General features: G+C 32.6%; 34 protein-coding genes, 4 non-coding genes and 2 pseudogenes across 64 annotated transcripts; 15 read left to right on the forward strand and 25 right to left on the reverse strand.

Annotated features, from left to right (window-relative positions):
- Nucleotides 1–23,870: 23,870 nt before the first annotated feature.
- LOC114421847 lies at nt 23,871–24,554 on the forward strand. The gene has a single exon (XM_028387940.1). The coding sequence runs from the start codon at nt 23,906–23,908 to the stop codon at nt 24,323–24,325; it is 420 nt and encodes a 139-aa protein (XP_028243741.1). The 5' UTR covers nt 23,871–23,905; the 3' UTR covers nt 24,326–24,554.
- Nucleotides 24,555–24,762: 208 nt separating this feature from the next.
- On the reverse strand, nt 24,763–33,295 carry LOC114421846 (LMBR1 domain-containing protein 2 homolog A-like). Of its 3 annotated transcripts, none has more exons than XM_028387938.1 (14): nt 33,036–33,295; nt 32,267–32,346; nt 32,020–32,178; nt 30,998–31,211; nt 29,501–29,587; nt 29,290–29,420; nt 28,339–28,419; nt 28,146–28,210; nt 27,149–27,321; nt 26,521–26,651; nt 26,341–26,428; nt 25,890–26,103; nt 25,647–25,747; nt 24,763–25,479 (listed from the first exon to the last, which is right to left on the reverse strand). In XM_028387938.1, exons 1-14 carry the CDS (start codon nt 33,282–33,284, stop codon nt 25,018–25,020), a joined length of 2,235 nt encoding a protein of 744 aa, XP_028243739.1. In that variant the 5' UTR covers nt 33,285–33,295; the 3' UTR covers nt 24,763–25,017. The 3 variants fall into 3 exon arrangements, with proteins under 3 accessions (XP_028243739.1, XP_028243738.1, XP_028243740.1); XM_028387937.1 differs by having other exon boundaries at nt 29,281–29,420; XM_028387939.1 differs by lacking the exon at nt 33,036–33,295 and having other exon boundaries at nt 29,281–29,420; nt 32,020–32,156.
- Nucleotides 33,296–45,634: 12,339 nt separating this feature from the next.
- Nucleotides 45,635–51,461, forward strand: LOC114421848 (protein SCAI-like). Of its 2 annotated transcripts, XM_028387941.1 has the most exons (9): nt 45,635–46,342; nt 48,280–48,483; nt 48,581–48,823; nt 49,221–49,287; nt 49,373–49,561; nt 49,738–49,829; nt 50,234–50,413; nt 50,493–50,629; nt 50,757–51,461. In XM_028387941.1, exons 1-9 carry the CDS (start codon nt 45,827–45,829, stop codon nt 50,941–50,943), a joined length of 1,815 nt encoding a protein of 604 aa, XP_028243742.1. In that variant the 5' UTR covers nt 45,635–45,826; the 3' UTR covers nt 50,944–51,461. The 2 variants fall into 2 exon arrangements, with proteins under 2 accessions (XP_028243742.1, XP_028243743.1); XM_028387942.1 differs by lacking the exons at nt 50,493–50,629; nt 50,757–51,461 and having other exon boundaries at nt 49,738–49,833; nt 50,234–50,392.
- A 539-nt stretch (nt 51,462–52,000) lies between these two features.
- On the forward strand, nt 52,001–55,809 carry LOC114422276 (pentatricopeptide repeat-containing protein At4g02750-like). 4 transcript variants are annotated; one of them, XM_028388552.1, is made up of 3 exons: nt 52,001–52,924; nt 54,209–55,126; nt 55,561–55,809. In XM_028388552.1, the coding sequence occupies exons 1-3, from the start codon at nt 52,159–52,161 to the stop codon at nt 55,668–55,670; spliced, it is 1,794 nt and encodes a 597-aa protein (XP_028244353.1). In that variant the 5' UTR covers nt 52,001–52,158; the 3' UTR covers nt 55,671–55,809. The 4 variants fall into 4 exon arrangements, with proteins under 4 accessions (XP_028244353.1, XP_028244354.1, XP_028244355.1 ...); XM_028388553.1 differs by having other exon boundaries at nt 52,003–52,924; nt 55,632–55,809; XM_028388554.1 differs by having other exon boundaries at nt 52,003–52,924; nt 54,209–55,119; nt 55,632–55,809.
- Nucleotides 55,810–62,243: 6,434 nt separating this feature from the next.
- LOC114421849 (serine/threonine-protein kinase SAPK2-like) lies at nt 62,244–65,433 on the forward strand. Its single transcript, XM_028387943.1, has 9 exons — nt 62,244–62,639; nt 62,752–62,826; nt 63,440–63,541; nt 63,955–64,008; nt 64,123–64,215; nt 64,311–64,403; nt 64,512–64,616; nt 64,719–64,817; nt 64,926–65,433. Exons 1-9 carry the CDS (start codon nt 62,520–62,522, stop codon nt 65,220–65,222), a joined length of 1,038 nt encoding a protein of 345 aa, XP_028243744.1. The 5' UTR covers nt 62,244–62,519; the 3' UTR covers nt 65,223–65,433.
- Nucleotides 65,434–66,698: 1,265 nt separating this feature from the next.
- On the forward strand, nt 66,699–73,626 carry LOC114421850 (tRNA (cytosine(34)-C(5))-methyltransferase-like). Its single transcript, XM_028387944.1, has 14 exons — nt 66,699–67,090; nt 67,172–67,238; nt 67,315–67,430; nt 67,624–67,690; nt 67,848–67,896; nt 68,021–68,106; nt 68,300–68,550; nt 68,640–68,695; nt 69,745–69,830; nt 70,405–70,497; nt 71,148–71,472; nt 71,646–72,175; nt 72,855–73,089; nt 73,174–73,626. Exons 1-14 carry the CDS (start codon nt 66,828–66,830, stop codon nt 73,410–73,412), a joined length of 2,463 nt encoding a protein of 820 aa, XP_028243745.1. The 5' UTR covers nt 66,699–66,827; the 3' UTR covers nt 73,413–73,626.
- Nucleotides 73,627–74,834: 1,208 nt separating this feature from the next.
- LOC114421852 (ras-related protein Rab11A) lies at nt 74,835–77,948 on the reverse strand. Its single transcript, XM_028387945.1, has 2 exons — nt 77,595–77,948; nt 74,835–75,492 (listed from the first exon to the last, which is right to left on the reverse strand). Exons 1-2 carry the CDS (start codon nt 77,828–77,830, stop codon nt 75,045–75,047), a joined length of 684 nt encoding a protein of 227 aa, XP_028243746.1. The 5' UTR covers nt 77,831–77,948; the 3' UTR covers nt 74,835–75,044.
- A 4,759-nt stretch (nt 77,949–82,707) lies between these two features.
- LOC114421854 (polyadenylate-binding protein 2-like) lies at nt 82,708–87,711 on the forward strand. Its single transcript, XM_028387946.1, has 5 exons — nt 82,708–83,095; nt 83,639–83,709; nt 86,495–86,686; nt 86,803–86,921; nt 87,014–87,711. The coding sequence occupies exons 1-5, from the start codon at nt 82,870–82,872 to the stop codon at nt 87,060–87,062; spliced, it is 657 nt and encodes a 218-aa protein (XP_028243747.1). The 5' UTR covers nt 82,708–82,869; the 3' UTR covers nt 87,063–87,711.
- Nucleotides 87,712–88,281: 570 nt separating this feature from the next.
- On the forward strand, nt 88,282–92,362 carry LOC114421855. Of its 2 annotated transcripts, none has more exons than XM_028387949.1 (3): nt 88,282–89,101; nt 90,878–90,988; nt 92,077–92,362. In XM_028387949.1, the coding sequence occupies exons 1-3, from the start codon at nt 88,502–88,504 to the stop codon at nt 92,110–92,112; spliced, it is 747 nt and encodes a 248-aa protein (XP_028243750.1). In that variant the 5' UTR covers nt 88,282–88,501; the 3' UTR covers nt 92,113–92,362. The 2 variants fall into 2 exon arrangements, with proteins under 2 accessions (XP_028243750.1, XP_028243749.1); XM_028387948.1 differs by having other exon boundaries at nt 88,285–89,101; nt 91,732–92,302.
- Nucleotides 92,363–96,803: 4,441 nt separating this feature from the next.
- On the forward strand, nt 96,804–97,916 carry LOC114421306 (EPIDERMAL PATTERNING FACTOR-like protein 1). The gene is made up of 2 exons (XM_028387175.1): nt 96,804–97,298; nt 97,436–97,916. Exons 1-2 carry the CDS (start codon nt 97,170–97,172, stop codon nt 97,688–97,690), a joined length of 384 nt encoding a protein of 127 aa, XP_028242976.1. The 5' UTR covers nt 96,804–97,169; the 3' UTR covers nt 97,691–97,916.
- Nucleotides 97,917–100,796: 2,880 nt separating this feature from the next.
- LOC114424838 lies at nt 100,797–100,992 on the reverse strand. Its single transcript, XR_003669132.1, has one exon. It is a non-coding gene; the product is annotated as a U2 spliceosomal RNA (small nuclear RNA).
- A 1,223-nt stretch (nt 100,993–102,215) lies between these two features.
- LOC114421857 (haloacid dehalogenase-like hydrolase domain-containing protein At4g39970) lies at nt 102,216–106,807 on the forward strand. Of its 2 annotated transcripts, none has more exons than XR_003668585.1 (11): nt 102,216–104,371; nt 104,456–104,549; nt 104,698–104,742; nt 104,820–104,870; nt 105,044–105,118; nt 105,208–105,241; nt 105,696–105,751; nt 105,851–105,910; nt 106,207–106,266; nt 106,402–106,448; nt 106,530–106,807. XR_003668585.1 is itself a non-coding variant. In XM_028387951.1 (11 exons), exons 1-11 carry the CDS (start codon nt 103,971–103,973, stop codon nt 106,576–106,578), a joined length of 972 nt encoding a protein of 323 aa, XP_028243752.1. In that variant the 5' UTR covers nt 102,226–103,970; the 3' UTR covers nt 106,579–106,807. The 2 variants fall into 2 exon arrangements, 1 of the variants encoding a protein (XP_028243752.1); XM_028387951.1 differs by having other exon boundaries at nt 102,226–104,371.
- A 1,169-nt stretch (nt 106,808–107,976) lies between these two features.
- Nucleotides 107,977–108,061, forward strand: TRNAM-CAU. Its single transcript is given in 2 exon segments — nt 107,977–108,014; nt 108,026–108,061. It is a non-coding gene; the product is annotated as a tRNA-Met (tRNA).
- Nucleotides 108,062–108,939: 878 nt separating this feature from the next.
- Nucleotides 108,940–116,439, reverse strand: LOC114421858 (chaperone protein dnaJ A6, chloroplastic-like). Its single transcript, XM_028387952.1, has 8 exons — nt 116,284–116,439; nt 112,906–113,047; nt 111,788–111,923; nt 111,556–111,613; nt 110,964–111,006; nt 110,384–110,432; nt 110,218–110,298; nt 108,940–110,138 (listed from the first exon to the last, which is right to left on the reverse strand). The coding sequence occupies exons 2-8, from the start codon at nt 113,010–113,012 to the stop codon at nt 109,299–109,301; spliced, it is 1,314 nt and encodes a 437-aa protein (XP_028243753.1). The 5' UTR covers nt 113,013–113,047; nt 116,284–116,439; the 3' UTR covers nt 108,940–109,298.
- Nucleotides 116,440–117,258: 819 nt separating this feature from the next.
- TRNAY-GUA lies at nt 117,259–117,343 on the forward strand. Its single transcript is given in 2 exon segments — nt 117,259–117,295; nt 117,308–117,343. It is a non-coding gene; the product is annotated as a tRNA-Tyr (tRNA).
- A 353-nt stretch (nt 117,344–117,696) lies between these two features.
- Nucleotides 117,697–120,040, reverse strand: LOC114423859 (annotated as a pseudogene). The gene is made up of 4 exons (XR_003668942.1): nt 119,253–120,040; nt 118,359–118,451; nt 118,191–118,258; nt 117,697–117,997 (listed from the first exon to the last, which is right to left on the reverse strand). The product of XR_003668942.1 is annotated as a monoacylglycerol lipase ABHD6-like (transcript).
- A 5,084-nt stretch (nt 120,041–125,124) lies between these two features.
- LOC114421859 (probable LRR receptor-like serine/threonine-protein kinase At5g10290) lies at nt 125,125–132,366 on the forward strand. 3 transcript variants are annotated; one of them, XM_028387953.1, is made up of 12 exons: nt 125,125–125,315; nt 126,541–126,674; nt 126,951–127,083; nt 127,242–127,313; nt 127,448–127,591; nt 127,707–127,778; nt 127,876–127,941; nt 128,860–128,930; nt 129,031–129,174; nt 129,758–130,099; nt 131,049–131,443; nt 131,827–132,366. In XM_028387953.1, exons 2-12 carry the CDS (start codon nt 126,596–126,598, stop codon nt 132,139–132,141), a joined length of 1,833 nt encoding a protein of 610 aa, XP_028243754.1. In that variant the 5' UTR covers nt 125,125–125,315; nt 126,541–126,595; the 3' UTR covers nt 132,142–132,366. The 3 variants fall into 3 exon arrangements, with proteins under 3 accessions (XP_028243754.1, XP_028243755.1, XP_028243756.1); XM_028387954.1 differs by lacking the exon at nt 125,125–125,315 and adding an exon at nt 125,322–125,433; XM_028387955.1 differs by lacking the exon at nt 125,125–125,315 and adding an exon at nt 125,465–125,610.
- A 2,944-nt stretch (nt 132,367–135,310) lies between these two features.
- On the reverse strand, nt 135,311–136,432 carry LOC114421879 (zinc finger protein STOP1 homolog). Its single transcript, XM_028387986.1, has one exon. The coding sequence runs from the start codon at nt 136,332–136,334 to the stop codon at nt 135,378–135,380; it is 957 nt and encodes a 318-aa protein (XP_028243787.1). The 5' UTR covers nt 136,335–136,432; the 3' UTR covers nt 135,311–135,377.
- Nucleotides 136,433–149,328: 12,896 nt separating this feature from the next.
- TRNAK-UUU lies at nt 149,329–149,400 on the reverse strand. Its single transcript has one exon. It is a non-coding gene; the product is annotated as a tRNA-Lys (tRNA).
- A 1,259-nt stretch (nt 149,401–150,659) lies between these two features.
- Nucleotides 150,660–152,171, reverse strand: LOC114421861 (tubulin-folding cofactor C-like). Its single transcript, XM_028387956.1, has one exon. It carries the CDS (start codon nt 152,005–152,007, stop codon nt 150,997–150,999), a length of 1,011 nt encoding a protein of 336 aa, XP_028243757.1. The 5' UTR covers nt 152,008–152,171; the 3' UTR covers nt 150,660–150,996.
- A 1,499-nt stretch (nt 152,172–153,670) lies between these two features.
- Nucleotides 153,671–155,315, reverse strand: LOC114421862 (F-box/kelch-repeat protein At3g23880-like). Its single transcript, XM_028387957.1, has one exon. It carries the CDS (start codon nt 155,032–155,034, stop codon nt 153,826–153,828), a length of 1,209 nt encoding a protein of 402 aa, XP_028243758.1. The 5' UTR covers nt 155,035–155,315; the 3' UTR covers nt 153,671–153,825.
- A 779-nt stretch (nt 155,316–156,094) lies between these two features.
- On the reverse strand, nt 156,095–158,784 carry LOC114421863 (50S ribosomal protein L29, chloroplastic-like). 2 transcript variants are annotated; one of them, XM_028387960.1, is made up of 3 exons: nt 158,372–158,784; nt 156,281–156,499; nt 156,095–156,249 (listed from the first exon to the last, which is right to left on the reverse strand). In XM_028387960.1, the coding sequence occupies exons 1-2, from the start codon at nt 158,672–158,674 to the stop codon at nt 156,317–156,319; spliced, it is 486 nt and encodes a 161-aa protein (XP_028243761.1). In that variant the 5' UTR covers nt 158,675–158,784; the 3' UTR covers nt 156,095–156,249; nt 156,281–156,316. The 2 variants fall into 2 exon arrangements, with proteins under 2 accessions (XP_028243761.1, XP_028243759.1); XM_028387958.1 differs by having other exon boundaries at nt 156,164–156,499.
- A 2,491-nt stretch (nt 158,785–161,275) lies between these two features.
- On the forward strand, nt 161,276–166,932 carry LOC114421865 (ubiquitin carboxyl-terminal hydrolase 4-like). 2 transcript variants are annotated; one of them, XM_028387963.1, is made up of 6 exons: nt 161,276–161,619; nt 162,065–162,181; nt 163,610–163,708; nt 164,711–164,899; nt 165,330–165,511; nt 166,150–166,932. In XM_028387963.1, exons 1-6 carry the CDS (start codon nt 161,503–161,505, stop codon nt 166,577–166,579), a joined length of 1,134 nt encoding a protein of 377 aa, XP_028243764.1. In that variant the 5' UTR covers nt 161,276–161,502; the 3' UTR covers nt 166,580–166,932. The 2 variants fall into 2 exon arrangements, with proteins under 2 accessions (XP_028243764.1, XP_028243765.1); XM_028387964.1 differs by having other exon boundaries at nt 161,277–161,619; nt 166,174–166,932.
- A 613-nt stretch (nt 166,933–167,545) lies between these two features.
- Nucleotides 167,546–175,415, reverse strand: LOC114421864 (calmodulin-binding transcription activator 3-like). Of its 2 annotated transcripts, XM_028387961.1 has the most exons (13): nt 175,075–175,414; nt 174,752–174,871; nt 174,093–174,208; nt 173,801–173,889; nt 173,369–173,411; nt 172,588–172,792; nt 172,329–172,439; nt 171,695–172,020; nt 170,789–171,343; nt 169,958–170,652; nt 168,981–169,554; nt 168,474–168,797; nt 167,546–167,770 (listed from the first exon to the last, which is right to left on the reverse strand). In XM_028387961.1, exons 1-13 carry the CDS (start codon nt 175,112–175,114, stop codon nt 167,660–167,662), a joined length of 3,309 nt encoding a protein of 1,102 aa, XP_028243762.1. In that variant the 5' UTR covers nt 175,115–175,414; the 3' UTR covers nt 167,546–167,659. The 2 variants fall into 2 exon arrangements, with proteins under 2 accessions (XP_028243762.1, XP_028243763.1); XM_028387962.1 differs by lacking the exon at nt 172,329–172,439 and having other exon boundaries at nt 175,075–175,415.
- A 3,137-nt stretch (nt 175,416–178,552) lies between these two features.
- Nucleotides 178,553–182,150, reverse strand: LOC114422886 (probable mitochondrial adenine nucleotide transporter BTL3). The gene is made up of 4 exons (XM_028389442.1): nt 181,397–182,150; nt 180,774–181,077; nt 179,515–179,982; nt 178,553–178,902 (listed from the first exon to the last, which is right to left on the reverse strand). The coding sequence occupies exons 1-4, from the start codon at nt 181,795–181,797 to the stop codon at nt 178,828–178,830; spliced, it is 1,248 nt and encodes a 415-aa protein (XP_028245243.1). The 5' UTR covers nt 181,798–182,150; the 3' UTR covers nt 178,553–178,827.
- A 4,117-nt stretch (nt 182,151–186,267) lies between these two features.
- LOC114423301 (ras-related protein RABH1e-like) lies at nt 186,268–189,154 on the reverse strand. The gene is made up of 6 exons (XM_028390008.1): nt 188,906–189,154; nt 188,035–188,105; nt 187,787–187,875; nt 187,273–187,384; nt 186,854–186,944; nt 186,268–186,741 (listed from the first exon to the last, which is right to left on the reverse strand). Exons 1-6 carry the CDS (start codon nt 189,020–189,022, stop codon nt 186,598–186,600), a joined length of 624 nt encoding a protein of 207 aa, XP_028245809.1. The 5' UTR covers nt 189,023–189,154; the 3' UTR covers nt 186,268–186,597.
- Nucleotides 189,155–189,965: 811 nt separating this feature from the next.
- On the reverse strand, nt 189,966–191,094 carry LOC114420913 (annotated as a pseudogene).
- A 1,692-nt stretch (nt 191,095–192,786) lies between these two features.
- Nucleotides 192,787–196,986, forward strand: LOC114421867 (BTB/POZ domain-containing protein DOT3-like). Of its 2 annotated transcripts, none has more exons than XM_028387965.1 (6): nt 192,787–193,005; nt 193,254–193,323; nt 194,023–194,921; nt 195,108–195,384; nt 195,485–195,613; nt 196,505–196,986. In XM_028387965.1, exons 1-6 carry the CDS (start codon nt 192,878–192,880, stop codon nt 196,880–196,882), a joined length of 1,881 nt encoding a protein of 626 aa, XP_028243766.1. In that variant the 5' UTR covers nt 192,787–192,877; the 3' UTR covers nt 196,883–196,986. The 2 variants fall into 2 exon arrangements, with proteins under 2 accessions (XP_028243766.1, XP_028243767.1); XM_028387966.1 differs by lacking the exon at nt 192,787–193,005 and adding an exon at nt 193,021–193,120.
- Nucleotides 196,987–198,073: 1,087 nt separating this feature from the next.
- On the reverse strand, nt 198,074–198,802 carry LOC114421868 (50S ribosomal protein L23-like). The gene has a single exon (XM_028387967.1). The coding sequence runs from the start codon at nt 198,671–198,673 to the stop codon at nt 198,332–198,334; it is 342 nt and encodes a 113-aa protein (XP_028243768.1). The 5' UTR covers nt 198,674–198,802; the 3' UTR covers nt 198,074–198,331.
- A 1,098-nt stretch (nt 198,803–199,900) lies between these two features.
- On the reverse strand, nt 199,901–204,909 carry LOC114421869 (UDP-N-acetylglucosamine transporter ROCK1-like). The gene is made up of 7 exons (XM_028387969.1): nt 204,660–204,909; nt 202,976–203,024; nt 202,631–202,857; nt 201,504–201,702; nt 201,268–201,411; nt 200,825–200,899; nt 199,901–200,386 (listed from the first exon to the last, which is right to left on the reverse strand). Exons 1-7 carry the CDS (start codon nt 204,785–204,787, stop codon nt 200,225–200,227), a joined length of 984 nt encoding a protein of 327 aa, XP_028243770.1. The 5' UTR covers nt 204,788–204,909; the 3' UTR covers nt 199,901–200,224.
- Nucleotides 204,910–207,300: 2,391 nt separating this feature from the next.
- LOC114421870 lies at nt 207,301–212,655 on the reverse strand. Of its 4 annotated transcripts, XM_028387971.1 has the most exons (9): nt 211,883–212,655; nt 211,239–211,735; nt 211,045–211,117; nt 209,912–209,992; nt 209,740–209,803; nt 208,538–208,625; nt 208,311–208,395; nt 208,056–208,135; nt 207,301–207,966 (listed from the first exon to the last, which is right to left on the reverse strand). In XM_028387971.1, coding segments are annotated over exons 1-9 (1,095 nt in total). In that variant the 5' UTR covers nt 212,009–212,655; the 3' UTR covers nt 207,301–207,965. The 4 variants fall into 4 exon arrangements, with proteins under 4 accessions (XP_028243772.1, XP_028243771.1, XP_028243773.1 ...); XM_028387970.1 differs by having other exon boundaries at nt 207,301–208,135; XM_028387972.1 differs by lacking the exons at nt 207,301–207,966; nt 208,056–208,135; nt 208,311–208,395; nt 208,538–208,625 and adding an exon at nt 208,890–209,283.
- Nucleotides 212,656–212,884: 229 nt separating this feature from the next.
- On the reverse strand, nt 212,885–216,033 carry LOC114421871. 2 transcript variants are annotated; one of them, XM_028387974.1, is made up of 5 exons: nt 215,807–216,033; nt 214,660–214,782; nt 213,820–213,890; nt 213,632–213,718; nt 212,885–213,405 (listed from the first exon to the last, which is right to left on the reverse strand). In XM_028387974.1, exons 2-5 carry the CDS (start codon nt 214,778–214,780, stop codon nt 213,130–213,132), a joined length of 555 nt encoding a protein of 184 aa, XP_028243775.1. In that variant the 5' UTR covers nt 214,781–214,782; nt 215,807–216,033; the 3' UTR covers nt 212,885–213,129. The 2 variants fall into 2 exon arrangements, with proteins under 2 accessions (XP_028243775.1, XP_028243776.1); XM_028387975.1 differs by having other exon boundaries at nt 215,794–216,033.
- A 3,133-nt stretch (nt 216,034–219,166) lies between these two features.
- LOC114421872 (annexin D2-like) lies at nt 219,167–222,076 on the forward strand. The gene is made up of 5 exons (XM_028387976.1): nt 219,167–219,322; nt 220,140–220,285; nt 220,473–220,691; nt 220,954–221,166; nt 221,505–222,076. Exons 1-5 carry the CDS (start codon nt 219,247–219,249, stop codon nt 221,796–221,798), a joined length of 948 nt encoding a protein of 315 aa, XP_028243777.1. The 5' UTR covers nt 219,167–219,246; the 3' UTR covers nt 221,799–222,076.
- A 391-nt stretch (nt 222,077–222,467) lies between these two features.
- On the reverse strand, nt 222,468–226,294 carry LOC114421874. The gene is made up of 5 exons (XM_028387977.1): nt 225,950–226,294; nt 225,736–225,812; nt 224,141–224,270; nt 223,702–224,013; nt 222,468–222,975 (listed from the first exon to the last, which is right to left on the reverse strand). Exons 1-5 carry the CDS (start codon nt 226,046–226,048, stop codon nt 222,700–222,702), a joined length of 894 nt encoding a protein of 297 aa, XP_028243778.1. The 5' UTR covers nt 226,049–226,294; the 3' UTR covers nt 222,468–222,699.
- Nucleotides 226,295–231,166: 4,872 nt separating this feature from the next.
- Nucleotides 231,167–249,210, reverse strand: LOC114421875 (ABC transporter D family member 1-like). Of its 2 annotated transcripts, XM_028387979.1 has the most exons (28): nt 249,070–249,210; nt 248,814–248,926; nt 248,543–248,709; nt 247,989–248,109; nt 246,619–246,898; nt 244,727–244,951; nt 243,864–244,061; nt 243,263–243,717; nt 243,000–243,138; nt 242,833–242,911; nt 239,817–240,055; nt 239,392–239,696; nt 239,206–239,311; nt 238,941–239,102; nt 237,808–237,907; nt 237,618–237,726; nt 236,695–236,785; nt 235,816–235,940; nt 235,538–235,687; nt 235,373–235,445; nt 234,538–234,718; nt 234,298–234,456; nt 234,014–234,172; nt 233,701–233,937; nt 232,628–232,791; nt 232,405–232,457; nt 232,227–232,305; nt 231,167–231,977 (listed from the first exon to the last, which is right to left on the reverse strand). In XM_028387979.1, the coding sequence occupies exons 4-28, from the start codon at nt 248,048–248,050 to the stop codon at nt 231,891–231,893; spliced, it is 4,017 nt and encodes a 1,338-aa protein (XP_028243780.1). In that variant the 5' UTR covers nt 248,051–248,109; nt 248,543–248,709; nt 248,814–248,926; nt 249,070–249,210; the 3' UTR covers nt 231,167–231,890. The 2 variants fall into 2 exon arrangements, with proteins under 2 accessions (XP_028243780.1, XP_028243779.1); XM_028387978.1 differs by having other exon boundaries at nt 234,298–234,718.
- Nucleotides 249,211–251,578: 2,368 nt separating this feature from the next.
- LOC114421877 lies at nt 251,579–256,620 on the reverse strand. 3 transcript variants are annotated; one of them, XM_028387983.1, is made up of 5 exons: nt 256,253–256,620; nt 255,975–256,063; nt 254,558–255,609; nt 252,888–253,755; nt 251,579–252,025 (listed from the first exon to the last, which is right to left on the reverse strand). In XM_028387983.1, exons 3-5 carry the CDS (start codon nt 255,524–255,526, stop codon nt 251,982–251,984), a joined length of 1,881 nt encoding a protein of 626 aa, XP_028243784.1. In that variant the 5' UTR covers nt 255,527–255,609; nt 255,975–256,063; nt 256,253–256,620; the 3' UTR covers nt 251,579–251,981. The 3 variants fall into 3 exon arrangements, with proteins under 3 accessions (XP_028243784.1, XP_028243783.1, XP_028243785.1); XM_028387982.1 differs by lacking the exon at nt 255,975–256,063; XM_028387984.1 differs by lacking the exons at nt 251,579–252,025; nt 255,975–256,063 and adding an exon at nt 252,103–252,395.
- A 6,503-nt stretch (nt 256,621–263,123) lies between these two features.
- Nucleotides 263,124–264,869, reverse strand: LOC114422292. Its single transcript, XM_028388582.1, has one exon. It carries the CDS (start codon nt 264,607–264,609, stop codon nt 263,290–263,292), a length of 1,320 nt encoding a protein of 439 aa, XP_028244383.1. The 5' UTR covers nt 264,610–264,869; the 3' UTR covers nt 263,124–263,289.
- A 1,795-nt stretch (nt 264,870–266,664) lies between these two features.
- LOC114422713 (tetracycline resistance protein, class B-like) lies at nt 266,665–269,931 on the reverse strand. 2 transcript variants are annotated; one of them, XM_028389200.1, is made up of 3 exons: nt 269,502–269,929; nt 268,054–268,805; nt 266,665–267,447 (listed from the first exon to the last, which is right to left on the reverse strand). In XM_028389200.1, exons 1-3 carry the CDS (start codon nt 269,787–269,789, stop codon nt 266,949–266,951), a joined length of 1,539 nt encoding a protein of 512 aa, XP_028245001.1. In that variant the 5' UTR covers nt 269,790–269,929; the 3' UTR covers nt 266,665–266,948. The 2 variants fall into 2 exon arrangements, with proteins under 2 accessions (XP_028245001.1, XP_028245002.1); XM_028389201.1 differs by having other exon boundaries at nt 267,290–267,433; nt 269,502–269,931.
- Nucleotides 269,932–270,733: 802 nt separating this feature from the next.
- On the reverse strand, nt 270,734–274,810 carry LOC114422877 (protein spinster homolog 3-like). 4 transcript variants are annotated; one of them, XM_028389430.1, is made up of 4 exons: nt 274,678–274,810; nt 274,032–274,276; nt 272,540–273,294; nt 270,734–271,380 (listed from the first exon to the last, which is right to left on the reverse strand). In XM_028389430.1, the coding sequence occupies exons 2-4, from the start codon at nt 274,269–274,271 to the stop codon at nt 270,969–270,971; spliced, it is 1,407 nt and encodes a 468-aa protein (XP_028245231.1). In that variant the 5' UTR covers nt 274,272–274,276; nt 274,678–274,810; the 3' UTR covers nt 270,734–270,968. The 4 variants fall into 4 exon arrangements, with proteins under 4 accessions (XP_028245231.1, XP_028245230.1, XP_028245229.1 ...); XM_028389429.1 differs by lacking the exon at nt 274,678–274,810 and adding an exon at nt 274,351–274,642; XM_028389428.1 differs by lacking the exon at nt 274,678–274,810 and having other exon boundaries at nt 274,032–274,642.
- A 780-nt stretch (nt 274,811–275,590) lies between these two features.
- On the reverse strand, nt 275,591–276,748 carry LOC114422710 (NDR1/HIN1-like protein 13). The gene has a single exon (XM_028389198.1). It carries the CDS (start codon nt 276,488–276,490, stop codon nt 275,732–275,734), a length of 759 nt encoding a protein of 252 aa, XP_028244999.1. The 5' UTR covers nt 276,491–276,748; the 3' UTR covers nt 275,591–275,731.
- Between the last annotated feature and the right edge of the window lie 3,392 nt (nt 276,749–280,140).

Raw genomic sequence — 280,140 nt, forward strand, 5'->3', positions numbered from 1 at the left:
CTGAAGAAATTAATCACATGTGCACACAGATTCAGTGCACCATATATACCAAATCACTACCCTCCAAAATGAGTCGATGATTTATATTCCCCACTCACCGCAACTCGGTCATCATCGTGGCCAACAAGGACTCCTCCGACGAGGAAAACAACCGTCGCAACCTCATCAAGCAGAACCATCGCAAGCCTTACCATCACAAGCAAAAACACAGCGATAGGTTCGATTCGGTCAGCCTCGCGTTCTCCACCAAATACATCCCTAACGGAACCATAACAGAGCACTTGCAGATCTGTGGTTTCAAATATGATCATTTTTGTTTTATTTCGGAGAGGGATATGCAAATAAAAGGTGGGGGATTTTGGATTTAGGCTAGAGAGAGAGAGAAGAGAGAAGAAACGCCGCCGCCGGATATCATCTCCAACGATGGTGAGCGATGTCTGGTGGCAGTGAGTTGAAATAATCTGGTGTGGTGTGCCTATAACAACAATATTAATCTAATGGTTAAAAAAAAATATGGTTCATAATGGATCATCTATAAGGTGATCCACCGTAGCCTACTCTGTCATTCTATTCTTGTTTCAACCTGTTAATAGATTCTCTCGAGATAAGAATATGATAATTGAAAATGTGAAATTTGGGGTAACTAACAGCTTGACACGTGGAGTTCTCAAACTTGTAAACATAAAAAACTAACATCGTTAATTATTCTAGCCCTTCAATTTGTTATTCCCCTGTGCATTTTTTCAATTTAGCTTCTATTACTATTCTCTTCACGGTTATAATCTACTTACATGCCAATCATGTTTATGCATCAATATTTTTCATCCAAATAACATAATATTTTCAATGTTCCATTTTCATCGTAACATGTGAGAAACGTGAAAGATGTGATGACATGTGAAATGGTAAATGTTGTAGTAGCAATTTGTTTCAAAATACATTAAATTATTAGGGATGTTGATCAGGACAATTACTTCAATGTCATTCCATATTTGTTTAAATCTTGATTAGGGATAATATCTTACATTTCCTCCCATTCGTGTTTCCCAATTTGATCCTATAAAAATTAGGGCATTTGTTTCGTTCTACCCGATGTCCTATTTTAAATTAGGTAATGACCCAATCTCTCGTCCCATTCTTGCATATTTTTGTTTTTTGCTTTTTTTTTTTTTTATCATTGATCTATATAGGGGCAATGGATATTAATTTTAGTACCTATAATTCGGATAGACATGTCTGCATAGAAGTTGGTTGGTGCGATGAGTTTCCACTTTATTTGTCACATCATTTTTTAATGAAATCTTTTTAATGATGAGTATTAAAAGACAAGGAGTTTAATAAATATATATTATCAGGGAAATTATGTTGTCAAAAATTAAAAATAAGATTTTTAGGATGATAATTTGAGAATTTTTTTGTTCTTAATCATTATAATATATATAAAACGTATCATAAGAACAAGAATGATTAATTTTAACCGTTAGATTAACATAAAAGATTAAGATTAAATATTTTAAATTAAAATTAAAGTTCTATTTAACTGTACAATTTCTAAAACAATTTATCAAATAAAAAATTAAATATCTTAAAGATTTAATTTATATCATTTTAAAGTATCTCAAACTTATCACTATGATGACCACAATTATTTCTGTCACATTTGTCATAGTTGTTATTGCAACCACGATCAACTCTCACTATCATCATGATTGTTATCATCGTTACTTTCATCATCATCACCACTACCGTGATCATCACCATAACTACCATCGTCATCATCACAATTGAGACGGGTGATGGTGGTTGCGATGAAAACATTTATGGGAATAATGATAATCATAGTGGTGATAGATTTGAGATATTTTAGGATGACATAAATTTAATCTCTAAGATATTTGATTTCTTGTTTGTTAATTTTTTTATAAATTTTACGATTAAATAAAACTTTAATTTTAATTTAAAATGTTTTAATTTTAATCTTTTAATCTAATCTAAGATCGAGTTTGATTATTTTGTAAGATAATCATTCTCATATATATATATATATATATATATATATATTATTACATCATATTATTTATCAAAAAAACATATAATGCTTACATTGGGAATTTATCTTTTATTATAAAAATTGTTAATAACTTATTGTAATTTTTTTACTAATATGAAATATTTCTCGTGTTCATATACCGTGGCCACACGCTCAATGACAAGTAGTTGGTGATGTATTATTTAAATACTTAATGATGTATTATTTTTTTACCTAGCTTATAAACGAAGCGAACATGAGTATTAAAGTAACTATATATTAACATACTTATTCTAATTTTATTTATTTAATTCTTATTTCTTATAAATTTTGTAGGATTGCCCATTAAAATCCTTAATTGGATGCTATGGTCATTTTTGTTAAGAATCAAGAACTTAAATTATTTTCGAATGAATGTACAGAATTTTATTGTAGTTTCCTTGACCAACATTTCACATTGGACAAGGTTATAGATTTATAAACATCTTCCATGTATGATATCAATATTCTGATTGAATATGAGTGATTTTCGAATTAAATTGTTAAGATGCTTATAATTTTGTGTTTAGACCAATTGTCGTAATAAGCACTATTTATTATTGATATTTTTTGTGATTAAAAGAATTAATGGGCTATTTTATAAGCACACAGACTCACGTATATTATATTTAGGTCACTTGACATTTATTGTTACAATGTTATCTATTAACCAAAGATTTAACTATTTGAACCTCTTATTTTAATCTTGTAACTTATATGTGTTTGATGAATTTATTTTTTCAATTAATGAATTTTGTGAAATATTTATTAACTTTAAATGATTAATATTTATTAAAAAAATTCATTGATCATTTTTAATGAAATATTTTTTATCATAATCATGATTTTTTTATAGGACTCAAATACGATCCATCACTTAAAAAATTTAAATCTAGTATTACTCAAACTAACGACATATTAGTCTGTTAGTAAAAAGATTTCTATATAACTTTGAATTATGATTAAAAATAAAAAATATTATCAACACATTCCATTGTAATTTTCAAAACAATCCAACCATGATTACTAATAAAAAAATGTCTATTCATTAATTTATTAAGATCTGTATCCTTACAGCACTAATTAAAACATATCTCTTCTTATTAATATAGTAAATTTTATGGAAAAAGATTGTAAAAAAATCACTATTGACCGAGTCATGTAAAAATTTAATATAAAAGGAATTTATTCTCCCATGACGCACATTTTTGTATGCTTAGTTTATTGAATTTTTTAATAATAACTTCTAATCAATTCGAACTTGTTCACATTTTTTTTTACAGCAGCTTATTCACATTCTTACAATTCGACGAGTATCTGTTCATACATCTTAAATAAAACCCACCCAGAAAAAAAAAATTATGACATAAAATAAACATAGTTAATATTGAAACATAGTATAGGAAAGCCGTCCAGACTGCCCAACAAATATAGTCAAGGTTAATTAGAATATCATTTGCAACAAGGTACGGCTTCGTCTTAGTTTATGATTGATTTGACGATAATATGCTGTAAAATATATATATGTTATTTTTTGTTGAAAACTTGAAATATGTCAAGCACCATCAAATCCTCTATCTCCTTACGTTTCTGTTTGCATAATAAAAACAATTTTATTAATTTATAATAATGACAGCCTTTTAAACTGATTTAATTAGTTGAAATTAGAAATATTTTATTAAAATATTTATTATATAAAAAATTATGTTCAACAAAATATTTCAATTAACTTGTAACTTTTTTACTAACAAAAAAAAACTCATTTGATTGTTTGGTAAATATTTTTTTAATATTTTTTAAACTTTAATTGAAATAATATTTTTTAAAGCATTAACTTATAATTTTTAAAATAATATTTTTCTCTTTTTACCCTTAATATATTTAACAAATTTTTTGATTATCTTTTAAAATAAATTATGATTTTATTATTTTTCATTTATTTTATACTTTTAAACTATTTCAACTATTTCAACAGTTAATTTTATAAAATACTTATAATGTAATAAATTAATTTTTTAACTATTAACTTTCCGTTAACTTTTCAATTTTTAATTGATTTTTTAAGTTTCAAGTTAACTTTTCATCTAATTTTTCTTAACATAACCAAAATGTCTTTTGATAATAAAATTAGTCCTTGAAGCTTCGACTAAACAAAACTAATTAAAATATAGAGCTTATGGATTCGAAGGTTATGCTGTAATATTAATATTGTTAGGCTTTGATGTAAGATGATGTGCCCTAGTTAGAGGTTCGTCATGGCTACGAGTATGAGTACCGCTGAGCTATAATATTTTTTTATCTATCGTTTTCTTTCTGGGCCCAGGAGTGGTTGTAGATGTACACTTTAATGTCCATTATCTGTGCAAACTTCTAGATCAAATGCCTAGCACGAAACGAACTAGTCATAATATCGGCGCAACGGCCGAATATTATACTATAACAAAAATTAATAATTCTTAACTGTAGGTAATTACTTAATTAAGTTTGATCTAAGAAGACAGATTAATCTTGTCAACAAACTTAAATGGGGATCTGAAAACAACTGCAAAAATAAAATGAAATAATAAATGAGAGTGAATATGAAACAAGCAGAAAGGAACCCAAACCAAGAGCTAGGGAGAGGGTAGCTTTCTGTCTTCTTATGCACCATCGAAGGTTTTCATACTGTATGTTGCACTAGTTGTTATTATATAAAAAAATTAGTATAATGGGGTAATTAGCTAAAAACTGAGGACTGACGGGCAAGTAAAAAATAATTAGAGTTAAGTTCCTCTGTAGATTAGTTTCTCCACAAGCGTTTATTAGAAAAGAAAATTTAAAAGGAAATAAAATAAACTTCTCCCATAAACTAAAATTAACGTATATCTAATTTAAAGCTAACTTTTTGAAGGAGTTAAAATCATTTAACTTTTCTCTTAAAAGTTTATTTTAATTTATTCATAGTTTTTTTATCGATAAATATTAATTATTAATTTGTAGTATTTGTTAATGAATAGAGTCAAACTCATAATTTTTTTTTTCGTTCCTTCAATCACTAAGTGACCTTATAACTATTAATTTATCGATAAGTTAAATTTAATTTATAAGAAAAACTTATTTTATTTTTTCTCCTATAAATATTTATAGAAAAGATTATCCAAACATAACTTTATGTTTTGCTCGACAAACAAAGAAGTATATTTATATATTTATATATATAGAAGAGCACAAGAAATGCAAAGGATTACAAAAGATGGTTACCAAAATGGCAGTTACGCACATTCTCCTGATACACAGAATCTTAAGATATACACGGTCTAAGAAATGCATACCAGAAGATTCTCACCAGCAAAAGGCGTAAACTGTGTTTTGATATAGCACCCCTTCATGTATGAACGTCCTTGCAAACAGGACTTTATCGGGGTTGAATGAGTTGAATAAAATTGAAATTAGCATAGAAGTTATTGATAAAAGGAAACTAATTGTTTAACTGATAGAACCTCTAGTTGAGAAGCTTGGTACCACCAAGGAACGTATCCATCGACAGAAGCTTATTAGCTAAAGAGTATCATAGTGGGTATTGGAATTATTTAACAGTCAAAACAAGTGACTTCTCGTAATGTGATTTTAGCTGAAAAAAAATATTACTTGGGAAACCTATTAGTGGATGAACATGGATTCATTTAGTTACTTAAGGGGTGATTTTAGAATGAAAAGCAATAATTTTCCTTGATGAAGTCGAAATGCGATTTTACCTGAAAAAAAGGATTACCTGATCGAGAAACCTATTATTAGTTGATGAACATGAATTCATTTGGTTACTTAAGAGATGATTTTAGAATAAAAAGATGACAATTTTCCTTGATGTGACCATTTGGAATGTAAGATGTCCCAACCATTGGCTAGCTTATTGCAGAAAATTAAGTATTTAACCAAGTATATTGATGATAAACAATTGCACAAGTGACTCCTACATTAGGAAAACATAATCAAAGGGAAAGATGATAGTTATATTATTATTAACTTTAAAATGCCATCATTTAAAATTCATATACACAATAAATTATGATTAAATTGTAAATTACTTTTTAAAATCAAAGTATTTAATGGCATACTATTAGCCCGAAATTACTCGACGGAGGATAGATATATAAGTTGGAAAAAAAAACAAGACTTAGGATGGTCAACTGTGAAGGTTGGAGAACAGATTAATCAACTCCCATGTGTTGAAACTTGAAACTTAAAAGCAGGTGGCGTGTTAGAGGAGTCATGACTTGGAAGGCGTGACAACGACCATGAAATAGAATAGGGGAAGCGGAATGAGAGAGACGTCACAGTTTATGACAAAAAAAAATGGGACTACTATTTATGAGACTGCGATTTGTCATTTGCTAGCTTGTGCATACAGATATCTCTACATTTGACCTTCATGTTCATGGGGCTTTTATGAATTGTGGACCACTCCACTGTACCTGGATGATAGATGAACAATGAGTCAGATTAAATTGATGATAATGTAAATTTTCTTGGGTTTCAACCGCTCCTTATTAAAAATAGGCTCAGTTATGTACGGAAAGTCCATAAGAAAGGAGCCTACTTTCTCTCACATGCTTTTTAGTTTGATCATTGATGAATACACTACTCTTTCCAGTTGGGCAACCCAACATGTTAGTAACACTTTTTTTCTTTTCTTAAATAACTTTTTGTCCCTATAAAATATGAGATTTTGTATTTTAGTCCTTTAAAAATATTATTTTAATTTTACTTTCTGTAAAAAATAATTTATTTTAGTTAATATTATTAAATGTTAAATGAACGTTTGAAGTTTATTGACTTGACACATTATTAAAAAGTTTGATAGGATAATTATGTGTAATTTTTTTTTTGATAAAATGTGTTTTAAAATTATTCATCAATTGGTATCATGTCATCAATTTTTTTTAATACATGATGATTTAGAAACACATTTTACAGAAGTCAGACTTCTTAATGATGTGATAAATCAAAAGATTGTCAACATCATTTTTAAGCCATCAATTAATGTTATTACTTGGCAATAAAAACTAAAATAAAAAGAACCCTATTTTATAGGTACACAATGTTACTTAAGCTTTTTCTTAAGGTTAAACTATAACTTTGATTCTCTTTTAATTTTTTTATCCACGATTTTAGTTGTGAGATTTTAGAAAATAAGCAACTTTATTCCAATAATTAATTTTGTATATGTTGATTGTTTAACTTAATGGTTAACCAATGATGTGTCAATATTGTGATGAGGTGGAATATAACATTAAATAATTAAAAAATAATTTGAATAGTTAAATATAAAAATAAATAAAATAATCATAGACAAAATTTAGTATTAGACCAAAATTAGAAATAAAAGAAATCTGTGAATTAAATTGCGAAAAAATAAGGAATCAAAATCACAAATCAAGAATTAGATATCAAAATTATAATTTAACCTATTTTTTTTTATAAAGTGTGAACCACCTAAATCTTTTATAGAAAATAATCTTGTTCAAATCTGGTAAGATCTTTATAGGTAACAAATATCTCTTCCTATCAATCATGCTTTCAATTTAACATACACATATTTATACAATTTTCGTGTGTGTTTTATTAATTTAAGAATTGGACTCACCAATTGAAAAATAAGACTAATATATTAAGTATAAACTATATGCTTGTATCACTTGTAGGACTATTAAAAAATCGCTCACTAGCACCGACAATAGTAATTGCTAAATGGAGAAAATCTGTCTCTAATTTACTTAGAGACCGAAATTGTCAGTTGCTAAAATCAAGTCGCTAGGCTGTTAGCGACGGATATCGGCTCCTGTCACTAAAATAGTCCCGAAAATTGCTGTCGCTAACAGAAATGGTTCGCTACAGAGTCTTTAATCGCTTCTATATTTGGGAACCAAAATAGCGACTGAAATAATAGTCAGAGTTCAGTCGCTGAGTTATAAAAATTAAAATTAGTCACACATTAATAATTACTTGAGAAAATATTTTTATAATTACTACTTTATCTATTATTCTTTAACATTATGCAAAAGAAATAAAATAATATATTTTTCATTTTTTTCTCAAATACTATTTACTTAACACAATTCATCCCATGAAACTAATCTAACAATTCAAACTTAGCCCAAAATGACTTATAAATTTTGGCATAACATACCCATATTCATGAGCAAACGCTTTGCAATTCATTGGTAAGCAAATTTGGAAACAAAATTAAAATTTCCAAAAAAAATAAAATTAACACTTAATTATTACTCAGGACAGTCAGATTTTCTCATAACTAATTGCGAGACTTGTTTATAAAGTCAAAAGATATTGATAAAAAAGAGAAAATGAAACCAGCACAGTCGGCCTTAAACTCAGCCAATCTACGGAGTTCACAAAAATTGAGAGAGAAAAAAAAAGATAAACAAATTTAACTTTTAACTTTTAGCATATGTTAAAATTAACTTATCATTTCAATTTTTTGAGAAGTTAGATGATAGTTTCCATAAAATTTAATTCAATTACTTAAATTAATTTTAATTATGTGAGAAACTAAATTTATTTATTTACATAAATTTGACTAGTCTCACTTGACCCATAACTAGAGGTGAGTCAACCTGGACATGAGTTACCTCAACTTGTGTTAATCTTTTTTTTTTATATATATATAAGTTTATCTTCTCCTCCCTTTTTATTTTATTTTATTGATATTGATTAGTGTTTGATAACAATGATTTTAAGTTCATTGTTATGAATTAGTATGTTGCTGGCTTGTTGTATTTATGTTTTTTTTTATATTTTTTATTTTTCATTTTTCAAAATTAGGTAAATATTTTAAACTTATAACATGATAAAAAACAAAAAAAAAACACAGCAAATAATAAGAAGAAATAAAAATGATCATATTAAATGATACGTTACGAATTTACTCAATCACTACATATAAAAAAGTTCAGATATATAATATATAACAATTATATATTATATATGTATATTAAAAATTTGTTATATATATATATATTTTATGGAAATAAAAAAAATATTACAGATATTATTTAAATTTTAGTTGCTTGTGATACTTAAGATTTGAGACTCTTTCACACCTAATAAATTAAATTTTGGGGTTGGATTCTTCTCTTATACTTAAATCCTAATAATTAATGTTTTCATTGTGAATGCATTTTAGATGAGTGAAGTATTAAAAAAATGACTATCATTGGATCAATCTTGATAAAGTAAAAGTCATCGTGAATATTATTCCTTGAAAGAATTACAATATCAAGAGTCTCACAGTTAATAAAAAATGCATTACTTGATATAATATTTAAGCCTTAAAATTTTCCTACCTAATAATCTTTTTTTGGATTCAACTTTTCTCTTATGATTTGAACTTTAGTTAAACCAAACACATGTTAATTTTACAATAGAACTCATGCATGAAAAAGAATTCCCATTTTTCTTTTGTTTCTTTGGGCAATTACTAGGGTAATACTTTTTTTTTTTTTATGTTATAGCGACTACCATTTCCAACTTATTTTAAAATTTGGAGTTTGGTACGTGTCTTATATCGGGGGTGGGGACATGCCGTTGAAAAGCAATGCAAATGCAAGAATATGCTTTTATATATATATATGAGAGAGGTAGAGAAAGAGAGAGAACGCACCAATGAAGCTATATTGGAAAATAATAATTTGGTTATCACCTTTAAATTTCACTTACGTCCCTATCTGGCGCTGCTCCTAAATAGCTTCCGAGCCTGGTATGTTTTCGCCTGGCTCGGCTAATAATGTGGCTTTGAATTAATTAGTAGCTTTTTTTATTTTTTACTGACCTACATGTTCATCATGAGTACTGATTAAGAAAGTGTTTTATTTAATGCATGCACGTTTGCACGATAAAATGTAGGGAGTGGGTGTGGTAATAATCTCTTAAATATATACAGTGTTATTTAATTTTATTTCAAAAATTATGTGTATGAAAAATCATTAATTAAAAAAATTATAGCTTTGATACCTAATAATATTCCAAAATAATCATTAGAGACATTAGTCACCATTCTCTTCTTGAACCGAGAGGATGTTTTAAAAAAACTTTTATTGTTTATGTAAAAAAATCTATATTAATTAAAAGCTATGTACCGAAATAACTAAAAATGTGTTCACGTGTACCCTTATCAAGAAATTATAGTAATATTTTTTTTTTACATGTTTTCTAAAGTTTTTTCTTATTATTTAACGAAATTAATATATGTCTTATCAAATAATATACATATTATATAACTTTTTTTCATACAATAATGAAGAATACATTATAAATAACATGTTAGAGGATTAAAATTTTCCTATTTTTCTTACAAACACAAGTTTTTTGAGGTAATTACCAAATTAATTTCTTAACTATTAGTCTAGCCAAACCATTTTAAAAATAACTTATAGACGACTATTCACAACAACAATGTACAAAAAATCTTGCTAATTGAAACTAGACTCGGAATTATTAAGCAATAACATCTCAAGTTTAACTCATAATACAAAAGATATACTTAAAAAGATTTTATTAAAGGTGACCAATTAAATTTTATTAATAATTATTTATCTTAAAAATTTATTATCAATTAGTAAATATTTTGTTTTATAACATGATAACAAGGAATTATAATGAATCAATAGTATCACATGTTTTTTTGTTTTGTTTTGTTAAGTATCACATGATAATAGTATCACTTTACGCATTCCAAAAAATCGTTTGATAACTATTTTATTTTCATTTAACAAAAACTCTATTAATGTTTATTCCTTTCATTTACTTAACTCAAATTGAATACTTTATTTGAGAAAAAACTAATTATCTGATCACTTTGATCAACAATTAGCTGTGACATCTTAGTTGCGTGTTTAAATTTCTGCTAAATAAATAAAAACTATAAATCACATGAAAAATATTTAAATGTTTCCTAGAGTATGAACTTCGTATTTGGCTGCGATGTAATATATGTCTGAAAAAAATAGTTAAGAAACATAGAGTACAATGTTTAAATGCTGAAAATACTTTCATATTGGAATAAGAATTAAAAACTAGATTTTGTGCTTTCTCAGCAGATTTCGTCCCATGGTTTATTGGATTGATAATTCATACGCAGTAGTTGTCACCATCTAGGCTGGAATAAAAAAAAATTAAAACAAGGGGTTTGAACAAATTCTAAAGTGATCATAGAGAACAAGATTGTGGTCATCAAACCTGCCGACACATAGCAATAGTGTGCACATGTTTGGTTTGGGGGAAGAATACAGAAGAGAACATAAACAAACTTGGCAACCCCAAAAATTTAAAATAATGAAAAGCAAACCAATACATTAAAGACGCACTTCCTCGATCTGTGCAATGTCGGCACTTTGTGGTTAAATCCTAAAATGACATTTTCCCCGGAAAATGCATGGAACAAACAGCTATGCGGTGTCAAGTGTGTCAAAAACAAAAGCTATCTGGCGTCGTCAATTGTTCTCTTTTTGTTCATGTATAGTATTTTTCTTGTTTTTATTTTGTTTGATAAAAATGCTAAATTCAACAACAAGACGATAAAATTAATGAATTGCTTGTGAGCTTGCAGTATGGCTCATAAGTTTTTGAAGAATATGAAGTACAAAATATATTTTTGCTGGCTAGGTACTATTTGGGCAGTATTGGTGGAATTCAACTGGCGTCCGTTAAAGGGTGCATGAAAGAATTAGACATCAAGTTTTTTTTTAATTAACGAGCCACAATAATATTTTACGATAGGTAAATCTGTCTGAGTAAGGTGGAACAAATATTTTTCATAATTTACGACACGTGGACTTGAATCAATTGTAGCTTTTGGATGCATGAGAAAGACAGGCTAATGCTACGACTCATTAGATGATATTCAGGCTCAATGATATAGTGATCATTTGACAATAATGGATTTTGAACTCTTAATTTTGATCCATGCAGACTTTATTTTAGGGTTAAAAAATAGAGAGATATCAGATATAATAAGGACAAACCTTAGAAAGATCCGTGTACGTAATTTACTTTTATATGTTTTAAATTTCAGCATTGATATATATGTGTACATGTTACAATTGTTTTCGGAATCACGTGTTTATAGGTTATATAAAAAAATGTACAGATATTATTTCTCATTCATTTTGTGGCCCATGAGTAAATAGAACTATATATAGTCGCTGAAAAGAAGTTTTTTATTATCACCAGATGAGTCTGGCAACATTTTGTCATGGCAAGACAGCAACGTCTCAAAAATTTGAACAGTTTACTCGTAGTTTAGTGGAAAATAGTTTAATTTGGTTAAAAATTTTACATATTCCTCTCGTGATTCTATTTATAGTTCTGCGTCTAAGCTCAAGAGCTGAGCGTCTGAGCCAACACTGCTAACTAAGATCTTATTTAAAGTTTTAAGCTTTTATTAAACATCTCAAATTTAGCATAAAACTTTTCAAAAGTTTCTTGTGTGAAGCCATAGCCAATATAGTTCTAGTATTGTCACAGTGGCATTGATCAGTGCGTGGTGACGGAGGGATTATGAGAAAGGACCATGCCTTTGCCCATCCATCGAGATATTTTCTTTAATTATGTATTTGTGTCTATATTTATAAAATCTTCACGTTTTAGTTTCTACCTTTAGAAACTGTGTTTTAATTCTTACACATTTTTTTAAATTTGTTTTAGTCACAATAATTTTAGATAACAAACGAAAATAAATTTAAAAATGTGTAAGAACTCAAATAAGTAGCTTTTAAATATAAAAATTAAATGAATAATTAAACCAAGAATTTTTACATACACCTTGAATCATATACTTAAAATACTATAAACACCCTTTCTTGAATATTTTGATTTGAAACAAAAATTAAAGAAAAATAGTATAGTTATTTTACTAAAATATAAAATTTTAAACATTATAATTATAAGTTCCATGAAATTAAAGTTATAATATTTTAGTATTATAATTTAAATCAAAATTTAATTGTTGAGTGTAATCTCTGATATTTAAGAAATTTTCATCCCGAAGGTCATAAAGTTTGCTCTTTTAGTTATGGCCCATAAAGGGGTGGTCGGGACAAGTGGGCCCAACAAATAATAAACGGGGCAAAATAGGCTAATAAGGCCCCATTGATAGGGACTAAGTTCTATATAATGTGATAGCTTGATCGCAAGACACTTTGTCTTAATTGGAGACTGGAGTATTGCATTAGAATTCATGATAAATTAAATTTTAATGATGTTCATTTACTTAAGATAATTTAGATCATAGATATTTTACCGCATACAAGTATCATAATGAACTGGAGTACATATTGTAACATTTTATGATATTTATAATCTAAATTATCTTAAGTAAATGCCATGAATGGACCATGAATAAATTATATAAGTAAATTTTATATATCTAATTCAAATGTTGTATATTAATTCTTTGCTTGATTTAAGAAACAAAGAGAAAGAAAAGAAAAAATAGTAGAAGATAAGATTATTGTTAGATTGTTTAGTAAGAAAGAAAATAAAAGAAAAGAAAAGGCAAAAAATCTCTCTTCTCTTATTTGACTGTGAAGAAAATAGAGGAAAAAAAAACTTGTATGATGAAAAAAAGTGAGCAAGAAAAAGGAGGATAATTTTAGCTTTTTATTTCACAAAAGCAACCTTCTCCAACTTTTCTTCCAAAATGGGTGGATGGTAAAATAGTTAGATCCATCTATTTTTGTTGGGTTTCTTTTGTTCTTGACAAAATGTCAAATGGTGAAGGATGGAATAAAATTAAATAAATCTTATATTAATATCTTTTGAGTGGTTATATATACATTAAATTTTAAAGGTCAGATGACTTATTTAGTTATTTATCTTATTTTTTTGGGTTCAATTTAGTTTTTTATATTTAAAAAAGTTCACTTTAGTCCTTTATTCTAATTAAAAGGTTCAAAGTAGTCTTTTTTTTCATCTAATGTTAACGTTGTTAATAAAGTAAATATATTGACAACTAAAAATCGTTATAAAATGTAAACTTTTTTTCCTTTACTACCCTTATTTCTTTCCTCAACCTTCTATTTGATGCCCTTAATTTTCCTTTCCTTTTCATCAATCATATCCCTCGTCTCCTCCTCAAACCTAATATGCTTGAAATTTTCAAGAATTCCTTTCACCACTTATGCGAGACAATGTCAAAACATGCATTTGAGATGCTAGGCCTCTCTCCACCGACACCAACAAGCCCTGCCCTTTATTGATGATCTCATTCTCATATTCACAAACACCGACAAGTTCTATGATGAGATGCTTGACCTTCGTCTGTCACCACCGACTCCGATTTTTGTCAATGTCGACGTCTGCAAGATTGCCAACGAGTCCCCCTCAACCTCCTTCAACAAAATCTATCCTTTTCCAAACTATCATAACCTGAGATGAATTTGTGATCTGGGGTTGTGATTTAGGGTTCTTGATTTATGGTTGTGATTTGGGATTCTTGATTTGTTCTAGGTTTTGTTTTTATTTTGGATTGTGATTTGGAATTCTTGATTTGTGGTTGTGATTTGGGATTCTTGATTTGTGGTTCTTGACTTTTTTTTATTTTGGGTTGTGTTTTTCATTTAGGATTTAGCTAATGTTCTTCATCTAAGTTTTTGGATGTTGTTCTTACGTTTATATAATGAACATGTTTAGAAAAAAAATTACATTTTATGATGATTTTTAGTCATCAATAACTTTATATTATTAATGGCGTTAAATCTATCTTGACAAAAAGAATATTTCAAACTTTTTAATTATCATAAATGAACAAAGTGACTTTTTTAAAAGATAAAATATCAAACTGAACAAAAAAAATCAAATAAGGGACCAAATCGGTTATTTAACCAATTTTAAATGAATTAGACATTTGTACAAAATTTATATAAATGTGCTTTTTAAAGAAGGGAGCATACATACTCCTTTTGGTTTTAGTTGTTAGACATCTTGGAAAACAAATGAATAATATTGATTGATCATCATATTTAACCTGGTTTTCCCTTAGTAGATCTCAAACTAAACCAAATTCACAGCTTAGGTGAAGGAACCTTTCGAGCACACATCAAAATGGGCATATGGCAGTGTTATTAAACTCGGGCAATTTAATTGTAGCTATCGTCATCCGATGCGAACATATCAATTATTATGATAAGCATTGATTATTGATATGATAGTATAAAGATATTCTTTCTTTATACACGTGATCAGTAATCTAATGATTAATAACCATTAATTCAGTAGTTTATACTAGTAATGGAAGTGATTCCATTTACATGGATGGGTCAATATTTGTTTAATTGGTTGCGATTAATTTTTAAAAAATAATCACATTTTTCAACAAATTAACAAATACTCAGACTCCTATATAATTAATTATCTTTCTAAAACAAGTTCACAAACAGCTGCTCAAACTAAGAGGTTGTTTCTGCAGCCAGAAATTTGCCGCGTTCGTGATTGGGCTTAAGAATCCCATAGATAACTTCCATACCCAAGGTGCACCTGCCTCAATTTCGATTTCAGCTGTTATGGGTTAAGTATGGACAAACACATTAAATTTCCCAAAAGTATTTCTAAATATTATTAATATTTTTTTTAAAAAAATCAAACAAAATTATATGATAAATAATATTAGTTCAATCTGAGTAACTAAATATATTTGTTTTCTGAAAAAATATTTTTCTCATCTGATTTTGACTTTTTTTTTTGCTTTCCATTAAAAAAGGTTTCCTATCTATTTATCCTTTTATTCTCTTCATCAATTGAAAAATAAAATTAGTTCATTAGAAGTATGTAATTTAAACAAATTTCCTTTATTTATTTTAAAAGAATTTATTATAGACGGTAGAACGACAGTGATTAAAAATCTTACAGAATTTATTTAAAAATATGTTTTTCCCTTTTCAAATTCCACTGCCTAAGAGCATATTCGGTTTTCAGTCAAATTTGATGTCCACAAATTTCAAAATCAAATCCAATAATCTACCACAAACTGAATACAAAAGAAAGGATAAAAATGTATTTACAAACTTCATTTTTGCCACAAGCATTTATTTGCAATGGATACTCAATCATGCACTAAATTAGCATATATGTACGTCCCACTTTAGTTCATTACACACTGACAAGTGACAACATACCCTCCATCAACAATCGATCCTAATGGGAAGATGATGAATTTGGATCGAAAATTGTGCCTTTGTTTTATGTTTGGGTTGGAGTTTCTCCTATTATAAGGTGTTTGTATGTTCGTCGGTGACTACAAAATTAACATTAGCGGCGGCGCTGAGGAGGTTGAACTATGGCCCATGAAGATAGCTACAGCCATCTGTTTCTTGCAAGACATGAATGACAAGTTGAAATTAGACCCAAGGATAAAACTACCAAATAATAATATTAATTAGATGTATGGCTAAAACATAACTAAGCATATAAAATAATAAGATTTGTTATGTAAGGTGACGTCAATTAAAGTTGCACGGATGCATCTTGGACTTCAAGGGTGCATGTTAAAAAGAGTCTAGGTGCAAGGAGGCTGAGCCTCACTGTTTACATTTACATAGTTGGTGGGAAGTATCAAGTAGACCCCAGAACTATATACAGAGCGTCTTATTAGGTCACATCTAAACATTACAGGAGAGAGATGATGAAAGTGAAATGCCAAAAAATAAAGCAAGAATGACTTTTCAATCCACCCATTACTTTCTACATCTCATGGGGATTGGGAAATTGGTGTATTCTTCTTTATGTTCCTAGTCTTTGGATAGAGCAGATCATAAGTGATTTAGTAGGGAATAAAACATTCAATTCTGTTTTTCCATTTCTCATTAGGTATTAGCTCATGAGTTAGAAGCAATGGTTGTCAGTTAATTCATATAAAAGAGATTAGTCTCTAATAATATATCACAAATTAAGATTTAAATTTCCTGAAAAAAATTATGTACACATTTAATGTCATACAATATCTCAAGTAGAAGTATCTTTAAATATGTGAAGAAAAATAACTAATTTTTTTATATATTGATTTCCTTTTATGGAATAAAAATATATTTAAGATTTCTTATTGGATACTTAATTAATTTCCTTTTTATTAGATCGATCCATTTTAGAATATTTTATTCTAAAATGATATTTTTAACTGTGATTTCATACTTCTTTAAGTGAAAAATCAATTTTTTTTTCCAATCACTTTGGTTAATAACTTTTGATTTATATATAGACTTCTTGATGATATTCTGTCCGTGGTAAGTTCGGTTTTTTTTTTTTTTAGGTTCCTTTTGAAATTTGGCTCTAACTTATCGGCCACGCACGGTGACTGAAAAGATTCTAATGTCAGGCGAGGCAGAGCACATCGTTTTCCTTTGTTTTCTTATCTTTTGATCTCTGTCTACTTCATGAACACTGTCCACACACTCAAACCCTATGCCCATAGATTTCTGTGTTTGAGGTCAGTTCTATTGGCCCATTGGATTGGATCCCATCAACTTTACCTACTTTTCAGCCGAGCCGCGCTAGATAGAGCCAAGTACGTAGCCATACCCAACATTTCTAAGTCCCTCATTGCTTGTACTCAACAACAACACAAGCAGTTATGAATTATTGCTGAAAATTTTGTCGCACTAAAACTAACTCAAGAATTGATCATGAATAGCATTTGCTACACAAACATTTGCTAAGACAAACAACGACAGCAACAACAATTGAATCTGTTTTAAAACCAAATAAGCTCAATGAATTTAAAAGATATATATAACGTAGAGTTAGGGTATGAAACTTAAATCACGTGATAATTATTTTTTCTAAACGTTAAATTAAATGCATACTAATTAATAATATTTTATCCACAAGTTGATTATGAACCATATTAAGAGCTGTTGTATTCAACACAAAAAAAATATATTAAGAGTTGTCGTATATTTGGAATTTAAAGATTAATTTCTACCAAAGTGAACTTTTTCAGTTGATTACTCGAAAGGACTCTATATATATGACAATGATGGACAAAACTCCGTATGAAATAGTGAAACTGATCGATATTATAAATGTGCCATACCAAAAGGTAAGGACCATCCACCCTTTAGCTAGGCCTAATACAACAAGATCAAGATAGTGTAGTTCGGGTATTAATTAGTAAGCCGTAAGCATTTATTCAAAACTAAGGCAACCAGAGAGATTTTTGACCAATGGATCTGCAATGAAGCTTTCTTTCACGCCACCCTTGAACAAATTAATAATTTGTGTCGTTCTCTTGGAACATATCCTGTGAAGATAATCCATTCCTGCGAGGCTTTCGAGACGAGGACACTGAAATGTACTTTACATTAGCAGTGTGACACAACTCAATAGATACAGTTTGGAAGCTTCATATTAGTTTGAAAGGCAACATTCAAGGCAAAATGTGGTATAGGCAGCTTTACAAAATTCAGTGATTAAGCTGATCAGGACAACTAAATAACCTTGTATTAATAAACGTGCCAAGTTATTATCCTTATCAAAATTTTACTTAAAATACAATCAAGTGTTATTATTAATTTTTAAATTAAAAAACTTAAATATGTATTACTAGAAATCAGTTAAAATCACAGGCAAGTGGTGATGTGGAGCCATCTATTAATCAGGAAACAGATGCATGGTCAATATCCACCATAAGATTATCATATCAAAATGGTTTAGTATTTTTTAATAAAACGGTTTAATATATATAATCAAGAAAGGTGATTTCTATAAAAGGTTTTGCTTTAGGCTCGTAGAGTTCTTAGAGGAGGCCCGTATTGTGCCATTCGAAGAGCCCATCAGGCCCACCCTCTTTATGAGTCCTGAAAAGCATATTACACGTAGTCCACAGGAATTTTGCCAGAAATGCTCAGGAGCAGAATTAAGTAGTAGTAGTACCGAAGAAATTCCCAATAAATTATACCATCGCCACCAAATCTGCTGTGCCTGTTTACAAGAGAAGAACAAATGTGATGCATCTTCAACCACCTCGTTGCAAAATATACACAAGTGGTCACCTTGTTGGATTTGGATTTACCTCCTGTGAAGTTTCACTTTACCAGGTAGCCTATCCAATATCACTCTCCAAATCAAGAAGGTCATCTTATGTGGAGTTTTGATTTGCCACAACCTCTTGAAAATACACTCCCCTGTTAATTTAAACCAGTAGGTTATAGCACAAGGAGTGTCCCCAACACCAGTTTCAGAATAATAACATGTTTAACTCCCTCTAGTTATATGGTTCTCAAACCCTGCGCCATTGTCCCCTGCACTCCTATTATCGAGCCATGCATCTCCCCTACCCATATGAATTGAGGCAGTACAAGGGGCATAGATACCAATCATAGAACCAGATTGATGCCTTCTTCCACCTAGCTGAATCATAAAAAAATTTACCTTTTTAGCTTTAATCCAAGTGTATTTTTTTAAAAGGTCATTTTTGGAAAACAAATTGAAAATGGAAGTGTCTAAAGGGAGGGTAGCTATAGCAACTGTCCTAAAAGAAAATATGACGGCCCCATTGTTTTGTCATTTTTTTTTTCCAATTTTGAAACACTAATCCATAGCTGACCATAAGAAAAAATCGAATGGTTTTTTTTTTCTTAAGAAAAAAAAGAAATTATTATTTTCTTTCAAATTTAAATCAATACTAAAAGATAATATACACTGCAGAATCATATTTGAGTCATACAATCATTGAGGAAACAAACTAATTTTAACAACTTTATTCCAGATTAAAAGATAAAATGTATTGCACAAAAATTACTGCAAAATACACATAAAACTTATTGAAATAATACAAATATTAAGGATGTGTTTGATATGTGACATGATACATGACAAAAGAGAACCATACATAACAAGTACTTAAATTACATTACAATTTTTTTTATGATGTAAATTATTTGATGAACAATGAATAACACAAACAAAATAGTTATAAAATTTATTAAAATATTATTTTTAATATTAATTATCTTAATGATAATTTATATTATTATTATTATTTATTATTCAAAATACAGAAGTAAGCTAGCCGGTGAAGATCAGGAAGTAGTATGTTCTTGGTTCGGTATTTTTTTGGCTTTCCGAGTTAATTGGTTGGTGTTACTTCTTGACAGCATTTTCTTTGTATTTGACTCTATTGTCTTGGTTATAGCTTGTAGCCTAGACAACTGTTATGTTAATAATATCTTTTTCCCTTTCCAAAAAAATAAAATTTAACTAGTAAATATGATAAAGTTAGTGTAATTAATAAATAATTTAAATTTAAAATATATGATATGATAAGTTGTTTGTTGCAATTAGTAGTTAATGAGAATTCAAATGCAGTGATTTAAATTTAAATTTGTGTTTTTATATAGAAAACATGAGAGAAAATAAGATACGTGAGTCTATGTATGTTTTTTGTATTTGAAACAAAAAAAGTTGTTTTACAATTTTTTGACTAAAGCTAAGTTTTTTTAATATTTTTTTATGAAGGATTAGAAATTAATTAAATATAAATTATAAGTACTAAAAAAATCATTTTTAAACTATAAAAATTTTAAAAAAAATTAAAATATAATCTATAAAAACTAAAAATATCACTTCTAAACTACAGACATTAAACATAAAATAAAATATAAGTTATATGAACTAAAAAAATCAATTTCAAACTACAAAGATTAAAAAATATGATCAAATTGAGTAATTTAATAAAAATTAAATATAACATTAATTTATTCATTTATTAATTTGGGGAGGACTGGACTTAAATTCAAGTCTTTTTTTTCATATATCTATTTTTTTTATTTAAATTTGTTCTTCAATATGAAATACAAAATTTAAATAATAAAAAGTATTAGATAAAAAACTAATCTGACACAAAATATTATAATAAGACGCAATTTAGATAGTGAAACCATAAAAAACCATAATAAGCATTTGTTTTTGCCTTTTAAAAACACCATAAATATTTTTAGCGTAGTCATATCATAAACATTTACTTATACAAGTTAAAAAATATAGTATTTTTTAAATAAGTTATTTAGTCATTTCATAAACAAAATTATTTGTACTTATTTTATGTTTTTAAAAAAGCAGGTGTACTTGTATGTTCCACTTGAAGTAGATTGAATTAACTTTCAAATTTCAATATGAAATTTAATTTAGTCCACTTTTTTCTTAAAAAAATAATCTTTATTTAATAATTGTTATAATATACATTGAAATGAATGAATTTACAGGAACACCTAGTATTTTCAGCACACCTATTCTAAACATTCAGTTTTTTCTTTCTTTCTTTCTTTTTTATATTTTGCGGTAACCAGTGTTTCGATCGCCAAAATGGGCTTTTACGTTAATAATATGTCTTATTCTTCGTTGACCATTTCAAGAAACGACAATATCCGGACGTGCAGGTTCAATGCTTAGCAATCTAATAATCTATCATCGCATTTAGTATTTATATTTTAGATAATTAAATACTTTAAATAATATTATTAAGATACCAATTAATATACATAAATTAAAGTGTATTTATTTCATATAATATATTTTAAATTAAATTAACAATAAATATACCATTACCGGAGTTATTTTTTCAGACAAACCTTAATTTTTGCGTGGTCATCTTTTCTTTTCTCCCAGTTTTTTTGGTCGTACAAGACCCAGAAATAATATATTTATTTATCACACGTGCGTACACATTCTTCTTCATAGTCAAAGGACAAACATTGATTTAGCTGCCTTTGTCTTCGGGTCGTGAGTTTCTTTGAATAAACATAAAACATTCTTCACATAATACTGTCTACACACATTATTTGATTTTCAATGACTGAAATATTTAATTATAAATCAAATACATTAACTTTTTTGGTAACATTCTAATGCATTAACTGAAAGTTAATAGATAGTCAGTATGAAATCATATAATTTTTTTTTAGGAAATCCCTTTCTTAAGTAAGAAAAGTTTTTTTTTTTTTACAAGCAAGAAAAGTTGTTAAAACAAAACAATAATTTGTATATAAAATGCAAAGGGAATTAAATTAATGTATAATTATATAATAAACTATGGATATCTTTGGATTGATTTACTGCATGTTTGGAACTGCATCCTCATGCCAAAAACGCGCACCCAACTCAACCTACATACTGTAGCTTCAGCTTGAACGTGAACAAACGTGAGTGAACGTGGATCATTGAAGCCGATCCAAATTCAAAATACGCTATTAGCTTTCTTCTTCTTTTTTTATAATGGTGACACTGACACTAAGATTTATGACTGCATGCATGTATTATCTAAATTAATCATCACTGGTCAATCCTAGTAGATTTATTTAGTTTATTTTTATGAAAGAAATAATTTGAATCAATTAAAATAAATTAGTTTAATTTCATAAATCAAACGTAGATTTTATTAATCCAATTAATACAACTTGTATTGCATCGTTTCAACAATTTTGATTTATATTTTGAATTAAAAAACAGAGATAAAATTCAAGGTAATTGGTTCAAGTAATAATTTTTTTTAAATAAGCTTAAAAAATTATTCCCTTTTTTTAAAACGAAAAGGATGACGTATTTTACATTATAATCCAAAAAAATGAATTCTAAGTAGATATTTAAATTGATTGATTCAAATAATCATTTCCTTTTTTATCAGTCAAATAATCATTTCGTTAAACCGAAAGTCATATTTGTTTCTTAATTATTTCTTAATAATACACAAGCTATCATAAATATATATTACAATCATATCCTTAATTTATAGCAATTTTGTTTCCTAATTTAATAATACACAAAAATCAGAAATATACATATACAATAATCATATTATTAATTCGCAACGGATTTATTTCCTAGTTTATATCCAACCACAACAAATGATTCAACTAACCATTCGTCAAAATTTAATTTACAAAATCAATATCTGAGTCAAAGATGATTAAATTTTACTAATTTAATTCAATTTGAACCAAAGCATACAAAACTAAGTCATACTAAATTAATATGTTCAAAATCAATTTACCCAAAATTAATATGTTCAAAATTGATCAATTGGGAACTGGTTAAAATCAGTAGATACCCAAAATGAAAATTCCGTTTAGTCTATTAATTCAATTTGAACCAAAACATACAAACTAAGTCAAACTAAATCAATATATTCCAAATTAATATGTTTAAAATTGATTTGTTGGAAATCGGTTAAGATCAGTAGATACCCAAAATGAAAATTCTATTTAGTGTATTAATTCAATTTGAACCAAAACATACAAACTAAGTCAATCATTCACCAATAAAAAAGTCAAACAAATTAATGTGTTCAAAAATCAATTAACCCAGTAGATACCCAAAATGAAAAAATATACGTAGTCTATTTAATTTCCCGTTTTAACCTCCGCTTTCAAAACTTGAGATTTTTTTCCTTTTGCAAAAACCACGTTATAGAAGTCTTGACATTTGTGAAAAGTAAGTTTTGTTTGTTATACAAACAGGCTAGTAAATGAAGCAATGATTTTGACTAGTATTATTCAGAATAATCCTATGATGATCACGGATGCAATTTCCTTGAATTGGTTTATCCATCATTTTTTAATTTAAGGATTTTGCATAAAAAAACATTAAAGGGAAGAAATTAACATCCAGAAATACAATAAGATTGGACGCAGTCATAGAAGTTGATTTGCTGCCATCATTCCTATTTCCTTGTATTACCAAGAAACTTCGAGGAAAGTCGTGTACTCGTGCATTTCCTATGCATTGCATGTGCAACTAATGAATCTATAAATTCATTGAGACAAGGCACAGAAATGAACAAAACAAGTACCATTAGAAATGAAGTTAGAAGCAGTAGGAGGAGGGTGCAAGTACCACCCAAATAACAAGCAACTACCCGGTGTTTGTCCCTCATGCTTAAGAGACAAACTCTTGAAGCTCTATGACAGCAGCAATCCAACTTATCCTCTCCCCTGTCCTCCTCGACCTTACGTGTCTCGTGGCCACCGCCGCCATAGTTCTCTCGTAATGGATTCTGCTTCTTCCACCATGGTTAGCTTCAATTATGGGTTGAAGAAGAGCAACTCCATTGCCTTTGCTTCGAGAAGCCAAGCCATAAATAGGGAAGTCAATGGAAACAACAAGGGTAGTAAGAAAAGGGGTATTTGGTCCAAGCTGCTCAAATTGACCAAAAAGAACACCAAGGAGGCCTTCATGCATTCCAGGTCCGTGAGTGAGGGAAATAATTGGCATTTTTAATTAGTTAATTTAGATCCAGTTTTTTAATTGATGTAACTACACATGATTGTTAATCAAAATTAAACTCACCTCCGAATGAAAGGATGCGTGATGGGATGAGCACGGACGGTCTTCTATTGTTGAGATGGTTATTGGCTTGTTCCAGGAATTTTAATGGTTTTCTATACATTTCGATGTTCATCACCCCCTCAACATAAATCAGATTAAAATATTTCATTCTTTTCTCTCATTGTTCCACAAGTGTTCTACTTGTCATTTTCAATATCTACTGTGATCAGGGTGTACATGCACGAGCAAAACATGATCACATATTTCATTAAGTTTTAAAGTTAGTAGGAGCAATTGCCCCCAAAACCCACAAAGTAGATCCGTCATTGTCTGTTATGTGTATAATGGAGCGGTATGCTAATTGCTAAGCAGGTAGTGAAATAAGATTATGAATCAAAACAGAACAAATATCTGAATGCTGTATAACGGTGCAATTTTAAGTATTCTTTCTATGGATCATCTACACTTGATGTGAGATTCATTTGTAACGAGTATGAGTTCCTGTATCAAAGACTCTCTATCTATCTATCTTTAAAATGCATTTGGTATAAACTACCAAAGGAAACAAGAAACTGTACATGATACTATGTTTTTGCATGATCAATTATAGAACACTTTGCAACTTTTCGACCAAATTATGGATATCATCTAGAAGGACCAGAAATATTGCCCCTCTTCAAATTATCCTTGTCATTGTCAATATTTTGGTCCAATGCAGGCCGTTTCAGTCTTTGAAATATATCATCAAGGGACTCAGATGAGGACACACGAGACATCTTAGCTTCCTGTGTTTGCCGTATGGGCAAAAATCCTTTTCCCCCTAAGTTAGCCCCAAAACTCCGAAAACCTGTTGTCATTGTTTGCCATGTCAAAGCCAAGCCTGAAGTTCCAGCAGCATTACTAGAATGAGCATTGCCGTGATCAAGCAAGGAAACCTTCGCAGATGTTAATTCACTCTGCTGTCTGACAGCAGCATACTTGCTGCTGATGGCTTCCCTGCTTGAGCTATATCTCCTTGTCTCTTCCTTCAAAGTTTTAGGCAGATTTCCATCTGTTTCTTTATTAACTAAAGCAGAATTTCCCTTCATTTCAACACCATTCTTCACCTGAACCATATCAGCTATAAAGTGAGTGAACTGTTTGAACTTTGACCACAACAAGAGTAGCAAATGTCATATCTTGCAGCCATAAAATTCATGATAATGTTGCATGAAAAATGAAAATAGTGAGAGAAGATTGCTTCCATTTTCTTTTCAGTGGGACGTTGACATACCATAATATTGTCACTAGATTCAACATCAATTCCATTAAAATTCCTCACTAGTGGAACAACTTGCTCGCCTACATTGCCTCCTTGCTCAAGCCAATATCTTTCTACAAATTTATATGAATTGATAATCAGCATAAGTAATTAACAAATCCTACATTTGAACAAAGTTCACTAATTTAGACATGACTTTTCATTTAATATTTTGAACTGAAGTTTTGACAATTACAGAATTTTTAGCTTGCATACCTTTCTGCAAGATAATTAACCCTGATGGATCAAAACCATCCATATCTTCAGTTTCAGTTTCGAAAACATATCTCTTCCAGCTCCCAAGAGAATCAAATACCCTATCAAAGAAATTGCTTGCAACCAAAAGGGTGTATATAACCATAATAAGTGGATAGATTCTGTTAAACTTATCTCCAAAGAAAGGGACAGCATTATCAATGTTCCCCATTCGCTGCAATCAGTCATGTAAGGCACCAAATTAGAAAAAGAACTAATAGGAAGGAATGAAAGCAAAAAATGTTGATTCACAGCTGTCAATGATTTATTAGTTTGGCTGGGAATAACGTGAACATTTATGTATAGGTATGAAAAAACATGAAAAGCATCAGGCACTTGGAAAAATAAGTACATATATCTGGTACAATAAAAAAAGAAGAGAGCAATACATTAAACCATGAAAAAAGACTACCTGTTCAAATATAGTTGTTTTATCAGAACCAAGGCGAATAAGATTGAGGAAGTTGTATGAGATGGGGGGAGCATATCGAGCAATCATACTGGGAATGAGATAGAAATTAAATTATATTTGCACACTAACACCAGCAATTCAAGAAATAGAAATAAATAGCAGTAGTGAATAAAATCTTACGAGCATATCATAAGCAAGCTAACTGAGCTGGTCTGTCGGGGTGTCAATGAGTAAAACACCAATGTTCCAATTTTGAACAAGGAGTAATACGTGCAGATGCACATATACATGAGAGGAACAAAAGCAAGTACCTAAGCAAGAAATTGAAGAAATGGGATTCAAAAGGCAGCATGTCTTCATTTTAAATATGAAATAAAGCATTTCATAAAAGAAAAGACACATACTGTCAGATTACATGACTTATTTGTTTGCACTAATTTCATGTATAACCCAACTCCAAAGTTGAATTCAGTTTTCAAACCTTTTGTTAACTGATATAATGTCGGTAACAATTTCACAAATATAGAATTACAGCCTTAAACCAAAAAAAGCAAGATAATTTTCAAGAAAAAGATAGGCAGAGAGCTGAGTATTAAAAAAAAGTGCAATTGACCAATATCCACACCAAAAAAGCTCATGTTACTGAATCACAGAAGTTCATGAGACCTGATATACTTCAATTTTCTTTAAATTGTTACAAGAGTTTCAATATTCTAAAACTAAATCTTCATCCAAACTTTCTTTTAACAAGGTAAAAGAATTCAAATATATATATACAAACATTAAATCTCTTAGAAACGTGATCTACCTGCACAAGCACCTCCTGTGTTCCAACAGATTTTATAAGAATCGAGAAAAGTGATAGATCAACACTAGGTAGAAGAGTTGCCTCAGCTAAAAGAATTGTAACAGACATGACACCAAGTATAACAGCCAAGCCTTTCTGAACTTGCTTTCTTAAAATGCATTGCCAGAAAAATTCTGCAAAGAAACACCATATATTCAGAAGCCTATGCCAAATGCATCTAACTATTATATTCCATATCCATAAAAGGAGTACATGATGTCATGATTAAATTATGCAAAACATTAAATCCGGCAGGAAACCTAACCAAGAAAGGAAAAACATATTGCAAGACAGAGTTGGTTGTCAATGTCTTAGAAGGGGCTATCTATGAACCAGAGAAAGGCTAAGTGAAGCATTGTAGGGTGCACCCATCGCAGCATCAACTCTTGGGGGGTTATGATCCCAAATTGACTAGAGATAAGGCCTAAATAGTGCTTATAAAACCTGGGCAATCCTTACCTTACAAGCTAGTTTTTGTGGGGTTGAGTTATGCCCTAAGCTCAAATTCTAATTTGATATCAGAGTTTATCCTAGATTCATTATTGGGCAACCTACATTTCCATGCTCCAGGCCCATATCCCTAGGTGTGAGGGGGTATGTTGGAAAGTCAACTTAATTGTGGCCTATTAGAGTTAGTTGCTAATGTCTTGGAAAGGGATACCTATGAAGGGGTTGACCCAAAAGGTTAAGTGAAGCGTAATAGTGTACAATCGTCAGGATATCGGCTGTTAGGGGGTTCGAAGCTCACATCAACTAGAGATAAGGCCTAAGTAGTACTTATAAAGCTTGGGCACTCCTCACCTTATAAGCTGGTATTGTGGGGTTAAGTTAGACCCTAAGTCCAAATTCTAAGATAGAAAGCAGTATGGCCAGTTAAAACTGGTGATTACAATTCTAGTTGCATGGGGAAAAGGATTTACTAAAGTTAAGAACAAATAGGTTAATAGTCCTTAATTACCTAAAGTGTCACATAAAAACCCAAACTTGCCAGTCCGAGCAGGTCTAAAGCTTGAAATATATTTCCTGTAATGAAAAAATAAAAAATGAGTATGGCGAGCAGGAAAAACCTTTAATTTTAATATATTTACTATAGAAAGATATTGAAAGGGTGGGGAAAAACAACATGAAAGAAAACATAATTAAAAGCAAACCATCCAGTTGAGTTGCGGCGTTCATAATTCTTTATCTTGTCTTCCAATTGAAGGGCTTCTAACACGTAAGTCATATACACACTACAAGAATGTGAAAGAAGTAAGAGATAAAAACAAAGAATCAAGCTGTTATATATACCTAGTCAATAGACTGCTGTGATACTGTGAAAGTGTCAGACAATGCCAATGAACAAAAGAATTAATAATCAATCCATCATACATAGCTATTATGGATTATATGAGTTAGAATATAGGCTAGTTGTGTCTTTGAAAGAGTAGTCTTGACAGGTTTAGAAAGGGCAATTTTTAGTGTGTATTCTGAAAAGCCTAAGTAGGAGTAGGTTCCCTAGTCTGAACATGTCTTTTCTTCTTTCTTATTGTACTCTTTCTGTTTTATATAAATATATACAACGTATGGCTGAGTGAAGTAACTCACTCAGATATTGTTTGCATACTCTCAGACCTTAACAATGTAGTTCATAAACTTTTAACAATATGCATAAAAATATTTCTGCAAGTGAAAGTCTTTTCTACAACCTGAAAGTAGAGATATGTTTTCCTCATTAGATACCACCAGAAAGCCAAGTTTTACAAGGTCTTTCCCATTCTTACAAGCTAGGAACCAAAGATAAAGCTGTTCTTCATTCAAGTAAAACCAATTAACCAGAGCCATTATAAGAAGGTTCAAAAGTGGATATGGTTATTGCTAATAAACTAACATGTGTGGTCCATGTAAGAAAGGGAATTTTTATATTAATTGAACATGACTAAACAGTGGGTAAGTCATTAACAAGAAAAAATAAATGAATATTACTCTATTAAATGTTTATTCTCCTTGGAAGAATATGACAATTGAATTTACCATTCATGACAGCTATAAAGGATTCAAGAACAATTTTTCAAATAAGCCCACTTAAAAGACTGAGCTGATCATTTGATTACCTTTTATACCTGTAGTACTCCTCAGTAGCTCCTCGAAGATGACGTCTTAGTGTTGCCATTGACTTCTCGTCAGTATCATAATCAATGTCGCTTTCTCCTAGTCGGCCACCTTGTGGTTTGAAGGATGGATCTTCCCTAAACTGGAAAATTGAAGGTTATATCCAAACAAAGGTCCAGGTTGTGTACTCAGAATATTAATCAAGAAATCTAAGCTCAATACCATTTGAGTTAGCATATCATCAATTACATCCATGTAACATCTCAGAGGATCACGCCTGGACATCTGGTTAGATGTGTCTTGAGCAACCTACAGAAATAAACCCCGTGTTTAAAATCAGGGTTACTCTAAAGTTCAACTAAAATGGGTAGAGAAATATCTATTTTTCAACTTCCCCCTGTCCGCATTACTGATTGTAGTGTATTAATATTGTGCACTTGAGGGCCATTATGTCGTTTGCAGTATACTGTACTAATGGCCCAGTTTCCTGTATATGAATACATCTCATACACCTATGATGGGTACAGACTTATTTTTACATAGTATTATGAACTCTCTAGTTTGTCCCTCTCTTTCATTTTCTCCCAATTCTTTTCCTGTTTCTAAAAAAAGGAACATACACCAGCAGCAGCATCAAGACCTAGGTACAAACCAAGTTAAGCTGGCAGCTGCTGTAGCTGCCACATTCTGGTTGATTCAAATGACTGGCATGCATTTTCTGGTGATGGACTGATCCCTTGTCAGGAGAGGGCTAATGGGACCTTTGACAGTCAGCTAGGTACAGGTTTTTCTTATTTACACACACTAACAAAGAAAAAACATAGTGCACATGGCATGACATAAATAAACCAATCATGTTCAATATTATATAGTTGTCATGGATTGAGAGACAATTTGCATTTAAGAAACAGCTTTTACTAGAACAAAACAGCCAAAACACTGCTGAATAGTAACACCGAGCAAAGACATCTAAAATGGAGTCGCCCTAAAATAGGAATGTCCTTCACCAATGCTTTCCTTAAAAATTTACCACAATTAGCAACAATCAACTTATCATATTCTTGGTAAAAGATATTATTGGTATGGCATTTATTGAGGAAAGGATGACTGGAAATCAGTTAAGGCGGTTTGTGCACATACAAAAAAGGCAATTGGAAGTAGTAAGGAGAGTAGATTGCATATTTTAGTCTTATGAAAAAGGTGGGAGAGACCAAGGATATTGGAGGAAGTTGTTAAGAGGGATTTCGTAGTGAATAACATCTCTAAATATTTGATTTCTAACTGAGCTGAATGATGTCATGTGATCCATTTAGCCGACCTCACCTAGTGGAATAAGGCTTCTGTTGTTGCTGGGTAAGAGAAAATACCTTACCAAGAGAAAGGCATCATATGCCAAACTCAATTCAGTTTCCATGATTCCAAATTACTTATATAATGCCACTTTGCTTTGCTTATTAATTTAAAAACTACTATATTTCCATTGTATCCAGAACTTCAAAGTAAATCAACTAGATATGGGGAAGACGGTTTTTTTTGGGGGAGGGGTCAATTATTAGATCATAAGAATAAGACACAAATCACAAACAAGAATAATCAGTTCTTATTTTGCTTGCAAGAGATCAACAAAATTTTCAAGCTAGCATGTGTGCAGATTGAGAAAATAGATGAGATAAAAATTTAAAGCAAACGAAATTCTCCTGCCTCATATGAACCACTTACCACAATAGCATTTGAAAGTTCTTGGTGAGCATCATCAAGCCTAACAGCCATTTTAGCAATTTTGTGGGAAAGAACTTTCTGGCGGGTTGTCCAGTCAGCATTTCTCCAAATGCTTTTGGGAATTTCGCTTAAACCAAAGCCAAGAAGAAATGCACCAGTAACAAGTCCAAAAGTATTTGAGCAGGCCATGGCTAATCCCAAAAGACTTCCACTCCTGTTTATAGAAGAGACAACCAACTAGAAATTATTTAAAAAACAAAGTGGGACTTCACTTGAAACCAAGAAACATACACATACGTGGGTAGACATGAAAAAAGGTTAATGGAAAGTTAATTTGCCAATCATGACTGTCATGTGAAAAACTATAAAGTAATTGGACAAAAGGTAGGCAATCATGGGTCCATGACTTGAAAATCATACAAACTTCAGTGTTTTGAAAAGCTGTGGCTTATATGTAATTTAAATCCATGATTTTCCAAAATGTCTCATAACTTTTTAAAATATGTTGAAAGTTGAAAGAATGGGCCTGGTTGCCATGGCTTTTACGCAACAGAGGAAATGTGATAACCTCTGGGAGTAAATGCAAAAATGTCAACAAAAAAAAAAAAACTACATGCATTGAATAAAAATTTGACTTGTTACTGCATGGCTTTAACAGATAAAGTTCATGTCTCTTAAATGGTTAGCACGAATCATCAGTATTCACAATTACAAAAGCATAAGAAAGAGTATTATGGAAAGCTTCTGGAATACATCAGCCATGACAAAATATGAAGCCAAATATTGCCTTCAAAAGCAGGGCCACATTATGGTATGGTAAATATTCAAGTTAGTTGTTATGTTTATGTCTATGGATGTGAGGAAACAATAGAACTCTTAAGTGGAATAGGAATATTCGGAGGGAAAAAAGAAGAAAAACTAATCAGAAAACTCTAGGAAGCAATATCTTAGAGCTAATTTCATGCAATAATTCTTTTTTGATATATTTCAAAATAACTAAGATTAAGAGGGTGAGAACCAACCAGCGCTTATGCATCATAATGAGAAGAATGAATCCAAAAAGGCCAATGGATCCCACAATTAGATAAAAGATCAAGTTAACATGTAAACTAGTCTTCAATCTTTCTGAAACAGTGAAGTCCCCAGCATCTTCAAAACCCTGAATAAGGGGCACAACAGCCCTGCTCAGGATAACATAACATAAATACATGAGCAAATTTGCTTTTCTGTTTTGTAAGTTTCATTCAAATACTTCCTTACAATGCTTACCATGTAAGCAAAAACGTACTCCAATATGACCAGCTCCAAAAGAAGGAAATGCCTCCGTTATCATGGTTGGAAGATATTGTCTGTAGGTGTTAAAGAAAGAAACACCATTATACAAATGAAATAACAGCAGCAGATAAAAAAAAATAAAAAAAAAATGAAATAACAGCACATGTAATTCTTCAATGATCCACAATTCTATTCAGCATTTAACAAATTAAATGTCCTAAAAACTATTTAATACCCGAGTTCAGGAGTCATTTTGGGCCTGGCCAGATGCTTGACCCGCCACTCTATCACTATATAAGGCATCACACGCCTTCAGGTGTTTTTATCATGCGTCATTTTACACACCTCCTACACTTACTGACTTGTGCATCGGAGTGTTTGTGCAGGTTTGCAAATTCCACTGCTCGCTGGAGATCGCTCAACCAATCGAGATACGAAACTACCCCGTTAAAAGTAATATATGATAAATAAATCCTCAAGTTTCCCACATTGTTTGGAAGCAATCATGTTGGAGGCACAGTTGGCCAATAAATGCGATGTGAGCACCTTTCCCAAACACTCCGATGTTACGGGGACCAGCCCGTTTTGCTAGACCCAACCCCGTTGTAGCATACAGTATAGTAATTCACTAGATGTAACAGAGCATCAAACTCAAATTCCAAATCCTCATAACTAATTAAAGAATTACCAAAATGTTAAATTAAAAAAAATACTGGATTACTGGAAATTGTTAACGAAATGGAATGATTAGCAAGTAAAGTACCGTCCAAATGTCGGCGGGGACGAGGATGATGATGGAGAGGGAAGAGAGCCAGGTGTATCCAACGGTGAGAAGCACGTAGCGAGGGACGTGTGGGGCAGCGTAGTATCTGAGCGTGAATAGTACCATACCCACTGTGAGGGGCAAAGAGATCAGGTAAAACACCCACATCTCTCTCGATGGATCCTCCCAGTGCCGATCACTCACTTTTCTGCTAAAGTCTCCTATACGGTATACCCTTTTGCAACTCATTCAACACAATATATTCCCGTCTATTTTGTTCTTTTAATAATATTTAACTCCAATTTATCACTTCTTTTTGCATAATTGTTTTTTCATTTAAGTAATTAAAATTTTATGATAGATTTGAAATGGAAAATATTTAAAAAGTATGCATGCTAACATGATGGATCAAGGTTGGATTTCACTCTCCTCATATCCTAATTTCGTTGAAAACAAAAATATTATAGATTAAGGTTTATAAAATATAAACTCAATTTCATTTTTTTTGGATTTTGTAAGATTATAGAAAACTCTCAAAAAATTCATTTCATTTACTTATATATTTTTAAATAAATTATATATTAAGTTATGAATTGCGTTGTAATAAAAATAATACATAAAATAATAATAATAAATAACAAATATTTTAAAAATTAATTAATAATTGAATCAAATTTTTCGTTAAATATATAATTTTTTTTATAATTATTCAAGTATTAAAATTAATTATACTTTTAATCAATATAAAAAATAAAAGTATTTAAAATAATATCCTAACTCTAATATAATATACATAGCGAAACCAGGAGTTACATCTTCAAACTCGCCCCCGTTTTCATAAGTCAAGAAAAACTTGAATTTAATTTTTTTTAAAGCAAAATTCCTCTATCAAAACATAGCTTAATTAATTAAACAGGATAAGTGAGTTATTAAAAAAATTCTGAATAAATCAGCTCAAGATCAAATACGAATTGTGGATTCAGATTTAATTACGTGTCTATGTAAAAGGTACACAGGTAAATAATTTAAATAAATTTAAATGACTTAATAAGATACGAGTTTTGAGTGTAAGTGTTTTAAAACAATTTAATGAGTTGAAGATTTTGACTATAAAAGTTGAGAAATCTAGGTAAAGAAATTAATAAAATGATTTGACCGTAAAAATTAAATTATTTGGGAGTCAATTTCAGATGAAAATTGATTAAGAAACCAAAATTACACATTAAACATATAATGCAGCAATTTAAAATATAATTTCATCATTGTAATTTTTTAGTTTAGTTCTTTTAATAAATGTATTTATAAACAACAAAACAATAACGACAGTAAAAATTAATTTAAAATTTAATTAATAATTTTATAATTGATTATATATAAGCATGTAAGTTATAACAATTTTAACTATTTTAATATTTAATTAGTTTTTTTTTAACTATTAAAGTGCATCAATGTCTACAATTATATATTTCTTAAAGCGCATTATCATCCACATGCCTGTTAAATTAAAGGCTAATAACTTGTACATGTCATTTACGATCTTATAAATTAATTTTTCCAGAACTTTTCATTGTTTTTTAAATTTATTTTAGACACCAACTTGCTATTAGGCCTCTATTTGAAGTTTCATTCACAAACTCAGATGACAAAATCTCAGAGCCACCAAAGACAAGGTCAGGCCTAATGATCCACAGAAAGGGTTTCTTGCTATTGGCCAAACCCCAAGCAAACTCCAAGAATTGCTCTGGAGACATAACTTTCATGCTACCAAAATTCACATAAACAACAGACCTTGGTTCCTTGGATTCAAGCCATTCAAGACACTTGGTATCTTTTTTCCAATGATTGGAACCTGAAATATTAGATGCCAATTTGTCCTGCAGACTTGATTTAAGAATAAAAGTAAAGGGCCAATGGGGTAAATAGAAGGGATCATAGAAGAGAGAGCATTTATCATGTCACTCTCGAGTTCATTAAAAGTATTTAAAACAATAGCCGAGGCTCTGCGAAGTATATATATATATATATATATATATATATATATATATATATATATATATATATATATATATATCTTTAATGAAATATTTTAACATAAAATCCTTGGGGTCTGTTGTCCTTGTGAAAGTAGGCAGGTCCTTCAGCCGAAAGTTTTGCATACCCGGAATGCAGTCAACTACATTGGATTCTGAAAAATATTTTTGGAATAGTTATATTTTGTTCCAGAAGTAATTTCTTAAAGGATTAAACAACGCAAACACCTCAAATCATAGTGCTCATATTATCATCGAGAATTTGATTGAAAAGTTTGAGAATGAATCGGATTTCAATGGCATGAGAGAAGGAGAATGAAGAAAATAAGTAAAAAAGGTTTAAAGAACAATGAAGATGGAGTGAAGAAAATAGGATTTATTCAATTTTCATCTAAAACGGTATTTCAGATAATAAAAAAACAAGGATAATATGTTTGTAATTAAAAGGTATGAATAGCAATTGAGTTATGCAGATCAGTCTGCGAGCCTTAATCCCAAACCATTTACCCAACTATAAACTGGGCTCCCAAATATGCACCAATTCATATAGTTGTACTTCATAGCATACACACTAGACATTCAATCCAAAATTACAGTTCTCATTGGGCCCTCTACTCAAAGCTTGACAATAATGAACACACAAATTTAAGGTAGTGAATTTATTTTCTATCAAATAGAAACAATATGCAGAAAAATTATTTCTATCTTGGTCTTCTTATATGATTCCCATGTATTAACAGTGACAAATCCAGAGATGTATAAGGGGGCAATTTTTTTAATACAATTATTTAAATATTTAATTATTTAATAAATTAGAAGTTTTACAAAAATATTAATTAATTTTATATGTAAAACTAGACATGGAATTCAATACTAGAAGGTAAGAAAGTAAACATAAATTCAACATCCTATATTTTATTCATTTTTCTTAATTAATATTCTTTTTTAAAAAAAAAATCACCCGTCTGATGTTGTCCGTGTTAATCCAAAATCTGGGTTCCGTTTATATCCGACTGAAAGACCCATTTCAAGGTTGGTTAGTGCGGTTCAAGTCGTCCGTCGGGTTGCAATTTCTTGCTTGCCCCTAGAATAAGTAAATTAGGAAATAGACCCCATTTTAAAATATTAAATTAAATCAATATTTTATAGCAAAATGAGTAAAAAGGTGTCAAATTTCTATTGATTCGGAGATTATTCGGATTGTTCAGAGTAGGGGCTAAAGCATTTATCAATACATTTATTTTGAAACGAATGGATTAATATACATTATAAAAAATTCAAATAATATAGATTCATTTTGTATTTAGTAAAATAAAGCCCAAATATAAGTTATCTAATAATGACTAATATGTTACAGGTAGTTAGAAATTTTGTTATTTGCATTTGTTTTCTCGATGGAGCATTTTGTATAACAAAAAAAATCATGTCTAAAAATCATAATATTTGAGAATCATAATTTCTAAAGATAAATGAAATTTATTTGATTTGTCATAAATATTATTGGAAATATTTATATACATTTCTTAGAAATCAAATAATAATATTATATTTATATACCACTGATTCACGGAGGTATGGGTAGTTACCTCTCGCGGCCACTTGGGTATTAATTAGGGATATTTATAGTTTGGATTGTTTTGGTTTTTCATAATATATCATTCAAATCAAACTTAAAAAATATATGTGTTTCAGCTTGGTTTGATTTTTATTTAAAATATAATTTAAATCAAATCAAATTAATATTTTATAGTTTGATTTGGTTTATTTTTGTGATTTTTATTAAATATTGTTTTATTAAAATTTATATACTTTTTTTTCATATTTTAAATAAAGTTATATTAAAAAAATTGTTGATGAAAATCTATGAAACTTATTAATATGTTAAACTTCTATGATAAAAATCTTTAAAATTTCATCTATGTTAAACCAAATATATTTTAAAAAAGTTGTAAAAGAAAGTAGAATACACCATATTAATGTTTGTTTGTGGCTTATCAATTGATTGATTGCATGATCCTAATTATTCAATTATAATTTGGGAATTTCTATTGGATTGCAAACTGTAGAAGATAACCAACATTTTTTGTTTTTGTGTCTAGGGACATGGTAAAGAGGATTAGTCATCACTAAATCCCTTTTAGTGAGACTAAATTGTAATTTTAGTCCCCATAGTTTTGGTTTCCCTTTTTAAATGTAATATTTGATCCCTAGTTTTATAAATTGGTGATTTTGATCCTCTTAATGTGTTATTAACAAATAAGTGATTATATAAGTTATTAAGTTAATTATAAATTAATTACACCCATTAATGATTAAAAAATTAATTAATAATTAATAATCTTGACCATATGCTACCAATGTGTTCCTCCTCTTATTCGCAAACACTTCTTTCACCTCCCTTGTCCCATACGACTCCACCAACAAAAGCATCATCATGTTAGGATTAATAGTATTTTTTTTAGGATTAATAATTTTTATTTAATTTATAATTAATTTTATTTCTAATAATCTATCAAGGGATCAAAATCACCCATTTATAAAACTATGAGGATCAAATGTTATAATTAAAAAATCAACAGGACCAAAATCATAAATTTGAAAAACTAAGGATCAAAATTATAATTTAACCTTCCTAAATGCAAGTATCTTGGTTACACTAATTCAAAAGATTTGATGAGAAATCAAGAGACTTAGTTCTTCTGTTTAAAGAATTAAGGTTTGAATAACTTTATGGGTTGATAATAACAAAATCTTAATTGAATAAGATTATGCAGCAATGGTCGACTAAATTTAAACTTGAACGATTTATTAAAATTACTCCATTTGTTCTAGTATAAAAAGTGTTAAACAAAATTTCTCAACCAATTTTTTTTTACTTTTCTCTTTTATGCATTTGTCTTTAATCTTGGTTACCTAATTTCTTAATTATCATAGTTTATCGTTTTGGACACCTTGTTAACCCACTACCGGGGACAAACATCTATCATTCTTAATAATATCCAAGACAATTTGGTACATCTAAAAAACAGTTAATTTTAGGGGACAAATTAATTGATTTTAGAGCTATCATTAAATTTATAAGTTAGCATTCATCGAACAAACATGTATGGTGTTTATACATTCCATATTCCTAAGGAATCCTTAAACCTTAAGTTCTACAATGCAATACTTTAATTGTCCAATTTTATCATTCAATTTAATGGACAAAACAAAGCAATTAATCGTGAGTGTAATCTTTTTTTTTAAATTTCGACAACCTTCTTATCACCGTCTCTCTAGAGATAATTATGAATTGTGACAACACTTCATTTTATTTTTTTATAAGACGGACTTATATATATATATGGACTTACGTAAAATCTAATTAATAATAAAAAGTTTTATTGTGATAAAAATATAATATTATTTTTATTAAATTATTTAATGTGATAAATAGTGAAAGATTGTGGTAAAAAATATTGTTATTCTATTATTTCTAGTAACAAATCAGACAAATTAAATCATTCCTGTGAAGGAAGGGATTTGTTTATCGTCTTTCTTCATGTCTATTTAATCCCGTTTCTTTGCTTCATGCGTTTTGGACCAGTAGGTTGATAGGGTATTGTTGCTTCTTTGTGTGTACACGAAGTGTTAGGTAGCAAGGTGTATGACCATCTCATGCGTTTATATTTTTGTTTTATCATTTTAATTGTATTCTGTACTCTTTTTTTTTTTGAACGGCATTGTATTGTATACTCTTGGATCCTATAGATATACGCATTGTGCTTTTAAGGATCTATTTTCAATAAATTTGATTTTCTGTTAAAAAATAAAACCATTCATATAAATTATGATTCTTGTGTGTTAAAAATTTTCCTGGAAGGTAAACTCAAAAGCCCCTCTCATTTAATAGCTCAAGTTTGGACACTTATCGTTCCATTTTGGGCACTAACTATCACTAATAAGTAAGTATTTTGCCCCACAAAGGCCCACGAGCCGTGGACAATTAATGTAGAGAGGACAGCAGTCACACAAATTGCCGAATTTTGAAGCTTCCCTTCACTCTCATAATCATTCATTAGGTATGCTTTTGTAGACCTACCTTCACCCTTTTGACTCCCCAAGTGAACACTAAGAAGATTCTTTAAACCACAACGAGCATGTAGAAAAGTTTTCCCCACTTCCTCTCACTGCCATTGGATTCTGTGGCATGACAACATTGCCAAAGCGAGCTTGCAGTATATTTCTCCAACCTATGCTCCAATTTCGTTTTCTCATTTGTGGATGCCGTGTCACACGTGAAATTTCACTTACGCACTTGAGATTTGGGAACAGATTAACTACTAGGAAGGAACGTAACTTAAAAAATTAAAATAGTGATAAGAGACAACTTTTGAAAGAAATATCTACTTTCTAAATTCTTCTTTAAATCATCGTAATCAATAAGAAAGCGGAAATCATGCTAAGTTTAGAGAAAATGAACATAAAAATGTATCTCTTAATCAATCCACTTTTACTTTTTGTATGGTCTACGTATTGGGTTATCTAGTAAATTACCAATAAAAAAATAATTATACCAGTAAGGCTATAATGTATAACGTGATTTTACCATTATAGGCTTTTAGTATCAACAAATTAAAGTTACGCTTGAAGCACATTTTAATACGGGGTATTTTTCTTACAATATAAATATGTCAATATATTTTTTTTATCCATAAAAAATTACTCTTCCCAAACATAGATTCGCATTCTAGTTATTGCTAAGATCAACAATTTTACCATACAAAATCATTTTTAATTAGTTAATAATGCAAAGAAAGTTTTATATTGTTAATGTATTTTAATTAATTTCTTTCCTAAATAACATTTTCTCAGAAAGATGTTAATTATATTTTTTTATAGAAGATAATTTTTGTGAGTATTAATCAACACTAAAAAAGTATGTGCAAGAAAAACAATTTGATGTGTACACATATTGAAATCAATGTTTTAATGCACTATTAACATGTATTTGTAATGAGTAAGATCCGTCCACAAACATACTTTTAAGGCTCTTGAAGGGTAACTCAAACATGTGCTCATATTCATGTATAATGTATTTGAATTTAACTCTTATTGAATCAAGGATGCGGTCTATTGTTGGAAAGACAATAGTATCCTCCATGGTGAGAAAGAAATACTGGCAGGCAGAATAATTGGTTTTTTTAATGGATGGATAGGATTGATTAAGGAAATCGATGCTTGAAGCTCTACAAAAATTAATTTTTAAAAATTTATAAAAGGAGACATAATTGCCACATGACAATTTTTTTAATGGATATTTTTTTTATAGCGACCCAATTATCTTCTTCAAGGCACCTGGTCTTAGACACATGATTTTTCTTTTTATGCTTCAATTTTTTCATAAACAACCCTTTGTCTAAAATTTGGTTTTATACTCAAACACAACAACATTGAATCAAATAAAGGTATAATGCAAAATCAATAACAAAAAAAAAAAAGTCCTCACAATCAGTGTAGCTTTACTTCTTAGCTCTAAGATCAAGTAAGTGTGATGTATATATATGACTAGCTAAAATAATAACATACATGGCTCACTCCTACTTGATCAATCAACATTCACCATTAACAACATCTTTCTCACAATCAAAATTCTTACCCATTTTTACTCAAGAGGATAACAGTCATTGACTTCGTCGTGCGGCACTATGGGTACTAAGACAAAAAAAATAGGTCTACAAAACCTCGGATAGGGTCGAATCCGAACAACACCTTTTAGGATCAAGTGTCTTAGAGAAGATAACTAGGTCATTATAAAAAAGACACCACATGTTTCTCCAAATATAAACATTGTCTCGTGGCAATCATGTCACCTTTTAAAAAAATTCAAAAATTAATTTTTGGAGACCTTCAAACATTGATTTTCTGAATTAATCATATTCATCCGTTAAAAAAAATCAATTCATCGAACGGTCAATGTTTTTTTCTCACTGTGGATTAATCCTATAATGTATTTGAATCTAACTCTTATTGAATCAAGTGCGCCAATTGTTGGAAAAACTAATAATACAAGTGTATTCCTAGTTATTTGTTACTGACTTACTGCTGTAATTGATAACGCCAAAATATATGTGCTCCTCAGCTGGGATTTGGATGGATGAAAAGTGGATATATTTTTAAATGCTGGTTTCGGCTTGTAGCATGACCGGACATGTCCCATGAAAGGAACACCATATTAGTGAGTAGGGAAAGGTTCTACCTAATAAAGCGAGAGAAAATGACTACTTTGAAACTTAAGAATCAAAATTAGATGACTTTTTATGTTTCATCTCATTCAATCCAAAAAACAAAAGCTCTTCTATTTGGAAAGAGGAAGATATAGTAAATATGATATATGCATTTTATTTGTGATAAATATGATAAAATAATACTCCATGGGCCTTGTGACCCGATCAGGACAATAAGCACTCATCATGATGCAACAACTCCAGATTTTATTGTAGGCAGCAACTACTTTCATAATTGTGGGATGGAAATTGTACCTAAACATGACTACCCGGCCCATAAACAATAAAACAAGTTGTGTGGATGAAAGAGGTTTCGTTTAATCTATCAGACACGCTTAATAGTAATTGAATTTAACCACTCAATATAATGGGGGGAAAGAGATCAACACATTTTGCACATTAACGATGGGTAGACAGCTGGGAAAATTATAAGAGATCCAATTATCGAGATGGTTGAATTTGGAAACATAGAAAAAGGTGAATTATTTGGTCGGGCACAATATAATGGCCACACTCTTCATAGATTTCAGACTCCTCTTGTCATGTGCCTTTTTCTATGAAAGTCAACCAATTGAAAAATGCTTCCATTTGCACCTAAGAATCTAAAAAGTAATGGATCGAATTGTTTGAATTTTTTTCCAAATTGATGATCGAACTTTACCAATACTATTCTACTCTATAAGCTAGCTATTGTTTTGTTTCTCTTTAAGAAAAGCAAATACTTCCATTCTCACCCGTTAGGGGGGAAAATTGCATGTTGATTAGCAACAGTTTGGGCAAGTGGAGCTTCATTATGCATACAATACAGGGAATAATTGTTATCACTGTCCGGATATGCTGTATATAATAATTTTGCAATATTTTCACCAAACCCCTTATATATCTACCAATTATGTTTTGTTGTATATGATGCGGTGGAATTTATATTTTAACAAATCTATAGTATATGAAAAAGAAGAGGAAGAAAATCTTACAAGCACCTCCTTGTGATAGAGGATAGTTGACTTTGACACCCTATTCCTTTGTTTTAGTGAGTCCCAAACCCAGCAAATAAATAAATAAATAAAATAAAACGAGGGAACCGTATTTCATTTCTATTGGTTACCTGAAAAAAATACTTTTTATTTTTTAAAAATATCATGTTATTTGCACTTTATTTTTTGTTTATAATTAAATGTTAAAAAATAGAAAAAAATATTTATATTTTAGTAATTTTCATTGTTATATTTTGCATGCCCTTGATTTCTACGAATTTTGTACAACGTAGTGACCATCTGAATTCTGAACCCACAATATCCAACTTCGGGATGTGTGGTGGCTGTCAAAGGTATTTTAGCTGTTCATTTGATGGTGCTATGAGATAGTGAATGATGTCAACCAAGTCACATGATGGTTGTCGAGTTCTCAACTTGTGAATCACCGAGCTCAGTGAATCAGGCCAACACAAATTTGGCATATTATAACCACAATTATCTAGATTTCTAATTAGGCATCTCAAAGTGAAGCTGAAAAAAAAACGACTTTACTAGTTTAGTTGTATATCATCACACACCTTTTTGGCTACAATCAAACATAGATCTGCCCCATGTTTTTCCATTTCTAACACGAGCAAAGTTTTCTCACTCAAATATATGGCACATTAATAAATTGACTACTTTAATTTGGACCGCAAAGTATCATGATTTACCGACCCTCTCTTTATAGACCAAAAAAGGGGGGAAAGAGTGAAAGGAAAAAGAGAAATCATTATTACCGAGAATCCCAGGTCAATGTTGAAGTTCTTTCCATATTCCAAGCTCAGATTTTCAATAGTGTGGCATGTTCTCGATTATTAAAAGAATTTCCAATCTGTACACGTTGATGTAATCAAAACAATAACCAAGGGAGACTGTGAATGGAGTTCCTAATGTTGACATCATTCATGAACTGCTAGGGTGTCTCCTACTTCATAAACCAATTATTAACTCATATGCCTTTGCGAGCAATTAGAGAATGATTAAGATTATTATTGTTTATTATCATTGGGCACATTATGCACAAATCTTCACGCACCAACCCGATTGCAGACGTTTATATATGATGGACACCTATAAGCAAATTAGACCCAAGTGTTAACAAAAACAAAATGTTAGTACATTAAAATATACAAACTTTCTGAATGCATGCCAGTTAACAACCATAGCTTTTACTTATTATTTGAGATTTACTTCTGATTTTTATGGTAAGATATTCCTCAGAAACAAACTTTACCATATCTAATTCTGCTGAATCGTTTATCCATATCTTGTTATTTGTAAACGTACATGACACTGTTTTTATTTTAAAAACGTACATTATTACACTTGAAAACAATAGCGATATATAGATATGAGTATACTCTAATGTGAAGTTTCTATCAGTTGTGTAAATACATGCGTGAAAATGACATATAACTAAATTCCAAATTAATGGATATCATGATGAATCAATTAAGGTCCACCACTCAAAAACTGCATTTATGGTGTAACGAATGGACGATGGCTGAATTAAATACGAGCCAACGCAGCATGAAGAGAGAGAGAGAGAGAAGGAGCAAGCGTTGCTTAGCAAATAGTTGGACATTTTCACGAAAAAGAAATTAGTTCCACGTTTGGTGCCAGCAAGGAACTTAAAAAGAGTGTCTCTATCTTTGGTTTACCAGAACAGTTTCTTTATTGAAATAGTATACCTGTATTTCAAAGTTTGACTAATTTTGCTTATAAACACGGCTAGGAAAAAAAATAAATAGAATCTACCACATTTAAAACTGGTAATACTAGTATTGTTTAATTGAAATAATAATTACGTTAATCTTTTAAAAATTCTGAAAAAGACTTCAGACACCAATGTTTTTCTGAGCATCATCATTATTCATCCATTTGTTTAATCTACATACAAGTAATTAATAAACTCGCGATATTAAAATAATTACTGGCCTATTAGAGCTGTCCCCAAAGTTGGAAAGAGCCAACCTCGTAGCAACATTTGTTTTGGCTGACGTTGTTGGGATTTCATTTGTAAGGCCGTAGTTTTTTCATTTTTAGCTCCTCTGTTTTGCTATTGCTTTCATTTCTCACGTAATCTAAAAAAAAGGAAAAGGAAAATTAAATGCTGCCTCTCTACTAGTACAAAAGCCAAAATAAATTGGTTGGAAAGAAAGTCCCTTCATCAAATAATCCAAAATCTTAACACCATCATTCGCTGGTATCTCAAACAGCCAAAAAGAAAAAGAAAAAAAAAATAGCAAATGCAAAAGAAACAACAATTTCAAATTTCTTTTTTTCCCTGAAGAAACATCATCACACCAGTCACACCTCCATTAACAAAAAAAAAGAAGCCTACCTAGTTTATAATCTATAGCCAACCACACCGTCACAGAGTTAATCTTTGATCCAAAAGATCGTATGACATTCATAATTTTTTATCCAGAAAAAAAAAGACATATGCTAATATTTCTTTTAGTTTAATGGCTATGACTATGAGGATGGATATCAAATAATTGTAAAAATTAAATAATTTTAATAATTTATTACATGAGTTTTGTTCGGATAAATTTGTTCAACTCAAATTTAATATGATTATCATTTATGAAATGTTTATCACCAAATTCTTATTATAAAAAAGTCATCCTTTTTAATATTTAATATTTTATTAAAACTTAAATTTAAAATCTCTAGTTAAATTAAAATAATCTTATCATTTGATTTATATACTTAATACCAAACAAAAATTGTTACAATTTTTTTATAATATCAATTAATTAAAAAATATTTTGATATAATTTTTAATATAATTATTACAAAAATTTATAAATTACTGTCAAAAAAATCATAAAATATATGCATACATTATTTATTTTAATAAAATGTATTTTTCATTCATCTACTTTTTAAAATTTATGATTTTAGTATTTTTATTATTTAATTAAAATATTTATTTTTATTTTTAAAAATTCATAGTTTTAACTCTTTTATTCTTTAATTGAGATATTTATTTTTTATTTTAATAAAATTTATAATTTTAGTTTTAATTGTTTAGAAGTAAAAGACGAACTATCTTAATTAAATGAAATGATGAATGATTAAAATTACAAATTTCTAAAATATAAAAAATAAAATATCTTAATTAAAAAATAAAAATTAAATTATGGATTTATAAAAATAAGAAGAAAAAAAATTAATTTTTAGTCAATTTATTTATACTGGTATAACATAATTATGATATAGTAAAAAAATTATAATAATATAATTATATTATATACTTTTCTAACACAGTGTTTGACAAACAAAAAGTGTAACCGCCCTCTCCTGTCTTCACCGTTCCTCTCTTTTTCCGACGCGCAAACACTCACACAAATTTCGTTTCTATTTCCGACTACAACTCTCTTTCCCCAATTCTCCGATGACCGGCGGCGACGAGCGTCACCGGACGGAGACCTAAAAACATCTCTCACACACACACTCATTCTCCGGCAGGCATGTCCGAGGACGCGGACCTCGCTCTGCAGACCTTCCGCGCGCTGGTGGAGAGCGCGGACCGGAAGTTCGGCCGTGTACGCGACGTGCCAGCGTATGGCGGCGGCGCGAGCCAGTATCAGCAGCAGCACCACGCGTTCCAGAAGGTGTTCAAGGCGTACACGAGGCTCTGGAAGCACCAGCAGGAGAACCGCGCGAAGCTGGTAGAGTGCGGGTTGAAGCGGTGGGAACTTGGTGAGATCGCGAGCCGAATCGGACAGCTGTATTTCGGGCAGTACATGAGGAGCAGCGAGTGCAGGTTCCTCGTCGAGGCCTACGTCTTCTACGAGGCCATACTCAGTAGAAGGTACTTCCAAGGATCCGAACTCAACGCCAAAGATCTCGGAGTGAGGTCCAAGGAGTTGAGGTTCTACGCGCGCTTTTTGCTCGTTTCGGTTATTCTCAACCGCACCGAGATGGTTAAGCACCTCGTCGAACGCTTTGGGGCTTTGGTTGAGGATTGCAGGACTACCTTTCGGGTAATGCATTGTTTCACTTCTCAATTTGACTTCACTTTTTGTTTCAGCTTTCCGAAAGCAAAATGAACTAACTAATCTTCATCTTTTTTTTTTTGTGTGTTGTACGTGTAGTTATTTTATTTTCTTGTTTTTGCTAATGAAGTTGTTGGGAGTGAAACGATGTGTGATGTGCTTGGTGTTTCCTTTCTTGTGTTCGACGCCGAAAAGTGAAAATACTTTGACTTGGAGATTAAGTAAGAAGCTGCTCTGTGTAGATCAATTGGTTCCTGGTCATTGTATGATACTTGATTTAGGGTCTGTAGGTTTTGTCTGAGGATGATTAGAATAGCTTCTCTTGTTTTGGGCTGTATGATAGAACATAACAGCGGGGATTTGAGGACTTGATCTGTGTACTGACCCCACCTAGCCTCGGTTGTTCTTCCATGTGATATAGTTGGTAGAATTCACGGTTGTTTTTTTGTATAGAATCTTGTCACTAAATTATGTTACTTTCATCCTTTGATGACAATCCCATTGTAGGGGATTTCTGTAATTCGTAATGTAATCTTTGTTTCATTGACATATATGATTTCATAGGATAAGATTGATGGGTATCTAATAGATATTTGTTCAAGCAAACTTTTTATTCCCTTTGTTTTAGATTATGTTATTTTCATTGCCTTAGCCGCAAGATTCTCTTTTGGGTTACACCTCCTATTGTATGAACTATGACAGTGATCAGTGGTGTTCTGGAATAGGATATATATCAAGGTTATTCAAGTTACTCAGTTTCAAAGTAATAAAGAAAAGCAAGTGGTGATTTTTTTAATGAAAGACTCCCCTTTTAGAACCATGTTAATGCTGGATCAAATGAATTTCATGTTGTACACTATACTACTATGCTACACTGACTGCGGGGGCCAGTTTTCTAGAATAAATTGTTGGTGCAGTGATGATTTTCTTTTCAAATCTTATATGAAGTTCTTGTCAGCAAGTATATAATAATAAAGAAATTAATTATTGGCAGTGGGCAAAACAAAAAAAATGATTCAGAAGTTCCTAAATTATACTGACTATGGGAGGAAGTTTTCAAGAATAACATTGTTGGTGCAGATATGATTTTCATTCCAAACCCTATCAATATATAGGGTGTGTAACTAATGAGAGTGTGAGATGTTGGAAGAGTCAATCTTTTTTACCATACTACTAAACATGGATAGTCCAGACTCTTTTACTTAAATCCAATATTGGTTATCTATTTATGATTTTATGGTCAAATTCAGTTCCTCTCATAAGAGCATGCTCTCACCCTATATGCTCCTCTATAGTCCTATGCACACATAGTTCAATGATCGATTTGTTGAAAGTTTGATGTGAAATTCTTGTCAGTAAGCAGTAAGCACATAATAATAAAAACAAATTGCTGTTAGTTGGCAAAACAAAACAAAAGGTTCTGAAGTTCTTAAATGCATTGCATATTTAAATGTGTTGAATTGATAAGTAGATCCCAGACCAAGAGAATAAAAGTGTTATGCTTGAATTAATGTTTCTTAATTATTTGCATGATGACAACAATCCTATTGACTATATTTGGTAATTATTGTAAAAATTACTTGAACTTTTTATTTTTAGTTTGAGTCCTTGCTTGATCATCTCTGCCAAAGACTGCATTGTTCTGCTTCAGGTGTTTTGTCACTTACAAATTTATTTCATTACATTATTTTGCATGTTTTGTTGTTGTTATTTAGGATCGGAAAATCTGATTGTTTTATATAATTTCACTTTTTAACTCATACATTATTAACATTGAACTTTGTGATTTTCTTTAAGATAAAAAAATCTCATGAAACTTCGCTATAATATAGTTTGTTGATGCTTTGTATTCCACTATTCTTCTGGAGAAAACATTATATCTATATTACCTGTTTGACTTATAAATATGAACCATTTCTTTTCAGGAAACTAACTTTAAGGAATGGAGGCAAGTGGTGACAGAAATTAACCGTTTCACGAAAGTTGATAAGGGCTTTAGTTTCAGGCCCATGCGTTATTGTGCCACATTTGATACTCATCGAGCTTCTCTTCCTTATGTGGCTCGTTTTCATGCAAAGAGGGTATTGAAATTTCAAGATGCACTGTTGACAAGCTATCATCGAAATGAGGTTAATACTGATTAATGTTGACAAGGTGGTTCTTAAATTTACTTTAGTACCCGAAAAGGACTGAAGCTTTTGAATCTTTATATGTTCTTACTTACAGATCAAGTTTGCTGAGCTTACATTGGACATCTATAGAATGATACAATGTTTAGAATGGGAGCCTAGTGAAACATTCTACCAAAAGCATACAGTTAAACCTAAGGAGAATGGTGACATAATTGATCATTCAGGAGCTTCTGGGATAATAGACATGAATCTTACTGCAGATATGACTGATCCAACTATACCTCCTAATCCTAGAAAGGCTACCCTGTACCGTCCATCTGTGACACATGTGATAGCAGTGAGTTTTCAAGCCTATTGGAAAGTTTGTGTTACATACTTGCTTATCTATTTACTAAAATCTATAGGCGGTTCTGATAACTAGGTCTCTTCAATTCCAAATAATATTTCGTGGCTATTTTATGGCTTCTCCTATCAGAACTTGGATATTCTTGGTTGCCTTTGGTGTGCTTCATTGGTTCTTGTGTATATTATAATATGCTTTCTTATCTGTTCGTGCACACATACATGTGGGTGTGTTTGTTTTTTCCTTCGTGCTGTGTGATCTGATTCATAAATTTGATGGCAAAATGTTCACTAGTTAAAAGTGGTTGTTTACACCTATTGATATGCAATCTTTCTCAGGCTGTTGAGCACACAATTTGTTATTCCTTATATAAGCTTCATGAGTTATGCAGGTTTTGGCTACAATTTGTGAGGAGCTGCCACCAGACTGTGTTGTGCTAGTATATCTTTCAGCCTCAGGTTTACTTTTGCTCTGTCTTTTCAAGTCTAGTTTCTCTCATGTCCAGTTGTATTAGGTTAGTTACCTTAATGATCACTCATGCAGGGAAGGCTGGTCTTAATAATGTCTCTCAGGTGGAAAATTCTGGCGGTTCATCCAAATATTCAAGACACAAAGTCCTTTCTCAGACTTCCCTAGGACAGAATTCTGGACCTTCTGAAACTCAAAGTAATGGCAAGAGAGAACTGAGCTATTATGACAATTATCTGTGGTTTGGTCCCAAGGGAAATAGTGGTGAGTACCTGCATGGAGTCTATTCTCTGTCAAATTTCTGTTCAGATTGTTCCAGGAAATGTTACACAAATGTGATATTTTCTCTCCATTTTTGGGTTAGTTTTAATTAAATGTTATATAAAAAACAAGTATCTCTGTTGTAGCTGCACTTACATGTGCTTTATTTGAATTACCAGGTTTAAATAATCTCTACCCTGGCGATCTTATCCCCTTTACTAGGAAACCTCTTTTCTTGATTATTGACAGTGATAACAGCCATGCATTCAAGGCAGGTTTGTCAAAACTCAGAACTTGTGTATAAGTTGCCTGTAAACTTTGTTAGATAGAGCTGTTCAGGATATTCCTTGAATCTATTTTTACTTGCTAATGGCTTGATGACATTTGTAATTAGTTTATAACTGTGTAGTCTGAGGGTTTGTTGTAACGTTTCAAATTGAATTTTAACTCACTAACCACAGAAAACCCTGCCTTGTTGAATTCCTTCAACAATTTGAATATGAATGTAGAACTTCTCCAAGGACAGAGTTGAATGGTGGCTTGTCCCATGTTAAACGTATATTGGAATTGATAGGAATTAGAAAATGCTGTCTATTTTAGGCTTGAGAATTGATTGATCCATGCTATTTACTTTGACATGCCTTGATTGACTGTGTACGTCATAAACTATTGCAGGTTTTACATGGGGCTGAAAGGGGTGAAACGGCTGCTCTATTTCTTTCACCTTTAAGACCGATTTTCAAGAATCCATCTGATGTAAATTCAAATAGTGGAAGCCAATTTACCTATTTTTTGACTGCTCCTTTGTCAGCATTTTGCCAAATGATTGGTCTCACCCCCAATGAGGCTGATACAGTAAGCATACACAAATGATCTTTAACCTTTCTCAAATTTACTTTAATTCTTGTTTGTCTAATTTTGTGTTAACCTGTAGGATGTCTACAATGAAGCAGAGAACATTATCGCTAATGCTTTCACGGAGTGGGAAATAATTCTTTGCTCATCAACTACCATGGATTTAGTATGGGCGCAGGTTATAAGTGATCCATTTCTAAGGCGGCTTATTCTAAGGTATTTGCTCTCTACTTTTTAGCCAATGTAGTCTTCTTTTCTTTCTTTATTTTAATTGGTGAAGCGTTTAAATTCAAGTTATTGAATGGACTTGTTGTATGACATGTTGATATCATTTTATGTACAGATTTATTTTCTGCCGATCCGTGATATCTTTTTTCTGCACACCTGAGGAAAGTGAACAGTACCTTCCACTTTGTTTACCCTATCTACCCTCTTCTGTTGCACCAACGTCTGAAGCCGTGCGTTCTGCTGTTGTGCAACTTGCCATGCACTTTGACGTTGCTGACTCCTTTCACTTTACTGAAACATAAGATTTTGGGACCTTAAAAAGTAACAAGTAAAAATGTTAGGCTTACATGCAGGCTTTGGAAGCTAAGGATTCTCAGATCAAAGGAATACAAAACATTATGAGTTGACCTTTCGGGCGACAGGACAAGAGTATTTATTGTGGGGCCTGGGCTGTCTGGTGGAAAAAGAAATTGTTGGGAATGGTTGCCTCTGCCTGTTGTGTTGCTTAATTCCACTCCACATGCTTCATTGATCTATATGCTGCATTTGGTGGTTTGCTCTGTAATGTTAAGGTTAGGTCATGATGGGTGCCTGGTGACTTTTCATGTGTTTGGTCGTGGCAAGATAATTTTGTATTTGTAACGTGGCAAGATAATTTTGTATTTGTAACGTGACAAGATAGTTGTTAGTTTAAAATTAGTTGTATTTGTTCCTACTTCACAGCTTTGAAAAGAAAAAAAAAACAGTAAGTCATTGTTAATTTTACCATTGTTGAGCAGAATTGGACGGTATTCAATCAACTTTGATTGAAGAGGATGAATTCTGAACGAATTCCGTCAAAACTCAAAAAGTAAATTACTTACCCTGTATATTCAATTTATAGAAACATTATCATGCGGTTATTATGATAATACAATCTGATGGACAACAAATATCTAACTAGTACTGTAAATATTTGTGTGTGTTTGTTTTACCGTTTCAAAAATCATTGGCTTGCGTTTTAATGCACTGTTTAAAGTAACAAATTATTATCTCTCTTTAAATGTACGTTTGGAGCTTGTTGTTCATCGGAAAAATAAACACATTAAATACTATAAAGACTACCGTTAAAGGTATATATATATATATATATATATAGTTAAATATTTTTCAAAATCTCAATTTTATTTACGTAAACACGTTTGCAAAAAATAATAAATTTACATATTAAAATTATAAAAAAAATGTACATGTCAAAATTAAAATATAACATAAACAAACCTGAGCAACTAAAATAAAGTCAGTTTTAAATCTAGTTAGTCGTAAGATCTAATTGGAGATTGAATAGGGAATTTGGATAATAGCTGATGCTGTATAGCCATTTAAAAAACAAAAAAGCTTTTGATTCGAATTATGATTTAAGTTTTTAAAATACTTTTGTTTTGATTCTAATTCCTGTAATATTATTTTTAGTTCCAGCGAGTAAATAGCATCCTTAACTGTTAACTGAAGATGGCAGTGTAACTTGCACACACTCCATGCTCACTAGCCTAGTCCCAACCTTTTGGCGCCAACGCCACTCCTTCTTCGTGCTCGCGACCCTTTTCTCCTCCACTCGGGATATGTACCACGCGAACCTCGACATCGTCGCCCTCTCACGCGCCGGGAAAGTCGACGCCGCACGCAAACTGTTCGACGAAATGGCAACAAAAGACGTCGTCACGTGGAACTCCATGCTCTCCGCCTACTGGCAAAACGGCCTTCTCCAACGCTCCAAAGCACTCTTCCACTCCATGCCGCTTCGCAACGTCGTTTCCTGGAACTCCATCATCGCCGCCTGCGTCCAAAACGACAACCTCCAGGACGCGTTCCGCTACCTCGCCGCCGCGCCAGAGAAGAACGCCGCGTCGTACAACGCCATCATCTCAGGGCTCGCGAGGTGCGGCCGCATGAAGGACGCGCAGAGGCTCTTCGAAGCGATGCCGTGTCCGAACGTCGTGTCATACACCGCGATGGTGGATGGGTACGCGAGGGTGGAGGGAGGGATTGGGCGCGCGAGGGCGCTGTTCGAAGCTATGCCTCGAAGGAACTCGGTGTCATGGGTTGTGATGATAAATGGTTTGGTGGAGAATGGGTTGTGCGAGGAAGCGTGGGAAGTGTTTGTGAGAATGCCGCAGAAGAATGATGTTGCGAGGACCGCTATGATTACTGGGTTTTGTAAAGAAGGGAGGATGGAAGATGCGAGGGATTTGTTTCAAGAGATTCGGTGCAGAGATCTCGTTTCTTGGAATATAATTATGACGGGTAAGCTAAGCTTTAACATTTCAAACTTTCAACCTCCACGCCATTGTGTAATCCTCGCTAGTAGTTAGCTTATAACTGAAAAGTGTTTGTGATTTATTTTATTTTTTGTTGAGAAAAGTTTTTTTTTTTTAATTAGATGTGTTTTAATAAAAGCTAGGTAGTTAGGCTTCTAGCTATTGTCTTTGCCTTGGTGTCTGGTATTGATAACAAATTGACAATTCACTTCCTTGTATATGAATATGATTATTCTCCAGAGTCTGAACTGAAATTTGAATGGCATTTTTGAATTTGTGGGTATCCTTACATATGATATAGAGCTTCAGGATTGTGATTTATCAAATTGGGCCATTTCCCACCTATCTAGGTTTCAGCCTTCATTGTTTTATTCACAGGAAACCAGTGGTTTAAGATTTTCTTCAGAATAACCCTGTTATAGAGCAAAAGTCCAACTTGGCAAAGGCATCCTAAGCATCTCACGGCTGTTCTTGGCAATGATGATGTAGTTAGCTCTGCTCATTTCATGCTGCTGCATCTTCTATCCTAGATGCTCTTGTTATGGGAAAGCTTTCATTAAATTTTACTTATTTTTAAAAAGGAACGAATAACAACTAGAAGCCTAACTGTCTGACTTATTGCATTGGAGTCTAGTTCTATTAAGGTGTATAATAATCATGTAACTATATGTAAGTCTTTTGAAAAAAAAAATATCGGATCCTCTTTGCCTGTTATGTAATATAAGTAATATTAATATAGTTATATTCAATATAGATACTCTTTTTTTTTTTTTATCAAAAAAGGACTTGTTTTAATTAACTTTTAAGTCCGATTATTTATATCTGATAAGAATTGTGTCTTTTTTTCTCTAATATAATTTTATTATCTTTAAAATAAATAAATAAAACTGTATCATTGCTTTTCTCCTAAGCTAAAAATAGTAGCTTCTAAAAGAATCTAAAAACATGTTGGATCACATAATCATTTTTTAAGCATAAACAAAAAAACCCAAGTCTCTGATGTAAAAAAATGTGTACAGCCCTAAATTTCAGTAAACACACCTAGATTGCGACACATTTAAATTAAACCAAAGGGGACTATTATTCCCTGCTTGCTCTAAAATTAAGCTCAATTTAGAAAAGCCTTATCCGTTTAAAACATATTTTAATTAAATTGTTGAGAAAAAACAATAACTTTTGGTCCTAGGAGGAGGTAGTTTTCTTCTACTCTGTCATTACAATTTTTTTTCTTTATTATTCCATCTTTTCACAATTGATTCATCGTTTGTAGGTTATGCACAAAATGGGAGAGGGGAAGAGGCACTGAATTTGTTTTCACAAATGATCAGGACTGGTATGCAACCAGATGACTTGACTTTTGTTTCAGTTTTCATTGCCTGTGCAAGTCTTGCATCACTCGAAGAAGGAAGCAAGGCGCATGCTCTTTTAATTAAGCATGGCTTTGATTCAGATTTGTCAGTATGTAATGCCCTGATTACTGTGCACAGCAAATGTGGTGGAATTGTTGATTCTGAGTTAGTTTTTGGACAAATTTCCCATCCGGACCTTGTTTCATGGAACACTATCATTGCTGCATTTGCACAGCATGGTCTGTATGACAAAGCACGCTCCTACTTTGACCAGATGGTGACAGTCAGTGTTCAACCTGATGGCATAACTTTTCTGAGTTTACTATCTGCGTGTTGTCGTGCTGGGAAGGTTAATGAGAGCATGAATCTATTTAGTTTGATGGTTGATAATTATGGTATTCCACCAAGGTCTGAGCACTATGCTTGCTTAGTTGACGTGATGAGTCGAGCAGGTCAGTTGCAGAGAGCTTGCAAAATAATCAATGAGATGCCATTCAAGGCAGATTCCAGCATCTGGGGTGCTGTGCTTGCAGCCTGTAGTGTTCATTTAAACGTGGAATTAGGGGAACTGGCAGCTAGAAGAATTTTGAATTTGGATCCTTTTAATTCTGGTGCCTATGTTATGCTGTCTAATATATATGCTGCTGCTGGCAAATGGAAGGATGTCCATAGAATCAGGATTCTGATGAAAGAGCAAGGAGTTAAGAAACAAACAGCTTATAGTTGGTTGCAGATTGGAAACAAAACCCATTATTTCGTTGGAGGGGATCCATCACATCCTAATATTAATGATATTCATGTTGCTTTAAGGAGAATAACATTACATATGAAGGTAAAAGGTAACTATGAAGAAATTTTCTTTTAAAGGCTGCAAGTTAAGATGGGCATGTCATAGTAGTTCTAACTTTAAGCTTCAGCACTTATTGCCATAGTAGCTCTAAATTTTACAGATAAAAATCTGGGAATAAGAAATTTCAAGTCAAATGTTCAATTTAATAATTAATAATAGGGAGCTGGGAAGATCTAAGGGATGACAACATTGGTAAATTGATGTCGTCCATACTTAGCTATAGGGTTCTCTCTCACCAAAATATCGGAAGTTAAGTATTTATTTATTCAACAATTTTTTACATCTCAAAACAAATGAAACGGAAAGAAAACAAAAACATAAATCACAAATCAATTAAGCCATTAATCTTTTTTCTATCTTTTTATGATTTTGCTCATTTTATTTTATATTTATCTCTTGTTATTATTATTTTTATGATTGTAGGAGAAATTGTAAGGCAATGTTGTAAGAAAGTAATTTCTCCAATGTCTTATATACTTGTCATTTTCTCCCAGGAAGATCATTGCAAAAGGCAGACCCAATTTGATTACTGAGACCCCTAACTTGATCATTCCTGCAATTTCATGCAGATTTTGTTGCGTCTTCCTTGGAAACTGCATTTAGAAAGTTTTCCATTCCTTCATGATTGTGTTAAACTATATGTACACACGCTCGCGCACAAAAAAAAAAAAACTTCTAAGTTTTTTTATTTGCAAAACAAAATATACTAGCAATGTGTAAAATAACAAGTTAAAGATTACAATTGTTTATTATGCAATTTCATACTTCGAATGTGACAAATCATTTCTTTATCATCAATACTATCAAATACTCTCATTTCCTTTAAAGTTGAATTAATTTTTTTTTTTAAAAAAATTGTCTTAAATTCTCAGTAAACCATAAATTTTGCCTGATAGTGGGGCCAAATATCTATGAACTGTGAGATAAGAATAAAAAACTAATGTATGTAGCATTTTAAAAAAACCAAGGGTGGGGGAATAGGATATCATGCTGTCTTGTATTTTCCTCTCTCTTGATAAGTATTTTTTTTCTTCTCTAAAATCAAATTGAACAATGCAGGATGTTTTTGAATTGAGATTATAGAATGTGGTCCCTTCAAACTATTAGCTAAAAGTGTATCAAGGAGGTTTAGTTCAATTACTTGAACAGATGCATCTGTTTATAATTTCTACAGATCAAACAAAATATTAGCTGAAAGTGTGGTTCTGGAAGTTGCTTGAAAAATTGTGTAACTGAAAATGCTTTTATGTTTAATAAGACACAGGCTTGCATAATGTTTATACTATATACAACATGGACACGGGTAGAATGTTACCCTGATGTGGGTTTCTATAAGAAGCAAAATTACACAATTAGGAACAAACTTGGTAGCTTGCAATTCCTCTTGTACTAGCATTCTGGGAAGCTGCTACCTATGTGAGTTTTTAGTAGTTGATTCTGCAGTATAAAGATATGAGTTAGTATTTTGCCCTGAGAATGTTGTTTCCAGTGTTTAGTTCTGAGAATGTCCGGTTTGGAATATGCAATGTGGAACAATTAAGTACACACTTTGGTGGCTGATGCTTAGAAAGTATTCTAGTTTGCCTGAGTCCTAGTATTGCTTTAAGTGATTTTGGATCACATGTATCTAAATATAAAATGTATTACATTGTGATTTATCTTTTGCGGTTGAGATAGAATTGCCTTCCGGAAGTTATATTCTGAAAAGAGGAATGTAAATAAATTCCAGAAGGTGAGAGGATATTTTAGGTAAACAAATTTGAAAGGAAAGTGTATAAGTAGAAAGAGGGAGTGGAAATAGCAATTTCCAAAAAAAATCTAAACAAATAATTGTAATTTTATTAAGCCACATAGAAATGGGGTTGTTTAATCTCATATTTAGTTGGGGTTAGTTAAGAAAACCCTAAAATAAATTCTTAAATGTCAACAGTTAATTTTTTTAATAACTGTTATAATTTTAAATTAACTTTATCCTCCAGACAAGTAAACATAACACGCAATAATGAACTCAACAAAAAAAAAAAAAAACGCCATAATGATTAAAAAAAAAAAACATAACACGCCATTCATTATAAAAAAAAAAAAAAGCTCAATCCAATTAATGCTACCCATTCTCACTCGGCTTACAGATTAACGTTGAAAATTAGTTATTAGTCGTTATGACAAATTTCATTTTCCGCGTAACGTAATTAGGTTGGACTATTTTATTAGGCTTTCCTACCCAGTATGCTAAAATTTTCAAGATTATGCCGTCACCACCCAAGTGTGTTAACTTTCAAAGAAATCGGCTATCAGTCATTCACTACACCCTCGACAAATTGAGGTTTGTTGGATAATATATACATAGTATTTGATCACTACATACAATAATGAAATGAAGAATTGAGGGATAAGACGTAATTAAGGAACTCAAAATTATTGGTATAGATGTAATATCACATAATCACTTACACTGCACCACGTTTCTTTGAATAGACCTATAATAGATGAAAATAGAAAGGGAATAGTGAAAGACATGGGATAAAAATATCTAATTTTTATCATTTGTTTAAGAAAAAAAATTCCTAAGATGCAAAATGACAATAGCATTTTTTCAGTTTAATTGTAGAAAGGGAATAGTTATTTATTTTTTTAAAAAATATGAAAATAAATTGAATTAGAATTGCATTTTATTAACGTTATATTTAACCAAATTAGCTGAAAGTTAAAAATTAAAAATATAAAATCATCAGTTAAAGAATTCAAAAGTATAGAATAACATAATTAAAAAATATTTAACTAACTTATAAATTTAATGCAGCATGTACAAATTTTAGATAAAGCATGTATAAACATTCTAAGACGAGTATGTTTGGATTTTTAGTAAAGTATTTTAAAAATATATTTGAAAATAAAATAAGAATTATGTTTAATAATCTCCAAAAACATGTTCAAAAATAAAATTTTATCTATAAACTCATTTTTATGGGAAAAAAAAACTTAACATACTTTTATAAACAAAAGTATACTTAAAATTTAAGTTTACAAAAATGTAATTCAAACAATAGTAAATTGAAGGTGGGGGCGATAGAATGGCATGTGGTGACAGAAATCCATGAAAATGATGGCTTGGCTGCAGTGTACAGTGTTTCTCTCTCAAACCGAAGTGAAGAAAAGTCCCCACTTAACATTTCCTTCTTCTCATGACACTCACCACAACCGTTCATGCTTTTGGATGCACCACTTTTCCTTGGCTTTCTTCCACCATTCCCCAAACAAAGAAAAATGGGGCCCACCACCATCCCTCTCCCAAGGACAGTGCTGGCCCCACCACCTTCCCAAAAATATTGCTTTTGCTTACACTCTAACTCTGAATTCTCCCTTCATTCAATCAAGTTTCCATGCTACAACTTGCAACTTCCAACCACATACACATAAGATAAATCTAATTTGTCAATGGAGTTATATTTCGTGAAATAAAAGTATTTGATTTTTATTACATGTCAAAAATTTGAATAAATAGTAATCACAAAATCAGAAATGTAATTAATCTCTAATTCAAAAATTTAAAGATATTTGTTATTTTTTGTAATTATTTAATACTAGTATACATTTAAAAAATACCTTCCATTTACTATTTTATGAATATGCACATTGTTTGATGAACTCAAATATATGCAAATAGTCAAACACCACGCAATTTCTCTGGCAGGTACATAGTTTCTGTTACATAAAATTTAAGTTTAGTACTACTATATTTTACGCTTTTTATTATCCAATTTAAGTTTAGGCTTAAATTGTTAGTGATGGTTTGTCGAGATGATGACCCTTGGGGAGATTGTCTTGTATGAACTTTGCTTCATAATTGATGTGGCAGCAGCTCTTCACTTTAAGAAAATATATATAAATATAGTGATTTTTTTACTTTCTCTAATTTTATAATTTGAACACATTGTCCATCTCTAATTTTTCAGCCGTTATCAAATTTTGCTTTTTTTTCTTAGTTTTGTTGTCATTTATGTCCACCAGATACTTTCACAACTTATTCAACTTGATATTTTATTTCATCTCATATTTTGTTTTCATATGTATTACAATAATAACAATTATTTTTATTTTTACTATTTTTTAAAGAAATTGCTCCGAATGACTTAGAGTCTTGGATCGAATATTATGTGGTAAGATTTGTGTGGCATGACTATTTTTGTATACATGTGATGGATGCACCTAAGTGAGATATTGATAATGGTTGATTTTAATCTGTTGTTGCATGAAATAATAAGATTAGTTGAATGTGTTTCCATTAACTTTTGCTTTAACGCAATTTCAAAATTTAAATTCATAATCAATTAATTTGGAGTTGAAAGGAGAAATATGTATCAACTGTATTGGGTTTTCAAATTACTCAGAAAACCACTTTGGAAATGAATTGTAACGAAATTTAGAGATATACTATATCAAAACATAAATGAATTTGAAAATAGCAAGACAGGAACAAGTAATTTGAAAGAAAAATAGGCGGAAAAGATAATTGTAAAGATGCATTTGTTTGATTGTGTTTCCAACCTTTTCCAAACACATATTTATACAAAAAGATAAGAAATAGCTTGCTAAAAAAATATTTTTGAGTGATAACACAATCGTTACGCTCTGCTTAGTTAGAAGGAGATAACTATATAAAAAAGAGAAATATACCAAAATAAAATAAATTTTTGAGTTGTTTGATTTAAGAGAAATAACTAAAAATAAAGTAAAAAAAAATAGTAAAATGTAAAAGTATTGTTATACCCTTAAAAATTGATTATTTTGTGTGATGTCCAAAAAATGAAAATTATCTCAATAAATAATATAAAATGTATTCAAAAGAGTGTGTTAACATTTATCTTTATCTAAATATAAATCATTGAGCAATTAAGTGAAAAATCAGAGCATCCATGTATTACTAGTATTCTTTATCATTAAATTGACAAGCTATCAACCATTCGTTAGTCAATAATATTCGCAAGAATTGTTCAACTATTAATTAAAAACAATAAATAAATATCAATAGTTTCCTTACACATAAAAATGTTTTGAAATTTAGTTAAAAGCTATAACATGAATATAAATAAAAATATACAAAATAAAACTATACCAATATTGTTAAATAATGATAAAATTACATTTCTCGGTGAGGAGAGGTATTATAAGAAAGGCCTCCATGCCACTAGCTATAAAGTTAAAATATTCTATTTTATTTCAGTTTAGTTTATTTTATAGAAATAAAACAAAGAGTAATCATTAAATAATATATATATATATATATATATATATATATATATATATTAAGATCTCAAAATACTGTGCTTTCTTCCTGAATAGTCAAAAGAGCATTCGTTTTAATTTGTAAAGCAACAAATTATTCGAGAAAAATTACTTACTCCATTTTAAATTATTACTCGTTTTTTTAAAATAGTCTTTTAATATTACGATTAGAAGGAATAAAAACGCTAATTACATGGCAATATTTTAAATATTTCAATATAAAAAAGGTACATTACAATTTTTTTTTTAAATTATGTAAAAAAAATATTTTGTAAACTATTAAATAATGTAAGTGGACATTGTGACTCATGAAACAAGTTGATTAAGCTTGGATTTGTATTAATTTTTAGTTTTTTATAAAACACATATTTTGTAGACAATTTTATCTTTAGATAAAATTACGAACGACAAAATTTTCTTTGAAATATTTAATATAGTTGTATGCTAAAAGTTCAAACTGAAGAGAAAACCCAGGGTAAATTTTTTTCCAAAAAAACCATCAGTTCTAACATATAAGATAATTCCGTTTATACAAGAGCCAATTTTTTATTGAAATACATAAAATTATAATATATATCTTATGTTATTTTATAACTTTTATAATAAATATGATGCAATTTAATTAAATCTGTAATGAGGTGTCAGATAAGGCCTTCTCCAAAACTGTCTAAGCATGGCTGTGAGCTGCTCCACCTCGTAAGTCGTAACTAGTACCCCATTCATTCGCTTATTACTTCTCTGTAGTGCGCACCCACACCCACTCGCTGAGAGTAGTAAAGTTTTGATACTCGCGCTCCTGACCCTCAAAATGGTCAACACCAGTTGACTCGCCTTCTGAGTTTGAGCATGTTCGCGTTCCTCCAAGGGCGAGTATGCGTCGCTGTCCTTACCCGACGTTTGGTCCTCAAAACAATCCACTGCATCGTCGGATCAAAATCTTTGTTTGTCTGCTACTAATTTCAGCCAATGCGTTTATGCCATGTGTCACTTTTTTTTATCTCTGACATTTTATTTAATTATAACATATTATTCATTTAATAGTTTTTTTTTACTTTACTTTCTTTAAGAGACTAATCTCATGATTTATTATCATCATGAGAATATCTTATGTTACAATTCGAAAAGAAGAAAAAAAATATGACAAATAAGCTCACAATTGTAGAGACAGACATTAAAGTTTCAGCCACAAACTGTTTTAAAACCTTGAATAGAAGGTTTTAAATTACAAGGTTTAAAGTAATATTTATTTCTATAATATTACTTTTTTTACATATGTTTAATAAACCAATAGTTTTACTTCACTTTTTCCCCTTTGTTTTATAGACAAATATATAAATTCCAATTTTCTTTTTAATTGAAGCATCTGATTATAAATTTAACTATTATTTTGTGATTCATTTTTTAATAAGTAATCATATTAAAACTTGGTAAAAGAGTTTTATCCTTCATACTCGGATTAGTGAGATTCCTTATGTGAGGATTGTTATCTGATGTGAACAAAATTGCAGACCATAATGCGAAAAGTTTTCACGTATAATACTGATATCGTATTCATACATACTATCAAATAATAATTCAATTATACTTAAAATATGTAATTATAAGATATAGTAAATACTAGTTTTCATTCTTTTACAATATTCTCTAAGTAAATTTCAAATAGTTTTGTGTTTTCAATATATTAAAAACAGTATGTTGTTCACTGTATTTTTTTTATAAGATATTAAGATCATTATAAAGGAAAAAATAAAAAAGGATATGTCATCTCTCATAAATTATACCTACCTAAACTAAATACAGTATATATTTCTGACATACAAAGTCCTGTGTCTGAAGGTATAGTGGCAGTCCAATTGTAATTTGCAACAAGGGCATCTAAACCCAGAACCCAATCATCTTTTATTGCAAACTTTTGTGCATTGGAATTTGGAGGCCATAAAAAAGATGCGATGCTACACGCAAACAAGTAGTACAAGTCCAATAAGAAAAGCAAGATAGAAAGATTGGCTAGTTCACACACCTCAATTAATACAACAACACCCTGTTGCTGATAGTTATTATAGAGAGAGTTCGATCAATTCAAGCTTGCAAGCTTAACCATGGAACGGTATGAGATAATTAAAGATATTGGGTCAGGAAACTTTGGTGTGGCAAAGCTGGTCAAGGAAAAATGGAGTGGTGAATTATATGCTATCAAGTTCATTGAGAGAGGCTTCAAGGTTCTATTTTCAAATTCCATGTATCTTTTCTTTTGTCATATCTTAATCTTGTCTTGTGTACATATGTTCTTTAGATTGTCCTTTGTTAATGGGGTTCTATTGGGTTTTGCAGATTGATGAACACGTGCAAAGAGAGATTATAAATCATAGGTCCTTGAAGCATCCCAATATCATTAGATTTAAAGAGGTACGGAATTGGAGACGTTTTTGGTTTCAATGAGTATAAACTCAAAGTGTAATTATTTGCTTTCTCTGAAGAAAATCACTCCCTTTCTTTATCTACTTCTTACCAATTTTGTGAAAAATGAAAATCTATATGCATCCAGGGACATATACACCTAAACTCTTGTCCTAAATTCAATTTTGTCCCATAATGGAATAAATATTCGAGACGGGTTATTAAAGCATGGTTTCTTTCTATCTTCCTCATAATTCAGTTTTATTCTCTACCATATACAGTTCCACGAAGGATCTCAATATTTAGGGTCATTTTTTTGGTTTTTCTTAATAAGAATTTCCAGAATCGTGTAAAGAACCGAACAAGAAATCTTTTCAATTTGATTTAAAAAATTCTTTCTCAGGCAAAAAAGATGGGTGCTTTGAAAGAAGACACACATTACTCCTTTACTCTTGCAACATGAGATGTTACGTTTCCTCTTCATTCAAAGTTCGATTTATCTTTTGTCGCTCCTCATTTATGTATATTATTGTAACTAAATGACTAGTCTAGGTGTGATCTATAACATGTTAGCTAACTGCATCTTGACTTTTATGCCGATTTGTGACATAATTCATCGCAGTTGTTGCTTACTCCAACTCATCTTGCAATAGTCATGGAATATGCTTCCGGGGGAGAACTGTTTGAAAGAATATGCAGTGCTGGGAGATTCAGTGAGGACGAGGTAGATTAGATTAGATTTTAATCATTTATAATAATTGATAACGAAAAGCTTCTGTGGCTTTATGATAGTGCTTTTGTCCAAGATGGCCATTGTATTATTGACCTTTTTAGATTCCAAAACAGTAATAAATTAAGATTGCATCAACTTTACATTTTGCATGAAACAAAGTGGGAGTACTGTTTATTCTTTAAACAAATATACATAGTAGTGTGTGAAATTTCAAATGGCAAGTTGATAGCCTGTTGGCTGCTTTCATATAATTTAATTTTTTGTATTTAACTCTATTTAATTTGTACATCGTATCTAGACTCTTTTTTTTTTAATTTTATTTTATACATAGTATTTCTTTATTTCACATTCTAGATACTTGTAAACAGAAAATTTCATACTAATTTCTCCTTTTCCATGCATAGGCGAGATATTTCTTTCAGCAACTGATTTCTGGAGTCAGCTATTGCCATTCAATGGTACCGTATTTTTGTCTAATCTGAATCTAAATGGTTTATATTTTTCAATACATGATTCAAATTAAGTCATACTACTTTAAACTAGCTGAAATTGAAGGTGTAATTTTGTCGCAGGAAATTTGCCACAGAGATCTTAAGCTGGAAAACACACTTCTAGATGGAAGCTCAGCACCACGACTTAAAATCTGTGACTTTGGTTACTCAAAGGCAAGAACTTATTAATTATTACTACTTAATTTCATTTAACATGATGTTTCAAATTCTAGTTAATTACTCAACTTTACGTTCGGATCTTTCTTCAGTCATCTGTTTTGCACTCCCAGCCAAAATCAACGGTAGGAACCCCTGCCTATATTGCACCAGAGGTTTTGTCAAGAAGAGAATATGATGGGAAGGTAACTATACATCATCTAAATTTCCCTTTCCAATCATGTAACCGTGGCTTCACTCATTTGGAGCAAATGTTTGGCCACTGATAAGTTCTTATCCTTGAGAATGATTAGGTCGCGGATGTTTGGTCTTGTGGGGTGACCTTATATGTGATGTTGGTTGGAGCATATCCTTTTGAAGACCCAGAAGACCCAAGAAACTTCAGAAAAACACTTCAGGTTAGTTGGACCAATAATAATACGAGTTCCCTTTTAGTTTTCCTAGTGTAATAAATTAGTCACACAATTAATTAATTTATTAATTTTGGATAATTTTGACAGCGAATTCTTAGTGTCCACTATTCAATTCCAGACTATGTACGAATCAGTAAAGAGTGTAGGCACCTTTTGTCTAGAATATTTGTGGCCAACCCGGAAAAGGTACAATTATTTATATGTTAATTTGTTGCATAACATAATAACATTTATTATTATTATTATTATTATTATATGATGTTAACTTTGGGTTATATTATTAATTGGAAGCAGAGAATTACCATACCAGAGATTAAAATGCACCCTTGGTTCCTAAAGAATTTGCCACTAGAATTTATGGACGAGGGCGAAGGGGTGTTGCAGAATGATGATCATGTGAATGAAGAGTCATCTGAAATCACTCAAAGCATTGAAGAAATACTGGCCATAGTTCAAGAGGCTAGGAAACCGGGTGAGGGCCCAAAAGTTGGTGAGCAATTTGTTGGGGGCAGCATGGACCTCGATGATATTGATGCGGATGCTGACATCGATGACATTGAGACAAGCGGTGATTTTGTCTGTGCATTGTGAATGATGATGCTTGCACTTTGCACACTATTTCTCCCTCAAAAGCAGTTTAAGATAAGATGTTGTTCCTTGACGAGATAGATAGGGAAGAATCAAACAAAACCTCTCTAGCCTTTACTGCTTTCTTCGTTTTTTTAATGCTTAGCCAAAAAATCAAGACTGTATGCATATGTAATGATTAATAATATAGTAGTAGCTTGGCTTTCTTTCTTCCCTTTTCTCTCTCTCTATATATTATAAATAAATAATTTGCGATGTCTCGTTTTCATGTAATTATTATTCTATAAAACGTTAAATGACAAATTCACATTTGAATAATAACTGATCTATCATTGTCGTTGTATCGACATCGTCTAAAAGCACTAGACAACTAATGTAATATGAGGGATGCTGATGCATCATGCTCTCCTTAAAAATGACTAAAATACTAACCTTTTGTTAATTTTTTTAATTGAAAATATATAAATTTTCAAATTTCAAATTAACTTTAAAGACTTTTTGATGGCTAGAACTTTCTTTATTCTCTTATCATATCATATTAGTGAAGTGTATTTCTTATTTTTATTTTAAAAAATAGCAGAATTATAAAATATTAAGATAATAGTTATTTTTTCTCTTTATCATTATCATTGTCATATCTATCATTTCTCTCATTCTGTTTTGTTGTTATTATTATCATAATCACTAATGTTGTTATACCATTAAATTCCAAATAATATATTTAAGAAATAAAATTATTTGTCTTTCCTAATAAAATTTTTCTATATGCATTATCAGAGAATTAAACATCGATCACCATGTTTAAAGGATCGCATCATCTACCAACTTAATAATATAGTTTAAGGCTTCAATATATTTTGTAAAGTTAAGTTTGATTTTAGTATCTTGAAGAATAAAAGCTATTTTTTAATCAATTTTTTTCAATATAACATGTAATTTACGGGAGAAATAAGTATATAATATAAATATTAGACAAGAATATTCTTGGTGTTGGGGTGTTTCTTTATCCTGTTCATTCAGAAAAAAAATAAATTAGACAAGTCGATAATCCATCTATACTAAAACATTGTGCATTCCTTTAAGAAAGGAAATTAATGTCATTGCTCGTTAGGTGCTGGTCATGGTTCCACCTCAAGTATTTAAGACACTTAACGCTCTTCTCTTCTTCAATTTTTTTTATATATCGTTGAGAAGTAAAACAAATTCACAGAAAATTGCAACCTATCAAAGGAGATGCCTACAGCACCAAAACAAAAGACAGATGCGAGAAAATTTATTAGGACTAACATCGATCAATTTTTTTAGGGATTAAAAGCGGAAATCGACTATAGGGAAAAAACAATTAACTCATTTATATTGTAGGCTAACTAAAATCTATTAAAAAAATTCATGGAACTACAAGTAAAAAAATTATATTTTTTGGTAAATACTCTATATTGGAAGGAAAAAGCTTGGATTGGCACAGGCCCAGGTATATTTGGGCGAGTTGCCGAGACAGAAAAGCCCAATCAATTACTGAAGCGCACGAGATTTGCCAAAACCCTACCAAAAGCCTAACGGCATAACTTGCCGGCGAAGCAGAATCAGAAGCAATCTGCGACGACAACAATGGGTGGTGGGGGGAGAGGAGGCAGATCCCGAACTCAGAGAAAGCACTTCCGGCAGAGCAGAGATAACGTGTGGAAGCGTTCCAAATCGGATCCCAATCCTTCTTCCAACGAAAACAATCCCCCGTGGACTCCCTTCGCCACTGAGAACGCCGCTTTCGATTTCTACTACAAAGAGCAGGGGATAGTGGACCCGCAACACTGGGACCAATTCGTCGCAGTTCTCAGAACTCCATTGCCCGCAACCTTCAGAATCAACTCTAGGTCAGACTAACAACAATCACATACTCTCCATTCTATTGTTCTCTTTTCTCATTCGAATGTCGTTTTGTTTCGCAATTGCAGTAGCCAGTTTTCCGACGACCTTCGTTCTCAATTGGAGAATGACTTCCTGCATTCTCTTCGCGACGAGGTACGTTACCTGCTTCCGTTTTTTTTTTTTTTTGTTAGTGTTTATTTTTGGTTGTGAACTGAATTGTCGCTTGTAGGTTGTTGAAGGAGGTGAGACGGAGGCTATTCGGCCGTTGCTGTGGTACCCTGGGAACTTCGCTTGGCATTCTAATTTTTCCAGGATGCAGCTCAGGAAGAACCAAACACTTGAGAGGTGAATATTGAATATAATTTCCGACGATCTATATGTTATATATTGGTGGCGTGGGGTTGATGGAGCCACCTCGACTGCGATTTGGGCTCTCTTGTTCTTATATTTATTGAAATGCATGAACATGCTACTGCCAAATTAAGAATTGAAATGTTATGCCAATTGCTGCATCTGCTGATTATGTTAAAATTTTCAGGTTCCATGAATTCTTAAAGCTAGAAAATGAGATTGGAAATATCACAAGACAGGAAGCTGTCAGTATGGTGGGTCACTTTATATACTCTTTTAATCAATCATGTTGGTACAAAATGATTTTCTTTTATTTTAGAATTTTGAATTCTTTAGTACCTGTAGGATACTAATTGTTATAAACTTTCAAGAATTCAACTAATGTCACTCTAATGGTTGTTTGAAATATAGGTTCCTCCCCTCTTCTTGGATGTGCATTCAGATCATTTTGTGCTTGATAGTAAGCAATTTGTAGTGTATAAAGTACTTTATGTTGTTTTACCAGCCCTTAATTTATATTTGCTTAATTTTGAATTCAAACTTCAGCAATTCTGACTATTTTATTTTTTCTTTCCTTTTTTCAGTGTGTGCTGCACCAGGTTCAAAAACATTCCAATTGCTTGAGATTATACACCAATCATCTAAAACAAGATCACTACCTGATGGAATGGTATGTGCAGTTTTAATTACAAAAATGCTGATATCTGTTTCTGCCCTTTATTCATTGTTTTTATCATGTATTTTGGTAGTTAGCAGCATTTTGATTTTCTTGACTAAAGAGATATCTAAATTTGACCTGTAATGATTGGGCCAGCTACATATGCAACAGTTTTTATTAATTTTTATTTTATTTTTATAATTAGGTTATAGCAAATGATCTCGATGTCCAAAGATGTAATCTTCTCATCCACCAAACAAAAAGAATGTGCACAGCCAACCTAATTGTTACAAATCACGAAGCTCAGCACTTCCCAGGATGCCGTTTAAACAGGAATTATGAAAGGATGGAGTTAGATAACAATATTAGCCAACTGTTATTTGATCGTGTTCTATGTGATGTCCCATGCAGTGGAGATGGTACCCTTCGTAAGGCACCTGATCTATGGAGGAAATGGTAGTTTTTATTCCTTTATCTAGCTCCACTTTTTTTTTCTTCTTTTCAATCTTTAAACTATTTTTAATACTTATTTTACCTTTTTGCAGGAACACAGGGATGGGACATGGCCTTCACAGCCTACAGGTTTTAATTGCTATGCGAGGTGCTTTTTGATTGCTTTCTGTTTCCAATTTAGGGCCTGCCAACATTAGTCTTGTGTTCTGTTTCCTTATATGGTGCTATCATCATACTCTTTTTTTTCAGCTAGAAAATTAGTAATAGCCAACAGGGGTTGTCTCACATTGACCTTTTGTTCAAGACATTTGCTTTAGGCAATATATTATTTCACTAATCACTAGAAATCCTTGCTGAAGTTTGGTCAAGGATAGCCTCCCCTCAACCAGAAAATTTTTGTAGCCATTTAAAAAAAGAAGATTGATTATAAGATGCCTTAAGTCTATGATTGGATTCATCCCTGACTGTGTGTGTGTTTAAATTGACCAGGATCATTAAGTGAAACTTTTTGTGCTTCCAGATTAAGTTTGCTTTGTAAATTACTGTTCTGTGCTTTTTTCCAAATCTTTGAAAGAGAGCACATTTGCATTATGTTGAGCCTGAAGGACCAGACCAGTAATTTTCCAAGAATTTATATTTTAGAAATACAAAACAATGATTGTATTTCTGAATAAATCTGGTTTTAATGACCAGATTTGCTGTACAGGACTACAGGCACTCAGCACACAAGAGTTTTCCCTTCAAGAAATATTCTCCTATTTCTTATTTCTCCTGACATATACTTTCAAAGGCTTATTACCCTCCATCAATTTCTTTAATGCACTATTATTGACTGAAATTGATTGGAAACCAAAAAATTGTGTCTTACTCCTTTTTAATTAGCCCCCAACATGATTTTGTAATTTCCAATTTATGGAAACCAATAATAACGTGTTAGAATGAAATTGTTACTAGCACTCCTCATTTCTCAATGTATCATTATCGTGCTTATTATGTGTCTTCTGAAGATGACAGACATTCTTACACCAAGGAATGGTTTCATATTATGCACTTTAAATTGATTTTCTCTTTTTGCTCACTTTAATAAACAGATATAGTGTGGTAAAAAAACTACCTTGTTTTTTGTCTTGGCTAAATAGAAATGCACTAGGGTTTGTGATATTTATCTAAGATGATTTTGTCTATTAACATTCTCAGGTTTATCTCTACTTAAAATTGGTGGAAGAATGGTCTATTCAACATGCTCAATGAATCCTATTGAGAATGAAGCTGTGGTTGCTGAGGTAATCTACCTTGAAAGCTCTATACTTTGTTGAAGCCGTGCTTTTTTTGAGCTTTCCCCTTAAAAGTGCTTTGATATATTAATATCAACAAAAAGATTAATTACATTGATTTGAAGCATGGTTTGATTTCTAAGATTAATTACATCCTATTCCTCATTCACTGCTTTGGCTGTTTGCAGTGTAGCAATTCTATGCAGTTTTCTCTCCCTTTCACTTCCTGACAAACTAGATGAATGCTTTTTCTCCCATGTTACATGAATTGTTTCTCTCCCTCTCACTCCCAACATTTTTTAAAGAATATTTTGGGTGGTAATTTATGACAAATAACCAGTGAATTAAGTCTGAGTATTTATTTTACCGCTGATGTTTTTGCTAGAATCCAGTGCAATATTTGGTGCTTTTTCAAAACTATTTTAAGTTTTTAGCTTATGGAAAAGTTATTAAACAACATTTTTAGTCAATTTTTTTAACTAAAAGCATTTTTTCCTTTTAGCAAAAGACAAATGAGAATATAAAGAGAAGCGCTGCTCAATCCTTTTTTTTTCTTTATGCCCTCTTTTGTGTCATGTTGCAGGTTTTGCGAAGGTGTGGAGGGTCTGTTAAACTTCTTGATGTCTCTAGTGAGCTTCCACAACTTATTCGTCGGCCAGGTCTCAGGAGATGGAAGGTTTGTGTTTGCTGTGACCAACTTACCATTTATTTTTTTAAGAAGTCAGAGTTTTGAAGAAAATACATGTAATATTAATAAACAAATATGTTCCCTACCTATACATCTCAAAGTTTTAGTGTGTATCTCATCTTTGCGGATTCTCTTGGAGACAATGCCCTCTTACATTATGTGATTTGAGTATTTGACAATGTTAAGGCTGGTTGGCTTTCTTATCTTCCTCTGTTCTTTCCTCTGGACGATATTCAGTGTCCAATGTAGTGTACTTTCCTTACGGTAGCTGTGGGTAAAAGAAACTAGGTGCAAGCTAGGCTGAAAATGTTTGTTTCATCAGTTGTGTTTGAATTTTGATGCACTTAAAATGCTGTTTTTCTGATTTGTTTTTGTTTGGAATGTGACCGGTAGTGAATTCTTTCTAATCTAATTTCTGCTATTTGATATGTTGAATGTCTGTCAAGTTACCAACATTCATGTCCATGGTATAAAATCAATTTCTAAACAGAAAATTCTTAAGTTTATCCAACTTGAACATGCATTCTTTATAGAAGCTGTTGGTTCCTTTTGTGGCTTCAAATGTGGAAGGGGTTAACTTTGTTTTGTAGCTGCATGCATTAAATTTTTTTTAAAGGTGTTTGATTTTGGAGATGCAGGTATATGACAAGGGCACTTGGTTGGTCTCTTACAAAGATGTTCCTAAGTATCGTAGAAGTGTAATTCTTTCCAGTATGTTTCCTTCTGGCAGAGGCCATCATGATCTTGTGGATAGTAGTTGTAGTGTTGATCCAGAGGGCGTTACTAATGGTATTAATGGAAATGCTGGAGATGGTGTTCAAGCAGTTGAGAATCCTGTGATGTCCGAGTCTGGTGCGGAAGTTTGCGATTTCCCTCTAGAGCGTTGCATGAGGATAGTGCCTCATGATCAGAACACTGGAGCCTTCTTCATTGCTGTACTGCAAAAAGTTTCTCCTCTGCCAGGTAGTTTTTCTTATGACCATATTTGTTTCTCTCTCTCTGGTCTGTTAACAGATAGTGATGAAATTTTGGTGAACATAGGAAAATAATTCCAATTTTCCATTTCTGCCCTGTTTATGTTCATTTTGTCAGACCTTTCTTTGCTTGCCATAATAGATTTTTTTTCTTTCTTGCAGCAATTACAGAACAAACAAAAATAAAAAATGATGAGCAATATGTAGAACCCGCAAACCAGAGTCTTAATGATGCACAAGTACCACATATTACTTCATCAGAAAGTGCACACGAAGAAGTCTTCAAAGCAGTGTCTGAGGAAAATGTAGATGACGCTGAACCCAACACTGAAGATTTGGAAGTTGGTCCTGTTACATGTGAAGAACAGAATTCCAAGGAAACTCAAGAACCTGATAATGTACAAAACACAGCAAAGAGGGTTCCAGGCAAAAGAAAGCTACAAATTCAAGGCAAATGGAGGGGTGTTGACCCTGTTGTCTTTTTCAAAGATGAAACAATTATTAATAGTATAAGGGATTTCTATGGAATTGATGAGCGTTTTCCATTCAATGGTCACCTTGTTACAAGAAACAGTGATACAAATCATGTGAAAAGAATTTATTATATCTCCAAGTCAGTCAAGGATGTTCTTGAGTTGAACTTCAAAGTTGGGCAGCAACTTAAAATAACATCAATTGGCCTGAAGATGTTTGTAAGTATAATTTATTCTCAATTAAGAGATACTGTTGTTTTTGTTAGTATTATTATTTTATGTGGTTGCTTTATTTATCCTCCATGCTACAAATTGTAAAAATAGTTTATGTTGATGTTAAAATTTCTTCATTAGAAGGGGCCCAAAAACATAGGTAGTTTATGTTGATGCTACTAGTTATACAGGCATTGAAGACTGATCTAGGCAAGGGAGACAAATTTAGTCAGAATTTGATTAGTAAAAGTGACGTGTAAAATTTATTTGACATTTTGAGGTTAAAGAAGTCGATAGTAATTCTGAGTCATTTCATAAATTGTTTCCGTACCTAGGCATTTCTATGACAGTTTAATTCATGTTGATTTTTATCGGATATGAATTATAGTCATTTCTCATTTAATTTTGACATATGATGGTAAGGAACTAAGGATTAATTGTAACCTAATAAATGAATAATTCATGTATAACAGTTTTACAAACCAAATTCTTTTTGGATCGATCTAGAATATCACAAGTGACATGCATTCTGTTAGTTATTGACCCAATCTACACCATTTAGTAATAAGTAAATTTTATTTCATTCCTACTTGTATTGCGAAATATTTATTGGTCAGTCCAGGTCTGTGATAAATAAGCTTTGATTAATTCCTTAGACCGAGTGAAATATACTTTCATCTTGCAGGAAAGACAAACAGCGCGAGAAGGTAGCTCTGCATCATGTGCTTTCCGGATATCATCCGAAGGATTGCCCCTTATTCTCCCATACATAACCAAGCAGATTCTGCATGCATCTCCTGCAGACTTCAAGCATATTCTGCAGAACAAAGAAGTAAAATTTGAAGATTTTAATGATGCTGAGTTTGGTGAAAAGGCAGCAAACCTATTGCCAGGCTGTTGTGTGGTAATTCTGCATATAGGTATGTATCACCACGCATGCCATAGAGAAGTTTAATACCCATTGGCATCGACATATTTGTTTATAAAACCTTCTTTTTCTGCAGGGAACACACTTGCTGCAGAGTCTCTCCAAGTGGATGAGTCAACGATAGCCATTGGATGCTGGAAGGGTAGGGCGAGATTGTCAGTGATGGTTACTGCAATGGACTGCCAAGAACTACTTGAAAGGCTTTTAATACGGTTTGACACTGAAAAGGGTTCCTCTGGGCATGCAGACAAATCCTCTAATGATGTGCAAGAGTTGAACAGTATAAATGATGGCGTGAAAGTTACTGTGAGTTAAAAGTGAACTATTTAACAGATATTCTTTACTCTGTTGTAACAGATATTTATGCTATTTGTCATTTACAGAAATGGTGATTTTGTCCACCATTATTTTGCTTGTTTTTGTTAAACGATAGTGAAAAAACTCGTCATTATTTTCATACACAGGCGCTGGTCCATATTTGTATTAATATTATTCTATAGTTTTGGTTTCATAAATTGCTTCTGGGAAACTCTTTTGCTATACGCTTTAGAGGTACAACATGAATTTTTTTTTGTAAAGTCGTTCCTAGCGCATCTAAGTTATTATTGACATGGAACTGGTAGATTTTAGTCGTCCTAGCTACAATGTGCTTGCTTGCTTTTAGTTTGAGATGCTTAAAATGTCTATTGCGGTAGTTAACATTGACAATACTCTACGTGCAATATTTGACGTACTTTTCCGTTGAACTTACTGGCAGTTGAAATCAATTCGAATTGGCGCGATACATTCAGGGTTTTGGTTGAGTAAAAAGAAATTGAATAAAAGTGAACTGTGATGATAATTTTAAATTAAAATAGTCTAAAAAAGAGTTTTACATCATTTTAGTGTTTATTTTTCTCTTTTTTATTTTATTTTCACTTAAAGGAACAAATGAGATGAAAATTTTAAATTGAAGTAATATAAAAGTGTGGAACTCATCTAATGGGTGTCTCAATGACTATTGATGAAGTGATATATATCTAAACATATCATACAATAATTATTTAAGGTTGACACGTGATATGTCATATTTAGTTGCATGTTACTATTAATAAATACTTATAAGAATTATTTTCAAAACTTTTTAAATTTTTAAGAATTAAAAGAATAAAATCAAAATTCATCACATTTAAGTAGATTAACAAACATTAAATTTAATTTAAATTTAAAAACTATTTTATTGTAATACCTGCATTTTTAAGCATAATTTCACTTCTCTCTTTTTTTTTTAATATCAAGATCTCGCATTATTTCACTTGACAAAATGTCAATTATACAATTTGGAGGATCACTAAATTAGAGTATGGTATATCTTTAAGTAAATCCTTACACTTTATATTTAATTGTAAAGGATTAATTCCTTTACAATATCATTTCTAAGCAAATCAAAGTTTCTTAACTTCAATTCTTCAATTCTTTTAAAATTAATTTTGTAAAATCTAAAATAGACAAACCCATTAATTACATATTCAAATCTTAAGATTATTAATTCAACGATTAGCACTTTATTAAGCCATTACCTTTGTCTTAATCTTCTAACAAGTTCCACTATTGATGGCGTTGGTTCTGGATTTATGAAGAAACCTTGTACGAAAGTTCATGATTGCAGGGGCTTACATGATGACCCCATTGGAAAAATATAGCAATGTCAAACTATAACCACGAGTGATGATATTTTCATATTCGATAAGTTCCAAGTCCACGCAATTCACCTACAGTGTATATTAAACCAAGCAATTGTTCAAAGAAAAAAAAAACAATTTGTATCTACTTTCATTTTAGTGTTTTACTCAGCAACCCAAACAAATTAAATTTAAATGTACAGAAAGCAATGCGCCAAACCTTTAAAATTTGGTAATAAGAACACAACCATGAAATACACTAAATAGAAACAAATTATAAATAAAGTCAAGATGATTGACAACACATATTCCTCTTGGCAGGGATTTCTTGTGCAGGGCCTGGAACAATAATCTTCTGGCCAGACAAAGATGCCGAGTTCCCATTTCCCTGATTTTCATCAGCAGTTAGGTTCTTCTTGTTGACAATGTTGTATATTTCTGTCAAGACAGTTATGAAGGCTGTTTCAACATTAGTTGCTTCTAGTGCTGAGGTCTCTAAGAAAAATAAACCTTCTTTCTCAGCAAATTCTTTTGCATCCTCGGTGGGTACATCACGCTGGCTCTCAAGATCACATTTGTTTCCTATAAGAATGATGACTATGTTCTTGTCAGCATGGTTGCGCAGTTCTTCTAACCAACGTGGTATGTGATCAAAGGTTTGGCGTTTAGTGATGTCATAAACCAACATTGCCCCCACAGCACCCCTGTAGTATGCACTCGTAACTGCTCTGTATCTGTTTCATAAACCATTGAAAATGAAATATTAGGTTAAACTGAAATTTGGCATTTAATGTACTTGTAAGTCAACCAACCATTCGAACCACCAAGCAATGATAAGAAATAATCTTAATTAATCTTGTGAAGAAGCACTAACTAGATATAAATTGCATGCAAGAAAAAATAGTTCTTTGCTACACTGATGATTACTAACAAGTGAGAAAAAGGAAAGCATGTCCAAAACTAATTATGTTAGCAAGTACAATTGAACTAAATGATGTCCCATGCTAAAGCTACTTGATCAAAATTGACAAGTTCTAAAACACTTATTATTAAAGTTTCTGAAGGATCAACAACAACAACAACACCAATAATAAAAGCCGTTCAAAATAATAATAATAATAATAATAAAAAGATTGAGATGATAGATGGTGAAAATAATAGAGATACCCAAGGAACTCTTCAAGTATGAACCATTTGCATAGATTGCCCATGCAGCCAATTTCATGAATAGTCCATCGTAGTTTGTTCTGAGTTCTGTCTGTGTGCGCTAAATCTCAAGATAAACAACGGTTTTAAACTGAGGCTTTTTGTACTTCATATTTGAAAATCAGTTATTTTTCAAAATCTCAATAAATGGAGAATGGTGACTGCTAGTTGAAAATGGGAAATATAAATAATAAGAGTCTAAGTCTTCCTTACAAATTTAAGCAACTAATTTCTCTATACTCTGTAAAACGTCACATCATATCACATTAAACAACTTATGCAATAGTTCATGCATTACCATCAGTTGGAATACCATCCCAAAATAATACCAAAATTTACACATGCATGCGATGTTCCAAATTCTGTTTTCATTTTCCTTTTGTTTACAAATTATTATTGCATTTATTTGCCATATTCATATAGCTTGAAAATGCAGAGTATTATAAGTCGAGAAAGAAAAACCAAAGGCACAGATGCATCAGCTTGAAAGGCAACAACTTTGTATAACGATTTATCAAAAGGCATTAGTATCAATTCCTTTAAAGTTGACATAAATTTATCATAACATAGACAATAGCAGCATCGATCGACCAAAAAAGAAAAGACAATAGCAGCATCCAGCAATGCAAATGCAAGCTTAAATCTAACGGGATTATATATAGCTTGGAGTTTTAATAATAACTGCATCATCCACAAAAAAAAAAAAAAAAAAAGAGGCTGCAACAGCAACACAATGGCATTGTGGCCAGAAATTCGTTCCACTGCAGTTTTTTTTACTAAAAAAATACTGTTGCGAACTTCAAAAAACTGAGGTGGGGTAATTAACAGCATCCCGGCAATTTCGGTAACTGAGAGTCTGAGACCACAGTCACAACTCAAAATCATCTGTACAAATAACTAATTCTAATTCTAATGTATGTAGCCACAAGGTCATGATTTTTCCGGTCTTTGCAGCAGCCATGTTAACAACATTTGTCTATAATTTTTCACAGTATCCAGGATTGTGACAAAACTGCAGGCACCACAATTTAAAACCTTGTTCAAGGTTTTAGAAAGTTGTTTGCAATCACAACCACAGTCCCAAAATCAAGGTTTTTGGTCTTAAGTCAGATTTGTTAACAATTTTTCTCAAAATAAAAGATTACAACGAAACTGCATGTATGAGTGTGACTGCAATTTAAAATCTTATCCACAAATATGGAGGAGACAAAGAAATGATCAATGAAATTGGTAGAAAGAAAAAAATTATTTTACGAAGTGATAAATTGGCTCAATTGTATTTGGTCAAAATTAACGAAAATCACGGTGATCAGCAACATATAGTGTTCGTGGAACACGAATTGGTAGCAATAAGAAACTTCCTTTCCACTTTATGAATGTATTATTGGATCGAATTTTCCTTGTTTCGTGGTAAAGTCCTCAGACTCATCCTTGTCCATGTTCTATACCGTCTCTTTTTTTTGTCCTTTTCGTGTTTCAGTCACATATCATCAATTACCAATACACAACGTGATGATCACAATAGATCAGCTCAGAAACCTTAGTTAACAGACAAATCCACGCGATCAGATCACGCGCGAACAAAACTAAGAATTAAGAACTATGGAAAACGAAAGAAGTTATGGAGTACCGTTCTTGGCCAGCAGTGTCCCAGATCTGAGCCTTAACGGTCTTGTGATCTATGACCAAGGTCCTTGTCTGAAATTCAACACCGATGGTGGACTTGGAGTCCAAGCTGAACTCGTTCCTCGCAAACCGAGCTAGTATCTGCGACTTCCCCACCGCCGAGTCCCCTATCAGCACCACCTTGAACACGTAGTCTATCCTCTGGTTCGCGTCCCCATACCCTCCTCCTGCACCTGCCATTTCCACTCTTTTTCACCTCCACAACTCACTTACATATACATATACATATATATAGTGTCTCTGTTTTGGTGTTTCTTTCGCTTTAATGCTAAAACCAATTAAAAGCCCACACTCTTTTTCGTTATTGGCTTTTTGACTGAAGGAACACTTATTTGTTTGTTTTATTATATATACTATGCCAGGTATTAATATTTTTTTACATGATTAAAATTTTGAAATATAATTTTCATATAAAATAAATTATGTGAGAGATATATTTATTTTTAGGGTGCATTCATAATCATTAATAAAGATAGTTATGATTTTATCAATAAAATTTTTGTTGTAATAAGCCACGTGTGCATGATTATTGGAGAGGAGGGGTGGGACACGTGTCACGTGACTGGTGCACAAATGAAGAAGTGGCAGGTTGTTTGTGTTTGATGAGAGGAAGAACGGTTGAGGACAGCTCTTACTTTCCAGAGATCGCAGCTATCTACGCGTTGCGGATTTCTCGGGTGAGTTGTCTGATTGATACTGTTGACAAAAATACAGATACTTCGCCTCATGCCCACACATTAATGTTGCAAATAATTATTTTTAAGTTTATTATAACATTATTTCTGTTAGATCTAGTGATCAACTAATTTTATTTGTCACTACTACTCTACCAAAAAAAAAACTAATTTTATTTGTAAATAAATATCGCTAAACTTCAACTTTTATTAAGATATCATTCGAGAGAAGAAAATAAGACTTAACAAAAAAACCTCGAAAAGGTTGGATTAAACGCCGGCAAAAAAAAATCTACATTTAATTCGTATTCAAATTATAAGAGGTATATTAAATTATGATTTTAAAACACTATTTTAGGATTAAAAAACTTTAGTAGATTTTAAACATTATATAAGAATATTATAACTTATCAAAATTTTTAATAGACTTTTATGATAATTTGTATTTTAGTGAATTTACATATAAAAATTTAAAGGATTTTATAAATTTATAAAATTTAAAAGGATTATGTGAATTTTTAAAAATAAATTCAAAATTACAAGAATTGCTGAAGAAAATAATAATAAATGATGAGACTATGATAAAAAAAAATAAAACCATCATAATTTTTTAATCTTTAAATAACTAAATTAATTTTAGTTTTATGTTTTTATGTTTAACCCTTATTACTATAATATTTTTTCATCCTCACTTTTGGATTTGAATAACAAATTTAAAATTATATGTTAATTTTTTTATTACTACAACTATTTCATAATAAATTCAATTACATATTAATGATGAGGGCAAAAATTTTATAGGAGAATTATTGAGTTATATGAATAACAAAATTAAGGGTGACGGTCATAGAAAAAAACATTACAAATTATATTATATTATTGTTAACATTAGTTTAATTTAAAAAACAAACGGAAAAGTGCATAGGAAAAAAAGTATATTTGATAGTTTTTATTTTAAAATAATAACATATGCACCTTGAAAAATATTTAAGAGAAAGATAATATATGTGATGAAAGAAAATAAAATATGATAGTCAATATAAAAAGAAAAAGAAAAATCTAACAAAATCTCAAAGATTTTGATAAGATTGTTTTGTAGATGTTTTATATTTAAAAAATCTGATAAAATCCAACAAAACTCTTCTTTAAAATCAATCCATCAAAATGTATATATTTTTAAATAAAAAAAAAATCTTTTTAAACCATTTGAAATCCTAATATAATAGAACCCTACGTTTCATAAATAGAATCGTATTCATTTGATAGCACATTCTAGTAGAATGAATTAGAATGTCTATATTAGATTTGAGCTTCTAAGTAAAGGCCCAAACCTGGAGAAAATCCAATTTTTTTTTTTTTAGTCAAACCTAATTTGTCCAATGTCAGGAAGACTAAATAAACTTACATTTTTTTGTCGTAAAAAGAAATTGAAACTGAAGTTCTATATTTCATTGAGCGAGTTTGACTAGAGCTTGTGATGAGTTATAACAATGCCAAAAAAAATCCTTTCGACTTCTAAATTGAGAGCCAAACTCAATGGGAGACTAGTTTTTACATTTTTTTTAATGCATGCTAAAATACATTTGGCCATGACTGAATCATGCTAGGAAGATCCAAATTTAATCTGTTTTTAAAATTTTAAAGTCAAGTTTTATATTTCATCGACCAAGATTCAAGTTAAGTTGATTCTAAATTTGATGTGAGTCGCAGATTATATTAAATAAGACTACAATTTTTATATTTCATTTTTAGGTTTCTAAAATAAGATCTAAGTATAGTATGTATTGACATTTTGTGAATTAAGTTCAAATGAGTTAAAGTGCGTCATATTTAATTCATGCTTAAAATTTAAAATTTAAACTTTAAATTATATATTTACCAAGTGAGTTTAGGTTAGGCCAATTAAATACTTGATATTACTTATCGTGAATTATAATATGTTAAGGCGCATGTTGAATTTAGTTTTATGAAATAAGGCTTTAAGAATGACGAAAATATGATTTGTATAAACTTTTGGCTAGCTAAACTCAAATTAAGCTAAAATGGCATAAATTTAGTTTGTATTCAAAATTTAAAGATTAAGTCTAACATTTATCAACGGGTTTTTTTTGGGACGAGGAGTAAGCTTGATGCAAGTTAAGGATCATACTGGCTTAAGCCAAAAGGCTCAAATTCATTTGGAGCTTTTAAAATAAGACCTAAGACTAGTGAAAAGTATAATTTGAATATATTTTGCGATCTAAGATATCACGTCATGATTACATTTGGTTAAAAAAACCAAATTTTATTTCGTGCTCAGCATTTAAAGCTCGAGTGTCACATCTCATCGTTAGGTTTAAAAATATTTAATTAACCAGACCAATTTTATCACATTTATTCATTTAAGGAAGACTGAGTGAAAAGAAAACAAAGTTGTTAGGTTTAAAAATATTTAATTGATCTGACCAATTTTATCACATTTATTCATCTAAGGAAGACGGAGGGAGAAGAAAATAAAGTTGTTTAATTATGTCGAACAATATCGAAAATGATAATATTGTTTTTTTTACGGCGGGACAAAACAATTTTTAAAAACTTAAAATAATACTAACTCTTTTTTTTTTTTTTTCTAAAGTGAGTTAAAATGTTTTTAAAATTTATTTTAATCTTCTTTATCTAAACAAGTCTTATTTTTCAAGATGAATTTTTAAAAATAAACTAAATACTTAAAAACATCCAAAACAATGAGTCAATAACTTAGTATATTTAGTCGAGATTACCAAAAATAAAGATGATTTTTTGTTGAAAAGATAAAGACGAATTTATTTCAAGGTGTTTAAGACATAAATTCAATTAAAATGACAAAATCATATAATTGAAAAAATTAATTGAATTGCATTATCTTTCAAATATAAAAGTTAGAATTAATTTTTCTAAAAAAGTTAGAATTATTCTAAAAATTGAATTGAATTTTTTTACGTCAAATTATTCTAAAAAAAACTATAATTAATTATTCTAAAAAAAGTTTGAATAATGCGTATTTATCAATTTTCTTACAATGTCTCGGTTAATTTGATTATCTTTTTGGATATGAACATAAATTTCAAGTAGAGTCCGGTCAATTCAAATAAAATGAAAGTTAAATTAAATAACAAATACAATTTGATAAACTTATTAAATTGAAAATATTTTTAAATCTAAATTTTTAAAATAATATAATAAAACCTAATCTCTCTCGTTATATATATATATATATATATATATATATATATATATATAACTTTTTTTTATCATTTTTATATATTCATGATCTTTCTTATAATGTTTCAGGTCCATTTTACTCTCTTTTTTAATTTGTACCTAAATTATAAAAATGACAATTATCTTGAAATTACATTTATAATAAATTAATAAAATAAAGACATGTCTTTTCTTTTTTTTTAATTATCTCGAGTATTTCTCAATCAAGAGCCAAAGATTAAAGCTTTGAGGTATACAAATTCATCTAAGAAGATGTCTTTTTCCAAAATATAATTTCCAATACACACAAATTTATGAATCAATTTTTTGACTGCATATTTAAGAGAAATAGTTATATATCAACCATATAGTTTGTAAATAAAGATGGATTATTGTATGAGAGTAAAAGATAGATCTGTTATGTTTTTTTTTTATTATCATTATTCATATTAATTAAGGATATTTTTTATCCGTTAAAATAAAAAAAATATTAAGATATTTATAATATTTATATAATATATTCAGTAAATAAAACTAGACTCATTTGATCTATTACGGATGTATAAGACAAAAACATTCAAGTAAAACAACAAAATCAAATAATTGTAGAAATTAATTTAATTAAATTATCTTTCAAATTTAAAAGTTAGAATTAATTAGATTCAAATCTCCCTCTTAAACACTTTTAGTAAAAAATTCTATATAATTTATACGTATTTATTACAATGTCTTAAAGTTCATTTGATTTTTTTTTGAATTTGGACATAAATTATAAGAAGGGGTTAGTCAATTCAAATAAATTAAAATAATAAACACTTAAAGAAATTAATTAAATTGAAAATATTTCTTAATCAATAATTTAAAAATAATAAAATCCAATATTCTATAAATATAACATTTTTGTTTATTATGAAGTATCTAGTATTGTCTCGAGTTCATTTTATTCAGCTTTTGAATTTAGACCTAAATTATAAAACTGACAATTAATTTAGAATTACATTTAGAATATAATATTTACAAATAAAGTAAATCGTAAAACTGATAATCAACATTTATTTTATTTTCCGAGAATGCTTATACACTAATAATTACACACTCTATTTCCATCACCGATCATTTTCTCTGTCGTCTTTCTAATATATATCTTTTTATTTTTATTTATCTGTAAACTAAAAGTAAAACTCTAAAGTCTACACTCCGCCGAATTGGAACACCACACACACAGTGCTGTCGTGTAATTCCCAAAATAAATAACGAACAAGAACCCTAATTTTCATTGCAATTGTGTTGGTAGGGAGTGTAGGGCAGATTGCGTAGAATCGGAAGATGGAAGAGGAAGAGCACGAGGTGTACGGAGGAGAGATCCCTGACGAGGGAGAGATGGAAGGAGACATTGACATGTCCGCCGCCGACGATGAAGCCGCCGTCGACGATGACGCCGCCGTCAAGGAGCTCGACGAGATGAAGCGCCGATTGAAGGAAATGGAAGAGGAAGCCGCAGCGCTTCGCGAGATGCAAGCCAAGGTCGAGAAGGAGATTGGCAGCGTTCAAGGTTTTTTCATTATCCTCATTTTAACTCGTCAATTTTACGACGATTGATCGCTATTCAGAAGCTTAATCATATTTTATGACGATTGGTAAATCCTAAGCTCACCAGGTCTCGAATAACAGCCACTTTAAACTCATATTTTGTTATTATTGATAAACCTAAAACACGCCAGAGCTTGAATAAAAACCTATTTAAACTCATGCTTGTGATCAAGGTTTTAAATTGGGGATGCGTTCCTGCGGGAAATTGCGGACAATAGCAGCTATCCTGCTATTCGCTTTACCGCTGTAGCATTTTGGGTTTGGACTGCACATCACTTTTTGAAATTGATAATTACGATTATTTCTTAGTTTCTAATCAAAGGTAATTTATCTGATATATTTTTTTTATATTATATTTAAAATATTGGCAAAACATGATACAAAATGTCTTTTGCTGAAGTATGTTTTTCTGAAGTCTATTGATTTTACCAAATCATGTGACTACTATCTAAATAGAGTTGCATCATTATTATTTTTCATCTTCCAGATTGAATCTCTTTTGCAGATCCTGCTAATGCAGCTGCTTCTCAGGCAAACAAGGAGGAGGCAGATGCTCGGTCTGTTTTTGTTGGCAATGTATGAATCATCCTATCCTATTTTTTATTTTTATCATCGTTAGTTTTTCAAATTGAATCATGGTTTCCCATCTCTACCTTATTTATGTGTAAGTTTGCATCCTACTACTCTTTTTTAGTTGAATACAAAATCCTTTTGTCTTTTCCTAATCAACTTAAATGACAAGGCATGATTTGGTTATTATGAACTATATTTTGTATTTATTTAGAAGTCTTATTTTGCCCATATTGTGTGAATCGAAACAGACCTGCTGGTTTGATTGGTTGAACCAATAACTGATCTGCCAAATAGTTTGGTCCAATCTTTTAACTAATAACTTACAAATTGCCTATTAAACCACCTAACTGAGTATGAATTGGTCTGAAATTTATTGCCCTTGTTTACCACCAGGGATAACAGACTTGTCTCAAGTTAGGTTATCTATTCAATCAATATCTCCATCATCTGTTAATTTTGCCTGGTTTTGAAGCATTCTGTAATTCTATTAGTTGTCAATAGAAACTTTAGTTGACTGGGTCTTGAACTGAATTCTAGATGCTTATTTTCATTGTATTCTTTTACTATGATACATTTGAAAATGCATATTTTTTTGAGTGAGTAGTGTTAAACTTCGGAGACAGGGTTTGACTTTTGTCTGACTATGATCGCAGGGTCATTCTTATTACTCGGGTTCTATAATTAGCGCAGGGAATCTGGGATGCTTACATTGTATTTTGTGTGTGGGACAATGTAATTGGTGTTTCTTAGGGTTGTGCTAGAGAGAAAAAAAGAAAGTATATTGTGTTTATGAAATTTATTAAGATATCACATGAAGGAAAACAAAGACAAAAAGATTGAGGAGAAAAAAACTAAGTTTATGAAAAGAAAAAAGGAAAGGAAAGAAAAAACATTATACAGAAGAAAAAATAGATCAAACTGAGAAAAAAGAAGAAGAAAGAAATGAGAAATAGAAGAGAAAGAAAAAATAAAGAATATGTTGAGGAAACTGAGTAGCATCTCATGGATGGCTGAAACTGGTACAGCTGGAGTAGAATGTGTTAAAGATGCATCAACTTCACTCCTGGAGGAGACAGCTTGTGGTTCTTTTGGAAGAACATTCTGTAAGTGTTGGGCATGCAATCCTAGTCATAGAGCCCTATTGTTGACTGTAGTGAGGTCTGTGGTGCCTTTGTTGTGTCATTTGGCCAATGTGCCAATGGGTATGCAGCTGTTGCTTCCCTACTGGCCTTTTATCTCATAATTGTTTTTCATCTGTGAATTAGACTACCTGATATTTGAGGCTTTTTCTTTCTCATTTAAAGTAGTTACACAAACATTAAGTTGCAAGTGAATGATTATTTTGCATTCTGTTTTCCCTTTACCCCTCTTCCATCACTCCTTACAAAATCCGAATAGTGCAATTTATACAGAAAGGGTCAGAATTCTGACCTAATATTGTTAAAGCTTTGCTTGGTCATCCTTTACTGGCGATGCATTACTTGCTCATTCTTTGGGGGTAACTTGGCGGATCCAGAAATTTGTTTAGTGGGGGCAAAAAAGTAGTCCATAATATTTTCATACAAAAGTTTTTACAAAATACATAATTTCATGACAAAAAAATCTAAATTATCCAAGTTTCTTTAAATTACAGCTACCTTCTACACATATCAATGTATTTTCTCTTTTATCTCTTATAACTTGTTACCTTCATTTAAAAAAAAAACAATTGTCTTGTCTCTTGTGGGGGCAACACTATTTTTTTTGTGGGGGCATTTTTTTTATTAAAGATGTTTTAAGTAAAAAAATTGCTTATGGGGGCAATTGCCCCCATAATGCTGTCCGCCACTGTTGTAGCCCAGAAAAGGTTCGTGCTATTTTAAATTGCTATGAGGAGTATGAAACTAAGGAGTAGAAGGCGAGAGTTTTATCTAGAGTTTGAGAAGAGCCTGTAAAATGACTATGAACATCAATTAAAATTACATCCATAGGGTGCATAGCTTGGTTAGGTTTTGTGTTTGGGATGCCATCTTGTTTGGAGGTGGTGGTTCATGGAGTTAGAATTGTTGAAATTCTTCTGATGTTTGAGTTGGGGAAATGCACATTTCTGTGGATGTTGTAGTTAGAATAATTGTTCATCAATGTTTGAGATCTAAGGTGGCCTGGCATACTTTTTTAAAATAAATAGAATGACTCAGTTTGAAAGGGTTTATGGAGTAAGAATTGGTGGAATTCTCCTGTTGTTTGAGGAGTTGGGAAAATGCATATGTCTGTTAATGAGTTGCACTAATGTTTGAGATCTAAGTGTGGCCTGGCATCCTTTAAAAAATAAAATAAACTAAGATAGCTTGATTTTTAGTGTAAAATGGTTATGTTCTGATGTTTTCAGACTGGCTGAAATTTTATGCTTTTAATTTTGTGTTCCTTTCTTAGGGACAAGTAATAATGTAAAGATTTCAATAAAAAGAAAAGTACTAATCTAAAGATAGAATTGAAGAATAAGAGGAACTATTCTCTGGAGTTTCTCATATGAATTATCCTGAGTAATTTATTGAATTCCCCATTAAATAAATCATTAAATTAAGTTATAACCTTTATTTTTCATTTTTACTATAAGAGTGGTTGTAAGTAAAGATATTTGTGTAACATTATAAATTTTTACTGAAACAATATTATTGTTTATATGAGATCTGTAATTTTGGAATCTAGTTTCTTTCTTATGATAACTGAATCAAGTTTAAGCCCCCCTTTTGGATTAACATGATATTATTGGCATCAAAACCCCTTGAAATTGATTTGTGTTTTACAGGTTGATTATGCATGCACACCAGAAGAAGTGCAGCAACACTTTCAGTCCTGTGGTACTGTAAACAGGGTCACTATCCTGACAGACAAGTTTGGCCAGCCTAAAGGTTTTGCTTATGTGGAATTTGTTGAAGCTGAGGCTGTTCAAGAGGCTCTCCTGTTGAATGAATCTGAATTGCATGGCCGTCAATTGAAGGTTTCGATTGAGTTGTTATTTGTATTACTGTTGTTGGTTTCAATTGCTGTTGTTTCAACCAGCCAAGAAATCATTCTTTTAAATTAGTAGTATTTAATCATTTGGATACTTTCCAGGTTTTGCCTAAGAGGACCAATGTTCCTGGAATGAAACAATATCGTCCTAGGTGCTTTAATCCTTACATGGCGTATGGCTTCAGGAGGCCATATACTCCTTACTTGTATTCCCCTTATGGGTATGGGTATCTTTGCATGTCTCGTTTAAATTTGCATGTTATGCCCTCTGTTGTTTTGAATTTTCGTTCATTTTCCATTAAATATCCTGCAGGAAGGTTCCTAGGTTTAGAAGGCCAAATCGTTACATGCCGTACTACTAGAAGTCTCATTGGAACGTGTTACATTGGGAAGATGGTGCATCCTGGAGCAGAAGTTTTTTCATTTGGGCATTTGACACTATCTTCATTCAGTATTATATAGTGATGGAGAATATTACCGTGAATTTGTCTTAGGATGGTCTTGAACCTACATTTTTCTTGCGTAGTTCTTGGAAGATGGTTTACAATTGCCATTGAATATTATGTTAGTGACTTTTCGGTCTTTATAGTTTATACTAACCTAAGATGTACCCTTCGGTAAAATTTGATCAAATTAGAGATTGAAATATTTATGGCGTTTTACTGGAGCATTTAGGTCGTAAGACAATTTCGATCTCCCCCCCCCCCCCCCCCATAGCAGGGTGTTTAGGGAACAGAAAGGTGTAAGGTGGAGTGTATGTGAGAATGTGCCCCTGACATTCCTCTTAAATACAAACATGTTTATCCAAACAGAGATGTTTATCCAAACAGAGAAGGAGGAGACCGAGGAAAACTTGCTTAAAGTGATTTGAAGCTCTAATTCTAGGCTGGCTTTTGTGCTGTATCAATGTGTCTATGTCCAAATATTTGTTGCCACTTTTGATGTTATTGACTGTCGATATGATCTATTAAGCTAAGTGACAGAGGAAATGATTTGTTTCTATTCAGGTGAGACTGAGAAGAAAGATTTGAGTTGACTTTTAGTTAAAAATAAAAATAAAGCACGTTAATTTTTGTAAGTTTTGTTACATGTGGTGCTAAAAATGAGTTGAGTAAGTTCTCATGCTTAATAATTATCACAATTTTATAACTGGCTATCTCAATTACCCATGCTTAAAGATGTTATAGCTTATAAAATGTTATATGTATAAATCCGAAATAGTTGTAACATTAAGGGATTGTTTGAAATTTATGTTGATTTCTAATTATATTACAGTCATTAAAAAAAGTCTCAAATCTAATGCATAAAGAAATATTAAACGGAAACATGATAGTTTGTAAATTTAATATTAAAATGATTTTCCATTTTTCTTACAGTATTGTCTTGCTAATTTTTCTATTTATTAATTTGCTAATTAAGTAAAGAAAATATTAATTGTTAATATTTTTGAAATATGAAATATTTATGTTTTCATTTAATTCATTTTTTATATAAAATATTAAAAAATCAGTTTAAATATTAAATCAATTAAAGACAACACTTAAATAAGCAAATAGAATAAATCACATTTCCCAAATTATTGATCAAATCCTCTACTCAGTGCCAGTGGTGATATGGGAATGCTGCATTGCATATACTCGATCCCTCGAAGCTATCGTCACCAAAGTTCAGCTCAGAAACTTACCATGATATGATATGATATCTCTGCTGCTGCCTGCTATAGCCATACTCCAATCAATGTTGTTTCTTCTACTCCATACCATACACACTAACTAACGCAATTTGCAACTTGCAACAAACCATGCTACTCACGTGTTACCACCATCCCTTCCCTCATTCACTTTCTTCAACCTCAACCCACTCGCTCTTCACCACAAACAGAAACTGCAACCTCTCTCTCTCTTTCTCCATCGTAACCTCGCGCCCTCTCCACCTCACAACGCACACCGCTCACCGCTTCAATTCCCTCACAGTTCGAGCCGACTCATTTCGCCTCCGATCCGAACATGCCGCCGCCGATTCCAATTTCGACTCGCTCCTTTCGCTGCTCGAGTTCTCGTGTCTGCTCTCTTCCGCCATATCCTCCGCTGCCGCCGCTGTGCTCGCGGGTTCCAAGAGCGAGCTCATCGCTGGGATCGGTGCCAGAGCTGCTCCGTTCGGCGGCGCGTTGCTTGTGGTCGGGGTTCTGGTCGGCGCGTGGATTCGGAGGCGGCAGTGGAGGCGCGTGAGTGTGGAGGCTGGGAAGGGCGGGTTGGAGGTGAACTTGCTGGAGAGGATTGAGAAGTTGGAGGAGGATTTGAGGAGTTCCGCGACGGTTGTTAGGGTTTTGTCGAGACAGCTCGAGAAATTGGGGGTTAGGTTTAGGGTTACGAGGAAGGGCTTGAAGGATCCCATAGCTGAGGTAACTACTCTCATTTTCCTATGCTAGTTTTGTGATTCTGGTTTTGCACGTGTTTCTATGTGGAATGTGTTTGGGGAGTGAGTTTGTTGGGGTTCCATTCGCCGAGCATATGTAATGCTGATGCATGAATGACAACTTCAAATGGTTACAGATTTTAAGCAATGAGAAGTGCGCTTCTGAAAGTCTGGGGTAATATGGTGTGAGTAATGTGATATGAAGTGAGTTTGTTTGATTGGATGATAATAAGGCTTATTGAGGGAAAGCTTTTTGATATAAGGCTGGTGGCATAATAGCTTTATTATTTTAAAACAATAATAAGTTGCTGACAAACTCTGAACATTATGATTCATAACCAAATTTAGCAGCCCTTCAAATTAAAATTCATAACAAAAAGACATAAATAACCTGTATTTTCTTCCCAAAGTCCTTATTAGAAAAATAGATTTGTCGAATCATCACTGGATTCAGTTCCATAGCTGTAGTCAAGGATCAACTTTCCTAAAATCTTAAGCTGTTAGGTAGAAGCCCATGAATGATTTTTATATCTTGCACACTTGCTTAGCCTAGAGCACTTTGAGCTTGTAGTGTGTGCTTAGCCTAGAGCACACTGGCTTCTTTTATCTTGCATTGAAATTTAACTTCGATAAGAGTGGGGGTGGCAAGGATTGAACTGCAATCCTAATTACTTGGTTGCACATCAGAGATTAGAGAAGATTGATGTGCATCCTGGTGAAGTAAATTATACTAGCTTTTGTGTCAATTATATGGATTGGATGCCAAAATCTGTCAATACGTTGTTGCGGAAGCACAACCAGACACACACTTGGTTATGGATGCCTTGGAATCATTTTAAATACTAAAACTTCTCCCAAAAGTTTAAGCTGTTAGGTGGAAGCCCTATAACTTTCATCTTACAGGTGTCCAAACTTTCATCTCCTTCATTAGATTTTGGTCTTTCTTAAACATCATTTTAAGTACCATCCAAATCAACCACCATCTATTCGGTATCCTTTTGCTCCTTACTAAGCTTGTATTAGCCATTTGGTTCAGATTTCAGGTATTTTTACTTGCTTCTCTAATACCAGCTGCCCTTGCTAGTTGCCATTCCTCATGTATCAGTTTTTCATTGACATCCCCATAGAAGTCTCCATCTTCAACATTTTCATCAATACATGGTTCAATACCCATTGATGATCCTCCACTAACTCTTCTCTCTTTTTTTTTTTTTTACAAAACCCCACGCTGCTAATAGTCAGTGGTCGCTTTTTTTTAGAAGCTAGTCAGTAGCCGCTTAAAACCAATTATTTTGTTTACACTATGGTTTGTGATTTACAGTGCAGCAAAAACACTTGAATTTGTTGTTGGTACTTCTAAATGAAATATATTGTGAAATATTCTATATTAACTTCATTCGTATTTTGTTTTTTAATATTTATTCTTTGCATCTTTCTGTACACACACACACACACATTTAAATTCTGCATTGCCATTTTGTATCATCTTGGATACAATACACATGACATACCCATATGGCCATACCTGGGCCACATGTATTGAATAAACTCATGTTTGTGGTGCGGCATGTACTGAATTTCATGTTAATTCAATTGCTAGCACAAGGAAATTTAAAATGTTTTTGTTTGTAAAAATTAAGAAAATTGTACACTAAATGTTTGTTGGCCTCCCCTTGGTAACATTTTAAATGAATGGTCGAAGTTCAGTATGTTGAAAAATCTGACTGGAAAAGATATCTAATTATTTTTTCATTTCTTGAAGACTGCGGCTTTGGCCCAGAAGAATTCTGAGGCTGCTAGAGCATTAGCAGTGCAATCAGACATTTTGGAGAAGGAACTTGGTGAAATTCAACAGGTTTTACTAGCAATGCAGGTAATCCTCCCCTCCTATGTTATTTAAACTCTGCCTGGCAGTGCAGGCACAATTTACAAATCAAATGTGCATGTAATTGTGCTTATAATTTAGGTTAAAAATGTTTTTGGACAAGTGTAGGCTATCTCTTGAAGGGTAAGTGGCATATTGCTGATAGAAGGAATTAAAACATAAAAACTGCAGTAACCAAAAACCAAACTTATAAAACATAGGGACCAAAAGGTCCAAAACCAAATTTGAGTAGACTATAGGGATAAAAAATGTATTTAAAGTTTAAACCTATAATTTATATTCACCTCTCTATATTTTAGAAGTATGTGGGTGTATGTTAGAAAACTATTGGCCTGTTCGTTTTAAAGTTGGGTAGAATTATAGGCGTTAACATACTCAGCATAATTGGGATATGTATTCAAATTACTGTCACAAATTTTTGCGCTTGGAACATGTGCAGTGTGGGAAATTGATTCTTGGGTGTAAAACAAGTGGGTGTATTTAGCAATCCCCACCCCTCTCCCTCTCCCCCCAAAATGCTAAAACACAAACTACTAAATCTTTCAGTGTGTTCAAATATAACATCTTTTTTTTATTTTCTGGTAATGTAAAAAGTTGTACATTGACCATGGATCCAGTTTGGCCGTATATGGCTTAGTAAAAAATTTCTTGGCCGCTTTACTTTGCAAAGTATCCTCATTTTTTTAATCATTGAGTTTGAATTGGATGGTTGTGTCTGAGCGTTCATGTAGGAACAACAGCGAAAACAGCTTGATCTGATTCTTGCAGTTGGGAAAGCTAGTAAGCTATGGGAAAGCAAGCAAGAAACCAATGAACGACATGATACGTTAGAATTGTCTAATTCAGCTGAGGATGAGGTAAAACAGGAGGTGCACCAAATATGAAGATTGGGTTAAAATAAGGGGAAATTCCTGAAATTTGAAAGTGACAAATCGTGGTGCAATATTTTTGTTTTTTTTTTCCGTGTACACTGTATAATCGATTGTTACACAAAATCAAAATTACCAGAATTTTATCAGCACATAAATAATGATTATTCGTTTTTCTAGAGTACCTCAAATTTGATGTGGATACAGGTGAGAAGAGATTACACGAGAGTCAAGACAAACTAATGTGGAGGCTTTTGTTGAACTCTGTCCAGTTATAGGGTAAAAGTTCAGCAACGTATCTGTTGGGTTCTTTGTGCTTGTGCATGTACACTCTGAATTCAAGTTTGTAAGCTGTTATCCATCAATTTTCTTTCTACATGCTTAAGTTGGTAGTTATAAAGGCTCGGTATAACATTTTTTTCTCTCACCTGCATGTTTCTGTATCATATTAAAATGAACCTTCAATATTCATTGATAAATATTGATAATGTTAGTTGGTTAAGGCCGTGAAGTAAAGGATTCATATCCTTTCAAGGTAATTACCCTAAGTAAAATCTATTCGATTCGATGCTTCAGCACCTCCTATACACTGTTGACACTTGACAGCGGAACACCCCCCTTTAAAGTTTAAATTATGTACCTCTTTAAGATTTTATAGTCGAAGGACCTCGCGATATAATTTTTCTGTAATCAGCATTTCAACGAATGTTTTCTGCCAAGCCTATCGGGCCCTGCTACTGCTAAACAGATTGGTCCTATCCGAAAAGTTCTCCATGAACTCTGGACTATAAAGAAACCAGTTTGTTTATCTGCTATGTTCAAATTGGCATCCCCTCGTGAAGAATTTGTGAAACTCAACTCTAATAGGACTTTGAATTTGCAAACTAAGAAGGCTGTTGCAGGTTGCATCCTAAAGGATCACCTTGGCCATCTTATAGTAGGCCTCATCTTTGGGATCGTGTACCGTCATAAAGGCTGATCTTTGGGGTATTCACGAGGGAAAGGGACTACAGCTCACACTATCTAGATTCTAGACTCTAGAGTTTTGATAAGTGTAAAATATGAATTAATTTGATAGTCAATTTTGACTAATAAATGAGTGTAATTTTTTCACTTTATTATTATTTTTAATGAAACAATGAAGAAATTAATATTTTTGATATTTTTTTATTAGCAGAAGTTATGAGAAAAAAGATTTGAAGTGTTTTGAAGAGAAATTGATACAAAAATTGGAAGAAAAAACCTTGAAGAAAAAATGGAAGGAGTAGACAGCTCGTTCAGCGTGTCACACAGGCTTAGCGTGTATATATTGAGTCTCAGAGCTATCTAAAGTCTATTCATCTCTATTGTGTGGTTTGATCATCCGTGCATTTGTTTTTAGGGATTATACATTGAAAAACGATAATGTCTAAAGTGCATCTCAACATTGCATCACAAGGGATAGAGTGACTTTGTTGTGTCTCTACATACATCTTTATACGTAATGTTGTTTATGATTCAATCTTTGCAAAAAGATTTAAGAGAAAATATATAAATTAGACTCTTCATCATAAGGGACCAGGATTAAGCATATTAATATATGTGGGTGGAAATTAGGAAAGCAGTTAATAGAGAAAAAATATTAATATTGCATCAAGAGTAGTTAAACATGTTAGACTCCAACATTATCACATTCTGAACTCATCTTTTTGCATTTAAATTATTATTTCTTATTATTTTTTTCTTTTTTCCTTTTATCCTCAATTTTTACATTTACAATTTCTTTGCTCTTCTACTTCTTCTCTTGCTTACAAATTGAGTATTTACCAACCCAAATACAAACAAAGTCCATATGGACTCGACACTCGATCTTTCGTTTTAGTCTTTATTATTTTGATAAAATTGATGCACTTATCAATCGATAAGTTTTCAAAAGGATTTTAGTGGGTAGTGATTCATTGGTATTGGAACGTTAGCAAAACCATTTTTCCATCACACTTATATATAGTGCATCTTTTGAAGAAATGATTAGTTTTTGTTAACTTTTAGAGCTTTTAACTTTTAGAAATAATTTCAACCAATGTGCTTACTTGACTTGGTGAAATGGAATTCATATAAAATATGTGTACTACAAAATTAAGTAAAAAGTAGATCGATCTTGCCTAGAATATCCTCACTAAACCAGCTTCCCCGCTAAAGTCAAAGCTCTTGTGCACCTTCCTTCAAAGAACAAAGAGAATTTGGTATAGATGTTCCAAAATTCATTCTAGACAAGGTCAGTCGACAGAGAATGTTTTAGGTTTCAAAGTCATTCACGGGGACATGGTGTAGCACTATCCCATCCGTGCTTCTTTGTGGACGTATGCTCTCACGTTTCACACGGCTGATTTAATTTTGGGTTGATTTCCATTATTTTTTTTTTGTTTTTATTATTTTTTTAGGTAGATTTCTACGGTTTATAAGTTTGTAAATTAACTTTCAAATATTTAAGGTAACTGCATGTTTAAACTCAATTATTTGTAATTACTGATTCAAAATATTTCTATACTGTCGTTTAATTATAAATTATTATATATGATAAATTTATTTAATTATAAATTATTATATATGACAAATTTATAAGATAATTATCCTGAAAATCATAATAACAATAATTTGTGATAGGGTGACCCTAAAACTTTTTTATACCATTAAACTTAAATTATAAAGCCTTATTTAAAATTTTCAATAGATTATAAAACTTATAAAAGCAAAGGTTAACGAGTTTTATCCTTCCAGATAGAATGATCTGGGCGACAATTTATTAATCTTTTTAAGTTTTTAACGGTTGGTGAATCGAAGAGTAACTTGTCTTAACTAAACATACTACTATTTTTTTGGGGTGCTACGCTAAATTGTCTTGGATTGCCTACAAGGCTACACTTCACATTGCAATTATTCACTTCCTTGTTTGTGGTCACAATTGTCAAAACTATCAACGCCACTAAATCGGGGATTGCATGTGAATGTGTGTGAACCCCCACCTTTAGGACTTTGTTTTCAAAAATAAAAAAATAAAAATGTATATTCAGTATTTTAGAGCAAGCAAGGATTTGGAAGGGACATTAAAATAGATGTAAGAGAAGCAGCGTGAGTACCCTTGCCTTTTGTGCGACCTTTTTACTCCGCCAATGGTAAAGCTAATTGAATAAAAAACTTCGTACCCCATTGTCCAGAGATTCTTCGTTATGCGAAGGTATGGGGAAGAGATCTTGTACGCAGTCTTACCCTTGTATATACAAAGAGGCTGTTTCCGGATTCGAACCCATGACCAATAAGTCACCAAGACACAACTTTACCGCTGCAAAAAAACTAATTGAATATTCGATTAAAAAGCAGTGAAGCAAAGAAAAAATTGCTTTACATTACTTGTTTTTTTATGATTGATAAGCTCAGCACATCATTTGTGACTGGTGGAGTTTTTAGAAAAATGGGTAAAGTAAAGGCTGTACAAAATGGAAAGATTTTCATCTTTGCAGACACACCTTTTTTCGTCCTCTCAGTGGCAAAAAAGATGCGTAGCTAGGTCTGGTCACTCATACAGTCACAATCCCTCTCAGTGCAATGTCAATTTTGACTAATTGAAAGCTGTAGAGTCACTGCAAGGAATTCCCAAACCTCGAAAAGGAAACTGAAACGAGAATAGTTTCGCAAGCCCAAAAACTTATTTGGTGTCAAATGCTTTCTTGATGTGTGCTAGATCAATCTTAGAAATTCACATTTTAGGATTATGTGACAACCAAAAAGTTCATAAACAGCTTATGTTAAAATGTGTGTTTATCTATCAGAACTTTTCAACAATAACCTATGTACTAAAATTGACGTTGTTACACAAAAACATCAAAGCAAGAAAAAAATGCAATTATTATTATTAAATTTTCAAATTGATTCTTATTGTGTAATTTTTTTAACAAGTTTTACACTTATATATTTAAATGAATCCCCACACGCCACTAAATAATATGCTTAAGATTCCAACAGTTTTATATGGCATTTTGGTCTCAAAATTATTTTTGCAGCAGAAAAAATGTCAACGTGATTTCCCTAATTGTGATTAGAATTAATTGAGAAGTTACTATATGATTTTGATATGAAATGTTTACAATTTGTGAAATTCATAAAAGTCAAATTTAATACGAGTCCCATTCAAATCAACTTAACATGGAGTATCAACTATAGGACCACTTCTGCAGGAGCTGTATTTGAAAGAAAATAGGTAACAAATACAAGTACTTAATCATTCAATTTCATCGTCCTCTCTACACTATACAAACTTGAGGGATCAGTAGCAGTAATTCATACTACTTTACATGCAAAAAAAAAAAAAATCCAAAATCCTCCATTGGATCGAATCAAAATGATTCATTAATTTACACCTATGAAGCACGGACACCACAGTCCCTTGCCGTATCCGGATATGACACCGACACCGATATCAACACAACACCGATGCTCGTGTTCGGGTTGAATTTGGTGTGTTTGACAGGTGTCCACGTATCCATGTTCGTGTCATGTCCGGTGTCCGTGTTAGTGTTGATGCTTCTTAGATTTACACCACATTTTTCTGTTAGCATAAGCAAAGACAAAAGCCACACAAAGCACTTGCACTGGCCGCCATAATCAGGTGCAAGCAAAGTAGTAATCAAAGTCATTGACAGTCAAAGAGAAAAATCTCTAAACTGAGAACTGAGACAAAAATTAGTTAGCATAATAAATGCGAATTTGAACTACCCCCTCTTGTCTGTGATATTTTTAAACACGCAGAAAGGACAAGGGGCATTTGTTATCTATCCACGACGCAGTTTCTAATAACCAGGCTCAAAGTCTCAAGCCCTCAAACTACTAATAGAACACTGTCCAAGGGGGGCCCCTTGATACTGATGTGGATTCTCCCAATTTGCTTAACCCTCTTGAGTCGTTCCTTTCACTTTTTTCTGCTACACTCTGCACTCTGCACTCTGCACTGCACCCTCTCTCTCTCTCTCTCTACTTGCTTGCTATTGCTGCCAACACATCTTCCAATTATGTACCTCTCTTCTCCTCTTTCTTCAGGCTATACGCCATGAGAAGAAAAGCACTACTCGACACTGGAAAATAAATAGAATAAAAAGCCTTCTTCCTTTTGGTTGGGTTCTTCTTCACATCACAACTTGCTAAAGTTAATTTCTTCAGAGGCCACTGGCATTCGGATCTCAGTTAACTTACATTAAATTTTGGCCACCTAGTTTTCTCTTTTAGATGGGGAGTGACTTCAAGGGGTGGTGACTTGATCACATGCATTTATGGCTTCACTTAATTCATATCATTACTACACAAACACCTCCTTGCTCATCATACTTCTTCTCCATAATTTGTTCTCTCTATCTCTAGCTTCTGCCTCCAATCACCCTCAGCCTGCAATTTCTACAAGGGTAAGCTTTAATCTAAGCCATGTTTATTTCCCTTGATCTTTTTCCCATAACCGCTTAAACTGTGTATATAATACATGGTCAAATATAATAAGGGTATGTAGAAAAATTAATTAATTTGGTTTGTTTGTTATGTGCAGGAACTGTTATTTGAGGAGAAAAACAGGCTAGGTTCAATTCCTCCTAGCTGTCATAACAAGTGCAATGATTGCCATCCATGCATGGCAGTTCAAGTGCCAACTTTGCCAAGCCATGACTCTAACCCTCCAGATCTTACCAAAACTGCAGCCATGGCAACTTTTCTTAACCCTTCTTCTCCGCAAGGCAACAGGTACTCCAATTACAAGCCATTGGGATGGAAATGCCATTGTGGTGACCACTTCTTCAACCCGTAATTATAAATTTGTAAAATGGCCCTCTTATTTTTTTTGTTGGTTAAATTTTAATATTTGTGGCTTAGGGATCAGCTAGGGTAACAGATTTGCGTCAGCATGGATCCTATACATTGGAGCTTGATACACTTGTACATAGTTTGTTAGACCTCATGATTTCCAACTTTATTATATTGTTACATCTAAATTTTGAGAAAGTTATTACCTTTTTCCTGCTTTTGGGTCTTTCTATTAAGGATTAATTGCTAATTTTGTGTCCCATCAAAACAGACAGCAAGAGATGTTGTGTTGTGTCTTGTCCATTTCAAATGTCTTTTCTTTTCCCTGATTTCTTTTTGGTTTTTGGAACTTATCATACTGTGAATTTGTGAACCTATCATACTATGATAACCTTTTCGCTTATCTTGCAATTTTTATTGCCTGCGAGATGGTACATGTTCACAATCACACCGTTGTTTTTATACGTCTCGTAGTCCTATGAGTGATCCCCTACCTTGTCTGTATATTTTACTCATTCTTAAGTGTTCTTAGAGCAAAAGATTTCTCTTAATTGTGAATCATCATCAAAAGATTTCACTATAATGAAATTGTTTTTTTGATAATATTGTCAAAATATTTTTAAATTAATTATTATTTTTAAAAATAAATAAATTATCTAAGTCCACTCTTAATCAGAAGTAACCTTACAAAATTGACATATTATTAGTGTGAAGAATTCTGCACTATCAACTAATGAAAAAAATTAACCAAACCATATCGGGAATACTCTATTTATAAGAATTAAAAATATATCAAACTCATTTTAATATTATATATGTTTAAATTATAGATTTTTTTGGACTAATTAGGTTATTAATACAAAATATTCACATATTTTGTGGATATCTTTATCGAAAAATTTGGTTAGTTGTTTCTAATATGACTTTTCCTTTTAATATTACAAAATCAGAATACAAAAATCTTGCTTAAGAGAGTCAAAAGGAAAGTTCGATTTAGAAAAAAAAAGTCTTCATGATATATTGATCTAAGGTTTGATGAAAAAGATATATGCTCGAATAGAAATGACTTTGAAAGTATATTTGTGTAAAAAAAGAGAAAGAAAAAGAGAAGGGACAAGGTAGAGAATTCAAAATCGGTTTCTATACTCATGGTCAACCATTACACATTATGAGTAATTCAGTAACGGGTAGGATGGGTCCAAGGTGCATTTTTTTATTACTATCCAACAATTTGATTTTCAGAGGCAAATTAATTGAATGAAAATATTATGCCTCATCCAAGTCCAACAAATTTGCAGTAGTAGAAGACAGTGTACATGATACAATTTCTATAAATTTTCTCATATTATATTATCAAGTTTTTAAATTAAATGATAAAAATGTTTTATTATTAAAAAGTGTTAATTAAAAACGTTTTATTAAATCGAAAAATCATTATTATTTTTTAGTTAAAAAATAAACCGACAAAAATATAAATTTGACCCATACAAAGAAAAGCTTTATCACGTGAGTTTTTAAGCTCTCAACCTACCAACCAATTGTAGGGACTGAATCCACCTTCGGGTATCTATTAATATTGTGGCATTTGATGTATTGGTTGAAATTCAAGATAATGTTATAGAATTTACACTAACTCATATTATACTCAAGAATTAGACTCTCTTAACGTATCAATCCATTTCAGCCTAGTTATGTTTGACTGTGAGAAGAAAAAAAAGAATAAAACTGAATAATTAACTTTACTCGACTAGAAGTCTCAAATCGGGGACAAAATTTACTCTACTCCACTAGAAAAAGTCCCACATCGATGTTTAGGAACAATTTCTTTCTAGGACGGTTTCCTGTGTTTTAGGCCAACTGGGATATCACAATTAACAACTCTCTTAAACAATTTGAGCATTTTGAGTTTGCGTTGCGCAGGTGATTTAATTGTTTCTTTCACCTAATAAATACCCCGTTAGTTTTCTTCCCATGTTTTTATGAAGTCTTATCGTGGTTGTTTCATAGAATTTACATGCAGGAACTGATATCAAACTCTTCAATTCTCGATTCTTACTGTAGACACACTATTAATTGGTCAATTTGACCTGTTTTATTTCATTGGAGGTGAATAGAGATTGGAGAAGGACTACCACTTAGTCAAGAACTCTCTTCTCTTAAATTGGAATTCAACATGGCAGGTTCTCTTATTGTTGCATATTGTATACAACACAAGAATTTGCCCTTAATCAACCTTGCTAAGTGATTTGCAACTCGACTCAAGAGTTTAACTATAAAAGATAACAATCTGTTTATAATATAAATTTTGAGACACACAACTATACCTTGTCATGTCACTTTGCTAATCTTTGTCACATCTGCACAATCGCTTACATGTCAATTCCTCTCAATTTTGTTTTTTCACTCATTGTTCTCCTTTCATGTTTATTATTGTGCATTATTCAATTTCAAACTTAATCTTCAGTTTAATATTAATCATTGTATTTTATTGTAATTCATGACTCAATTTCAACAGTTATAGTATTCGTTACTCTCTTTATTTCTCTTGCTGGCGTAAAACAATTAATTTATTTACTGCCTTTGAAACATCAATATGATTTCTTTGTAATCATCTAGAAAAGGCCTCTATGCTCTTCCTCTCACCCACCAAAACATTGGTGTATAATGCTTCTGCTAATAGAGTTTTGAAGTTCAAACCTTACAACATTTGATGCATCAATTAAACGAATCTCCAACAAGCATCCAAGCTGATATTCTTTTTTCTCCTTTTTCAAACAAGGTTGAAACCAAATTGGGGGTTTTGATTTTGGGTTTCCCTGGTCCATTTGGTTCCAACCCTATATGTTTGGAGATTGAAAAAAGATGGAAAAGGAAGTTGAATTAACATTAAATGTGCACGTATTTTACTGATTATTTTACAGATTACTGATTTGTTAGCAACAGTAAATTCCTACAAAATGCAGACTCATAAATTTAGATATAATCGGAGCCAAGGCCCAAAAAGACTACACAAGAACGAGCAGGCCCGTGCAAGACCCATAAAATCCCCCCATCCAAGTCATGCTTGCTATTACCTAACACATCATCAAGAAAGCTTAAAAACTGTTTTGGTTGGGTACGTCAGGCCCGTGCAGTAGTGCAACACATGGGGGGCACGTGAGAGCCCCAGTAGCAAGCTACTGTAGTGACTCTTTCCCTCAAAAAACTAATTTAATATCGTGTGAACCAATCACGCACAGATATTGAACTGATAAGAACAGGTCCTACACTTACACTTGATCTTAATCAAAAAGCCAAGAAAGGTATACTTACTTTTTTATCTTATTCTTCTACTCTTTTTTTTTGTAGATTACATCACATTATATTTTTATCTCATTTTCTCTTTCTATCTTTCACTTGGTGTGTGCATATCATTTTTCTTGAATAAATGCATGACTATTTTATCATGAATTGTAGAAGACATCTAATGGTCGGTTAAGTTGCAAAGTTGATGATTATAGGTCAATTCAAATTGTTTGTTGGAAGATATGACCATGGCATCTTTGTAACGTTGGGTATAGGAAAGAATCGTTGTCCCCTCCCGTTCCTAACTTCCTATACAAGGTTCCTAACACTTTCCTTTGTACATTGAAATTGAGTCAACTTATATAAACTTCTCAATAACTAATTAAGTATTCTGAGTAAAAGAAAACAAATTAAATTAAAAATGCAAATGAAATATTTTTTATATAAGTTAATTAAAATTAAGTTCTATTGCAAAAACTTATTGTATAAATAACTTGCTCTTAAATAGATAAAAAAATTACTATTTCATGTCACAAATATATGGCTGGCAAAGGTGTTGAGAATAAAGAGTCACTTCATTTTAATTAAAAAAAAGAAAGTAAAAACGATTATTTAGGTCTAAAATAGATAAGGTCTGAAGTCAAAGTCTTCTGCAAACGATGCATTTCCAGGAAAGTAGAGTCAAGTGAAAAGATCTATTTAATATGCAGTGAGCATGAGGGGATCAGTTAGAAATATTAAAGTTAATTAGCGTTGAATATGGAGAGTGAAAGCAGCAAAGTTAAAGTTAATGGATTTCAACGATGTTGAAGAAATGATAAGTGGATAACAATACTCCTCGCATAAATTTTCGTAACAAATACAAAAAGAGAAATAGGAAGAGAACATGAAAAAAAGACCATTAGATAAAATAAGTAATAAGATAAAAAAAATTACAAAATATATTGCTAAAACCTAACAACTTGCTCTTGAAATAGCTTCTTTTTTTTAAAAAAAGAAAAACTACTATTTCATGACACAAAAATATTAGGCACCGACAAATTAAGTATGGTTGACAAAGGTGTTGAAAAAAGAGTTCTTTCATTTAAATTTAAAACGATTATTCAAATAAATAAAAAACGACTATTCAAGTCACAAAATAGATAATGAGATTATTCAAGTCATAATAATGAAGTCCAAGTCTTCTGCAAACGGTGTATTTCGAGGAAAGTAGAGTCTAGTGAAAAGTTTTATTTATAATGAGAATATGCAAGGAGCATGAGGGGTTCAATTAGAAATATCAAAGTTAGGGTTGAATATGGAGAGTGAAAGCAAGCAAGTTAAGCAGAAGCTGGGGGTCTTGGATATCCTCAAGGAAGCTGTAACATTCTATGTCAGCAATATCAACTTCATTATCTTCACCTTTCTCAATTCCCTTCCTTTCTTTTTTGTCATGCTTTACTTTGAAATTTTGTTCCAGCAAACTATCGTTGAGACCCCGGAAATTTTTTCACTTCTACCTTTTAACGAAAGAAATCATGCCTATGAACTTGATGTAATTTATGATTACGGCACAAACATTCCTAGTAGAAGTTTTCGTAAGAACTATTTGCCTGATAAAAGTTTTAGTAAGGATTATTTGCCTGTTTTGATTCTACTTGGATTCATTTACTTGGTGCCTCTTCATGTTCTAGAGCTCTGCTCGGCAGTTGTAACTATGGATTCAGCTTCAAAGCTGTACTCAGAAGAGAATAACATGAGTGTCATGGATATGTTTAAAAGATCCATTGACATATCAATAATGAAAGGCACATTTATCACTTCTTTGTATATGCTCTTTTGGTCAACTTGCCTTTTGATTGCATTCCCATGGATGGCAGGTAACTGTTATGTGCTCTTCAGGGATTTAGGATACTACATATTTTTTGCAGTAATTTGTTTTTTAGGTTTTGTAAAGCTGTTGAAGGTGTATTTGGAATGGAGTGCTATTTGGAATATGAGTTTTGTGATATCAGTTGTGGATGGTATATATGGTATTGGGGCTTTGCGAGTTTCGTATTACCTCAGCAGAGGTAATCAGAAGAGAGGACTACTTGTGATGCTTGTTTTCTTTGCTTTGGGACTTTGTTTAAGGTTGTCATGTGTCTCCCTTGGATGCTATAAAGGAGGGTATGGGATATTTGTACAAATTGGGCTCCTCGCTGTGTTAAATACCCTGAAATGGCTGTCGTGCATGATTTACTTTTCTGATTGCAAGGAGAGGAAAATGCAGAAGAAAGTTGATGAGGAATCAGGTAAAGATCTTGCAAAATGATTCATTGAAGAATGGAACTTGGAGATAATTTGCTGTTATGTAGTGATAAATTTGTTTTTATGTGGAGTTAGTGATGAGAATTTGAATAATGTACAAGATGTGTAGAGTGGGAAATATTTATACTTCCATTTGCCAAAAGGAATGTAGGACTTCTGAACTTTTGATCAGGAATAAATTGTGAACAAATGATTTACGTCAAATGGCAAGCTTACAATAAATCTATTTTTTTTTCCTGTCTACACTCTAGCATGAAAATTCTTTTTTCTATTTTTGAGTAGGGATGAAGGAACTGGTGGCCTAGTACTCAATCAATAAAAACAGAATGGGCTAGGAATGTTTGGCTAGAAAATTTGGAGACCGGTAAAGAATGGGGCACTTTGTTTTAAAAACAGTAAAATATATTTTCAAAGTTTTTTTTATGATTTTAATTATAAATTTAACAAATACTACATTGTAATTTTGTTTTCAAATATACATAATTTCAGGTCATGTTTAATTTAACTCAAATTAATTTCAAAGCATTAATACACCCTTTGCACTATTTTCTTTTTCGAAGAAAAAAAATAAAACTAGCTGTACGAAAGAGTGATTAGTGACAGAGACATGGTAAGAGAAAACAGGAATAGAGATTAGAAGGTGTGAAGAAAGAGTGAGAGTGAGACATGATAATGCACAGCCACACAAAATAGAATAGAAAGAGCGATGGATGTGGCGAAGAACGGTTAGCGGTGTGGGACTTGTTGACATGGCTTCTTCTACACTCGCTCTGACTCTCAGCCTCTCCACCACCACCACCACCTCCACCACCTCCTACTCCTATCAACACCGGTTTCCATGTCCTAGAATAAAGTTATTCTCTTCCAAGCACCGCTCCTTCTCCGTCTCAGCTTCTGCTTCCACCTCAAATTCGCTTCAGGCTCTCATATTCGACTGCGATGGCGTGATCCTCGAGTCTGAGCACCTGCATCGCCAGGCCTACAACGATGCCTTTGTTCACTTCAACGTTCGCTGCCCTTCTTCTTCTTCTCCGGGCCCACTCAATTGGGACGTTCAATTCTACGACGAACTCCAGAACCTCATTGGTGGAGGCAAACCCAAAATGCGATGGTTCTCTGCTCTCTTTTCTTTTTTTTGTTTATCTTTATGTTTTGCTGTTGGAGTTTACTTACTTATCGTGTTGTGTTTTTTAAGGTACTTTAAGGAACATGGGTGGCCTACGTCCACGTTGTTCCAGACGCCTCCGACTAATGATGAGGATCGGGCCAAGTTGATTGACACTCTTCAGGTGTTTATTTATGTCTTCTTACTATTTGGAGAGGGAAAATCAAATTTATGCATGCATGAATGAATGACATATTTTGATGTTTAACCAGTGAAGACCCTTTCAATTGTCATCTCATTTGTAATATGATGTTCTTGTATTGATCATGTAGGATTGGAAGACTGAGAGATACAAAGAAATAATCAAGTCAGGAACTGTGAGTGGACTTCTATATATTTCCTATACTGTGAAATTGGTATCTGAATTGTTAAATACTCGTACATTTTGGCACAGGTAAAACCCAGACCTGGAGTTCTGAGATTGATGGATGAGGCTAGAGATGCAGTAAGATAACGATATATGTGTTCTAGCTCTGTACTGATCTCTTGTTTCAGTTTGATTACCTGATGTATTACTTGCTTTGCTTCTGATGGGATGCTTTCAATCTGAGCTGTTGGTTAGGGATATTATCTTTTTATCTTTCAAGTTTGTCATTTTTTGCCCAATTGTTCTTGCAGGGGAAAAAGCTAGCTGTTTGCTCAGCAGCAACTAAAAGTTCAGTTATTCTCTGTCTTGAAAACCTTATAGGAATTGTAAGCCTATTTTCTTAAATATTCTCACTATTGGGAGTACAAATTTATTTATTAATTTGCACTCTACCGAGTTATTTTCTCTGTTGTAGGAGCGCTTTCAAGGCCTTGATTGCTTCCTTGCTGGTACATATCCTTTTATTGGCCATGTAACATTTGAGACATATGTTTCCTGCTCAAGTATTGTGGAACAAAACTTACACCATGCTGCAGCGCCTGCTGAAGCATCAAAAGTCAAAATTAATTTGCATCTATGTTTATTTTTTCATCCTATAAGAAAATTGGATAATACATTCTCATAACATTAGTTCTATTATACATGTGTAAAAAAGGTTTTCCACTTTTCCTAGTTGATAACATCCACCACTCTGCTTGTAAATTTTATTAATTTTTTTATGTGGCAGTACTTTGGGTATATAAGTTTAAATCTATCTGTCCATTTATTTTTTATTTTTTTTATCGGTAAATGTTAGTTGTTAGTAGGAGGGATTTGAATCCGCAACCTCCCCCTCTCCCTATTCCCTTCAACCATTAAGTCAATCTTATAGCTTCCTATCTGTCCATTTATTTAAACTTCCAGGTGATGATGTGAAGGAAAAGAAGCCTGACCCATCAATATACGTGACAGCTTCCAAGGTTTTATTATGACAATATGATCAAAAACTTTGAAACATGGATTTCTAAAATTTCTTGTATGCACTAACAGAGTGAGCATAACTTACATGAGCATTGCAGAAGCTAGGTATATCAGAGAAAGACTGCTTGGTTGTAGAGGATAGTGTTATTGGATTGCAGGTATATATTCTAGTGTTTTCTATTTTCTATATTTTGAGATATAACCAATCTAATTATATGGTATATGCTGTTTAAGAAGAGAAGAAAACAGACTAGATGAGCTCGGGTTAGAAAGTCTTAGGGCGAGGAATTGTCTGTGTTATTAGACATGACAATATCAAATGATGAGCCTAGACATGAAATTTCAATTACTGAATCTTCATTTTGTTCCTTAATTCGTCAAATTACATTTAATCAGGTTATTTAACTAACAAAAATGCTAAAAACTATCATCTGATCTAAATTAACCTCTATAGGCAGCAACACAAGCAGGGATGTCATGCGTGGTTACCTACACACCTTCCACAGCAGAACAGGTGAGGCAGTTAACTTTCAAATAAATTCAACAAGAAAATGCCAATTAATTTGATATTGGACATGAAGGGGAATTACTATCCACTTAAACTGGCTGCACGATGATGTACCTGGATTATATTTTGGATCTAATGTAGGATTTCAAAGAAGCCATAGCAATCTACCCTGACTTGAGTAACGTAAGGTATAATGCAATGCTAGCAACTGAAGGTATTAGATTTTCTTCATTTACTCAGCTAGTAAAATTGTGTGAACCATCATGCAGATTGAAAGATTTGGAATTACTACTTCAAGATGTTGTAGCTGCTAAATAGAAGATTTGCTTGTGCCTTGGAAATGTTGCTATTTTAGCTGCCCTGCAGTGGTTTCTATCGGGAAAATGGATTGACATATTTGATGTTTAAGATCTCTCTCTAAAATAACTTTTTTTTTCATATATTAATTGACTGCCGATGATGTATACGTGCAAGTTAAAATGTAACAACAATTCTTTGCAAGATGTAGTAAAGATCATAATCTACTGTTAGTGTTTTTCTCATTAAATTGGAATGCTTGCCAGAAAATTGCGATATTTTAGTTAGGATAAGTTTTTTTCGCCATAAAAATAAGAAAGGAAGAAAAAATCTGCAAAGAACTTAATATGAATGTTCACCCTAAATTTTAATGGGTTCTAAATGTAAGTGTCTTTCGGTCTCTCAATCATCTAATAACCAAACAGAAGAATGACATCAACGGTTCTTGTGATTGTATCCATGTCTCCTTTTGTGATATTCGTTCATATTTTCTTAGGTTGCTACTGATGAATTTGTCATGGTTAATTAATGGAAGGACTGATATGTTGAATTTTAGCATTGCAATGGAGAAAGGTTGCTTGAAGAGTCTATATTTTTATAAAGAAAAAAAGTTGTTTTATTCGAAAATGTATTTAAAATTAAAACAATCATAATAGTTATTTATAATAATATGTCAAAAAAATTGGAGTGAGAGAGGCTCAAACTCTCGACCTCAGGATAACTCAGAAGTTATGAGACCTCCAACCTCAGGATAACATTACTTACATTAATATATAATATATATGACAGGACAAGACGAATATTATAGTATCTCATTCCTATAAAATATGGGTAAATACTCACCCTCATTTCTAATCTCAATAAACAGCTAATTACTTACTCCGATTTGCATATACCGGTAGGATCTGAGTCTACTTGGTTATCCCTAGAGAAGAACATAATAGAACATAATAACATTGACAATAGATTTGTGATAATGACAGCCATAATGACAATAATGGTCATAATACTAATAATAATGATAATTGTGACTAGAATGATTATGAGTCTTTAATGGTGATGGTAAACATAAAAAACACAGATCAATCACAATTCTCATTCATGATAAGTTAGTTCATTTTTATAATAAATATCTTATAAAAAATATCAACAATGATTTATAATTAAATGATAGTTATAATATAAATACATGATCATTAAATTCTTTACTTGATAGGAAAAAAACTAAACTCTTTAGCTTTAGGAAGAAAATTTAACAAGGAGAAAACAGTTATATTTGAAAGGAATTTTAATCGTGAGCTGAAGTATTTACTCCAACAAAATAATACTATTTATTCTAAACTTCATTTCTAAACATGTTCTTACAATGGACAGCGTAGTATCTATTCTAATAGTGCTTAAGGACTTCACTATCATAATGGGGTGGTGGCGCAGTTGGCTAGCGCGTAGGTCTCATAGCTTCTGAGTGATCCTGAGGTCGAGAGTTCGAGCCTCTCTCACCCCAATTTTTTTCACTGTGTAGATTTCATTTTTGTTCTTTCCCCTGAACTCGTTCCCGTGCTCATGAGAGTTGGGTCTGGTCATCCTCCTTCCTGCCTCATTTTAACAATATGGTCGTAGGAAAATTCGAAGTTTCGAACCCATTTTATCTTCATATTTTTTTAGTATATTTAAACCATAAAATTGGGTGAAACATTTTTTGTTTTATGTAGTGTCAACAAATCTATTAGTCTACTGTTAATTATCAGATGGAAAATGGAGCCTTTATAAAAAAAAAAAAAGGAAAATGGAGAGAGGGACCCAAGTTAAAAGTCCTAAAAAGTATGATAACAAACTGAAAGTGCAACTAAGAATATTAATAAATTCTTTTAAAATTCGGTGCAGAGAAAAAAAATTTGTTAAACGTTATATTAACATTGCTCTTTTCCTGTACAGGTATAAAAGGCGAAAGGTATATAGATCTTTAACCATTTAGGTTGATTTTGGATACTCATTTCACTTTCACCTACGTTGAACGTGAAAATTACACATTCATTGCAAAAATGCTGAAGCAACAAGGTTGTTGCTTTTCCGTTGTGTCAAAGAAGACGCGAACACAAACACACACTTAGTACGGAGTAGTAACAATCTAAATATAGTTTTGAACTTATGATACAATTGCGACTTACACTAATTCTCCCAAATTTTGACATTTTATTTATCCAATACAGTATTCACCTTTTAAATTTCAATCTAGTCAATTGTGGCCTCGTGCCGAGAACAAGTATCAATCTAGACCTGTTCCAATAAAGAAAAAAAAAAAAAAAAACGTTGTCACCTACGGTCAATAAGAGCATCCCTCAACATATGCCACTGTCTCAACTTCCAACTGTGCATGTCTGGTAACAAGGAATATATAATCTTTCGATATATGGGATTAAATAATGATTATTTGGTTTGTTCCCAGAGCATCTAATTTTTGAAAATAAAGATGGCATTGAACCTAAAGCATAATTCAATATCACCCCACCCCAAAATAAATTGCAAAAAGAGTATAAGTTCCAACGAAGAAAGCTCTTCATCTCCGCCTGTTTCCAAGGACAAATAAACAACCTCCCCCAACACAATTTAATCCCCTCCCAGAGTACAATAGGTGTTAAGTTGTCCTCAGTAAATGTGTAATAAAGAATGATGCATCTGAGAAAGAAGAATATTTGCAGAAGTAAAAATATTTGGATAGATACACAGGTTCCAACAAAATATTATCTCCTACCGGTGGCAGTTTTGCCTTTGCTTAAATCAGCAAGTTCTTCAATAAGCTTTCTCTCATCATTGCTCAGTCTTTTAGGGATTTCAACTTGCACACGAACCAATTGATCACCCCTCATATTGTCTTTATTCAGGAAGGGAACACCTTTCTTAGCCATAACAAGTGTTGTGTTCGGTTGTGTCCCAGCAGGAATTTTCAAATCGACCGTTCCATCTACAGTAGGAACCTTAATTGTAGTCCCCAGGATTGCATCAATATACGAAACCTTGCAGGTGTATAAAATGTTGGTGTCATCACGTTTAAGGATGGGATCTGGGATAACCTCAATAACTACAAAGAGGTCACCAGGGGAACCACCTTTCCTTCCAGCATTCCCCTCATTCCGGACCCTTAGACGACTACCAGAGTCCACACCAGCTGGAACCTTCAGACTTATCCGTTTTGATTTCCTTACCCGACCATCCCCAGAACATGTATTGCAAGGTGTTGAAATTTCTCCAGTCCCATTGCATGAAGAGCATGTCATTGACTGCTGGAAGATGCCTAATGGAGTTCTTGTTGATGAGACAACCCGGCCTTGACCTCCACAAGTGCTACATCTGGATGGTGTAGTCCCTGGTTTAGCCCCTGAACCATTGCAAGTTCCACAGCTCTCTAATCGGCTTATCTCTATCTCTTTTTCTATGCCAAAAACTGCTTCTTTAAAGTTCAAAACAAGACTGTAATACTCATCTTCACCATCAATTGCTCCATTCCAAGAACCTCTGGAACCTGCGCCACGATTCATGCCCTCAAACAGTGATTCAAACAGATCAAATGGATTGCTGAAATCCTGGCATAACAGAGAGAAATCATTCGTTGAGAAACAAAAAACAAAATAAAATTATACATCACCATCAGAGGTAACTTACCCCCATCCCCATTGCAGAACCTTTAAGCCCAGCCTCTCCAAACCTGTCATATATGGATCGTTTCTCATCATCTGATAACACCTGTGGTGGAATTTATTCACAGAAGAGGAATTATTGTTAAACATATGCATAAGGGCAAGCTGAGTTTAATAATCTGTAGTTTTACCTCATAGGCATTGCTAATTTCCTTAAATTTTTGTTCAGCACCAGGTTCTCTGCAACACAAGAAAATACAGACAATGGTTTAATGATAAGCAAGTCATAAAATACCAGAAAATTATGCAACTAGCAAAATTGTGTTTGAGACAGCTTATTTTTCTCAATTTCAGCTGTTTTTATATTTTAAAAATGTTTGAAAAATGAAGCTCAATTTGAATTGCATTTTTTGTAACTTAAGTCCTCCCCCACCCCCAGAATTTGAACAAACATTGTCATTTTGCTTGCCAGTAAATTACTATATATGCAAATTACAGTAACAAAATAAGCATTATTGTTTACTATATAAAATATTAAGAAACAATAATGAACAAAGAAAGCGAAAGCATTATCCACCAATGTTCAAAATATGTGAATGAAACTCCCAAGACAAGCAACAACCATCATAATCTGAGATAGCGAAGCCATGTTGGCCACAGCAGTAGTTTTTTTTAACAACCAGGCTGGGGGGGAGGGAGGACAAGGGAAAGGAATGAATCATAAAAAGACGAAGTCCAATATGTGAAATCAGGCAAAAAAAATTAACTCACTTGTTGACATCTGGATGATAATTCCGGGCAAGCTTCCGATATGCTGAAATATCAAAAGTAAAGAGCTTTGATATTGCTGACACACACACTAGGTCACTAATCACAATACATAATATGCACAACCAAGCAAATAATATGCAGATTCTGATTAATGACAGTTTCTCAATCACAATTGTTCAAGTTTAGGTATTAGATGGAAAAGAGAAAACTGAGACATACTTCACTGATACAATTGTGATGAGTTATATAAAAAACAGCAAAAACCTTAACTCACAAGGTGAAGTCAACTATTTGATGTGTTAATAAACACTTAGACATAATGCTTTATATATATATGCACCTACACACCTAGAGTAAAATTATTTTTATTTCTCAAGGGTCAAAGGAAGCAGAAAGAGTAAAAAAAAAATTGTGTAATCATTAACAGTCAACAGACTAAAGTTACTGTGATAATTATTTTGATTACATAGAGATGGCTACGAAAAAACAGGCTATTAGCAAATCAATACACTGTATTCAAACATTTCAACTTATAATAAATTAATAATGGAGGTATTATCATGTAGCAGATAAGGGAACAAATAGAAAATACCACTCTTAATTTCAGATTTACTAGCATTTCTTGAAACCCCAAGGACAGAATAATAATCCTGCATGTTGACAAATAAAGGATATTCAGAGTAATATATTGAATAATTCACATGGGCTTTATACAGTTGAAATAAGAGGCAATGAGGCATCCTTTCACAAAGTACAATCACATATTTAAAACACATGCTCACAAAAGGAACTCATCACTGCTGAAGAGTGCATTTTAAACTTACAGCATTTGCTCTAACAATTAACCTTGATCCCTTGCGATGATTAAAAGTTTGGGGTGCACCCACATTGAGTAGTGTGGAATCTTGAGAAAAAAAGCTTGAACTTGTTGCAGCCATAAAACTTACCCTGCCAGTAGAACTGCAAGGAAGGTGACTTAAAGAAATTACAAAATCCAGCACAATGAACTGGGCTGAAAATTTTTAGTATAACTGCAGTGTAGGATGCTAAAGAATATTAATATTTGTTGGAAATAATGGTACTATTTTTTCTTGTGTTCCATTCTTTCTTCTACCTTTAAACTTTCCGTTTCACATTCTATTAGTTTCTATCTAACTTATTATCTTTTTCCTATTAATTTCACCATCATCTTTCATTTTTTGACTTCATTACTATGTTTTGCTCCTAGATTGATGGTGAATTGGTGATTATGTATTTATCATGCATTTCTTTAATTTTGGGTTTTAATTTTGTTTTTGAGTATTTATATGTGTAGTATAAACTATTTAGTTTGTATTATAATATTTAAAATAACAGTCATCCCCCATTTTCAATGCTAGCCACTACATGCGGCTATTTGAGATTGATAACTATGATTAGTATTAACCTAGGAAAAAATCTCCACCAAGTCTATTAAAAGCCTATATATATGGATGTCTTGCATACACTATGTACTCAAGTAGAACAAGAAAGCATTACCCTTCTCTAAATTCTCTCTAGATTATTTTCTCTCACTTTCTCTTTCTTCCTCTCCCTCTAAATCTAGCAATACTCAAAGACAGATAGGACTGAAAGCATTCCCCAGTTTCTGAGAAATTCAGAACATATCCAAACAACAAAATAACTGTAAATGACAATTAAAGTAACAAAATCACAAATTACACCCAACTTAAGATTACATATCACTGTTGATCGATATGGTAGAGAAAACAATGTTAAAAAGTAATATATTCCTTCCCATGGTGCAATGTAGTGCATCAACATGAATCATAAAAACGATTTTTGGGGCTGCAAACCACAGACCTATTGTTTTTATATGCAATAACTGACTCATAAATTGTTATTAATGGCACACCTTTTCTACTACCATTCTACAAAACAAATATTCAAACATAGAACTCACTTGTGGCTGGATGATGCAACCTTGCCCGTGATACTGGATCTTAGTAACAGCTGAGGATGAATTCCCCATTGTGCAGCAGATGTACTACTAAAAGGTGTTATTGCCATCTAATATATGACCTTCGTTGCTGAACTTCTGCTAGCTGAAAAAAATTGTATACTGAAATTTAATATGCTAGCATGGTAGGACACCATCTAAACAGAAGCAAACAAAAAATAGATTTAGCATGCAACTTGAGGGGAACTATAATTCAACTGTTCAGGATGCAATGCCACACAATGAGCATATGATGTAAGACTTGTAAGGAAAAAAACCTTGAGACAATGAAAAATCTTTTTGACCACAAGATTTCACAAATTACAGAAGTAAATTTAAAAAATAGAATTAATTTTTTTATACTATTAAGAACTAGTTGTATATCTACAGAAGTTGAATTTTCCCCCTCTTGAGTTGTCATCAGCAGCTGTTCACTGCTTTTGAATATTGATCAATATCAGATCCATTCTGAAAAAGAATAAAAAACTAGCGTACCCCATTGCCCAGAGGCTCTTCGCTATGCGAAAGTATGGGGGAGGGATATTGTACGCAGCCTTACCCTTGCATATGCAAAGAGGCTGTTTCCGGATTTGAACCCATGACCAACAAGTCACCAAGGCACAACTTTACCGCTGCACCAGGGCTCGAATATTCTTACATTTATAGTGTGTAGAAATTCTAAATAGGCGAGAAATACAATAAACCAACAACCTTAAAACTAAATTTACAACCACCCTCATGTGGGGGTGGGGGATCAAAAAAGAAGGAATATATAACCTAATGAAGAATAACATCCCTTCTCAAGCCATTAGTCGTGGGCATTAGCCTCAACAGACCTCTATGCTTGAGCATTGTGTGTCGTGTATGTGCCAGGAAAGGAAGAACAGAAAATTTAAGAAGTTTGCAGTAGTGGTGTTTGATATGCATCTGTATTAGATAAACTTCAGGCACCATAAGATACTTCAGTAGCCTACATCCTATAATATTTTATTTTATTTTTCTGCGTTGATACATATAGGACTAGGATATCATAAGAAATTGAAAATGCTAGTCTTATGCCGTGACTGGTCCTAGTTAAAAGAACAAAAACAAAAATCTTCCCCCTCAATCAGGGGCAGATTTGCTATTTTCATTTATGATACCTTATAATGATTTTATGTTTTTTTTTATATTTATTGAGATGAAACATAATTATGCATAGTATTTGATTTTTTTAATATGTTTTATGTTGTATCTTACCGTATTTGTATTCTACTTTTTAGGAAGAGGTGTATCTCCATGTCAAAAAAGATCAGAATAAAGAGTATCATCGCAAAACGGAAATTGACATTTAATCATATTACAGCTCAAGATGATGCTACCATGTGAAAAAGACAAGCAGGAAAGAGAAAACCATTGGCGTTAGTATCATTAATGGCAGAAGGTCAAAATTCCACCATATAAACATGCTATTGAGGACTATGGCACCGCCATAACAGGTCTCCCTTCACAAATTGCCTATGGCAGTTGACAAAAATTCTGCCATGGCGCCGCCATTTAACAACAATGATTGGCACACGTTTTGAGGATGGATTAGAATTGTAAATGATTTTTTTTTTTGTTTTAAGGTTATAAAATAGGAATTAACTTGATTTTAAAATTATTTTATTTTTAGATGTGCACATGTTGAATTCCACCCAAATCAATTTGATTTCTTAATTTTAACTATATGAGTTGATGACTTTACCCTAATTGTTTATCTTTCTCACATTTATAAGTAAGGGTGATAAAGCAAAGTTATTAAAATGAACTACAGAAATTGATTTGGAAACCAACTATGTTGCAAATAGCATGCTATAGCAGTGGCTTCCAACTATTCAGAGGCTGCTGCATTGCAGTTTGAAGGTGTGGCCATAGCGGTCACAATCTCATTGAGCTCAATATCCAAGGTCAGATGGGCTATAGGGCCACACCAGGAGAGAGATGTTGGAAAACCTAAAATACCATTAAAATGTGGGAGTTGTAGAGGGATGGTTAGATAACAGGCTTTTGGTCAATTGGTCTTTTTGCAGCAATGGGGCTTGTCAGAAAAGGAAAAACCCTCAACAACAAAGTCTCTTCTTTCTCAATGATGTTCTCTTCTCTGAAAACACTCCACCCTTCTCTTCTCAAAAGTCACTCCCTCCTCTCGCAGCCTCCATTTCCTGCAACCCAGGCTCTGGTTTCCATTGACACGGACTCTGATTAACCCACTCCCATTCCACTCCCTCTATTTTTCTTTCTCAGCTTTCTCTTTGTTCTCCTACGAGCCCAGGAAGCACCTCTCAGGTCTCTTTCTCTTTGTTCTCCTTCTCTTCTTTTTGTTCCAGCTGCAGCCAGCAGCTTCTGTTTCTTTTTCTCTTCTGACTTGTGTTGTTATCCCCCTCACTTGTCAGTAATTATGACATCTTCCTCTCAACCAAACACAGGACCTATGACTTTTTTTGGCTTAACCATTATTTTTCAAACCGCTCTATTCCTCTTCTCCTTCTCTTAAGATTCTGAGTGCCTGAGTTACTATCACTAACAACTTGTCACATCTATTACCCCGATTATTATCAAGAAGGACTTGTCATATCCTGGGAGACTTGTGCACCATACGGATTTGAAGACCTATTACTTTTTATTGCTAACTGTGTGTTTCATGAATTTTGAGTAATTTGTTTAATTTTCCAGCATTTGATGTGTTTATACTTTATAGTTTTAAATATCCTGTCATCCCGCCAAACACAATACCGCTATAGACAGATACGCGCCACTATCCAGGATTGACAACAATGGGCACCAATTCAAATCCTATTTCTTATAATGATCTCGAAGATGGAAATCATTTTCTAAATCAAATGAAACCTATTTCCTAACTATTCGAACACTGAAAAAATCAATTACCACCAAATGCAAACCGATATCTAAATAAAATCAATTACCTGATAAAGTTAAACACTGAATCTAACTTCTATAGTATACAAAAAAAAAACGGAAGAGTTTGGCAAGTTCAAAGAAGGAACAAGATATTAAAAATATATATAAGAAAATACCAGACCAGCAAAAAAAAACTATCGAATTGCCAAGTGAACTTAGGAATGAATTGCAAACTATTCAAGTTTCATACACCAGAAACCAAAAAAACACCGAAAATCACATGGCATAAGAAATAAAATTAATTCCAAACACAAGAACAAAGTGCATTAAAATAAAGAGTAGAAACGAGAACGCTGAAATCTAGCCTACGCAACAACAAAGTGAGTGAAAGAATCAAAATATGTAAGCGTCACAGACAATTAGCAATGAAGAGACTAGAGTGAGGAATAGATAGAGAGAAACCTGGTGGTAGTATTTGTGGTTCCCTTTTTAGTTTTTTTTAACCTTAGACGCTTCGTTTCGCTCTCTCTGAGTTGAAGAGGATGAGGCTATTGCCTTGCCTCGCTCGTTGAATTGATGGTGGACACCCTAATAATATTATTGCGTTTCTGCCTTGGGTTTGTTCCTCGCCGTTTGATTTATTGTGGTTATTAAAATGCATGTGCCAGTCTCGCCCCTAACTCTTTTTCCCTATTTGTCCTTGCTCCATTCTTAAGATAATACTGTATTTCATCTTTTTCTAACCATAAAGACTGAAATTCAATAAGCTTATCATATTTTTTTCAATTTCTTTTATCAGTTTTTTTAAGATATTTTTTTAAATTTTACAAACTTAATTAACTGCATAAAATTTTACTTTAAGATCCTTAAACAATACATATCATGAGTTCATGACGGCAATGTTTAAATGTATCAATTTTATTAAATTTGTGCTCGTTCAATTATTTCATACGTATTATTAATATAATTTTTAAAATAATTATTATAAAAATTAACAATCTTATCATATGTGATAAGTATGATTACATGAAAGTATATAATTATTTTATATTATTGATACATAGTCTATTTTTTCATATCTTCACTTTTAAATTTGAATTTTAAATTTAAAAATTTAATACATAATATTGAATCAACAGTCAAACAAATAATTCAACCAATTTATCTTCTTATTTTTTTAACTCAAATGTTTTATTTATTTAACAATAAAGAAATCCATTATTTTATTCTTTCTTGAAAGAAGTAATTGTATTATTATTATTTAATAATAATATTTTTTTTACCTATTTAATAATAATATTTTCATCTCTTACAAAATATAAAATTTACTAATTATTTACATGTAGTAATTATGTGTGTATGTGAATTACTGTAGTTAAATATTCCAAAAGGTTACGATTATATCGTAATAAGTTTTGGTTCAACAACCATTAGCAACCGACCTTAGCTCAGTTGGTAGAGCGGAGGACTGTAGTTTGTAACAGATATCCTTAGGTCGCTGGTTCGAATCCGGCAGGTCGGAAATTTTTTAAACTTTCGTGGCTTCCACAAACTACAAAACCAGCTTATGTTGTTCACGTTTTGGTCAATCTCATAAAACACTAAATTTTTTACAATTAATTAACATGTGGTCAATCAATTAAATTAAATAAAATACTAGTAATCTCCATCAAGAAATAAAAATGTCATTTTTTATTTTAATAAATTAATTGTTATAGGTTATGGAATACATATTTTCCAACATTCCGTGGTTTTTACGGAAACAGCTCTGGTGGAAGCAATTTTTCTCATTTTTTTACCTTTCTCATATTTTTTGTTATGACGGGCCTTTTTCATTTGTTGTGATACGTGCATTCTAACTCACTAACTCGAATGTGATTCATAAATTATTTTTTGCATTTAATAATTTCTTCATACAGATAATGAATGCAAGAAGTTAAGCAACAAAATCAATGTAAATAACCCTTTAATTATTTTTTAAAAAAATGAATGTAAATATCTTCCATTTCTCTGCTAATCCACTTAGGTACCATTACTTTGGTTTTTTGGCACAGTTGGAGTAGTGGGATCAATGAGGAAGGATTTTAAATTCTTGTACATCTCCTTGGGCTTCTGTACATTGAGAGCATGCCCTGCATTCTTAATAACCACTAGTCGCGCGTTCTCTCCCAAATGCCTGAACATCGGGGAAAAAAAAAAAAAAGAGTTTGAAGTATGTAAAACATAATAAAAATATAAGGTTTATGCTTTCATGCTATACTGATATCTGAATTGCCCTTACTCCATTTGATATCAAAACTTCAAGACATAAGCCATTAGAGATGCTTTGAAGATAAAATTAATAGTGTGCTAAAATTATTTGAAATTACCTTTGTAGTCTATAAGCTAGTTCCATTGGGAATACCAGGTCCTTTTCTCCCCAGATTATTAACGTAGGCTGCACCATCAAAAAGTTGTGCCATTTGAAAAGTTCAGTGAAAGATTGCAAACATGGTGAAATTAGCACATTAATGTTAAGTCAGAAGAGAAGAACAAACCTGGGTTATCTTAGGAAGATTAGATAGTTTTCTATCCTTATGTAATGTTTCGATTAATTCTTTCCTCTCTTGGCGGTTTTCAGTACACATCACCTGCAAGTAAAACCAGTTTCAGTAATGAAATGGCAACCTGTGCTTGTGTATTCACGTCAAGGGATAGCCAATTTTTGAGTAATCATGTATAGAAGAGTTCCATACCATGCTTATTATATTTGTCAGTTTTTTCTCAATAAGAGGACTATAGAAGAGAGAATCCAAATCCAGCAATCAGACAACAAACAAGCAGACATACCTTATTTTCAAGTAAAAGGACAACTGAGAAGGAGATAGGAAAATGATGCATGGACCTCCGAATGCTATCTGAGTGTATAGATAAGATGCGTGATATAACGTAACAAAAAGAGAATAAAATGTCTCTTAGGTGTCCAACCATTATTGCTCAAAGAGATAATCTCCAATACAAATGTCAAAAATCAAATGGAAAATACACTTGAACCATCTAATGCACAGAGAAAATGCCCAAAAAAAACAGTTGAACTTTCCAAGCATCAATAATGACATTGACGACAAAATTTAGTCTGAAAATAACTACATCGCCGGGAAGCGTTTAGATCAGAAGCACTAACCCTACCAGTTCCCAATAGTCCAATTCCTATTATTGTTCTTTTAACATTTTTCTGGTTATTCGTTAACAATAGTTTTACCCTAGTCAGCACCATGGTGGTAAAATCTAAGAAGACACACAAACTTAAACATGTAAGTATAATCAACCATCATACAATACAATCAGGAATTGTGTAAAGCAGGACATCAACACACACCAATATACATTTGATAAGAGAAAATGAAATAAAATAAAATTGAAGGCTTGAAGCATCAAATTAAAATACTGACGTTAATGTAATCATTGAGGAAGCAAGTGGGAATGGCTTTGACAGGCATGGCAAACGCGATTTGCACGAGCTGCCTCAACTTTTCCGGCGTCTGCGGCAGCAAAATATCCACAGCCTCATCAACAGTTTTCACCTGGAACATCCCTTCATCCAAGTCCTTATCTTCCAAGCACACCCCGGCGCAGCATAGCACCACCTTCTCCACAAGCTCCGGAAACTGCGCCGCCAGGCTGTACGCCACGAAGCCGCCGTAACTTATCCCGACAACGCTGGTTGTATGGAGCCCGTGGGCCAGGAGGAGGGCCGCGACGCACTGGGCCTGGAAGGCCTCGGAGCGTTCGGGGCGGGTCGTGTGGGAGTCCCCGAAGAAGACGAGGTCGGGGACGTAGACGTTGAAGCGGCGCGTGCGAGAGGACGTCGTTCCACTGCCACATTGCGTTGGCCCCGAAGCCGTGGAGGAGGAGGAGGTTGGGCTTGGAGTCCTTGGGGGCCTTGGGGGCCCACCAGTGCATGATGGTGCCGTCGCCGAGGTCCGTGGTGGCGGATTTGAGGCCTGCGTTGGAGAAGGTGAAGCGGAAGCAGCGGTCGCGCGTGGCGGTGAAGCTGATGCACCCCGCCATGTTGGGGTTCGTGTGGGATCAATGATTGGTTGATGATGGGGGAATCAAGTAGTAAAGTAAAGCCGAGTGTTTTGTTTTGGCGTGTGTTGTGTAGAGTGAGAGATTCTGGTTCCAGAGGACACAGTCACAGGACAAGTGAGTGTCAAAGAGACAAAAGTCTTCAGATAAGATGTTTATTCACTATATATTATTATGTCATTTTAAATACTAATCAACTTTTATGACTTTACGATCATGCTTTATATTTTTTTTAAATTATGTAAAAAACAATAAATATATATTCTATTCAAATTTATAACATATTAGAATTAAAAATGTATTGTATATTATATATTTATATTATCTATTAGTGTAAAACTAGATAGTACTATGCATAGGTAAATTTAGAGGAATTTTTTTATTTTGGATCACATACAAGAGTTATATTATAATAATTTTATTAACTTTTTTATATTATTTTGAAAGTAAAAAAAAAATTAAAGTAAACAAAAGTTTTTCTTTTCTTAAAACAATACTCGGCAAACATGGATAAATTTAATAATTATTGAATATATATTCATAATTAACAAATTTGAAAATAAGTTTTAAAATAACCTATACTTACATCTCCTAATATTTTTCAATTTTATATTTGATATTTCATATTTAACATTTATTTTATGTTTCCAATTTATATAATAAAATAAGAGATAATAAAATAATTATATACTTTTAGAAGAAATAACAATCTTGTCTTAAATAAATTAGTTTCTCATATATCTCATTCTTTAAAGATAATCATATTTGAAACATGATCGAACATTAAATGTTAATACCTTTTTTAATAAGAATGTAGACTATAATTTTTTTTTATCTATTTTATCTCTCTTTATTAAGTAAGAGGTCTAACTCAAAAAATACCTTTTTTTTATCTATTTTATCTCTCTTTATAAATTTTTGATGTTGTTTTTTATTTCTCCTTATTAAAAAAAAAACTCCCTTTATTAAAAATAAAAATGGGCAAACTATTCAGTAGAATATAAAAAGACATTACTCTTCTTCTTGGTTCCTACTAGCTACTACTGATGAGAAAAGGAACTCCCTCCATGTGGTATGTTGATTTCTTAAACCCTAATGTTGGGCGGTACCTACCTCACCTGTTCAATGATCGTTTGCCTAACAGAGCAAAAGATGAAGTGTTGAAACTTTAGATGTCGAGCAATACGATACCTACCTCTTTGCTTCATAGTCATAGATCGTTTGCCTAACCGAGCATTGAGCAATATATGGAGTCTTGAGGTAAGACATACGATTAAATAAATATATTGGTAGGAGAAGCTTGTTTGGACACTAACACAGGTCAAGTCAATGTTTTATATTTTTTTTCTGTGCAAAATACTTAAGATTTGAAAAGTATTACTATTACTATTATATACAAACTCCACAAAATATTGAGTAAAGAATGAAAGAAAAAATGCTCAACTATAAACGACAAAAAAAAATACCTTCTATGAATTGAAATGTTTTGCATTGTCAGTTAAATAAAAATCATGACAAAAATAAAAAAAAATTAAGATATTATTATTATAAAGATCCAATAAAATTATTATTATTATTATTATTATTATTATTATATAAAAGGATTTATGATTGAATTATAATGTGAAAAATGTGTAGACTATTAAATGTAGACTAATAGGCATAGAATTCCAACCCTACCAAATTTTGTCTGTTTGTCTGCCATTCACCACCCGACGCACGTTGATTGATTGGCGAACAATCAGCATGTAGCTAGCCATATACTGTACAGTATCGTTTGCTAGTGTAATGGTGGCAGAGTTATTTGAGTTGAAGGCCATTGCTATTATCAAGTCAATGCATTCATCCTTCCATCTTAATCATGCATTATCATTTCAAAATTAATGTCTTTGAATACCTATGTCATGCTACCCAACTCTTGGTAGTTTTGTGATAGCAGTACACCTGAAGCAGACTCCCATATTCAAGGCAGCCCAAGAGAAACATTACCAAGCCCATCCGTTTCAGGGACTAAATTGTCAATTGTTATTTTACTCATCCTTGAGAGTTTATGGTTTATACTAATTCTGTTAGCCTCTATTTTGTCTTATTCAATTCTGTTCTTCTTCTCCTTTTTTTTCGGGCATCCAATAACTTGTGTATTGAGAGCCTAGTATATAAGCCTTGTGTTTTGGGCATTAACAAAGCAGGAAGAATTTACCAGCATTTTCTGTTCTTGTCTATCAATTGGAGAAATTATTAAGTAGTTTAAAATTATATAATAGGTGCTGGTGGTGACGGTGACAATGGAAATTATATTGGCGGTGATGATGACAATAATTATAATGTTAATCAAGATAATGGTGGATTGTTGTGATGTTGATCTTGGCATAAATTAAAAAAAATAAAAAATCGATAAACAACATAAATAAAATTTTAAAATATTTGATTTTGAGTTTAGTAAATCTTTTATAGATTTTATGGTTAAATCAAATTTTAATAAAAATTTAAAATGTTTTAATCTTAATATTTTATTTTAATCATTTTTATACTATATATAAATTAACTTTATAAGTTATATTAATATGTGTATTTATTTTTTTTTTAATTTTAAAAAAGACTAATTATATTTAGTTACATGTTAATATATAAAGATTAATGAAGACGATTATGGTCTCAGACATAATGGTAATAATATTTTTTCTATCAATTAGGCGTAAGAGACAAAGCAGCTCCCACCTACATTCATTTTCATGGCTAATCAATCACCAAATGTCAAATCCAAAGAAAAACAGTTTCGATTAGATGAATCTTAAACGAGAAGACAGAACTTGCAACAAAGCCCCTACGGCGGGAGTCTTCTTTTGTCAAAAATTTCTATTAGTAATTGTTTTATATTGTTCATGAACAACAAAAAGAATTCGATTTCATCAAGGCATGATTCCATCACATGGAAACATCATTTATCTGGGAGTGTATTTGTGGATTATACGCAAGCCAACATGATTAGTTTTAGTTTTATAAATAAATATATTTAGATTAACAACAAATCAAATGACAATTTTTATCAGAAATTCTGAACTATAATAATTATAGACATGAATTTAAATCTCAACTAATTTGATCATTTATACAGTTATATAATACTCCTATTGTTATTTATTGCATTTAAATCTAATTGCAAATTTATTGTATAACTGACTTAATATATTAATCTAACAATTTATATCATATTTGAATTATTTTTTTAAAAGTGTGATTCTTAGTCAATTCGACTCAATTATATTAATTTTTTAAGTGTTTATAGGTATCTAGTTAATCCATAAATCCAATAGAATCCGATTAATATTCAATCATAGACTCACTAATTATTTTTATTTTTTTTCTAACTCAAGCAAACTTAACTCAACCCATATTATATAATTATATTTTTATTATATATAAATTAATTATTAAATACAAAATATATTATTTTTAGTTTATATAGTTTGTTAAATTATTAAATTAAATTACTCATGATTTGTTTAAGTTGTTTTTTTATGTCAGTCTTAATTTTGTTTATGTTTTTTTATGTTAATACAATGCTTTATTTCTATATAAAATAAAAATATCATATTAATATTGTAATCATTAATTCTATAAATTAAATATTATTAAAATTTAGTCTTTTAAGTGTATTTAGTCATTATATATTTATAAAAATTTAGATAAAAATAAATTATTATTTTAAAAAATTTAATTTTTACAAAAATAAAAAAATATTTTAAATATTTAGACCTAATTAATTAATCCCCCACTCAATCTGTTTATGATTGAGTTGACTTGGGGTCAGACATATACTTGTCTTTTGCATCTAATTTTTATTTATTAGATTAGATAACAAATTTAATCAAATTAGATTAAAGTAAATCCATACACCCCCTAATTTTTGGAAAGCACCCCCAAGCAAAAGATACAAAGAGCCTTATTTATTTAAAAGAATATTTAGCAGTTCAGAATGTTAATTCAAACATGCTATTAATAGGTGTGATTTCTTGGGTCCAAATTGAAAAGTAGCAATGTAAAGGTGGTTAATTTCTCTCAACGTTAAAATAACTTATCTGTAAAATTATTTCGCCAAGTGATTGTGCAACCGGACTTAAAACAAAATACTATTCTTTGGAAGAAAAGTCTGTGACAACAGACTGTGTGTGAAAGCACGTGTTTTTGGCGGAAAGTTTTTCTTTATATTCACCTTTCTCAATTACTATTCAATTATGACGTGGCTTGCTCACTTTGCTGAAAATAACAACTGGAACACAGCGCATGCAGGATTGTGCTTCAGTGCTTGAGCATCTCCCTACATTCAGTGGAAGAATTCTCCTTTGGATTTTCGGCACCTGATACTTTTGTTAGGCAGTAGTATCTTTTTCTTACTTTCTTCAACTCAATTTTTTTACACAAATTTATCATAATTCATTTTATATTCTCTCTCATACTTCTCTTATATATATATATATATAGTTTTTTCTCCTTAAAATTTAGATACCCAGAATACTAATCTTTACTGATATTTCAAAAGTTTTTCTATACAGTGACAAACTGTTTTAATCATATTTAAATTTGTTTTTTGTAATATATTAATGCTATTTGATAATTGTAATGTATAACACATACCTTTTATTTTATTTTATTTTTTGGCATACTACCCATAAATGGGCTAGACTATATATTTTTGCCCACATGTTGGGCGTGGGCCAACCCGCTCCAATTGCTTATGACAAAATAAAATTTGGAGTACAGGAATAGTCTGCTTATATAGTTTGGCTATTAATCGTTATAGCTCATAGAATAGGATTATAAATGATCTCTTTAAATTTGACTAGCTTTTACTGTACTTTAATTGTTAGTACGAGTTATGACTGACTGGATAAGGTTATTAGTAGTCTGTTTTAAGACTAGAATAAATAGTTTGACTTAATCCTACACTAAATTCATTTTATTCCATTTCATATGTGATTAATTAATTGAAAAATACTTTAAATGTTTATACTACTAGTAGTACTTTGTTAACAAGAACGTACTACTGTCATAATCTTTTTAAAATCTTGAAGGCAAAATATGGAGACATTAAAACTTGATTACTACTATAATTGATTTGTTTATTTCTAGTATGAAACGTGGGGCGAAGACATGTGGACATAAAATAATAGGTGAGACTTTGAAGGCCATTGGAGAGGCAATAATTGCTTTTCATTTGCAGTCCTATTTAGTAATTGCAAACTTGTGTTCTGAGGGAAGGGAAAGTTGTGTTCTGAGACAGATAGTCAAGTCTAGTAAAAAGGAATTATTACAAAGCGAGGGATAGAATAGAAGCTTCGGTTCCAGATTTTGTGTCACACCGCCACTTTCGCTTCGCCCATTCTGCCAGCTATGTCATCCTTTTAACACTTCCTTCCTTGTCACTTGTGAGTACTCATTCAACTTTCCCTTTCTTTCTTTCTTTCCCTTTCACCTACAAACCTTCCTTCTCTTCACCATCCCTGACCTACTACCGCCTATTCCCGTACCTGATTCCGATTTTCAGTTCAGTTTTTTTTTTCTTTTTTAATTATTATTATGATTTTGTCTGTTCTTTGAATCGTGTTTGTTAGTGTTGGTGTGTACTGTTCGCTGTTCTGCTCTGCCCAAGCCTAAGCCTTTGGTTTTTGACCCATCTTTGGGCATATGTGCATTGCTTTGTCCTTTTGTTCGCGCGATTCGGTGCCTACTCGATTCGATTTTCTCCCTCCTATTCGCTTATTTTCCCCCATCTAATTGAAGTTTCTGGAATTTGTCTTCTCATTTTTTTTGTCGATTAGTTTTGTTTGTTCTGGTTCCGATCACATCTGTGCTTTCTGTTAACACTCTTTTTTGTGAGTGTGCAGTGGAGTATTTTGGTTGTTTATGAACAAATCCTTCACGGTTCTTTCGATGGGACTTTGGTCATTTTTAATTATTTCTGGACTTTTTTATTTTATTTTTTATTTCCAGATAAAATTACAAGTTCACTGAATTGGTTGTCTTGAGACTTGAGAGTTTAGACTGCTTATTTCTAGGATTAGATGAGGAGTCAGTAGTTGGCAATTAATCCAAATCAGTATTTCCATTCCTTAGGATGAACGTGCGATTGACCTTCCCTTTTACTGGGTGGTAAGAAGAGAATTGAAAAGTGTCAATTAGCTACTAGACTGGTTGTTACATTCAGAGTGATTGATTTTCACAGATCATCTCTTTCCTTTTTAGAGGGTTAGACTGGTGAGTGGGTGAAACAGATAGTTTAGCTGCGGCTGTCTAGGTCTGCACAGTTTTTCACATCGCCAAATAGTTTTTCAAGTACTCTTTGTGTTGCAATAAGACTTAGTGAATGTACAGAACAAAATTAAGCAAAAAGGTTTTGTTCTTTTTTCCTTGGAACAAAACATAAAATAGAATTCCATATCTTGTGACCCATTCTAATAATGGCTATGAAAAGTACTCTTCCTATTTCCTCAATCGGGCTTAGCTTCATGGTTGATCATAAAATATCTTGTTCTGCAATTAAATTGTTTTCATCACTCTAGTAATTTGTTCTGCATTGTTTGTCTTTGTATGGCATTTACCACTGTTTTTCAATTTTCACAGCTTAATGGTTTTGATGATTCTGTGCTGCAGAGATGTAGGTTGCTTGTATGTTAATTGATTTTCATGGACATTGTGTCAGTGGTTGATGCCAGTAGAAATGGACTTCATATTTGTGCTATTGCTATTGGGTTGCTTATGTTCTTTTGTGTTGCCTGATACACAAGGTACATTCTTTTGTTCTTATGGTACTTAACTCATTGGCAAATCATATAAGCTATGTAAAATTTAACTGCTAAATGTACATACATTGATTTTCTTGTTACGGGGATAAAACACAGCTTTTCAAACTTTAATTTCCAATTCATTTCTGAGGAAAATATCGATACATGCAACTGTTTATTAACAGAATTGAATGGATGCCTCGTATTTTCCAAAACTGCTATGGTTTTGGACTTTTGGTGTTGGTTCTAGTAGGCGTGTAATGTTCTTGTTCATTTCAGGAGATGCACTATTTGCATTGAAGATATCATTAAATGCTTCAGCTCACCAGCTTACTGACTGGAATCAAAATCAAGTGAATCCTTGTACTTGGTCACGTGTTTACTGTGACTCAAACAACAATGTCATGCAAGTGTAAGATATTTTAGTATTTTATGTTGTTGTTTTCTTTTAATTATTTGATTTGCTGAAGATGTTGGCTGTCATTATTCATTTTAGAAAATTATATATTTCACATTTTTAAATCTTTTAATTCGTGCTTGCTGTGTAATATATAAATTGCTTCATTTCAGATCACTAGCATATATGGGATTCACAGGATACTTGAACCCAAGGATAGGAGTTCTAAAATATCTTACAGCTCTGTAAGGATTTCTATTACAAAAAATATTCACACAATCTTGGTCAACTCCATAATACTAAAAATTATTTTTGGCATTCTACTCGCTCAATTTTTGATGATGGGGAAGTAAATTGATGCATATTGTACTTGTATTAGTTCTTTGCAAGGGAATGGCATCACTGGCAACATACCAAAAGAGTTAGGAAACCTGACAAGCTTGAGCAGGTTAGATTTGGAAGGCAACAAATTAACTGGAGAAATACCCTCTTCCCTTGGTAATCTTAAAAAGCTTCAATTCTTGTAAGTATGGCATTCTGTTTGCTAGGTTCTACAGATATATAATGAGTCTTAGGCCTTAGCATGTATTTTTTTTTGTGCAATGTTTAAAAGTGTCTGTTTCTTGTCCTGCAACCAGAACATTAAGTCAAAACAATCTCAGTGGGACTATTCCTGAATCACTTGCCAGTCTTCCAATCTTAATCAATGTGTATGTAAAATAATGGTTTCTATAACTTTGCTGTATTTTTTTAAGTATATTTCATTAATTTAGTATCTGATTGATTATTCAAACTTCTGTTTTGCAGTCTGCTAGATTCAAATAATCTGAGTGGCCAAATCCCAGAGCAGTTATTCAAGGTTCCTAAATACAAGTATGGATGGTAAAACTGTAAAATTAGTATATGATGCATTTAAAGCACCAATTAAACTTGTCTTTCTAACCCTGATTACTAGGACAATGTATCCCCATGAAACACTTAAAAAGTGGTGACATACATCCAAAGAGTTCAGATATAGAATTTCATTTAACAATTACTAACGTATTCCAATCAAGCGGTAGTAGATGATTCTAATAGTCATTTCTGGTTCCACACTTCCACTTTTTTATTTGCATTTGAAAGATTGGTGGTTGTCACATATTTTGTTTCAAGAAACTTAATTTAGTTCTTGTAGCTTGACTACTTTCCATGTTTCCAACATCTAGGAAATAAGATTTATTGAACACAAACTCCTTTATATGATAAATGCTGTTGAATCATGGGTGTCGGAGTGGAGTTGTATATTCCCATTTTAAGGAAGTGTAAAAAGAAATGTGCAGAAATAAGGAATCAGTCACCTAAAAGAGCTTAGGTTTTGCTTAAAAGCCTAGAACTGGTGTTACTTGTATCTTTTAACAGGCTTTATCATCTGTAAACCTTTTGATCCTGAAGCATGGACCAAGCCTTTGCCAACTGATATTTTCTACCACAAGTTGTTTTAAAATGAGAATAAAGCGGGTACTGAGGATTGAACTCTCGACTGCTTGGTCAATGTGGATCCAATGATGATAAAAAAAAATGTTTCGTTATATTGTTTGGTGGTGATTAAAATACAGAGCTCTTACCTTTTAAGTTATATTAATTTGAAACTGTTTTTATTTCCCCTATTATCTGGCATGACCATATGACATGTTGTCTATGGAGTCCTTGGATAGAATATTATTTGAATTTAGGGGCATGAGATTTTTGCCATTTTTAACATATATTTTATACCATTACATTTCACTATTTTAACTGTGGTCCTTATTGCAGTTTCACTGGAAATAATTTGAGTTGTGGTGCGAGTTATCATCAACCTTGCGAAACTGATAATGCAGATCAAGGTTACTTGATTGGAATATTTATTCCATCCTTTTGATGTGTTGTTATCTATTCCCCTTTTCCTCTCTACAAGCTGAATACTAATTTGCCTACTATTGGCAGGTTCATCACATAAACCAAAAACTGGTCTCATTGTTGGAATTGTGATAGGGTTAGTTGTTATCCTTTTCCTTGGTGGTCTGATGTTCTTTGGGTGCAAGGGTAGACACAAGGGCTACAGACGTGAAGTTTTTGTAGACGTCGCAGGTTTGAGTTTCTTCTTTAGATTGCAATGCTATTGTATTAGGTTTCTCTTAAGTGAAATGTGTGGATATAGACATTAATATGATTGTAGTTGTAGCATTTAAAAATATTGATTTGGAAACTCTACCTATGCATTCTTCTTCAAGTATCTTTCTCCTTTTATTGCCAATATGTTTTTGTCATGGTTTTCCCACTTTTTAGTGTCTTTACCTCCTGTGGCCTCCAGGACCTAATGGCTAGATGTTAGGGATCTAATACCAATCTTGGCTCCCCTCTTATGTTATACATTTGGATTTTGGATAATTGGTGGTTAAAACTAAACATTGGAATATATCTGTCTATCTCTATTGCTCTAAACCTCCCGTGTCCAATGAATGTGGGATATGATCAAATTTTGGAGTGATAGAAGAGAATTTACTGGTTGAACATATTCTGTAATCTTTTAATTGTAAATGCTTGTTGAAATATTGTGATAGCTAGCTACACTAAAATTGAGATAAATGTGAACTTCCTCCCCTTTTTAAAATTGTCAAGGCTAACTATAAATTACAATTCTATCATTATTATTTCTTTCTTGTTTCATCAGGTGAAGTTGATCGGCGAATTGCATTTGGCCAACTAAGAAGATTTGCATGGAGAGAACTACAGATAGCTACAGACAACTTCAGTGAGAAAAATGTTTTAGGACAGGGAGGCTTTGGAAAGGTTTATAAAGGTGTTCTTGCTGATAACACAAAAGTTGCTGTCAAAAGGTTAACTGATTATGAAAGTCCTGGGGGAGATGCAGCTTTCCAGCGTGAGGTTGAGATGATAAGTGTAGCTGTGCATAGGAACCTGTTACGGCTGATTGGGTTTTGTACTACCCCAACCGAGCGCCTCTTAGTTTATCCCTTTATGCAGAACTTAAGTGTAGCCTATCGTCTTCGAGGTAAAATGTTACAATGCATTTTGGCATCACTGGTATACTAAGTATTCATTTTGATTTGCTTCAAAATAGAAAGTATTGATTATTTTGCAACTGGAACTGGTTAAAATTAATTGGCTGATGGAAGTTTTCTCATATTTAAACTACACATTTTAGGATATATGCCAACAATTTTTAGGATTTATCCAACACCTTGGAGCAATTATTTGAAGAACTGTTTAACTGGGGAACTAGATAAAAGGGTATTTTGGTGGTTGAACCAGGCAAGTCATAAATGCATTTAAACTTAATTTGATAAATTTTATATATATATATATATATTTTTTTTTTTCTTTTCAAAAGTGCATATATGTATGCATGTAGATTATCAGTAAATGGAAACTTCAAAACGGCAGGAAAGAATAACATCAAAGTTAGATAACCTTATTTTATTTTTTGCTCTATTTATTTGCATAGTTTTAAACTCATAACTGAAAATTCACAAACCATTGAAAATGTTGAGAACCAAACCCTTATCCTGACTTGACTTCTGTCCAACCAAGTCCTAACCAACCAAGTCCTAATTTTAGTTTTGCAGAACTGGTTTTGTAAACTAATCTAGTTCTCCTTTTTTAGCTGCTTTTCACTTGTTTTGTGAATGCTAAGGTAGTTTGACTGTTCAACCCTAACTGTATGGGGGTGCTTTTAGTGGTTCAACCTGTCCGGTTTATTTGTTCAAAAGAAAATTCTTTTGTTGTAAATTACTTGTGAAAGTTGAGTCAGTTATGTGTTTCATCACCAACACTGCCATCTTGATATCATAAGCATAAATTAACATGGATAAATGATTAACAATATAAATATGATTTTTGTATACTTTGTTTAATATGTTTGGGTAGGTTGGATTTCCATATCTCATTTGCACGTAAAATCTGGCATCTTTTCCAGTGATGTTTTACTAATACTGATGCAGAAATCAAACCTGGTGAACCTGTTCTGGACTGGCCTACAAGAAAACAGGTGGCTCTGGGAACAGCCCGTGGCTTAGAATATCTCCATGAGCATTGCAATCCTAAGATTATTCATCGGGATGTTAAGGCAGCTAATGTATTACTAGATGAAGATTTTGAAGCTGTTGTTGGTGATTTTGGCTTGGCAAAGTTAGTCGATGTTCGAAAAACTAACGTGACAACTCAAGTTCGTGGGACAATGGGCCACATAGCTCCAGAGTATTTGTCCACTGGAAAGTCTTCGGAAAGGACTGATGTTTTTGGTTATGGGATTATGCTTTTGGAGCTTGTTACAGGTCAAAGAGCAATTGACTTTTCACGTTTAGAAGAGGAAGATGATGTGCTGTTACTTGACCATGTAAGATCTCTTTCTAAGATCATAGCCTCCTTGTTTGATTCTGTGTTTTTTGGTCTGTTTCTTGTTTGTGTAGCATGCTTAGAACTTGTGTGTCCTTCTTGGGTGGTTTGGTGAATGGTGATGTCACTTTTCAGTTTTGGTATTTCATCACATAAGATAAGGATCAGCCCGTCATAGTTGCTCCACCTAAAGAGTATCCTATCCCCCTCTTGTCAGGAGTAATGGTTGCAGTTAGCCAAGGAAGTTCATGTAGTTATAACTGTACCTCTGCATTTTTATTAAGCTGGAAATAAATTGAAGTGTGTTTTTTATATAAAGAAAAAGGTGAACTGCAGTGTTTATACTTGTTGGTTACTGTTTTGGTCTATTTTTGTGCTCTACAGGTTAAGAAATTAGAAAGGGAGAAAAGACTAGATGCAATTGTTGACCACAACCTAAATAAAAATTACAACATACAAGAGGTAGAAATGATGATAAAAGTTGCATTACTCTGTACGCAAGCAACACCAGAGGACCGTCCACCAATGTCCGAGGTTGTAAGAATGCTAGAAGGAGAAGGGTTAGCTGAAAGGTGGGAGGAATGGCAGCATGTGGAGGTAAATAGGAGGCAAGAATATGAGAGATTACAAAGAAGATTTGATTGGGGAGAAGATTCGGTCTATAATCAAGATGCCATTGAGTTGTCTGGCGGGAGATGAGAGGATCTATAAATTTAAAACATTTATGTTGTATGGTGTACCTCAATATCCTTTTTTGTTTATTATTTATTAAGACCTCTATCTTTTTTTTGGTAGGTTAAGCTTGATTAGAAATGTATTTTTTTTCTTGTTTTCCAACTGTAAAAAAAGGGGGAAATAGTTGTAAAATTTTGGTGTTCCAACGTGCTTGTGTTTTCCATTCCAAGTTTGATTCCATATCCTATACTTTCAGTGAATCTACCATTTTTCTGAGTGATTTTCATTTGATTTTCCTTACCAATTTTCTGGGTGGCATGTGAAGGCACAAACCTAGCTACCAAAATTGATTAAACCTATCTTCACTAGAAATTTCACCTCTGCCTACCCCTGAGATGGGAAACAAAATAATAAGTATTGTTTTATTCACATGATCAGGAATCAAACTACTGACCATTGCTAAAAGAAGCCAAGCCACTGACGACTTGTGCCACAATTTGTGGGTGCCAAAATCATTATTTGAATACAAGAATTCAATACTTTATGTTGCCAATGAAAATAAGAAAAGCCTGCCAGGGATATATATCTTGTCTAGCCAGTACCAGAAATTTTTGGGTTCCCATAATTGGCCTTGTCCCTAAGTGCCATTGCCATCCTTGTTTCCCAATAAACATATAATACCTCAAACTATTAATTAATGCTTCTGCCTTCTAGGACGTGAATCACATCCGCATATATCACTCATGATCATGCATGCATGATGTTACAAGTGCTCGCAGCGTTGTTTTTATTGACCTCGTGCATTTTCGTTTCCTCGTTTCCCCAGTCATATCTACCTTTTCTTGATGATTTGTGAAGGTGACAAAGTATTCTTTGTAATATTCTTCAGCCAGCAAATGGGGTGGTGGATTGTGCTCTGAATCTCCGAGTTCCCATTCTTCAATATCCATGGCAAATTGGACATTACTTGCGCCTGCCATCGCCAAAGTCTCTAAAGAAATCAACATTGTCACTGCACTAGCTAGAAACAATTTGTTTTTGTTTTGTTTTTTGGTTGTGATGTGATGTGAAGTTTCTGCACAACAATTTATATAGATAAGGACCGTTTCCTGTTGAGAACTTTGTGCCCTCAACACATTTCACGTGGTTGTATAAAAATGAAATCGGGTGCGGAATAATAACTCTTGGAGATCAAGCTTAAAGTTTGATTATGCTGATGAATCACATGACACATATGGATAATTGAGGCAGCTAGCGATGCAAATTAATTAGCTCCATTTCTGACCTCAAATTTTCATCTTGAGACTATTATTTTCAGAGGTGAATTAATTTGACATCTGAAAGTCGAGTTGGAGGGATAAGTACCTATCATGAATGTCTCGAGAGTGTAACACTATTACCATTGAGAATAATTTCTAATACGGAACTCTAAATTAATGTCTAAAGTTATTTTCGTTCGTGTGTATTGGTGATATATACAATACAAGCTCACAAGTATATCGTTTCCTAAATCAGATAACGTCGTGTTGGAACTGGGACTAGTGAGACCGTATACATGACATTGTTTTTGAAAGCAAAATGATTTTTAACACTCAACAACCTCTGACACTTAAAAAGAGATATAAAAAAAATTTAAAATTATTAGTGACATATTATGATGGAAAAAAATACATTGATGAGTGTTAATGAAGTAGTTGAAGAAATGAGATGTCTAAAAATATTCGAAAAACATTATTCAATTCACAAATTAGACAAGTAGATTATTTTTTGACAATGTTTTTGGAAATTCTATTTTTTTTTTCAATTATCCTAAGTAACATTCATTATTTTTTTATCACGTCATATTCTCTATTATATATAGGTATTATTTTTGTTATGAATTCTCACACACTATTTCGTGCAAAAGTTACTAGCGCGTTCTATACCCTCAAAATTCGAATCCATTTTGTGGCCGTCAGGCGTTAGCACACCATCATGTATTACCCTCCGTTTCGTGGCCGTCAGCACACCATATATGATATATCATATCCTTTTATTACCATTACTTTTCTGGCATTAGTCAACATTAATAATGATGCATCAAGTTTTATTCGACACCTAAAAATTCAATTTTGAAAGCTGACAATGACACCGGGTTGATGGGGTTTGAGATATGGCAGCAGCGGCAACAATTGACTCAATTCAAACGCACTCCAAAATCAAGAGTGCTACGATAACAAATGAAATTGTTTTTTAATGGACTTCACATGCATTGATAGTGAATACTGGCTGGTGCGTTGCAGGATGAGGACTAGTTCCTCTGAACAAAGAAAATTAGAAAACTGGATCATTTACGTGTGCCTTTTGGAATCTGCCATGCATGTTTCAAAGTTTAGCATATGTAACATGTAAATTTAAATTGAAATATGCAGGATTGAACAAGTTTCGATTATGAAGTTCTGAATAATACCCATATTGTTTGAGATATCAAAGCAGCCTATAATAAATGTATTTTGCACCTCCCATAGTGTCTTCATAACATTTTATTAATTTATATATTTTCTCTTTGTCACTTTATTTAAATTAGTGATATTCACATTTTAAAAATATATGTGAACTAAGAAGATAAATGTAATAAATTTTAAAAACACTTCTACTAGTTTGAGAGAGACATGAGTTAATCCATTCCATAGTAAATTTTACTTGATAATGATACAGGCATACAGCTGATATCAAAGCCTATAAATAATAAATTATTCAAGTATTAATTCGTCATTAATTGGTTAATCCATTCCATAGTTATAGAGTTGTTTGTAATTGTACAGCAATATAGAAGATTCACGATGGTTTTAAACATATTAAGATTAAGTGTTGACTGTCAAAAAAAAAAGATTAAGTGTTTATTTAAGAGATTTTAAGATTAAGTGTTATGCTCTCATTTTATTTATAATTTTAAGTGTGATTAATTCATTTATTTTTGTGACAAGAAAATATTAGGTCAACTTCTTAACAACTTAATTTTGAAAATAACTTATGATAATTTGTCTACGAAATACTTATTATTATAACATTTGAAAACTTAATCACAAAAAGTCATATTTCAAATGATTTTTAAATATATTCAAGTTTGCATGTAAATTAAACTCTTCTTTTAAAAGTTAATAATTAAATATTTTTCTAGTATAACATAAAAAAATATTTTACTCTTCATTAATTTACTTATATTTATGACTTTTATTTTCTTAACAAGTACTGCATCAAATACTTGCAACAAATCTCTTTTAGATTAAATTAGAAAAAGAAAATTCCCATGCATCTAAATTATTTGTGGGAAGCCCCAAGGCCAAGTGTTCCTCCTGTGAAGAGTTGTTTTGAATGGATCCAAATCCAAATTCATCCAATCCATCAAAGAACCCTTCAGGTAACCCTTCCGCGGCCGCCGCCACCACCGTATCTCTCTCCTCTCCAAGCATCGGCGAATGCCCCTCGAACAGCGCCACGTGTCCGAGCAGCTTGTCCTTCCTCGAAAACGTGGTCCCGCACGAGCACTTCCACGTGGCCTCTCCCCGACACTGCTTGACGTGGCTCCTCAAGTCCGACAGCACCGCGAAGCTCTTCTTCCGACACCGCTCGCACGACAGCGTCTTGGGACAGTGGCTCCTCTTGAAGTGGTTCCTCAGACAGAACACTGACTTCAACGCCCTGAATTTCTTGTGCGTCTTGTTACGGTTGCATCCCTCCAAGGGGCACGAAAACCGCGTCGCCTTCAAGCGCGTTTCTCCACGGGCTTTATTCGCCAACGCTTCCGGGGTCTTGAACTCGTCCCCGTGCGCGCGCATGTGCATTCTCAGGTTGGCGTCGCGCGTGAAGCCTTTCCCACACACCTCGCAGAAGTGAAGGTGCTTGGCCAGCAGCTCCATGGCATCGAGCTCCACCACGTTGTCGTCGTCGTTGTTGTTCGGGGAGTCCAACGTTGGAGTCTCCGAGAGAGGGAGCGCGTTTTCCGAGGCGGCGACAAGGGCGACGCCGTTGGTGATGACGTGGCGAATGGCGGTTAGGATCTCGTTGGAGACTATGTTCATTTGGTGGTGAGTGAGGAGAGTGTGGGATTGGATCGATTGGGAGACGAAGCTTTGGACGGAATCCATTCGGGTGCTGAGTTGGGAGAGGTTGCGAAGGGAAACATGGAGGGACTCGATGCTGTTGATGTTTGAGAATTGTTCAGTGGTGTTTGGCATGTGGTTGGGTTGGTTAATTGCCAAGGGTTACTAATTAATCTGTATTCTCTATGTAGCTCGTTCTTGTTAATTGTTAATTTGTTGATGTGAGACTGAGCGATTTGATGAGTAAGATGATCCAGCAAACACTTCGATTCTTCTATATATATGGTATGATATGATGATGATTGTTGTACAAACTTGAAAATATAATTAGGGCACGATGCTTTTGTCGATACATGCAGCACGTGTTGATTACGTTATATCAATTGACACAAAACAGCAATGGTTTTGCAACTTTTTTGACTATTTTAATTACTAGCATTTTATTATTATTATTAGTTGTTAACAATGCTCTAAGATTTCTAAGAGTCAATCATTCAAATCAGTTTTAATAAAATATATATTTTTTAGAATTTTAATATAATATCCTAATAATATTAAATAAAAAATAAAATAATGTGCATAAATTAATAATAAAAAATAAACTTCATATATAAAAGTATCATAAGTTATAATTTTTTTTTCTTTGCACCAAAATGATGTAATTTTAATTTTTTTAATTAAAAAAAAGAACAGTATTAAGCGAAATCGGTTAACCCGACGGGGTTATTGGTTTTGAGCATATTTAATGATGCATCGGGTTTTAGAAATCGTTGGACCAAACACATGATCCATTCCCGATCAAACTGGCCAATTTGATCTGGTTTCAAAACACTGGTTGTTACACAAAAAGTCATGGTAATGATAATTGTTTTTTTAACCCCTAAGCGCATTAATTAAGAAACTAAAATAGAATTTAGTACATTTTATTAAAAAAAATTTAATTCTTTAATCAATGTTTGAAAACTACTGTTTAACATTTGCATTTTTTTTACTTTATTATTTTATAAATTTTATGTGAGTGTCCTTAGAAATTTTGAAGAAAAAATGATACTCCCACTTTCCTAAAATATGTCGTCTTACGTTTCGTTGTTTTATATAAATAAAAAGTTAATAAATAAATAAGAATAATATTTTTGTAAAATTAATCTTATTAAATAGATGAAAAAAAATAATATTAATATTAGATTCAACAATTAAACTAACATTGGGAGACATCAGAGTCATTATAAATAAACATTCTACTTAACCCAATAGAATTTGCCTCGGGCTAAAAGATTTAATAATATCTGTACGATCATTGTATGCTTTAAAAAAAAAAACATTTTACTCTTATAACTTACTTTTTTTTTACCATTTTTTCTTCTCTAATTTATATCTTCTTTCTACCTCGATGCATCCCAAAAAAACTCAAGGAATTGTTGAATGAAACAAGAAAAGGTCTCATATCTCATAAGTCACATGTTTGAATCCCTACTAGTCTCTTTAAAATGAGATTAATGTAGTTATCTTTGCAAGTGTATTTCGACTCAAAAAAATTTCCTGCCTTAGAGTGAAACGACATTTCCTCCTCCTAAATTTTTTCACTACCGAAAAAAAAATTCATCCAAAATGGGGATGGAAGTTTATGATCATTTTATTCTAATACTAATTATATTTTTCCTCTTTCTTCTTATCATATCAAATTACTTATTATATTTACTATTTTTTATTTTTTATTTTTTCATCTCTAATAGTATGTTGAGTTTTGATCCTTCTTTTCTACATATGTGTGTCAACGAATTCAAAAAACCTTTGTAAGTTTTTTTTTTCTCAACAAAAAGGAAATATCATTAAAGGGTACAACATGTCCATGTACAACATACACATGAAGCTATTACAAATAATCCCACAGAATAGGTAGGATAACCCACCAACCACAAGCATAAATCTCAAGTAATAAGTCCCCACTGGTAAGTGCTGCAGGCATGAATTTGGTGGTTTTATGTTTGCTGTCTCAGCCGGGGCAGAACCTTGATCTGCCAGTTTTAAAAGGAAAGGCTATTGTCTTTTGAAGGCTATCAAGTGGCTAGCAGATCAATGTTCGTCTAATGTGGTTTTTGAGATGGATTGTAATTAAGGTGGTTGTAGATAGGATTGCACCTCGGGCCATGATTTTCTGAACTTGGCTCCAATATATTATATATCATATATATATCAGAGTGTAAATACTAAATACTTACTCTCCCATAATACAAACTATACTATTAAGTTTGTCAAGAAGAGAAAATGCTGCTGATTCTCTAACTAGGGTGTGGGAACACGTTATGCAAGCCTAAGAATTTTTTTAATAGATTCCCTTTTACATTTACAATTGTATTAATATTAATGAAATGACATGATCTTGTTTCTCTCTATATAAAATAAAGTATTAAGTCCCCACTTTATAAGTGTTCGAATGACATTAGCAAGTGTATCGATTCGTACAAGTAGTATATAAAACGGTAAGATCGAGTATCGTATTCGCAGAGAATTTGTTTCACTCAGACACTGTACATTTAGTAAGCAAACATTTGTATAAACTAAAATCAAAGTAAATACCAAGTTGAATTCTGTACTATAGTCTATTTGAGTATAAACTAAATATCTAGGATTATAGAAGCGAAAACAGTTAAGTAAAAAGCATTGGGTTGTTTTACTAAGTTCTTCTTGATGTTATTATGTATTTTTCTCTATTTAAAATTATCTTAGTGTTCTTATGTTGAGAAATTACTCAAACCAAGATCCCTCTAGTGAATGAGCCTAACTCTCTTTACACTTCATCCTTGATCCCTCAACAAACTTAGCCTAAAAGAATTACATTAAGTCTACAACATAATATGAACTAGATCTCTGCACTCCATTCCTAGACATACAGATTTCTAGCTTGCTCTATCAGTTCTAAGGCTTTAAAGCATTTTCCAATGCTAAAAATCCTAACTATATATATAAATGGGTGATCAAGCCACAAACATGTAAAAATAAGCATAGATAGAAGTAATAAACATATAAAAATAACATTAAATAGATAGTGAAAGAATATTACATCAAGGGTTTAGCAGAACTTTCCAACCATGAGGCTTAGCCTTCCATTACAACAAATATGCTCTCAATACAAGGAAGGAACAGAGTTTAGTGAAAGAAAATGGCAAAGAATGGTTGAAGATGTCTCCTTCACCCTTTAAAATCCTAACTTCACTCCTTTAACCTAAGCTTTCTTAGCAGCTCTATTTTTGTCGCTTCAGCTTCTCCTTGTGCTCTATTTTTTTACTCTCTCCCTCTAAAGTTTTCGCCAACTTCAGTGTTTTAAAGATTTCCTGAACGTTTTAGCTTCTGAAGGCTCGCTTAGTGAGACTGTGAGAGTAAGTGAATTTTGACTCAGCGAGCTAGGCGCGCTAAGCGCGAGAAGAGACAACCTACTCGTTGCGCTGTACGAGCACCTCTCTGACTAATCCTCTTATAGGGTTTTCCAACGCGCTAAGCGAGTTGTATGCCTCGCTTAGCGGATGCCACTCACTAAGCGAATCTGCCTCGCTTAGCGAGACATCAGCTACTTGAACCTTCTCTTTTTTTAGCCTGAAACTGAAGTGATTTAAACATTATTCACAAAATGAGAATATCTAATATATAAAATCACACTAAACATGAAAATATGTACAATTCCTACAAGAAGAACCATAAATTGGAGGTAAGGCGCTAATTTTGTGTAAATATTCAATGCAAAACTAAGTCGTGAATAGCGACTAACAATAAGCGACCCTGCAGCCATTTCCAACAAGAGTGTTTATAGTTTCGATAAATCCATGATTCAATCTAACCAGACCTAATTATATTGAATTGGGTTTTTTAAATATTTAAGTTGAATTCGATCCAATCCAATTAAGACCTGATCACATATGGTTGGATAATGGATTTTATTTTTTCAATCCAACCCAATCCAAATCATATTATTAAATTTATTATTATATATAAATTAATTATTAAATATAAAATACATTAATTTTTAACTCACATAGTCTACTAAATCATTAAATTAAATCATCCATGATTTTTTCTTTAAATTGTTGTTTTTGTTGGTGTCTTAATTTTATTTATGTTTTCTCATGTTAATACAATAATTTATTTATATCTAAAATAAAAATATCATATTAACATTGAAATCATTAATTCTATTAGTCAAATATTATTATGATTTAATCTTACTTTAATGCATTTAGTCACTATATATTTATAAAACTTTAAACAAAAATAAATTATTATTCTAAAGAAACTTACTTTTTAAAAAATATAAAATAATTTTTAAATATTTAAACTTAATTAATTGACCCAACCCGATAATCATCCGGGTTGAGTTGGATCATATATACCAAAAAAAAAATTCAAACCAGTCCAACCTGTTAAATTTTGATGAAATTAGATAATAAAATTAATTAAATTGAATACAACTTAACTCGTGAACACCCTAATTTGGAAACCTCCCATCTTGATCCAGAGCTATATTAAAGAAAGTCTCTCTCCCTTTCCCTAACGTACATTAGGCACCACGTGGAGAAGACACCAAAAACTACACACCACTAATTGCAAGTTTGTCTTGGTAATTGGTAGTAGGATTGATTTTGTATGGTTAATAATTTATAGGTGGATACTCTGATTAAAAAATATTCATTTATGGGTTTATTATTTATTATAAAAAAATCTGTGTATTATACATAGGGAGAGATTTTTTTTGCTGTAAATATATATATATAGAGCTTAGTTTTGATGTATTGTGTTATTGTAAAGATTTTTAAATAATTAATTACAACTCTTTCTAATTATAATTTTAAAATAAATATTAAATTAATATATTCTTGTTTTGGAAGTAGAATCTCGACATCATTCGAATCCAAATATTTACATAATTCAGGAAAGTTGGGTTTTCGTGGCATCCTATTTATTCATTTTGAGAATCCCATACTTGATCAAGAACGACATCAAAATCGAGTCAGTTAACTAACTTCACCTCGGTAGGTTTTGGTCCAGTCAACTATGCTGCCTTGTGCAATTTTGTTCATTCTGTTCAATTTTGTTACTAACTAACTGTTTGTTATTTCTTAGAAATGTTAGTTAAGTCTAGTTGTCTATAAAATAGACTTTATTTTGTACGGATTAAAGAAGAGTTTTGTAATGTGGATTTATATTCATCAATAAAGAGAGTGTCTTGATTAATTATGCTTTGAAAAGAATTCACAACAAATTGGTGTGGTGAGCGAGGAACGAAACACCATGACATCTGTGAAGTATGAGGTTGGAAAATTCACAGGCCAAAATGATTTCGGCTTATGGCGATCGAAGATAAGAGCATTGCTTGTTCATCAGGGTCTTGAAGAAGCTTTACAAGGTGAAATCGCTCTTGATGCAAAGCTGGAGGAAAGGGATAAGAAGATCTTGATGGATAAGGCTCACAATGCAATCATCTTGAGTCTTAAAGACAAGGTACTACGACAAGTCTCGAAAGAGAAGACAACAGTTGGAATTTGGTTGAAACTAGAAGGTTTATACATGACCAAATCTCTGGCAAATCATCTTTATCTTAAACAAGCCTTATATTCATTTAAGATGCAAGAAGATATTAATGTGGAATCTCAATTGGATGTCTTTAATAAACTGATTCTTGATCTAGAAAATATAGATGTGACTATTGATGATGAATATCAGACCCTGTTACTATTGTGTGCTTTGCCAAAGTCTTCCTCTCATTTTAAAGAAACTCTCTTGTATGGGAGAGAATCTTTGTTCCTGGTAGACAACCCTGAACTCAAAGGAATTTAATGAAAGAAATGAGCAAAAGGCTTCTGTGAATGGTGAAGGTTTAATACTCTAAGGGAAACGAACCAAGAAAGACAACCATTTTGAGAAAAAGAAATCAAAGCCGCAGTCTAGAAATAGTGGAAATGTACCTAATATAAGATGTTACCACTGCAAAAAGGAAGGTCACACTCGAAGATTCTGTCCTGGAAGGCAGAATGGTTGCAATTCTCATAGATCAAATGAAAGAGGAAATGCAACGATAGTCCAAGATGGTTATGAATCTACATAAGCTTTAGTGGTAGGCTCTGGGAAATCTGATGGAGAATGGATTATGGATTCTAGGTGTTTTTTCCATATGACACCAAATAAGCCTTGGTTTGAGAAGTTCACTCAGCTACAGGGAAGGTCAGTGTTACTTGGAAACAATAAGCCATGTAAAATTTCAAGGTATTGGATCAATCAAGTTTAAATTTAATGATGGGATTGAAAGGATTATCCAAAAGGTAAGATTTGTTCCTGATCTTAAGAGATATTTAATTTCTCTTGGCGAACTAGACAAAAAAAGGTTATCTGTTCAGAGGTGAAAATGGCACATTGAAGGTTATGAAGGACTCAAGGATTGTCATGAGGGGTGTGAGGAAGCATGGCTTGTACTCATTAGAAGAAGAGATAGTAGATGGGTCAGTAGCTTCAGTTTCTGTAAGAGACATGTCAAGAACTGAGTTGTGGCACAGAAGGTTAGGGATTGCTAGGCATAAATCAATTGCTAGAACACCCCAGCAAAATGGCCTAGCAGAAAGGTTCAACAAAACCATACTTGAGAGAGTTAGATGCATGCTCTCAAGTGCAGCTGTCCTAAAGACCTTTTAGGTAGAAGCTGTGATAACAACTTGTTTCTTGATAAACAGGTGTCCATCTACAACCTTGAACATGAAAACACCAGAATAAGTCTGGTCTAGTCATCCTCCAACCTATGTTAGACTTAGAGTGTTTGGTTGTGTTCCCTATGCACACATAAGGCAAGACAAGTTGGAACCCAGGGCCTTGAAGTGTTTATAGGGTATCTAGAAGGTGTCAAAGGCTATAAGCTGTGGTGTCTGGAAGATGGACATAAAAATGCATTATCAGTAGAGATGTGGTGTTCAATGAGTCTGAAATGGCCTACAAAACAACATCAAATACTAACAAGGGACAATTGGATCCAGGTCCAAAAAAAACAATGTTTGAGGTGGAACCTACTGATACAGCTCAAAGTAAACAAGATGCCAACATACCACCTGAGGAAGAGTGTCTAGAAGGAACTCAACTTGATGTTGAAGATGAAACAAATGATTACTTGTTGGCTCGAGATAGGACAATGAGACAGATCAAACCACCAGAAAATTTTGGTTATGTTGATCTGATGGCTTTCTCCCTTGTAGCTGCTAGTGAAGTTTGGGATGATGAGCCAAAAAGCTACAAGGCTGCAATGGTGAGTAAGGAAAAATTGAAATGAGGAAAAGCTATGGATGAGGAAATGAAATTACTCCATGACAACCACACATGGGAGATAGTAAAGAAACCAGTTGGTGTCAAGTTAGTAAGTTGTAAATGGGTCTACAAGATGAAAGTGGGGATTCCAGGAGTTGAATAGGGCAAATTTAAGGCAAGACTAGTTGCTAGAGGCTTTACATAGAGAAAATGCATTGATTACAATGATGTTTTCTCACCAGTTGTAAAGCATAGGTCTATAAGAATACTCCTAGCTATGGTTGCAAAGTTTGATTTGGAGCTAGAACAAATGGATGTGAAGACAACTATTTGTATGGAGAGCTGGAAAAGGTTTTCTACATGAGACAACCTGAAGGATATGAAGCAAAAGGTAAGGAAGATGTTAACTCATTGGCAAGTGTACCAAATTTGTCACAAGTAGTAAAGTACTCGGAAGTCCGAGTGTCGAATCCACAAGGACTTTGTTTGTACTTAGATTAATGCAAACTTAATTTAAAAGCAATAGATAAAGAATTTAAAATGAAGATAAGAAAATATAGTATATAAAATAAAGATTTAAAGATGAAATAAAAGATTTAAATTAAAAGATGATAAAGATAGAAGATAAAGAAAATAAGAAAATAAAAGTAAAAGATAAGAAAAATAAAAGGGTAAGATAAAGATAAGGAATGATAAGATAAGAAAAATAAAAGATAGAAATAGAAGATAAAAGAAATAAAATCAGAACGTGATAATGTTGGGACCTGACCTGCCTTGTTTGCCTAGGATGTATGAGTTTATGATTTTTCTTTATCAATTTAGGTGATTCTATTCTATCCACATATGTTCAATTACTTGCCCCTAATTCCTCACGATGACAAGCCTATCTTATTTATCTATTTTTCAAATTCCTTTGCAAAGACTCAACAAATAAAATGCATGAAGTATGAATTCTAGATGTTTGCAAGAATGCATGGGCATAAAATTATCATTCTATTCCTAGCAATGATTTTCTTATGAAATCCTTTCTTTTTGTTCTATTAGAAGTTATCCTCTTCCGAGCGTCTAACCCCTAAAACCAATGCATGCATACCTTTTTTAAATCTTATTTAGAAGTTACCCTCTCCCAAGCGTCTAACCCCTAACAGAATATAAAGATGAATAATGCAAGATAAAATCAGAAAAGATAATAGAATAGAAAACACCTTTGCATTGATAAATAGTGAGTACATCATACATCACTTGACTTTTAGGCCTGCTAGGCCCTAACTATGGGTTTAGCCACTCATGGCCATTGAAGGCTTTACAATGGATAGGGTATAAGAAACTGATGGGATAAGAGGGGTGAAAGAAAGAAATGGAGTAAATGAAACCCCTAGAAGAGGGGGGGTTCTGTGGTGTTTTTTTTTTTCTACTTGGCTTGACTCCCTTTTTATAGTTGTTGCAGTGGACTTGGATCTGGTGCTAAAAATCTTCCTTTTTGATATCTTTTGGATTTGTTCTGCTTTTAAGTATATCTTCTTCCTGAGACTTCCTGATATTTTGGATATTTTTTCGATCTTTTTCTCTTTTAATCTCTCATTTTCATATCTGCAAGTCATAAATAAGAAAAATATCAAATCTTAATATTTAAGTCAAAGATAACTGCTAAATAAATATTTTTAAAGATATTTTCAATATATTTTTATTATCAAAATAACTCATATTTAGCGGTTATCAAAAGATCATGTCTGTAAGCTGAACAAATCCTTGTATGGTCTGAAACAATCTCCCAGACAATGGAATAAGAGATTTGATGATTTCATGTCAAGAATTAAGTTCAATAAAAGTAAGTATGACAACTGTGTTTACTTCAAATTCATTACACCTAATACCTTTGTTTTCTTACTATTGTATATTGATGATATCTTGCTAACAAGCAATGATAAGAGTGAGTTAGCAAAGGTAAAGGCTGAACTTAAAAGGAAGTTTGAAATGAAAGATTTAGGTGCTGCCAGTAAGATTTTGGGATTTGAGATGAAAAAGGATGAAAACAAGAAGTACTTGTTCATATCTCAAGAGTCATACTTAAAGAAAGTGTTGGACAGGTTTGGAATGTCTGGAGCTAAGCCAATAACCCTATCTATATCCCAACAGTTCAATCCGAGCAATGATTAAGCACCTAGTTCAGAAAGAGACAAGGAATTTATGGCTAAAATTCCTTATGCAAATGTAGTAGGCTCTTTGATTTATGTCATGGTGTGTACTCGACCTGATATAGCGTACTCAATGAGTTTAGTGAGTAGGTTCATGTCAAATCCAGGAAAGGTGCATTAGCAAGCCTTGAAGTGGATTCTGAGATACATCAAAGGTTCACTTGGGAAGGGTCTTGTTTATGGTGGAGCTGATAAGAACAGTTATAGTTCAGTTGCCATAGAAAGGTTTGTGGACTCTGATTATGTTGGCTGCCTTGACACCAGGAAATAACTCACAAGATATATCTTTACTACATTTGGTACAGCTATTAGCTGCAAAGTAAGCTTGCATAAGGTGGTGGCTTTATCCATTACAGAGGCAGAGTATATTGCACTGATAAAGACTGTAAAAAAAGCTCTTTGGCTGAGAGGAATGGCTCAAGAATTCAAGCTTTAAGATCAAATCATCATAGTACACTACGTTAATCAAAGTGCAATACATTTGTCCAAAAATTAAGTCTATCATGAAAGAACCAAGCATGTGGACATCAAGCTACATTTTGTTAGAGAAGTCATCTCGGAAGGAGATGTAACTGTTCAGAAAGTTGTTACTAAAGATAATCCATCATGATCACTAAAGTGTTACCAAGCAACAAGTTCTATTAGTGTTTGGATCTGATTCAGCTCAAGTAATCTCTTGTCCACTATTCTGTAAATAAAAAATAAAAAAATTAGTAGCCACATTGTTGATTCTTAAAAAAAATTATAGTTACTGAATCAAGGTGGAGATTTGTAGGTTTTGATCCAATTAACTATGCTGACTTGTGCAATTCTGTTCATTTTGTTCAATCGTGGTATTAATTATCTAACTGTTTAGTATTTCTTAGAAAGATTAATTAAGTCTAATTGTCTATAAATAAACTTTATTTTATACATATTAAAGAAGAGTTTTTGTAATGTGAATTTATATTCATCAATAAAGAAAATATCTTAATTAATTATGTTTTGAAAAGAATTCACAACAACCTCATCTTTATTTCATCATTGAGGGATCACCACTCAAACATTAAAATCTATATAGATATTTCAACATCACTGTGAAAACTCCTTAATACCGTTATGCTCAATCACTAGAATCATCATAGAAATAATTCACTTCTACGTCAAGATCTCACTGAATTGGATCTCCAATCTCTCTTGAACCCAATAATTCTAATTAAATTTTTATGTTCAAGAAATTTTTAATTCAATCCTATTCCGCCGGCGCCAGCAGCCATATCTGAATTATTAATTCTTAATCGCGAGCTCTATTTTTTCTTTTCCGATTAGCTCAATTCTCGAGACTTTTTGCCAATAAAATACAATAATATAATATAATGTAGTATAATGTATATTTTTTAAACTGTGTACCAAATATATCCTTCCTAAACTACAACGCGTTAAGAATTCAAGCTTGGAATTCAACATATTAATCGTAGCACATTCATCAATAAATTATTTTGCATTACAATTCTCGTAAGTCGTAGCGCATTCGCCAATATATTTGTCTATCTAGCTGGATCTATCCATCTTTACGGTCGCCATCGCCCATCAGGAACACACGCGGTCTTTTATCGTATAGCAAATCATGTTTTCTTAGAATCCAAATCCAAATCAAAATGAATAAAAATGGAGTAATGTTATATTATATGTTTTTAATATAGTTTGTATATTATTGCATGAAACTTACATGGATTATTATGTGAAATGATTACACACACTCCTATGTTAAATTGATGCATACACCGTGCAATGTTTTTTTTTTTTCTGAATCCGTGTAATGAAATTTCAAATTTAGAAAAAAAAGTATCCAAACCACCACCACAAAAATGTGTAACCACTTTACCATTATTATTGGTTTTGTGAAAAAAAAAAAAAACCACCATCACACAAAAAGTAAAGTGTTACACTTTTTAAAAGTTAATGGCAACTTATAATTTGATTAAAAATTAAGTTTAAACTAGACAACGTGAAACCTGATTTCTGCTCGGTAATAGTATTATATTTTGAACGAAACCTCAATGATCAAAATCAAGTTGAAGACTCGCTTTCTCACTTCCTTCTTCGAGGAGATTTGGTCATAACAGACGGCCAACTTTTGTCTTTTCTTGCTCCTTTACTATTTTTTTTTTCGTTTAAACAAATATTAGGTGCATGTATTCATCTATAAGAGTGTAGATCTTTTAAAGTAAAATGGTATAATATTTGGTAAAATAACTAAATTATTGATAAGTTTAACACTCAAACTGTTGATCTGACCACAGCAGATCAACTCTTATACTGTACATACCTATATTTATTCAATTTCATTTACTTCATTATAAACAAATAGCTTGGCATAGTACTTCAAGTATAAACTATGATCTTCTGTCAACAAATAAAAGTTAATCTTCGTAGAATAAATTTGAGACACTTGAAACCATACTTTTGAACATAATTTGCAGCTCGAGCAGAACATATAATTTTTTTTACAAAAGATAGCTCAATAACAATAGAAGAAATAACAAGTTAAATGAAATGGAATAAATATTTTATAGGAGATAGAGTTTTATTGTTTATTACTTATTATCCTATTAGGATTTGAAAACCAAAGTCATTATCTTTCATTTTTTTCATCTTATTTTTCTCTCTTAGAAATTAATTCTAAATAAACTTGTCCAAACAAATCCTTATTCAATTTAGTCATATATATTTTATAGGAGATAGAGTTTTGTTGCTTGTAACCATCCTACACAATTTGAGCGGAATTATCTGTTATGAAGGATATATCTGGTCTCTCTCTCTCTATAAACAGTAACCTTTGCATTTTTTTCATCTGTTTGTGGTGAAAATGAAAGAAAAAAAAAACTGCATGTCTTCAACAGTCAACCAATTAAACACGGGCTCGCACTCGCACTCCATCATGCAATTAATTCCACAATCAATCATGTTGAATTTTCTTTGAATTCAAGGGCCTTAATACTGTATGTTGAAGAATGTGCATATTTGTACCAAAATGTGTAACATGGACACTGAGGCTGTAGGGAAATTCCAGGGATATTAAACCATCAGAAATATCTATACCAATGAATCTTGATGAACACAACAACACGCAATGTTTACTATGTTGAGTACAGCATCTACATCTGATTTCTCCATTTTTACAGGTTCAAAAACCAGTCAGGCTATCTACTCTGGTTTTGCAACCTGCACATACCGGTCCCTGGACCAATTTTTTATTTGGTCTGCTATTGTGACTTGTGAAAACCCATCACTTCTAAGACATTGTTCAAATCTTCATAATTTTCGTTTTGGTTATTTTTTGAGATATGTTAGATTATATGTTTTCAATATTGATAGTGCATGACTAATCAATTATGCATGTTTTGTAGTTTGTAATGTATTTTTTAACTAGAGGTTTCTCATTTAATTGTTATGGTCCATACGTGATTTTTTTTAAACACATACGTGACTTTTGTTGCTCTATATAAATAATGTTATTTTGAAGGATTGATTATGACTTAATTAGTTATTATATTTTACAGTTGGTTAATTTATTTTAATATTTATCAAATAAAAAAATTATATTTTGAAATCCATATAAAAATAAATTAAAAAAATAACAAACTTATGGTGAAACTACAACAAAAGAATGAAAAAAACGCCGTCTGTGGGGATCGAACCCACGACCACGTGGTTAAAAGCCACGCGCTCTACCACTGAGCTAAGACGGCTTTGTTATTAAATTATTCACAAAGAAATTAAATTCATAATCATAGCATTGGATTGCAAATGTAACTTGAGAAGTCTCACCTTAGATAAAAATTGGCAAGGATCTCGTCACGTAATGGCTTAACAAGTCATAGCTATGCTGCAGTTTCCAACTGCTCGAACCTCAATATCTGCCCAATATTAAATGGAATCCCCATCATCTATGGGTATAAGTGCTTTTTTTAATCCTACTACGTACAACTTCCACCATAATCCTAACAAATGGTTTTTTAGATTCTGGTATTACCTCTCATATCTCTTCCACATTAGATATTTTTCAGTAGTTTTTGTTCTTAACAAGAGTCTATTTTTTGTAATCCAGGACTACCAAGTTTTGAGGAAGATTGTTATGGTTGAATTACACCAGGGCCTCTTCTTCCTTGAGACGTGATGGCACAATGCCTCAATCAAAATCCTGAGCAATTGATACTATTAATCACGTTTTTAAACAGGTTGTGTACATGCTGATTTGTTGAGCATATGGCTCTCTAGATTAGGGCGTGATCACACAGTCCTAAAAATCCTGTGCAATAAAATCCCCGTTGAGATCCCTTCATCTTTTGATTCAAAGTGTTGTTTTGTATGCCCTTAATCAAAATTCAAAAGATCGTCTTTGGCTTCTAATACTAAAGTCTCTACTTAGCCATTTGATCTTTTATTTTGTGATATTTGAGGGCCATATCAACACCCCACACATGATTGCAAACGTTTTTTTTTTCTCACACAATTGTTGATGATTGCAGCCGATTCACTTGCGGTTATTTGATGCCAGCACATATCTGAGGCTTCCTCGTTAATCGGGATTTTTTTTTTCCTTTGTGAGAACGAATTTTGACGGTTCAATCAAGCAGTTCGTATAAGCAAAGGAGCTTCTCCTTAATGACTTGTTGCAATCAGTCGGCACAGAATCTTTCAAACCCTTCATTGATATCAAATGAAGAACACTCCTTGCAGAATTTTTTTAAATTAACTGTTTCCACGTCACAAAAAGGAATAGCACAGAAATCCCAGCATGTAAGTTGATAGATGATGTTATTATAGGAAATTCCTATATATTTTTCAGTTTTAGAGGCATTCCCAGTAGAATTTCACTTCCCTTATTTCTTAAATTGCAATCCTCCAACTGGCTGGCTCTGTGGGATGAATAAAAATGGAAAAAATTGATCATCCACCCAACAAAGTTCAGATCAGGATAAAAGAAAGTAAAAGAGGAGGTTGAAAATATAGGTAGTAGCTCCCCAGATGAAACATTCCAACCGTTGGTGGCCAACGTATTTGAAAAACAAACAAATAATTAATAACCAAGCAATTCCCGAACCAGGATAAATGCAGACTAATACGAAGAAAAGAGAACATATTGCTGAAGTTCTCATGGAAGCAACACACAGAAAACTCATTACTACACTGAAAATGAACATATCCAAAACCATTTCAATTACCAAAATCGCATTAACCTCAAGTTCTCAACATCAATTTCCTGAAACAGAACATACCTAGACTCAATAACATCCCAGCCTCACATAAAAGAAACAAAGAAGGAAACAACGTTGAGACGCAAATCAAATCTCCTTATCCTCATTTTTCAAATTGGATATCTCAACAGTCCCAACCCTCTCATTCTCCGGCAATACCGACCAATTGGGAGACTGCACCGCGCGCAGCCACCGGAAATCATCCACATTGCTCCAATTTCCGGTCTCGGCGTCAAGACCGGCGCCACGAAGATCCTCCTCAATCCCTTCATAGTTCAAACAATACGGCGCAAACCTGACGCCATTACAGTCCTCAATTATCGGCCTGCTCCTAACCCTAAGGTAGAAATCGCTTCTTTTGGCACCGTGAATCCGAATCTGATGCGACGCCAACACGAAGACGCAACCCTCCGCTTCCTCAATGAGAACCGACCCCGTCACGGGGCCCACGTAAACCCTAGAATTCTTCAACCTATGAACGAAAAGCGCCCTGACGGAACCTATTATCCTGACTTGGCAGGAATCGAGATCCGAAACGGTGAATTCCCCAACCTCGGATCCTCGAAAGTCCGAAATTAAAAGCTCAGCGGTTTTGTTTCGGAACCCCGGCGAGTCACGCGGCGCAAGGCGCGTGGAGAGTTGAGGGGGTTGTGTGGGTAGTGGAATAGCGGAATCCTTGTATTCTTTCTTGGTGGTGGGTTTATTTTTGAATGAGAATTTCTTTTTGGGGAGAAGTTGGGAAGTGAGGTCGTCGAGGGAGTGTTTTAAGTCGGAGACGGTTTTGAGGGAGGTTCGGACATCGTAGGAGGGTAGGGAGTAGGAGTTTTCGGCGACGAATTTTTCTAAATCGGAGATTGATTCGGAGATTTGATTGAAGTGGAGTTTGAGGTTGGAGGGGTCGGAGGAAATGGATTGGGATTGGGCGAGTTGGGACTCAATCGAGGATTTTAAGTGGGTGAAGCGTGAAAGGATGGAGGAAGTGGAGGATTCTGATGATGAGGAATCGGGGTTTTGCGAACGGCTTTGGGTGCGTTTGGAAAGGCGTTCCAGCATTGCTAAGTGCTTCTTCTGTTTCTCCGCCTCCTCCTCCTCCTCCATTGCTCTTTTACTGTTTCACTTTACCTAATTGGAAATGATGGATTGATCAATATAATAAATAGAGAGATCTGAGTGTGTGGATGAATACAGAAGCTAACCACAACTCACACACGGCTACCGTGGACTCTGTGTAGTTGTGCGTCTTTTTGCATTTCGAGGACAAGCGTGGCAACTTTTCCAAGTGCTTTGGGCTGTTACACATTTTTATTTAGATATGTATTTAACTCATTTTTAAAATATTAACTTGTGTTAACATTTTTGAAATAAAGAATATTAAAAATTTGTTGGCAAACATGAATGGTTTTTTTTTTAAAAAAAAAAAAAAGATTTCAATTTAACTTTGCTGGCAAAACAATTGTTATTTCATGAAATTATAGTTATGGATTGCTTTAGTTCTAATATTTTTCTCTTAAGAAAAAAAATCATGTAGTACAAATTTTTTATTTATTTTTGTCCTTGTTTATTCTCACATTCTCATCATGTCTTATACATCTGATTTCAGTCCTTGTTTATCGTGGTATGAAAGGTCGAGCTTTGCTTGTGTAGTTCTCCATCAGTTCTTTCAAGTTAAATTGTACTCTTTCTGCTTCATTATTTGTTTTCAATAGAGTTTGATGATTAGAACTTTTTTCATTTCTAAAAATTATGTTTATCAAGAATCATGTTTCTTAAAAAATCATAATTTCCGAGAATGTTACAAATGTATCTGGTATATTTAAAAGATTCGTAAGAATGTTATCATGAATATAGCTAAAAAAATTCACCTCCATTAGAACCTTGGTTCTCTTGAAAACCTTAGGACCTTAGGTGATACATCAATTTCATTTCAAAGCGTTAAGATGATAGCTAAATGATTTTAGACAACTTCTCTGTTCCAACTAACGGGATTGAGAATGTAGGCAACAAAATCTTCCAACTTCACTGCTTACGATTACCTAGACCCACAAAATATTACAATTACACCTAGATGTAAAATTTCACTACATTCACATGAGTGAAACAATTTATTTAACTGAAGAATTTTTGTTTGATTCTCATCATATACAAAAGTTTGTTGGATCAGTGATAATCATACGTTGCAAGTAAGATTAATCTTTAATCCAGTAGGTTGAAAGAAAGACAATTGTGGTCTCTAACCCAAACAAAAAAAAATTCATTTGCTTACTATTATGAGTGAAGTTTCAAAACAACATAATTTTGTTAAGAAGTAATCAAAAGAAACCTATAACTAATCTTAAATAATAGCTACAATACACCACCTTCTTCCTCCCACTATCCCTCCACATGGCGTGAAAAGGCACAAGTTATTGAAGCTGAGATTGCAGATATATAATTTGAAAATAATCTTGTTTGATTGGGGAGTGAGCCTGTAGCAGAAGTTACTTTACCTAATAAAACAGTCATAGGTTGAAAAACAAACATATTGGACAAGACTTACAACTTCGAAGGCCAAGACTGAAAAAGGACGTGGAACTTTTATAAATGAGATGCCAAAGTGGAAAGATATAGCATGTAAACAACTGATGTCTTGCCAAAAAAAAAAAATAGCCAATTTAATATTTTCCATGGAAAATATACTCCAAGAGAAGATGAAGGAGTTAAGAAGATTGAGAACAAGGTATCAACCAGGAAAAGAAAATGCATACACAAAGCAAACACAGAATTAGCAATAGCCAATAGAATCATCAAACAAAGTAATCAAATTAAGGAACCACCAAAAGTATTCACACTCTCTGCCGTGTCCATACATTAAATAGCCAAGGTTCTGAAACCATTAACATAATTTACATTCATACAAGCAAGCAAGTGCAAGGTAGCTTAATTACAATATGGCAAAACCAAGCTTGGAACATAATCATAGGAGCACATTGGCACTTTGCCGTCGAAACTTCCAATACTGTCTATTCTATTATCTCTTCGATTATGGAGAACAAATTCATCATACACGCAGTTTGCCAGCAACATCATATCATCATTTTCAGAGATGCACAAAGGCGTGGTCGGCAACCAATCTAATTCGTTAGTTGGAGAGAGTTGAAAATTCAGATAACTTACATTCAACAACCGAGTCCAGGATTTTTCAACTCCAAATTGCCTCATTAGCCAAACAACGAAATGGGTTCTTCTCCTGTGAGTGTAGGAAAGAGACAGGCAACCCTTCAAAACCCCAATCTTAGGAGGATAATCAGGAACTTGAGAAACACCATCAGGCATCGACAAATATTTAAAAGTCTCCTTCTTTAGATCATATGAAAAAATTACTAATTGATGGACAGTGACATTGTTCCATTCATAATCAATACCCAACATGCGAAATGCTAACCAGTTAACGGTGCCACTGACAAGATGTCCATCGAGTAACCTCCGACTAATGGGAAAAGCAGGGCAAGTTAAAATGTTTATCCAACAAGTATCTCCCATACAGTGAACTTTCACCTCCCAATTTTGCGATTTAGTATTGAAGACAAGTGCCACCACCTTGTAAGTGTCACTCACATCATCGTAACCAAACCCAAACTTCACATAATCCTCTAAAAGCATATAATCGCGTCGACGGAGACGTAAGTGTGGAGATTCTTGGGACGTGATCCTTGTGGCTGGGTTCCAAAATCGTACCCAGTATTCAAAATTACCTCTGCCACTAACAGTAAAAAAACGCAAGCAAATCAAGCCATTGCAGGAACCTACGAAAGAGTAAACATCATTGAATTGGTAATGATCATCATGAGGAGCGGGTGATGGATTCTCCTCAAGCAAACGAAGTACGGAGCAAGGTGTGGCGGCTCTTTGAAGACCGTCGGTTACTTTTTCATCATCGTCGGGGGGATCTTCTTCTTCTTCGGGCGTTAACAGGACGTGGGTGTTTGTGGATGACCTTTGAAGGTGCAATTTCACGAAGGTGGGGTGGAAGATGAGGGAGTTCCAAGTTTTGGAAACGCACTTGAAACGCATCAGAGGCTTCACCGGAACCCATGACAGAATCTCCACTATCAGCTCCTCAGGAAGCGCTTGTTGGGCCTTCGCCATCGCCGTCTTACACTGGCTGCTCTTTCAAAACCCTAGCGGAACAGAACTCACGCCTGATTCATCAGTTTTTGTCTTCTCTATAAACAACATGGAACGGTTACAAAACACTTTACAGGCTTCGATCTGTTTTTTTTTTTTTACCATTGACCGGTCAAAACTATCTGTTTGACCAGCCGGTTTAAGGAGACGTGTCATATTCCCCTTGCATCTCCTTCCTGAAACTTGTTGCTTCTATTGCAGCCAGTGAAACAGAGAGAGAAACTCGAGTGAAAAGGAGAGACAGAGAGAACACAACACTGTCTTCACGTAGATTTAAGTATTATTTTAAGGTTAATTATTTTGTAATATTTTTAAATTAAAATTACAATAATAAGTTAATAACATTCCCTGGTTTCGTCCATTTTTACTCGATACTTTTTTTCTTTCTATTTCTATATTAATCCTCATCATTATTTAAAATTGCAACGTACATCTCTAGTCTCTACAAAGGATATTGCTATAAATGTTTTAAAAAAATAAAGAAATTATGTACAATCTTTAAAAACTACAATGATAATTAATGTAATTTACTCTCTTTTTTAGCAAATAGTAACATCTCATTCATGTGTGAAACATAAATTATTTTTTTGATACAGAAACATAAATTATTTTATTTATACTCCAATAAAAATTCTATTTTACTAACCAAATAAAAATAATTCTTCTCAACTTAGTTTTAAAACATCATGCTCAAGAATGATAAAAAAAAAAACATGCTTAATCACATAATTTTTGAAAATTAGTTACTCCAAAGTCAATTCGAACACGTCTTCTAATATTGGCTGAAGAAATCCACGGGGAAATTAAAAACCTTTCATTGAAACCCTACCTTTACCTTGGCTTAGGCACTTGATTGAAAAATAATGTAAAAAAATGCCAACAAGTGCTCTGCGTAATCACTTGCCCTTTCAAAAATAGACATGCATCACCAATCTGATTGACAAATTGTCACTTTGAAACTCCAAAAAATGATAGTCATTCATAAAACAAATTAAAAGCAATTTTTTAATGGAATTGAAAATTTGAATTTAAAAAAAAATGTTTTACCTAATTTGAAGGATGTGAATCATGTATCTTTTGTCACAAAATAAAAGGCATGAACCTTCGGGCAGGAACAAACATAAATTACTACCATTAAGATAATATTATACACGTGACAACCACATCCATTTAAACAAGAAAATTATGACTGAACAATAATTTTAACCATTGAACTCTGTAACTTGCATATTTATGTGTAAGCTCATGCAGCTTTTTCAGTTTCTGCAGCTTCTGCTGCTGCTTCTTCCTCCCGAAGCTTCTTTAAAGACGGAGGTGGTCTTACAACAATGCTTTTCTTCCATTTTTTATCAAGCTTTCTAGACAACCTCTTATTGATACCCTCCTCAATTTCTCTTTCCCGCTTCACAGTAAGCATGCGAGCAATCTGTATGGATATTTGCAGTCACATTATCATTCACCCAAAAAGTAACATAGAGACAATAAATGCAAAGCATTATGCAGACTCCAGAGACTGACCTTATTTGTCAGTAAAGCCTTCTACTTCTAGTATCAATTCGTCATCATTTGAAGTTATACGTAAAGGAAATACACTAATAAATTATAAAGATGAGGCTAGACCAGTATGGCCAGATTGAAAATGCTCTTCCCTCTTTCCATTAGGCACATCTTGTATTCAACATGCTATCAAAGCACTGTGATCCAAGTGCGCTGTTTGATTAGATAGTGGCTTTAAGAGTAAAAACAAAATAAAATGATTGCAAAACAAGGACTAAGATACAGAAAAAGATTGACATGTTCATCTATTGACACAGAAACTGAAGTGCATCTAGCAGAACTCATAAACATGCATATAAGAAAAATACCTGATCAAGCAAAAGAAAAACCTAGTTCAAGTACTCCTACATGCATATCTATTTCTCACAGTATTTTCCTGCTCGTAGCATAGAGAGATGAGATGCTAGAATTTTATTGTTGAAGTAAAAGTTGGCAGGTCTCATTATTTAGATCTACGCCAGAAATTGGAATCAAATGTAGGGGTGGAAGGACCATTCAATTCATTAAAGGGCATTGATCTCTAGGCCTCTTTACTTGGCCAATCACCAAGCATAGAGCATAGTAGTGTCCTTTCTGGATTTAGTAGCCGATGGGTATGCCAAGCCCAGATTACCATGAAATTAACTGCTGGTCTTACTCTGATAAGGTCAGCAGCTGTCAGCGACAAATGACAATTTGTTTCTAAGTGAGCCCTCTCACTTCGGAGACCCAAAGAGTTCAGACAGTATGGAGTAGGAGATTCAAAATTATGACCATAGATTGGATTAATCTATGTGAACCTAACCAAACAAAACTGAGTTATCAAGCCATCATATACAGTGGCTGGAATGGGAAAAGTAATCCATAAAGATGGAAGAAGGTAATAGATGAATTAGTATATGCAGAATTTGTGCACCGAGCACGTCAAGTTCACCCTTTACCACTTCATGAAGTAAAACATATGATTAGCTGAGTACATGAGTTATATTGCTTAAGGGTGCATTTGGATAAACAATTTAATTATCTGTGTTTACTCAATAAGCTCTTATCCTATGAGGACCTGTATCATAAATTTAACCATAAAACTTATTAAAGTTAAAAAGAGCTTAATTTAACAAGTTACACTAAGAAATTTATTAAAATAAACTCAAAGGAACTTATTAGAGTTATAGGCTATTTCTAGAAGCTCATCATAAGTTCAGCAAAATGCCCCCCTAAATTACTAGCGAATTGGAGCCTTTCACCTTGCCATCCGGTGTTCAATTCATTGTTGCACCCGATGAAATTACCTTCTAGTTTCAAATTTTACCCTAAAAGACGAGAGAAAAGTAGGATGTGGGTCTAGGCTTCTTTCCTCTACATTTCTATTTACCAAACACAAGCGAAGCTAACACTAGAGTAAGCTTTCGACTGCAATTGTAGTTGCATTTATCTGCAATATCAAGGATTGCAACAAAACCGCACCCGCAACGTCAAGGTTCTTTTGGGTCTCCACAACCACAATTGTGGCCACATTGGCCAAATTTGTCCACAATTTCAAGGATTGGAACAAAACCATGCCCACGACAGCAATTAAATACATTTTCAAGGTAATCGCACTAGTTGGTTTCATTATAAATAAAGCAGAGAAAACCAAACTAAGTTCTCTCACAAACTCCCATAGCCCTAGCTTGTTATTTTATTTAAATTTCAAAAGAGTTTATCATCAAAATCATGACAAGAGAACTTAAACAACAACAAAGAGTGAAGCAAAAACTTGTACCCTCTTGCGCATGCGACCGAAATCGCTGGACTTGAACTCGTTGCGAGCCGATTTCTGAAGGCGAAGCATGACAAGCTCGCCCTTAAGGTCGACAACCTCTTCGTTAATTCGTTCCGTAGTCATTTGTCTAATTTCCTTCAATTCCTCCGTCCTCTTAGACATCACCACCACCGGCACAAATGAGCTGCGCTTCGTGGGTGGGATGGAGCATGTGGCAGTGCGACGGAGCTGAATGCCATTGAATGGCTTTGGGAGAAAGGAAATGGTTGAAGAAGAAGGTGAAGCAACTGAGAGACTCAACATTCTCCTCTCTCTCTCTCTCTCTCTCTCTTCTCTTATTACTAGCGAAGTGGATCCAGAGTGTTGCAGATAAGATGCAGCTTCGTCTTCTTTTATCGGCTACCCTGCGCTACCCGAAATCTCCCTTTTAATATTCCTCTTTTTTCGGGGAAAGAAATAATAAATCATAACTATTTTTTCATTCCTCTTATTTTATTAAAATTCGTTTTGGTGCTTTCTTTTTTAAAATAATTTTTTTTTGTTTTTTTATCTCTTAAATTTGATTCTTTGTTTATTTTTTTATTTTCGATATTATAACAATTTTAAATTTTTCTTTATACCAATTCAAGACATCAAATTAGTTCCAATAAATTTACCTACATAAATTATAAATCACAACTAACGTTCAAACTAAAAAGGATAATAATAGATTATTCAATTTTTTTTATTGTTTGTATGACTCGATTTTAATATGATTTTTAATATGTTTATGAGTATAAAAAATTCAAAATTATGTTCAGAAAAATTATAATTATTTAAAAAAATGTGATGATGGTCCAATTTGAGTAAAAAAATTATAGTCATAGTTTGTTAAAAGCATAAGAATTAACTAATATTGTATTCATTATTTTTAAGGCTTCATATTATTTTCGTATTCATTCAATTGGATTTAGGAGAGCAAGGCTAAGTTATGTCATGTAGTCACTTAAATTTCACAAAAGTTATTAAACAAAGTGTATTCATTGACATGTACTTTAAATCTAACTTGAGTTTACTAGTTAACTGAGAATTAGGTTATGAGTGGGTTGAGTTAACTATTGAATCATATATGTTATTGGATTAATGTGACATAATCAAAATTATCCTAAAATTGGATTTCAACCTATGAAATTCGATTTGTAATGGATCATATGTTCATGTATATTATAAAATACAAGAATAATATGAAGTCTTAAAAAATGATGAATGCACTATTAGATCATATATGTTATTGGATTGATGGTACATGTGTTGTTGTTGATTGCTTCAATACTAAAAATACAAAAAAAATGAACATACTAGAAATCAAACCTATATCCATGTAACAATCGTTTCCGATAGAAGTGCAAAAACTAATACATATATTCATATTTTGGTTTTAATATTTCTATCCATTAATGCAGTTTAATTAATAACCCATTGGTTTGCTCATCTAGAATAAGCTTTTCCTTTCTTAAAATTTGATTAATCCTATAATCACTACGCTAAAACATGTTATTTTTTATGTCATATAGGAGCTTAGTAGGTAAACACATTTATGTTTGTGCACATATGTCAGATAGTAGCCCCTACTATAGTCTACTATCATTTGTTCACAATGGTCACAATATTCTCCTAAAAAAACAATTATAACAATAACATCTCCTCATTTAGCCAAGTTGACCATAAGCTTAAGATTGTTGTTCCTTGCCAATATTTTTTTGGTGGTCGACTTGTCATGCACAATTTTTTTGACTAAGAAAATAAAGTATTTGCCCTTACAAGTTGACACCATTTTTTTTTTTGTTAGTGTCCTTAATAATGATATGAGTGATCAAGTTTAGAAGTGACATTTATGTTTGCTTGTATGACTATATTTCAGTTGTTGTTTGTAGTTTGTCCATGATTAATTAAGGAAACTTCTTGTTTAAGAACTTTGATATAAACTCACAAGAGGGAAATATTTTTTTTTTGCCTATAACTATTCAAGTTGTTTATAGTACTCGTTAATTAGAAGTTTAATGTCATTATCTTTTGTCATCTTCCAACAATAATTTTCTATCACAAGCCTCTACTTGTGAACATCCCCGTGATGTACTTCAAGATCATAAAGTCATAGATCATTTTCATTTCCTTGTATGAATATTAGATGTTGAACTGTTAGTTAAACCACAATACTAAATATATATGGTGTGTCAACACCTTATTTGCATATGTGAACTCATTGTTTTTTATGATTTGTAGAGGGGTTTGGCTTTGACTCTATAAAAGTACATGCAAGTTCATGCATGTCCAACACTCTCTAAATGCATACTTCATATATGAGAAAGTTATAGCCAACAAAGATCTTGACACGCTTGGGAACAATTTGGCATATATGGCCAACATAATGATAAAAGCAACATGTTCTGGAACGTAGGGTTCCAGGGTTGTATCTTCATCCATAAGTCCTTGATATTGTAGTGTTTGTAGTTGAAGATCATAGACAATTGAATGCAAATAAAGATGAAAGGTTGAGATGCGTGTATCCTCAAAGACTTATCCAAATAATGCTTAGGTTCCCTAGATATATTAGGTCTTTCCTGATGTATATCAAGTAAGCAAATCTAATAAGAATAAATCAAGTGATGTCGAGAACTTATAAATTTTAGTTGTTGAAATGCTTCAAATGAATTTAAAGTTTATTTTACACAAATGATAATTTAGTTTCAAAATTTTAAAAAATGAAATGTCGTTGTTAATTTATTCCTATATTTTTTAAATAACTATTTTAATTCATAAATGTATGAATATTGCGAGAAAAAACAAATGTGAGCAAATGCATAGACTAAAAAGGCTATTTAACTTAAAATAATTCCGTTATTTCTTTATTTATTTATCCTCAATTTTCTTTAAATTTTCGCCAGCATTTTCGTCGTGGTCCTCCTCCTCCTCTCTCTCGCGTAACCCTTGTTTCGCTCCCTGCTAACATAATCTGTAGAGAAAACCTGACACCAGAAAAGGTTCGTTCCGAGACAAAACCCAACGATCCAAACGGTCATTGAGCGTTTCATGGTGCGAGTCACTGAATTGAATCGGATAGGAATCTGAGTTTGTGATCGGTTGACGCGGTCATGGGTGCTGCCGGCTCCAAGCTTGAGAAGGCTCTCGGCGACCAATTCCCTGAAGGAGAACGTTACTTTGGCCTCGAGAATTTCGGCAACACTTGTTACTGCAACAGCGTCTTGCAGGTCTTCGATCCGATTTACGTTTTTTCCTTTTTTATTATATTTTTCTTGTTCTATAAGTGTTGATGGCTTATTGATTCATCTATGCAAAGTTTGTTGCAGTATCTTCAGGAGAGTTTAGTACTTTAATGTATATTATTGTTTTGGACATTCTGTTGACCTGTTTTAGCAGATTCTTTGAAGCGCTTATTCTTAGTTTTATTAAAATTTAAAGTTGGATATGCTCTTCATTATGTTTCGTTCGTAGTATTATAAGCGTCTCTTTAGGTGCATACGTCAATTTTAAAGTGGATGTTGTCTTGTAGCACTCAATATGTTTACCATCTCTAAAATATCAATAAACGCACTAAACATGTCTGGTGATATTGAAGACTGTCAGTTTGTTATTTTTAGTAAAGGCTTTTAGGGTGCTTTGCTAACGAGTTTCTCATTTTGCCACCTTGTACAGGCACTATACTTTTGTGTTCCCTTTCGCGAACAATTACTAGAGTATTATGGAAATAACAAAAGCATATTGGACGGGGAAGAAAATCTTTTAACTTGCTTGGCGGACTTATTTTCGCAGGTAATTAGTCTGTAGTTTGAAATTTCTCAGCGTTACATGCTCGATGCCTCTAAGCTTGTTCATATTTGATTGGGTCAAGCATGATTCACCATTTGAAAGTTGTACTGTCTTAACTAGTTGTGGCTATTTTGCTTTCCTTGGACTCTCATGAAATAAGCTGTTGATTTCCTAGCTTTTTTTATTCTTTATTTATTTAATCATATCAAGCAAGTACATTTTTGTTCTTTGAATGCTTCACTGGGGTTCTTGTTATCTTTAGTGTTGAATCTGTAACAGTGTTGTTAAATAGTGGCCATGGCGCTGCCATGGTGGAATGGCATGACGGATTTTTTTGCCAACTGCCATAGGCAATTTTCTGAAGGGAGCCCCACTATGGCGGTGCCATAAAGCGCAGTGGCTTGTTTAGATGGCGGAATTTCGGCCTTCTGCCATTGTTAACTCTGATCTGTAATCATGTTTTCTTTAATAACCTTGACCATTATATAGAATAATAGATAACTCTGAAAAAACTTGGACAAACACATTGCCTCCATTTACTCCAAAATCTTGTTCTTGTGATTGTAATTAAGCACTTGCTCTTTCTCATAGATTTCCTTTTGCTAACTGTTTTATGGAAGGACTTTTAGTATGTTGATGAAAGATGCTCCTGTAACATAAAAATCTGCATGTCGATTTATTTAGTGCTTCAGTTCTTCCTAGCAAAGCATACTGTGGGTTTTATTCTATTGATCAGTTGAAGTTTATCAAAACATGACTAGCTACTTATAATGCCTAAAATATATATGCCCAGCTAGCTGACATTTTTGTTAGCTGTTCTATTTTTTTTCAGTTGCTCTTTGTTTGAGACACAAGGAATTGACATGGGGGATTCCATGCTTGTTTAAATTTCGTGTTGTAGTATGCTTGAGTATAAATGCTTGTATTTCTCCTTAAGAAATTTCTTCATTTATCCACAGTGTGTTTTATGTAGGTTTGGCACATTTATTTTATTTGTTTCCCTCTTTTCTGTTTGCCATCAAATCATGTGAAATTGGTTTAGTTAATTTTATGCTTCCCTAAATCTGCTTTGTATTATGCTCGAGTGTATATATATGTGTGCCTGAAAATGGCTCTGTGCTATTTCAGGGTGCTTCTTCAAGTATTTCCATTTTGTATATCTATAGAATTTTTGCTCAATTCATTGTTTCAAATGTCTGATTAATAAACACATGTCTATTTAATGGGCACTTACATGCCTATCTCTTATGCTCGAGAACTTGCTTCAAGATATTTGTAGTGTGCTTTTTGTAAGTATCTTCATTTTGTATACCCTGAATGATATTTTCCAATTATTATTGCTTACTAAATGTCATCCATTTAATGGCATTTGCATGCCTATTTATTTATTTCTTGGTCGTGAATGCAACATATTTATTTCTTTTGGTGTAGATAAGTTCCCAGAAGAAAAAAACTGGTGTCATTGCTCCCAAACGATTTGTACAGAGGTTGAAAAAACAGAATGAACTCTTCCGTAGCTATATGCACCAGGTATGTGTTTAAACTGTTAAGAATGAACTTCCTGTGCAGAAAGGTGATTATTCTAGAAAACCTGCAAATTTCTTTTGACAGTAATGTTTATATTATAATAGGAGATTAGTTTTTATCATAGTCACACACGCAAATGTTGCTATGTATGTGTTTCTCCATGCTTATGAAAGGATTGTATGCTTATGGGCATTGTTCACCATAAACACGCCTTTGCTCCCAAGTAGCAGCTTATTTAAATAACTAGAGATTCTATCATATGTTTTAAAGATTTCCAGCTGTCTATCTTTTGAGGTAAATTACAAGTTGTCCTCTTGGTAGATCAATAGTTAGATAAGTGTTTCTTTTGTAGTGTTTCTCTGTGTAGTAGGCTGGACCAAATTTTCAGATTTGCAATTTGTACACTTGAACTTGGTATGAACATCTTTTCATAAACAGGAAATACTTTTGAACTATTTTTTATAATATTGAGTTGAAATGATCATGTTGCTTGTACATTTTTCAGCCTTTTTATATGCAACTGAGTCTGTCTACTTGAATTGGAGCATATACACTTTAAATTGTATTTCTATTATATTATTATATGTCCAGTGGGAAGCATAATCTTTTTTATATCAGTTTTCCATTTGGCAACAACCCTTTTCACTTTGTCTAGTCATGCTTTGACTGTATATCACTGATATATAAACGGTGCTTTGGCTTGTTAGTCCCCAGGTCCCCCTCCCCCCTCTCTCTTTTGTGAGTAAAAAATAATTGTGACTGATGATGAGTGTCCATCTGTGGAAATGATTTATCTGAGTTTGTATAATGACAATTTGGTGCTTTTGAATGAGGTTGTTTACCATAATGTTGCTGAACTCAGTGTGCTGTAAAGTGTATTCGTTATTTATCATTGATTTTTATTATCTGTTTAATTCAATGTTTCATTGGTTGCATAATGTCTCTTATTTTTGTCAAAGTTTTTCATTAGAGACAACATTGTTATTGTGAATCTTCTCTTGGTAGGATGCCCATGAGTTCTTGAACTTTTTGCTGAATGAACTTGTTGACATTCTGGAGAAAGAGGCTCAGGCTGCAAAAACTGATCAGGAGACATCTCCACCTTCTGAAAAGGCTGTTAACGGGCCCAAGAATGGTCAAGCTAATGGTGTTCACAAAGAGCCTTTAGTTACTTGGGTACACAAAAATTTTCAGGTGGCCTTGCTTTGTCAATTCAATGTTTTTATTTTTGCATTTTGCCCGCAACAAAATTTGAAGGGACCATAATTAGCAAAGTTTCTATTGGATCCAGTCAATTAGTGTTATCTCTTTAAGTGGGCGTGTATTGTTGCTTTTATAGTTTAGGTTTGTCACAGTTAAGGATAATCCATTCATATTGACTTTTATGTGAATTATAATGGAATTTGGCACATTATCTTAGATACGGTTATAGTATTAATTTATTATAGATGAACTTTATTATTAAACAATGTAAAAAACAGTAATTTCACTGTCAATTTTTATGTATTTTTCTTGTGGGGGAAGGGGTGTTTTTGTTGCTCTTACTATGTACTCTGTAGTGATCAGAAAAATAAGATTTATTTTTACTTTGAGAAATTTTACTGTTGTAACTTGCTCTGATCAGGGAATACTCACCAATGAGACAAGGTGCTTGCAATGTGAGACAGTGACAGCTAGAGATGAAACATTTTTGGACTTGAGTCTTGATATTGAGCAAAACAGTTCAATTACAAGCTGTTTGAAAAATTTCAGTTCCACTGAGACACTGAATGCTGAAGACAAATTTTTTTGCGACAAATGCTGCAGGTATATATATGGCTTTTAGGCAGTAATTATGTTTCTATAATTATCTGAAATCTCAAATACTACTTCTTTGGCTTCAGTTGTTGCCTTGCTTGGTTTCTTGAGTGTTCTGGAAAAGTTAAAGAGCTTGTTCAACCATTTTGAATCACGTGCATAGCTGAACTAATCTTCTGCTTCTTTATCTAATAACAACAGCAATAAAGCCTTGTACCACTAGATTGAATTGATTGCATGGATTAATTGATGTCATTGACTTTATTGAAAACCAAATTTTCAGAAAATCATATTTGGATCAAGATCATTTTTAATAGTTTCTCCTAAAGTTCTTAGGTACATCTTCTACCCCTTTTAACTGGAGGAATAAATTGTTTGTGATCAAACACGTGCCAAATAGCTTGAATATCATCTATGGTTTGTAGAAAATTTTATCTCCTTTTAATAAAAATTAGAATGCTTTTCATGTTTATTGACTAATACTACAATTTAAAAGAAGCAAACCATGATATGTTCATTTTTCCATTGATTGACATTTTCTTCTACCTGTTATCTGAGTGGGATTTGGTAGCCATGTCAATTTAGTGTGTAAAATATATGTGCTCTGTTCTCATGTTTTTCATGTCCATTCAATTTTGATGACCAAGATGCCAACTTTCTTGTGGTATTAGTTTGCAAGAAGCTCAGAAGAGGATGAAGATAAAGAAACCACCTCACATCTTGGTCATCCATCTTAAGCGGTTTAAGTACATGGAACAGCTAGGCCGCTACAAGAAGCTGTCCTACCGGGTTGTTTTCCCCCTTGAGCTGAAGTTGAGTAACACAGTTGAAGATGCGGATATCGAGTATTCTCTATTTGCAGTAGTTGTTCATGTTGGGAGTGGGCCCAACCACGGGCATTATGTCAGTCTTGTGAAAAGCCATAACCACTGGTTATTTTTTGATGACGAAAATGTAGAGATGATTGACGAGTCTGCTGTGCAGACGTTCTTTGGATCATCACAGGAGTATTCAAGTAATACAGACCATGGGTACATTTTATTCTATGAGAGCATTGGCTCTGGTAACAGGAGTTAGGCGGAGGATTTCTACAACTCTCTTAAATCATTTGGACTTCTTTTTCACATGGTTTCCATATTTATTTTCCTTTCTACCGTTTTCCCTTTATTCAACCTGTTGGAGGAGCTGTTACATCCTCTAGAGGATACGGGTTGTGAAAAGGTATACTTAGGTGGTTGGCATGTACAGTGGATAGTGCTAGGCACTGTCCTTTTTTCTTTTTCCTCTTTCTCACAATAAGAACAGTATATATATATCGGGTGAAAATTTCACCAACGATGTGTATTCATGGTTGCAAGCGTTCAACCAACATTAGAAACACAATGAAATGGAAATTGGTCCCAACTCATGTTAGATTATTTTATATTTAATAGTTTGACGAACACTTTGGTAATAACTAATAGTTGGGCATTCTTTGTTGAGTTAACAACCCTGTCTTCGTCGGGACTGCAAAACTCCTACCATCGTCACTTATTTCGATTAGGTTATAAATCTAAAATTTTGAACCGAATCGTTTGACAACAAAGCAGAACTGAACTGAGTCATAAAATTTCTCCTACTTCCAATATATATATTATTTATCAGTACACAACATAATTCGGTCCATTTCAAAATCGTTTAAATTTGGTTCAATGAACAGTTCGGTTTGGATTTGAGAAAACAATTCGTCAGATAAAAAAATACAATTCAGTTTGGTTCAGGCGAATTTTTTCAGTTAAGTTTGGTTCAACTTTTTTTAACACTCATAACCAGGGGATATCCCGCAATATCTAACTGGGAAGAAAACCTTGGTTTATTTTGCATGAATTGAAAATTTTGGCTGACTGAGCATGAATTGAAAATTTGGTTGTGTAAGAAAAATGTGCACGGCTCATTTCTGCATTTGATAGGGAACCTGACATGTTTATTTTGCATTGTAAGAATGGTTTTAATGGTTATGCATTTTTTTTTTAATTCTTGTGTGACATGTTAGCAAATCACCCCTTAACAACAAAAGAATGAGAATTAAGATTACTAATTTACTATAACAATCAAAGTGAGACAGTTGATCACCTAACTCAGCTGTGAAATTCTAAATCACCCCTTAACAATGAAATTTTAAGTTGCTGTAGGCATGAAAATATCTTCGTCCAACAATGCTTCAAGATCATTGAGGTCACCGAATTCTCTCGGTTCTTCTGAATTGTTAGAACTGCTCTCATGCTTTACCTGCAAAAGACATATACAGAAGTCTAAGCTCTACTGCCAGTCACGAGAAGATACTATGCATGATGTCAAATATATATATATATATATATATATATATATATATATATATATCCTGGTAGTTTAAACAAATATACATATAATTTCTTAACAAGCTTTTTAAGGTAGCCCATCCAATATACACCTCTAACAGCTTCATTCGATAGAAGCAACTTATTTTTTGGTTACAAATGAGGGGATTCACTCCGGGGATCAAGCCAGTGCCATTTAAGGCTCTTTGGCTTTAATAGAAGCAAATTGAGCTTTATGAAAATTACTAAAGGGAGAAAAACCATATTCAGGTTTTTTTTTACACTCTTTTTTAGAGAATTCAACTCCTCTGAAGTAACTCATTTAAAAAAATAAAATAAGTAATTTGAGTTGTGACGGGAAAATCAATAGTCAATATATTACATACACAAGCATCATAAAATCATGAATGTGTTATATTATTAACCATTAATTTTCAAAATGCAAACTGAAATTACTTTATCTTTATTAACTTTAAAAGAGCCAAATCTTTTTCCAGAATGAAAACTACTGCTGTTATATACTGTCTAGAAGAGAAAATGATTTAAAGCAGGATAATTGAGAAGCTTTTTTTTTCTTTTTTCTGTGATACGAGTGAGAATTTTTTTTTTTAAATATACACAAATAGGTAAAATACCTGATTTTCTTGGATCTCAGTTACAACATTCAACAGCCTATGGTATTGGTCTCTTGCCTCTGGATATTGAACCATTGACTTCACCCTAGCTAGGGCTTTCTGCAACCTTTGCTCTGTTTGCTTCCTGCCTTCTTTTAAGACATCATAGTCATCATCTGTTGAAGATACATCTTGTATCATAGTTCCCTCAGAATTGGCCTCCGGTTTAAATCCACGCAAGCCACTACCTTTTCGACGCCAACGTAAAATAACCTTCTCCAAGATTCCAACGGACCAAATTATCTTCCCACAGCTTTTCCTGACCTGGTGACCTCTCACGTGAGCCTATACCATGGAAATTGACACGTTATAAATTGGATCCAATTAAAAGGAGCCAAAAGGAGAATAAGATTAAACATTCAACACAAACAATAAATACTACACATGCTCTTAGCCAAAAGGCCTAGAAAGGTATAGACGCAAATAATATTGCCATTTGCACATATCACATGTTAGAGACAAATGTACCTGAATTTTTACTATGCGTTGTCGAATCATTAAAAATTCTCTTCTTCCCTTCCAACTGCGGAATTTGTTTTGGATTCTTATTGCAGCAGCATGGACAGGCTCGTCACGTGGTCCAGACTTGTGTGATTTCACATTCATTTTTATGAGTGAAAGAGCACGCTCATCAGATAATCCAAGTTTGTCATCATCATATTCCTTCAGTTGTTTTCTCTGAAATGATTGCATTCTGAAAACTTGATGAATACGAGCTGCGGCTTGGGTGGCGTTACACACTGCAGCCAGTGAATCTTTCAATGACAGTTCATATGATAAACCATCAAGATCATTAACTTGAGCAATGTTTTGGAGTCTTTGGACTACTTTTGCTCCGGAATTTTCTCCCGCGTCCCTGTTCAAATCGAGAGTTGTGAGGTGTGCACTTAGTGAAGACTCAGCAAGATACCCTGCAATTCCTTTGTGTCCATTTGCAGAAGCTAGGTCAGCTGGTGTTCTACCAGAAGGATGTTCTGGACATGGATCAGTCAGTGCTCCGGGTGCTGCGCCGAGAGAGATGAGGAAAGCAACTGTGCGCTCCCTGATAAAGTAAGATGCAAGAACTTAATGAAAGATGACAAGAGTATGCAAGAAAATGAAAAAAGAAACTCATTCATAACAAAAGACTCAGGTGCATCCCATCATAGTATACTATAGGTTTTTTCAGTAGATTTTTTCTTATAATTTCTTCATCAATCGCATTCCATCCTTCAAACATATAATGAAGTATATCAAGTATCAACAAGAGCATTTTAACTTCTTTTAGGCACATTTCACATATTTTCTCTCGGCAGTAATCTATTTTTCCTCACATACTAACGCTCTTGCAAAATTGCAATTAATATCAGTGACCCATCCTATTAAGTTAATGTAATGTCAAGGATGTTACATATAAATCCAATTCTGATGAAATGTGTTTCATGCACAAGTACTGAGGTACTCACCTGCCACAAAATGCTGCCCAATGAAGAGAAGTCCATCCATTTACATCACGAAAGTTCACATTCACACCAGCAACTATTGTGGGTTCTAGGGCCCAATCATAGCCAAGAGCAGCTGCAAAATGAAGCACACCTTGGCCACCCTCATCTAATACATTAGGGCCTTTCCCTTCTTCAGTTATTTTCTGAAGGAGCCATGCATGTAACTTATCTTTCAGAAGATTTTGAAGCAGCTGCTCCCGTAAATTTTCTGGAGAAAAATCTTTCTCTTGAGTAAGTTTTAGTAGCTTGTCCCAATCATCATCATCCTCCCTCAGTAAAGAATTGATTTTACTTCTCAGTTGAGATTTCTCACTTACACTAATTGAATCTGAATTCTGAGGAAAGGCATGCCCCAGGGACAAAAGTTCTCCAAATCGGATACTAAAAGTATCAAAAGTGCTTCCTCTATTCTCACCTGTAGTGTCTTCTGGAGTATAGTGGACTTGGAAATCAAATTCTCTCACTTCACTACATGCTAACCTATTGGAACAAGTTACATAGAAAGGTACCCTCCCAGCCTTGTGTGGAGGTGTATGACAACAAAGAACACCTTTTGCAATGATCACTGCTGGCACTTCTACCTCACCAAACATGCATGACCACTTACATTGTTCTGCTTCATGTTGACTTCTTAGGAATTCTCCAGAAATGATAACCTATACATTTTTTTTTCATAAATGAAGAAATAAATAATCAGAATATAACTGACAAATAAGCAGAAAAGCAACTACAACAATTCAATGAACATGTGATCAAAACTGATGGCAAGTGCAGAATATCAAAAGAAAATACCTTAATTTCTGACCCTTCAAATGCCCAGCTTGGGGAATAGTCAATAATGCTAAAAAGCTGATCATGGGAAACAGATGGATCCAATACATAGGTGTCCAGGTGCCCTTGGGAAGGAATAGTTGTGTTGCCAACCTCATTTTCAGTTTCAACTGTATCCCAATAACCACCAGAAGTGGATGGTTTATTTGATTCTTCCACATCTCCAAGCTCTTTACTCATCCATTGGTTGAAACTGTCAAGCTTCTTCAGACCCTCTTCAGCTGGAGGTCCATCTAACAGAGTCCTTTTAAAAGATAAATATGTGTCTTCTATTCCATAGGCCTCTAGATTTGATTTTATCTTTTCTTTTTCATTCAAAAGTTTTTCTTGAAGATCATTTTGCATGAGAACCTTGTTTTGTTTGTGTGAATGTAGAAGACACTGTTCCAAGGATTTCTGAAAATCAACATCATTAACTTCCTGCTCACGGTTGCTACAACTTACCTCACATGTTGAGCCTGAATAAGCACTATCTATAGGCCAACTGGACATGCGTAAAGAATCAACATCATAAACCTGTTAACAAGGATGATTAAGCTTTAATCAATTAAATGAGTTTGAAGGAAAGAAACATGTAACATGTTTACAAAACAGTCAACCATAAAGCAAAATCCATTGCTTGATTATATGTTTGCAGAAACACGAAACAAGTCATTAAGATGTCAAAAATATTTGCAGCATCATACCAACAACACTTTTTAGTGACATTATTTTCAAGTTTTTGACTTTTGACATAAAGATATTATACCTTGTCAAAGCTCCTACAGAACATACTGCAGAGCCTGGATATTTGTTTAGAACTAAATATTCTTATATAACATAAGTACCACTAGCAGATGAAGTACTGATTTTACTAGTACACAATACCTGCCAATTTCCTTCAGCTTTAATGATACTTCCATTCTCATGCTGCTTAGCAATGCTGGTGGTCAAATATGGCACCATTATCTCTTCTCCTTGAGAAAAATTGCTATTGATTCCCATGTTATCAGGCTGTGTTCCAGGAAACAAAGGCTGAAAGTGCACATGTTGACTTCCAGCATTATTTTCTAAGATACCTTCCCATGAGTAAAAGCCAAGGGGTTTTGGGGATTCATATGTCAATCCAGCATTAAGAATGTCTTTGTTTTTATTGTCTTGAGTGAGTGAGATATAATTCACCCCAGGAATAATAGGTAACTTCTCTTGATCATCTGTCCCAGTTTCAATAATATGATTCATGTTAGGTACAGACTTTCCTGATGAAGGCCAGTATGTATGGAAGATATATAACAAGGTATTTGATTTTTGATGCAATATTAGTGTAAAGTTTTTTACACTATCATGCAATCATGCACTGTCACAACATTTAAAAAGGTTTGATTCTTAAAATTAGTTCAAAAAAGTCATACTCATTTAATGATACGACAATGTATGACAGAGTGGTAATGTAAATTTACAGTGACAAACTGACAATGCATCAAAGTTAAACTCAAAAACAATTTAAAATGAAGAAATTTACTTATGAGTGGCCGAGGAGAATAAAAATCAGCAGGTTGAGGTGAAATCTTCTCAACAGGGCGTTGTAACTCGAGGAAAGAATAAAACTCAGAACTTGCATGGTTATTGAATGCTGTAAAAATTACAGTTAAAAAATTTAAATACACACAAGAAAGTGATACGAAGAACAAAGTCAACAAAAAGGCTACTCAGAATGCCCTCTAGATATGAAAAATTGAAAACAGAACATTTTAAATTATTAATGCGCACAAAAGAAATACCAGATTCAGCTTCTTCATATTCTGATGTTTGGGCACTGTTCATGCTTGTATCGACAGTTTTTGAAGGAACCTGGTAACTATGTGGATGAAGAGTAGATGATAAAGAAGTGTCCATCTCTGTTTGGGGCATAATTTTATCAGTTTGTTGAGCATAAGGAAGAGATTCTTCATTTTCTTTAGCACTTGTAAAATTCGCCTTGGTTCCCTGATTATTTTGAACAAGACAGATGAGAGAAAGGAATGAAGGCCCAAATGAAATTATTCATAGATGGGAAGATATAGCAGCTCACGATTATATTTATTACATAGTTAAAAAAGTTCACTCCTGATGAAAATGTTAGCCTTTTTTTATTTTTTAAGGATCACAGTACAGAGTCAAAATTTGAGAAAGGGGGAAGGAGAATTGTGCATACTGCATAGTCATAGAAAGGAATAATATGTCACCAATTTATAGCATCATTCAAGAAAATCGTCTGGTTTTGAAACTTATCAGACCAAGTATTGATTAAGGAAGCAGTGCCAGTTTTGTTATTTTTAGGCAGTATATATTATTAGCATGGAAGGTCTAGTTACATGATTTGGGGGAATACCATACTCAAGTTAGGATGGAATTTCCAAGTTTAACTTTCCTACTAAATATATAATTCTACAACACAATTACATGTTACTAGTTCATTGTTCTCTTAATTGTACTGGGAATGTAAAAGTAAGCAATTCTTCTTGAGCTTTTGTCAAATAACAATTAGGCAAAAAATACTAATAAAATCATAACATGTGTTACCTTCACTTGTCGATAATGGACGAGAACAATGTGAGAGAGTTCCCTGCAACAATGTTGAATAAAAAGGGTGAGAAGAGGAGCCTATTCCACAGATAAGAACCATAGAAACAAATTAGCAATTTCTAGAAGGTTATTATAATTAGTTTAAACCAATAGAGTGTGATCAACATTTACAGGATATATCTCATTAGTTGTAGTTTAAAGCACACCATCCTCAAACAAGAAAAAACACATAAGAAGAAGAGCCCAGGTTTTCTTCATTCCTTTCTGGATATTACTTTAAGTTTGTGAGACCGAGAATGAGGGAAGGCAGAAAGTTAGGAGGAGGTGAGAGAAAAAGATAGAGCAGAATCAGGCAAATGAAGATAGAACATTAAATAAAAAGGGGATTTTTCATACTGAACTGTGAAAATATTAAACAGAAACACTTACTCTTCAAGCAACCAATATGTGCGTCTTTGAAAATTTTCATTTTCTTCTCCATGGGCATAGTAGCAATGCAACACATCCACACTTCCAGCCTGTGAGCATCATATCAGGACTCATTCAATGCAACAGTTTATAAAGAAGAAAGATTCTCTCAATACATTTTACTTCCCAAAGCAGAATTAACATTAATGATGGTAAATAAAGCTTACAGCACCTTTGCTTCTCATTTTATGGCCAAGTTAGATGTGATTGTAACAGTGCTTAAGACTTATAACCTTAGATGCAGCATAGTTACCTTTAGTCTCTCATGAGCTTCTCTCACTGTTTTTCCATCTTTTTTCTTCCTCCAGTTATGGCCATCCTTTCTGAAGTGTCTCAGCACCTTCCGATCAAATAAGAAAAGTGAACCACCTAATGTCAAGGAAAAATATAGTTAGTGCGTGTTTGGAAGGATCAACTAAAGTCACGTTGAAATATCAGCTAAAGTAATTTTAGGTAAATGCTCACATGTTTGGTCTCACACTGAGAAATTGATGCGCAGATTTGATTAAGAGTAAAATCAACCTTAGGTAACTTTTGCTTGGGATAAAAGATCATAAACTGATTTTTCTTGTTAACTTGCTTTTAGAATAAATTATCCAAATATAAATCATTTTTCACTTAAAAAATTAACTTTAACCAAAATCAATTTTACAAACGCTCACCAAAACACTCACTAAGACCCCCGAGAATGACCATTTTGCAATTAGATATAGGGCATAATTGTGTCAAGTTTTCATGCAGGTCCCAGTCCTCACAAGATACAGATTTTTCGAATAGATTAAAACCCTAATCCTCCCCATCTCCATTCAAATAAAAGAATAAAAAAACAATTTTTTAAATCATTTTCTCCAAATGAAGCTATTGAGAACTTAAGATAACTAGTGTTATCTTTTGGCGGAAGAGAAATCATACTTGGTGGCATATGTGCAGGTTCTGGAGCAATTCGAAACTTCTTATAATTACCGAGAATTGCACAAATTTCAGCCGGACGTAGCCATCGATGCTGTGCTTCTAAAATAATTTGCTTAATATCTGGGTCCATCAAAGCATATAAATTCAAAACAAAGTCAACAACAATAAATAGGTAACAGGAAATGTTAAAACACAAAGATATGATGGCAATTCAATGCTTCACTATCATGGTTGCTTTAAAAAAAATCAGAGTTTGAATTCTGCGGATGTCAAATGATGAGAAATGATATATAGAGAGGAATTAAAAGTGAAGAAAAGCTGACCCAATTGAGAGGGGGGAGCGTAGAGTCTGGCCTCAGCCATGGAAGTGAGAATCTGAACTCAATGTTTTTGTCTTCCCAAAAAAGAAAACAAGTGATAACTCAATGTTTTTTTTTCTTTGAGGTTTGAGGTAAACGAGCGAGCACTTTGGAAAAGTCTGTGTTTCTAAATCTAAGCGAAACCAGAAAGAGAGATGGGTTGTGTAATAAATTGTAATAACTAGGAAAGTTCAGAGATAGTTTTTTTAACGCGGAGAGAGAGTGTAATAATACTAATAAGGGGTGCTAAGAGGGAGATGAATATACCAAATACCAATATCAATGAACGAAAAAAGAAAAGTTTTCAACGCGGGAACTTGTGTGTGAAAGCATTGTTGTGTTGTTGTATCAAAGAGAAGAAAAAAACATTATAGAAATGGCTGTCTAAGTCAGAGCATTCTTGTGATTCCAAGTTGACTGATATTTGGCTTATCCTTCCTTTTTCGTGGCAGCTTCTCAGTTTTTTTTCCTAAACTCGGGGACTGTATGACGTCATTTTGATATGTCCAAATAAATTAAGGGATATATTAGATTAGAATTGAAAAGATTTTAAAAGACACTTACTATTTAATCAAATTTTTTAAATGATATAAACAAGTATTGTGATATTTAAGTAAGATTTTTAAGATTTTTGAATAAAAACAATAAAATCTGCTGATATTTAATTAATTTTTTTTTACAACTTATAAAAAATCTTTTAGTAAAAAAAATACACAAATTTTGATTAATTATTTTTTAAAAAAGTTTTCGATGAATTTTATCATATTTTTTTTAGTATAAAACATATATCAAACCCTCTTACCTAAATCCTTGAGATTTTGTTAAATTTTTTTTTACTATTGACTATCAAACTTTTTTTTTCTCATTAGATATGCTTTATTCTCTCTTTAATATTCTTCAAGATGCATATGTCATATATATATATATATATATATATATCATTCTTTTGGAATAAAAAATGTCAAATATACTTTTTTCCTATACATTTTTTCAGTTTGTTATCTAAATTAATGTTTGTCTTGTATGTCAAGACTAATCATATTTTTCCATCACCTTTAATTTCTTCATTCACATAACTAAGTAACTCTCCTATAAATTTTGCATCCTCACCACTCCTTTTTACCACATTTAAACATGTCATTGGAGTTATCATGAAATAATTGAAGGAATTTAAAAAAAGAAAAAAGAAAACTAACATAAATTTAAATTTATTGTTCAAATTCAAAAGTGCAAATGAGAAAATGTTATTACAAGAAGAGTTAGTATTGAGAACATAAAGTTAAAATCAATTTAGCTATTAAAAGATTAAAAAAATTATATCAATTTTATTTTTTTTAATCCAAACTTCAACATTTCTTATTATTTGTTTAGTAACTTTTGTAATTTTGTATGTGTTTCTAAAAATTAAAAGAATTCTTTTTAATCTTACAAACGTATAAATCCCCTTTAAATCATTTAAATTATTATAATATAAATTTATTAAAATCTAAATTATTATAAAAGTCTCGTAAAAAAATATGATTAGTTATAATATTTCTACGTAATATTTAAATTCAAGATTTTTTTTATGGTAAAATAGTTTTTTAAAATTCTAATCCGAACATCCCTAAAGAACCATCTTGAGTTGTATACCACTTTAAGAGATAAAGAAAGAGAGGAGAGACAACTAATTAATTTGATTGATGATGTAATGTGATATAAAGAAAGAGACATAAAAAAAATAAAATTATTGATTAAATGTTTAAAATTTTATACTGTGAAAATATATTATCACTCCTTAAACATAGTGTCAATTGTTTAGAGGAAAAAAGAAATTGTTTAGAGATGAATATTCTAAAAGTTAATGGTGTTTAATTCATGCTGGATTTTTTTTAAAATCACGTTAATATAAAAATTGTTGTGATTTTATGTAAACTTTTACACTGATAGGGATTAATTTTATGTTCATAATTAATTTGAATTTGAATTGAAATAATTTTAAATAATTTTTGTGTTAGATAAAATAGGGTGAAGAAGTTCGGCAAAGATTTTTTTTTTTTTGTTTCTTTTGCATGCAATCTCACCCAAATATTCACTTAATTTAAGTTACTCATACCCCCACTTCTCTTCAAAGTAACGTAAAACATTTCTACTAATCGTGCAAATGATTATTCTTTTTCTTTTTACTGAATAAATTGATTATTCTTAAATAACTGTTATCTTTATTGTTTTAAGTAATATATTGTGACTATTTGAATTTCAGCAAAATGAGTTGTTTTGACGTGGTTATAAAATTACAATAACGTTCATATGCATAAAATTAATTATATTTGTTAGACGGTAACATATGATATTTAACAACTTACAATATAATCTACATATCAAATATATATATATATATATATATATATATATATATATATATATATATATGTATGTATATAAATGTAATCCGACTAGTTGTATATTAAGTTTTATTATTAGGTTATTTTTATAGTAAAAATGTTCAAAAACAAATCCGGCTAGTTGCATATTTTTATGTTTTTCTTTAATTTATATTGTGTATTTTATATTAATATAGTATGTTGTTTTTAATTTCATTATGTATTTTTATTAATAGATTATCTAAATTTTAAATAAATAAAAATATTTAAATAAAATAATATTAAAAATATATGATATATTTTAAATAATAAACCATTAAAATAAATTAATAATATATAAAATATAACCATAAAAAATATACACCATATTAAATTAAAATTATTTATTTGACATTTAAATAATTTGTTTATAATTTTAAAAAATTAGAAGAAAATAAACCATAAAAAATATAAACTTTTATATTTTTCAAAAAAACAAAAAACTTAAACAATTTTTTGTTTAGAAAAAAGATTTTACAACTTCAAAGTTGTAAAACCAAAAAAAAAAAAAAATTACTTACCTTCAAAGTATAAAAAAATTTTAAAATGAAATTATAAATAGACTTCTAAAATCTTAACACCTGTAGGGCTTTATCTCATTTTGAATAATTTTTTAACAATCATCCAGTTGAAAAAGTTTAAACGTAAAAATACTCTCTTGATAAAAAAAAACCTGTTTAGACATACGTCAATAGATCCACGTCTCTCAAGACGTTACATATTATGATTTATGTGTCGTTTTTTTTCCTTTGATGTCAAAATTAAAATATACACAATCCAAACACCAAAGCAAACACACATCTCGTCAACACTCCTTGAAACACACATGATAATAAATAGATTTTTATTTGCATATCAACTTGAAAAAAATTTTATTTAAAAAGTTTGTTATAAATAGCAGTTTCTATACACTATTAACTACAACATTTGACACAATATTATGTTGGAAGAGAATGATAAATAAAAACTTTTTTTACGAAATAAAAAAAAAACTATTATAATGGTTTTTAGGATTTGCTTCATGAAGGAAGATTCAAATCTAATTAGCCAAGCATCAATTTTTTTTATGCCCCATTCCTTTTTCTTTCTTCGGATTATTATTGAGTAAACATAAAATCAGTAAAATCCAACAGAAAAACACCATTAAATTGTTTGTGTGAGACACCCTCGATTTCCCCAAATATAATAACTTTGCAACACCCACAAAACAAGGGTGACCATGATTAAGGAAATGAGAGAAACTCCCATCTTCAAAGATAAAATATATATATATATATATATATATATCTGGCGTTAGTGTTGCTGGCATAATCATCTATGTTGATTCTACTTTGAGAACTATCTTCATGAACTCGTAAACAAAATAACTAATAGCAGCTGATGGCAACACCTGAAAAGTCACAAAATTGAAAATACCATATTAAAACATCAATAAAAGGATTGTCAGTTCTTAAGTACTTGTCATAAATGGACTAAGATGAAAACCAAGTCCCGAAACTTGGAGAAACAAAAAGAATGAAGAAGTTCCATACAAGTCCATCATATGGACAGGATGCTTTGGAACAATTTATCCAATCTACACATTGTTAATACATGCAAAATAATTCGTTAATCCTCCCTTATCTTGCAGATATGCACTACTTCGGATGACAAGGAGAAAAACAGTTATTTTCTTAAAAATTGTTAGTAACTATTTCACGGTGCTGTTATTTTCACAGCCATGGTTGTAAAGCAGCTTCTGTGCATGACAAATACACATTTTCATAAGAATTTTATGTTCAAGTAAGAAACTTCATCGAAACCAACCACTGTACGTGCCTGGCCATTTCGCTTAATGCATTTGATTTAAAAAAATAAAATTGACTATGGGGCATATGCTCAAATTTTATGAAATATAATAAGTTCACTTTATCAATTATCATAGACTCGTTTTACCTTTTTATTGAAATTTAAAGAACAGTTTTTATGGATCAATGCGTATTATCAAGAACAGAAGCCATACCTGCAATAAACTAGGAATAAGTCCTACATAGAGGGCGGGAACACCTCCTTGCTCAACAATCTTGACACAAGTTGCCAGTGCATTCAACCTTGTTGCCCGAACTTGCATTTGAAGCTGTCTCCTTACAACTTCAAATGGGTAAGTTGCAGCTTCAGAACAACAACCAGCAATAGCACCATATAATAAAGTTCTGACAGGACCCAATTCCAGTTGTTCCAGTGCATTCAGCTCTTCACCCTCTTCTTTCATGTGTTGGATTCTTTTCATTCCTTCAGGTGAATGCAGATATGCTGACTTTAAAATATCATAAATACCATAGTAGACAGCACCTGAAGGTGCCATGCTGATAATGGAGGGTACTAAACCCTTGTAAAGAGAAAAGAAGCCCTCTGTTTTGATCATGTGGCGGAAGGCACCAATCACACCTCCCAAGGCTTCACCACCAGGTGCTACCATTACCGTCCTGATCTGAAAGAAGTCACTCTTAGAATGCAAGTACAACAAAATTCAATAAAAAAAATGTACTACATTGAAATAGTTTGCTTGAGTAGGCTACATGAAATTCTTGACAAGGACTTTTTTGTGCAATTGACCATGAACACTGGTATTCAAATACAACCTTAAGCATGCTTTTTTTTTTTTTTCTTAACATGATTCAAATTTAAGTTTTTGTTATTTAACAATGATTACACCATAAACAAGAAGCATCATGGAGGAACATATACATCAAAGGTAAGAACGCAATAATTATGACCAATGACATGCTTACAACTTCCAAAGTTTATGAAGCAAATGTTAAGAGCTCTAAATAAACAACCATAGTTGGTCAGCAGATAAGAGTGGGACTAAGCATCTAGTGAACTCATAGAATCATTTTAGAAAGATGGGTAGATAAGAAGAGCAGCAACCGATCCTCTTTAGTTTTGTCAACTAGCTAGCATAAAGTACACCAGTTAAAAGACATTGAACTTGAAATGTAGCAAGCTACAGCATCTTGCAAATTAAACTCATTTGCAATCACATAAAATCTGTCTATATACACCACACTAGACAAGCGTGCATTAATTCATACCTATCATATCATACTTCTCAGAGCATCACAGTTCAAAGAAAGTTTTATCTATATTCTATACTTGAACATTAGCGATAAAGTTATACAAGTCCTATCCTATCGTATTGCTCCTCAGAGCATCACAATTCAAAATGTAAACACAAGAGAGAACAGATACAGGTAACATGATCCTGAGTTTCCCACTCACAGTGTCCATGGGCAAGCAGAGCAAGGTGGCTGTAATCCCAGCTGCAGCACCCGCAACAAATCTCTCAAAATTAGTAGATTCTTCATTCCCCAACATCCTTGTCAGCTTATTTCTATACGTATCATATGCATAAAAATTTATAGCCTTAAAGGGTGCCGTCCGAAGAATATTCACAAAATTCCCTTTCCAAAAACCTCTCATCCCTTGAGAAGCTGCAATTGCCTGAATGAGCTCATAAAGATTCTTCTGCTCACCACGAACTATGTACTCCAGCTTAAGTCTCTCTAGAGGCGCAACAAAAGTCCTGATACACCAAACAGAATAAAGCCACATGACAAATTTATACCACATGCTCCTTCTAAATTTGTTAAAAAAGCTTCAAAACAAAAAAACAAGCATAGATCCATAGATAAACTAAATAAAAGAAAAATAAATATTACATAAACTGACAATGTAATGTAAAAGTCTAGTATACTGTTGTCGAAACACCAATAATGATTTTTGATTATTTGACAATGTAAATTTTACAATGAGAGCGCATAGCTAAGTTTATTGACAATCATTGAATCACGAATCTTATTGACTTGAGTGTGAAAAGAAAGCAAAAGAATGAATGTGAAGACCTTGAAACCATGGCAGCAACAGCACCGGCCCAAAGATGTTTGGTCATATTCATAGCACCCGATCCATTGAGCCCAACCTTCTCTTTCTCTTTCTCTTCTTGACACACACCATCATCTTCCACCTTGTGATGCTGTCCCAGAATTTCACCCGATTCTCGACCATACCTCTGATCCGCACCGGTTCCGTTAAAGGACAAACTCAACGACAAGAACGCACCGCCGCAAAGCCTCTCTTCGACCCTCAACCTTGTTTTGGGCCTCCAAAAAAAACATGATACTGTTACATGGTCTGAAGGAATGAAGGAAGCGAAGGATGAAGGAAGCGTGTGAGGGTGGAGGAAGAGACCACCGGGGAAGAACGAATCGGAGGAGGATTCCGGTTGTATGATTAAGTGGGCCATTGCAGATTTCGTTGTTGTCGTTGGTTATTGTTTCAGTTTGTGTTTGGTACGACGTAGGACTAAGAGTGTTTGAAAAGGATCTGGTCAGTTTTCAGGCTTTTTTATTTCGTGAAGAAGAAATGGAATATTTGACAGAGAGGGGAAAGGGAATAATGTGCTGCGAGCATAGCTTCCACCGCCGCATCAACAATGCTGGCCTTCGTCTCCGGTTAGTAACAGTATATTCATTCCAGGTTGGTGCTATTATGCGTCTTTATTATTTAAATATTAACTAATCATGTTCATTTTAAAATGCGGAAAACGTTTTTTTCACTGCTGAGAATTTGAGATTAACGTGTACTTAATTTCGGTGTAAAAATCTCTTTTTCCCCTCATTTTATCAGTTTTGTGACTGATTTAATTTCTGTTGAAAATCTTAACGATCAATGATGAGTCTTTTTCTTAATTTTATCTTCTCCTGTCAACAAAATTTAAATTTAATATCTTACTTAAAGTTTCAAATTTAATATATTGTTTACTTTTATTTGATTTGTATTTCGACTTTTACTATAGTTTTAAAATTCTTCATTGATTTTTTTTTTTAAAGAGAGATGATTTTTCTTCTTTAAATTTTGGGTAATAGGATTATGCAACTTTCCTTTGTTATTATAGCTGAATAGCCTAGTATAGTATGGTGCGTGCGTGGCCATGTCGGTTTCTCACTCGTACAGTATCACATTCTTGTTGCGTTTTTTGCGGTGGGCCTAAAACCCTTCTTTGTTATGGGCTTTGTGGGTTGTCTTGTGCACGCTCTAACCAACTGGTCAAATTATAAAATAATTAATTTTATTAAATATAACATTAAGATTTCTCGTGTAACTTTTAATTTTGTTGTTGTAGATGTATTTTGTTATATTTTTAATTTTTTTATATACAAAGTAGACAATATGTAATTTTATTTTGAAACTATCCGTTTAAATAATTAATTTAAAATTCATGATATTTTTATTATAAATTCTGTAAATTTTTAGATTTTTTATTTTTACAAATTTATACTAATTTTATTAGTTATATATGAAAATTTTTTAAATAAAAAATTATTTTCGTAAGAAATTATATATTATATTTGAATTTCATTTAATATAGATGTCTTATTTTTTTAGAATATTACTTTCTTAGCTTTATAAATAAAATTATTATTTATAGAAAAAAATTATTATTATGAAAGGACAATGATTGTTATCTACGTTCTTTGAGTTACATTTACTCTGTACGACACCTTCTTTATTAATTCCTTTTTGGTACCACAACTTTATTTTTCTTTATGAACTGAATTTATTGATAATTTGGTATCTTGATGTGATTTAAATACATTGCATACATTTATATTGTATACTTTATTTATTATCATTAGTGATGTGATTTATATGATAATGACATCATATATATTCTTTTTAAATCATATATTTGTGTTATTGTGTATATGATATTTTTTATGGGAAAAATATATTTTTAATTCTTATATTTTTATTTAACTTTGTTTTAATTTTTAATTTTTTATATCCTCTAATTTATTCCCTAAATTATATAAAAATCTTGTTCAAGAAAAATATTAAAATGTTTTGTTACTAATATTAACAAATAATACTAACTTAAAATTTATCAAATAATATTAAATTCTTTTTAATTTTTTAATTAATTTTTACACTTATCATTAAGTAAATTAATAATTTTTTACAATATTATTAATTAATTTTATTTGGCAAATTATTTTAATATTAAGAACAGAAAGTAATTTAGTAATAAAAGTAGTTTTTAAAATAAAAATAACATAATACATTAACATAAAATCAACAATACAAATTAAACCCAAGTATAAAATTTAAAATTATAAAAAATATTAACCGTCAACTTGCTTGTATGAGTATTTACTATTATTATGTTCTGGAGTTTTACACAATGAACATTTTTTAAGTTTGTTTGAAATTAGTCTGTTCACCTTATTATGTATCCGACTAGTAGTTCTTTTTCGTCGTTGTGTGTTGTTTCCCAGGATCAAACATAATCGAATATCCTGACCTTGCTCTTGGTTAAAGATATATAATTAGTAATTTTGATTTATGTTAAAATTACTTGTAGCTGCTTATAGTATTATTTCTTTCTCATTTATGATGAGTGTATAAACTATAAAGTATTTGAGAATTAGCTAGATGATATTGATAATGGTATAATTAAAAAGTATATAAATAAATAAATAAACAAACAAACAAAAATGAAGTTTATTAATGGATAAAAAGAACCGAGAAAAGTATTATATAAGGCATGTATTATTCACATCGAAAAAAAACGAATTTCTGTTGTCTATAGTCTAAACTAAGTTTTAACATGGTCGATCAAACAAACATGATTATTGTAGTTTCTATTCTAGTAAAGTATCGTGGTATTCTCATACAAGGCGTTTGGCATCTTTGCATTTTTTAATTTGTTTTTTTGAGTTGTGAATTACTTGGCTTATCTTTCTCGCAACATGCACATAACTAGGCTTTCATCTGCTGGAACAGCCACCTCCGTGCTCTCCTTCAGAATGTAGTTGGTGTCTTTTTCCTTCATACGGTTGTCACGTAGTTTTATTATTATTATTATTGGGGCATAGTGCCTCTCCATGCAACCAAGACACAAAATAATAAATTAATAGGATGTGTAATATAAAACTTTGACAACTCTATATTGTTGGCATTTTTTTGTATTATTTAAGTATAAATCTCAATTAATTTTAAAACAAGTTTTTTTGGGGGATACGTATTTTTTATTTGTAACTCTTTGTTTTAATTTTTCGAACTACCTAACTACATCAAACAAATTCGATAGATATAGAGGGGCTTTTGTGAGGATCTAATGTGTTACGAAAGGGGTGGTGGTTTCATTTATATAGCAGTACTTTGTTTCATTTAAAAAATTCTGTAATTGGTGGCTGAGGTTGCACTTCTTGTGCCAATCTCAGCTTTATTAATATAATTCTCTTTTTGCAGTGAAAAAACAAACAAACTGGATCAAGCAAGTGTTGGGAATGCCCAAGTCGTTTGTCTAAGCATATACGTATATTTTGAGAACTTTTATGAACGTTTTTAATTTTATTCCTTGTATATTGTTCCAATTTTTTTTTTTTTTTAAATAATGAGATCCGCATCTATTCACCAATAAATCTTCAATTACGATTAATGAAAAACCATGATATCTGATATGAGATAGTTCTACTTCTAAGGAATTTGGTCCGAATCTAAATTGGGTGGCTCTTTGAATATGTTGTTACTCTAATCACAGCGTAATTGAGAAGATAATGATACCTGTAAAGACTCAAACGATTAAGTGAGAAAACAATTTCAATACAAAAGGATTCAACATCATTGCTTTGTGAGAACTGAGAAGGGGTCTTGGTATTTATAGGTGAGGGCGGTTGATCCTAAGACCAATAATTGTTGGGAGTCAAGAGAACACTTGGAAATATTAATGGACTAGTGACAACGACTATCTAAAATATCAAACACCCATATATTCACCAAAAATCTTAGGCATTTGGTATATGGATCACATATCTTATATATATCATTCATTAAGCCCTTTCTTGACCAATGCGGAACTAACTTCTCACTTGATATTTCAACAATCATGTGTCAATTGTGTATGTTGATACTTTAAAAAAATGTGTCCATTTTGATGTTTATTTATGATCCAAAAGCACATCCCACCTCTGTTTGTAATTACAAAGTATTGTCAACTTCTTCAAGAAAAGTCCACAATTAAGGTTTCCAGGTAATAAAAGAAAAACCGTGTGTCCACCAAATAACACCGATGAAACATATTCATTTGGATCATCCCTCTCATGCATATTGCTGTCACATCATGTCTACATGGTATATCTTCCGCCTCCCAAAAATTAGTTACAACATGGATCTATGTTGACTATGAATTTATCACTAAACATACTATAAGTTACCTCAAATTTCATCTCACTAGCCCAAATGGAAAACAAATTACGATTTTTTTCAATTTCTATATCAAGCCTTTTTCTTGGGTTAGGATCACTTTTCCAGGATACTGTTTTAGTTTTTCAATCTTATGGTTGCTTTGATTAGAATCAAGTGACATTTTTTTTTTTTTACCAAAATAACATGATCTTATATTAGAATTTCTTAAAAATATACAATAATATTTTATAATAATATATTCAAAAAGTAAAAAATTATGAGTGATTAAATTAGTTCGGGTCCAATCAAGTTGAGAAAATCAAAACCTAAGATCCTATTCCATAGAGAATGAGTTAGTTTATAAAAATCAAATTTTCAATGCTAGAAAACCATATTTTAAAAAGAGAAATGCCGAGAACCGATTCTCTAAGACGCTCTTATGGTCGAGTGTGTTAAAGAGATAAGTTTTATAGAATGGTTCGGTCAGTAGTCAGGTTGGTTGAGCCTTTAAGTCAAACAAGATCCATAATCACCCCCTAAAACCCAGGCAATTCTGCTTTGGATAGGACGATGAGTGCCACCAAAAGAAAAGGGCTGGACGGAGGAACAATTTGTAGAGCTTGTTTATTACCTGTATTCTTACATCAAGGGACTAATTGTATAACAAATAAACGAAATAACTATCAATGTTTGTGTCGTACATCAATACCTACTGCAATTTGTCCCCCTCACCCAAAAACTGAAGGATCATTGATATGAAAGCACTTTTCCTCCAGTTCCATCATTCCATTTAAGCAGCCAATCTCAGAATTATATTCAGTGAACAAATTATTGGCTGTTTTGAGAATAGTCTTCTCTAGCATGAGCAACCTCCTCCTTGTTGCTCTGTCTGGGATGAATTCACCGTGGGTTTTAAATTTACATCGACCATGTCTTCCTGCTTTGTAGAAGAAAGAGATTCCATCCCTGGCAAGGCAGCAGCAATCTTACGAAACAAAGGCTGCAATTTGCATTGACAGAAAAAATTAGACACAAGAACCAACATGTGAAGGAAGATGAAGTTGAGAAACGACCATCAATTTGGGATGGATGCAGAATTCACTAATTTTCACCTTGATATTGAAGCCTGCTTTGGCACTGGTTTCTATGAACATGATTCCAAACTCACGGGACTTTGCATCTCCTTCCTCTATAGAAACTTGCCTGTTCAAGTATCAAAATGGCTCTTGTAAAAAAAACTTCAGAGTAAAATCACAATACGCCAATGACAAACACAAAGGGTAGGCCGCCTGGTAAACGATTTCATGTTCTTTGTAACTACTAATGCATGCAAAGCCAATGCCCAGACATAAATTTTAAGCCATCTTAAAACTATATTTAATTTACCTGAATTTTACAGTTTTCGGATGAAACAGAATATGTAAACACTAAAATAGAAGGTTCAAAACACTAAAACTTCCGCTTAACAAAACAGTTAAGAATTTAATTTTTTTATAAATTAAAGAATCATATAGACCAAATTAGTACTCACCTTTTTTCAACAAGATCAGTTTTGTTTCCAACCAACACAATAATAACATCACTGCCACGTTCTGTACGAACCTCCTCAACCCACTTGTTAGTGTTCAGAAATGATTGCCTGTCTGCATAAGAAAAGCTTACCCAGGTTAAATAATTATAAATTTCTGTTCAATTTTTATTACTTGTGAAAAATGAGAACTAAAGCACTTCCAAATATACATGCAAACACAGTTAAGATAAAAAGAAAACAAAGGAGAACAGGCATGAGTGCAAGCAAGCACACGCACGCACAAACAGGGAGGGAAATGAATGCAATAACGACATAATGTGTCAGAAAACAAGACCCGAACAGTCACTCACACATAAGTATTAAAGAACATATTCATGCGCTACAAAACCCTTTTTTGAGTTACATGGTCAAATAATTTGGAAAAGTTATGTCATGAGAAAATAGGAAAAGATCCATAAAAAATCCTGTTAATTAGATAATGAAAGTGGTATATAAAAGAACATATAAAACTCACTAGCAACATCATATACTATAACTGCAACAGAAGAATCTCTTATGTAGCTTGGAATGAGACTTCTAAATCTTTCTTGCCCTGCAGTATCCCTGTGAAGTTAACATATACTAAGCTCAGAAATTGTAAAAATAAACAATGCCTACTAGGCGTACCAGCAATGTGCACTCTAATATAATTGTTGAAAAATAAACAAACAAATATAAAAAGACTGAGCTTGTATATATGATTTGAAGAGGAATTCATCCTACCAAAGCTGCAAGCGAACAGTTCTATCTTCAAGGTACATTGTTTTTGACAAAAAGTCAATACCAATAGTTGCCTGAAATTTAGATAACAAAATATTTTGTCAGCCATCTAGCAGCAGGAAGAATAAAAATTGTGGATCCTTGACAGAACAAAAAAATATATACCAAGGAAACAAGCCTCCATGTCCATTAAAAATAAATTTATATTATGGCTAATAAACAAGACAATAATGATATTCATACACCTTCATACACACACCTACAAAGTACTTCTTCCCCTTCATTTTCTCTCTTTATTTCAGATCACATCGTCTTTCTTTTCTCTCTTCATTTTCCTAACTTTCACTAGGTGTATACACCCATGGACTGTATACCAGTCATTTTCCTAAACAAGAAGAAGCATTACAAGCAATCAGAAATCTAATAAAATAAGCCTCTTAAAAACCAACACAATGTGGATCTTGAGTGAAGACTGAAGCCCTTCTCAATGACTAAAATTCTTCCCATTCTAGCATTTTACCAACTGAAAACATGAATGGCGATCCCAGAATTGATAATGTGACAGACTTTTCAAACAAATGGTTTAATTCCAAGCCTCCACTTCAGCTTCCCCTTTAAAATTGAGAGATAAGTTTAAACACAAGAAAATCCGATAGCCACAAAATTCAGAGCACATTTATCTATCTCCTCTTGATCCTCTCCTAAATCCTAATTATCGTTGATCAAAACGTCTTAACAAATTCAAATTACATCAAAATTTATTGTGGAACTCATTTCACAGATTGATTCACGTGAGGGAAATCACATGCACATATAAAACGCATGTCGTAAATGACAGAGATCAACGGCAAATGAAAATGAAAATGAGATAGACCTGGTAGGTTGTGTCAAATTTGTCGTACATGAAGCGGGTGATGATGCTGGTTTTGCCAACGGATTGATCGCCCAAGAAAACGAGCTTGTATTTGGCGAGAGGGGACACCGTCGCCATTTCTCACCTTTTCTCCTTTCTCAGACACACACACACAACGCAGATCTGAATCTACCAAATTCTCTTCTCGCAACAAAATTCAGAAGAAAGAGAGAGAAGGAAAGGATGACCAAATTTAACGTAATGTATGGTGGAGTGCAATGCGTTTTATATATACGGGATTAGAAAACCGCCAACCACGATACCGCGTCACGCAAACTTTCTAATTTGTACCTATCAAATTATTTTATTTTATTTATGTCAATTGCCACATATCTCATATATGTACCCTCCCCCAAAATAAGGTAAGAGTAAGTTGCTTCAAAGTTGCCCCCATTTTCTTGATTCCATTTCTTTATTAAGATTATCAAGACATTCCAACCATGATCGTTATTTCAGAGAATACATGTCTTTTTTTTCTTTAAAAAACAACAACTTCATATTTACATGCCTTCATATTTCATATTATGTTATCATTTCTCATTGCCTCATTTTTTTTTCTCTCTCTTTATGCAACAGTTTCCTTTTCAAAATAAAGACCTGATTCAATTAGATTTTTTTAGTAATAATACATTGACAGAGTGCAAAATAATTTATACTTTTACGGCATAACTTTTTTCTCTTAAAAAAACTCTCACTGTTCAAGTAAAAGAACATTATTTTTATAATACTATTTTTTATATAAACATTTTATTTTTAGTTACACAAAATTTAAACACCCAATCCAACAAATAAAACTTCCAAGTTGAAAGAACTAAAATGATAATTTACTAAAAAAATAGTCAATAATATTAACTAATACAAATGTAATTAACTTAACCATGCAAAAGTCAGAATAAACCCTTATTCATCAGTAAATTCTAGTTCTCATGAACAAATTTGAATCAATTAAATTGTTCCCAACAATCCAATAATCACTGAAACGTTAAAGGGGAAATGAAAGTGGCTTCACAACCTCCAAACTCTAAACCACTCCCTCCAAATTTCTCCCCCAGTAAAGAAACACAGTCAGCAGCATCACCACAAGAACCCAACAGAGCCATTCTGTGTTGGTGTTCTTCCTCTTCATTTGGTTAGCATTGTTAACAACACTGGCCACACGATCCTCAATGCTATCCAAGTTTTCTCCTTGGGTCTCAACCAAAATAGCTATGTCAACAAAAATCTGGTCAAGCATATTCAAACTCCTCTGGATATCCATGATCACTTCCTCATGCCTAACACCCAAATCAGCATTATCAATATCCGTTTTCCCTGCTGCCGCAACCATAAACTCAACTTTGAGACTCCTCGAAATCATTTTCTCCATGAGAAACTTGTCTCTCAAGGACTGAAATCCATGCATCAACATGACCCTAAGTTTTGCCCTCAAACCATTTGTGACAGACATTCTGGTCATATCAATTTTTTTATTGGCAAATGTTATTAGGAGAATGGAATCCGTGATCTTTTTTCCCTCCTTTCTTTCTTTCTTAATCACTCAACCAACCTTATTTGGGTTACTTCTATGTAGGATTCTGATAAAGTGCGATTGGTTATGTTGGATTGGTCAATAACCTCGAGCCTTGACTTGATGATCCTTGCCTTGCAAAACAAGGCAACCATGTCAGACACCATGCGGTCTCTTAGGCCACGTAGGACTTTGGCAATGTGAGTGCACTTTGTCTACTCTTCGTGCAGTTGCAAAAGGTCCAATAAGAGGTTCGCGATCTCTTCTATTTCAACCTTGATTGCTTCAACTTCTTGGAAGAACTGAGAGAGGTGGTTATGGTCTTCCGTGGGTTTGTCGAGTTTCCCTGCTTCAATGTCATGAGAGTCTTCAAGGTCGTCCTTCTCAGCCTGTTTCTTCAGTTCAGCGTAACTTTGGAACGATTTTGTCATTAAATCATTTATCTTTGCAAAATTCTGCAAAACCAACAAAACCCTGAATGCATGAATGGAATGAGAACATAAGGAATTATTGGGGTCTATGGTTTCGATCAATGTCTACCTATTAGTTAACCAAGGTTTTCAATTCAATTTACAAGAAAGAGGAAATAAAATTTGGTTACATGAAAATTGGTTGGCATCATGGAAATGTAGTTCTGGACCATATAGTATTTTTTTATGAGAAATTTTGAGATTTAAAGCTAGTAAAGCCCTTTACAATCAAGTATTTGCAAAGGATCATAGATCGAAATTCCAGGAGGTGTGAATAAATTATTAACGAATTTAAATCTAAAGATTTCAAAGTAGATGAAATTTTTGTAGCCTCTTTTTTTGAGATAAGTCTCTCTATTTTTGTGATAACTGATTTTCTCTAATCCAGAAACTTAAATATCCCATATGTTTGTATTTCTCATTTCAATAACAAAAGGGCTTATGATTCACAAAACATACTTTCGCAACTGTGTACTAAGTAAAGAAGTTTATACTCATCACTAAGTTACGATTTTATGTACGTTATTTTTCCAAAAATAAAAATAAAAATAAAAATCATGTAGAAGAATTTGCGAGTTGCCATAAATGCCAAATAGACGTACAATGCCTATAGGCCACAAGTCGCCAAATCGGTCACACTATGTAAGGTTGAAGGGGGACAAATAGTGGCCCAAATCCTTCTTAATAATCAAAGATAGATTTTAACAGGATGTTCGCGGTTCGATTTGATTTGTTATTCATCAAAAAATCATTCAAACTAAACCTATAATATGTGGTTTGATTTGGTTCGATTTTTTTTAAAAATAAAATCTGAATCAAACTAATATTTTATAATTTTTATTAAATATTATTTCATTAAAATTTATATTTTTTTATCATTTCAAATAAATTATATTAAAAAATTACTAATAACAATCTATAAAATTTATTAATATGTTAAACATTTTATAATAATAATTTGTCAAACATATTTTAAAAAGTTCTCCTAAAAAAGGAAATGGTATATATTATAAAAGTTTCATATTCATAACATTATAAAATACTATAAAACTCAAGTGATATACATATAAAACGCATAACACTAAAATAATATAAAGGTTAATATAAGTGTTGTTGTTTGGTTCAGTTTCAACACAAACAACAAACGGTTTTGAGAAAAAAAAATCATCCAAACAAATTAAAAAAGAATCAATTTGGTTTGATTTTTCATTTTTTTTAACGATTTTCGATTTTTATTTTGGATCGGTTTGAATTTGAACATTCCTAGATTTTACAATGATTTTGACCCCCAAATAAAATAGGTAAAAATGATTGGAGGGGTGAGGGTAGAAGAATGGAGAGAGATATCCTATAATTTTTTCTGCAATAATATAAATTATTTTTAATACTTTTAAAATTAATATTTGATCATAAAATTAAATAGCAATGTTATTTCTTAGAACGAGTCATGGAACGAATCCGCACGAATCCCACATGCATTCATTTTATTGGTTACTTGTAAATTAAAAAGAAAAAAAATATTATTGCTAATTTAACAGAAACTCAAGATAAAAATTCGTGCAAGCTTTTTGAGATGCATTTCGTAACAAAGAACAATTTGGATTGTTGTTTGTTACTAAGTGTATGACAAGAAAAGCCTGCATGAAACTTTATAATACAAGAGAAAACTCAAATAAAATAAAGCGATGTAAACAAAACCATGCACCGTGTGCATATTTGGCCTCAAACATTCACAGGGTTATTATTTCTACACAACAACTGAATGTTATTAAAGTTGATAACCAGAAGGAAAGAAACAAGTCACCAACCGTCTTAACTACAGCCTTACACTGACCACAGAATCAACTTCCAGCATTAAATTTAGACAACATCACGGGTCTTATACCATTGTCTCTTTGCATCAAAATGAAGTGTCTACTCTATCCCAAGTTTACTGCAATTAGCTAAACTATCACCATGAAGTCCCTTCAAGTAGGGCAAGCACAACAAGACTCCGATGGAAGTGATAAGGTTTCAGACAAAAGCATTGTAGTTCCCAACAAATTCATCGCAATAGCTGATAGCTTCAAAGGAGAACATTCATGGTACTTCTAGAATAGGATCTTTTATAGAAGATTAGGCAGCTAAAAATTCAGTAATAATAACAATATCTAGCTACATGTCTAAATGAATTTGAATTTGCATGTCCAACCAAGTATGGTACTCCCCCTGCCCCTCTTATTTTCTCTTCCGAGCTAGTTTCCATTCTTTACTAAATTCTACCTACCACTTATGTGTATGTGCTTTCTTTTTCTTCTTTTTGTTTCTTTTTTTCTGGTTTGGTCCTGTGCAGGTTCATTGCTCCTCAAATCCCAACAGATTTTTCAATTCAAGTCCAGGAAACCACTTATAATGTTCACAAGGTATATAGACAAACTCTTTGTGACATATTTAAAGCCTTGTAAATGCAAAAAATCATTGACTTAATTCTCCCTCTGAATTGGTTTATTATCATATTTCCAAACAATCATCAGCGGGGTAGAGCACAGGAAATCGATAGCATCATAACACTGTCTATTGTCTCAATGAGTGACACTGACTGGTGTAGAACATAGTTTTATCACAGTGAGCATAAGAACCGCACATTCCTTTTCTTTGTGGTCTGTGTACGTGTCTTTTTACTTTTTTGGATATGGTAAAAAAAGTTATTCGAGATAGAAAGCACTAAACGTTAGAGACGGTTTAAGAGTCCTGAAAACAGAACAGCAGAAAACATGGGGAAACTAACCGGGTATTTCATATTTGTTTTTTTTAATATCATTTTCAATTTATATGTTTTCACTGATAATTATAAAAAATAAATGTAGCAATATTTTTATTTTATTTCTTGTTTTTAAGATCTCATGGAGGAAACAGTGAAAATGACAAAAACACTGCTTCTAGTACCATTTCCTTGAACAAAATCTAAAAACAAGAAATACAATGAAAATAAAGTTTTTTTGTAATAAAAATAAAAGAAACCAAACAGACCAGCAACTTATGTCTTAATCATATTTTGTATTATAGCTACTTTTGCTGTAACATCATTACGTACGTTGGTCACTTTTTTTTTGTAACAACAGTACCCCTTGATATCAAAGTGCGGTTACATAGGACGATTGGAAATTCAGCCTTTGATATCAAATTCTGGCAATGTGCTCAACCTTGAAAACTTCCCAGGTGGATCTGAAACATTTGAAACAATTCTAAAGTTCTGTTATGGCCTCCCTATAGACTTCAGCCCAGATAACATAGCTGCACTAAGATGTGCATCAGAGTTCCTAGAGATGACTGAAGAACTAGAAGATGGAAACCTCATTTCTAAGAGTGAAGCTTTCCTCACCTTTGTTGTGCTTTCTTCATGGAAAGACACTATCACTGTTCTGAAATCATCTGAAAACCTATCTCCATGGGCTGAAAACCTCCAAATTGTAAGAAGATGCTGTGATTCCATTGCATGGAAAGCTTCTAAAGATGAGCTCACAAGCGAGGATGCAGCACCTAATCAAGAAAGCTGGTGGTTCAACGATGTGGCCGCCTTCCGCATTGATCATTTTATGCGGATCATTTCTGCAATAAGGGCAAAGGGAACCAAACCAGAGACCATTGGTAAATGTATCATGCAATATGCCAAGAGATGGCTGCCGGGAATGGAGGTGGAGTTAGAAGGGCTAAGAGGATATGGGCATGAAAAGTGTAACCTACAGTTCAGTATTTTTAGTGGGAAGAAGAAAGAAAGCAGTGGAAACAGCAAGGAGCAAAGAACAATTATTGAAAGCCTAATAAGCATTATTCCTCCTCAGCAAGATGCAGTCTCGTGTAAGTTCATGTTGCAGTTGTTAAAGATGGCCATGATGTATTCTGTATCACCAGCTCTCACAACAGACCTTGAAAAGAGAGTGAGTTTGGTGTTGGAAGATGCTGAGGTGAGTGATCTTCTAATTCCAAGATATCAAAATGGAGATCAAGGCAAAACGGTCATGTGAGTATGTTACAATTCTCCTTTTTTTTCGCACATTGGAATTGGCATTAATGCCAAAGGTCAAATTTAACTCCACAGCCCTCTAAACCAATTTTTTTTGTTAAAAAAAAAAACCCAAGAGTTATGAAAACGACTAATGACACTAATGTCTATCTTTTGTCTTTTCTTATTCTTTTCCTTCATTAGTTGCATGACTAATTCATCTGAAGAATGCACCATGCTAGACATAGATGTAGTGCAACGAATTGTGGAATACTTCTTGATGCATGAACAACAGCAGATTCAACAGCAACAGAAGACTAGGAAATTCAATATTAGTAGGCTCTTGGATAATTACCTAGCTGAAATTGCAAGAGATCCAAATCTTTCAATTACCAAGTTCCAAGTTTTTGCTGAATTGCTACCAGAAAATACTCGATCATATGATGATGGCCTATATAGAGCCATTGACACCTACCTCAAGGTCATCATTTAAATTCTTATTTTCTTGTGATTCAGTTTCCCGTTTTAACTAAAGGCAAATAAAACAAAGTTTTGACATTCTGATATTGACATCTCTCCAGACCCAGCCTTCACTGACCGAGCATGACCGTAAAAGACTCTGCAAAATCATGAACTGTGAAAAACTCTCACTTGATGCATGCCTGCATGCTGCACAAAATGAGAGATTGCCCCTAAGAACTGTTGTCCAGGTAAAGTTTGCAATCTCTGGAATCAAACTCTTTCAGCTTCATACATTATAAATTAATAAATGACCATTAACCACAGTTTTGAGAATTTCAGATTCCACCAACAAAAAAGCTAAACTTGATGTGATGATTATATAGCAGAATTCACAATTCAGATTTAGCAGCATCCGTTCTACAAACACAGTAGCCAAATTAAACACTAGAACCAATTTAGGATAAATTATATTATTGATTATATAAATAATTGTAACTTCACAGACGTTTTACTTTTACTTTCAATAAGAAAACCCTTAAATACTAACAGAATCTATGGGTGAATGGCAGTTTTTCAACGTAAGAAGGATAATACAAATCCTCATAAGCAGAAAAATGAAAACAAAAGAGAAACACTCCCCAATGCTCAATCCCTCCCTGAAGCCACATGCCCAAGGAGAGGCCAGAAAAACAATCCTAACCCAATAGAAAATAGTTGACAGTAAACTCTACACATTATTTCCTCTATACACAAAGGTTTTTTTTTATGCGACAAAGATTGTGTTACTAACCTATAGTGATTTGGAAATAAAATTTCTCTTAAAATTGCAGTAAAACATAATTGGTTTAGAAGAGAAGTTTAAAGACCAGAAATGTTGAGACATGACAATCATCATGTGAGGAGATTCAACAGAAAGAATAAAATATTTTCCAAGTCCACTTTTAATATGAAAATTGTATTCTACAGAACAGTGTCGAGGAACTGGTTCACATAATATACATCCGATGTAAGATAGTGAGGTAGCACAAGAAATTATAGTTAAAATTACATAACATTTTTAGAGCTAATACGACCAGAGTGATGATTTGGCATAAAAGCTGCCACCTGAAATCCTGATTGAAAGTACACACAACATGCAGGTTCTATTTTCAGAGCAAGTAAAGATGAGGGCAGCAATGCATGAGAAAGAGCCAGCACAAATTGGAATCCAATCTGAACAAGAAGAAAACCAGACATCTGCAACTATGGACATTAAGGCACTCAAAGCAGAACTTGAGAATGTAAAGTCCCAAATGGTAGAACTGCAGAATGACTATTGTGAATTACAACAGGAGTATGAAAAGTTAAGCAACAAGCCAAAGAATTCATCAGGCTGGAGTTTAAATTGGCGGAAGATTAAGAACTCCTTACATACAAAACCAGCAGGAGTTGAAATTGGAGACAGACAGGATGCACCCAAGTCACCAAACACCATTCTACGTAGACTAAACCCTAGAAGAAGGCTCTCCATGTCTTAAAAGTTTTTCATTTTTGAAGTTTCAACATAAAAAGTCCTGTAATAAAAACACCTAGCTAGCCATTCTTTATATGAAGCATATAGACTAAATTTTGTTTCTTAAGATATTGTTGACTTCAAAGAGGAGTTTCTTGTAGGCTGTAGCTGCCATATACAGACAAAGACTCCCAAATGCAGCAATACAAGTATACAAGTAAACAAACCTGAAAAGAAAACGAAAATGTGACTAGATTACTGATACAAGCTCATGGACCCTAAGAATATACAGTTGATAAGACATCAACTTATAAGTTTTGCAATGAACCATAAAAGATGCAGATGAAGGGAAAACAAAATGCTCTAGAATTGCAGAAAAATGCAACTTAAGAGGAAACCATATCTGTGAGTTCAAATTGCAGGAACTATGCTGCTAATTTATAGAATTCACAATCAAATTTTAATTTAGGATGTTTGCTTACGCTGGTTTAGCAATTAACATATTCCTTCTATCAGCTAAGTACTAAGTCATTTCCCAGATAAAGATTCTTGGAATCATAGTCATACTGTTTATTATAGTGACGAGATTCTTGATGCTTATGGTAAACCGCACCCAGCCTTCAAAGCTAAACTTAAAAGTTGATGTCCTATCAACTGTACATTTTTAGGGTCCATGGGCTTGTATCAGTAATCTAGTCACATTTCCGTTTTCTTTTCAGGTAAGTTTACTTGTATACTTGTATTGCTGCATTTGGGAGTCTCTGTCTGTATATGGAAGCTACAGCCTACAAGAAACTTTTCTCTCTGAACACACTTATGCTAAACAACAAAACCGCACCCAGCCTTCAAACTTCCAAACTCAAATTCTGGGTTTTACATTATTATTACTATTCATACATGGGTAAAATGAATTTATATTAATTCAAATTCATTTTTTAAGATAAACAAGTTAATTTATCATTTCGAATGCAAAGGGTTGACACTTGACACAATTCACAGCAAAGAGTTTATAATCGAAGAGCAATTGGTCTCGCTTCCTAGAACAAGCACAGAGTGCTGCAGAATTATTGAGATAAATTTATGTCAACAGTCAATTTAGCTAAAATACCATTCCCTATGGGCATTTCTAAACAGTAGAACTATTTCTTTCTCAAACTGAGCATGGTTTTATTTTATTCTGTAGTGAGGGTTTCATCATCAAGTTAATCCCAATATATCAAAAGTTCAAAAAGAAAGAAACTAATTCATCATTTGATTTTAAATTGTGGTCACTGTTGTGATTTCATTGCAAACCTTGATATTGCAGCCAAAATTACAGACCTTTTTTTAAATCCTTATACAGCACAATCCTCATTAATCGATAAACTCCAATAGACCACTTTACCATCCTATGTTTTTATGCCCAAATGGAACTCAGAAAAAAAGAAGAGAGCCAACATGACAAGAGAATACTCAAACCCCCACAACTATACACTTAGTAGTGAGTAGTGGTCAACATATTCTCTTTCTTCTTGTCTTCTACGGTGGAACCAAAGGGGTAAGGGTTCTGAGAGAAGGAAAGTGGTTTCTTGAGGGTGACGTAGGCCTTCTTGTAATCGGGTTTTGCTACCAACGATCCCGCGTAACGCTTCTTCTTGCCCTTCATGTTCAGAGTTCGCACCTTTTCGACCTCGAACCCGTAGAAGGTTTCGAGGAAACGCTTGATTTCGACCTTGGAAGCTGAAGGAGCAGTCTTAAACGCGATTTCTTTGATGTTGTTTGAGGAAGTGCTGGCCGGCATCAGTGGCGTCATGGGAAGGTTTGTGATGTGTGCCATCAGATTTTGATTTGAACAGTGAAAACTTACTTCTTGAAGACAACCTTTCTCCGCGCTTCCTTAAACCCTGCCAACGACCAAAACAAAACCCTCTTCCTCTGCCCAGTACCTTGTTTTTGTCGCTCTCTTTGTTTTGTTTTTATTTGTTTTCTTAAAAATGTATAGAGAAGAAATTAAAGAATAAATATTTTCATAAGCTTATTTTATTTGGAAAATATATTTCTGTTTTTATTTAAATCCACACTCATCAAACATTTAAAATTCAATTATAGGATAATTTCTAATTTATTCATGAAATATTTACCGACTTTTTCTATTACAGTTTTTTTTGTTGAAAGCCAGTTGACTACCTTTAGGATAACTTTTAAATAATTGATAAAGTAAATTTAGTACAACGAAATATTGTTAATATAAAAAGATTTATATTATCAACCAATTAAACATCAAAGTCATCAATCAATTCAAATAACATGCGCCTTGCATATATATATATATATATATATATATATATATATATATATATATATACACATATATAACTATAAAAATAAGAATATAAAAATTTATAAAAACTATCAAAATTAAAAAATCTAAGTGAAGTGTTATTTCTTAGTTGCAAAAATCTTTTGTTTACCAATTCTCTTATATTATCAAACTATTTGTTATACAAAGAAATTGAATTGTAATTAATGGAAATTGTTTAATTGTAGAAAATATATATAGAAAGTTAAAATAAGTGAAAAAAACAATATGACTTATATTATTAACTTACATATTATACCAAAAAAAAATATTCACTTACGTATGATTTAGTAGTATCTTTTATAATTGATTTTAGAAATTAGATAAAAATGACTTTTTTTTTTGTAAATTTTGATTGGTAATAAATAGATGCGTAAATTAATTTTCTTTTTATTTTTGTAGTGGATATGAAACACGTTTCAGTTTGTTTGCAATGTTTTTATGTCTAGTTATTCAAAACGTGAGGTCCCTAAAGATGCAAAATCTGTTTTTCAGCTCATTAAGTAATCGGAATGTAGCGTCTCTCTTAAATGTGATGAGAGTATATGTCATGTGTATCGAAACGATGTTTATCTATGACCTTTCTCATGTTCTTGAATAACGACATATGGTCCTGGTCGAAGAGAGACACCATATTGTTCTACTCAAGTAGGAATAGATAAATAAATAATAAAAAAAAACCCTAATGCTTCAGTTCATCAGAGATAAAGGATTAAACGACGATAAGTATTTTTCGATTGAATTTCATTGGTGATACAGGCATTGTCTCCTACGATATAAATTTCAAATTGAAATCCTGTTATCCACACAATGAAGAGGAGACAAATAATTGATCATTTAAAGATTCCAGAATATTCAAAAAAAAAAAAATAGCTCTGTATAACATCCTAATTCTATTGAGATCCAGAAGACATCAAGAAGAATGCTTGCCTTCTATGTTCTATCATTTACAATATGCTATATATTCTGGATAAAAAAACAAAGTAGTTTCGGGGGGAACTAATGAAATAAATTCCCCATGGTCAGATTCTATGACTCCTTCTTCTTAACCTGGTAGGGGTATTTCTGGTATATTGAAATGCTAGTGACCACTAGTGGAAGAGCCAAAAGGCAATACAATGAAGGTGTCTTTCCATCGAAAATAAACTGTAGCAATGCTGTAATGAGTAAAGCAGAAACAATGACAAACCCCTGCAAACACATTGAATGAATGCCACTGTAAGTATATTCGTACAAAACAGTAAATATGAAGAATTTTTAACCCTAATATTCCCTATGAAAGAATTTTCAAAGTCAGAATTTTCATCATGTCCGGCAACTCCTAAGCTACTCAAAGTACCATAAGTTTGTGCAGTTACTGCCTCTACTGCTCCACCGATAAGGTGCAATAATAATTTCTCTTAATCAACATTAATAATGCATGTTAGAATTTAGATTAAATCCCCCAATAGCCATGATAAAACAAATGCATGTAATATGTTTCATCCAATTAACCTCCAGATTATTATGTGAACTAGGGAAATTGTAAACTAAATAAGGACTGACTAACATCTGATCATTTTATCTGTCTCATCTGAGGAAACTGCATCCTAAAAGTAATTCAGTAATAGTTCACAAAGTTAAACTTACCTTCCGAACACCACCAGCATGGCTTGTAACTAAACCGACAAGAATTCCTCCAAGGGCATTGAAAATTACTGGGATCTACAGTAAATAAAAAAAAAATCTGTAAATTTTTAAAAGTTAATGTCAATCAAGACCTATTTATTAAAGGCAAAATTACTCTTGCATATGGATAAAAACGGCCAGAACAAGGCACTAAAAAGTTCATATTATGAATTTGCAAGTAATTATCATACTCACTATTCTCTATTGCAATTAATTACAAATTTATCATCAACTAGAATGTACGGGAATTAATCAAACCCCCGTTATATGCATGTGCTTGGCAGAGGTCAGAATATCAAAATTTGAACCTTTCAGTTTTATATATCTGTGTGTTGGCTGCATAACAACAATCTAACAGTTCTAAGAATTATATCACAGAAGTCAAACAGCAGTAAGAACATTACCAAAGTAAGAGGAGTCCAACCATAGAAAAACCCATGTTGTCTCATAGCTTCCCCATCTGGAGATTTCAAAGTACTGGCAAGCAAACATAGACTTCCAACAATAGACATTTCTATAGTCATCAAGTATGATGAGTGTTTCTTAACCTGTGATAGAAGGAATCAATAGATATATATATGTATTAATATCAATCAACCAGGGAATTATAGTTTTGAACAGAATTGAAAGTTCTGGTAACCTGAGAGGCCCATTGACACAAGGATGAAGCCAATCCAGAGAGCACTGAAGCAACTAATACAGGAATAATTCCATAGAATAAAATTTGATCAGCATTGCCAATAGCAGAACCTTTGGTAGAGCCTTCGCCAACACTTAAAAGAACTGCCGCAACTATTAACAAGAACAAGGCTCCAATTTGCTCAATCGATTGTTTTTGCCTGTACAAACCATTATCAGATGCCATGTAGTGTACAGTACATTATAGGTCCAAGGTTAGAGAAGGAAAAGAGATACTGGTGGCTAACAGTTGATTAAAATATGATTATGGATGTAATTTGTTACAAACCCCTAACCCAATATTCCTATTTACACAAATAATTAGGTCAAGTGCTATTAGTTCTAGTACAAGGTCAGAGATAACCAACTATAAGACTAATAACCTTATAACGCTAATTTCTTAACACTCCCCCTAAAGCTAGCCTTATAAACACTAAGCTTTAGTTTGTTGAAGTAGTAGAATAACACAAATAAACACAACCCATTTTAACAAAAACCCAGCAAAATAAAAGACGTCGAAAAATCCAAACACAGCAAAGAAAAGCAAAAAAAGCTGAACCCAAACAAAGCATAAAGAATTAATGCAGAAATGCATCCAGTAAGAGAAGAAGAGAAGAAAAGCCTCTCAGAAGAGTCTCCCAATAATCACCCTCTGAAACTGTTCCAGAAACACCCAAACAACAGAACAAGAAATCAACACTATCCAAAACACCTAAAGTAAAAACAGTAAGTGAAATACACCAAACCTAACAAAATATAGTTTGAAGGTTCCGGAAAACACCAAGTGCATGCCAATGACCTCAACCAAATCACAGACTGCAAGAATATAAGTAGGTTCAAAGAAAACAACCTACTCAACCACAAAATTATACCTTGGCCAGCCAAAACCACAAGAAACTGGGAGAATTCCTGCTCTTCAGAATAAATTACTTTTAGTTGAGTTTTTTATACAGAAACAACAGGTCTTGAGTGAAACCATTTGCTTAACAAACATAGATAACAATTTGGCGTATCCTCTTTCACAAACGTGAACAAAGGGGTTTGTCAAAAATAGCAGAAATATTAACAGTTGTAATTGTAGCAACATACCTCAATATGAAATATGCAAAGAGCGCGGTGAAAAATATTTTGGTCTGATTCAGCATTGAGAATGTGAGTGAATCAAGATTCTTGTAAGAAATTTGCAGCAAACTATTTTGCAATGCATATATAGCTGCAGGAAGTCCTGATGCAGTCAACGCACCAACCAAAGTCCACTCTTTATACAATTTCCTCAGACTACCATCTTTTGCCATAAAAAACACTGCACATATAACCTAAAAGGCAGATTACAGAGATAGATGAATGTTCCCAATAAAGAATAAGAAAAGTACGCTATAGTACAGGTTTTATAATAAAGCATGCCAAAACTATATAGAACAGTTCAAGAGTTACCTTTGCAAGCTCACAAGTCAAAACAGATGAAGTCACAATAACTTCACGTCTGCAGGAAGAGGGGAAAATAGGTTATAAGACACGCTTCACATGGTCATTCACAATTAGTATATCAATTTATGGTTTAATGCTTAAGGAAATGAATGACTTAAAAGATGTTAAAATTTAAAATCCACTAATCACATGGACATATTTATTTTAACCTTGGTTAAAAGAGGAAGCAGAAGTTTCATGATGATTACCATACATTACAATGCTGGTGTTAACATCATATCCATGTTGGATACACAATCAGATATGCCAGCCTGGATATGCAATTTTTTTTTTCATTTCAAATTTTTGTGCTAATATGGATGAAATTGGGATGTAAAAAGAACAGGATACAAGATAGTGGATAATGACTAATGCAGTAATGCTGACTTTTGAAACATGTGTGCCTATTTAATTTTAATTTTAGCCTTCACTAAGAATAACTATGCATAAATGCTTACATTTTAAAATTGAAGTGCTCATGTTATATTATATATTTGTGTTAATTGTCAATTTTGCACGTTATATCCTAATGGTGACGTTTCCTGAATCTCTACTTAGGAAAACTGAAGGCACACTTGCTGGCACTGGAATCATGCGTTAGGATGTAGAGGTAAATCGAAATTTTAAGAAATAGATGGCAAAACAGCCAAAACAGGAAAGGGCTATGCTTAAAACATCATTATATAACATTTTGTACTATTTAGAGTAAGAATAACTGCATGGACAACCCTACAGATATTTGTAACATTATCAGAAACTAAAATAACAAAAAAAGGATGGATTTATCTCCTCTAAAGTGAGGAAAGTGCACTTTAGAGGATAAGTGCAGTTATAACCGTTAATTACTTAATTAGAAAAGCAGCAGATAAGAATTTTAAGTTTTTAACAACTTCATAATATATGTAGCTTCACTTTATCTTCTAAAGTGCACCTGGTCACTTAAAAAGAGAGCCAAATCCAACAAGGACTCCCAGTCACTTAGACTGATCTTGACCTGAATTCCCATTTTCCGAGCATGTCTGTCTTGAATTATATAAATATGTGACATGCAAAACAAGGTGAAAATAATGCAACTCAATCTAAATGGATTTCTAGAATCCCTACTTCAGACAAAGCAATGCACCATTCCCAAGTAGGCCTTCAAACTCCATATGTCTAAGAACCAATACAAAAGGAAAGGATACATTCAAGTGCTGATTTCTCAAAGGACTTACTCTTCAATACTTTATATTTGCTCAAGTGGAATTCATCTACTGTTTAGAGAATCTTATTCTTTTCCTTTGTTTTAATTTTTTCCAGTGGGATTGTGTACCCACCATACTAGTGCCACCATTGCCGACTTCGATATAGTTAAAAATTTAGCGTAGCTTGTTCAATTATGTCAATTTCGTAAGTACTAACCAATCTTACCAACAACCACAGCATAGATCAAACGGAAAAGAGAACTAATTCATTCTGCTAACGATAATTAAACTAGCTAATCGAAAAAAAATGATGACAAAATCCCATTCCCAGTTTCATTTTACTTTAAAATTAAAAAACAGGTAATCAAGGGTTGGGCAGTTGGCAACGGTAACAACCATGTCGTGAATCGAGAAGAAAAGTATAGAATTGAAAGAATGAAGGGTAAAAAAGGATGAAGAATGAAAACCTGATGAAGCGTTTGGAGATCAAAGGTTGAGCACCGTATTGGAGAGCGAGGAGAATGGAAAAGAAGTGAATCCTTGCATTATTCATCACCTGACCCTGACTTGACTTGGGTGGTGCCGGTGGCGCCATTCAGCAGGGCTTTGATTCCTCCGATTTCGATTCTCCGATTTGACGCTCAATATAGTTACTCACTCCACGTAACGGCCGCAAACGACGACTCATACGTTTACTTGCCACCCCTGCTATTAAACGACATCGTTGCGTCCCCATTACTGGACTGGAGAGGAACAAATTCAGCACGTTTTTCATATTTAATATTTTTGCTTTTTGACTTCAAAGAAATTTGAATGAACCATCCAATTAAAAAAAAAAGTGTTACATTCAGGTAATATTATTTTTTTCCATTTTACTGGTACAAAATATTCCATAGACATTTGAAATCAAATTTAATATCAGCAACAACTTATTAATTAAATTATATTTAGATAATACACAAATGAATAATATAATTATGAATTTTAGATATATTTTTTAATCAGAAAATATGAATTTTAGATTAAAATTTAAATTATTTGCATGAGATCACAAGTCCAAACATTATTACATTTCACACAAAAAGAAATTGTATTTTTATTATATAATAATTAAATTATTTGCTTTTGAATGTGAGACATGAACAAGAAGTCTATCTCTATAATATTATTATTTATCCATTTATTTATCAATTTAATATATAAGTTTCATTAAGTGATAAAGCATTTATTGTTTCTCTAAATAATAATGATTAATCAGTGACATTAAAAAATGATTAATTACTCACAATCTTTAAATTTTAATTCATGTAAAATATTTCCAATACTTATAACTGTTTATCTATCATAATAAGTGTGAACAAATATTCTACATTGTTAGAAATTGTCAACATGGAAAAAAATTATTAATTATGCTTATTTACATATCATAATAAACCGTAGTAAGTCTTGAGCAATATTGTAATATTATAAACAGAGATAAAGATATTATAAAGTTGCAATTTTTTTTACCTGAATTGTTCTAATTTTATTAAAAACATTTTTTAATCAAAAGTGGTTCTTTCTCAGAAAAATAAATAAATAACTGAGTCCTTATTCTTCTTGACTTTTTTTCTCAGCCACATGAAGTGTGTGTCAAATTGGGCAGACAAGGCCTGATATTGAAAAGCTATATATAAAGTGGTGCTTGCGCATGCATTTGATGATGTATCTATATATTCACCAAAAGTGCTTTGCCCGTCATCACTTTCTATTTGATGGCACATTTGTGCAATTGCATCATGTATGCCTGAATCATCTCTGAAATATTTTCCCTTCTTTTTTCGGTGGTGGGGGGGACATTGGCTCATGCTGTACAGGGAGAAGGAACAAACTAGCAAACAAACAAGACACTAGCAACATCATAATCACTCGAGATCTATACTACATCTATAGCTTTTTTTCAAAAGTAATTCTAAATTCACCTGTATTTCGTTCTTACAAATCCTCTTACAACTAAAAAATGAGTTAAATATATTTTGTTCAAATTGAAACATGTTAAATGCATTAGTTTTTTTTTTTCATTTAAATAAGAGTAACATTATATTTATAAGAAATTTTTACTCTTATTTTTTTAAACAATCCCATTGATGTTTTGATAGAAGAAATCAAATTGTAATCTTAGATTATTTCTATTGTAAAAGAAAATGTTTGTTTTTTAATAAAAAAGATTTTAAAAATTATAATTAAAAACTATCAGATTATGTTTTCCAATTTATTAATTACTTCACACTTTTTTTAAATTTTACAATAAAAGAATTGATTATTTTAGATGATTCAAACAAAATAGATTATTTTTCACTTAACATTATCCAAACATAAAACTTAATCAGTTGTTCAAATAATATCTAACGATAATCCTATCCAAACACACATTAGATATGTTAAAATTTGGGACAATTTCTGGGGACTACACACATTAGATGTTAAAATTTGGGACAATTTTTGGAAACTTCTCACTGAAGGTGAATTTTCAGTTTTAGCAAAAAGAGGTTCATTTCTTTTATCATGATCTTCAGAGCCTGGACCGTGCAACTAACGAGAGGCTAGCTTCTTTTCTTTTCTTTTTGAGTAGTGTAAAGTTTCAAGCCAAAAGATAAAATGTATACATATTAAAAATTGAATTTTTATCGTTAAGATTTAAGTGACTTAAATGTAAAGTGAAAAATTATATTTTATTAGATGAACCTTAGTTGAATGAATGCATTAAAAGTTATTTTTGTTTGAACTTCTAAGAGAATTTATTTATTATAGTTGATGACAATCTTCACTATAAATAGAGAAGAAAATTAGTAAAAAAACACAACACATGAAAAAAGGTGAGTAGAGAGATTGAAACAAAGTTACTTTGTTAAGAGAAAAGTGTCTTTGTGTGAATGCTATCATTTTTTGTAACAAAGTTACTTTGTTGAGAGAAAAGTGTCTTTGTGTGAATGCTATCATTTTTTGTAACTATTAAGTGGAGTACTCGGATTTATAGAGTGATACACTATTTGGGGTGAGTTACAATCTTATAATCATTTTTGTGATAGTGAAATACTTTGAGTCGGTTCCGAGGATGTAGGCAAGAGATTTCGAACCACATTAAATTCTTGCGTTTGTTGTTATTTTTCCTACTGTGTAATCTTTGTTGTGTTCTCACAATACTTTGTGGGGGCGGATAATTTTGTTTGTGTGAGCATTGATTACCCAACAAGTAGTACATGGAGAGCCTAGCTTTTTATTTGGGCAGAAGGAACTGAGATGTTAAATCTGGCTAACCTACCTCTACATATCAGGTAGTCTTAGTGTGTCATGCAGACTGCAAAAACCATGTAATACGATGCAGCATGGCAAAAAAAAAATCTGATATGGAGATGGAGCTGCTGCATATGAAAGAAGCATTGGCATTAGATATAGAAATATAGTCCAGCCTATCAAAATATCCCTTGTGATTTGTGAACACCTCTTATCTTATGCATGATATAAAAGACATCCTCTTTCTTCTAAAGCATCTTGGTTTGCAGAACAGCTAACTTCAACAATGCTTGAGCAATAGGGTTATCCTTCGTTTTCCTTCACTAGCAACATCATTCATAATCACATGAATTTGCTCCAGTTTTTATTCCACACAAAATCGGCCATTTTGCAATATGGGTATGAACCTGTATATAGTGTATACAGCCTTGCTAATATTTACAAGCATGCTACATGGAATTTCTTCACCATAACGTCTATCAATCAACTTTGCATCCCTTTCTATCAGAAATCGTCATGTTTATGACTCAGCATGACCATTCAATAAAATGCAAACAGGGAGGCATTGAAACATATCCAGAGACATTTACCAGCGACAGATCCCAGGTGCCTCTGTTCTGCTCAATTCCACTATTTCCTCATACTTAGAAGGAAATACAAAGCCCCACAACTGCATGGATGAAAGAGCATTTCCTAATTAGTTTTTTTTTTTGGATTAAATGTCTCTACAATTAATAAATTTGGATTTGGTGGGCAACTAATCAGCTAAAACAAGGGAAAAAGAAAGGGGGACTCAGGTGAATGTGAGGGAGGGATTTGTGTCGGTTGGGGAGATTTATGTGCACCTCTACTTCCTTCACTTCAAATTCTTGAGAATGTGCAAGGCAAGGATTCCCATAAGTTTCTGAAACCGAACTTGATCCGTTCAATCTTCAGCAGATAACCCAAAATATGAAACCCACAAAAAAAAAAAATTCAGGCCAATGATATTAATTACTATAGAGGGTAGGCTAATGATTTGTTTGAGAGAGGGGGGAGAAAAGATAGCATAATGAAAGAACAAAGCTCTTACAGATCACCCTCCAAATAAAGTGCAAAATGACTTCCGCCACCAATTGCTAGGAAGTCAGTGGTGCAAAGTGTGAAGTAGCGGTTTACTCCTGCAATGTAGCGGTTAATTCCGCATAGCTAGTAAAGAGAAATGAAGTATATGGAATTTCAAAACAGCCAGATATTCATTTCCCATCAATCATGCAAATCAAGGGTCGGGGGTCACACGTGTGTAATTTTAATTCTATCATGTTTCAAAACGTAAGCCTCAAAATGATGCTGAATCTTGCACAAAAATACTCTGCTGAATCTCAAACAAAAATATCACATCAACTTTTTCAGGGTCATTATAATAGGAGCATATCAAGTGCTGCTTTTTTTTTTTTTTTTTTTCTGAGTTGATTAAGTGCTTGAAGATTGAAAATCAGATATCAACTTTTTAGTGGACACTGTTAAACATGTCAGAGAATTCATCAATTTTTCTTAAGACATTCAGATGAGGGAATGGATTTTAAGATTAAGCCTTACAGACAAAAAATAATGGTGAATATCGGTGTCTCTAAAGCAATGTTATCAATGGTGGATGGTGGAAGGTCAAAATTTCACCATATAAACATGACACTGCGGCCTATCTATGGTGCCTCCATAGAGGGCCTCCCTTCACAAATTGCCATAACCTATCTATGGTGTCTCCATAGAGGGCCTCCCTTCACAAATTGCCTATGTCGGTTGGCAAAAAATCCGCCATGGTGCCGCCATTTAACAACACTGCTCTAAAGAAAAGTAAAATCAAGCCTTCCTCAATGGGGATTGGCTATATATATGAGAAGTTACATTTCCTTTAGCAAGACATCAAATGATCTCATGATCATCCACAAATGTAGCCTTTTTAATTTAAAAATGAAATGGAAATGGGTGGTGTTATGAAATATAGCCAAATTCAGAGGTAGTTTTATTAAAATAAAACGTACTTGATAGAATAATTTCTAAAAGGTTCACCACAAAACCCACACGGAATTCATTTTGGTAAACTGTCATCATTTTTCATCTCAATAAATCAACTTCAATTCTCTCATTCCACATAGCTGTGAGATAAAAATAAAATATAAAATGTTCATTTCTTGATTTAGCTATTCATTCAATACAAGTTATTGACAAATAGATCAAACTAATCATTGATTTTGATAAAGAATGGAATATTCAAACTCAATGAAAAATAGATACCTGTTGGGTGATATATAACAGGACAACCAGAGGTGTTTGTGAAAACAAATGAATTGTTTGTTCCCTGTGCAAAATTTAATGCGAATAAGATGAAAAAAAATAACATGTTGCAAAATGAAGCAGACAATGCCCAACAACATTTGATAGTAGGGAAAAGAGGTGAGTGGTGGACCTGGTATTTTCTCTTGTTGGATGGTCTTAGAGGAGCTTCAACCAAGCCACCAAACACTGCCCCTTTACGATCTCCAACAACCTGGAACAAAATAGCTGATACTGAGAACCAATCCATGAATGAAGAGAGTAAAAATTAGAAATTAGTCTTGCCGATTAAAGGACACATTAACACATATATCTTTTCTAATCAGATATGAGAGAGCCAACCCATGATAAAATAACAGAATTCCAAGATGTGGCTTTATAATTGGATAGCATAAAGTTTTAATCAGTAAGCTTACAAACATTTGGGACTTCAACACAGTCATCTTAAACTACAGCAGGCTACTATAATATTATTAATTACACTCAGAACAGTTGGGATTTAAAGTAAACTCAGCCATTCATCCATACAAAATCATCAAGTCACAAATATAAACTACAAAAAAAAAAGTGTTAAATCTCCCTCAACCAACACTATATTATCAATAGGCCACAATGAAATAGTTTTGACATTTGATATACAAACTACACTGCGATCATCAATGAAACAGGGCTAGCAGAACAATTGGGATCTAAAGTAAACTCAGACATTCAAATCAAGTCACAAATATAAACTCCAAAAAAAGAAAGGTTAAATCTCCTTCAACAAACACAATATATTATTAATAGGTCACACTGAAATAGTTTTGACATAAAAGTAATATTTATGGAACTCTTGTGCTAATATCTTTTTAGGTAATATCTAAAGGCAAGATAATTCGATTTAGGTACCACAGAACCATTGGTTCATCAAGTTTAAAAAAAAAAAGGTTTCTGTTGTCAAATGTAATAGTTTTTTTTTCTGCTTCGGCCAAATTTGAATGAACAAAAGCTTGATCATGTGTAAATATGTACTTTGTGACTGTTGAATTGGAACTGACCTTAAAGTAAATTGGAAGTAACTAAAATGCACAACCCATATCGAATCCAATGTATACTCAATTTATCAACCAAAAAAATGTCCCAACGGACTTCAACTAGTCTACTCAAAAAGGGGAAGACAGAAGTTTGTTTGAGGTAAAAAAAAAATCTCAAATGCAGAACATACATAGACGATTCAAAAATACGTGCATAAGATTGATAATCTTCAAAAGGTCAATGAAACTTTACCAGCAAGCTCATTCCAGGACAAAGCATGCTTCGCCGGTAAAGAGTTGAAAGTGATATACCATGTTTCCAAGTGCTGCATAAAACACAAAAAGGTAAGACAAACATTAATCAACAAGAGTTTCAAACTTATACACAGAACAACACAATATTGTATCAGCAAATGAATCTTCATCTTCATGCTTAGACATATATACCTGTACAGCATAAACCATTTCCGGCCACGAATAAGTGCCGGCAGTGAAGCATACACCGCATTTCGCACACCCTCGGAAACAAGCATTGAAGGCTCAGAAATTTGAGGCAGATGATCACCAACCCCAGACACAGCCACAGCCAATGGCTCTTTCACAATGCGCTTCATCTCAACGCCACCTTCGTCGGTGTAATTGCTATCCCTGTTGCTAAATCCACCCATTTGGTGAATGGCCCTACCAAGTGAATGTTTGCTCCTGGAAAACAAACTTTTCTTCACAACAAAACTTTCCTTCGTGGCTGAGTCTGATAGTAAAGAGTCATCACCTGCCACCTCATCATCATTCTTCTTATCAGCTTCACCAACTTTATCCCCGGAATCCGAAGTAGACAACAGAGAATAGAGAAACGCAGTGAAGGACGAAGTATCAGGCCCATCAATTATCACATCATCACTACCACCCTTTGACTCACCCACATCTTCTTTTTCTTCTTCTCCCTGAATAACAATCATGTTGATTTCACAAAAAACGTGTCTAAAATTACTACATAGGATTAATTCAATAATAATAAAAATGACTACAGAGTATTAATTGAATGGAATAATAAATTAATAAGAGCGAATATAGAGAGAGAGAGAACTTACGGAAGGAGGGAGAGAAGGGGGTTTGTTGTTGTTGTTGTTGTTGTCAGAAATAGGGTTGAGAAGACCAGTGGTGAGATCAGAAACGAAGTAGGCTGCTTTGCTCCGAAAAGATTGCTTTTTACCCATTGTTTTCTATTTGCTATTTATGGAATAGATGCGATCGATGATGAATTTCCACCGCTAAAAATAAAAATTCAATAGAATTAGGATTGGGTTCCTATATTCGCAGTCTTCACTTATGTTCTGATTCACTCGTTCGACCCCTTTTTTTCTCTGCGGAAAACTCGATTAATATTATTATGATTATGATATGACTTTTATAAAAGAAGAAAGAAAGCCACGCCGGCAGAGAATAATAATAAAAAAAGTGTAGTTGGAGGTGGCTCGGTGCAGAAGTGAGTCGTCACCAAACTTGTATGCGCAAAAAAGCTTGTTGCAGTGCAGCTCGCGAGCCTGGTTCGTTGGTTCGGTTCGATCACTCGGCGGCAAAAGGTGGCAAAGAATGGAACAACTTAACTTGAATGAAAAGAACTGAATTAATTTTATTACTGTTAATCACAAACAGTAGATAAAAGGACTTCATGACCCAATGGAAAAGGCGCTGGTCTACGGAACCAGAGATTCTTGTTCGATCCCCAGTGACGGCTTTCCTTTTTTCGCATTTTTGTCTGTCCCTTTATGTTCCTCAAACGGAGAAGGATTTCTTGAAAAATCATACCCTCACTTATATGTCTATAACCATGTAATTAGAATAGTTGAGTCAAGTAACTAATGAAATTAGCAGAAGGATGACTTGTCCACACAAATGTTAATTTTAAATAAATAAAAAAAATAGGAACCCAACTATAGTTTTTTTTTTATTTATTCTTGTCCGACACAAATGTTTATAGTTTGGCATTTTTTTTAAAAAAAAAAAAAGGAAATGGCTTATCTTCATTATTTGAAATCGCAAGCTATGTTCCGTGAAATATTGTGGAAAAAGGTTAAACAACTCAAAACAACTACACTTCAAACAGGACAAGAATATATATTATTCCATTGTACTACGCCGAATGTCCTAGTGGGTTTGATAAGCACAAAAACTCAAAACAAGACACAAGGTCTTGTTCAAATTTTATAATTATCAGAATACACAAGACATTATTGTCCTGTTTTCTATTCTATCCATTTCACTCTCTGTCAAAACTGAAAAGCTTACCCAAGGGTCATACATATTAAAAAGGACTCCTCCATATTCCCAAAACACGTTATTCACAAGGATGCGCTGAACGGTGCTTCTTACCACCAGCACCCTTGTTGCCATTTTTCTTCTTACCACCTTTCCCTTTCCATGTATTGGACATATTGGTTCCAGTTTCACGATCTCTTGATGCTGTTGAATTTAACAAATGCTTCACATTGAGTATGCCATTTCTAAAATGACCTTCGCTTGATTTCAGACCCCTGTTTCCTGGCTTGTGCTTCCCAGCAGATCTTTTACTGCTACCACCAAGCTTTCCCCCAAATTGTCCAAGAATCAAACGCTAAAAGCAACAAAGTGGTTGGTACATATTTATATATAAATAATGTCAGTAACAGACAGAAAAATAACGGGGGGTAAAAAAATTTCCCCCAAATTGTCCAAGAAGCAAACGCTAAAAGCCACCAAGTGGTTGGTACATATTTATTATATAATATGAGTAATGTCAGTAGCAGACAGACAGAAAAATAACCGGGGGATAAAAGTGGGGAATGATAGAAATTAATTACCTCTTGGAGCATTTTCTGCTCCCTCTCCTTTTGTTTCTTCATCATTGGTCGAGCCACACTTAAAGGTAATCTCTGATTCTTTTGGGGCTAAATATGGGAAAATGACAAACAGTAAGAAATTTGTTTCCTGAGCATCCTTATGCATTAGCACATGGCAAGCAAAATAGAACATCAACAATAGTCCTCACCTTCCCACCAAGAGAAACAACATTCCTATTTTCAATCTTTTTGCGTTCTTTCCATGACATATGTGAGTAGCCTGGAAAATAATACAATAATAAGCAGCCATGATAAGAAGTGCAACTGCAATACCATATTTGCAGGACATAGTGGAAATTAGAAAGGCAAACAAAACCAGGTGAATGGATATCATTACCACAAAATTAAAATAAAGGACCAAACATTTTCTTATCATTCAAACATCCAATATGCCAAAAAACCAATTTTAGCCCACATACTACTCAACAATTTCTAAGTAACACTCTTATATTTCCGACAAAAGAATCCTCAAGAGTATTTATACAACTGGTATTCAACTATACAATTCAATCCCGGTATTAACATAAATAAAAGTTACACGTTACCCTAAATGTTACAAGAGAACATAAAAGGACAGTGGTAAATTGCAGCCATTGCCACGTATCCTAATTAGAAACTTAGGTTGAGACAATTTCAATTAATAATATATTTTGCACAAAAAGAAGAGACTATCACATCTATCCAGCCAGTAGCCACATAAATCATCATGGTGCTTTAAAATCAAAGATTTCAGCTACCAAGTATGCATTGTACAGCTATTCACGAATCAATCTGCATCAGAGCAGACCAAAGAAATCCAACCTAATTATATGAAATATTATAGTAAGAAGCAAGAACATAATCATCCACTTTTCATAATGCATTGTCTTCTATTGAATTGAATATTCAAAATGCATCAACAACAGAAAGCAGATTCAAAGAAAAGATAAAGACAACAGTCAAGGAAAAGGGAAAGAAAGTCAAAATGAAAAATAGAAAATGAACATTACTAAAATTTTCAACATCTTTCATAATCTTCCTTATGTCCATTTCTTGTTCCTGTGTATCAGTTTGCTCTCTTGGAGGTCCATGCCCACCAGCTTGTTTCTTATTCTTGCACATCTTTCCCATCACTGCATTGAAAAATGAAGAAAAAAATTAGAAGGCACAAACTAAATCAAATTATGAAACAACAAACACAGATAAGAGAAGAAAAAAAAACAGTTCAAATGGATGTCTTAAATGTATCGTCCTTCATAGTTCATACAATAACAACCCGTAATAAAAACATTCTTTAAAATATCAATAATATGAATTTTCTTTAGAAACTCCAATGGTTTGAAATACCTCAAATATTATAAATGAGATTGAATCCTTACAAAATAAAAATATTCTCAAATATGAGCTTCTGAAACGAATTCTAAAAATATAATAAGATAAGTCACATCTGGCACTTTATTCAAAAATAAATGTAGCCAAAATAAAACTAGGCCTTCACAGTTTCAACAGCTTCTTTCTTGTGCTTTGAAAACAACACTTCTAATGAGATATGATCCCATTGAATAAAACTAGTTCTAAAAGAAGTTTGCAAACAATGTTGTTTTTAGCCGGCACAGTAACTGTAAAAATCCAACCATGATACCAGCATTCTTCTAAAAAAAACACTAGTAATAATATAAATATCTTAAAATAATAATCTTCTTATAATTAAATATCATAGCATTATTACACAAGTCTTTCAGATAGCAATAATCAATCATTAATAATATCACAATCAATCAATGCTAAATCAACCAATTTCAAGGCATTCAATGTTATGTGGAGATATACTTCTTCCTGGCAGAAGCTTCCTCAATCTCTTATTAGGCATTTTCATGAGCCATAATAATCACACTTAAAACTGAATCAATAAGGAATAAGGAATTACCAATATCAGAATAGAATCACAAAAACATAAATATCAGAATTCACAAAAACAGTGTATTTCAATTTAGGCATTCTTATGTGTCATAATAATAATCACTGGACACTTAATGGAAAATTTTAAAACTGAATCAATAAAAAATACCAATATCAGAACCACCAAAACAAAACAGAATAAAATAATAATAAAAATATCAGAGGTCAGAATCAGTGCTCGATACATGCTCCAACAACCTGGTGGCTGGTCCGACTGCGACTGTGGACGGGAGGGCGCGAGTGCGACGGCCTGCTACTTTGTGCGTCAACGATGGGAGGTGCTGTTCTGGTGCGAGTTGCTGGATGTTGGTGGCGAGGTGCGCGTGCGGTGGACGGAGGGTGGTTGACAGTTGACGGCACGGGGCTGTGCTAGGGTTCGAAGGTGTTGAGAGTGAGACTTAACGATCGTGTCTGTGCCTTTTCTTTCTTTCAGATTTTGTATTTTTTTTTAGCCATCAAAACGACGGCGTTTCTTTATTTTTCTTAAAACAAAATTAAAAAAAATCGTGAAACAGTTCTGGTCATATTAACTGAAAATTACTTTATTATATTCTTTTAATAAATTAAATCAGTACAAAAATAATAAAATTATTTAATTTAATTTAATTTTTTTACGCAAATTGAATTTAAAGTTGAAGATAGTAATATTATATTATAATATTATTATTATTTTAAGATGATAAGATTTTTTAATTTAAAATAAAGTTATATATAATTTTATTTTGAAGATAATTGCATAAGAGTAATAATTAACACAATTTAATTTAAAATTATTATAATTTAAAATAAAATGTGATTTAATTTAAATTTTAAAATAATAGTAATACTGTAATAGTCATCTAAGATTTCAACAAGATTCTAATCATGTTCAGCAGCCATTATATTTTCTAGCAGAAATCAGACTAATATGACAATGGATGAAAAATAGATGAGAAGTAAGATAAGAAAATCGGGGAAATGTTTTCAAAGCATAATACTAAATTACTAGTAGCCAATAAAATGTAGCAACTTCTCCTTTACAGGTTAAAAGCGAATTGAAAAGTGAATTTTCTTAGTACATAGTATTTGATAAATTTGAGATTAAAAAAAATTGATAAATTTTAGTAAATGGAATAAACTAAGCATTGCATTTTTTTTAATTAGAGATGCGATAATATTGGTTTTAACCATCTTGTGTTGATTAAAAAAAAAAAAGAGACAACAACAACAATCTCGGGTTGAGTGAAAGGCAACTTGAATAAGCAATTAGTAGTTAAGGTGCATATGATATTGTTGGTTAATTGATATGTAATTGGTTGAAAAGATTGTTAGAAGACATAGAAAAATAATTTTACATTTTTGTCTAAATTTTTTTCCTTTTTATTCTTATGAAAAAATCGTGTTGTTATATGTTAGGAGAAGAGTGCAATCCTATTTTTATAGTGGAGACGTTTTTTTTTCTATAAGCATAAGATTTGTGTGTTTCAATTTAGACTATTTAAGAATTTTTCTTTTAAATTTTTTATTTATTTATTATATGTTGTATATTGTTAATTCATGTTGTGTTATTATAGTCTGAAGTTACATTATCATTATTATTTTATTATTTAGTTTGAGGTTGTTATTTTCTTCTCATTTATTTCTTTTATTTTTATTTTATTTTCTAACAGTTCCTTCATTCCTTTTCACCCCTATTTACTTGTTTGTTCATTTTATTAAGAAAATCAGATTAAGAATTCATTTTTAAGTTGATACCTTAATGACCTCAATTGGTGCACGATAGGTTTCCAAGCTTGAATTTAGAAAAAAAAACTGCACAGAAGGGTCTGTGTGTGGACTAATTAATTTCACTTTTAGTTGCTAAATAATTTAGTTTATATATGTATTTTTTTACTTTTATTAACAATTTTAATTTTTATTGTCAAACAATAATATTAATTGATAATGTAATATTTACATTGACAAACTAACGACTTGATACTATCAATAAATCTAAGAGAAACACCAACATTTTTAATTCTTCATTTTGTATACATACGAGTTTATGACGTCAAATTAATTTACAATAAAAAAATCTAGCTTGATGTAGCTTGACTTTCTCAAGTGCACTGAACACATAAAATTACTTTGCTTCCTCAAGTTTCTTTAGTTAAAAAAATGATCAGGGTATACTCTTGTTTGATTGCTTAGCAATGCTAGTTTTCATTATGTGTTTCCTCTCTCTGTGTTGATATATAACTAAGACTCAGTTACAAGCTTGCATAAATGAAAGGAAACTTGAGTAAGTTTTATTTATAAATATAAATTACAGATGATAATTTTTTAATTCGAAAAAATTATATTCACTTTTATTTTGCAATAAATGTTTAGTTATTTTTTGTTGAATTAGAATTTAATGCTATTTTTTCAATTAATCATTTCGAAACTAAAATCATGGTTGTTGGAAATTGGAATCTATTACATTGTTTTCCCCAGTTAAAAAAAAAAAAATAGTGATGGTCAAGAATTGCGGGGTTATTCCATGTGCATGGAGATCAAGAAACCGAAAAAATAGTGAATGCACCCATTTTTTGCCTGCAAATTAGAACGCGTCGCTTGAATTTTGAACGTATAGATTCCCGGCACAACCAATGCCACGTTTTATTCATTTGAAGCCAATTTCACGTTTTATTTATTTGAAGCCTATGTCACGTTTTTCGTACTTCCATGGAAAAAAGTTATGATTAGGAATAAATTAAATTAATGCATAAAATATTATTTTTATGCATTATTGCACTATCAAATAATCAGAAATTTATATATATACATATATTAAGATAATTATTATACATAAAAATGTGTAACTGAATATATGACAGGATAAAATATTTATACCGTAACCATATTCCAATTTTAACACCTGACTGTGTAATATAAATCTACCAAGTTTTTTTTTAATAATAAGTTTCATAGTCGTGATTGTATAATGTAAGCAACACCAACCTTTTCTTATTATGGACATTAGAGCTTAATTGTAATGACTACACAGTCAATTAATAATATATTATCCTTTTAATGATTTTTAGGATAATTATTATAAGAGGTAATAAATTTATCATATATATATATAATATTTATAATTGGATGAATATAAAAATTTTATAGTCTGTGGATGCATTTTAATTATAAAAATTGTAATAAAACCGAATTTAAAAAATAGTAAATAACAAACCACTTGCTCATAAAAAAAATTGACAAACCACTGGTGCTATTATCCAATAAGAATTAGATTTTCATCTTGATAATTTGTGTAACATTTTAATGCAAACTTTTGTTAGAAAACTATCAAAGTGAAACTCTAGTTCTAATTTTCTTTTTTATTTTGGTAGACCAGTTCTAATTGTTAAATAGCATAAAAAAACACTTAAAAAAATATATCTAAGTTTCGTCCTTTGAGTATTTATTAATTAACTTTGTTATAAAAGTCAACAATGTCTTATCATAGACAGGTAACCAATTATGGTTATGATTAAAATTATTTTTCTTTTTGATTTTTTTTCCTTTGTGGTTGATGATAGGTTCGTATCATATCTTTGTATATAAATGGTTAAGCTGGCACCAACTCCTCACATTGCTCTGAATTTTCTGCATCATATTGCACACAGAGATCGTGATCGAAAATGGCGACGTTGAAGGTTCCTGCACAACTTCCTTCTCCATTGGAAGACAGTGAGCAATTGCGAAAAGCTTTTCAAGGTTACCTTACGACCACTCATTCATTTCTTTCATTTTGTTGACAATTATTTTGTAATTGTTAGATCATCGATCTGTTTTACATTTTTTCGATCTATCTCGTTTGTATTTAAGTCTTTTGGTGTGTCCACGATCTGATTGCGCGGTTTTATTATATATCAACTGTTACTAATTAGATCATGGAATAGATTATTGTGTCTGGTTTATGAAATCACTGTTAGTATTTCTGCTTGACGAGTGCTGGAACGGTGGAACCGCATCCGGTGCAGTTATATTTTTCATACATTGACGCAGTCAGTAAATTGTGACCGTTGGATGAATATCAGACAACTCAGGCCTAGAATAAGTGTTTTAAGTTCAATCTACAAGATAGAATACAACTATACAAGCCGGAATGATGATAGTTGAGATTATTTTTTTTAATTTAAGCTTCATTCTCATGGTTTGGTTGAATAAACTTCCCCATATGTACTCATAGGAGAAAAAAATTAAAAGAAAAAAAAGGAAGCTAAATTAGTATGTAAATCTTGTCTTTTTAAGAACTAAATGGGACGATGTTTGGCACAGCCTTAATGCAGTAATACTAATAGTTAATATTAGTATGTGTGTGTGTTCAGAAGTGCTCAAATAAGTGAAGATAACTATTACAGAAAATCAATACATAGTGAAGTTGGATCTTTGAATAATTCAAAAGTTCTCAAACAAGGAAACTTACTTTGTTCCTTTGTTTTTATCATGGCATGAGGCATTTTTTATTCTCTCATTGCACCAGCATGTTTTGATTGTCCATCCAGTTGTTGTCACTGACATATCTTCGCAGGGTGGGGAACGAATGAAGGATTGATAATATCAATCCTGGGTCACAGAAACGCGGCTCAGCGTAAGTTGATTCGTGAAGCTTATAGTACAACCCATGGAGAAGATCTTCTTAAAGATTTAGACAAAGAACTTTCAAGTGACTTTGAGGTCAGTTTAAATCTTTTGATATTTGGCTTATTTATGTAAATCTCACTTTTTTCATTTGTCAGAAATTTATCAATTTTCATAGTATCAATCTCAGTGTTCTATATGGATAATATTAATTGAAGGAAATGGATAATTACAGTTATGAAGTTAGTATATTGTCTAATGTTTAATGTTTTGAATATAAAAGCGGGCTGTGATGGTTTGGACATTGGATCCTTCTGAGCGTGATGCCTTTTTAGCAAATGAAGCCACTAAGATGTTGACTTCAAACAATTGGGTCATTTTGGAAATTGCTTCCACTAGATCTTCACTTGACCTCCTAAAGGCAAAACAAGCATATCAAGCCCGTTTCAAAAAGTCCCTTGAAGAAGACGTTGCCTATCATACTAAAGGGGACATCCGCAAGGTAATAAGTCCTTAACTTTCTAATGTACTTGTTTATATCTTGATAGAGAAAAGTTGCATATTTGCACATAATATTCAAAGTTTGATGCCTCTGCTTGATGCCATTTCTTCATCAATCAAAATTTTCCAAAGTATATAAACCTTCTCAACTTAAAGGAAAATAAGTGATTCCAAACATGCATTGCATTTAATATAACTATTTTTTTCACAAATTTTTTCCCCTATTATCTGATGAAACTTTGTTTCTGATACGTCAATAACAGCTATTGGTTCCTCTTGTGAGCACATTCCGTTATGAGGGGGATGAGGTGAACATGACATTGGCAAAATCTGAGGCTAAACTGCTTCACCAGAAGATTGCAGAGAAGGCCTACAACGACGAGGACCTGATCAGGATTTTGTCAACAAGGAGTAAAGCACAGTTAACAGCAACACTAAATCAGTACAACAATGAGTTCGGGAATGCCATAAACAAGGTATTGACGTTTTGGCTGTTTATGACTCATTTCTATGTTTTTAACCTAACATCTGCTTTATGCTTGAGTACCTACTGCAGCACTTAAGCTGACATAGTGCTGAATATATGACCATGTTTTGTTCACTTTAAGAAACGTGATTTGCAGTGATAATCTTGTTTTAGATGAATCAATTGCTACATTTTAAAGGATTATATTCCAGGCTTACTTCAAAAAAAAAAAAATATATATATATATATATATATATATATATAAAGACAGGATAGAAATTGTCATCAAGTGATTATAAGATTAATCGATGACTCGTAGTTGAACTGACAATTGGCTTGCGTCTGCAGGATCTGAAAACTGATCCAAAAGATGAATATCTGCAATTATTGAGGGCAGCCATTAAGTGCTTGACTTACCCTGAGAAATATTTTGCAAAAGTCTTGAGGCTGGCTATAAACAAGCTAGGAACTGATGAAGGGGCCCTTACTAGAGTGGTGACAACCAGAGCTGAGGTTGATTTACAGCGAATTGCTGAGGAATACCAAAGAAGAAACAGCATTCCTCTGGACCGCGCAATAGCCAGTGACACTTCTGGAGACTATCAGAGCATTCTCCTTGCACTGGTTGGACATGAGGATTAAGTTTTCTTTCTTAATCTGTTCAGTTGTCATGGGATTGCTTGTTTGGCTATTTGCTTTTCCTCTTATCATGAGTGATATTGCTATGGATCTCTGGACAGAGGAATTCAGTGGCTTGCTGTTAACGCTGCTTATGAGGGGTATAAATTATCATGCTGTTTCAGAATAATATGTTTTGAATGTTGAAAATTCAAGATATAGCACTTCACATCTTTATTAAGGATCAATTATATGTTTTAGAATAATAAAATATTTGCTGCGTCTTTTACTACTGTTATTAAGGATCAATTATTCCTACCACCATATCATGACACTTCACATAAAGACGTTCTAGATACAATAAAGGCAACTATAATTGTCTACTTCTCAACAATATATCAGCAAATATACTTCTCAACAATTATCTCATAAAAAGCATAAACCAGATCTCATATTTGCTGATTTTTGAAGATTATCAATGTTCTGTAATAGAGGTTATTAGCAAGATTAAGTTTCTTATGTATAGACTTGCATTTGTTTTAGTATCTTGATATAGGCCTTATTGTATTAGGGAGACTTTTGATTTTTTCTAGATGCGGGGTATGTCCAGTTTATTATTGTATCATTTTGGATTTAATATAATTTTCATTTTTTCCAAAAAAAAAGCTAATTATTCTGTATATCAACAATTTCTTATTAAAAAAAATATCTCAACAATTTTATTTATCCAATATATGACTGTGTATATCAACATAAATAAACGTTTGTACCCATTATATGGTAAAGCAAATTATTCTGTGTCGGGGGTTATACCATAAATATACAATGTTGACAATCCAACACACTGATCCTTCCCGTCAAAACACGGAACCTCAGGAATTTATAGAACGCACACAGTTAATTGAACGAATTTAGATAATCAAATTTAAACGAGGGCAATGCTGCTTCCTCCACCTGGGGGTCTGCGTGCACCTCTTATATTATCTCTGTTTTCTGCCTTTCCGTCCGCAAATATGTCATTTCCAGCCATTTCTCTAAGTTTAGCTCTGCTCGAAGGTTTTTCCGGTGATCCTGCAGGAGCGTCTCCCTTGAAAATATTATTGCCTGTCATCTCTGCAAACTTCTGGTCATGTATTTTTTTTCTTAATATCTTCTTAACTGGTTCTTCACTGAATGAGAAATTACTTTGGCCACCAGCACGCTGCAACAATAACAAAACTAGGGTCAAATGTAGTCATCAGGAGGAGGGAGAAGGCACGTGAGCTAAAGGAGGAAGCACATGGATCAGAAATGGATGAATATACAGCTTATTTTAGAGGAAAAAAGAATGTGCCGTTATAGTAAAACAAAAGAGAAACACATCTCTAGTTTCAACAAAAAGTCCTAAGAAGAAAAATGAAACCTAAGAAGAAACCTGACGCGGAAACTACAAAAACATGCAGACAAAGACAAACTGATGGACCTCTTCAAGACAATGAATGTGCAGTTTGGCTCTAACTCAAGATTACACATAACAGGCTCGTGTCTTGGTAAGGAAAGAAACATTTTCTTTATTATTATTTACGTCGAGGGAAGAAACATTAATGAGAGAAAATTTTAACATCCCCAAATAAATGGTATTCTTCCAGAGCTGCAACCGTATTTCTGTTACTATTTACAACCCTTGGGTTATAACTTCATAAAATTAGACAAATTGTTCTGCATTTAAATTTTTCCTTTCAGAAAACCATAAGGTGACATTTTTGCACCACCAAAGGTAAAAATTTCATGATAGCCATGTATATGTTACAAGACGGGATTAGAACAATAAAAATTTCTGTAGACATTCCTCCAACGGGATTAGCACAATAAAATTTCAGTAGACATTCATCCAATATAAATGATTTATATGACTCGTGATTGGTCTTCATGCCTAGAAGATACTTACATTAGAAACTTGTGCAGATGTGCTCACTTTTTGTGGAACAGGTTTTCTTGTGTCTTCACTTTCTTTTGATTCCAAAGTGTGTGCAGCAGCCAGTGAACGAGGCACAATTTCAGGAGGGGCAAATATATCACTTCCGCTGAGCTCCTTGGTCTTGGCACTTGATGTTTGCTTGTTGATCTTCATGACTGATTCGCTTCGATATGTTCCACTAAGTTCACGCTGCTTTGCTATCTCAGGTAGGGAGGTTGGTTTTTTTGGAGAAATGTTTCCTTCAGTGCTGAATGATATCTGACTGATTCCATTCATTGCTTGCTGAGATGCAATTGCAGGGAAATAAAACAAGAATACTGTTATCACAATGGAGTTGGTATTTAAGAAACAGTCATATTCAATGCTCAAATCTCAAATTGCCTTGGAACAAGGTAACCATCTAGCATACCTGATATACGCGTATGCTTGTTCTGTTTCTTGAATTTGCAGAATTTTCTTCTGATGTGGTATCTTCAGAATTACCCGAAAATATACCACTTCCAGTCATCTCTTTCAATTTATATCCTGAGCAGGGTTTCCTGAGTATCGAGAAGAAGAAAAAGAAAGCAACAAGAAGGGACGGGATTACTCTGATACCATGTAAGAGAAAAACGACAAAAAAAATGATTGGATGCACATGATGGAATTTGACTTCTTTCATTGGGCTGGAAGCCTATTTATATAAACTGCCATAAAGCTATAAGAAGAAAAATAAAGCAAGGTAGTTACAATCACAACAGGCCAAAAAATTAACAGAAACATCTAGCCGTGACAGCTAATAACAGAAAGTAAAAGATTAAAAATTAATCCTTTTAACAGTCAAACACATGAAAAGATATGTTTGACAACAAGATTATATAACAGTCAGGGACCTTTTAACTTAACAAGTAGCAAAGATACTATAGTTTAATTTTGATGTACTATCACGTTTTAGTTTTTTACTGTTAGCTGAATAAAAATCTCTTTAAATAGTAAATATGATTTTTAAAGTAAGAATTTAATTAGAATATAAATATAGTGTAATTAAGTAATCTTACCCAAGGAATTATCAAATAAGTTTGTTAACTTTTAAAATAACTAGTAATAGAACTATGCATTACATGGTTAAAAAAAAAACAAAGAAAAAAAGAGTAAAAAAGTGTGTAAAATAAATATGAAAAACTTAAAAAATTGCTCAACTAACACGGAGGGATGACCAGACAATTTTTATAGTGCTATTGATTACTTTGAAAGTCATATGTGAAATTATTTTTAATTATTAGACAGTGTAAAAAATTAAATTCTTATACTTTTATTACATTCTAATTAAATTTTAATTTTAATATTAACAATTAAGAATAAGAGCAATGCTAAATCTTTCTAAAAATTTCCTTAATATTTTGTAAAGAAAGTATTGAATAAAAAATAAATATATTTAATGTTTTGAAAACATAAATTCGATCCATTCAATATTTGTCCTATAAAGTATGCAGAAGAATTTTATTGGAGGACCTAGAATATTCTAGTAATAGAAGTTCCTTCAATTAACTAATTTTAATGCTAAATGAGCATGTAATAATGCTAAATAGTACCAAACATTTTAATGCATTTTTTTTATTAGTCAGATGTTTTAATATAATTGGTTCAAATGTAAATTAAAAAATAAAAGAAATTTGGTAATTAGCCGAAATCATGAGTGATCGATCAGCTGCATGCAGTAATTCCTGCTACACAAATTCGAACCAATAAGCAATTTTCCCAAAAATAATTTCGTGTTGATTGTTCATCATAACGCAATTCTTAAGAGTTTCAAGTTTCAATAACAGGAGACCAATGGTTGGCTTCTCAAAACGTTCCCATAAAAACCGCATAGTGTTTCCAAGATAAAAAAAAAAAACACTGAATCGGATCACAGAACGAAACAATTAAAAAGTTGGAACAAAAACAAACAATAGCAGATCCAATGCACACTCAATAACCAACACTACGATAGAATTGAAAAAGAAAAGATGATGATAGTATTACTTTTTTGTCAGGCTCTGTGTTTCTTCCGCCGCGGTTAGCTGGCTTCCGCGGAGAACCTCACCGATTTTATCAGAAGGCTGTGAATAGTAGATAAGCAATTTGAGAAACAAACACATTATATATCTTCACAAGAGATTCAATTGAACCAACAAAACCGATGCTTAAATAAAATTTTCTGTAAAATATAAAACAGTTAGTAAATAGAAGTAGTAACCTGGCGAGAGCGGTGGCCAGAGGCTGAGGAATCCGGCGGAGGCTGTTCGGACCATGTTAGGAGATCGGAGGTGGGGGTGTGAGGGTTCCTCCTCTGCATTTTGTTTTGTTTGAGTGAGAGATGAAGTGTGTGTGCGTGAGAGAGAGAAGGTGATTTTATTCACCACACCAGATTTGAAAAAACGTTTCAACGATAACGAACCGAAATAATCACTATCCAATTTCTTTTCTCTTATGATTTTCAACTGCAACTATGCCACCTACAATTTACGAATAATAATATAACAAACTCTCCAGAGGTTGAGTTATGAGTTGTTATGATGACACCTAAAAATGGATACTCGCTCTACATGCTGAACATGTGTCATTCCACTCCCTTATATAACTATTACTTTGAGTAGTAGTTTGAGTATCTTTAAAACAGGGGTGTTTTGTTTTCGATACCTAAGCTTTATATTTTATTTATCTACATTAGTGTCTCGGAATTTTTTATATTTTCAAATATGTATTTGTCCTTTGTGAATTTTCGTTAATTGAGTAGTCAACTCATTCTCAACTGTATCTTTTTTAAAAATAAAAATTAGGTATTACAACCAAAACATTCATATTTTATAAGTATCAAAAAGATTATTTAAGCCTAAATTTTTTTTAAAAAATAATTATTATTGTCATTGCACCACAAATTTTGCATTCCCTTCCTCTTTCTCTTTTATTGGCACGGTAATCCATGAAATATGAGTTCTTCGCACAATACTTACAAGATTTTAGTGATTGTCCGTTGTCGAGTTATAATGAAATCTTGTGATAGTCCCATGATTGAGTAGTTAAAAACATCCGATTTTGGCAAGCAAATCAAAAATGACTTCGTGGAGAGCGTTGTCATGTTGAAAGTAGAGGAGACAAAATCAACTTTAACATATGCTTAAGTGGAAAATCACATACTTATGTTGTTAACAATAAAAATAAGAGGATGTAAATATTTACATGAATTAGAATGAATGGATACAACATAGGAAAGATATTAAGTGGGTGAGATAGGACAATCATGATGATAATTAACTTTTTTTTTTAGTTAAGGAGTATCACACCGAAAAAAGAGAAAAAGAAAAGAGTGAAGAATTTACGTGGTGTAATGACGATAATATTTTTTTTTTAAGCTTAAATATCCTTTTAGTACCTATAAAATATAAGTGGTTTAATTTTGATATTTAACCTATTTTTTGTAACTAAAAAAAAATTATTTTTAAAAAATTTATAATCCATGAAAATGATAAGACTATTAAGTCAGTCATCTTTAAGTAACTTAAACTTGATAACATAACACTCCTTAGTTAAGTCATTATAACTATTTTAAAAACAAAAATCTATGGGATACTAAACAAAAACTTAATTTACCAAAATCAAAACACCCATACTTGCAAGTATTAAAAAATTGTTTATGGATACTACTTTAAACTCTTACCACAAGGCCGATTCCAGTAAGTCATATTAAAAATAATTTTAAATATTAGCAAAAAAAATAAAAAATAAACTAGCATAACATTTGTTTAAATATATTTTTTAGTACATAATAATTTTATCTAATTCAAGTAACATTATTACTTATAGAATATACTTGCTTCCTTAAAAATTGGTAGATTTATTTATTTTTATAATAATTATCTTTAAAGTTATATCAATGTTTATTTATGATTAAGTAATAGTATAAAATTATTTTATATTATTAATACTTAATCATTAAATTTGTTTCAAAATATTTTTAGGGATTAAACGTATATTTAACTTTAAATATTTTATATCACTTTCCATATTAGCCTAGAAAAGGATGATAATTTAACTATTTCTATTTTCAAACTATAATTATAGATCCATTATCCGAATTATGCTTAACTAAGACAAAACATTATTTAAGGAGAGAGATTAATTAGAGAGCTTAGAGAGAGAGAGAGAGAGAGAGAGAGAGAGAGAGAGAGAGAGAGAACAAATAATCGATCTGTTGTTAATTATGATATTTGACCACTTTATCAACACTTAATAATTGGTGGGTATATCCCTAAATGAGTAGCTTAGACGTTCCCCTCTTAGAGTTAGAGTGACATATCAACACTTACGGCAATTTCTCTTTCCAGAATTCCGAAAGTTTTGTTTATAAACGTAGCTAACAATTAATTATTCCGTGTTTCTTAATTATCTCCTTCTAGCAATTTAATATTATCTTTTTTTGGGTAAATAAAAACTAAAAATAGTAAATAGATCACTTCAACTCTTTCAGTTACGGCCGCAAAACGCCACAACATTTTCATGACGGTATTTTACTTCCATTTTTTGTGGCTTCTTATCTCATCTTAAGGAAAATATACTCAAGTAACTTTTAATACATACAATGAGGGAACACAAAAAAAAAAGCAATTAGTTTTAAGTGAATAGAAGTTGACTTTAAAGGTACTTTAATTCGTGTTTGGTGATCCTCTTTTTTCTGACGTTTATACTCAATTAGTATTTATGCATTCTACAACCTCTAAACAGGATTATGCATGTCTGATCTCTTTCTATATGTTTCACTAATGTACACAACTAAAATTTTGGTCTTTAATCCAGTTATCTGTATGAACACGTTTATGAAAAATACTTTTTACTTATGAGTGATTGTCCGCACTAGAAGTGAATGGTAATTATTGGCAAACTTTACCTATTAGCACTAAAAATAAAAGATATTAAATCGATTCGCCACTTTGTAAAAAAAAGTTAGCACCTATTATTTATTAGCGATTACTAATATGTTTAACTTTTTTAAAGTATAAAGACTTTGTTAAAAAATTATAAAAATTTATTTAAATATTATCAAAATTACAAAGGACTATAAAATAATTTAAGCAAGAAGAATCACATGTACAATTTAAAAAGAAAAAAAATGCAATTAGATCGTACTCAAACTTACAAAAAAAGTTGAGATTTTTTACGGGCACAAGTTTTGCGAAAAAAGATAACCCTTGAGGGGGAAAAAACTATCTTAGAGAATCATTTTCCCCAATTTTAGGTTACGTTTTAGTTTGAGGATAAGATAAAGTAGGGTTAAATCTTAGTATCAAATCTAGAGAAACATAACAAGAGACAAAAAATGTGTTAAAAAAAACAAGAGACAAAAAATATGGAGATTCACAAATCACTATTTATTAATGAGGGATGATCTTGTCTCAAAATATTTCAGGCGGTCATACAGTACTTTAGTATTTGAAAGGGGGTGTATATGCGATTTTTAAACTTGCACACGAAGTATTAAAATTTTTTGTGGCCATAGCTCCCTCCACCAACATGAACTTATGAAGAAGAGGCCATGTGTAATGTGTTGCAATTCATCAGTCATCACCCTAATTAACATTTGTGGTTTGGATGCGCCTACAACAATAACGGCAATGACCCTTCCACTTTTAATTGTCTATCAACCGATCAATTTTGTTTATTAACTAATTGTTAATAACGGAAGAAAAAGTTTTTTTTTCTTCCAATTATTATAGTCGTGAGTTATAGATAATAGATAGATACCCTCATAAATTGAAACCTTAACCACACGAACTATACTATAGTCCTTGGTAAAGAATTCAAGGGATGTGGACGGCAAAGTTGGCAAAAGTTGTTGCATTTAGGTGTTCCACCATATTTATATTTTCATCACTCACATTAATACATGCAATGAATTCAGGGTGGATTTTGAAATATTAAACAAAGGAGAGAAAGAGTCCAGAACGGAAGAAAAATCTTCAATGAACCGCTGTTGGCAATGGAGAGTTGTTATACGATGAAAAGTATTGTTTGTGTCTTCAGAGTCTGTTTGGGTAGAAAATTTTAACTAAAGAAAGTAATTTATTAAAAAATTTAAATTTTTGTAATCTAAAATTCATTATTTGGATATTTTTTATGAAGAATTTAAATTTTTAGAATTTTAAAACAGAATTTTAAACAACTAAAAATGTGAAATTTCAATTTCCTTCTAAAAAGTGATAAATTGAAATTCTTTCCTTTATAAAATAATCTTCTAAAAGGTTCGCGTATTTTTTTTATAACCTTCATCCTCCCTTCCACACCTGAAAGTTTTCAAAATTTAGTTCTCGAACTCGCAACTCTTTTCTTACACCGATGATTCTCTTCTTCAAGAAATACTGTTTTGCAGAGCATCGATCAGGTATGGACTTAGGGGGACCCGTAGAACTGCATCCACCAATCAAGGGAGTAGCCATCACTGTCTATCACACGGCGGAGGTGCTCGCCGACGCGGAGGGTCTTAGTCGTGGCTTAGTGGTGTACGCCGTCGTGTCCCGATTCTTTTGCGACCATGTCGCATCAGTTCGCTTCTCTCTGAAAGCTTTGAAAGCACACCAATCGTATTTCTCTTCTCTTTGCATTCATTATCTTTCACCCTCACAATTTTAATTTTTTTATCCAAACACAAAATTTTGAAAATAAAAAAATTTCAATTAAAGTATTTAAAATTCTTAAAATTTAATTTTTTTTAGAATTTTAAATTCGCTCATCCAAACACTCTTTGAGAAAATACAGTTTACTACTATAAATTATTTTTCAACATATTATTATAGTATATTTATGAAAAATATACTAATTTATTCATAAATTTTATAATGAAAATAAAGAAACATTTTTTTATATAAGTTACTTTTTTGCAACTTACCTTATAATTTATTAAAATAACTTTAAAACAGCTTATTAATATATCATAAGTTATTTTTATTTGATTTCAAACACTTACACAAGTGTTTATATCATAAGATTTAATGAAACCTTAAAATGTACACTTTTTTTAATATCTCATCTTAAGAAAAAGTGCATAGAAATTAATATTATAGTTTAATCATCTTAAAAAGAGTATATTTGTTTCACTAGTAAAATAAAAGATAAATTTTATAGGATAGTATTTATTAGGTAAATGTTTATTAGATAAATTATAGTAATATTTATAGGATAATCATTTTTCACCCAATTTTACATTTTAGTTTCTTACTCTTTCTTCGATCCCCCTTTTCCTTGGTGTATGGAGGTTTGAGAAGTTTTTTAGCTTTAATGCGAATTGTAAGAATATTGTATCCGTCTTAAGTAAAATAAATTGGTATTCAATTTAAATCAGTTTAAATACAATATCAAATTTAATCTAATAATTAAATTGATTATTCAGTTTTTTGCCTTTAAAAGAAAACAAAAATACATGTTAAACAAACCATCAAGTACTCCAAATTACAAATAGCTAATTAACCAACAAAAAGTACAAACACAAATTAGTATGCCAGAAGATCTAACTGAATGGAATGCTTAGGTCCTACTCTAGCACAATCTCCAAAATTTAACTAAGAAATAGATTTTTTGTATTGTAAGTTTCGTATTATTGCCCGAGTAATTCAGTCATACAACATGACCACAAGGGAACAATTAAGGCAACGCCAAGGGATGAGGTGAAAGCAGTTCAGGTGGCACAAGAGTAAAGAACATAAGAAAAAATCTTACACAACAGCATGGGAGTTTTTGAAGGCAACAAATTAGCTCCAAGGGCCCTTCTTTCCTGCTATTTTATTGATTAAACAATTTAAATATTAATCATTACATCCAATGGCTACAACATATAAACCAATATCAACTACCTAAGAACAAAGGGGGAAAACTATACATGATTCATCTTGATCACCTATACACTGCAGAGATTATGCAATGGTTGTGTGCTCGAACTTATTATCAACAATTTTGGCTGTTTTCAACTGTTTGTTAGTCCCCTAGTAAACATTGAATCTTGGAGAATATGGAAAACTCAAAATAAACGTATATAGGATGGACCTTTGTTGGCAAACCTAATTTATGCTCGCAAACAGCCAGCTTGTGATAGACTCGTCAACATCTCAAATGGTATACAGAGTCCATGCAGCAACACTGCTTTAGTGAACTCATTGCTCGATCAATCGAAGCTTCCAATTACCTTCACCATCAATCAGCCGCAATTCCATGGAATGAAATGGTATTAAAGCAGGACGCTGGGGGCAGGAGCAGAGATATTTAGTTTGATCACACATTATTATGGCAAAGATGCATGTCTAAGCCATAAGGTTAGACAAGTTAATAACTGGTTTATCTAGAACACTAAAGAAATTAAATAAGTGTACACTCAGAAGGAAATGAGGCAAGCTCAAAACAACTAATTAGTGAATTACTACTCTTAAGTCACTAAATTTACCATGTCCCTTTTTTTTTCTTTTTCAAATATACTTATATAATCAACTTACTTGTGAGGAAGTAACAACCGTGATTCCCATATCTTTTGCAAGCCCGTATAGGTGTTCTTCAACATCAACACTAGTTGCACTGCCGACAATATTTTTTTAGGAAATGAAACAAGATTAACAATGAATAAGAAACAATAATTTCTCTGAAAAGGAAAAGGCAAAGGCAAATCATACATACTTGGTGCACTCGTCAAGGATACCGAATTTGGGCTCGTGAAAGAACAAGCGTGCCTTACAGAACAGAGTGACCAACGTTAAAAACCATTAAAGAGAATATTCTAAATTATAACAAATGTCTTTAAGGAATTGAAGTCTTTTTAAGGGGCGTGCAGTATGAAACAAAAATATTTAAGAAAATTAAAAAATTCCGTCTAAAATTACAAGAGATTAGATTCACATACCATCCCCAATCTTTGCTGTTCTCCAAGAGAAAGAATGTCTTCCCATTTTAAATTGGCATCCCAGTTGCTACCCTCCCTTTCTAGAAGATAATTCAACCGAACACTCTCTAGGATAACTTTTAACCGTGAGTCCAACAAATTTCTGGTGTCAGCATGCTTTTCACCTGAATTAGCAAGATTATAATTATCAGAGCTAAAATGGAAAAGCAAAATAAATAAAATGCACACTTTAAAACAGTTGGAGAAGAGAACAAGAAATTATTATTGATCTGTAAAAGGAAACTGACCAGAGTAATTTTCCCCAAATAAAAAGTAAGTAACAACAAAAACCTTACCCTAAATCCCAAATAAAATGTAAGCAAAAGAGAAAATTTCAACAATATCAGCATGACCATCATTCTATTGAATTGCCACAACCCTAGAACAACTCAGAAGAAAACTTATTCTCAGCTAGTGGTGATTAATGAAAAGTACTCCTTATGTCCCTAATGATAAGACCCTTTCAACTAATTCATACCCCTTAAAAAAAATAGTTAATTTAGATAATCGCATCAAATATGTCAATTATTTTTTTCTTATCTCTCTTTCCACATAGTTGATTCTCATTAATTTCTGGAGAGAGAATAATTAAGGGTATTTAGGGGGGGAAATAATTAATGCATCTAGAAATTAGAAAAGAGTCTCATAAAAAGGGACAAACAAATTTCTAAAAAGGATTTTATAATTAGGGATAAACTTCAGTTGAGTCAAATACAAAAAGCAGTAAGCTGTAGAGTTAAAAACAAGGTTTTGTTCCAATCCCCTAACCATAAGATAAAGCCTTGTTGAGGACCCCCCCATAGAATAGGGGATATTTCATTTTTGTATTAACATAGTGCAAGAAAGAGTATTTCACTGCATCTAGACTTCCAATTACTCACTTTAAATAGTCCGAAATTATTGGTTAATAGAGAATCAAAGTGGATTTACCAACTTGCTACTAGCTTATGTTAATGTATAGTCAGAAACTTTATTCTTAACCATAATGTCATTTATAAGGCCTGCCTTATTTCTTCCACCCAAGATATTTTTACCTTTCCCATACATCTTCAGTGCTTTAACCTCTGCTTCCTCACGGGAAAGGGGATATATAATTTGATCCCTTAGGGTTCCCAAACATGTATATGGCCGTTGAGGAACATAGAAGATGCCACAACCAGATCCATCCTCTTCATCCACAACTTCAGATGGTCTAGAGAGTCTTCCACTGGCAATTGGCCAGAGTCCTCTAAGAACTCTGAAAATGGAACTTTTTCCACTTCCATTTGGACCTTTACCAAAATTTAAATCACATTAGAATTCCCTCTTCTGAAGGGGCAAAACAAATAAAATAATGACTATACCAACCAGTAACAAGTAGGCTTCCCCCACGCTTAATGTCACATATTAACTCCCTCACCAACATCTTTTGAGCAGGGGTTATGATATCAACTTTTGAGAAGGAAATTACATCACTGGAATGAACATCCCTCATTGGAGGTATAGCACTAACACTCGTGAAATTCTCTGTACAGTAAGAGGTCATATTAGCTCATAACGTGGTGGCCATTAAAGAGAGTTACTGCCATACAAACAGCAAGATATTGATTGATAAGATTGATTATAAAACTAAAGAAGGATAATTAAAATACCAGATTGTGCTGCATCTAGAAGTTCTTCAAGCTCAAAAATACGATTAATTCCACCAGAGAGCTCTACAAACTTTTTATTCAATTCAAGAATATCACCGAAAGCTAAAAAGCTTTGAGAAACAACAGATGCCAAAAACCTCAGTGCATGTGCTAGCTCACCTATTAGTATAGTACTGTCTGAGAGAGGAGAGCAACAAGAGAAATATAAAGAGAGTAAATGATTCAATGGAAATATCTTACCCTGAGTAGTTACTGATGCACGGTCTCCCTTGTGTTCCATGGCATATATTAAGCTCAAGCCCCAAGTCACATTATGTGGAAGTTGCTTTGTGATAAAATCATCCAGGATGCCAAACAGCCACTTCTTTTTTAAAAGGTACTCGGAGTGGGTGAGAAGCTCCCTGAATCTAGACTCGACCATCTGCTCAACATCAAGAGAGTAAAATTTAGAGATTGATGATAACCATAGTTTTAATCTGCTCCTGTTATTAAAAGTAGAGTCATCCAGCCATTATGATAACATAAATAGGAGCTAAAAAGAAAAATAATTTTTTTGAACTTTTCCTGTCAAACTGAAACCCACTTCACACTTCCCCATATTAGAGCCCTACATTATATATAATTTGATCAAACACATAAGCATGTATACAATTTAGGGTATGCTTAATCAACGTGGTGGCAAATGAGAAAGGGGAAAGTTGAGAGCACTGAATGCGGGGATGGAGGTTTATAGTTTTACTCTTTATTGCTTGGTAAAGGGTGACGATGAACCCCCATCACAATGGTACAGTTGCTGCCTTATGACCAGACAGCCAAGGTTCTAATTGCAGAAACAACCTCTCAACTCATAGTTATAACTCAACCACCCTTTATTGCTTCTGAAAGGATAAAAATACTTTCAACTCTCTCAAGCAACAGGAGTGTCCAAAATTTGAATGGTGGATTGGCACTCTAGTTTCAGTCCTACCACATTTTTTTGTGACAAGCATCAGGTTTCATTTCAACCTTTTCATGTCCTCAAACAAGCACACACTTAAAGAAAATACATTAAACATTGCTAAGTTAGGATGCTCACAGCTTTTTCTCGAGCACCACCCCCAAAGAAAGCAACAGATTCAGCATGAGTACAAAGTCTTTCATGCATGAACCTAGAAAAGCATAAAGAGAAACAGATCAGAATAATTTCAACAGCACAATTTGACTAGTACCTGGATTATTAGCAGACAGTAGAATAGTTTACCTAAATGTTCCTTCAAGTTGTTGTTCTTGACTAATCAAATTACCAAAATCTGGAGTAACAGTTCTTAGAAATCCCAAACCAAGCAACATGTAAGCATAGAGTATGGCAACTCCCCTCCGACCTGTTAACATCTTCATTCTCCAAGTGAACCTTTAGAGTAATGAAAGTACTCAGTAAGTAAATAAAGACAGAGCATGCATCAATATGTTAATTCACCATGTACTAGTAAAATACACCATAGTAACATAATAACTCTATTTTGCAAATGAAGTACTCACCACAAAATATCCACAGATGGCTTTACCATTCCAGTGACCAGTCCTGACAAGTCTGTTGTTAACTTCTCCAAGTCATGAGTTATCCTCTGATCAGCGTCAATGTTTTTGCTTGCCATGTGGAATACCTACAAAGATATGTATGTAATGTGAATTCAGAACCAAGCCCCAGTCATCCGGCATCTGCCTAAATAGCTTAAAAGCACGGAATAATATATTTATTGTTCATAATAATACAACAATAAAGCCTTATCCCACTAGGTGATATTGTTCATAATAATACATCATACTTTTGTCTGTGAAATTAAAACCTAGTCTACGTTCTCAAACTATTGACATGGTCAAATTTGGTATGGGGCATCAATAAGATTCCTGGGATAACATCCCTAGGAAGTTTCAAATTCCTGAGCTAGTTAATTTTTATTTCCCCCCTTTTACGAGAATATGATTTGTGGTTGAATCTAATACTATCAGTCCTCAACAATATCTACCTACTACCCCCATTCAATCATTAGTATTCATCCTATATGCCTTTTTCCTCTTAAAAATTGCCAACTTGCCATATATGTATGTGAAGGTAAATGTTGTTATTAACTCAATAGTTGAGAACATTGTGGAACTATGAAGAGGTTAAGGAGCAAAATTGGAAATTGAGTTAAATTTGAAGGGGAAATAGTAGAATGTAATGATAGCAATAAGACTGGGATACAAAATTATTTCAATAAAAGGTTCAACATATCCAAATAAAAAAACAATGTGATTGTGATTCATCAGGAACTAGTAATTATTCAAGCATAGATATGGAGTTAGGGACACAAAAACAAGTTTACAGTATAAAAAAAATAAAAATAAGAGAACCTGAAGAATGAATGAATAGTTTACCTTGTAGAATGCATTGTTTCTTAAGTAGTTCTTGAGTAGATGTTGCGTCAAATGAGTCCGCCCCCCAAGGGCTAGCCTTGCAGTCAAGTGTCTGTAGAACAAGACACAACATTTTAATTTTTAAATTTACTTTTTAAAGACTCTTGTTAGGTCAACCTATTCAAACTTTTTCCCAATTTCAATGCTTTGAACTATAAAAAAATATCTAATATTTTTCATATTTAAGTGCTATCAGTAATTTATGTATAATAAAATATAGAAATCAATGGGATGTAAACTCAACAAAAGGGCATAGTTGAACTACATGACAAGTCATTGTAAATAGGCAACTAATTTAGGATAGAATCTCCTTTTATATATTTAGAATATATTTGCAATTATTCAGAATTTTTTTCCTATTTCCCTCTTTCCCTTGATATGTTTACTTTCCTTATTTTCTTTGATAAGTTTAGCCTATAAAAAGGGATTTGTGCTTGTATTGTAAAACACACTCAGTAATATTCAGTTCCTTTCTTTTCAAGTTCATCTCTTTCAAGTGAAGCATTACATTGGAAGACAGCAGCTGTCATGTATAATCATCAATCATGAACACAAAGAAGATTACCAAGTTTTAGGCTCTGCTTAATAATATTAATAGAGAAACATTTCATAAGCATCTAGGATCAATTTATTGAAGAAAATCATGTATTTATTTTGGAATCATGACTTGATTCTTTGCTCAATAAATTCAATGGTAAATGGTAATATGTCAAATGTCAACAAGTATGGAGATATCCATTCCGGTCACAAACTGAAGATCAAATATCTAATTTCAAACTCCCTCAAAAAATATTCATTCATGGAAGGAAAATTTAGACACAAGTCCAAATACGGATGGATTTTAGCAAAGCTGTTTCCTGTGTTTCATGTGAATGCCAAATTACCTTATAGAAGGTGCAATGAAAGAAGACGCAGCACTTTGAAGAACACTTAAACCAATTAATCGAATAAAGGAAGCTTTATCCTGCTCCAAAACAAGCTTCACAGTAGTACCTGAGAACATAATACCTGGGAATGTTATACAATATACATATCATCTCTCTTAATAATGAAAAGTCAAAGATAAGAAAATACCATTCAGTGATGCAATACGATCTGAGACCCATGTCCTTGAAACAACAAGAAAAACAACAGCAAGTAATCGTGCTCCTTGTTTATCAAATATGGTGGGCACCTGAAAGCATGCAGTACACAAAAAAAAAATGCACCTGAGATTTATCGTATTTATGGATTAACTAATGTGCACAACACATCCTTTTAAAAGGATGTGGGCTCATAGTAAGTCATCAAGGAGATAGTGCACAAATGACTGCATAATTTCATTTGTTTCACCGTGTTAGACACTTAACTGCAGACGCATCACTGAAATACAAAAAGATGTAGTAGCCAACATCCTTTTCATTGTAAGTCGTCAAGGAGATAACATAAATGACCATTGTTACCCAAGGGGTCTAGCTCAGTTGGTTGAGTTGTTGTAAACCCCCTAATACCTAAGTTTGATTCATATGGATAAAAAAAATGACCAGAGTTTCATTTGTTTCACCACACTAAACACTTGACTGCAGATGCACCACTGAAATATATGCTTCATGAGTAAACCAATCTTATTGATATTAACTTCTTAAATAGGTGTACTACTGTAATTTGATAGAAATATAAACCATTCATGAGCCTACACCAAACAGCTCACGATTTTGGGACATTCTAACTGATTCAAGTTCAAGGCTTAGACAGGGAAAAGGGAAAAGAAAATAGCATCTAACAATGTATTATAAGATTGATAGTAAGACATTGCAATACCCAAACCTTATACTTTCATTTATACTGATAATTCGGTTAAGTACTAGTGTTACAAACAGAAGCAACCCCATTAACAATAAGACTGACAAATAACTTCATAACACTAATATCTTCCAAAAATAACCAAGTGATCAAGAGTTTGGTAATTGTCGCCCCCATTTTGAAGGATTAAGTTAAATTTAAGCATAACATAAAAGTAGGTCTGTGCATTATTCAATCGTCAAGCCCAGAGATCTAGGAAGAAATATTTAGACTTCTAAATTTATAATTAATACAGAAAAATGGCAACACCAAAGATTTTCATAAATAATGTACTCAAGCATATATGAATTAATCAAGAATTCAATATGATGGAAAAGTTGTTCAGTTACTAAAAAATATAAAGCATATCTATTGAAGATACTTACCAATACTTTGCACATGGCAGCTACTCTCATTGGCAATGCCCTTGTATTACCATGAAGTTGGGGTACAGCAGATGGTGAAATATTACGCTTCATAGACGGAGATGATGCTATTATCACTTCTGAAATATCAGATTGTGCCTTTGAATTTAAGAATGCAGAATCCTAGGCAAAGAAACAACAGAAAAAATAGGGAGGCTTTTGTCATCAATATAAAATAATGAACTGTGAAGAAACCAAAAACTCCAGAATCACAAAATATCTAAACCTTTTTGTTCATAGCAAATGCTCGTTGAACAGCCTTGGCATCACTCTGTCTTTTGGTCTCCGAAGCCTTCATCATATCATTCCCCAATTCAGTAGAAGAGTCCTCTCTGGAGTTCAATATTTGAATATTATATTTAATTACAGCTTCAAAGTAAAACACCAATGAGCAGCACAGTAAAGTTCCAACCTTCTATGATGAACACTCCATCCTCCCTCACCATCTAAAGACAAAACCACATCATGGAATGCAACTAATGCTGGACGATGTGATATGGTAATACATGATGTTCCCATAGCCAGAACATTAGCACAAAACCGTTCTTCCATATCAGTTGTGACAGCACTTGTGCACTCATCAAGAATGGCAAATTTAGGCTTATGGTAAAAAAGTCTGGCCATGCCCAATCGTTGTTGCTCACCCAATGAAAGTTCATCACCCCAGTTTACCTCTTTTTCAGGCGGGTACCGATCCAATAGATACTCAAGATCAACCTTTAATACATGTACAAGCAATTCAGATGAATAATAATGATTAAAATGACATATAATCATCATACACTATGCATTAATGTGGCACTGAGATATAGAAGTAGGATTAGATGTGAGTTTCACATTTTTTAATAGCTCCACCATCCTGCTATCTGTAAGTGGCTCAACCTCTTGATCAACAGTAAGAGGGTAAATTAACTGATCACGAAGTGTTCCTACAGCAGTATATGGTCTTTGTGGCACATAAAAGATTTCCTTATTAAGATCAGATCCAACTCCAGGTTTCACAATATGTCCAGATACCAAGGGCCAAAGACCTCCTAAAACCCGGAATAACGAGCTCTTTCCACTGCCATTTGGACCTTCAGCAAAATAATTGTGAATTACGTGTCAAAACAATTAACCATTAGAAATCTTATTTTAAAATTCAATTATACAAGTGAAACATAGTACTTTCAGATTGTCAAATAAAAGCCAAACAGACAAGTATCATAACAATTTTGATTTACTTAATCAATTCCGAAATATATAATTTTCCATTCCCTTCAAATCCACATGCTCATCAGGAGTATAATGACCAACCAGGAGTGAACAGTGAAATTATTTACTATTTTGTTGTTAGTTTACATTTTCTTGAACACATGGATATGTGCTAGTCCATACATTAGAACTGATGAATTGCTGAAGCTGTGAAACAGAACATGGCTTAAGAGGTAGAACTGGTTCAACGATATTACCGCAAGAAGCATCAAGGGAAGTGAGATTTTAACACAGGTGCGTAGCATTAGTGGGCAGAATCTCAACCACTAGACTACAAATTCACTAATTAATTTTATTACAATTATTATTATTCAATTGTATTTGATTGGTGCACATAAAATCAATCATCAATGCAAAAAAAAACTTTTGCTAAAAATAAGCAACACTTATGAACGCAGTCACCTTATTAAACCAGCTAATGATCAACATGGCAAATAACAATTCTGTAAGTTTACAATTAATTTTATCTTCATATTTTCCAATTACATTGTCTTGTTTGCTTGATAAATTAAAAGTTAATACAGTCCTAAAATAACTAGAATAACCTAGAGAATAACAGTTAAAAAATTCAGCAACTAGTAATGACAAATAGTCATTGGTAACCATGGCAGTGGCTGAGGAGAATGCATCAGGGAAAAAGTGGGTAATAGATGACATTGAAAAAAAACAATGCTCATGGATTATTCTGGACAGGTTTCCAACTTGACTGGTACAAGAACAACAAGCACAAAGCCTTATCCCACTAAAAGGGAATACTCAATTTTTATTTCCAATCAGACAACATTCAACAATTACAATGGTGATAATTGTTGTGCATACTTTCATTTGAACTACAAGTAACACAACAATTATCTATTTTTCCTTCATTTTTGCTACAGTTTAGCCTCAATTAAATTAGGAAACAGTTTTATGGAAACTGATGCTGTAATTAAAATTTTAATCCTTTTTTCCTAGTTTCTACTATTTTGTCAAGGTTTTGGAGCACCAATGTCATTCACGATGTCTCACCCAACAAGCTATGCTTGTCCAGCGAGAGTATTTGTGCAGACCAGACCACATGGAAGCTCAAGAGTGAAGAAGTGTCAAGTCATAAGAAGAACTCACCCAACAAGTAAAGGCCACTAAGTAAAGAAAAGAAATTTAGAATTTCAATTGTTGAAGAATTCGCACAGCGAGTGGAATCACATATGAAGTGTCTTTTGGAATTCGTAAAGAACTCGCCCAGCGATACGTCTCACCCAGTGAGTAGACCGCACTCTAAAGTGACAAGACAAAGGCCTTGGACCCAGTATAAAAGGAACATTCTTTTGGGGATCAAAGTGGGACATCGACCTAGGGTTGGTGTGCGGAAACTGGAGCTTTCATCAACCTCTATTATCAATTTCCCTTCATTTTTCTCCCTTCCATGTGTAATTTTGAGGCATCTCATGACAATGAGAGGCTAGTTTATTCTTTGTAGGGGAATTGGTGTACTAAGTTTACTCTTATGTAACTAATCTTCATATTTATTCAGTGTTTATTCTTGTGCTATTACTTCTTTCCATTTTTTTTGGAATCTCATCTAATGAATGTTTCGTCTAGGGATGGAGGGGTGTTTGTTAGTATCATTAGTAATCAACCATATGGACACGTTTCATAGTTAAATTGTCATTGGGAAATGCTTTTTGACTAAATTTGAAAGTGGTAGTGTTATGTCTAGGGATGGAATAACATTTGTTAACCTTGATAAACCTTTGTTCTTGAATCCAAGTGGTTTAGCTTGACTTGCTAAGGGATTAAGAGTTGAGTTAAGCAATTTAGACTATTTCACATGAGGGACATTGGTTAGAGCACTATACTAGGTTAAGGTAGCATTAGACTGAATATTGGATAAAGAAAACCTTTATAACTACTGAGATTGTTAGTTTAGTGTAGCCAAATCCCCAACACTTCGTTTATTTTTGCATTTAACTCCTTTTTCCCACTAACTATTTGTGTTTTTGGTCACTTTTTATTTGTTCTGTTTTTATTGTTTTTAACCATTTTATCTTAAAAACCAAATTATCCTTTGCCTAGCTGTCGAATTTGTATGAATAGCTGAGTACAAACAAGTCCATATGGATATGATACTCAAACTTTCCATTTTACTACTTTGATACGCTTACGAAGGATTCAACAAATGGCAACCACAAAAATTGCAGAAAACACTCATTTGAAACCATATAGCTTGAATAATGTGTGCCTTTGACATAGAACCTGGTTGAATGCATTAAACTAGGCCCTTGCCAATAAAAAAGAGACAAAGGAAACAAGACAAAAGTTCCATCTACATTGTTGAACTTGGAGTCAATAGTACACAACCCTTACTATACCTCCAGCCATGTAGATACAAGCACAAAGGTGTATGTACCAAAAATATGCATAACCTTTCTAGTTTCTAGACACTATGAATGCACATAATAAAAATTAAGCCCCAAAATGCATGAATAATTTCAACTCCCCCCCCCCCAAAAAAAAAAAGAAAAGAAAGGATAATGAAGTAACATCGATTATCAAGGTTGACTCAACCATAAAAAGTAAAATTAGAAACGACCAGCAAGCAGAGAGTTCATATGACTACCTGTAATCAAAAGATTTGATCCTGACTCAACCTTAAGGGTCAGATCATTCACTAATACATTACCGGTGGGGGTCACAACCTGAATTTTAGGAGCAACACCACAATCAAGATATGAAAAACATAAATAGAAGTAAAGATTCATAAATAGCTCAGCAGAATTCACTAGCCTTGACACCATAAAATCCAACATAGTTAGCTTCACTTATGCAATTTCTACTTCCTTGTCTTTGCAGTGAAGATTTCCCATTCTCCAGGCTTAGCTCTCTTGATATGGCCATTAACTCATGAATGCGATCAGCATAACCACTGTAAAACATACAAATAACTAGAGTATTTGTATACAAACAAAACAAACCCTAGAAAGGAATAGCATACAAGGCATGTCCTCTAATATCAACTTCTTAAGGGACAAATGACTGGTCAAATATACCTGAGTCGGTTGAGCCGTCTTGCACTGATAGAAAGAGTTCCTAGAGATTGAAATAGGGAAATAATGACACTAGTATGATATCTTAGATTGCTTAGCATCTCTGCACGCCCTAAAGTTGAACTGTCAGGCCTTAGATGGCCAGAAAAGAAAGGTTCAATGATCAAAATAACAGCAACAGTAGCACCAAGGTACTTCAATAAAAAATCCTGAATCATGCCAAACCACCAATGGTCATGTAGCACTCTATTAATATGTCTAACTAAGGTCCTAAACTTCTGCTGAATATGAGCTTCTTCTCTCCTCTCTCCACCATAAAATGCTATACTTTCCGAGTGAGTCCTTAACCGTGAGTGAAGCTGTCGATACCCTCCTTCCAATTCCTGCTCTCTGGACATAAGTTTACCAAATGCAGGAGAGAAGTTTCGGATAGCAGCCCCAGCTCCGAGTACATAGGCCTGCAAAGGAAACAACAGTTATAAAAAAGACAACAACTCAACTTAAAATTACATCAAACAGGCTCCAGCCATCAGAAACTCAAAAAATTATGAACAGTAGTGGCCAGTGAGAAATCTGTGATACAGTACAGTTTAATGAGAGTTACCAATATCCAGAAGATATATTTAGGGCTTGCATACGAACACAGCCGCCAAGTGTATAGCAGTCCATCAGTGACCGCAGTTAGATCATCCTGTACAATCTCACTCAACTCTGAACAGAACCTTGGCACATCACTGGCAATTCTTTGTTCCGGATTAGTTATACGACCATCAACATGTGATATTTTGTAATACACCATGTTCTGAAATAAAAGTAAATGATAAACAGAAATCTGACATAAAAACTAAATAGAACATTAAACATTTGTTGAGACATGGACTACTCTTCCTATAACCACCAAAAATATGTGCAATAGTGCATGGAATTGTGATTAGCACACTTGCAATTTAATATATATATATTGGATAATTTGGATTCTGGATAGTGATTCTTATTTTGGGAAAAGATTGAGCAGTAGTACAAAGCAACTGGAGGGATAGCTTAATACTGAAATGCTCTATGCTCTAGACAGGACCAGTCCAAGATCCAAAAGCTATGCCCAAAACAAGAACAACTGAACCACAAGACCCCTTTCCCCCTTTTTTATTAATTATTAATAAGTTCAAAGCCATGTACCTAGCTGATTAAGAGTCTGTAACAACAACTATTGTCCTCTTTAAGCAGTATAAGGACACAACAGAACTTAAGGCAAACAGGAAAAGTTTGGAAGCATTGCATATTGAACTTTCATACATTGGAAATAAAGAAGAAAACAGACTAGCCTTATAAATGGGTAAAAACAACTCCGAAAGATTTTAGTTCACAAGCAAATATACAGACACTTCATATGACAGGAGGAATGGATAACAAGCTCAATAAAGACAATCAAATATAGTAAGCTTCTACATACAAATCAACAATATCTACCTCAAAATAGCGAGAATGGATAAGTTTAGTCAATATTTTCCGGAAGTGCAGACTCAAAGTCCCAGTAATGTACTTTGATGTAGACTGCATGGTTGATAAGAGGAAACACAAAAGAATATTTTCTGAAATTAGCCGCAAAAACAATGGCACACGTCGAAGAAAAGCAGCACGAAATAGGAAGCCTTGCACTTTTGCTAGCCTGTTGCTCAAAGTGGTTCGCAGCACCTGCAAATATGTGAAATTTAAATGTCATCGACTATCATTATTATTTATTTCTGGTGAATCAACCAACACATTTTCTTTTCTGATATTCATACATCTGTTTTCATACAAACTTGAACAGTCTACTGTAGTTTTCTATTCAAATAAAAAAATAATAATCTTTTTTCCTCAATTTACTTGACAGTCTACTGTGTCTACACATTGACAGCTTCAGGCATGCAAGTACAGGTTGCATTCTTATGCAATTTTGTACATACATGTCTTAGCAAACTTGTATAAGCATACACAATAATAAAGTCAAATCATATTTAAGATCAGAACCAAGACCATAGCTATAGTCTTGTAAGTTATACCATACAAGTCCTATATTTCACCTTCTAAACCATATAAAGAAACTCAACGGATTTGAGAGGTATCAGGAGTAGTTATTGGTGAAGCAAAAAGGGTTTCAATCTAAGTAAGAATCATGGTAATAGAATCCAAGAGATTCATTAATTTAAGAGAGTGATTCAAAGCATTACACCTTTGTATAACAGAAGTATCAAGTAGCAAACATAGAGATTAAAAGGCAGTTAGCCAGGCAAAAGGCAAAGCTTTTGAATCAAACTTTATGCAAAAAATAGGGAAAGACACAATTACAAGCTTACCTTAGGAAGAGATTTAAACATAGTGAAATACATTAAGAACAAAGATGGAAAAGTTTTGGTAATTAAGCAACAAGTGAAGAAAAGATGGAGGAGCTATCTCTGCATTCAATGAGACTTGGAGAGTTTAAAGGAAGTATTAAAGAGGATGAGTTTTGGTAAAGTAATTCAACTAAATAATATACTACCTAATGAAGTTTAGAATTGTTGTTTTAATCTATTTATTTTTCAAGTTTAAAATTGTTTAGGGGAGAAAGATATTACTTGCCTTATGAGATAATAATGTCCAAAAAATAGAGAGCAATTACCTATACATTCTTTTATGCATTACACCTTCAGTAGTTTCTATGAACCAACAAGCTCCCCCATCCCCTCCAAAGAGAAGAAAAAACACCTAAATAACTCTGACTGTCATTGCAATTCATGAGCATATTGTCTGGTGTATGTCTTCACATCATTTCCAAAGCATGTCCTTATGCTAGTGTATATTTGCATAATTTTTTTGTCATACATTTTAGTTATAGACTTAAAATATGACTGTTCTGTCTGATTACAACCTAGTCCTTTCAAAGTTTCAAGCTTTATAAAGTTCTCTTGGGGAAGCCAACTACACTATTTAAAGAAGAAAATCCTCGTATCCAATCATATAATGAAAAGGGAAAAAAACATAAATATTTTCAACTGCAGTCACATTTACCAGTCCAACTGGTAGAAAATTCCATTATATGCAGAACACACAAGAGTTCAATCCCTCCTGATGATGCATACCAGCAGAAGAACCGTATCTGCTGACTAAAGGTATGCCTCACATGAAACTTCAGGTAAGTCCAAAAAATGAATGACAGGTTGGACAAAAAATCATTTTGATTAATTTCATCTACATAGTGGGTATACATGACATGTTCATGAATGATGCCTCACAAAGTCGGTCATTGACCCCTTAAATACATGAATACATAAAGCAATTGTGCATTGAAATATTGAAGATAAGCACAGATTATAATTATCCATAACAAATAGACTTACCACTATAGAAACTAAAGCTAAAAGGTTTTTTGCACCTAATTGGCCCATCTCAGATAAAAGAATTGCAGCAAGGACTTGAAGTGACTTCAACCCTCCTTTCTTTTGTTTATTTTTTGGTGCAGAAGTTCCTTTCATAACCTCCTCCTTCGTGAGTTCTTTATCATTATTGCACTCATAGGAATCACCTAATAAATCATCTCTATTAACTCTAAACCTTGATTGCACATATGCTGTAGTTCCACCAGCAACTAAGATACCAGTTGCAAGTAGCAAAGTTTTTCTGTCATGGTGCAGAAGGACAATGAATCAACAAGATAATAATTTACATGCAAAACTAGTTCAAGACAGTAGTAATTTTATTAATACCAAACAAAATAGTGTATAATGCAAAACATGATACTACTACTAATATGAAGACTCAAGGCTATAATCGAAGTGGCAAAAATATTTATCAGAAAATGTAAGATAGCAATGTTAAACTCGAGAAGAATACACCAATATTTCATCCAAAAACAATCAACCACAACATACGTTACCCTTAAAGAAGCAGGACCTTAGAGAAATAAATTTTAAGAACAATAAAGAATCAAGAAATTTCTTAACAATAGCTCTATTAGGACAAGTTTTGCTGCTTTTCTGATCTCTAATGATAAGCCTTTAAGCATATGTTTCAGGTGGAAAATCATACCCAAAGAATGCAAGTTTAAGGGTCAACCATTTTTCTTATAATGAAAATTCTTGATAATTACCAATTTCTACAATACTTATTAGATATCTGTTTCTAAGGATTAAAATGTATGTAGAATTAGAAGTCTTGAGATTCCAACACAGGGATTTTTTGATGTAGCATAATCATTATCTTATCCTATATATTCAGTATTTTTTGGATCAAAAGTATTAGTATTGAGCATTGTTGCAAAGGTTTTAAATTGTGGTTGACTGGTTGCAATTACAATTTCAGACAAACCTTGATATTGTGGAAAATTGTAGATAAATGCGGTTGATGCAAATGCAACTGTGGTCACGATGTGGTTCTAAAAAACCCATAAACTTTGACTTTACAGCTGCAATTGCAGTTTTGGACTTTAATTTAAATTTAGAACCTCAACAATTCTTTAAAGGGTCAAACGTTTAAACTTTGAGCATTATGTATTCTATTGCTGACTATGAGAATGTGATCAAATATTCTCTTAAAGCATAAAAAACAAAGTTTAGTTTTAGAGCCATTGCGGAAAGAAAAAAAAAATAGTTGATAAAAGCATAAACTTGATGTAGCAGGTCAATAAGAAAACAAATTAAGTGGCAAGTCATCATCAAAATCTAAATGAACTTATCATCACCAAAAACATTCAGAGAAAAAGTTAATATACCTCCTTGAAGCCAGAAAACTCCTGCCATGCTGAGTTAGTTGGAACAGTTGAAGGGAAGACATGGCGGAAGATCAACCTCTCTTTTACCAACAAATGAACGTGTCGCAATTGCTCTTCATATCTTCGGGAGCAACAAAAAATAGCCGAATTTAAAATGCAAAGAAAAATGACAGATCAGCCGCCAGAACAGTAGGAATTTTCAATCTCAAGGCAAAGGGGCATGCTTTTAGATGCACTATGCTCGTTTACTCACAATCAGATTATTGAGGTTCCCACATACATGTCACACCATATGCACATATTTGTGAGCATCGTGTTTCAGTTCAAGATACCAAACAATGACCTCATCACATCAAACGCATAATTAAATAACAACAGCCATGCAACCAGGTATCTTTTAAATCAGATATCACTCATCATTAAGTGTAACTAAACTAATTAAAATATACGCAAACAAATTTCCTCAAAGTCAAAATATTACAAATACTATGATAAAACTCTCCATTTGTCCATAGCAGATCCCAAATGTGTAAAAATCCCTAACAGTAGCTAACCTTCAAGGTCGAAAACGTTAACCATGCTTTTCCAATCCAACGCGTCTAAAGGTTCGGAAGAGAACATATTTGCTACAAAATAGAATATTCTACTTCAACAACAGCGAGCATCTTCGATTGTTCGTGAAAGTAAGTCCACAGCAGCGATCAGAATAACGTCTCAGATTCTGCAATAACATCATTGATCAACGCAAAAGCTCGACAAGCGCATCCGAAGTTGTATACAATAGAGAAATCGTTTTTCACATAATCGAATACAAGTCATACAAACCTAATATATAGTTGATAATTCATCCTCACTCGGTGCCTGAAGCTGGGAACGAAGAAGGAACACGAAAATTGATCACACGCAGCTTTGCTCAAACAACAAGTGAGTCACCACCACTGGTATTGAATAGAATAGAAAAGGAGGTTTAGGAGGTACGTGTTTGGTTGCGCGAAATATATATCTAGTTAAGTATAAGATAATAACATGACTGATACAAAAAAAAAAAAAAAAAAAAAAGACGAACAAGGTAGAACCTAACCGAAGAGAAGAGAGAATTGGTGAGATATGTGAAGATAGGAGCGAGCGAGCGAGGGATTAGAGTGTGGAACGCAAGACACCGACGTGTTCCACACGGGTGGTCTTCTTCTCTACCCACCATGGCCAGTGACAAATCGGGTCGGATTTCATTTTTTTTTTTTACTATATTATTAATACCAAGTATTTACAATTTACTGGTTTTTTTTTTCAACTTATTGGTGGTCAGATTCGAATCTATATTATAATTTTATTTGCTTAAAAATATGTGTTTAATTCACATATTCAAACCTCTAACGGTCATATATGTCAAATCCTAAAATAAAATGGTATCTAACAATAAATTAAAATTATAAAAAAGATAATATAAGATTAAAGTGAACTTGTTTCTGAACACAGGAAGAAAACTTTTTTTTAAATGATGTAAGAATATGTAGCATATTAAAAATGTATACCTAATTCACCTATTCAAATCTCTAACTACCTCAAACATAATTCAAAAACATGTATCAATGACAATTTAGGTTATAATAAAGGGTATGATTGAAGTGCACTTGCTCTTAAAAAATGTGTCTATATTTAAAAAAAAATGTTTTGAAATTTAACAATTAGACAAGTTTTAAAAGAAAAATCAAAGCAAAGTTATGTTAATATTTTTTAAAGATGTTATATTATAAAATAACCTTTTTAAAATTTAAACAAACAAAATTGCATTTTAAAACAATCACATTTCAATTTTTTGAGTAACAATTATTATTATTATTTTTGTTCCTTTTTATTTCTTTATTTTGAAATATAATATATAGATTACAAATATTATTAATATATTCATTTATATTGAAATTATTTTTACTTTTTATACAGCATGACATTATTACTATTTTCATCTATAATAAGTGTATGAAATGTTTAAAAACTGAATATATTAAAAGTGATAAATAATATTATCTCATATTTATAAAAAGAATAAATAAAGAACAAAATTTTATTTTAAAAGTATGTATAAAACCAAATAGTCTTAGCTAAGAATTTATGGATCGATGGAACACGCACCAAGCCGAAGGCCAACCCGTTTCTAACTTTTTAAGGACATTGATTGGAAGAAATCACCCAACCTATTCAATTCAAACGGTATTACTGTTAGGCCTGCCCATTTCATGACTTCATAAGTAGTGGAGTAATGAATGAAGACACTATTTCGAATTGGATTTAGAAAAATATTGTTTTCAAAGTATTTAAAAATGAGTTTTGAATTGGATTAGTGCTAAGTTTGATTGAAATGAAACAAATAAAAATTGATAGTACTGAATTTAGAAATATTGAGAACCAGTGTGTAAGAATGGATAGAAATATATTGCTGGAGATACAATAATTTGGGATTTAAAATAATAATAATAATAATATAATAGTTGAGATAGGCATGCCAATTGCTAAAAGAAAATAGAAATAGACAGTGGGTTGGTTATAGGCTTATTAGATATCACAGCAACTATTCAAAATGAAAATTAGCAAGCATGCACGTAACCGGGCTTGTCCCACTCCATTCGATACTTTCTTCGCACCTCTTATTTATTATTAGCTTAAAATGTTGGTTAAATAGTGAAATTCTTTACATGTGTGATCTGATGATAAATTAATTTTTGAAAGATAAAAAATATAAATTTATTTTATGATAAATTGATTTGTAAATACATAAAAAAATATGATAAATTAATTGTCATTAAATTTATAAGTCTATTTTATCACTAAATTATAAAATTCAATATTTAATAATCAATTTGATAATAAATTATATTTTTTTATATCAATTTGACTTTAAATAATAAAATTTAAAAATCAATTTATTATTAAAATATGTGCAAGACTTTTTATCACACTTTTATTCATTTAGGAACTAAATTTAAATTTTTTAATTTTTCAAAGCCTCACACAAATCATCAAGTTGTGCGGGCATGGATTGCAAATACAGGAAGAACATATCGTTAAGGTAGTGTAGAGGAACTAACTCTTTTGAAGAGTGAATCAAGTGAATTTTGACAAACAATACAAATAAAGCATTTTGTAAACACTGCATCATGCAACAATTACTCCAGTGATAACAAAAAAAGAATCTTATCCCACAGACACCGTTAGGTTTAAAAACCAAATTCTATTATATTCCAAGTTGATGTATTCAGCAATTTATTATTCAATTAACACATGTTGGCTTATTTGAAAAAATAAACTTTTTTAACAGATTTTTAAAAGAATTTAAAGAACATAGTTAAAAAACTTCGTACCCCATTGCCCGGAGGCTCTTCGCTATGCGAAGGTATGGGGGAGGAATGTTGTACGCAGCCTTACCCTTGCATATGCAAAGAGGCTGTTTCCGGATTCGAACCCATGACCAACAAGTCACCAAGGCACAACTTTACCGCTGCACCAGGGTTCGCCCTCACTTTAAAGAACATAGTTATTTTCTAAATTAGAAACCCATCATCAGAATGGCTGAAAGAAACTATGGCCCAACTTAATCAGGCAAACTGCAATCAAAATAATAGTGGAAACGGACTGAGAAAACTTAAAACACAAAGGGTTTATATACACAAACCTCGGGGGATAAAAAAAAAAAAAACTTCACATCCTCCAAACGCTATGTAGTTCTCCAAACTTGAAATCTTCAATTTTTACACTTAACAAGAAAAATGGGGAGAACAAATATGGAACATGGAAAACTTTCTATAAAATATCAACCTCAAATAATAGTAAGACCAAAAACTCAGTCATCACTTTCAACCCGCCACTTACTACAACGAGCGACTTAGAATTTTCTCTTTTAAAGCCAACAAAGCATGTAGAGTTTGAATAGTCGCAGCAGCCAACCCTGCTTCACTCATGCTGGAGAGAACAATTGCACCAAATGCAAGGATTACTATGTCAAGGTTCTTCCGCAAGCTGCACATTGTATCCATGTTTTATATCTGGAGGAAACCTTTGAAGATTAGGCATTACACCGCTTGCAAAAAATTTCCAAATATAATATTGCATTTTGCATCTTGATTCAGTAATTGAAAACAATGTGATTTAACAAGATTAAGCGTGCAGTTGTTTTTGTAAGCAATATTTCCAACAATTATTCTTTTCTTTTTAAATCCGGGTCCAACCTATTCAATCAAATTTACTCGTTTGCATGAGTATAAATCACAGCTTGTCTGACTAACCATATAAAGGCCAATATTCTGAACTATTCAATGGTTTTATGAGACAAGTACCAAGGCAAGTACAGGATGTCTGGCTTATAGCACAAGCATTCAGCTGATGATCAGCGTTCAGAAGGGTAGCCAGGTGATGCTACAAACAAGGAAAGGCTAGTTACTCAAGTAAAAGAGTCAAAGAGTTTGCCTCAATTTGTCCACTATACTAGACCACAAAATCCAAAGTCACGTAGGACCTATTTTTTTCAAGAAGTCTAAAGTCTAAACTAAAGCTGAGATACAGATTATATACTACACACGAACCCAACATTGAAGATAAATCTCCACCGTATACAAATTTTAGCAATCTGATAAATTCCACGTTACTGTATTAGTTTTTTTCCAAATAGACAGTTGGTGTTCCTTTCAGGTGGGGACAATATCATCTACAAGAATTTGCATATCTATATTTCAAGTTTGATAGGACCTATTCTTTTTTGCCTTTTACTTTAAAATGCAAACTCTTTGGTATATTAGCCAATTCTAGTCCCCCAAATCAAATACGCACAATCACAAGCACAAAGTACGATCACATAATAATGGAAATTATTAATACAGTATATGAATAGGAAATTTATAGTGAAAATACCTTTCATTGAAGGTTTGTCATAATCTTTCCTCTCATCATCATTATTCCAATCACCATCGTCGTCATCACCCATGTCATCCCGTCCATCATTTCCTATATCACTTTCACTAGCTGTCTCCCATTCCGAATCATCAGTCTCTGGGCCATACATATCACCACCATCACCCTGACTATGGACCCCACCATGCTTAATAGCTGCCTCTCGAAATAACCAAGCAGAACGCATCTGCTTCTTAACCAAACGCTCAGCATAATCTGGAACTTTATTTTGCCTCAGTGAGAGATCAGGATCATTTGACTGAGAGCACTCATTTATAAATAAAATAGCATCCAATAAACTCTCTTTCGCTAATCCAAGCATGTCATAAGCTTGTGCTCGTCTCCAGAGGCTTTTGGCATGACGATTGACAGGTCTATGGAGACATAGTGCACGGGTAGCATCACTTATGGCAGCCAAAGGTTGTTGCAGCAAAAGATGGCATTGAGCACGATTACTATATAGAACAACTCTCTCCTTCCTGGATCTCATAGGACACAATGCCAATGCTTCAGAGTATTTTGATGCAGCTCCAGCAATATTTCCAGATGAGAACAGGGAATTTCCTTCAAGCTTGACAACCAGCGCTGCAGCCTGCTTAATATGTAGATCTTCCTTGGGCATATTCTTTTCCCATTTTAATCTCTGCTTTGAATCTAATATATCCTCAATCTGTTCTTTAGTGTGACTACTAATTGAGCTTCGTCCTGACCCTTGAGACTGGATGCACTCTTGAAAAACATTAAGGATTGAATCACCAAGCTTTTTATGATCACCCAGAGTTGTAATCTCAGCAAGGTCAACTAATACAGGCACCACTTTATCAATCACCTACATAATATATGCCAAGGCCTTATCAAACACAGAAATCAATTTAAAATATTCAAATGATGTAAACTCAGTCATAATCTCCAGCAATTGGTGCTTGCATAAATGAAAGCATCAGGCAATTAAGGGGAAATTTAAAAATGAGTAATTCTTTGGACACAATGTATTGTTAATATGCATCTAGTTTACACTTTACAAATTCATTGGTGTCTTGACAAGGACCAACCACCTTCCTTTGGGGACACTGATGAAGGGAAGTAATAACTAGTTTTAAGTAAGTAGCCTGCACTTGACCACAAGCTTGAAATACTATTCCCAACAGCAATATCTTAAGATGTTCAAATGAAACTGCTACACAGAACAAATTACTTAGGTAAAACTATTTTTTATTTCCTTCTCAACAGGCTACCATTCTTGTATTCAGAAATCATCTCATCCATTAGTTTTCCCTCATCAGACCTCAACTATCAATGAAATTTGCAGGTGAAATTTGAGAAATTGAAAAACTTTTTGAACCAAGGAGAAATGAAAATAAGAGGCAAGCAGTGTGATAAATCTCAAGGTGAAGGTCCATGCCTAATAAAAGTGCTTGAGATTATGCGTAACGGCTGTTCTTACTTTCATTTTCATTTTTCATTAATTGAAGTTAGTTTAAGGCATAAGATTCAACTTTCACATGTTTATCAGAGCATTCTTTCCCAGCCAATCAGTAGTATTCCTTAATCCTTAGTTCATCAGTGCAAACAAACTCAACAGATGTGAAGTAACAGAACCAGATGTCAATGCAAAGTTGTGGAAGTTTTACCTTGTGACATGTATTGGGATCTTGAAGCAGCCATAGAAGGCAATCAATAGCCATATACTGCCAATCATCCGAAGACCGAGCAATATTACACAATGCATCAATAATACCAGGGCAACTGGCAACAGGTCCCCTACCAAGCTTTTGATGACAAATTGTTCTTAATAAACCAATACCGGCTGGTGAATTTTCATTAACAAGTCCACCCCACATACCAGGTAGTTTTATCAGAAATTCGGGTTTGCATATGGTAGGAAGAAATTCATGTTTAAAAGCAAAACAATTAATTAGCTGAAGGGACCAACACTGCAACTGACTAGCCCATTCCTCAGCCTTCCTGGACTCCATTTCAACACCACCCATGCCACGTGTAAGAAGATCGCAATGATAACTGAGCCTTCTATCAACATATTGGTAAAAGTGTGAATAAACTATTTCCAAGGAACTCATTGCCAATTGGATGGAGAGCTCAAGAATTTCACCATGACTTGCTATGGCAGGAAAAGTGCTGGCATATGTAGCTAAGTGTCCCAATGCTCTAACTGCCACCCTCTGCTCAACCCAAGTTAATCTACCTCGTAAAAGCTCAACCAAAGGAGGAATGACCCCAGCATGCACGGCACTTTCTGCAAATTCTTCCATATTCATTGTGTAGGAACCGATGATATGAGCAGCATAATAAGGAATATATATATTTTGGTCATGAGAAAGCCAACGCCGGTTCTTCAGTCCCTTCCATATGAGAGCAGACATGCATTCAAATATTCCTAGCTCGATGAATTCAGGGTCATTTGGATGTGCCATAGCCGTGTTCCAAAGGCCACTGATAGGGAGAACCTGACCATCTTCATCTTGACACGGTAGTTCTCTAAAGAATTTCAGTACACTTGCTCTGCGCTTGCTTGGATTCCCTTCCTTCATAACACAAAAGAAGCATCCCGGGTACGGACAGTCTGATGAAACTTTATCCATGCTTGATAAATTAGAACAACAACCTCATAGATCAATAAATCAAGTCCTCATCAGGTAGCTGAAGCAAGAAAACCACTTCAAAACTGCACACATGTCATATATTAGATCAGTAATCATCACCCAAAAGACCAATTCATCTGTAGTTCCCTAAACAACATTAGATTCTCAGAAAGAAAAACTAAAATAAAATAATAATGCAAAGCATCGATTCTTTTCACAACCATTTTCCATGCTCTAATAAAAATGTCCAACCCATTGCAAAACCTTCACGGACGAGTCCAAATGACATCAAAATACAACCATAAATCATACAAATTAAATTACAAGTCAAAATTTAGTTTTGCATTTTTAAGTAATAGCAAAAAACTGACTTTCAACATTTATTTTTTTCCTTTTCCATCTGAAATAGTAAGGGTAAAGAAACAGTGGTTGCTGAAACAGAACAAACCCTTAAATATTCTCGCATGAAAAGTCAAACCCAGAGTGAATCACGGAAAGAGATAGGGTAAGAAGAGGATCATACTACCTAGCTAGTACCTACAAAAACCAGTCACAGTATCAACATTCCCACATAAGTCAACCAAATTCTCTAAAAAAAAAACCTATTTTGTCTTTGTCGTTTTGCAGAATCGATTACGCCGTAGAAGCAACCGGTTTTTCCGGTGGCCACAGTCGATTCTATTCTACCATGCACAAAAAAAAAAAAAAAGTGGGTGATAAGATTACCCTCCGTTGCTAAACGGTCTTCTGACAGCAACAGGAAAATAAAAGTAGAACGCTACACAGTGCTGTGAAGTTGCAACGGTGAGGAGAAAGAGTGTGGTGGTTACAGTGAAGCGTCGTTTAAGGCGGAGATCGGCGATGGTTGTAAACGACAGATCCAAACTCGTCGTCGTGGGTTACAACTTTCGACCGTTACATGTCGGAATTCACGTGCTCCTCGGATGCTGTGAATTTTTGGCACTCACGCTTTTCTCACAGCACCGTCATCTTTGATCTAGGTTAAAATAGCAGAGAGAGAGAGAGGAAAAAGAGAGTGAGCAACCGAGAAGGAAGACAACGGAATAATGCTGGGGTTCTACTGCACACTGTACTGTTCAACTATAAATTTTAAATTATTGGTATTATTTTATTTTCTGGTACTTATTTTATTCTTTGGTGGAGGGAGGGAGAACTAAATAGAAATGAAAAGAAATAAATATTAATGTAATCTTACCATGTAATATTAGTTTTTTTTTTATATTATTAGAACAACAGTCTAGTGTTTACTACTGTTTACTGGCAGTGCTTACAACTATGTCTCACCATTCACCAACAAAAATTTATATATTATGATTAGGTGAAAGAAAATATATACTTTTATCATCTCTTATTTAATTAAAAAATCTGAAAGATTTGATCCTGTTCTAGTTGTTTTATTATCACAGTATAAATAAAAAAAATACTATCACAATGAATAATTAAACCAACAATGAATAAGTAAAAAACTATAATTAAAAAAAAGTCAATAACTTATCACAATGAATAGGCCAATTATGCATTTATTTTGTTGATTTTTTTATGAGATTTATTTTGTTGATAGTTAGGCCCACAATGCAAAGTTAAATTTATTTCGGTAGTATAAAATTTAAGTCTTGAAAATTAGTTTTAAAAAGTTAGTTAATTAACAATAAATTTTCAGTCCTAAAAGATAAAAATATTCATGCAAATTCATCATTAACAAAATCAATAAATATTTTATAACAATAATAAAAAAATAATCATATTCATGAATTTTTTTGGTTTATCTTTACATGATAAATTTGGGAAGGTAAAGATTCATTTTAATTTCTAAAGTTTTTTTAAAATACTATTAATTTGTTTTCTTGATCATAAAAATTTTATTAGTTTTTTGTAAAAAATAATACATAAAAATACTGCCATTATTATTTTTTATTGTGAATAAAATTTAGTGTACTAATAATTGAAGATGGTATTACTTTATTGCCATTTAACCATCAATTATATAAAAAATGGAGTCAAAATGATTCCTCATCCGTGTCTATGATTATAAGAACTGCTCTAATGTTGTTAATTTTTATAATTAAATAACTATATGTAAGTGTGTATGTAATTAAAGTCTCAACTTATTTAAAGAACATGTTTGAAAAGTTTTTTTAAAAAAGTTAGTTAGTATTATTAAAAAAACAATAAAATAGTTAAATAATCATTTTTAAAATAAATTAAACTGTATATGCATTGAATTTAAAAACCTCATTAAAAAATGATAATTAACCCGATTTATTTTTAAGAAATAAAACTCACATCATTTGATTAAGGATAGGTTGAAGTACAAATAGAGAAATATGATTATAAACGTGAGAGCTAACATGAAATTTTGATGCTCTTGTAATTTTATGAGCAATAAAATTGGTTTGCCTTTTAATAAAACTCACACTAGTTTGAAAAAAAACAAGTGATTTTATCCTACATTTAATTAATATTACATGAAAATCATTGAAACTCTTCTTTTCCGAAATGATAATTAATCCGAATTTATTTACACAAATGTCATACGCAATTAAGGTGACATAATTTCCGTGGCAAATTCTCAATTTTACTTGTTTTGTAGCTTACATATTTATATTTATCTTTCCTATCAAAACATACATCTAAAATACTAACGAGTTGAATTGGTATTTTTTATGGGGAAAAAAATTGGGTACTAACACAACAATACTTCTTTTTCTTTCTTTATTTCCCTCGTACGTTCCGCTATTTGTATGGGTTGTGTTTCGGCGTGACCCCATCAATGGGGCCAATGGCGCACTTGCTTATAATTTTGAAGTGCATGGGACATAGGCCAATAACATTTAAACCCATGCGTAGTGACAGTTCAAAAAGTGAAAGAGTTGAATGACCCACTTCACATTATTCTTTATGAAGGATTAATATTAATTAATAGCACAGTTGAATAAATTATTGTTTTTTTATAAATCACAAGCATGTTTATTGACTGCAATCATGTTCAAATAAGTAAATCCCCTAGTTAACTTGGAATAACCTCGTACATATTTTATGATAAATTATACTTTATCCAAACATGTAGTGCTATATAAGAATTTCAAAAAATTATACACTTTTTTTTTCTTACCAAAAATTACACACCATTTAAGTTAAGCCATATAAATATTTATTGTAAATCATCATTCAAGAAATGAAAAATTAAAATTATAATTAATTAAGTTTTTAGTTCTTCAATTTTTTATATTATAATTTTTAGTTTCTTAAAATTGTTTTGATAACTTTTAGTCCTTAATTAATTGTCTGTCAAGGTTTTTAGTTATTTTAATTTTATTTTTGCCTATTTTTAGTCCCTAATTTATTTTTGTTATTCAAAATTAGTCTCAAATATAAAATTAAATAAGAAATTATAAATTAACAAAATAATAAATAATTTTAAGCAATAAAAATAAACGAGGAATAAAATTAAATAATTTTTTTAAAAATGACTAAAAATCCTAACAGGAAATTAACAAATAACTAAAGGTTATAAAAAAAAAGACATTAAAAATTGAAATCTAATAAAATTGAGAAAATAGAAACATAAGTAACTCAAAATTATAAATGACAAAATTATTAAAAAAATTAAGATGATAAAGTTTTAATTGGTTGTGAAAATCAAGTATATTATCACCAATAGTATTAATAAAATTGCCCAACAATTATTTACTCTTCCACGTGTCACAACCTAACTTCTTTTGTCACATTTTATTGTTTCGTCCTACGGTCCAGTTATTTTTAATTTGTATGTATTATACTCTCTTGTTTTATCACCATGCAAATTCGACAACAAAAACATTTTTTTTTCTGTCACTTCCAACTAGTTTTGGTACAAATTTATTTAATATTTTTTAAAAAAGAAAACACAAAATTAATCAGCAATTTTTTTTTACTTCTCTCTATTACTCTCACTTTCTATTTTTTTATTTTTTTAAAAACCCTGCAACTGCAGGGGTCCCATTCTAGTTTTTATTAATAACCTATATTGTCATGTATATATGGCTTTATTTTGATGCAAGGTTAGATATAAAAATAAATAAATAAAATTATGGTCCTAATTAATCATAATATATTTTACACAATCCAATAAGCCTGATATATTATTAATCAATCAAAATTATTAAGACAACATTCAAAACGACGAATTGAATAAAAAAAATCTGAAGAAAAAAACTATTAGGGTTGAACTACTAGTGAGAATTTAAATAATATGGTGGAAAACATAAATTCTAATTTTAGTGCGACTACCATGCATAAAAAATAATAATTTTAGTCATATAGAATAAAAAAATGAAGATTTTTTTTTGTAAGATGTATCTTCAATGACAGATGCGAATAAACATAACGAATGCTAACTATATTATGTATCACCTATATTTTAATATATTGTAAAAGTTTAAATATTTTTCAATATATTTCTTTCTATTTTTTATCTTACAAAATAATATATTTACATTTTCATCTAATTATAAGTTTATAACGTATTATCATGATGTCTAAAATGAAATAATTGTATGCAATAACTTCTCATTGAAAATATGTCAAATTAAATCGTAATTTTACAGTTTTGGAATTTTCTTTTTCCCTGAATTATTGCAGGAACAATCAATGCTTAGGGAACCATGAGTCATATCTGCTTTGGTTTTTTTTGGTCGAAGGTTAGTGATAAACCTAGATGACTAGAATAGATCCTATGCTCTTCACACTTCACGTTTCTGTCTCTGGGCCTTCGGGTAGGATAACTAAACAAACAAACAAACAAACAAAAAAGACAGACAGTAAGGTAAACTAAATATATGCATTTATTTAATAATATTAATTAATAATCTTTTCATATTTTTTAATTGAACTTCTTTAATTCGAATTTATAAACCATTAAATGTAATGGTTTTTTTATTTGAAAAATTCAATATTTTTAAAATTAATTAAAATAACCAAAATTTGATTCACATTATATTAAAATAAGCTAAATAAGATGTTAATAATGAGTAATTATATATATATATATATATATATATATATATTAGATTATTAAGATTATAAATATTTCATCTAAAACATAGTTAATTAAATGATGACTAGGTACACCTTTTTTTAATACGGATAACTAAGCCCAAAAACAAGGTATATGTATTAGATTATTAAGATTATAAATAGTCAATATTAATTTTATTTTCAATAATTTGATATGTGATTAAGATTGATTTAGATGAGAAGAAAAAGAAATTTCCTGTAACATTTTGTAATTTTACCATTTTAATAAATATTAGGTTTGTACCGTTCACGAAAATAAAAATGTAATAATATCCGATGATTTGGGTATGATTACGCTGCATAACAAAATATGGTTTTGCTACACATAAGGCTTCTGTGCAGTGTTATTTAAACGGACCGGTCCGGCCGGTCTAACCGGGAACCGAAGACCGGTGCTTACATCATCAATCCGGTATTAACCCGAAAAAACCGGTGTGACTGCCAGGGTTGGACCGCTTCCAAATAAAGATTATCGCATTAAATTTTGATTTCACCAACACCTTTTAGTGCTCCAAAGTCTTAAACAGTTGTCTCACTTTTTCTCTCTCAACTGCTATCCTGCATTTTTTGTTCCCCAAATTTCTAAGTCTCAAAAAGCATCAATTACTTTTTATCTCTCAGTTCAAGCTTCAACACGTTAAACATTTCTCACCTACAAAATCTATTTCAATTTATATTAATTATATATATAATTTAATTTTTAATACGCACGGGATGAAATTAATTAAATTAAGAACCAATTTGATGACTGACTTATGAACCCAATATTTGGGCTACTCCATGACCGAATTGATTTTCGCACCACTACTTCTATGAGCGTTGTTGCAATGTTGCCTCATTGGGTCAATCTTTCTCTTTCGATCAGATTGACCCTACCTACCCTATCAATTGGGTCAGTCTCCCTTCGGTCCACAGTCCATACACAATTCATATAGATACAACATAGTCTTTAAGCAGTGGGTTTTATTCACTATGGACTATATAGTCTATAGACCATAGAATCCAACTGTTATAACTCATTAACTTCTAATATAAGTGTTTGTACCCAAAAAAATAAAAACTTTTAATATAAGCGACTATAGTCACTATACAGTTCTCAAACCCACGAAGCTGGTGATCTCCCAGTAAATAAATCGAAATAAATATTTGAAATTGAGACCGGTATCATCTTAATTCTTGATATTTATGATTTGTTACTATTTTTATTGTTTTTCGAGAGGAAATTTTTATAACTTGTTATTATTAATGTAATTTTTAAGGGAATTATTATAACTCACTTAACGGAGAATGAGTAAAAAGTTACAATCTTAAGTTTTTTTTATTTTATAATTTTGTTAATTGCACTAAAGTGATAGTAAATGACATTTCTTTTACGAAGACAAGTTGGTTATTTACTCAATACGTAACTAATATTTTAAAGATATTAATATAATGATTAACGATACTTAAATCTTTAAACAACCAAAATTAAATATTTGTTCAAATATCGTTATAGAATTTAATCACCATACAGCAACTAGGAGGAGGGTTTCTTTACTAAAAGTGTCAGCAAATTATGACTTTGGGGCTGGATTCAGATCCAGGCTGCTCTGTCCTAAATAACTGAAGACACTTTTCCTGTTTTCCAAACTCCAGTTCCCACATGGCAATATGACATCAGAAACTGTCGGTGGCCAAAATCAGAAAACTACAATAGGCATCGCATAAAACTAAAAATCAGAAAAGTTAATTAACTAGTAATTATATAAATCATGTGTTTTTTTAGACGAATATAAATCAGTTGTTAACATATTGGTGAGTTCATTTAAAATTTGTTTATTTTCTTATCAACACAAATTTAAAATACTACAGCGCATTATTTGCATCGGTGGAATTAATTGCGCGTAACGTGATCTGGGAAGCAAATGCCTTTACTATACTAACATTTTTAAAATTTACAATACACGGTTCGTTTCCAAAACATGTTGTCCTTTTCTTTTTGAAAGAAAACTCTATCCTTCTTAGATCAATTTTTGAATTTTCTAGATTTGGTTTTATTAGATTATTTTTTTATACTAAATGCAAAAAAAATACAAAATTGATCCACTAACAACCACTGTTCTATTATAAGGGATGCTAACGTGCATGTCATAACGTGTTTTGCTTTTTATCAACCTAAGGATGCTGATTTCGTCGAATCCTTCTCATTCTAATAAATAGAAACTAAAAAACGAAAAAAGTTTTTTTTTTTTTTGGTCAGGAAAAAAAAAAGTATCTTGACATGTATTATTTGGACGTTCTTTATCTTCAGGCTTTTCATGAATCGAGATCTTCCGCAATTACATATTTAATTGAGTAAATCTTAATTTTTTAAGAGATTTACTTTTGTATTAAATTGAAGCATATATAAAAGTTCCTTTTAATACTCATCACCGCCAGTTCATCAATTATCAACCATAGGGAGTACTATATTTTAATTTAATTAAAGTAAGTAAACTTTGCAGATTATTCTATTTCCATTTTCCAGGCTGAAATAAGAGAGTAAGAAAAGAACAGCTATGTTTTCATCCAAATCAGGAGGCATGAAAATGTTGTTGTCATGATGTAGCCTTATTTATTGAACAAGCTTGCAATTTTACTTTTTTATAACTTTAATTATTGAATTGAATCAAATGAAAATAAAATAAATAAATAGAAAGGTAGCTGAATCAATTTTTCTTGCCTTCTCCTCCACCGTCCTCCACGTAATTCTTTTTCCTTCTATCAGCTCTAGCAAGCACACAGATGAGCAGAAAACACGTGGCGTAAATCGCGTGGATCTTCCAATTCGTCTTGGGCGGTTGCTGCAGCACCACCCTGTGGAACACCGTGACGTAGTAATGCAGCCCAACGGCAAAGCCCACGAAGACCTGGGCCAGGCCCAAGAACTTGGAGCCCAGCCCACAGTCCGTGGAGAACACGAGCACGAGGTACATGAGAAGCAGCAGCAAGTAGAAGACGTAAGCGAGAGTCTGCAGCACCTGCAGGCACAGATACGTGGACTGCGAAGTAGAGTATAGAAACCTGAGGGGTTCGAAGCCGGTGAAGAACGAAGTGACACAGAGAATGGTGAAGTAGAAAGAGAGATAGACTTGGATGAAGATTAGGATCTTCTGGAGGGAGAAATAGGCTTTGATTCTTGTGCAGAGGAGAGAGACTAAGAGGAGAGGGATGAGTATGAAGGCGCTAGAGATAATGGTGGCGACGGTGGGTGCGTATTTTTTGCCAACGTAGGGTTTGAAGCCTTTGGTAATTTCGCTGTTGGCTTTGGTGATGTAGGCTTTGGAAGTGGTGGAGATTCGTTCCAGGTCGGGGAGGAGTGTTCGGTGGAACTTGTTGGGTAGATCTGTCAACTCTGAAACCAAATCATATTCGTCCTCATCCTCCTCCACGATCCAACTCGGTGGTGCTTGTTTCGGAGCTGGTTTCTTCTTCGTTTGTTGTAGTAGTTGGTTCGGGGGAGTCTTTTGTTTCTTGTTTGTTGTTGCGTCGTGAGTTTGATCTACTTTTGCTGTTCTGGGTTGCTTGTTGTCTTTTGCTGTTTTGTTAGTTGGTTTGGCGAGATCCAATGTTTTCTTGTTGCTGGAAATGGAAACGCTGGTACCGGGTTTTGAGGGTGAGGTTTTGGATGTGACGTTGAGCTTCTTGATCTTACTATTGAGCTTCTTGGCGAGGGCAGTGTCGGTGGAAGCTGAATTGGTGGAGCTAGGCTTGAGTGGCTTGGTTTGGTTTTTGGAGGAAATGTTGTGGGGTGATTTTGTGGTTTTGGTGTGGTTCGTTGAGGAAATACTATTAGTGGGCTTGATTGGCTTGGTTTGGTTTTTGGCGGTGGTTTTGTTTTTCAAAGGCTTCTCTTGCTCTTGTTTTTGGGCACCCAACATTCTTCTACTATGTTGAGGTTCCAACGAGCTGGCACCGAAGCAAACAGAAAGAGAAAGGAATAAAAGAACATAGAAGAGTAGTAGCTTTCTGTGATTGAGTTGAGCCATTGGTATCCTGGATTTTCCTTGAAGCAAGATCTAGAAATTAAACAGAGGACGCTCCCTAAGATCTAGCTATATGTAGTAATTAATACACATGCGAATTTAATAATCAGATTCCGGAAGAGGAAGGGAGGATTTTATAGTTTATAGTTAGGAGTGAGTGAGAGTGGAAGTGTGTGCTGCCAAAGACCAAAGTGGTGGGAGAAGGAGACCTATCACATGGCGCGCATGAGATTGTAGAATTTCACTACCTTTTGCTATTTGCTGCCTCACTTTCTCCCTTTTTATATTCTGGATAAAATAAGTGAAAAATCATCCACTTGTACCAGTTGAGACAAATCCATAGACCCTAGAGGTCAATACTCGACAATAACTCATTAATTTCTGTAAGTTTCTTACCCAAAATGCCCACAAAACAACGAAAGAAGAGTAATATACTTGAACTCTTGAAATTATCATAAAAATCTTTTTTGAATGGAAAACTAAATTGGATTAAGATAATGTTAATAACACGTATTTTAATACATTATTTTAACTATATATGTATTATTTAACTGAGATTTATTAAAATTCTCGAAATGATGTATTTATTGTACTCCAAAATTATAAATTCTTTCATTATAAAAAAATATAAATTCTATAGACTTTTTCTTTGTTTAAAAAATTATAACTTGGATTTTTATCTAACAATTGTATGGACAATTAATTAAAATTATTTCTACTAAATAAATGAAATGTGAAGGTATTAGGCAAGAGTGTTTTAATAAATGAAATCAGACTTTCAAAATCACTAAAACGGTTTTAAAAAAATGCGGTGAGTATTAATGTCGCCATTGATGGCAGTGGAATACGATGTAGTCTAATAAATGTTTTATAGATTTGAATATATGTGGAACATGAGAACCCATGTTATATATATAATACTACTATATTAAATTAAAAAATATATTTATATTTAAAAAGAACATAAATTTATTTTCATTATTATCAATCTAACAATTTTATTCGTAATAATTTACAAATAAATATTCTTTGAATCTTGAGGATTATCTTAAGAAATTTTTGAGAATCAACTCACTTAAACTTTAATAAAAACTTCGTACCCATTGCCCAGAGGCTCTTCGCTATGGGAAGGTATGAGGGAGGGATGTTGTACGCAGCCTTACCCTTGCATATGCAAAGAGGCTGTTTCCGGATTCGAATCCATGACCAACAAGTCACCAAACACAACTTTACCGCTGCACCAGGACTCGCCCTCCACTTAAACTTTAATATCAGAACAAAATTTAAAATAATTATAAATGACACTTACATCATTTTTATATTTTTTATCACTAACAACAAAATATAAAAAAAATCAGAAAAAGAAGAAACAACAAATATATCATATGTTACAATTATTACATAAAGAAAGTATAAAAATATATATTATTGTTAGATTAATCCAGTTGATAATGATGAAATTCATGTCCTACTAAAATGTGAGCTCCAATCGCACAGTTGAAATGATAACCTTTTTTTTTTACGAGTATTATGTAAATACATAAAAATTGTTTAGGTCTTAAATCTCTCCTGGTTGCAAGTTTTTAAAATCCTGCTCATTTAAAATTCTTTTTTTGCAACTTACCCTTAATGATACCAAAATTGTAGCAATCAATACACCCTAACCAAAAAAGTTAACTAATGATATTTCATTATATCAATCTCAATAAAAAAAACTTTTTTTTTAACTTATCCTTTATTGAAACTTGATATTAAACATAAATAAAAAAAAGCACTTAATCTAAAACCTCAAAAAAATGAAAGTATTTTAAAGATAATAATATTAAATAAGATAAGTTTAATAAGATTTTAGTGCTAATCAATTCATCAAGATAAACTAAACTAAATTTCCCCACCCAGCTCAGCCAAGGAATCAGGATAAACTCATGAATTTAGAAGACATATATCTAGCACCAGCCTAGCGTGACTACTTTGTTGAACTTGATTAATATAGATTTCTCACATGTCACATGAGACAAATGTGCAGCAGTAAAGGATCAAGCCTAGGGCACCCTAACATAAATAAAGTGAAATCACCATGCTAGGTGCTAGGAGATTTTGGCTTTTGAGACATCAAGAATGATTGAATATGATCCATTTAGAAGAAAATACATGGTATCAAGTATCAACAGTTTCCGGAGTCACCTAACAGATAAGCTTCACCCCTGTTTGTCTAATTATGTTGGATCTGAAAAGGTATCCAATCCCCCCCCCCCCCCAAATGTATATATATATAAAAGATATCCAACGGTAAACATTAATATAACATTTGATCAATTCAACTTCCTTGCAAATGTGAACTACTAGGACAACAAAACTTTCTTATCATCATCATCCACGTCGACGCTCTCTTCCCTTGGATAATCAATATCAAACTTGCTACTTTCCTTATCATTCACCACATTTGACTCTAAATATTCATGAATTTCGCAATACTCTTCTTTTGTGCCATCTTCCACTTCTAGCTGCTGCATTTCTGATTCGGCTAATGATATCATTCTTGCTCGTTCCCTGTCCCTTGGGTATGTGCAATAAAGCAATGAATACACGGAGACGCAGATTGTCATAGGTATTATAATTGCAGTATAAAGTGCCTTGGCGAGAGATGCAGCATTTTCCCTATCTGTTTCAATCTCCACAGAATCCGAGGATCCGCTTGGGATTGGTCTATAACCATAAACATGCTGAGCCAATAATCCAACAATAGGAGGAGCAAAGGATGCCAAGATGGACTCAAAAGAACAATCCAAAGCATATATAGCGGTTCGGGACTTCTCAGGGACTATTTCTGCAAATATTGGACTGTCCACACTGTTACATTTGAAAGGAAACTAAACAAGGTGCATTTTAATCGATGTTCATTTAAACAATTTGTTTAGTTTGAAAGAAAAACAGCCTGCAAACTGTTTTTCTTGCATATATGTATCACTATTGGTAAATGTTTGACTATGGTTGATGATTAAAGATCTACATAGTCTACAACAACCTTCTTTTATACTTTCAATATGCATTCATCACTATGTTCAACAACTAACATTGGCCTATAAAAAACAACTAATTTTGGAACAATTATGCAGATGGATCATTAGTTAATCACTGTTACTGTTCTCTTCTGACAAATGCTGCTAACATACCTAGATAAAAAAAAGGTAACAATCAATCTACAGTCATGGGGTCAGGAGATTCAACACTCCCAAATTGACTAGGATCACAGTGGTCCAAAACAAGGTAATAATTTCTCCTAGTGTACGCGGGTGCCTCATAACACTTTTACTGATTTACTTCCAAGATATATTTGGTATTAAGGGAGGCCATATACTAATACAAGAATTCCTTAAGCTTTAAAATCTAGTAATCCTGAATATAAAGAACACAAAGTCATAAACTATTGCAGTTATGGATACGTACTTGTTAGTTGCTGGAGCATTCCAGGCTGAGGTGAATCCCATGATGACTAAAACAAGACCATGCATGAAGGCAGTGGATGAATCATCAGGCAATCCCAACAGCAAAATTGCTGCTAAAGGAATGACTGAACCAGCGCTTATTTGTGACAATATTATTCTACCAGCGTTGGGTAACCGTAGGGATAAAAAATCTCCCATCCACCCTCCAAACAGAGACCCAAATGAAGCAGCAACTATGAATAGGGTCCAAAGGGTCGCTGTTGTGACATGGGAGAAGCCTATTAGTTCTAACCAAAGAGTGGCAAATGACAAGCCTGACCAGGGAAATGATCCAAACACTCCCTGAGCCACAATTATCTGAAAAGTTGGAATTCTAATAACTGACTTTGCTTCTTTCATTAGATCTTTCATTTCAGAATAAAAGGACTTATTTTGAGCTTGATTTGTTGCTGTGTCATCGCTCTTTGAATAGTGTGGATCGTTAGCGAAGAGGCGCACCAATATACCCACTATAACACTGATCAATGCAACTAGATGAAAGGCAATTCTCCAACCAGGTATACCTGCGACTGTGGTTGAGGCTATTAGTACAGAGAAGAGACCACCAATGATGCTTCCTAAGTTTCCTGTTAGTTGCAGCCACCCAAAAGCCATACCACGGTTGCTATCAACGGTTGAGTCAGCAACAAGGGACTGAATTGCTGGAATAACAATGGCAAGTCCTATCCCATTTAAACCTCTTGAAATTGCCACCTGAAACATTGAACCATGATTCAGGGAAAACATGGGCTAAGAAAACACGTATGAGTAATAATCCATATACAAAACTATAATTTTGTTGAGCAAACGATCATGATGTTTATTATACTTATCTTGTTTGATATTTTGAATTAGTCATATATATATATATATATATATATATGATCATGCAAGAGGACGAGCCCTGGTGCAGCGGTAAAGTTGTGCCTTGGTGACTTGTTGGTCATGGGTTCGAATCCGGAAACGACCTCTTTGCATATGCAAGGGTAAGGCTGCGTACAACATCCCTCCCCCATACCTTCGCATAGCGAAGAGCCTCTGGGCAATGGGGTACGAAGTTTTATATATGATCATGCAAATTATGGTCAATCCTGAAAGTTAATCTCAGAATTTTATGGCACAAATGGAATGACAGAGAGGAAAAGCCTTTTTCTAAACGAAGGAGATTAATTTCTTTTATGTTAAATATCACCAGGTTAGGGACAACAGACCTTCACCCTTTTTTTAATTATTTTTTTAAAACGATGCATATAAAATTCTAGAATACTAAAAATGTGAGCTTGAATCCTTCATGGCTAAAAAAAAGAAATTTCTGTGGCTTGGGATAGCTACTAAGAATTTGACGTGGTCAAGAAAACTGAAAACGTGTATAGATTTGTTGAATCCAATAGGCAAATGCAGGGTAAGAACCTGTAAGAAGGTGGAGGAGATGGCAACGAGGAATGTAGCAGCAGCCCAAAGAAAAGCACCGAGAGCTATGACATGCGCACGATTGTGACGGGTGGCGAGGTAAGCCGCGAGAGGGTAACAGAGAGACTGAACAAGTGATCTGAAGAGAGTCAACGAACCCAACGCAGTGGGGTCAGCCTTCAGATCCTCACCAACCTCTTTGTACACTCCTGGAAGCAGAGACTCATCCGCTCTCTGCATAATACTCGCCAGATTCACCAGCACCAGGTTCAGTGTCTCGGATTTCATCTCCTCCACTTTTCAACAAATAATAACACAGGAATTTGCTGTGTCCTTGGAGGGACACATGGATTGGAACTGTTGCCTAGAGGAGATGAGTTTGCCTAGCACGTAACTCCGCAAAAATTTTGAACAAACCTCACTCATTTATTACTTTTATATGTTGAGCTTGGTTTATACTTGACTTTGGTTAGTTTAGCTGTTGCTTTTTTCCAATATATTAATGACTATAATTTGATTGATGGGTTAGCTCTTACGATACAAGTTAACCAACATAATGTTCTAAATTCACAAAAATATGTTTTTGTATATGCTCGCATTTGTCTTTTTCTTGCAAAGATCCTGCTGCTCCATGTGCCGGTATCTGTATTATATAGTCTTTTTGAGGTTATCTATGGAAACTACCTTAAAATAGAACAAGTTGGAGGATTCTAAAGAATTAACAAGTCGATGGTGCTTTTATTTATTTAATTAAAAAGGAACAAGTTGGGCGGTATACTTTTTTTTATGACGTAATTATGGTAGTATAAATCACTTTTTCTTCTTTTTTTTGAGATAAGGTCCTAAAGGCCGAAACATAGAAGAATACCATACTTGGCTAAAACATCATGGACCGAATTGGCTACATGAACAATATGTGTCCACGAGATTGAGGAGGTTGATTTAGCTATATGGTGAATAACTTGAATCAAGCTCTGTGACAAGGATAATGTGGTTGGTTCTTAGATTTAATCAAATTAACAGTAACTTATTGGGAGTCACTTTCAACGATAATGCTTCTTAAACCTCTAGAAATGGCTAGTTAAACATGACTTCTATCGCGATACACGTTTTATGTAGTCATCTATTGGTAAAGATAAAACCGTAGTTCATCCAAGATGAAAATTAAGGTAAGATTCCAAGTCAGCCCCATGCTTGATATCCTCCCATTGAGGTTAGGATGCAGCCAAGAGTGAAAATCAATAACATATTTCTTAAACATTACAAAAAGCAAAATAAAAATTATAAATCAAAGCTTTTTGAGATCATTCATGATATTTCTAAATGGCGTAAGATATGTGTGTGAAATATAAATACATGGAGCAAATGAAAATATCGGTGCTTCCTATGTTTCACTTCTTCAAGTGACTTGAATTATCAAATGAAAATGTTTCTGTGTATGAACCTCCGTGTTCCCTACTTAGTAAACTACCGAGACAACAAAACTTTCTCATCATTATCATCCTCTTCCCTTGGATAATCAACATCATTATAGTCTTCCACCTGTAGCTGTTGCATTTCTGATTCCACTAATGCTTCCATTCTCGCTCGCTCCCTGTCCCTCGGGTACGTGCAATAAAGAAACGAGTAGATGGAAACGCAGAGTACCGAAGGAATACTAATTGCAGTGTAAAGTGCCTTGGCGAGTGATGCAGCGTTTTCTCTATCTTTTTCTATCTCATCTGAGGATCCTTTTGTGATTGGTTTGTAACCATAAACATGCTGAGCCAAAGCTCCAACAATAGGTGGTGCAAAGGATGACAATATGGTCTCAAAAGATCGATCCAAAGCATATATAGTTGTTCGGGACTTCTCAGGGACTATTTCTGCAAATATTGGACTGTTCACACGGTTAAATTTCAAAGCAAACTAAACGACTAATTCAGTGCATTCAGTGCACATTATGTAATTGTATTATTTATATAACAATTCATATAACATTTTATACAATGTTTTCTGAGTCTATTTCTCTCCATCGTATCATTTATTACACCTCATTTCTTTTAGTTGACATGTACAAATAACATTTCTCTAGTGTAAACCGTCTACAACTACCTCCCATTTTAACTGTCATTTTGCAGTCATCACAAGTTTCTGAACCATTACAGATAGATGATTGATTAAGTACTGATAATGTTCTGATTGCTGCTAGCATACCTAGATCGTAATGGTAACTAACAAGGGGCATGGAGATATACCATCCCCAATCCAATTAACAAAAGTTGAGAACTGAAAATTATTTTTAATTTTTTTAATGTTAGAATATAAGTGTGAGATGAAATCTTACATTGAATAAAAATGAGAAAATTAAACACTATATAAATAAGAATAAGATCCATAAATTAGAATCTTAAAATTTTGGATTAAAGTAAAAATAAGACTCATAAACTAGAACTTTAAAATTGCATTTATGTGGTGCCTTGGTGCTTGTAAACACCTTTACACCGAGATTTATACAATGATAGACAATTACGATTTGAACATATCACCATACTCCTAACTAAATATCTTATGCTCACTTCTAAAACAGGACCACAACATTATGCACAAAGGTAGGGGGAAAACACAATATTAAGCAACCTACCTTTAAATACCATAATCCAATCTCTTAATTAGTGTTATTTAGTTAGCATCTCTCACTTAGGATTCATTTGCTTGACATCCAATCCATATATAAGCTAATAATGGCTGCATCTCCTTAATATTTGAAGTAGCTCTAATAAGCTATGATGAAATAAGTAGCACTCTCGCTACATAAGACAACTTTTGATTTTTTTAATTTATGGTAAGCACTTAATTCAACATAAATAATCCATCATTTAACTTTTAAAGATTATTCTTAACACCCTCATCTTAATGAAGATTATTTATTTTATACATAAAAAAGGAGATTATCTAGAGCAAATGCGATGTGTTTTATGTTGTTTTCGAAATCCAATAAATGTAGGGAATTTTAAATAGAAAAGAAAATAAACAAGTACAATGTTGGATATACATACTTGTTAGTGGCTGGAGCATTCCAGGATCTTATTAACCCCATGATAAATAAAAGCAGACCGTGCTTGAAGGCCGTGGATGGATCATAAGGCAATCCCAACAACAAAATTGCAGCAAGAGGAATTGCTGAACTGGAGCTTATTTGTGACAACAATATTCTCCCAGAGTTTGGAAACCGTTGGGATAAAATATCCCCCATCCTTCCTCCAAATAGACCCCCAAATGAAGTAGCAACCACGTATAGTGTCCAAAGGAATGCAGTTGTCACGCGGGGGAAGCCTATTAGTTCTAACCAAAGAGTGGCAAATGACAAGCTTGACCCTGGAAATGTTCCAAACACTCCCTGAGCCACAATTATCTGAAATGATGGATTTCCAATTACTGACTTCGCTTCTTTCATTAGGTCTTTCATATCAGAACAAAAGGACTTGTTTGGAGCTTCATATGCTGTTGCTCTCTCTCTGGCCTTTGAAAAGCGTGGATCATTAGCGAAGAGGCAAACCAATATACCCACTATAACACTAATCAATGCAACCAGATGAAAAGCTATTCTCCACCCAGGTATACCCTTAAATGAGGTTGGGGCAATAAGCACGGCAAAGAGCCCACCAATGATGCTTCCAAAATTTCCTGTTAGTTGCAGCCACCCAAAAGCCATACCACGATTGCTATCAACTGTGGAATCTGCAACAAGGGACTGAATTGCTGGAGTAACAAGGGCTAGTCCAATCCCATTTAAACCTCTCGAAATTGCTACCTAATAATTCATGTTAGTGTGTCAGTGTAATTGTTGAAACTAATTTAAGGGAGTAAGCATTTTAGATCAAGTTGTTTTTTTTTAAGGGAAGCACAAAGAGAAGGTGAGGTTAAACTAATTTACTGCAGAATTGAAAATCAAAGCGTAGATGTCTTAAGAAAAACTCTTCCAAAAATTAGATTTGAAGCTTTAAGAAATAAATTAGGTGTCTACAACTATTGAGGTAAAAAGGAAATCTATTAAAACTATGCCTACAATAACTACGTGAATGTTTTAGCAAATTTTTAAAATTTAAAATTGTCTTGTTGTTTAGAATCTATTCTTTAGTAGTTATGATTCTGTTTTTTATCATACTAGAAATTGTTTTAATCATACCTAAAAATAAGAGATTTTCTGTTTAGTATATTTAAATCTAGCTCTATTTAAAGAGTAAATAAATAATAGATATGTATCCTTTCGAAAATATATTTGCTGTTCTCTGTTTTTTTATCTAATGTTCAACCGTAATTAACTTTGGTATAATTCTTTAATCGTAACAAGTACTATTTTTTTTTTATCCACAGTAATCAAAAACAGTATCAAGATTCAGACATCTTACTTACGTACCTGCTTAACCGACCCCTTGACACAAGTACTATTTAAGGTAAGGTCATGTGATGTATTAACAAAAATATATTTAGAATATATATTCATTAAACAATTAACAAAGGATAAGAAGTTGAAAGAGAGGTGAGGACCTGTAAGAAGGTGGAGGAGATGGCAACAAAGAATGTGGCAGCGGCCCAAAGAAAAGCACCGAGAGCTATGACATGCGCACGATTGTGACGAGTGGCGAGGTATGCAGCGAGTGGGTAACATAAAGATTGAACAATTGATCTGAAGAAAGTGAGTGAACCTAGCGCAGTGGGATCTGCGTTCAGAGCAGCACCAATCTCTTTGTACACTCCTGGAAGCAGAGACTCGTCTGCTCTCTCCATAATACCTGCCAGATTCACCAGAACTAACGTCAATGTCTCCGCTTTCATCTTCATGTTTTAGATGAATTATTGTTCTCACATGTTTAGTTTTTAAGATTCAGATCCAAGAACAGAGGATTTTGCCCTGTCTTTGACTTTGGACAGGAGCGGATTACAACAAGTGGGGGAGTGTTCGGTTGACTTAGATCAAGTATTAGTCTCTTAAAAGTCATAAATATCATGTTTGGAAAAAATTATGGATACAAACTTTACACGTTATTCTTAAAAACAATCTATTCAAAAATTACACATGAAACCTAGAAATACTTGAAAAGAGGAACAAAAATATTTAAAATTAGATGAGGCAATAGAATCCGGGTTTAGGTTGCAGAAAATAGTGATTTGCACGCTGAGGAAGCAAAACTACCGTGAATTCATTTGCTGCTGTAATGATATGCATAACTATTTAATAAAAAATGTGGTTCAACGCAGCAACACGATTGGGTCTCTCTGGCTAGTGTTTGGGTCTGGTGGGTGGAACCGTTTGGTTGGTTTTGTGGGCGTGCAATCTCTCTGGTGTTAATTTGTTAGTGGCGCCCAATATCAAAAGATGATTAGATTCTGAACGTTTATATTAATCGTTTGATAATTTGGATCTATTAAACAAATTTTAGTCGCTATACACACATGACAAAGACACTGCCATCGCCTAACATTTTTTTAGTGGCTACACACATGACAAGGACACTTATTATTATACTTCCTGCATTTCTAGTCAGAAGATTATTTTCAAAAAAAAAAAATTATAAAATTATTTTTTAATCTTTAGATGTATTAATTCTCTTTTTATACATCTTTATTTAATTTTTTTCTAAAATATTAATGAGAAATAAGTGGATAGAAAAAGAATAAAAAGATAATTTTAGAATGATAATATAAATAATTGATAATTTTAATGTGATAATTATTTTTTTCTTAAAGAAGATGAATTAATTGAAATAAAGCCTTATATTTAAGGGACAAAGAGAGTATTTTATTTATCTATTTTACTTTTGGATGAAATTATTAGGTAAATTTAATATTAGTACTTAATATTTGTCTAAAATTATTTAATAATTTCTCCAATTTTCAATGAAGCAATCTTGAATCGATGAACATGAAATCTTGACATCTTCCGTTCTTCATTCAGCATTACTTTTCCCTTCTTTTTTTCTCATTCCTTAGAACACAGTTTACTTTCCATTTCTATGTTTAATCAAGGAATAATTAAACAAAAAAATCCAATAAAAAGGACCAAAAGGGAAGAAGAAATTGATTAAGCAACAATCAAAAGACGTACCTAACAAATTAAGCTGAAAAGAAGACAGAGAAGGATGACATCATGGTTTAAGTGCAGTGTTTGCCATGCTACAACAATAAGACACATATCCCAATCCCATCCCATGATCCTAAATGTTAATTAACCAATATTCTTCAATTAATCAATATTGCTTGAATTTGGTATCACATTGTTGTGACAAGATTCTCGTGTCGTTACCGAGACCACTGACCTTAAACTGACACGCCACATTGGAGCTCATACCCCACGTTTCGAGACCCGCGGTCCTAATCCTTATCGCAAGTTTGATCTCCAATTTCAAATCCACGGCTGCGTCCCCACCATGCATTCCCCTGGGAAACGCTCCACTGGATCCGGTCAGCTCAAGCTTAACCTCACTCGCCTCACCTCCCCCTTGCTCCAACGTTGGAAACTTCCCCTCGGCAACCTTACTCTCATCGAACAACAACAGCGACACGTCCCCTTCCTGGTACTGAATCGCCAACTTCTCGTTCGGATTCCTCGCTCTCAACGAAACCTCATACTGCGCCGCCGCCCCCTGCGAGTTCTTGTTGTTCCTATTCACCGCCACATGGGAGACAGTAAACTTGGGACCCGCGGGGCTGAAAATAAAGTACAACGTGGCCAACGTGATGCCAACCACGGCAACGATTGCGGTAACCACGAGAGCGAAGGTTATCAAGACACGACGGTTGCAACAGCAACAACAACCGCCGCGTCTTTTTTTCGCGGTGGCCGGGTTGCGGTACTGTTCCACGATCAACGCGTTCTCGCGTGGTGGAACGCGGTACACTTGGTCCTTCGGGAACTGCACGATGTACGTGCCTGCGGCTGGGGCGTGGCGGCCAGGAGGTGGCGGAAACACGGCGGAGTTGTGGTCGGCGTGCCCCTCCATTGTCATGCAAGCAATCGCACGCCCGCTGAAGGGGCTAACGTGCGCGCGTAGTGTGAATGACTACGACGCGGCTTGTTCGTGGACGAACGAGTTCAACGATTGCTTGCATGCGAAGAGAATTAGTTTGGGGGGTTAGGGGTTTGAATGAGATATTGGGGGTTGTGACAGCGTGGAAAACTCAAGCGCACAACGCATGCATGGATGGGGACGTTTTGCTTGTTATTTTTTGGGAGTTCGTACAGCTTTGTTATGACGGGTGTGTGTGTCTATATCGATCGATCGGGTTGTTAACTTTTTTAATGACATGTGTTTTGACATAATTAGTTTTCTGAACTCGTCTATTTTTAGTGCGTATCAAGAATTATGTCTGTTTTTGTGCTTTGAGTGTAATTACCATACTTGTTAACAAAGTAATAACTACAGCCAAAAATGATGCAGTATACCATGTTCATGGTGCGACTTGCACTTTGGCAAAATTTAAAAGAAAATTACTCTCATTTCTTCACATTTTGATTTACGTGTTCACCTTATATTTTTTTATCACGTTATTTTTATTAATTTTGCTTTCTCTTTTTCCCAAGATGAGAAAAACAATCTGAAATACAGAAATACAGACAAATATTAATATTAATCATTACTAAATGATGTTTGCTTTATTTATTTTTGTTAAGGATTTATTTGCCATTCAAGAATATCTCAAAATAGGTGAGTGTAATTTTATTTTAAGTTATAATTTAACCGTCTAACATTTATGATATATAAGTTAAACTCTAGAAGTAACAAAATAAAACTTTCGAAACTTAAAATAAAAATAAAAAAATACTAAAACATAAAGTATCAAAAATGGCATTTAATTAGTCAATTAAAAATCCTGTATGCTACTAAATTCGGACAGAGGTTTTCATGGCTAGAAGTTAGCTTGCATTAAAGGTTTTTGATATATTATTGTCTATTTTAATTTTCAGATAGTAATGTCTAATGGTTGTTCACAATTGTATCCTTGTTATAACTTCGAGAGAACAATTCACAACATTGATATAAGAGTGTGTTGGACAAGGAAATTTAAAATTATAAAGAATTTTAAATTCTGAGAATTTCAAATACTACAATTTAAATTTTTTCATTTTTTAAATTTTGTGTTTGGATAAAAATGGGAACACAATAATAACAATAATTTTTGTCGTCTCTCTCTTTCACTTAGGCGTCTTCAGCAATTAGCAGCAATTAAATCTGTAACCTTTCAGAACTCAAAACCCCCTTTCAAATTTCATCATGTCTGGCTATCTCCACCAACCTCCCAGCTACAGCTACGGCGCGCTGCCGCCCGCTCAGCCCTACTCTGCCTCCCCTTTGCCCAACCGTCCGCCCCCTACAACAAACCCCCGAAGAATGAGTCCCACTCCCACGGCGGCGGAAGCAGCGACGGCTACCCGGCTCCGGCGTACGCGAGCCCGTTCGCGTCGCTGGTGCCATCGGCGTTCCCTCCACGGACAGACCTTAACGTGGTGGCGTGCTTCCAGATGCATGAACGAACATTCAAACTTCTCGAAAATTCCGCAACACTCTCGCATATAATCAAAATCAAAATCAAATCACTGCAACAGACGAATTTAACATGAACATGAACATGAACGTGCTAAATGGCAAGTCGTATCGACAAATCGATTGAGTTGGAAATGAAAGATATTCGGATCCGCAACAACGGGGAAGCAAAAACGACACGTATCGGGAGAAGCTGTTGCACTGTTGCAAGAGAGAGAATAGTGAGAGAATGAATATCCTGCGGCACAAAAGAATTTCAAATTCTTTTATAAAATGAAAGAATTTGAAATGCTATTTTAGTTAACTAAAATCCCTGTTGAAAATACTTAAATTTTAATTTCTTTTCAAATTTTTATCCAAACATCTTATTTAATTGAAAAGTAATTAAAATCTTTTAAAAAATTGAATTACCCTATTAAATTTCTCGATCCAAACATACTCTAAAAGTAATGTGTTTTGGTTCCATGTGTTTTATTAGACAAATCAAGCAGTTGATGCTTTCGCTAGGTATGGTCTGGGTCTTTAATAGTGTGATACAACATTTTTTATGTAGCTCCTAATTTCATTCCTAAGGCCTTGGGGATTGATAATATCAGTTTTCCTATAGGCTTCTAGGCCTATTAATAACGTTTTCATTTATAAAAAATAATTAACCCCACCCAAATTCATATATTGGAGGCAGACACTAAATACTGTCATTTAATTTTATAAAAGTTGATAAATTACATTCAATTATATATTGTTAGTTTTTATTTAATTTTTAGCACTTTTTTAAAGGATCACTTTTTTTTTTTCATCAGCCCTTTTTTTAGCACATTTTAACTTGCAATTCATACTCTTCTTTCTCAAATTTCTTGGTTTTCATTGCACATTTTTACAATTTTTTATTTAAAATAATTTTTATTTAAATTGCCTTCCTTTAATTATAAACGACTTACTTTTAATTTCTCTTTCCTCTCTAAAACTATTTAGATTTCTGGATTTTTCAATTTGTTTTCCATTTCTGAATTGACATTATGCTTTTGTAATTTGAGTCTTGATTCTTCTTCAAGGCATTTCTGAAATCTGAATATTGCACGTTATCTCACACACAACACAAGATATTAGTAGGTACAAATTCTTTAAATATGTATATTTTAAAATTTATAATTTTCAAGTTATAATTTCAATTTTTTAATAGATTCCTTTAATTTAAACAACCATCATCGATATTTTTCTAATAATATACTAGAAGTAACTAAGGACTCATTCAGAGATTTCGATAACGTGAAATCGTGCAACATGTGCCATTTTATATTCTAAGAAATATTTTTGTTTGAGCGTGTGACATGTGTTATTTTATTATTCTAAGATAAAATATACAAATCCATCAACGTGTTGTGGCATGAGTGCTGCTTGGTAGACATAGACGGATCAAGAAACCTAGCTATTAAAGAAGGGGCTAATTTTTTCTTTCTATTTGAATTATTTAAAAATCTAACTTTTAATAAGTAATAATTTACAGATAAAATTGGAAGTTATTTTTATTTTAAATGATAATAAATTTAATCATGATCATAAAAAACAAATACATAATTAGTTTTATCATCTTAACCATTATAATAATAATAATAAACACAACTAATTTTATATTAACTAACCTTAGATCATTATTATAAGTATTCTAATAATAATATAGATAGTTAATTTTACACAATTTTACATTACCTAAGTTAAAAAATATGTATCTATGGAAATGAGAAGTGATAAGGGAGGGGACTTGGGCCCTAACCTACCCCTCTTCTTTTGTTTTTATGAGTTTGATTTTTAATTTATGTTAAAAAAATATTTGTTGAGAGAGATTAATTTTTTAAATAAATCTCAATTTCTCAATAAATTAATTTTTAACTTTCAGTCAAAAAATATATGATTTACACCAAAGAAATATACAAATCTAGTAAAAAAAAAAGATGAAACACACAAATTAGCCATGCATAAAGATACCTGTGTCCCGAAATACTTCAAATGTTAATTTAATTTCACAATCCATAAATAAACACTAATTTGAACATTAAAGTAACATATAAAAATGTTAAAGATTTAAAATTAGTTAAATTATAAATATGAAAAATTAC

Source organism: Glycine soja, chromosome 8 (assembly GCF_004193775.1).
Source record: "Glycine soja cultivar W05 chromosome 8, ASM419377v2, whole genome shotgun sequence".
NCBI lineage: Eukaryota > Viridiplantae > Streptophyta > Magnoliopsida > Fabales > Fabaceae > Glycine > Glycine soja.

What these genes read in the sequence shown, in the direction of transcription:
- LOC114421847 (XM_028387940.1), top strand. Translation starts at nt 23,906, where the DNA reads ATGAAGTTAGAAGCAGTAGGAGGAGGGTGCAAGTACCACCCAAATAAC.
- LOC114421846 (XM_028387937.1), bottom strand. Translation starts at nt 33,284, where the DNA reads ATGAGTTGCAAAAGGGTATACCGTATAGGAGACTTTAGCAGAAAAGTG. An exon ending in TCCCCGCCGACATTTGGACG is followed by an intron (nt 32,347 to 33,035) that starts GTACTTTACTTG and finishes TAACACCTACAG; the next exon opens with ACAATATCTTCCAACCATGA. An exon ending in AGCTTGCTTATGATATGCTC is followed by an intron (nt 26,429 to 26,520) that starts GTAAGATTTTAT and finishes TCTCATTCCCAG; the next exon opens with TATGATTGCTCGATATGCTC.
- LOC114421848 (XM_028387941.1), top strand. Translation starts at nt 45,827, where the DNA reads ATGTCCGAGGACGCGGACCTCGCTCTGCAGACCTTCCGCGCGCTGGTG. An exon ending in CAAGCTATCATCGAAATGAG is followed by an intron (nt 48,484 to 48,580) that starts GTTAATACTGAT and finishes TCTTACTTACAG; the next exon opens with ATCAAGTTTGCTGAGCTTAC. An exon ending in CCCCCAATGAGGCTGATACA is followed by an intron (nt 50,414 to 50,492) that starts GTAAGCATACAC and finishes GTTAACCTGTAG; the next exon opens with GATGTCTACAATGAAGCAGA.
- LOC114422276 (XM_028388552.1), top strand. Translation starts at nt 52,159, where the DNA reads ATGCTCACTAGCCTAGTCCCAACCTTTTGGCGCCAACGCCACTCCTTC. An exon ending in TTGGAATATAATTATGACGG is followed by an intron (nt 52,925 to 54,208) that starts GTAAGCTAAGCT and finishes CATCGTTTGTAG; the next exon opens with GTTATGCACAAAATGGGAGA. An exon ending in ATTACATATGAAGGTAAAAG is followed by an intron (nt 55,127 to 55,560) that starts GTAACTATGAAG and finishes TTATGATTGTAG; the next exon opens with GAGAAATTGTAAGGCAATGT.
- LOC114421849 (XM_028387943.1), top strand. Translation starts at nt 62,520, where the DNA reads ATGGAACGGTATGAGATAATTAAAGATATTGGGTCAGGAAACTTTGGT. An exon ending in GTGACTTTGGTTACTCAAAG is followed by an intron (nt 64,216 to 64,310) that starts GCAAGAACTTAT and finishes ATCTTTCTTCAG; the next exon opens with TCATCTGTTTTGCACTCCCA. An exon ending in GAAGAGAATATGATGGGAAG is followed by an intron (nt 64,404 to 64,511) that starts GTAACTATACAT and finishes GAGAATGATTAG; the next exon opens with GTCGCGGATGTTTGGTCTTG.
- LOC114421850 (XM_028387944.1), top strand. Translation starts at nt 66,828, where the DNA reads ATGGGTGGTGGGGGGAGAGGAGGCAGATCCCGAACTCAGAGAAAGCAC. An exon ending in AGATCATTTTGTGCTTGATA is followed by an intron (nt 67,897 to 68,020) that starts GTAAGCAATTTG and finishes TCCTTTTTTCAG; the next exon opens with TGTGTGCTGCACCAGGTTCA. An exon ending in TGTGGTAATTCTGCATATAG is followed by an intron (nt 73,090 to 73,173) that starts GTATGTATCACC and finishes CTTTTTCTGCAG; the next exon opens with GGAACACACTTGCTGCAGAG.
- LOC114421852 (XM_028387945.1), bottom strand. Translation starts at nt 77,830, where the DNA reads ATGGCAGGTGCAGGAGGAGGGTATGGGGACGCGAACCAGAGGATAGAC. An exon ending in GACACTGCTGGCCAAGAACG is followed by an intron (nt 75,493 to 77,594) that starts GTACTCCATAAC and finishes TTTATGAAACAG; the next exon opens with ATACAGAGCAGTTACGAGTG.
- LOC114421854 (XM_028387946.1), top strand. Translation starts at nt 82,870, where the DNA reads ATGGAAGAGGAAGAGCACGAGGTGTACGGAGGAGAGATCCCTGACGAG. An exon ending in GGTCTGTTTTTGTTGGCAAT is followed by an intron (nt 83,710 to 86,494) that starts GTATGAATCATC and finishes TGTGTTTTACAG; the next exon opens with GTTGATTATGCATGCACACC. An exon ending in TACTTGTATTCCCCTTATGG is followed by an intron (nt 86,922 to 87,013) that starts GTATGGGTATCT and finishes AATATCCTGCAG; the next exon opens with GAAGGTTCCTAGGTTTAGAA.
- LOC114421855 (XM_028387948.1), top strand. Translation starts at nt 88,502, where the DNA reads ATGCTACTCACGTGTTACCACCATCCCTTCCCTCATTCACTTTCTTCA. An exon ending in TGAAGGATCCCATAGCTGAG is followed by an intron (nt 89,102 to 90,877) that starts GTAACTACTCTC and finishes CATTTCTTGAAG; the next exon opens with ACTGCGGCTTTGGCCCAGAA. An exon ending in AGGTTTTACTAGCAATGCAG is followed by an intron (nt 90,989 to 91,731) that starts GTAATCCTCCCC and finishes GCGTTCATGTAG; the next exon opens with GAACAACAGCGAAAACAGCT.
- LOC114421306 (XM_028387175.1), top strand. Translation starts at nt 97,170, where the DNA reads ATGGCTTCACTTAATTCATATCATTACTACACAAACACCTCCTTGCTC. An exon ending in AGCCTGCAATTTCTACAAGG is followed by an intron (nt 97,299 to 97,435) that starts GTAAGCTTTAAT and finishes TGTTATGTGCAG; the next exon opens with GAACTGTTATTTGAGGAGAA.
- LOC114421857 (XM_028387951.1), top strand. Translation starts at nt 103,971, where the DNA reads ATGTGGCGAAGAACGGTTAGCGGTGTGGGACTTGTTGACATGGCTTCT. An exon ending in AGTTGATTGACACTCTTCAG is followed by an intron (nt 104,550 to 104,697) that starts GTGTTTATTTAT and finishes TTGATCATGTAG; the next exon opens with GATTGGAAGACTGAGAGATA. An exon ending in CCTGACTTGAGTAACGTAAG is followed by an intron (nt 106,449 to 106,529) that starts GTATAATGCAAT and finishes ACCATCATGCAG; the next exon opens with ATTGAAAGATTTGGAATTAC.
- LOC114421858 (XM_028387952.1), bottom strand. Translation starts at nt 113,012, where the DNA reads ATGGCAATAACACCTTTTAGTAGTACATCTGCTGCACAATGGGGAATT. An exon ending in AAATTAGCAATGCCTATGAG is followed by an intron (nt 110,299 to 110,383) that starts GTAAAACTACAG and finishes ATTCCACCACAG; the next exon opens with GTGTTATCAGATGATGAGAA. An exon ending in GTTCTGCAATGGGGATGGGG is followed by an intron (nt 110,139 to 110,217) that starts GTAAGTTACCTC and finishes CTGTTATGCCAG; the next exon opens with GATTTCAGCAATCCATTTGA.
- LOC114421859 (XM_028387953.1), top strand. Translation starts at nt 126,596, where the DNA reads ATGCCAGTAGAAATGGACTTCATATTTGTGCTATTGCTATTGGGTTGC. An exon ending in TGTGTTGCCTGATACACAAG is followed by an intron (nt 126,675 to 126,950) that starts GTACATTCTTTT and finishes TGTTCATTTCAG; the next exon opens with GAGATGCACTATTTGCATTG. An exon ending in TTCAAGGTTCCTAAATACAA is followed by an intron (nt 127,942 to 128,859) that starts GTATGGATGGTA and finishes TCCTTATTGCAG; the next exon opens with TTTCACTGGAAATAATTTGA.
- LOC114421879 (XM_028387986.1), bottom strand. Translation starts at nt 136,334, where the DNA reads ATGCCAAACACCACTGAACAATTCTCAAACATCAACAGCATCGAGTCC.
- LOC114421861 (XM_028387956.1), bottom strand. Translation starts at nt 152,007, where the DNA reads ATGGAGGAGGAGGAGGAGGCGGAGAAACAGAAGAAGCACTTAGCAATG.
- LOC114421862 (XM_028387957.1), bottom strand. Translation starts at nt 155,034, where the DNA reads ATGGCGAAGGCCCAACAAGCGCTTCCTGAGGAGCTGATAGTGGAGATT.
- LOC114421863 (XM_028387960.1), bottom strand. Translation starts at nt 158,674, where the DNA reads ATGTTGAGTCTCTCAGTTGCTTCACCTTCTTCTTCAACCATTTCCTTT. An exon ending in TCGGTCGCATGCGCAAGAGG is followed by an intron (nt 156,500 to 158,371) that starts GTACAAGTTTTT and finishes ATATCCATACAG; the next exon opens with ATTGCTCGCATGCTTACTGT.
- LOC114421865 (XM_028387963.1), top strand. Translation starts at nt 161,503, where the DNA reads ATGGGTGCTGCCGGCTCCAAGCTTGAGAAGGCTCTCGGCGACCAATTC. An exon ending in TGGCGGACTTATTTTCGCAG is followed by an intron (nt 162,182 to 163,609) that starts GTAATTAGTCTG and finishes CTTTTGGTGTAG; the next exon opens with ATAAGTTCCCAGAAGAAAAA. An exon ending in TTTTGCGACAAATGCTGCAG is followed by an intron (nt 165,512 to 166,149) that starts GTATATATATGG and finishes TTGATGACCAAG; the next exon opens with ATGCCAACTTTCTTGTGGTA.
- LOC114421864 (XM_028387961.1), bottom strand. Translation starts at nt 175,114, where the DNA reads ATGGCTGAGGCCAGACTCTACGCTCCCCCCTCTCAATTGG. An exon ending in ACCTGCACATATGCCACCAA is followed by an intron (nt 174,209 to 174,751) that starts GTATGATTTCTC and finishes CCTTGACATTAG; the next exon opens with GTGGTTCACTTTTCTTATTT. An exon ending in ACATATTGGTTGCTTGAAGA is followed by an intron (nt 173,412 to 173,800) that starts GTAAGTGTTTCT and finishes ACATTGTTGCAG; the next exon opens with GGAACTCTCTCACATTGTTC.
- LOC114422886 (XM_028389442.1), bottom strand. Translation starts at nt 181,797, where the DNA reads ATGGCCCACTTAATCATACAACCGGAATCCTCCTCCGATTCGTTCTTC. An exon ending in GTTGCTGCCATGGTTTCAAG is followed by an intron (nt 181,078 to 181,396) that starts GTCTTCACATTC and finishes TTGGTGTATCAG; the next exon opens with GACTTTTGTTGCGCCTCTAG. An exon ending in TTATTCCTAGTTTATTGCAG is followed by an intron (nt 178,903 to 179,514) that starts GTATGGCTTCTG and finishes GTGACTTTTCAG; the next exon opens with GTGTTGCCATCAGCTGCTAT.
- LOC114423301 (XM_028390008.1), bottom strand. Translation starts at nt 189,022, where the DNA reads ATGGCGACGGTGTCCCCTCTCGCCAAATACAAGCTCGTTTTCTTGGGC. An exon ending in TATAGTATATGATGTTGCTA is followed by an intron (nt 187,385 to 187,786) that starts GTGAGTTTTATA and finishes TTTCTTATGCAG; the next exon opens with ACAGGCAATCATTTCTGAAC. An exon ending in ACTGATCTTGTTGAAAAAAG is followed by an intron (nt 186,945 to 187,272) that starts GTGAGTACTAAT and finishes ATACTTGAACAG; the next exon opens with GCAAGTTTCTATAGAGGAAG.
- LOC114421867 (XM_028387965.1), top strand. Translation starts at nt 192,878, where the DNA reads ATGAAGTCCCTTCAAGTAGGGCAAGCACAACAAGACTCCGATGGAAGT. An exon ending in TTCAAAGGAGAACATTCATG is followed by an intron (nt 193,006 to 193,253) that starts GTACTTCTAGAA and finishes GGTCCTGTGCAG; the next exon opens with GTTCATTGCTCCTCAAATCC. An exon ending in CCACTTATAATGTTCACAAG is followed by an intron (nt 193,324 to 194,022) that starts GTATATAGACAA and finishes TTGTAACAACAG; the next exon opens with TACCCCTTGATATCAAAGTG.
- LOC114421868 (XM_028387967.1), bottom strand. Translation starts at nt 198,673, where the DNA reads ATGGCACACATCACAAACCTTCCCATGACGCCACTGATGCCGGCCAGC.
- LOC114421869 (XM_028387969.1), bottom strand. Translation starts at nt 204,787, where the DNA reads ATGGCGCCACCGGCACCACCCAAGTCAAGTCAGGGTCAGGTGATGAAT. An exon ending in TGTGTCAATGGGCCTCTCAG is followed by an intron (nt 201,412 to 201,503) that starts GTTACCAGAACT and finishes CTTCTATCACAG; the next exon opens with GTTAAGAAACACTCATCATA. An exon ending in ATGCTGGTGGTGTTCGGAAG is followed by an intron (nt 200,387 to 200,824) that starts GTAAGTTTAACT and finishes ATGTGTTTGCAG; the next exon opens with GGGTTTGTCATTGTTTCTGC.
- LOC114421870 (XM_028387970.1), bottom strand. Translation starts at nt 212,008, where the DNA reads ATGGGTAAAAAGCAATCTTTTCGGAGCAAAGCAGCCTACTTCGTTTCT. An exon ending in TGTTATATATCACCCAACAG is followed by an intron (nt 208,626 to 209,739) that starts GTATCTATTTTT and finishes GCTACATTGCAG; the next exon opens with GAGTAAACCGCTACTTCACA. An exon ending in CTTTATTTGGAGGGTGATCT is followed by an intron (nt 208,396 to 208,537) that starts GTAAGAGCTTTG and finishes TATCTGCTGAAG; the next exon opens with ATTGAACGGATCAAGTTCGG.
- LOC114421871 (XM_028387974.1), bottom strand. Translation starts at nt 214,780, where the DNA reads ATGGGAAAGATGTGCAAGAATAAGAAACAAGCTGGTGGGCATGGACCT. An exon ending in GAAAGATGTTGAAAATTTTA is followed by an intron (nt 213,891 to 214,659) that starts GTAATGTTCATT and finishes ATTATTTTCCAG; the next exon opens with GCTACTCACATATGTCATGG. An exon ending in AGCAGAAAATGCTCCAAGAG is followed by an intron (nt 213,406 to 213,631) that starts GTAATTAATTTC and finishes TGTTGCTTTTAG; the next exon opens with CGTTTGATTCTTGGACAATT.
- LOC114421872 (XM_028387976.1), top strand. Translation starts at nt 219,247, where the DNA reads ATGGCGACGTTGAAGGTTCCTGCACAACTTCCTTCTCCATTGGAAGAC. An exon ending in AACTTTCAAGTGACTTTGAG is followed by an intron (nt 220,286 to 220,472) that starts GTCAGTTTAAAT and finishes TGAATATAAAAG; the next exon opens with CGGGCTGTGATGGTTTGGAC. An exon ending in TCGGGAATGCCATAAACAAG is followed by an intron (nt 221,167 to 221,504) that starts GTATTGACGTTT and finishes TTGCGTCTGCAG; the next exon opens with GATCTGAAAACTGATCCAAA.
- LOC114421874 (XM_028387977.1), bottom strand. Translation starts at nt 226,048, where the DNA reads ATGCAGAGGAGGAACCCTCACACCCCCACCTCCGATCTCCTAACATGG. An exon ending in ACACAGAGCCTGACAAAAAA is followed by an intron (nt 224,271 to 225,735) that starts GTAATACTATCA and finishes CTCGATACTCAG; the next exon opens with GAAACCCTGCTCAGGATATA. An exon ending in CATCTGCACAAGTTTCTAAT is followed by an intron (nt 222,976 to 223,701) that starts GTAAGTATCTTC and finishes TTATTGTTGCAG; the next exon opens with CGTGCTGGTGGCCAAAGTAA.
- LOC114421875 (XM_028387978.1), bottom strand. Translation starts at nt 248,050, where the DNA reads ATGTCTTCCCTTCAACTGTTCCAACTAACTCAGCATGGCAGGAGTTTT. An exon ending in AGTTTTCTGGCTTCAAGGAG is followed by an intron (nt 246,899 to 247,988) that starts GTATATTAACTT and finishes GCACCATGACAG; the next exon opens with AAAAACTTTGCTACTTGCAA. An exon ending in ACTGAAGATGTATGGGAAAG is followed by an intron (nt 232,792 to 233,700) that starts GTAAAAATATCT and finishes TTGCTAATTCAG; the next exon opens with GTGAAAAGCATGCTGACACC.
- LOC114421877 (XM_028387982.1), bottom strand. Translation starts at nt 255,526, where the DNA reads ATGGATAAAGTTTCATCAGACTGTCCGTACCCGGGATGCTTCTTTTGT. An exon ending in ATCCCAATACATGTCACAAG is followed by an intron (nt 253,756 to 254,557) that starts GTAAAACTTCCA and finishes TATATTATGTAG; the next exon opens with GTGATTGATAAAGTGGTGCC. An exon ending in TGACAAACCTTCAATGAAAG is followed by an intron (nt 252,026 to 252,887) that starts GTATTTTCACTA and finishes GGTTTCCTCCAG; the next exon opens with ATATAAAACATGGATACAAT.
- LOC114422292 (XM_028388582.1), bottom strand. Translation starts at nt 264,609, where the DNA reads ATGGCTCAACTCAATCACAGAAAGCTACTACTCTTCTATGTTCTTTTA.
- LOC114422713 (XM_028389200.1), bottom strand. Translation starts at nt 269,789, where the DNA reads ATGAAATCCGAGACACTGAACCTGGTGCTGGTGAATCTGGCGAGTATT. An exon ending in TCTCCTCCACCTTCTTACAG is followed by an intron (nt 268,806 to 269,501) that starts GTTCTTACCCTG and finishes TCAATGTTTCAG; the next exon opens with GTGGCAATTTCAAGAGGTTT. An exon ending in AATGCTCCAGCAACTAACAA is followed by an intron (nt 267,448 to 268,053) that starts GTACGTATCCAT and finishes CAGTGTGGACAG; the next exon opens with TCCAATATTTGCAGAAATAG.
- LOC114422877 (XM_028389428.1), bottom strand. Translation starts at nt 274,325, where the DNA reads ATGAAGATGAAAGCGGAGACATTGACGTTAGTTCTGGTGAATCTGGCA. An exon ending in TCTCCTCCACCTTCTTACAG is followed by an intron (nt 273,295 to 274,031) that starts GTCCTCACCTCT and finishes ATGAATTATTAG; the next exon opens with GTAGCAATTTCGAGAGGTTT. An exon ending in AATGCTCCAGCCACTAACAA is followed by an intron (nt 271,381 to 272,539) that starts GTATGTATATCC and finishes CCGTGTGAACAG; the next exon opens with TCCAATATTTGCAGAAATAG.
- LOC114422710 (XM_028389198.1), bottom strand. Translation starts at nt 276,490, where the DNA reads ATGACAATGGAGGGGCACGCCGACCACAACTCCGCCGTGTTTCCGCCA.